The following is a 242,438-nucleotide window of genomic DNA, read 5'->3' as shown; positions in this document are numbered from 1 at the left end:
AGTTGAAACGATTTCACAGAACAGCAACTCCACACAAAGAGATCGAGAAAGCGTGAGGGGAAAAAAAAAAAAAATTCCACGATCGCGAGCATGACGTCCGAGCCACCAAAACGACCCCAGACATGGGCACGTGCGCCAGGGACCGCGTTAGCCTCAGCTCGCCCTGCTCAGGTCTGCACTCACTCATCCGTCCGCAGTGACATCGTGCTGTCTTGAACCGATGAACACAAACACAAATCCTGCGACAGACCCGATCCATACCCCCACCCTACCCCGGGCACATCCTCTCTTGCTGCAAAGGGCAGTGATACAAACCCGTTAGACCGACTGTAGCTGTGCTCTTGGTGCCTGGAAGGCCTAGACAGAAATTAAATAAATAAATAATCTTAAAAAAAAAAAAAGATCTCAGTCTGTCTCTCCTCTCTGTAAATCTGATCTGCCTTTCCAATAAAAATAAATACATCTTTTTTAAAAATATACTTTCATTTTGAATTAAGTGGTACAATTTCGTATAGGCTGGGATTCCCGACCACCCCTCCAAACTCCCACCTCGACAATTTTCCCCATTTTCCTACAATGGTGTAGTCCTTCATAAGGAATTATAATTCTATCAGTCTCTTATTTAAGTGTACCCCGACACTGCTGGCACAGACAATGTCAGAGTCCAGCATCCCATTGTCTACACATGTCAAAAATAAATCTTTTTTAAAATTACTTATTTATTTATTTTTATTGGAAAGTCTGATATACAGAGAGGAGGAGAGACAGAGAGGAAGATCTTCCGTCCGATGGTTCACTCCCCAAGTGACTGCAATGTCTGAAGCTGAGCCAATCCGAAGCCAGGAGCTTCTTCACACAGGTGCAGGGTCCCAAGGCTTTGGGCCATTCTCCACTGCTTTCCCAGGCTACAAGCAGGGAGCTGGAAGGTAAGTGGGGCCGTTGGGATTAGAATTGGTGACCATATGGAATCCTGGGCACGCAAGGTGAGGACTTTAACCACTAGACTATCACACTGGGCCCAAAAATAAATAAATCTTAACAACAACAACAAAAATTGTATTTCCAGGCCAGATCGCTTTTCCTAGAACAAATTCAAACACAGCTGTAGGTATGTGGCCCCTCAGCTCACTGACACCCTTAACTGTCACTGCCCACCAGGTGACACAATAACCCCAGTTCTCCACACCCCGAGCGTCTTCCCTCACTACATTCTGTCTCTCTCCGAGTGCGTGTTTACACCATAAGGACAGCTGCGAACCAATCACAGATGTAACACGTGCTGTTACGCAATGAATGTTGAATGTTGAATACACAGGTTCCACTTTCAACCTGGGTGGCTGCGCTGGCCAAGCCACTCATTCCAAACTAGGCTCTTTGGTGGGAGGAAAAGAATTACAAACATCCTAGAATGAGGACAACATCCACTCAAGTCCAGGATGCCCAGACTGCCAGGTTTACCTGTTTGACCAGGATCCGTAACAACCACTTCTTACTCTATCCATGGTTTCTCATGGAAACAAGAATAAAGATACTAGTTATTGAATGGAAATGTACCTGGTAACCTCACTCACACTGTCTCACTGAATCCTCCACAAAACCTGACCAATCTTGAGGCCCATTTTGCAGATGAAACTGAGGCTAATGGTTTCTAAAGTCAGATAACTAAAAAAGAGCAGATTAAATTAGAACCTAAATCTCATATCAGGCAACTTGAGTTTGTAAACACCATGGTACTCAGGGCATTTCAAAAAGTCCATGGCAAAATGGAGTGAAAAGATATTTATCGTGTTGCAAAAAAAGAGTAAAATTATATATATATATACTCTTCAAAACCTTTATGAAAAACGTGCATTATAAAAAAGGACATGGATTTCATTAATGAATGTACCTTTCATTCCCCCTTGGTGAACTATTTGACACCTCTTTGTTTAACCTCACTGTTTGAGCCTTGGAAAGATCTGCAAGGCTGCCCGTCTTCACAAACTATGAAGCCAGGCTAAACTTGGTCATCCCAGACAGACAAAACTAAACAGACCAGTTCTCTGGGACACAAAGGCGAGACTGGCTATGCAGGAAACACAAAGATCAAGCATATCCTGACCAAGCCACAGCCTGCCATGCTCAAGGGCTTATCTTGGTAGCAACAAGCATGTGTATAAACAAATCTATGGATTATAAATCCATTAAAAACTTGTGCTCACTTTCCACCACTTTTTGCCTTAAGTCTTCTGCCAGATGGTCTCCTGACCTTTTAAACAAACACTCCTACATTTATCAGGGGTCATGAGCTGAACTGATTCTGCAGGAGACACACCTTTCTAACTGCCAACAAATTATTCAGGTGGTCATGGGGGAAAAAAAAAAAAGACTCCCAGGGGCCAGAGTTACAGCACAGTGGGCTGTTTGCAATTCCAGCATCTCCTATTGGAGAGTCAGTTTGAATCCAGCTTCCTGCGAATGCTCCAGGGAGGGCAGCAGATGGCCCAGCTGCTGGGGCCCCAGCCACCCATGTGGGAGACCAAGAAGTTCCAGGCACCTGGCTGAGGCCAGGCCCGACCCCAACTGCTGTGGCCACTTAAGAGGGAAACCAAATGAAAGACGTCTCTTCCTATAGCTCTGCCTTTCAACTCAAGACAGTAATTAAAAAGAAAGAAAACTAAAAACTCACCTCCCCCAAATGGGACAAGTGAGTCAGTTGAACTTGGAGACAGGATTGCTAAGGATCCCAGAGCAGTGTGGCTGAAGCAGGGTGGCTACCACACCGAGTATCTTCCCCGTCTTGCGTTTCGGGTATTGGGGCTAGACAGCACCTTGGGGAATCTGCAGAGGCAAGGTCACAGCCCCTTGCCCTATTCCATCACCATTTCAGTAACAACCTCTGAGTCCGCTCATCTTTAGGAAATTAGACTCACACGTCAGAACCAGCACTTGAGATGTAAGACCAGCTGGTCCATGACATCTGTAGGGGACTGTGCCCGCGTCTGCAGGTGTTCAAAGGACCTTCAACGGACACACTTCTTCCCCTAGGCTTCAAAACATGCCCAGATTTCTTATACAACCTAACACAGGCAAACAGCTGCTAGAGCCTTTGGGACTAATGACAAGAAAACACCTTCTCAAGGTCAGCAGAGACCTATTTTTGACCTGCAGTTGCCTGAACTGGCCAATGTAAACCATAGATACAGTCAACTGTGTGTATATTTTTCCCCCACTGCCTCCAAGTAGTAACGAAAGAATTCATGGTTAACATTTTTTTTAAATGCTCTATTATCTGTGGCTACCCATAATGGCAAGCACATCTCCCCCCACCCCCCGAGAAACAGTATTTCTTCCAGCGCACAATGGGCAACACGTGGTACAATCTCAATGGACAATCTCAATCCCTCAATGCAGATACCAGAGCCAGTAGGGAGTAAGCGATTAGCTGCCCACATCCTGGTACTGGCGGGCTCCATGCTCAGGAATTAGGAGCCAGCGATCTACCTTCCAACAGGGCCATGTGTGGCCTGACCAGCGCACACTCAGAGACCTACGGGTAATCCCACCATTTGGTTGCTCCACAAACAGCAGGGAGCCGGCGAAAGCTGATCTCTGACAACTTTGTTTTGGCCTTGGTTCTCAGCTGCGGCTCCATCCCTTAGCACAGCCCTGATGTTCAATAAACGCCGGGAATGAGATAAAGTCCACGGGGGAAACAGCCCACTAAGGAGAGACACCTACTCTCCATGCTCCCCAAGCCCCAGGACACTCCAACTCTGACTCACAAGAAAGATGAACCCCAAGAGGAGAAATCTCAACTGGGGACTTTTCCACGGACCCTGGGGGCCAGCATCAAGTTTGCTGAGGAGAAAACAGGAAGGGCCAGCGAGGAGATCAGTAGCAGATTCCTGACCTGAAACGTGTCTCTGCCCACACCTGATTGGCCCAACCTTCGCCCTCACGTTTATGAAAGCATGGCTGTGCCAGCAAGGCTCCCAGCATTCCTGGAATGAGACTGGCTTCCCGCTAGTGGGAGAACAGAAGGGATTACGAATAATCCCTCCAAGCCAGGCGAGCTGGCTTTTTCCTGTGGAACAAACTCAAACCAATTTCCCAAAGAGGATAAGATGAAGACAAAACCCATGACGAAGCCAGAAATGAGAAAATCAGCTTAAACGTACGTCAACATATGTACTTCACCAGTAAAGGGCGCAGCACAAGTTATGCAACAGGTCAGGGGGACGAATGTCCAGTCCCGTGACTCACGCATCTGTACTACACATGGTGCTGGCTGCTGCTTTCATGGTAAAGCAGTGAAAATGAGCAAAACACACCATTAACACACCAGACGCCCCAAACAAGACGCAACAGCCAGGAGGGTTGGAACCTTTGAAGCCGAGATCCACTCCCCGACGAGAACCACCCTCCGCCGACGGGAAGTTACTCCATCTTTTGGAAAGCACGAGTCAGCGACACCAAGTTCCCCAAGGGTTGGTTCTCTTCCTGGAACTTGATTCTGACTGGCTACCAACAGGGCAGGAGGGTGAAGGCCCTGGCAAGAGGGAGGAAAAACTGATTCCAGAGTCCGCCATGCCGCACCTGCTCTCCGCCCCAACGTCCGACAGGGAGCTCCTTCCCCTGTCCTCCTCCGGGTCCCCAGGGTCCCTCAAGTTCTCCTAACGCCTCAAAATGACCTGTAGGGCTCATGGCAATCCACCTGCACCTGCTGTGGGGGTCCCCAGGGCGCCTGCCATGTCCTGCCCTCCCCCAGGGCCACCCACCAGTTTCCGGCGACCACACAGCGCTCTCGACCACACGGTTTTCACCGACTTTATTGGCTGCTGGCCCCCCGGGCGGGCCCCTTCGCCGTCCATCTCCCCGCGGGATGGCGCCGGCCCTCCCTGACCTCCAGCACAGTCCAGATGCACACCACCGCAGGACGGCGTTGAGAGGCTCTGCCGAGGCGGGTTTCCGGGGTCTAAGGGCCAGCTGTCCAGGCTGGTCACTTGCTCTTGGCCTTCTGACTCTCGGTCTTCTTGGGCAGCAGCACGGCCTGGATGTTGGGCAGGACGCCGCCCTGGGCGATGGTCACTTTGCCCAGCAGCTTGTTGAGCTCTTCGTCGTTGCGGATGGCCAGCTGCAGGTGGCGAGGGATGATGCGCGTCTTCTTGTTGTCCCGCGCCGCGTTGCCCGCCAGCTCCAGGATCTCGGCCGTCAGGTACTCCAAGACGGCGGCCAGGTACACGGGCGCGCCCGCGCCCACCCGCTCGGCGTAGTTACCTTTGCGCAGCAGTCGGTGCACTCGGCCCACCGGGAACTGCAGGCCCGCGCGCGACGAGCGGGACTTGGCCTTGGCCCGCACTTTGCCGCCCTGCTTTCCACGACCGGACATGGTCACCTCAGATTCCAGCCAGGAGAGGAAAAAAAAAAATGAAAACACAAGGAGCCAAGTCCGGTGCGGGAGTGAAGCGAGTCACACCGGAACTGCCTACAAACTCTGTGGCCGCGAGGCAGCGCCTTCCCATTGGGCGCCTCAGTATTTTCGGCTTCAGTGGCGAATGACGGGCAGGCTCCGCTCCCAATTGGCGTGCTGGTAGAGGAACCGCCTCCTCCAGTTGCCTCCAATCAGAAGAGCAAACGCGGTCACTTCATTTACATATCCGTCCATATGAATACTCCGGAGGAGCCGGAACGCTCCGCTGTGAGAAACCAGATGAAAAAGGTGGAAGCTGAGGTTTCAACGTTCGCGCTCGCTGCTGCGTTTTTGCTTTAATTCGATCCGCTGAGCACCGACTGTTGTGGCCACTTGGAGAGTGAACCATCGGATGGAAGATCTTTCTCTCTGTCTCTCCTCTCTGTATATCTGACTTTCCAATAAAAATAAATATTTTAAAAAAAATAAATTTATGTCTATACCAAGGAAAGCTTTTTAGCAATTTTTAAAAACATTACGTTGGCCACAACTTTTTTTTTTGGTTATTATTCTGGCAAACAAAGATTTCTAATTTGAAAATATTCTAGGTTTGATGTCTTAGAAGAGTAAATATAAATAAGTGTACTAGCACGATTCTTATCTCTTCGAAAATGTTCAGAACAGTGGGAAGCAGAGGCGGCAGGTGGGGTCGGGCTGGGCTACGGAAAGTATTTTACTTCTATCTCCGTAGGGTCACAAAAGAGAGAAAAAATAATTTCCTCTCTGCCCACCCTAAGATCCACAGGTGAAAAGGCGTAGGAAGACCTAGTGAACTGTAAAAGTTTGCTAGTTCCTGCAGATATTCTCAGTAACTCAGGAATGGCATTGAGTAGCCGTCCTTGGGGCGTGGGGAAGGTTTGGCAAGCAAAGGAGGAGGGACGTGCGTCAGGGGCCGGCTGAGTGGGTCCAGTTCTGCAGCTGAGAACATGTGATTCCATCCCGTCACATTATATACACCTTCGAAAATATCAAGGTTACTTATCTTCAAATTTATCTCGAAAACATCTCCATTCATTTCCCCCTAAAAAAACAAACTGCAACTCCTGCCACGGCTTGTTTCCCGCTTTGTCTGGGTGGAAAGTCCCCGGGGGCGGGGCTTAGGGGCACGCCCACTCTGCATGTTCTCAAACAGGTCCGCAGCACGGCTATATAGGGGCCGGCTGCGCTTTGCAGCGGCGCAGCAACGTCGGGCTTCGTTCTTTGTCGTTCTTTGTCGTTCTCCGCTCAGTTCTTTGAGATGTCCGGCCGCGGCAAAGGGGGCAAAGGGCTCGGCAAGGGCGGCGCTAAGCGTCACCGCAAGGTCCTGCGGGACAACATCCAGGGCATCACCAAGCCCGCCATCCGCCGGCTGGCCCGCCGCGGGGGCGTCAAGCGCATCTCCGGGCTCATCTACGAGGAGACGCGCGGGGTGCTCAAGGTCTTCCTGGAGAACGTGATCCGCGACGCCGTCACCTACACGGAGCACGCCAAGCGCAAGACCGTCACGGCCATGGACGTGGTGTACGCGCTCAAGCGCCAGGGCCGCACGCTCTACGGCTTCGGCGGCTGAGCCCCCGCCAGCCCCCCGAGTTCCCAAAGGCCCTTTTCAGGGCCCCCCAACACTTCAACAAAAGAGCTGTACACACGCTGGCGGATCATCCGCGCCTCCTTGGGCTCAGGGGTGGGAGTGTCGCGTGGAAGAGCTTTTCCCTTATGGAGCAAGGATTTAGTGTGGCATTTATAGGACGAGCTTGAAAGCTGGGCTCGGGGCAGTGGTGACTGGACGGGGTAATGGAATCGTGGGCCGAGTCCATTTTACACCCTAGCTTCCACACACTGACCCTGAAAGGGCTCTCGGACCTAGCCATGTTTGTCGGCAGCTCTCTGCCTCCTAAGTCGAGGACGTTTCGCTACAGGGCTATATGAATTATCCCTAGGTTGTTACCGTCGATTCGAGCAGCCGGTAGCTTCTAGGCGGTAAAATGCGGCGCGGAATTCTGGAGAGAGATATATAGTGGCGTCTATGCAAATGAGGGCTAGCCGGATTCCGTCTCCCATTGGAGGACGCTGTGCTCGGCGGGATGCAGTATCCAATGGGAAGGAGCCTCAGCTGCCCACCGGGTAACGCTGAGTGCAGCGCCAGAAGGTGTGTTGCGGCTTCGCGCGCGCAACTGAAAGCTAGGCGGTAAAAGTCCACAGCTCAGGAAGCCTGCACGGGTGAGCCAAGTGCAGTTAGGTATTCAAGCTGAGCGGGTGAGCGACCGGTCCCCGAGCACCCTGAGGGCGAGGAGCCTCAGGAAAGGCCGGACCTAGCCCACCTCCCCTACTTGCTGTGAGCCGGTGGCTCGGGTCCGCCTCCTGCCCATGGCCCCGGCACCCCTAGGGAAGGTCCTGGCCAGGTTCTAGGGAGAAGAGCAGCGGCAGATTTCAAGTAAACCAGATGGGAATGTGGGAAGCTCTTAGGGAGCTCGGGGCGGCAGGGCGGCTTCCAGCAGCGCAGCTCAGCCCGTCCGGGGCGGCCGCTGGAGCCTGGACACCCGCCTGCGTGCCTGCCGGCAGGGGCCGCCCGGGAGGCGAGGCGGGACAAGGTCAGTGTGGCGGGCACTGCTATGTTCCTTTTTGAAAAAAAAAAAAAAAAAACACACACACATTTATTTTTGAAATTTAGAGTTACGGGATCTTCCATCTGCAGGTTGACTACCCAGGGATCCACAATGACCAGCAGCCAGACCAGGCTGAAGCTAGGATCCTCATCTCTCCCGTGTGGACCAACTTCCACTGCCCGCCCAGGTGCATTACTGAAAGGGGCTAAGGGACCCAAGGCAGGACTTAAATACAGCCCTGCACTAGGTGGGACCGCTGAGTCATCCCGCCCCTTCCTGACATTTCCCCTCCAAATATTTTCTTCAGTTCCATTAAGACACTAGTGCATCCACCAAAATGCTTAATTTCCAGAGCGCTGAGACAGTCTCAACGCCCCCCCCCTTTTTTTTTAATGATACAACTACACAGGAGAGACAGAAAGATCTTCCATCTGCTGATCACTCCCCAAATGGCTTCAATGGTTGGAACTGCACTGATCCGAAGCCAGAAGCCAGGACCTCTGCTGATGAGGATGGCCCAAGGCCTTGGGACCCTGCACCTGCATGGGAGACCCGCACATTATTTGAACTGAATAATGGGAGATGAGCATATTGCTAAAATTATGAAGAAAGAAAATGGACTGTATTTTTCTTTCATTGTAAATGTTTCAAATGTGCAGACTTCCTATCCCCCTCGGACTTAACAAGTGTCACACTGTGCAAGATTTGCCACAGATCTTCCATTTGAAAACAATTGAAACTAAACACCCAAGGCAAACTTATTTATTTATTTATTTATTTTTTATTTATAGAAATATGGAGAGAAGGAGAAATAGAGAGCTCCCATCCACCGATTCACTCCCTATATGCCTGCACTGCCGAACCCAGGTGAGGGCAGAGGCCCACGCACTAGGGCCATCTTCCACTGCCTTCCCCGATGCATTGGCAGTGGAGCAGCCAGGATTCAAACTGGCACAAGGGCAGGACATGCTGGTGCTGGAGACCGCGGTTTAGCTCATGCTGCAAAACAGCAACCCCTTCCGTGTAAATGTTGTGTGTTAATAACTCTTACATTCTGCTTTTCCACTTACAGAAGAGGGGAAAAAGTGAAAAGGAGCTATTTGGTGAAATCAGGGAGATCTGACACATAAAACAGTTGTATGTAATTACTGTGTGTGAGTGAAAAATGTAGCATTTTAGAACCGAAACAGTATCATTTAGCATCCTTCTATTATTAATCATTATGCTCTTGAGATTTATTCATGCTTCATTCCCACACTAATTCATTTTACTGTCAACATAATTTCTTGAAGGAACATATTGTATTTTATGCACCACTATATCTGATGAAAGACATTTAAAAAATTTTTTTTGTGGAGCTAGCATTGTGTCATAGTGGGTTAACCCACCCCCTGCAATGCTATGTGGACCCCAGTTCAAGACCCTGTTACTCCATTTCCAACCCAGCTCCCTACTAACATGCCTGGAGAAGCAGTGGAGGCTGGCCCAAGTGCTTGGGCTCCTGCACCCACGTGGGAGACCTAGAAGCAGCTCCTGACTCCTATAAAGATGTGTGTGTTTCCTGATGAGTAGGTCTTAACATGTTTATTCAGTTATTTCACCACGTCATGAAATATGAGAAAACAACGTGCTTCATGGCAAATAAAATGAAAATGTTACGAGGCCTGACTTCATAACCTTTCTCAGAATTTTTTTTTAATTATCCCAACCCAGATTTATCAAATTTTAATGAAGCAGAAAACTGTTATAGACCCCCCTGTATATAAATGACATTTTAAAAATGTTACTCAAGTAAATGTCAATAGATAACTATATATACATTATGCTGACAGTGTTTATACCACAGCTCTAAAAACCAAACTTCTAGGTTAAATTTCAATAAAATGATAAGTCACTATATCATTAGAGAGTGTACTATCGGATCCTGCACTGTGGCACAGTAAGTTAAGCCTCTACCTGCACCTCAGCGTGAGTGTGAATCAGCATGAGTGTGCGTCCCAGCTGCTCTGCTGCAGGTCAGCTCCCTACTAACAAGTCCGGGGAAAGCAGTGGAAGACAGCCCAAGTGCCTGGGGCGCTGCCACCCATGTGCCAGCCCAGACAGACTGCCAGGTTCCTGGTGCCTGTCAGCCCTGGCTGCTACAGCTGCTCGGATAGGAAACCAGCCGGTGGAAGTCTCTCTCTCTCTCCTCTCTCCCCCTGCACCCTCTGTATGCAAATAAAATCTTTTTTAAAAAAGAAAAAATAATTCCAGTGAACATGACATTTTGCTGAACTTATAAATAGCAAAAATAAAGCAAGCTTTACTTACTGTCATTTGATTACACGTATTTATTGTATATATTCTGCCCTACGTGAGGCTGAGCGAGCTGAGCAGGTGTGCAGCAGTGGCATGCTTCCTGTAGGCACGTGAGTGTAAATATGCTTTCAGGTTCTTGCCTGTGGACTGTTCCTTCAAGAACAAAGGAAGTTCAACGGGCATTGCCCCATCCCGGCTGTTGGCATTTGGGGAGTGGACCAGTGACCTGAAAATCTCTGTGTCTCTGTTTCTTTCCACGTGTTCCTCCTTTCACATTAAATAAATAATTACACTGATGCTTTTTTTTTTTAAAAAAAGACATTTAGTATGGACAGAAAACAAAGCAAAGCAAAAATACCCACAGGTACATACAAGAAGGTCTGAATGATTCCACTGTTAAGTTATTGCTACTTTGAGGAAAGCAGTGGCATTGAGAAAAGGGAAAAAGCTATTTTTATGTTTTTTGCCCATAAATGTAATAAACAATCATAAGTTATACCTTAGTATTTAATTTAAAATAACTAAAAATGCTACTACATGGAAGATTACACTTCATTTTCATGTGCTTCTCACTTGGTGAAGCACATTACACTTCATTTCATGTGCATTTTCATGTGCTTCTCATTTGGTGTATATATTTATTTCCTTCTTTGTGTTTTAAAAGGCAGATTTACAGAGAAAAGCAGAGAAAGAGAAAAAGATCTTCCTTTTGCTGGTTCATTCTCCATATGGTTACAACAGTCAGAGCTGCTGCCTGATCTGGAGCCAGGAGCTTCTTCCGGGTCTCCCAGGCAAGTGCAGGGTCCCAAGGCTTTGGGCCGTCCTCGACTGCTTTCCCAGGCCACGAGCAGGGAGCTGGATGGGGAGTGGAGCAGCCAGGATATGAACTGGCGCCCATGTGGGATGCTGATGTTTGGAGGTAGAGAATTAACTGTCCGTACACATGTGTTTTTTTTTAAGATTTATTTTATTTTTATTGCAAAGTCAGATATATAGAGAGGAGGAAATAGAGAGGAAGATCGTCCGTCAGATGAGTCACTCACCAAGTGACCGCAAGGGCCAGTGCTGCGCCGTAATAACATTTACTTTTTATCATACTTCAGTGTCTAACAATGTAAGGCATATAAAGCTGGCTATTTGGGTCATTTGGGGAGTGAAACAGCTGATGAAAGATCTGTCTCTCAGTTTCTCTCACTCTGCCTTTAAAATAAACAAATCTTTAAAAAATAAGAGGCTGGTGTTGTGGCATAGCACGCAAAGCTGCCACTTGCTGTGCTAGCATTCTGTGTGAGCGAGGTCCTACCCCCCCCACCCCCGCTTCCAATCCGATTCTCTGCTGATGCCTGTGAGAAAAGCAGTGCAAGATTACCCGCATGCTTGGGCCTGTGCCACCCATATGAGAGGCTCAGAAGAAGCTCCTGGCCAGGCGTGGTGGTACACGCCTGTAATCCCAGCTCCTCAGGGGGCAGAGGCCAGCAGATCGCGAGTGCTCGGGAGTTTGGAGCTGCAGTACTGTGTGGAGCGGGCGTCCACACTGGGCTTGGTACCAACATAGGGTTCCTGGTGGACCCCGGGGTCTCTAGGTTGTCTAAGGAGGGGGGCACCTGGCCCAGGCCGGACACGGACCAGGTCAGATGAAGCTCCTGCCTCCTAGCTTTGATTTGGCCCAAGCCTAGCCATTGTGGCCATCTGGGAAGTGAACCAATGGAAGAGCTCTCCCTCTCTCTTGGTAACTCTGAATAAACAAATAAATCTTGCAAAAGCATACAGAACTAACTAAGTAAAATACAGCACAGGCTCTGGCATTGTGGTTCAGCAGGTGTAGCTCCACCTGTGATGACGGCATCCTATAACAGTATCGTTCAAGTCCCCACTGTTCCACTTGTGATCCAGCTCCCTACCAATGCCCTTGTGAAGGCAGGAGATAATGGCCTGTTCAGCACCTGCCATCATGACGGAGACCAGGATGGAGTTCCAGGTTAGCCCAGCACCAGTTGTGGCCTTTTGAGAAGCAAAAACAGATGGAAACTCTCTCTCAATCTCTCTCTCTTTCTCTGTTTCTCTCTATGATACCCTTTCAAATAACTAAATAAGCATTTTTCAAAACAAAAGCAATACAATTATGTACAATATGCAATAGATCAATGATAATAAACTTACTGGTTTATGCATTTATTCTATGACACACTTTTTTATTACTATTTTTCCAAGTGCTCTTTTAAAAAATATTTCCGTTTATTTGGAAAACAGAGTGGTAGAAGGAGAGACAGAGATCTTCCATCCACTGAATCACTCCTCAGTTGACTGTAACAGGCTGGACCACATCAAAGCCAGGGCCCTGTATCCTTCTCTCCCACATGGGTGCAGGGGCGCAAGGACTCAAGCCATCCCCAGCTGCCTTCTGGAGCAGAAGTGGAACAACTGAAACAGCAGCCCCAAGAATACACCTGCTTATTTAACCATTAAACAGTCCCAGGCAGCTCCTCGGAGACAGAGCAGAAGAAAGCATTATCATCGGAGCACACGAGGACGCCATGTTTAATGATCCCTGAAAACCTTTCAGTGAGACAGAGTGTAGAAGAGTAAGACAGTGATATTGATGAAGCTGACCCTGTGTGTTTTTGTCTCCATTTTTTAAAGACTTATTTTTATTGGAAAGGCAGAATACAGAGAGGAGAAACAGAGAAAGGTCTTCCATCCGCTGGTGACCACAACGGCCAGAACTGAGCTGATCTGAAGCCAGCAGCCAGGAGCTGCTTCCAGGTTTCCCACATGGGTGCAGGGTCCCAGGGCTTTGGGCCGTCCTCCACTGCTTTCCCAGGCCACAAGCAGGAGCTAGAATCCAAGTGGAGCAGCTGGGACACGAACCCAGAGCCCATCTGGGATGCTGGTGCTTGCAGGTGAGGATTTAGCCACAGAGCCAAGGTACCTGGCCCTGTGTCTTCATTTTCAATAGAAAAAGGTTTTAAAAGTAAGAAATAAAGAAAAAAAAAACCTTACTGAATAAGGATATAAGAAAAAAATATTTAATGTTACGCAATGTGTTTGTACTTTGAGCTAAGTGCTATCTCGAAAGAGAAAGCTAAAAGAAGTAAAATTTATAAAGTAAAAAATACAGTAAGCTGCAATTTATTACCAAAAAAAGAAAAAACACTGAACCCAAGTGTACAGTGTTTATAAAGTCTATAGCAGCGGACAGGAATGCCCCAGACCTTCTCATTCACCTGTCACTCATTGCCCCACCCAGAGCAACTTCCAGCCCTGTAGGCTCCATTCATGGTGAGTGCCCTAAGGAGCAGTATTTTTATCTTTCATGCCACATTTTCCATGTGCGTTTTCTATGTTTAGCAATTCACATGCTCATGATTGTGTTATAATCAGCCACAATGTGCAGTGTGGTCATGTGCTCTAGTGGTTTGCAGCTTAGCAGCAATAGGCTCGATATAGTGTAGAGATGCATGCTAGGCTAGGTGTCTCAGTTATGGAAGTATATTCTACGATGTTCACACAGTGACAGAATCACCTAATCATGCATTTCTCAAACCTAGTTGCCCTTGTTAAGTGACAGCTGACTGTCGCATATCTGGGGCTTCCTGAGAACATAGGAGCCCTGCACCCCCCCTCAAAAAAAAGGAGGGGCTTGGAAAAGTGTGGAGGGAAACAAGTTGGCACTTAAGTGTTGAACCGTTTTCTCTAGGAAGGGAGAGGGGGAGAATCAAGGAAGATGCAAGCCAGTTAGCCTGAGGCACTGCATGCCCAGAGCGGGCTCAGACTTGCAGCACCAGCCTACGGCAGTAATGTGGGTGTCACTAGGGCCACCCTTCTTCATGATCTAACAGCACAACTGTGAATCACATTCCTTGCTTATAGAAAATCTCCAAATCCTTCCTTCCTGATATTTCATCAAATCCTTGACGTCATGAGCTATGCTACACTCACTTCTGTGGTTATGAAGGTAGAAGCAGCAAAGTGAAGGCCGAAATACTTGCTCCCTGACATCCATGTAGCAGCCCCAGATTCAGTTCAAGCCTCCTGGCTTTGTCCTGGCTCAGCCCTGGATGTTGAAGGCGTTTGGGAAACCAGTGAATGAAAGACACGTCTCTTTGTCTCTTTGTGTGAGTGTGTTTCAAGTAAATCAATCAATAAAAATGAAAAAAAAAAAAATCCTGTGCTCCTTTGAGGCATGTACCATCTAGCCAAATCCCTTTATCGCTTCTGGTCAGCCACTGTCCATCATTGAAGCGAAGTTGCTGCTTCCCCAGAAGCAGACTGTTCTTCCCCAGAAGCAAGGGTCTGCTCTCCACCTGTTTGATTCCACTGCCCAGTGCATGACCTATCTGCTCAGTAAGCTGGACTCTGGGTTCCTTGCTCTCTGTCACTCAAGGATTATCTCCGCCCCCCGTCAGCATCCTGATTGTTCACATCAGAGTTGCAGAAAATCCACTCTCTAATTCAGATGCTCTTTCTGGGTGCTTGTTTCCGTTGTCCTATTTTTGCCTATGCTTCTTTCTAACTCAATTGTGTTTTCTTTTTAAGATTAATTAACTGAAAAGTAGAGTTACAAAGAGAAAAGGGGAGAGAGAGTTCTTCCATCCACTGGTGCACCCCTCCAATGGTCTCAATGGCTGCAGCTGGGTCAGTCTGAACCCTGGAGCATCTTTATGGTTTACCACCTGGGTCCAGAGGATCCAGATCTTGGGCTGTCTTCCACTGCTTTCCCAGACCATTAGCAGCGAGCTATATCAGAAATGGAGCAGCCTGGACTCCACCTGGCATCAATATAGGATGCTGGCACTGCAGCCCTTACCTGCAACCCCATGACACCAGCCCCTCTCACTCCCTTCTTTCTTCTTCATTCTGTTTATATTTCAATGTTTAATCACTCTTTCAACTTTTTAAAGATTTGTTTATCTTGGATGGAGCAGGTACCATGGCACAGTGGCTTAAGCTGCTGGCTATAGAGCAAACATCTCATATGGACTCCGGTTGGCATCCTGGCTACTCTGCTTCTGATCCAGCTACCTACACACGTGGCTGGAAAAGCAGTGGAAGATGACCCAAGTCCTTGAGCCTTTGCGCCCATTAGCAAGACCTGAAAGAAGCTCCCAGCTCCTGGCTGGCTATTGTGATCATTTGCAAAGTGAATTAGCAGATGGAAGATAGCTCTTTCCTTCTCTCTCCTCCTCTTTCTGTAACTCTGCATTTCAAATAAATAAAATCTTTTTTAAAAAATGTGTTCATCCAATTTCTGTTTCATGGTGCCTATCTGCAGAAAACCCTATACCCTAGTAAACCCAACCAACCAACCCCTCACTTTCCTGCACCTGCTCTTAAACAGCTGACTCTTGCTGGAGATAACCATAAGGTTGAACTCCTGGGAGCCACGACACATTCATGGTCATCACTCTCACCAGCCACTGATGCCAAACAACCTCATAGCACATGCCTTGTTAACTCCCTTCTCGCACTCATCATAGCAATGTTAAGTGTCTCCTCTCCTCCACATCACACCACCCCACATTCTTTAATAGTTTGCAGGAGGGCTGGGCACAGTAGCCTAGTGGTTAAAGTCCTTGCCTTGCCTGTGCCGGGATTCCATGTGGGTGCCAGTTCCATGTCCCAGCAGCCCCGCTTCCCATTCAGCTCCCTGCTTGTGACCTGGGAAAGCAGTGAAGGATGACCCAAAGTCTTGGGACCCTGCACATAGGAGACCCAGAAGAAGCTCCTGGCTCCTGGCTTTGGATTGGTTCCGTTCCAGCCATTGCAGCCACTTGGGAGTGACTCAGTGAATGGAAAATCTTCCTGTCTCTCCTCTCTGTACATGTGATTTTCCAATAAAAATGAACAAATCTTTAAACAATAATATCTTGCAGGGAACTCCAAGGCATGCTCTCACCTACTCTAGCCATGCTGTGTGTCTTTCAGTTCCTCCAACATGCAATGCCCCTTCCTCCTTTGGCTCTTGGCAAAAGGTGCCCCGACCCTGTCCCACGCAGCAAGCCCTCCCCTTTCTTTCTGCTCATTTAATACCTGCTTATCCTTTAAGGCTTGGCTTGAAGGACACTGGAAGCTTCTTTAACTTAGTTATGTCAATCTGTTGTGTGTGCCCAGAATCCTCCCTCCACACTTTCTTCATTGTTATTTAGTTATGCATAGTTATTTAATATCTGTCTTCTCCATTAGCATGCATGTTCCTTGAGGACATTACTGCATGCACATCCTGTCGGGTCGTATTTCCAGTTCCTGACAATGCTCTCTACAGAGTCAAGTCTCAGAAATAGTCGCTGAGTGGGCAGCTGAAACATGCCTCTTTCTAGTTAGAGATTCTATTTCCATGCACAGCCAAAAGCTAAGGACTAATAGTCCTTTGTATTTGTGGTTTCCGTAAGCCCTTTGACCTTTATTTTCCATTTCACAAAGCTTGTTATGTATATAATATACTGTCCTCTTCCTCTTTTCCCTCTTCCCAGTGATGTGTCACAAATTGATGTATTTTTATTGGGTGAGGCTCAGGTAATCTCCTGTTTATAGCTCTGACCTTTCTATGTGCAAACAACACAAAATGAACTTTGGTTTATCTCTGACCATAATGTACTGCTAATTGCTGGAAGGCAGGCTGTAGTCCACTGCCCACGTGACCAGTGGGGCATGACCAGAAAGGAACGTGAAGAAGAGCCGACTGAGGGACTTGGCTACAAGCCGTCCAGCTGCAGTTTCGGCCTCCCTGGACGCCCAGAGCAGAGCCGGTGAGCACAACAGGAGTATGGTGTTGAGGTGAGCAAGGTCATGAAGACCCCACTCTTGGACTTGGCTTTGTGGTCACTGCTTGTCCAGTCTAGTCTCACGTTCTGGACCACCCAGATGAGTCAGAACTGCCACAGCGGCAACTACGAGATCAGTGTCCTGATGATGAACAACTCGGCTTTCCCAGAGTCCCTGGACAACTTGAAGGATGCAGTGATCGAGGGCATGGACATAGTGAGGCAGCGTCTGCGAGAAGCCGGTAAGAATATGGGCAGAGACTCCCCCTCTGCTGTTGTCACCTCTAGGGGCACAGGGTCTCTAAACCCAGTCTTCTCTATGATCCGTCTCAGAGCCCCCTGCTACTTGAGGGCGGGAAGTGGACTTGAACCCTACTACTTAGTACTCACAATCCAGCTGGCTCTGGAAATGTGTTCTCAGCAGTGAAACACCCCAGTTAAAACAGGGTTTATTGCCTAGTTCCAGGACGACATCATATTTCCTTCTTAGCTGCTCAGAGGCAAGAATGGGTCTGCACCTGACACATCGCGAGTCACCGTTCACACAGGCGCTGAGTCTCTCTGGGCTTTGCATCCACTGAAAGGCATCTTTTTACTGGCCTGTTCCCTCTTTACATTTCTGGTGGCTGTCCCTGTTAGATATGATCAACTATAATACCATCAAATTCATGGCTGAAGCTTTTCATTGCATCTTTTAAATTTGGTAACATTGCCTAACATATGAGGGCCTTCAAAAAGTTCATAGAAAATGTGTTATGAAAAGTTACGCATAGGTTAAAAACTTGTTGTACCAAAATAAACTTCTGGTTCAATTCCACTTCTAAGAAAGTTTTGAACATAAAGAGAAAACAAGTCCTGCCTGATAATTTACAGCTACTTTAATATTTCCAGTCTCTTTTTCACCTGTTTCTTAGCTTTCTGTATGTTGAGAACATCCTATGGCATACAATTTTGAATACTACTGGTTCACTTTACATTATTCTACTACCCCTTGGATTAAATATTGCCCAAATAACTTCACAGTTTTTTTTTAATTTGAGACTATTTCTAATCCGTCAATGCTAGAAATATTGTGTCTTATTTTTTCCCCCCTCTTGGGGCCAGTACAGTGATGTAGCCGCTTAAGCTTCCATCTACAGTACCAGCCCTTACGGGTGCTGGTTCAAGTCCCAGCTGCTCCACTTCTAATCCAGCTCCCTGCTAATGCACCTTGGAAAGCAGCAGAGACTGACCCAAGTTCTGGGTCTCCTGAACACGTGTGAGAGACCCAGAAGAAGCTTCTGGCTTCAGCCTGGCCCAGCATCAGTCACTGAGGCCATTTGGGGAGTGAAACAGCAGATAGAAGATCTCTCTCTGTGAGAGAGCTTCACTCTCTCTGTAACTCTGCCTTGCAAATATATGAATTTTTTTTAAGTCTTTAATTTTTTTCTCTAAAATCTTGTGAAAAAATAAGAGCAATAGAGCACTAACTTAGTTCTGTGCATAAACAAGTTCTCTCCAGTTGTCTCTGAAGCTAAATTCAGATGTATGTAAGTCTCTGATCTGCAGCTATGATGAAATTAGGAGGAAATGTGACAAAATCTCCTTATGTGCCATGGAGGGAACATTGGGGTGGACCTGGATTCAGGTCACTGTCCCAAACATTTCTCTGATTGGCACCCCTGAGTGTCTGTTTCTTTATTTATGCCTAAGTGTCATGTGTTTGGTAAGTCGTAGATGCTTTACTTACACCACCCCTCTAGTCATCACTAGAGAGTGATGGGTGTCTTGCTTGACACTGACTGCACAGCAGAGTTTCATAACTGTCAAGATTATGTAAGCCGTCTGTTTGAAATGCTGGCTCTAGAAAGCATAGCCCCAGGCTGCTGCTATGGTGTAGCTGGTAAGGCCACCACCTGCAATGCCAGCATTCCATATGAGCATTTGATTTGTGTCTCAGCTGTTCCACTTTATGGTCCAGTTCCATGCAGGGAAAAGCAATGGAGGATGGTCCAAGGATTGAGCCCCCAAAACCCATTAAGGAGACCTGGATGAAGCCCCTGGCTTCAACCTGGCTCAGCCCCGGTCGTTGCAACCATATGAGCAGTGAACCAGTGGATGGAAGGTATCTTCGTCTCTCTCACTCTGTATTTCTTTCCAATAAATAACTGGATCTTTTTTATAAAAAGAAAGTATATAACATTCCACTTTAATATTTTTGAAAAGATGTACTTATTTATTTGAAAGGTAGAATGGTAGAGAAAGAAAACACAGATTGAATTTTATATCCACTGGTTCACTTCCCAAATGACTGCTGGGTCTGACTGGAGCCAGCAACCAGGAATTCCATTCAGGTCTTCTACACAGTGGTAGAGAATTTTATTTGTAGGCAATCAGATGAGAACAAAGGATCCAGGACTGAAATGGATACTCTGATGTGGGATGCATGAGATGTAGGTACCTCAAGTAGTGGCTTAGCGTGCTGTGCCATAATGCCAATCCCCACTATAAGATCTTTACCCATACATGATCTAAATTTTTCATTAATATAATGGAGTGAAGCATTAATATTAGAAACAAAGATTTAGAATATGACAGATCTTAGTTCACATCCTGAATAACCATTTCCACCCAGTTTATCCTGAAGTAAATTCCTTAAGTTTTCTCAACCCTAGTGTTATCATCTGGAACATTGGGATACAGGATAGGCAAGTCACATAGAGTGTGGATTCAATGAAGACATTTGTACAAGGGACTCATGCACTAACTGAAGCAGTAAATGCTCATTACATGCTGGCTGTTTTCATTGCTACTGTTATTGAAGTAGCATGGTGGCTACTGTTCTGCTGTTGGGAGAGAACACACTGTCTTGCTTAGTAAACAGTGTGGTGAGTTGGTTTATGTCTTATTCTCTAAATTCATACAACTTGAATTTTAATTCCTGGCCCATCACTAACTGGTTGAGTGACACTGGATGAGTTATCATTCCTAATATTGACTCATCTCTTCTTTGAAGGTATTATTAGTAGTGTGGCTATTAAATAAGTAGAGAATTCCGTGGAAGAATGAGCAGTGGTGCTCAGATTTTTTTTGACTTGATATGACAAACTCAGTTGGATGAATGCTTCATGCATAGTAAACACCAGAGGAGAAAGAGAGATAGATCACTTGTATTATTAACAGGTCTAGCATTATTGTTTGCAAAAAAAAAAAACGTACACATATTTAAGAGTTAAATTTGTACCCTCTATTCTGCAGCTTCCCACCCACCTTCCCAGGCCTGAAATGTTACAGGCATTTGAGGGGTGAACCAGGGACAGAAGATCTCCCTTTCTGTCTGCTTTTCAGTTCAAATATTATGCAGGCAGGGTGGGGACACAAAGCAATACCTAGAGGAGCCACTTGCTTTCAAAGCCATATTTAGATTTGAAATTGCCCCCTGTGACTGGAAAACGTTCTCAAGGTATCACTTGGGTTTTAGGGGAGATCCAAAAGAAGACAAGCCCTTGACTAAATTAAAATATATATACATCTATAAAACCATAAAATACAGAGACAGCATGTTACAATATGGTCCACATAAAGTCACTCTCAGACACTTTGGTGTCAAGACCTGCTTTCACTTTGAAAAATTCCTGGGTACCTGAAGGGCTTTGTTTACTGGTACAAATATAGCTGCTTATTGTGTTGAAAATTTAAACAAATATTTAAGCACTTGCTTGTAAATGCATTGTAAAGCGAACATTTCACTTATGAACATAAGAATGTCGTCTTTATTAAATAATGCAAAAAAGAGAGAGAGGGAGGGAGAAGAATGGCACTGTTTACACTTCTGCAAACGTCTTTAATGTCACGTAGCAGTCTTGCACTCTTATGTTGTCGTCTGCCTTCATCTATTGCAATGATACATGTCAGGTGGCCTGAAAAGCCACAAGAGGAGGAGAGTGGAAAAAGCAGAAAAAGTCTTAATATAGTTAAGAAAGTGGCTTTGACATTGTAGATCCCCCAAAAGGAACCAGGACCCCTCAGTGGCTCACACTCTGAGAACAGCTATTCAAGAGCTCATCAAACTCCAGAATCATGCTGGATCTCAGTTCTTCCCCCTGCCAGCTGTGCAACGTCATCAAGTTAATCTACCTTTCTAGTTTTCTACTGTCTCATTTTAAAATTAGGATAATAATTACCCTATAGGAATCAGAAGATGATGACATGAAATACAGCTTACAATGAAGCATGGCCCAAAGCCAAGCATAGCCCAATGCCAGACTAGCAGGAACGGATATGATGTAGGGCCATTCTATCAGTGAACAGATGAGGAACTGGTGCTGCCAGAATGAAGTCACTTGTCCAAGATTACACTGACAGATGCTGGTTCCCCTTTTCCCAGGCTTGGATAAAGTTTACACTTGGGTTTTGGCTGAGCCCACCAGGAACTGTGTGGAGCCCAGCATTTGTAAGTGAGTTGTCCTCAGTGAGCCTTAGGGAGGTGGGAGCAAGTGGAGCCCTCTAGGATGGAACATAGGGAGGGAAGAGCAAGCTGACACATTAACAGTCTTCCTGAAGCTCTGTCTCCATCAAGCACCACCTCGCTGGCTTCTGCTTGACATCTGACTCCTCCTGCTGCCTCCAAGAGCTCCCTCACCCCATTTTCTTCTAGTCCCCACATACACCCTCACCTCGCACATTTTATACTTCCTTTATACTGCTCTCCTGCCTTCACATAGCCCCTATTTCCCTATTGTTGTGAGAGTTCAGTGAGAGGGTGAAGTACTCAGAACTGTGGCTAGTTCCTGGCTACCCTTAAGTGTTAATTGCACTTAAACCCATCAATCACCCTACCTCAACTATCAATATTCTTTGATTGGTCTCATGACAACGACTTCCTCTAATTGATTAGTCCTGCCAAAGGATTAACGTTGCTCTTTTGAAACTAATCCTGAACAGTGTATCACAAGAAATGCTAACTTTCTTAAATCAACCAAAATCAGCAACCAAAAAATGGGCCAAAATGCTGCCTGGCTAGCAGACAGTCATCTCTCCGGTGGCTGAACGACATAAAGGCTCCACCCAATGGAAGCGTTTGGGTCTGGGCTGCTCACCTGGGAGTCTCAGCCGAGGCTTCTGGATCCTGGTTCTGGCCATTGTAGCTTTTACGGAAGGAATCAGTGAATGAAAGCCAATCTCTCCCTTTCAAATGAGTAAGTAAATGTTAAAGGAAGCAGAGTGGCTGAGACTTAAACGGGAACTCCATATGGAATGCCAACATCAGTAGAATTAAAACACTTGTACCACAATATCAACCCCGACAGCAACTTCTTATGCATCCTACCTTAAATATATATCCAAACTGCAACTGTTTGCCTAGTGCTTGCTGCCACTGTAGTTATTAACATAAGTTATTATTAAATTACTCTCCTAACTAGTTTTCCTGCTTCTATTCCTATAACACATACTGTATTCTTCCCACCAAAGTCCATAGAAATGAGTTTTAAATGACAGAATTTCTCTACTCAAAAATTTCCAAAGACATCCAACACCAGCATAAATCAAAACTTCTTAAAGCTTGCACGGTTATGCATGATGTACCCACTAGCATCATGGTTCACTCACATCACTCAGCTCCCAGCTTGCTTCAGGAACTCCAATGATCAAGAATAGTGGTGGTCTGTGTGATCCCCAAGGAAAAATGTAAACCTCAGGAAAGCAGGAACATAATATCTGTGGCCTGAACAGATGAATCAAGATAGGATGGCAAAGCAGCCTGAAGCCCTAGGTGCAGTGCAGCAAACAGAACAAGCCCGAGGGAGCAGGACAAAGTGGGATGTCATTGAGGCAGGGCCTTTGCTTTCCTGCCATTCTGCAGTTCTATGTGGGAAACTTTCAGAGTCGGGTTGTGAAAAGATGAAGAGAGCAGTGACCATAAGAAAGAGTTCCCCTAACTGCTTTGTGGTGATGGTTACACAACTCTGTATCACTCTTAAACATCATTGTGGTGGCTGAAATGGATGATACTATTGAGAATCAGACAGAAATGAAAGCATATCTGGAGAGACAGAGACAGGCAAGAGGTTAAGCAGGAGTAAAACAAGGCCTTGCAACTGTCCCTTGGCCTGAAAGTGGACATCTTATTTCTGGTTTTTTTATTCTTTACCTCATGATCAGTTAGCAAAGGATCCACTTCCTGACTGGCAGAAACAAATGAAGAGTGACATGCGATTTCTGTCTTCCTGTATTTCTGGGTAACAGGCCTGAATGTGACTGTGAACGCGACCTTCATCTACTCAGATGGTCTGATTCATAAGTCAGGAGACTGCCGGAGCAGCACCTGCGAGGGACTTGACCTGCTCAGGGAAATTACAGTGAGTATTTGCCTGTGAAGACATCCGTAGCTCCTGTCCTCTTGCTGTGGGATGCTTGCCGTGTAAAACTTCAGTGTGGACCAATGGGGTATCTCTCCCATAATCTCCACATGCAGCTCACACTCTGGCTTTGCCCCTGTAGAACTTCCAGGTGTCAAGATCCTCTCAGGAATCCAGGAAAGTTGGGATAAACCATACACAGCTAATATACTGTCAGTGATGTGGAAGACAATTAATTTGGTATTAAATTCTCTTTTGAACCATACTACAGCCTAATGTTCTCATGAAATAGTTTGTCTTTATGTCCTACAGAAATATCTGAAGACCCAGGTTCTGATGTCGCATCAAGAATCTCTTTCTCAGGTTATTTCCATTTCTCAGATCATGAGTTTACTGCTTCTCTGAAACCTAACATTAAAGAAGGAACATCAAAATGGTAATAACCCAATATCAGAGTAGCCATAAATGTCAAAGGGTGAAAAGGGGGAGAGAGAGCTTCTTCCTGTCTAATTCTTCCTTCCAGCGCCCCCAACCAGAGCTCTAAGGAATATGACAAGCTTCCAGGGAAAAGTCAGTGTGCAAGGTGCTTTTTTACAACCACACCTAAAAAAGGCTTTCAAAGAAGCAGAGCCTGGGAATAGAGCCATGCCTGGATCAAAAATTGTTAGCAACGAATGATGTAGGCCGGATAGGCCATACTTACGTCAGGCGGAGCGGCTGTTCCAGGATGGCTTGTCTATAATTCCTGAGAGGTACAAGCTGATTTGCCAAAAGCCGAGATCAGGAGTTCCTAGCCAGGTTCCCCTGGAGAAGTAGCTGGAAATCAGATAGCAATCACTATTTCAACCCCATCTACAGATATCCCTAAAATCAAACTTGGTCTCTCCTCTAAACTTAGTCTCCCCACAACCCTGCCACAGGTACTGCTTGTGCTATGCCCCGGCTCCTAGTTCCTCTTCCACGCCTTCTCATCCTCCACTTGATCAAGAATCCAGGTTCTCCCCACAGGCAGCTCACCTGTGCAGACACCTTCTCCCTCCACCTGCAGCTTCTCCATTGTCTCCTCAGGCCAAGTCAGCTCTTGTCCAACTCACTGAACCATCTGGTGCTCCTTTCTGTTTGACATTCAAACACCTTACGAAACCCACCCACTTTGTAGCTTTCAGGGACCTTCCTCCGGGCTACTTCTCATCTATCCATTGATGAATTTGTTAGAGATTCATTTGTTTTCATCTCCCACAGAGAGAAAAACGGATGGGCTGTGTTCTAATGGGACCCTCGTGCACATACTCCACCTTCCAGATGTAGTAAGTATTTCAGTATGTTTGTGTTTTGAAACTATCATGGATTGGAATTATCACTGCTGAAGTGACTTGGTAGACCACAGGCTAGCCAGGGGCATTCAGTCGGGGGGATGTTGGGACCTTTGTGTTTCGGCCACATCTCTATAATTGCCATTCCCTCCCCGGTTGGTTCTGCCTTTGCTCAATGTGAGGTGACTGACATTGCCTGCTGATCTGAGCTTGAGAAGAACATGGCATGGGTCAAAAAACTAGCTAGGATGGGCTAGGAACGCAGCATATGCTTGTAAATGTGTTTTTTTTTTTTTTAATAATGTGGTTTTTAAAATAATCTGCATGGGAGCAGCCTGCTTTAGCGGAAATATTTCCTTCTTGTTATTTATACACGGAAAATATTTCCTTCTTGTTATTTATAGCGGAAATGGGTGTCGGGGGTCTTATCTGTGTGCGCCACTTAAGTTAATCCTGTTGCTGGTTTCTTTCTCACCCCTTGGCACAGCCTTGACACACAACTGAACTACCCCATGATTTCAGCTGGAAGTTTTGGATTGTCATGTGACTACAAAGAAACCTTAACCAGGATGATGACTCCAGCTAGGAAGCTGATGTATTTCTTGGTTAACTTCTGGAAGATCAATGATTTACCATTCAAAACTTTCTCCTGGGATTCTTCCTACATTTACAAGGATGGGACTGAGTCTGAGGACTGTTTCTGGTAAGCATGATCGTGACTGTCCTGCTGGCATGGGCCAGGCAAAGCAGCCATCCACTAGGGGCAGGTTCCCTGTTTGTGACCAGAGGCTCTTGGTTTGGAATAGCACCAGAAATATGAACCAGCCAGTTTTCACTCCCACAAAGAAAAGCAGAGGTTCAAAATGAATACAGTGTTTAAAGATATTATTAGCAGAGACTGCATTTGCAACATTCTTTTTTAGTTTTGGAAGTATACGTATGTCTACTTTATGGATTCCCCGTAATAACTTCTCTGAAAGAAAAGAAAAAAGGAACTAGCAATGGGCCTGGCACAATGGCTCAGTGGCTAAATCCTTGCCTTGCACACCCAGGATCCCATATGGGCACCGATTGGTGTCCCAGCTGTTCCACTTCCCTTGCAGATCCCTGCTTGTGGCCTGGGACAGCAATAGAGTACGGCCCAAAACCTTGGGACCCTGCACCCGTGTTGTGGAAGACGCAAAAAGAAGCTCCTGGCTCCTGGCTTCAAATCAGCTCAACTTTAGCCACTGCAGCCACTTGGGGCATGAACCAGTGGATTAAAGAGCTTTCTTTCTATAAATCTACTTTTCCAAGAAAAATAAATAAATCTCAAAAAAAAAAAAAGCGTTTAGACCCCCTTTTACAAAGAGGGAAAAAACATCTGGAAAATTAAACAAATTAATGCTTTGTTTTTTGTTTTTTTTTTTAATTATTTGAAAGTCAGAGAAAGAGAGAGACAGAGACAAAGCTTCAATCTCCCCACTTGGCCACATGGCCAGGACTGGGCATGGCCAAAGCCAGGAGCTGGGAGTTTTTCCAAGATCTCCCACCTGGGTAACAGGGGCCCAAGCACTTGAGGCATCTTCCACTGACTTTCCCAGGCCCCCTCAACTCCAGCAAAAACGGTTAAAGAGATAGGTAGCCGAGTTACTGCCTGCACCTCCAGGATACTGCTTCACTCTGCAGTCTTTCTCCATCCACGGACGGTTGTATACCGCATGAAAGCATTTTCTTCAACAATACATCATGTACATGAAGGTATTCCCATAGGAGTGTAGCCCCTAGTGCCATCACAGCCATCTTAGTTTCTTTCCATGAACTTTTTTTTTTTTTTTTTTTTTTTTGGAACATCACAGTTACAGAAAGACAGAGAGAGGGAAAGTCAGAGAGATATCTTCCAACTGTTGTGTTACTCCGAGATGGCAACAACAGCCCAGGGCAGGACCAGGCAGAGGACAAGAGCTTCGCCCAGGTCTACCCTGTAAGTGGTAGAGACCCAAGTACTTGGACCATCTTCTTTTTCAAGTCATTAATAGAGATTTAGATTGGAAGTACAGCAGCCAGGCACTCACACAGAATAATGGCACTGTAAGTGGCAGCTTAATGTACTATGCCACAACGCCAGCCACTCAAGAATTTTTTTTTTGCGCCAAGATAAACTTTTTATTCTACTTTCCATTTATTTTTTGAAGCATCCATGAGTATCTTAGAAATTCCTGCATATTTCAATGGATTATATGTCCAAAATCCAAGCCATTGGTACCGTGATATGTATTGTAGTGTTAATACTGAAAATGAATTTTAGATAGAAAGATCTCAAAACACATCTGTAAATAAATAAGTGAAAGGCTTGGAAGGCCATAAGGAAAGAAAATTGGTGTTTAGTCTCCCTTTGTCTTGTACCAGGTACCTGAATGCACTGGAGGCTGGAGTTTCCTATTTTTCTCAGGAACTCAACTTCAAGGATACATTGAGAAAAGAGGATCAGTTTCGAGATATCTTGAAGGACCATAACAGGAAAAGCAATGGTAAGAACAAACAGGATTTTTTTTTTAATGCTAACTTCTTCCTCATGACTGCCATGTCATGGGTTCTTTCAACAAATCTAGAACCAAATTTGAGGCCAAAGCCAGGAACCAGGAGCTTCCTCCTGGTCTCCCATGTGGGTTCAGGGATCCAAACACTTGAGCCATCTTCTGCTGCTTTTCCAGGCAAATTAGCAAGGAGGGGGTTTGGGGGTGGATCTGCTGAGACTCGAATCAGCACAAATGGGATGCTGGGGACAGTGTTGTCTCCCTGGATGGATTCTTTATTTAGTGGAGAGTAAAACTTGTGATTAGCAAGGACAGTGAAAGTGCATCATTGTAAAAACTAAAACAACAAAAGAAGGGAAAATGGGAGCGAGAGAGGGAAGAGGGTAGGATGGGAAGTTATCAGTATACTCTTAAATATGAGTATATAAAATACGTGCAATTTGTTCCCCTGACGTAAATAATTTATTTTTTTAATTGCTTAGAGGGTTTCCTGATATCATGCAAATCATCACCTGCTGCCTTTATTCAAGTATTTTCTCAATAGAGAATCAACCTGAGGCAAAACATTAATCAAGATATGGGGAAAAAAGAAGTACAAATGTGTTTTGATCCTAAAGAATCAACAATAGCACAACACAACATCTAGAAGATGTCCTGAGTGCTCCAGCTCCTTGAACTTGAAAGCCTTGCATTCAGGGAAACAACTGGCCGCTTCGGCCTGGATTCTGTCGCTCAAAGACTTGAGCTCTGGCTAAGAAACCAGAGGAAGACTAAGAAAATCTGTTGGGAAAAAGCTGTCAAATTCTTCTCCTGGTGCCGTTGACTCTTTTTCTACCACTTTTACAAATGATGAGGTGCACTTCACTCATCTGTATAAAAACATGGTTAGTCGCCATGGCAGCCTGGTGTAATGGCACGAGAGCTATCAGAAATCCTGAATTTGACTAGATCCTTTGGCCATCCTTTGTGTTCAGACTGTCACGTATTTGCTTTTTCCCTCGTAGTGATTATCATGTGTGGTGCACCAAGCATCATCAACAGCACCTTGAAGGGTGACTGGGAAGTGAGTGAAGATACCGTCATTATCCTGCTGGATCTGTTCAAGTAGGTGTCAAGCCATATTTGGAAGAGCTTTCTTTCTCCAAAGGGGAAACACTCCAAGGATTTCCAGAAGACACATAACTCCCCCGGCTTCGCACAGCCTTGTGTGGGCTTCCGAATGATAGCCACACCAAAGTTTCATTACTTCCTCATCACACGTCATTCTTATCTAATTCATTGTGACCTTGGTGTGGATGTATTCCTTTGACTCTTTATGTCTAAATACAGAAGGAGCATTAAAGCCTCATTAAACCCACCTGACCATGAATCTATGAGGCCTGTTCGGGTCTGACCTCCAGTTTGCTCTTCAGGTCTTTATCCAGGAAATGATGCATCAACTACATAATTCAATAACATTATCCCTGGGATTAGGTACCACAGCGTTTTTCCCTTCAGTTGCTAATGCTCTTTGGTCCTATATCATTTTTCCTTCCACTATCTTTGGTAAGAGTGCAGTCAAAATCATGAGTTTGGTAGACATGATTGTTCTTTGCCCCTGCGTTACTATTACCAGGTGGCTAATCAAGAATATCAAGGATGTCCACACTTCTCTGGAGCTAAGGAGAAAGTTCCAGAGAACGCAAACCACCTTTTGTCACAGGTTTTGTTTTCTAACACCACGAATCTTCTAAGATGGGCTAGAGATGCCAGTGACAAACTGGCAGAGCAGTACTCGAGGCAGGTGTCACTGAAGGAGCGTGCCCCTTGCCCTCAGCAATGAGATCAGCTGACTTCACTTATCTGACTAGGTCATTAATCATTGCCTGTCTATACTGAGAGCAGAGCCAGGACTGTATCAGACATTTCCCACATCTGCCTGCTTATTTCACCCACACTCCCTGTGTGGCCCAGGAACTGTATGCACATTGCACAGCTAGATGACACGAAAATCACTCAGCCAGCTTAGTTTTTTTAACTGCTCATTTTTAGGAAGGAGGACAAAACTAACAGTAGTTCACTTCTGTAATCAGACTGGTTTCAACAACTGCTTTGTCTTCTGGAGGAAGACTTCCATGTAGCCAGGTTAGTGTAATTTCACCTGCAACAAATCCGGCCAGCTACCCGAGGGTCAGCATCCTATTACCACTACTCCTCAAAGATACCTGGCTACATTTTGAGAAGTTTCAAAACTAGACATAGCTTGTGTTGCAGTTCTGACACTCCTGGTTCTTTTGACTCGGGTATTTCTTGGCATTTGAAATTGAATCTTATCATTTGTAAAATGAAAATTATAACATGCACTACACAGGGATGCTTTTGGAGTTGGATGTGATGGCATAGTCCTCAGAACCACACTGCAGTGTTTAAACACTAAATGATAGTCATCCTTGTTATAGCATTTCAAAACTATTATATTCTTAAAAACAAAAACCCTCGCCAATAGGATTTGGTGTATCTTCCTATTACCCTGATTGGATATTATACAATGTATACATTATATTCAAATATCATATGGCACCCCATAAAAATGTATCATTTTTATATGTAAAACTTTTTTAATCAAGTTATGATTATCAGATGGGATTGAGTCTACAATGTGCCAAGCATTATCTACGAGTTGATGATCCAAAGATCAAAAAACCCAGTGTCGTGCTTGTCAAAAAACTCAACCGTGTTAGAGAATGAATCTTTGCTTTTGTTCTACCATCTAAAAGTAATTCTAATGATAAATCTATTGTCTGCCATATCCTAATTTTTATTATTTTCTCATTTATTTGAGAGAGAGTTTAGTTCTCTTCTGCTGGTTGATTCCCCAAAGGCTCACAGTTGTTAAGCTAAGTTGTGGTGGGAGCCTGGAACCAGAAACACACTCCTGGTCTCCCTGTGGGTATCAGGAACCTAATTATTTGGGATGCTATTCAGGAATAACATCCTACCTGCTTTGGTAGGAAACCAGAGTCGGGAATCAAACCCAGGCAGCACTCCGAGCCATTAGGCCAAACACCTATTCCCTTATACTTAAAGGTACAACTAAAGGTTTCGGGTTTAAATCAACCATCATTAAGCCTTAAACACAAGCTTTAACGCAAAATCTCAAATAACCTGTATCCTCATTTCCCTCTCTGTTGTAATAAGTTGACTAAAGCCGCCTGCATTCTCCTTCTCAATTTGACAAATTGAGAAGAAAACAATCTTATCTGGAGGAAATTTGGCAGATTACTGAGACCCAATGTTTTCAGGGTTGATGTTACAGTTTTGTGAATGACTCTCATGAGAAACCTTGCATTTCATTGCAGTAGCTACTACTTCAACAACACCGTCACAGCCCCCGACTATATGAAAAATGTCCTCGTGCTCACACTGCCTCCTGGGAATTTCACCTTAAATAACTCTTTCTCCAAAGACTTTCTGCCGGTAAGGTATCTATGTATTATGCATATCTTTCTCTATTTGAAAAAAAGGGCAATGAAAAGGGGTTTTAAAATGTTCATAGGAAAATGGAATGAGAAGATAATGTGAATTTTCCTTAAGCTTTTGAGGCCCCTTCTGTAGGGTAATATATTTAATCTTCCTGCTTGAGACTGGCATTCTCAAATCAGCAGTGAATTCTCCTCATGTTAATGCACTGAGCAACTGCTAACTAAGAACAGCTACCTGTGCAGCATTTTGAAGTAGGAGGATCCAAGAATCAAACTCTCACTAGAAGTCTAAATGCTAGACTCTAAACCAGAACAACAGCGGACATTCGGCCACATTGGAGCAAGAGTGACAATATGGAAGACAAGAAGTCTTGCTGTCGAGGGTCAGTCTTACTTTGGTAGAAACTAAACTATATACAAAGAGTACAGAAGGCTCCCTGTCTCTCAGAGCAGCTGAGTCCCTGTAACTGGTATCAGAATATGACATGGCAGGTATGTCTTCCTAGGATATGACATTGATCTCCACTGGAAGTCAGCTGATAGCCATCCCAATTCGCCCAGGACAGTTCTGGTCAATTCTTATTATCCCAGCACCCCACCTGGTTTGGCATTTGTCCCAGAGGGAGGGATTCCTTTGGGATGTTAAATCATAATTCCAATTCCAATGCAGGGCACTCAGCATTAATAGTACATTGGGTTTTGTTACATTGTGTACATTGGCTGTTCACTATACCTTCATTCAACTTACGGGATGCCTTCTGCCCTCACAGGCAAGCAGGTATGAGCAGGTTTGGATTGGCAGGAGTGGGAGAGGGAACTTGTGAGATCCCTAAATAACCTTGGGATGACCAAGCCCCAAAAGCTGCAGGCCAACTTGGACACTTCTAAGGGTATCAGTTTTTACTAGACTAGCATTGTTGAATCTTCCAGTTTATGCCCCTGCAAAAGTGAAGGCTACAATATCTTTAGGGGGCTGGGTGTTAATTGGGTCCTTTTCATCTTACGAAATAGTGATTTCAATGAAACTGAAATGGTGAAATGGATTTTCTTGTGATTTTTCTTGCAAATATAATTTATTTTTTAAATACTAAATAAATTCGTTTTATTTTTGATGATGTTTACATAGTTGAGAGGGATGCATGCCATGTGGACCACCAATTTGGGTAAGGAGAGTCAAGGAATAGAAGAAAGTGGATGAAATAAATGTCTCTAATCTCCTTTTTTTTTTGTATGTGGAAAAGTGGAGAGAGAAGGGGAAAGGGCCACTCCCAGCAACCCAACCACATTAGTACCCAGGAATGGGGGAAGGCCACCCGATGCCATCCTAGGGTCCCCACAGACGTAATTCTGAGTGCAGTATCCTCATATCGCTTGCCTTGCTTCTTGGCACTGGCCAAAGTAGGATTCTACCCATGCAAGCAGTTCCAAGTGCCTGATGTCTAAATGTAAGGAAAGAGCTGTCAGTTTGTAGCCCAGTTCTGTGAGGATCACCATGTACCAGCCACAGGGGCAGAAGAGTTCTGATCTTCTCCAATATTTCCCAAGGGTAGATATGAGGATATCTCAAAAAGCTCATGGAAAATTGCATTAGAAGGAAAGTTTCGATGCAGGAGGCATTTGGTGTAGCTGTTAGGCTAACCATGTGGGGTAGCCATTCCTGTAACAGGGGATGGCTCACCTACTTGGGTCCCTGCCACACAGCATAGACTTGGGTTGACTTCCAGGCCCTTGCTTCAGCCCAATTCATCATTGGCTGTTGCAGGCATTTGGGGAATGAACGAGCAGAAGGGAGTGGGGGTCCACTTTCTTTCTCTCTCTCTCTTAAATCTCTTAAGTTTTTTTTTTTTCAAGGTGATTTTGCTTGATGTAAAATATGGAATCCATGCAGATGAGGGGAATTCAAAGACTTCATAAAAATGCATATTATGCAAAGTCTATGTGTGGATTTCAAAAAAAATTGCTCTAAAATAAACTTATGCTTTAATTCCCTTTCCCCCCCCCACAAAACTTTTGAAGTATTCTTAAATTAGGAGTTTGAAGCAAGATCCTATAATTGTCTTCAGAAAAGGTTCAGTAGTCTCTTCCAATCCTAACCACCTCCTATCCCACACAGGACACAGAAAAGGGGTTGGGGGTACTATTCATTTTGTCTCTTTTGCACTTTAAAGCACATTAATCTGCAAGCAGGCATTATCTTTACATAAAATTTTATAAGAATTGTTAAAATGTTTTATGTCCACTTTCCTGGTTGCAGTTATGTATTTTATCATAGGAAGGAAGTAGAACTGCCTGGAGTTACAACCCTAGAGGCGGTGTTCTTGTTTTATTGGTCCCAAAGAGGGCATGATTGTAATGTGGAGTAATAAAGAGCTCTGACACAAGGAAGGGTTTTCCAGAAGTCTCCTTTAACACCCTCATCCCCCCGAACTCCCCCAACATCCCGCCTCCTCCCCTGGCCTTCCACTTTACCCTGTTGACCCCAGGAATATTTCACTCCAGACTCAAGAGCCGAATTTCTGTCTCAAACCTATTTTAAGATTTGCTTTCCTCGTTTAGGCAAGAAACGACTTTGCTCTGGCTTACTTGGACGGAGTCTTGCTCTTTGGACACATGCTGAAAACTTTTCTTAAAAACGAAGAAAATATTAACACCTCCAAATTTGCTCATGCTTTCAGGAACCTCACATTCCAAGGTACTGGTCACCTCAGAACACTCAGTTAGCAGCTGTAGAGGAGACTGAGTTTTGCAGATAGACTTTGGGAAAACAGAGTTTAGCAATACATGGTTCAGTGGCTGAAGTACTGATTCCATTGGAAGCCAACAGCAAAGCATCAACTTTGGGGATGTTCCCACTGATGTATGGACTCCAGCATTTGCTGCAGACTTTCTGGAATTTGGGGATATCATAGAAAGTGCAGGAAGTGCAAGCCTTCCATATTTGAATGAGTTACAGGACATTTCTAAAAGGATACCTAGGCTCTGCCCGGAAATTAACCAACAGAGAAATACCTTGAGTCTTTGTTCCCTCCACATCTCCATTCTTCAGTAGACAACCTTAAACCTCCAACAAAACCCCTTTTAACGATTCCAAGAGAACCTACCCCTCCGAACAGCATAGACCCACACTGCCTTTTTCCACAATACTCTACTGAAGCTCACCTTTCATTTTTCCAGATCTCACCCTGAGACTATGAAGGAAATTTCTTTTAGATGTTCTGTCTACTGACTCAGACAAGTGAGAGCTGCCTTTTCTAAGGCGCCATCTGGTTGTCCTCTGGGAACTTGCCCTGCTGGCCTCAGAGCACAGCAGACCCAGCACCAGCTCTGAGCGCTGCACCAATGGCTGTGCTGTACGACAGTGACAGCAAAAGGGCCGTATTTTCACTCCCCTGCAGAAGTGGGAAGGGAAAGTTGATATCCCATGTACGCCAAGGTCTATGCACTCCTAACATTCCCATTCCCGATAGCTTTGAACCGAGCCTGAGAGCCAGAAAGTACTTGCCTGCATCCTGGTTTAGCCATCCACCGCCATACGGACTGCATCAGTTCCTTAATATCTCTGATGCAATAATTTATCACCAATAACAGAGACAGTAATAGCTTCTGTATCCTGGAGTCCAAGGATCATAAAGTGCTCAAGGCTTATCAAGCATTTCAGTTCTATGTCTAGCTATATGTAAACATGAAATAAATACTAGCTATTACACTGAACCATGTGAAATTATTGATTGAGTCATTTTAATCAACCTCAACAGCCATTGAAAATGTTAATCCTACACTGCTCTCATGTCATAGATAAAAGGCTGAAACTTATGACTGAGTAATTTTTAATCTCTCCAGCCAATAAGTGATAGCGATAAGACCTTGGTCACTGCACAATGTAACATCAAGTATGCAGGGATCCACAGACAGCTACCAGCTTAGTAACTGTTCGTAGCAAAAAGTCATTGCCAATCATCGAAGCATCTATTGGCTGGTTTTTATTTGTTGCCATCCTAAGTGCAATAAAAATATATTTTTTCCCTCCTGAGTAAATAATAACTGACATAAAAACACCCTTCAGAGCTCTCAGGGTCAAAAACCCATCTAGGTATCATTTGGTGACAGTTAATAATTTATTTTGCTTGGACACAGCACCATTTGAACTCATTTCCCACACTGTTGGAATTCAACTGGTTTGTCAGGTGAGATGTTGACAATGGCCTCTAACGCTGTGACTCTGTCCTAGGGTACACACGCCCTGTGACTCTGGACGACTGTGGGGATATTGATACTACCATGATGCTTCTGTATACCTCTGTGGACACCAGGAAAGTACGTCTTACAGCTTATCAGAAAACGTGTGGTCACGTGGGTGAGGAGCGACAATGGAGGAACTAGGGAGCTCATGTCTATTAGAGTTTCTTTTGCATGTTTGTTTTTGTTCAAAAAAGAGGAATTGCTGAACAAGCAGGGAACTTTCCTCTACTTCCCAAATGCTTGCAACACCCACGATAGGGTCAGGTCTAGACAAAGAAGCTGAAACTTTGATGAGGGGGCAGGGTACTTGAGCCACCCCCTGCCACCTCCCAGGACACATAGCAGTGAGAAGCTGGAGCTACGAGTGCAGCAGCATATCAGATCCAGACACGCCGGTCTGGGATGCGGACACCCCAAGTAGAGTCTTGCACACTGCTCCAAATGCCTGCTCCAGGGGTTATATTTACATGAGGAAGGTCAATGCACCTTTAAAATTCTGCCTTCTATGAAGTAGTATTGCTTAAGTATTTTGATTCATAGAATTCTTAATGCTGAAAATCCACTCTAGTATATACATTAAACCATCCAAAATAATATAGATTGGGTATCAATGAAAAGATAACAAGCCCTTGCTAAAGATTATCTATTCACTGCTATAGCCAAGGGATTCGGTGACATTCTGTTCTTTCCATCTGTCCCCTTTAAAACTTATATGCAGCAGAAATGTAAGGATTTGTGAAAATTTGCATTAGCAGATTAGTTGGAAAACTCCTATTATGCAGAACCAAGTTAAATGGCATGTGCAGAAAACACACAAGAGCAAAGGAGTAGGAGAGATTGGAAAATGAGGTAACTGAATTTCCAAACTGCAGCCTTATTTCAAGGTCCCTGGACATGTATCAGAACAATCCAACGGCTTTTACCTGTAGCGCACGTTTCTGCAGAGGACACTTTCAAAAGCAACTGAAAGTTGTGGAAAATACTCTTGCCGTGTGACTTGGCACCTTCCATTTACTTTTTCTTGGCTCTTGTTTCAGCATTGGTAAAATGAAAGACTTGAACTAGTTCTCTCAAGACCCAAAGACTGTATTGGGCAGGGTTTAATTGTATAGTGCATGGTCATAAAGAAATAGAAAACAATAGACCCACTTGGAATTTAAATCCGTATTCATGCTCTGGGCCAATGAGAAGATCCTAACTAGTTCTCAGCTGGTTAATAATTACTTTGTTCACTGAGAAGTGTTCCTAAGAAATTCAAGTACCCCTGGGCAGGACAGTCATTCCCATCTGAAGTTGTTCTAAAATGCCTTTCTCTGTTCTTTTTTTCTTTTTGCACCTTACACAGTTCAAGGTTCTTTTGACCTATGACACCCACATGAATAATACTACCCCAGTGGATATGAACCCCACATTTGTCTGGAAGAACCACAAACTTCCTAATGATATTCCGGGTCGGGGTAAGATACCATAGTGAGTTTTCATTCCTTGAAATTGTTTTGATGGTAAGGAGAGCAAACTCTATGGGTTATGCAATTAGTGGGTTTTACTTGTCTCAGCTGGATTTGCTGGTTTGTAAATGTAGACTTCATACAAGTCATGATTTTACAGCTGTGGTACAACATTGAGAATATCTCATTCTGGTTGAGCTATACTTTTTTTTTTTTTTTGAGAATTATTTAGTTACTTGAAAAAGTTACAGTGAGAAAGAGACAGAGAGACTGGTTCAGGCTGAATTCAGGAGTCTGGAACGTCTGCCCAGTCTCCTACATGGCTGGCAGGGAGCCAGGCATTTAGGCCATCTTCTGCTGCTTTTCCTTGGCACATGAGCAGGGAGCAGGGTTAGCAGCAGAGCACCCAGGACTGGAACCAGGACCCAAAGGGGATGCCAGCTTAGCAGACAGTGGCTTTACCCGCTAGCCACGATGCCTGCCCCTGTATTCCTCTTTAAAATGTGTCCTACCCTTGAGCATAAATGATCCCATCGAAAATGAAGTTTCAAAAGTAGCCAAAATTGGCAGAGGCCTGCTCCTCACCCCATTCACATCCCGCTGCAGCGAGCTCAAGAGACACTCTCAGCAAGGAGCAGTGCTGGCACAAGGTGGGGTGTCAAGGGTCGGGGTCGCTAAGCCCTTCCTTCCCTGTACAGGACACACATTCTCCATGCAATGATGGCTTCCGTCTGCTGCACACGAAGTGCTAGCATGTCTTCACAAATGCAAGCTGCAATGCAGCCCTGCCACCGAGCCTCAGCAAGGGGAGGTGCTGTGAGCTGTGTCCCAGGCAAGAAGCTCCCAGGACAAGTCTGCGCATGACTGCCCTTACCACAATGAATGGTAACCATGTTGCTAACCTATCTGGGAGAAATTTTCCAATTTCAGGACCAGTCATGTGGCTTACAGGCTAATCCTCCAGCTGCTGGTGCCAGCATCCCATATGGATGCTACTTTGTTTCCCAGCTGCTCCATTTCCAACCCAGCTCTCTTTGTATGGCCTGGGAAAGCAGCAGAGGGTGGCTTAAGTGCTGGGGACCCTGCATCCAGCTGGGAGGACCACCCATATGGGAAGAAGCTCCAGGCTCCCAGCTTCAGATTAGCCAGCAGCAATGAAAAAGTTATTTGCAAAAAAAGTTTTATTAAATGATGAGAAATGTATGTAAATTAATAGAAAATGCAGTTATTTTACTTAATGAGATTCTAACTTTGTAAAACAATGTATCCAAACAAGACTGCAAAGAAATATGCTAAAGTTCACAGTGGCAGCTTCTATACTATACAAACCTGGAAGATTTTCTTGATTTAGATTTTTCTGAGGTTTCTAGATTTCCTACAATGACTCTGAATTAGGTTTTAAAAGCATTTAAAAATAATAGGGTAGGAATATTTCTAGTCCAGAGCCAGAAATTCTGAAAACCACCCAACTGAATGGGAACATCTGTGGTTCGATGGCTTGTGCCAGAACCGGATTTGTTTCTAATCTGCTGCCACTCCACGAGTCAAAATTGGCTTCAAAATGGTTCCTGAGCATTTATTGTACAGCCAGCAGCCAGCTTAAGAGGGAGGTAAGGGGTAGGTAGAGTTGCATTCTTTCAAACCATAAGCCATCCTGGGTCTTCAGACTTGGTCCCACCATCAAGCTTAGAAATGCATTTTCTTTCGCAAGCCTATTTGTTGTCTTTCAAACCATCTCCAACTTCAGCTTTTGACCAAACTTGATTGCAGAAAAAAAATCTGGATTCTCTTTTCTACAACCCTGCTTCTTCCTTTGGTCTTATTATTATTATTAATTTATGTATGAGGCAAAGAAAGCGACAGAGAACTTGCCTTCTTTGGTTGGCAGACGCCCCAGGCCTGAGGCTGGATTCCTGAACAGCAGGAACCCAGATACCTGAGCCATCATCTCTACCTCCGGTCAGTAGGAAGCTGGACCAGGACTTGGAGCTGGACGTTGGAGCCACAGACTCCAGTGTGGGACACAGGCACCCTGATCACCACGTTAAGCATGATGCCAAATGCCTGCCCCTTTTGTAACTGAGCCGATTTTTTTTCTTGGATTATACTTTCTCAGTGCCCATGGTAAATTTGTATGTTCATGTTTTCAGACATTCTGGTTACCAAATAGAAGGTCTATGATTTGTAAAGTGCAGAACTTCTCAAAAGCAGGTGTCACCTACTTCAAGGAGAGCACATCAAATATTTATCTTAATACTGAGATCTTATACGCTCCCTAGCAACATGAGTTCATCTTCAGATAACTAGAAAACTCAGCCAGAGCTTTTTCTTACACAGTAGTCACCACCATTAGTTGTAAACATTACAAATAAAGCAACTGTACCTTTCCAATAGTACAGGAGTGAGATAAACCTGTCTGGATTTTAATTTTCTCTCTCTGCACGCAAGTGCAAATTAGGTCACAGGACTTTTCACCCTCCCTATAGCTGTAACAAAGGCAGGCTTAGTGCCAGGTACTACTGCAAGTGCCTGGGATACCCAGTGGACAATGCAGATGTGGTTCCCGTCCTTGGAAACCTCACCATCAGCACCCCGGATTAGAGCAATGGCGTCCAATGACTTCTGCTTCAGTCCTGCCTGGAGTCGAATACACACTGCAGACTCGCCACACTGCACCTGCAAAGGACTGACCGTAACCCAACATATCCCCTTGTCTTCTCGCTTCTCTTTCATCCCACCTGAAATGCCTTCTCTACTCTCTCAACTTCCTCCTATTTCCTCAAAGAGACACCTCAACTTTATGCCACAGTGTCCTGACTGACGCCGCTTCCTGTGGCCGGGATTTATCACTCCTCCCGTACAACGGGTAAGCGTTCTCTCGTCTTCATGAGTTAACCGCAGTCTCGCCTTTCCTAAGCTTTTGCTCAGCGTCCCAAAATGTTTAGGTTGGTGTTACCTCATGTGACTGCGGCATGGCATTTATATCACACTTACTGTTTACACGTCCTTTTATACTGTGTGCTTTATAAGTGTAAGGTACATTCCTTATTCACTTATTCACAGCTCATTGTCCAACACACTGCCTTGGAATGAATGAATAAGTAAATGAATGACATGAGATAACCATAAACAACTCTAACAGTTATCCAAATAACTTGACTTTCTACTGTGGACTCTGGCACTAATCTACGCTGTGTTAATTTCAATCCACTTATTTCTTACCTAATTGTGAGCTCCTTTCTCTGTCAAGTGAGGAGATTTAACACCCAACAATGAATATAATGTCCTACGACCTTGGGATTGTAAAAAACATATTACATTGATTATGAAATGGTTGGGTTGTTACAGGGTGTGATACCCATAGTAGCCACCAGAGGGCGGCATAAGCTTGAGCATAGAATTAATGAGCCACTGCAATTTAGCTAATAAGCAAAACCAAACGTTGTACGAGAAACTACTGTATTTAAGCAGTATCTAGTGTTTTCAAATATAATATGTAATTATTATAATTATGTCCAGGGCAGTGAGATGTTCCCAGTGTGAGAAGCAGATAAAAACAGGTGTGGTAAGAAGTTGCCACATCCTTCACCTCGTCCTCTGGTCTAGGAGGTGTGTAATTACACAGCTGGTGAGGGGTGTCTGCGCTGTGAGCCTTTACTTCCGGAACACACTTGTTTCTCTCTCTGGGGTTGGGGCTATAACAGAGGTGGGTGTGGCGACAGTGGTCCCGGCGACTACAGTCGACAGAGAAAACTCACAAAAGTCAAGTGCAACTTCAAGAATAGCAAGTAACTGTTGGACTTTCCCTCCTAGCACAAAATAATACATTTCCTCAGAGGCAAAGTCACCTGTTAGCAAATTATAAACCCTTCAAATTTATCCCTTTGGGGAATACGCTGCAGTATTTATAAGCCAAACATGCCACCTCAAGAAAAAGAAAAAGGGAAAATGTTACTTCATCGGAAGGACACGGGTGATTACAGTTTACATTGGACTTACGAGTCCAACGGCATGCAAGATTTTACATGAATCTACTTATGCATTTTAACACATGAGCGGTTATCTTTTATTCCGCCATCGTTACTGGTACTCCACAGGTTCAAAGCAGCATGGTGTCTCCTTCAAGAGCATCCTGGCCAATTACATCTTTGGCAAGGAAAAATTCATGCCCATGACTTTAAATCCAAGAGTAGAGATGTTTATCAGGCAAGTGCATCCTCCCCGTCTGTGTGTTCCCAGTCTCTCGGTCACTTCAGCATCTTGGCATCTCCACACAACGCGCTTTCAGTTCCCCATTTACCAACTTGAGATGTTGTCCAGTTATTGTCCATTGATACATGGAGCTGTAGCTCATTTTCACTAGTCCTTTCCCACCTCTGCAGTGTAGTTATCTCTTTATCAGTGCCTTCTTTGGATGCCTTCACCATTTGAGTTTCTATGCATTAGCTTGTACTGTTTATCTACCAACTGTGTATAAAAACTTTACTCCCCTGCTTAAAAATAAGGCTGTTAGGGACTTCTCTCCTCCTTCAGCCACCTGTACACCTCCTACATTCTCCTGTATTTCTTTAAGAATCCTTTATCTGGGACACAGAGAGAGCTCCTAACGACTGGTTCATTCTCCAAATCCCACAGCAGAAGGGCCGAGTCAGGTTGAACGCAGAAAAAGGACTCAGTTCACATCTTCCACGCGGCCACGGCCACTGACACGGGACGTGGGCTTGCCAACCTGTGGCTTAACCACTAGATCAAATGACAGCCCCCCACACACACCAGAATGTTCCCTTAATTTGGTATGGTTGAAAATATTCATTTAGTAATCATAATAGAAATCCTCTCCCCTTACTGATAAGTTGCTTGCACAAGTTGAAAACTAGTGAATATTTTCATTATTTTCATGATATGATATGATAAATAGTGTACCATAACATTTCTTCCGATATGGGACTGTCTCTCTTTTATACCACAAAGCATGCCAAGTGTTTCCTGCACGCTCCCGCTCCATACACAAATGGATTTTTTTAGGTAATACCCAATTCTCAAAACTAGTCTGCATTGTACTGTTTCATTATCAGATTACACATTCCTTGAATGTTTCTGCTTTAGTTTCTGACTTCCTTGTTTTCCTTGCTGTTAGAAAAACATATCTGCTGGCGCCAGTGCCACGTCAGAGAAGCTTCTGCCTGTAGCACTGGGATCCCATATGGGCACCGGTTTGAGTTCCAGCCACTCTACTTCCCGTCCAGCTCCCTGCTTGTGGCCTGGGAAAGCAGCAGAGGGCGGCCCAAAGCCTTGGGACCCTGCACCAGAGTGGGAGACGCAGAGGAAGCTCCTGGTTCCTAGCTTTAGACCGGCCCATCTTAGGCCATTATGTCCACTTGGGGAGTGAACTAGTTCATGGACGATCTCTCTCTCTCTCTCTCTCCTTCTCTCTGTTATCTGTAACTCTGCCTTTCAAATATTAAAAAAAAAAAAAAAAAAATCTTAAAAAGAGAAAAAAACATATCTTCTTCCCCATCTTCTCAATATTTCCCAACTTTATTTTTTATTGCTTGACATCCAACCCATTTGTAACTCTTGAGTCCGCTCAGTTCCTACTCCTGTGGGTCCTGATGTGGCCTGGGTTAGTCTTGACTTGCAGATACAGTTTGAATATCTTTGGTCACCTTCTCCATCTAGGCGTATTCCTTTGTATTCTCGGATTCTGCTTCAACACTTTTTTTGGATAGTAACTCCATGGTGTTGGATTCCATTTTCTCAGAGTCTCTCAGCTTTCTCCAGTTATGTAACTCTACCCACCTAAGAATGTTCCAGCAAATAAGAATTCATTCTTCACTGATGTCATTAGTCTCCTAGCTATCTGGAAAGGAGCCCGAGGGCAGCACCATCACTGTCACATACCACGCTGACTCACCTTGTGCCCACAGGTGCTTTGTATTTAAAAGCAGTAGTCTCAGGTGGCATTTGACCTAGGTCTGAAGCCGCTAAGCCGCTGGTTGGGATCCCAGCCGCCCACCTTGGAGTGCTGGGGTTTGGCCTTAAGCCACACTCCCAATCCACCTTTCTGCTATGCAAGGCAGGGAGGCAGTGGGTCTGGCTCCAGCAGGTGGGTCCCTGTACCTGTGGCAGAGGCTGGGCTGACTGCCTCGCTCTGGACCTTGGAGGACTAAACAGACATGGGAATTGTGCTTTTCCCCGTGCCTCTCACACAGTGTATTTAGAACAAAAGTTGACTTTTTTTTTTTGCATCTACAAAACCTTCTCAGGCACACTGACGTGGGTTTCTGATGTCAGACTTAGCTGTGTGCTGGAGGACAGTGTGTTCTTGTCCCATTGGTGATGTCGGTTAGAGATGCCCACATTCCGAGGAGAGCTGAAGCTAAACTACTCTCCCGGGGCACCTGTCAGACAGCTTTCTTCTGAGATGGGGAAACAGGACCATTATAACCAAGCCACAGACTGGGAGAAAAGGGTTGCTTAGTTAAGGCCACCTTTCCAGCTGCTGTTGAGCTGCAGTGGTTAAACCACTGCTTACAGTGGCAGCATTTCCTAGGGAGTGCTGGTTGGAGTCCTCACTGCTCTGCTTCAGATCCAGCTTCCTGCTAAGGCTCCTGGGGAAGCAACAGAGGATGACCCAAGTGCTTGGGCCCCTGCCACCCACATGGGAGACCTGGACGGAGTTCTGGACTCCTAGCTTCGGCCTGGCCCAGCGCTGGCCACTGAGGCCCTTCAGGGAGTGAGCCAGCAAATGGAAGGCTTCTCCTCTGTCACCGTAACTCTGCCTTTCAGATAAACAAATCCGTCCTGGGGGTGGGGAGGAAGAGGTCCCTTTTCCTTCTGCCGGTTGTGAGACTAGAAGCTTGGCAGTGCTGTTCTCTCCTCCAAGAGCCTCACGGGCGCTGTCTGCTGTGTCTCCCCAGGCCCTCAGATCATGCTCATCGCCATCTTCACGCTCACAGGGACCGTGGTGCTGCTCCTGCTCATTGCCCTGCTGGTGCTGAGGTGGGTGGTCCCTCCTCCAACCGCCCCGCCCCCACCCGGCCCCCAGCCAGTCTGGCCCACCCGGGAGGGGGAGGCACAGCAAGGGGGCCGGGGATGCACATCCCAGGGAGGAAGATGGAGCAAGGCCTGGGAGGCAGGGACACCTCTGCGACGTGCCAGTTGGGTGCTGCAAAGTGCATTGCCTAGCCACTTCCACAGCTGACGTAGCGGTCTGTCCCTCTGGGCCACTGTCAGGCTTAGAAATGGAGTGTGGACAGAGACTGCTATGTAACAGGTAGGATGCAAATGAAAAGAGTGCTTTCCGCTGTCTCACTGGTCAACTAAGAGAAAAATGACTGTACACGGGGGTCTTCCAAGAGTTCATGGAACATACATATTATATCCAAAAAAGGCATGCATAATTTCAATGGTTTTGTATCAAAATCAGCTTACTTTTTCTTTAAAGATTTATTTATTTTTATTGGAAAGGTAGATATACAGAGAGGAGGAGAGACAGAGAGGAAGATCTTCCGTCTGATGGTTCACTCCCTAAGTGGCTGCAACGGCTAGAGCTGAGCCAATCCGAAGCCAGGAGCCAGGAGTTTCTTCTGGGTCTCCCACATAGGTGCAGGGTCCCAAGGCTTTGGGCTGTCCTTGACTGCTTTCCCAGGCCACAAGCAGGAAGCTGGATGGGAAGCAGGGCTGCTGGGATTAGAACCAGCACCTATATGGGATCCTGGGCGCTTTTAAGGCAAGGACTTTAGCCGTTAGGCCACCGTGCCAGACCCACCTTATTTTTCTTTAATTTTAGATAGAGAAACAATGTAGAAAGAGGTATATATACACAGAGAAGCTCATGCGTTCCACTGATTCACACCCCCCCAGATGCCCATAGAAATCGGAACTCGGCCAACTGGAAGCCAGGAGCCAGGAACTCATTCCAAGTATCCCATGGGGTAGCAGCAGCCTAATTCCTTGAGCCATTGCCACGGCCTCCCAGGGTCCACACTGGCTTAATAAGCTCAGGACAGGCATCAGCTCTTTAATGCCTCCTAAGGACAAAGCACTCAGGGACCTCATTATTTGCACAAGGCCCTGTGTCTTCAGACGGCCACACTGGAAAGCAAGCCTGCAGCCAACGAAGCCCTCACTATAACCTTGGCACTCACTGCAGCAGACACCAGTTCTGGCACTCCACGCTCTTGGGTCCGAGCCTCACTGTACTTTCTTATAACATGAGAGCTCAGATCTCCTCATTACTGGTTAAAGTTTTCTCCAGGAAAAGAAGTAGACTTTTCTCCGATCTGAAAGCAAAGCTGCTTAAAGATACAGGACACAGTCTCTAATGTGTGGTGATCATTTAGTTAAGAGTGAGCAGAAGCCATAGCTTCAAAAAAACAAATCAAAATGAGTCTCAACCTCAACTGGGTGAAACCACAAAAGACATCAGCAGGTGTTTCCCATTGTCTCCAAGCCTGGAAGGCAACAGCGCGCCTTGCTGCCTATCAGTCACAGCAATGACGTGTCCCTAAGGAGCCGCAGACCAGGGAGCCTCGTGTCGTTTCCCATTTCTGAAGCCTGTTTAAGCAGGAAATGACGGACAGACTCCCCTAACGCATCAGGAATGATACCTGGCTTTGCTGAGAACCCAGTTTCTTGGGGTGCAGAGGCAGGAGCCTGCAAGCCTGACGCTAATCCTAGTGGCCTCCAGGTTGATGGACTCTTTGATGCATATTGAATAGAAGAACATCCCAAGTTAGAAGCCTAGAAAGCAAGTATTAATTGCTGCTTATGGACCTTAAGAAAGGAATTATGAGTGACCCTGAAAATCTGAATTGGGGCTTGTTGATTGTTGAAAAATCTTAAGCAAAGACAAACTCAGGGGTCAGTGGGAAAGAATATTGATACCAGAATCAGACACAAGCCACTGTGGGAACTTGAAATATGACAGAGGAGACACTGCAAGCCAGAGAGAGATGATGTTGGGACACTACATTTCCCAGACACAGCATGTAAGATTAAAATCACAGTCAACTCCTATGACAAACGTTACTGCTTTGAAATATTCCCACAAAACTTCAAAACTGAGAAGAAATTAATGGAAAATGATGTTATGATCTCAAATTGGGCAAGACGATAAAAACTGCAAGAAAATATACAAATATGGTTGAAATTAAATTAAAACTTTGTGTCTAACAGAAGCAGAAGAGAGGAAGAAGGTGTTTACAACACAAAAGCACATAGGATTTCTGAATTCATAAAGAACTGACACACGTTTATAAGGATAAGCCAAAGACAAATTACACAATAGGAAAGAAGCAAAACTGTGAACAGATAGCTCTGTATTGTTCTCTCATTCCATATGTCCAGGCAAATAGCTGAAAAGTATTTGAAAAGATCATCTTTCTAAGCATCAAGGACATGAGAAATAAGTTAATAATGAGGCACCATTTCACATACACTGTAACAATGAAAAAGAACAGACAACCTGAGAATCAGGAATTCTCAATTCGGGAAGGTGAATTGATAGCAACGGTTGGGAAGCAGTTTGGTGAAACTTACGGAGGTAAAAAGTACACATCTCATAACTGCTTTCTCTGCAATTTCTAGGGGGAAAAAAATGACAAAAGTCCAGCATTTTTGTGTATGTGTTGGCATAAACGTTTTTATATTTACTTCCCACTTTTTCATTTTCTATAAACATTTCTATAAACTTTTTAAGGCTCAGATGAGTAGGAGGAACTGGCTTCCCTCGGAATCTAGCATATTCTCTAATGATCTCAAAATTCACATTTTTTTATCTCTGTTTTCTCTTTTCTCACTTTTTACCCACTTTCAGTTCACATTCCTCATGATGGGGAAGGATCCAGGGAAAGTAAAAAAAAAAGGGAAGGAAAGAGAAGCTTGGCAGAAATTCTTGCAGGTCCTCAAATGCCAATACGGACTTACACCACGGAGCCAGCCCCTGTGACCACACATCCACCTCGGGCACCAGGGCTCTGTATTTCTCCCAGCATTCGGGAACTGAATAGTGTGGGCACTTTTGGAAAACCACTGACCGACTCTACTTCTTTCACAGAAAATACAAACGAGATAATGAACTTCGTCAGAAAAAATGGTCCCACATTCCTCCTGAAAATATCTTTCCGCTGGAGACTAATGAGACCAACCAAGTTAGCCTGACGGTAAGGCCGGCCTGTGGAGGAAAGCTGAAGTCTGCTGGGTAGCTGGCAAAAGCTGGGGAACCCGGCTGGAAACGTTTATTAGACAATCAAAGAGTTAACTGTTTTCTAAAAGTCAACTTCTTTCCCCTTCCTTGATCCTACCCTGCCCTAAATGACAGCTGTTGATCAATGAACACCTCGGTGGGTCTCGAGGTAGGGCAGGTGACCCGGAAGAGAAATGCTCCCATGCACAGTGGGAACTTCTCACAGAAAAAATGTAGGAATGGACAGATCATCCCTAAGCCTTGGGTACTATATGCCCTAACACTAAGTCCTTAGTACTTAATACTTAGTACTAATACTAAGACTCCATCACTTCCTCGCTCCTTGCTGAAGGAAGGTCTCACTGCTTTGTGCCCAAATTCCCTCTTCATTGGGTGGTATGAACAGTTATTCGAACCACACGACCTCATTCCCTGCTGTCAGTGTCCCAGCTGTCCCTCATCAAATGACATGGAATGCATGAACCGAGCTTGAACCCCGTCACCTGGTGAGTGAGGCCACTGAAGGATCAAGGACTGGGAACAGGGTAGGGCCACACAGAACCAGTGAATAAGACATTGCAGGAGTTAACCTTGACTGACCACTCAGAACAAGCCAAAAGCATTAAACCATTCCACCTGCCCGTGGCCCATGAGATAGTATGGCTAGAATTCCAGGACCATGGGATAGCATTTTGGAATCCTTACATTGCTGACTAATTTTGATAAATCAGATAGATGAAGTGCCCACTTCAGGCTGAACCCAGAACTGATGGAACTGGAGCCTCTTAGACTCCTGGCTCAGGTTCCCCACATGAATCCTTCTCAAGCATCATCTGTAGTTACAGGTGGAGAAGGCAGAAGAGAAGCTGTGGCTGAAGGAATGCTCCCACAGGAAGGGTGAAACTCAGAGAGCTAAGCATGAGAGTGACAGGTACCCAGCCAGGAGGCAGTTTGGAGTGAGGCATGTAGTGAGTGAGTGAGCCTGGTCAACCAGGACAGCTTCTCCAAGCGCCTGTGCGACAGGCTGTGGGCCAAACTCTGCAGCCAGCCCGCCTCCAAGAGCCGCTCAGCCCCTGGCGGGTGGTGGCTGGGATGAGACATGGAGCGTCCGGGATAATTGGACATTTTCTTTTGTATGTATGTCAGATTGATGATGACAAGAGACGAGATACAATCCAGAGACTACGACAGTGCAAGTATGACAAAAAGGTGACTATCGCCCACCCCGCTTCTTGGAACGCTTACTCAGGGGTGTGCCCCGGGCCTTCTGCCCCATGGCTGCTGTAGTCCCTGGTGCTGGCAGAACAACAGGTGGGGGTGGGTGGACTCCAGGCTGCTCGGGAAGGTGGGGAAAGCATGTTCTTGGAGCTTCGCAAAGCTGTGCTTCAAGAGTCAAAAATCTCACAAAACTTAAAGGACAGACAAAATTGAGGGGGTGGGGAGGAGGAAAAGGAAAGATAAAAGAAACTCAGAGCAGTTAGGACAACTTTAATGTTAGATTTTGTCCTATCGCTAAGAACTATGTCATTTCCATGTATGGGTTTTGCCAGGCCCTTCCTGTCTCTTGCTTCCCTCCCTCCTTTCTATTCAACCCTTCTTAAACAGTCAAATCTGAGCCTACGCAGCACCAGAAATGCAAACAGCAATCAATACTGTCACTGCTCTCCAGCGTGTATAGTCTAAAGAAGCAAGTGATCATATGCATATAACAGATTGTATGCACCATAATCATATCTTGGTAATTCAATCAATCTTTGCAGCGAGTGATTCTCAAAGATCTTAAGCACAGTGATGGCAATTTCACTGAGAAACAGAAGATCGAACTGAACAAGGTATGTGCCCCTCACTTCCATCAGAACTGCCTTCGCCCTGCTTCTCCTGAGCACTTGGTGTCTTGGGTGAAGTCTAACAATGGACTCTAAATGGAGAATCCCACAGGCCAAGAAATGAATGACCTTGCATCTTGTTGAATAATTCTACCAAGAGCCTTTAGGGAGTTAGGTTTGACGGCATAGAATACCTAGAATGTGAATATAAAGTTTGTGTTCAGATCCTTTTGGTGGTAAAGAAAGGACAGTTAGATAACATCCACTATGCACTAAGAAATCTAAAGTGCTGACATTCAGTTTAGTGACAGAACAATATATTTTCTCCCAAACCTAAAACAAAGCATGCTTTCCCAGCATATTGTTTTTAACACCAGTCCCCCTTTGTGGCTGACTTGCTTCTCCAACATGCGTGTCCTCCTAGTTGCTCCAGATTGACTACTACAACCTGACCAAGTTCTACGGCACGGTGAAGCTCGACTCCAGGATCTTTGGGGTGACTGAATACTGTGAGAGAGGATCCCTCCGGGTAAGAAACCCCAGTCACTTCCCATTTCCCAAGTAATTTCTGTTCAGTACACCTTTTTAAATGTCCACCCAATGAAATAATTTTAGGGTGTCTTTAGGAAAAGTTGGGGGAGGGCCATGCGTGTCCCACAGCAGCTGACTCAGATTTAGTCAATCAGCCCTATTGTATCTTCACAAATACAGTGGCTCACTTAGTTAATCCTCTGCCGCAAGCACTACGATCCCATATGGGCACCGGTTCATGTCCCGATGCTCCATTTCCCACCCAGCTCCCTGTTTGTGACCTTTCTGGGCAGCAGAGGACGGCTGAACGACCTTGGGCCCCTGTTGCAGCGTGGGAAACCTGGAAGAAGCTCCTGCCCCTGGCTTTCAATCAGCTCAGCTCCAGCTGTTGTGGCAGAGCCGTCTATCACACTAGACCAGCTGGGTTGATGTTAGTAGCGCTCAGTGAGGTCCACAAATGATAACATCGCCTACTTTTCTCCAAGCATGTTCCCATCAAATGATGTGTGACCCTTCATGAGCAGGAAAGCCAAGAAAATGGGGTTCTAGTTTGTTCCTGCTGCTAAAGAAGATCATTACCTGAATCGTAGTATCCAACAACTCCTCTCTTTCCTCCTATTTAGGAAGTCTTAAACGACACAATTTCCTACCCTGACGGCACATTCATGGACTGGGAGTTTAAGATCTCGGTCTTGTATGACATTGCTAAGGTAAGAGACCCATGAATATACACACACACACGCACAAAATATGAACATCCGCTGTGGGAAAAGATCTAGTAAGTTATTCAATCTCTGTGCACTGGTTTCTCCTCTGAAAACATAATACAAGCTGTATTACAGGTTTTTTTTGTGAGGACTTTATGATATTACTAATATGCTTACTTTAAGGCCTGGTACAAGTAAATGTTCCATGTATATTATAATTGTTGATATTTCACTGTATCATTTGTACTCTGGATATGGGACCCATATTTTTGTAGATGTATCCAAAAAATCAAAATCATATAAAACTTTCAGAAAGATAACTAAATCTTCTGGGTTTTTTTTTTAATTGTATTTCTTTTTTTATTTGAGAACCAACAAGAGAGAAAAAATAAGACATAGACAGCAAAAAAAAAAAAAAAAAAAAAAAAAAAGGGAAAAAACAGCTCTTTCTTCGGCTGGTTCACTCCCCAGATGCCCACGTGATCCCTGGCAGAGTGGACATCCCCAGGAGCCAAGAATACAGTCCAGGTCTCCCATGGAAGTGACACAACCCAACCACTGGAGCCGTCACTATTGCTGCCCAGGGTCCAATGAGCAGCAGCTGGAATCAAGAGCTAAGGCCAGATGTTGCACCCAAGTACTACCAGATGGGGCATGGCTGTCTTAACCAGAATATTAACCATTGGGCCCCTAAAATCCTGCCCTAGGTTTTATAAGATAAAATATGAAATACAAGCAATCAATTTGTATTACAGCAATGATCAAGTGTAACATTTATGTTCCCAGACACAATATGAATAAGGAAGTGACCCAGAACCAGGGATTTGCCCAAGCATGAAGAAACTAGATCCAGAGAGGGAGTTCTATGATACAGTCTTGAATTACCTGAAAGGTACACCAGATCAGAACTAGTTCTGAAAACAAAATTTACCAAATCATTTCACTCCTGTGGTCCCAGCTGAAAACTGCTGCTGGCCAGCAGAGAGGCACGTCAGCCTAAAACAGACTTCTCTTGTGAAAACGAAATGGATGAAACATTCCAATGTTGAGATAAAGTGAAGCTTGTTCAATTTTATGAGATAAACGTGGCCTTCCTCTCCCTTCACAAAGCAAGGCCTTTACAATTTTCATATGTTATAGTTGAGGAAGCAGAAGACATCACAACATCAATGACACAGAGGACGCAGGTGTAGTGGTTAATTCCCCGCCTGCAGCGGCCATGTTCAGTATCTGAGTGCCCAGTGTGAGTTCTGGCCACTCTTCTTCCCATCCACTTCCTGCTAATGCCCACCAGGTAGTGATGGCTCCAAACACTTGGATTCCTGTTACCCATGCGGGAGATCTGGGTGGAGTGTTGGGCTCCTGCCTTTGCCTGGGCCAAGCCCTGGTTCTCGCAAATATCCACAGAATGTACCGGCAGATGGAAGATGGATCTCTCTATCTTGCTCTCCCTCTCCCTCCTTCTCTACCTGCCTTTCCAAAAAAGGAAAACGGAAATAGAAACACTTAAAAAATTGCCTCATATTATATGAAACTGTTAAACCAGGGTTTTTAGAAAATTGCCTTCTTTATTTTTTAAAAAATAAAAATATTTATTTTACTGGAAATTTAGAGCTTCAGAGAAAGGCAGAGAGAGAAAGAGGGATCTTCCACCTGCTGGTGTACCCCTCAAATGGTTGCAGTAGCCAGCGCTGGGCCGGTCTGAAGCCAGGAGCTTCCAGGTCTCCCACGTGGGTACAGGAACCCAGAGCCTCGGGCCGTCCTCTGCTTCTTTCCCAGGCACACCAGCAAGGAGCTGAATCAGAAATGGAACAGCCAGGACTTGAACCAGTACCCATACAGGATGCCAGCATGGCAGGTGGAGAATTAGCCTGATGTGCCACCACACCAACCTTAAGAAAATCGTCTTTTTACTTTCTCGTCTAAATAAACTTGAAAATGAGATACCGTGTGTAGGGAAATATTTTGGCCTTAACAACACTTTTGAAGTAAAACCAGTGAGAGACAGGTGTCTGTCAAAGGGTTTAAAACACCATCTGGGATGCTTGTATGCCATACCAGAGTGCCTGGGTTCAAGTCCCAGCTCTGCCTCTGATTCTAGCTTCCTCCTAGGACGCATCCTGGAAGACAGGAGGTGATGACTCACGGGTTGGGCACCCACCAAACACATGGGAGATCTGGACCAAATTCTGAGTTCCTGGCTTCACCTTGGACCAGGCCTAACTGTTGCCAGGTTTGGGGGTAAACCAGACAGTGGAGGACCTTTTGTTGTCTGACTCTGACTCTCTGTTTTAGAGATTAAAAAGGGACAGGGATGTGAAATTAAGTAAAGGGCCCGGTGCAGTAGTCTAGGGCCTAAAGTCCTTGCTTTGAACACTCTGGGATCCCATACAGATGCCAGTTCTAATCCCAGCAGCCCTGCTTCCCATCCAACTCCCTGCTTGTGGCTTGGGAAAGCAGTCGAGGACGGCCCAAAACCTTGGGACCCTGCATCTGCGTGGGAGCCTGGAAGAAGCTCCTGGCTCCTGGCTTCAGTCACTTGGGCAGTGAATCATCAGACAGATCTTCCTTTCTGTCTTTCCTCCTCTCTGTACATCTGACTTTGCAATAAAAAGAAAGAAATTAAGTAAAAATAATGGTGCTATGGTGTGACTGTATACAGAAATGATTTCGTAATGTCAGTTCTTTAAAGTGACGCATCAGCTGAGAGTCAGACTCCTTTGCTTTCCTACTTCCAGGGGATGTCCTACCTGCACTCGAGTAAGACAGAGGTGCACGGGCGTCTGAAATCCACCAACTGCGTGGTGGACAGTAGGATGGTAGTGAAGATCACAGACTTCGGCTGCAATTCCATTTTGCCTCCCAAAAAAGGTCTGTAATGAATGAAGCTTTTTTTTTTTTAAATAAGTTTCCCACGTGGGTTTTAAAAATAAGTTTCCCACCTAGGTTTCTAAAATCCTTTCACACCCAAGTAGAGTGTTTAGCTGATGTGGATTGGAGAATTAACCCCTGGAGCAACCGCAGGTAACGGTACTGCGTACTGTCAGCAAGCATGATCCTCTGTGCACGAGGCAGTTTTCACCTGAGTGTCCCCCTTGAGATCAACGAGCAACCCTGAAGAACAGGCTGGCTTGAGGAAGTGTGAGCTGACATGAAGGACAGAGAAGATCATAGGTCCCGTGCAGTGTCATCATCTCCCCTTACAGAAGAAAGGATGAAGGTTCAGAGAGGCTGAGAGATTTGCCCAAGAAGATGGACACTAGCAGGTCTGACTTCCTATTCTAGATGCCATCCGTTTAGCATAGTAAAAGGAAATAAGGAAAAGCTCTCATCGGTTAAATACATTCTCACTCTAAGATCATGCTGAAGATAAAACAACAACAGTAACAACAAGATCAATGATTTATGAAGTCCAAAGGGCTTTTCGCGTCCAGAACCTACCCTACTCTTTATGATAGCTCTCAAATAGCCTCAGAAGTCTAGCACTCATTTTGTCTCAGGATATAGAGCCTAACACTAGGTCTGTCTCTACTTTGCAATTCTTTCTCCAATAAAAGACAACATCCTGCTCCTGAAAAATACAGCTGTGTAGACACGCATTCACTTGGAGGCTACCTGTATGTCATACCTGTAAAATGTCAATGACGGTATATTTAAATGTGCTATCTTTACACACATATTTAAAACAGATAAATATAACTGGTCATTTACAAAACAGACATGTTCACCTATATTCTGGCATTATCAACATTTATAAGGATGTTCATGAATTCATTCTATTTGGCCGTTCCGCACGCTCCCAGTTCTGCTACAATCAGTGGACCAGAGGTTACTGAGCATTTACTGTATACCAGGCAGTGGCCTAGGCAGACTTGGAGGGTTTCCCAGACTGGGATCCTTTCTGTCTTAGGGATCACATCCATCATGTGATCCTTCCCAAATCCTGAACTTGACGGTCAGCCAAGAAAGCAAATGTGCCTCGTCCGTCCTATCATGTGCATGGGAGCAAGCTCCTTAAAAGTGACCATATCAGCTCAAGGTCACTTCTCTTCAGGGTGGACGGTGTAGGGTCGATGACAAACACAAGTGGGAGATCTACGAGCCACCATCCCTCCTCTTTGCCTTTGATGTCTCATCGCAGACCTGTGGACGGCTCCCGAGCAGCTGCGCCATGCCAGCATCTCTCAGAAAGGAGATGTGTACAGCTATGGGATCATCGCACAGGAAATCATTCTGAGAAGAGAAACTTTCTACACGCAATGCTGCCGGGACCAGAGTGGTAAGCGTGGGCACCTCTCTTGCCCTGCACCCCTTCCGGTGCTGGTCTCACTGGGGTCCCGAGCTGTTGCAACACATATTCATCCCGTCATCGGCAGAGGTAGTGTCTTCTCGTCAGCAGTGTGTGTCTCACAGGAGTGTGACAAGATGAAAAGACAAGGTCTTCTGCAAGGCCTGAGACCGTGCAGGACGCTGGCTGTCCTGACTGTCGGCTTCCCGTGCTCAGTCATTCAACCTTGCCACTGCCCCCTTAGCATCTGATTCCAGTAAGTGTGCTCAACAGCTGTATTACATCACCCTAGCTGACGGCCTGCGAGGCTGCTGCACAGCTGATGGAGAAATGGAATCAAAGTAGTAGCTTATTTGGGTGCCACGTAAGTTTTTGAAACCCATGTATAACTTTTTAGTAATATGAATTTTTCATGCATCAGGAAAAATGTTTTTCTACCAAAAAAAAAAGATTTTTAAACATTTTATTTAAAAATGACGCAAGTGAACATTTTTTTGTCCTCTGAGCACACTCATTACTGACACCTAGGAATAAACACTACCAGTATCGCAAGCGTCCTCTCCATTCCCCTCTGTGTTTTTTTAATGTAGAGAAAGACCATATTGTCATTTGTCTTACAGGAGTCACTGAAGCACTGTTTATACCTAGCTACCAAGTGACAGCATTCATACCATTTTTTTGTTCTATTTCCACCAATACAAGAAAGCATGTGTTATTTGTCTTTCTGACTCCAGTTCGTTTCACTTAACAAAATGATCTCTAGTTGAATCAATTTTGTTGCAAATGGCAGGACTTCATTCTTTTTGATGGCCGTGTGATATTCCCCAGCCATCCTAGACCAAGGTCTTGCAGTGTCTTCCCTATGTTTTCCTCTAGCCATGTGGCAGTTTCAGATCTTAGATTTAGATCCTTGATCCATTGTGAGTTGACACTATATGGTGTATAATATGATAGGGAGTCTACTTTCAACTTTCCTGAAACACCAGCATCCCATATGAGCTCCGGGTTCAGCATCTGCCTGGCCTTACTGAGTCACTTTCAATCCAGTTCCATGTTATTGAAATAGGAATTCTTTTCATCTCTCAGAGAAGATTTTCAGAGTGGAAAACCCCAACAGCCTGAAGCCCTTCCGCCCTGACCTGTTTCTGGAAACAGCTGAGGAAAATGAGATGGAAGTGAGTACACCCTCTGTCAGTCTGATTCTGTGGCCTGCTGTGGGTGAAAGCGATGGACATGTAGGCACTCCCGGTTCTACAGGCTGCACGGCTGGCATCAGGTTGTTGGCAAAGCCACACTCTGCCCAGAGGCCTGCTTGACCCTCCCAGCAGCTTCCCAGCATGCTGGACATTCCCCAGCTGGTGGCCACACCCTCCAATCCCCACCTCCTGGTCCCCTCACCTTCTCTTCTCCAGTCGGCCTCTACCCCATTTATATTTGGACAGAGCCCATCAGGTCAATCCAGAATCATTGTTGCCTTAGTTGAAAAACCTTAACTTTATACTCTTTGCAAAGACCCTGGAGGGAATCAGAATAAGCTCTACCTTAGAAGCCATCATCAGCCGACAGCACTTCCCATTCAGGAAAGAAGTGGGTCTGGAAACACACACGGCTCATTTTTCCTTCAGATCACAAGCTCCCTGCCAGAAGAATTTTATAGCCAACTCTAAATTCTAAAACAATTTTATTGCCATTGTCCCCTCTCCTCTGTCCTGCTTGACAACAGAAAATCCAATAATCCGAGGTCTGAAATGCAGCTGTTCCCATCACTCCTTCCCTTCCCTCCTGCTTCTCCGGGTCCTGGAATTTCCTCCCCTCACATTCTGAATATTCCTCATCCCCTCACACCTAGTCTGATGACTTCCAAACATTAACACCATTCCCACTAAAGCACCACTACCCTTCATCCATCTATGTAGTTGTACAATTCTGGACTTGGAAGGGAGGAATTGGGTATTGATTCCATCTGGCCATTGATTCCAATAGAGGACAGGCCCTAATTAGATCGATCACCCATGGCCCCTGAACACCTGTCCTTGTGGCCTTGTTTCTGGCTCTTCTGTTCCAAGTAGTCAACAGGTCGTTTACCAAGACACGGGCACCACCTAGCGGTGAGCACAGACAACCAGAAGCAGCTCCATGGAAGCTTCTATCCACCGATTCACTCCCCAAGTGACCACACTAGCCAGAGAGCCAAACCAAACTGAATCCAGGAGCCAGAAACTCAAACCCAAGTCCTCCACACGATGGCCTTTGCCTCCCAAAGTTCATATTAACAGGAAGCTGGAATTGGGAGGGGAGCTAGGATTTCAATCCAGGAACTCCAGTATGGGAGACAAGAGTCCCAAGTGGCACCTTGCTTGCTGTATCTAAGGCCCACCCTTGCCCTGAGCTTTTGTTCGCCAAATCTGGGAACCCAAGTAAAGCCATTTCCCATACAGATTAAATCAGAATCTCCCGAGGTGGGGCCAGGGCGTGAGGAATTTTGTGCATGATCTCTGCGTCATTCCGCCGTCAACCGTGACTGACAGCACCTGACAACTGTTGGTCTCATTTTGAGGCACTTGTCTCACATGTACTGGGCCCCAATATTCTTTCCATTCCCAATATACACCAGGCACACCCTTGTAAAGGGCTTCTCTCCCATCAACCCAGCCTCATCTGAACTGGTAAGGCATCATTTTGCCTGATTCCGCTGAGGGGAATGGCTGAGTGGGTAGTGACAACCTGATAACACGTTGCAGAGGACCGGGCGTCTCTTCTCTCAGCGGTCAGAGCTGGAAGTGTTTTTCAGTTTCACCCGTCAAGCAGTAGAGGGTCAGGTGTTCCATTGGGTTTACCATCTTCTGAGCTAGCTGCACCCTTTTTTTCTTCCAGGTGTATCTACTTGTAAAGAGCTGTTGGGAGGAGGATCCAGAGAAGAGACCGGATTTCAAGAAAATTGAGAGTACACTGGCTAAGATATTTGGGTACTGCTGAGATTTTTGCTTTTCTTCACTGATTTAGATTTGTCCATGCTAAGTGACAGAGGCACCCAAGAATGAAAATGGTGCTTTCCAATTTCTTAAAATCCCTTTAAAAATGAACATGATATGAAGACTATTTTCTTGAAAAAAATAACAACATGAAATGTTAAATATACACTATGGGTCAAATTTTATCTGATTAAAAAAAAAGTACATTCTGATGGTCACAAATTTATCTGTTAAAAAAGTAGAGTTTCCCAGGGATGCACTTGGCCCGGTGGTTAAGACAATTCACATCGGAGTACCAGAGTTCAATTCCCAGCTCTGGCTCCTGACTCCAGCTTCCTGCTAATGCAGTTTCTGGGGGTGCCACAATGATGTCTCAAGTTATTGGGGTCCTGTCACCCACATGGGAAGCCTGGTTGGAGTTCCTAGTCACAGCTTGGAACCCAGCAGGTGGCATTCTGGGCTCTTGGTAAATGCATGTGTGAATGTGAGCCCCCCTCTCTACATCTCAAATAAAAGGTAATTTGAAAAAAAAAAAAATCTGCACTTAAAAATACAGAGTTTCCAGGCCTTTCTGCAAGCAACTAGGATTGAAATGTCTAACATGGATCCATAGAGTTTTTAAAGTTCCTGGGTAAGAAGCTTAAGGCCATCAAGATTCTGAAGACTGTGATGTCTTAAAAAGCATCAGTGACACACAATTATCCAACAGCATTTAATTCTAGATGTCCAGATTGAGAAAACAACATGGAATTAGGAGAGAGATCAAATTTCCAGACGAGGGCTTGCCAAGAGCTTGCTGAAAGTCTACTCTCACTGGGCGTCAACTGTGTGAAAACAACAAGATTGTTACAGTTCCTTCCAGTTCTTCCTGTAGTTCTTGTTAGTTTCAAAGATTCAGGTACTTCCTGCGGAAGTCAATGAAAGTGTGGTTGTGGGTTGCTATAATTAATTATGGGAGGGCAACAGAAAGTCACGAAGGGTTTCATTCTCTTGCCCCTTTCCACTGCTCCCCAAGCCTAGGAGGGTAGTTGAGGTGGCATACACACACATTTCATGAAAACCTACTGAGCCTTGGTCTTTTGTTGTTTGTGCGGTGGTTTCTCAACTGCACAATGGAACTACATAACGAGCTCTTACACGCTCCCACTGCCTGGGTTCCTCCGCAGAGCGTCTGATGTAATTGGTCTGGGTGCAGGTTGGCATCATGGGTCTTCCCAGTTCCCTGCACAATTCAGGGAGCCATCCAGGCCGAATTTTAAGTGAATCAATTCATCACAGAGCAAAACAATCCACTCCCGGCCCTTTCCCCTGTTCCCACCCCTATTCTACCAGATCCCCTGGGAGCTTGTTAAAATAAATAAATAAATAAATCATGCCTCTAGCCGCCAAACCTACCAATTTTCAGTCACCTAGGTCTGAGGATCCAGAAATGATGTTGATTATTAACAAACATGCCTGCACGTGGGGATTGTGACGTGGGAGCAGCCAAAGCAGTTTGTAGTTGTTGTGCTGGGATGGCGGCCCTGATGCCCTCAGAATCCTGCCCGTTCCACTTGTCTGGTTCTCCTGATGCCGTGGGCTGTGAGAACCCAGGGTCCCTCCACCTTCGTCAAGGCTGTCTCAAAAGCCCTGCGGAGGGCATTGGCTTCAGGCCCTGGCTCTGTGCTGCAGAGATAAGGCTCAGCTTGGCTTATCCAGATTCTTAACAGGTGCAGTTATCACTCCAGAACTTGGTTTTTTTTTAAAAGTTGCTTCCAAATGGTTTACGAAGATTGTAGAGAATGTGAACAATTAGTGCTTGTTTTCTAAGGGGCTTGCCAGTTTTCAAAGAGTAAAACTGAAATGATAATCTTCGCTGTTGTATAAACTGTGCTTTTCACTTAGTAATTGAAAGGGAGTTTATTATTCTAATTCATATTTCATGATATATTAACATTCCATTTTACCATGATATGTTAACTTCATTTTTGTTACACATTTAGGTTATTTTCCAATGTTTGTTCTTGTAAAGACTATTGTGATGCTTCTGACAGATAAGTTTAAACACGTGCATGATTGCTTCCTTAGAATACCTTTGAGAAGGAATTGATGAACTGACAGCAAATGCGGTTTTAAAGTCTATAAGCCATTTTTCAAATTTCTTCTCCAAGTAGGTTGCACTGTAGATGATTTCTTCTCCTATGTCAATACCATCATCTTAACCTTTCTCTTTTCAAAAACTTTTACTTCTTTGATTCCTCCTAGGGTTCAGTTTTTATGTCTGCTGGCCATTTTTATTCTTCAGTGAAATCACCTGCCACTGTTCCACCAGATGCTCATACTTTCTTAATAATTTACAAGAGCTCTTTATTCCTACCTACAGCCTTTTTCACGACCAAAAAAGCGAAAGCTACATGGACACCTTGATCCGGCGTCTGCAGCTGTATTCCCGAAACCTCGAACATCTGGTGGAGGAAAGGACACAGCTGTACAAGGCAGAGAGGGACAGAGCTGACAGACTTAACTTCATGTTGCTGCCGAGGTAAGCCCAGCCCTCCTGCTGATGGCTTTCCCACAATTCCATAAGCTCCGTGGCCTCAAGGTGAAACCTTAGACCTGCCCGTCCAGCGCTGTTTTCCTTCGCGTGGGATTATCGCCTTCTGCCTGTTCATCGGCAGACCAGTGTGTGACAAGGCCCATACCTTGCCACGCCTTCTTGGGGCTTGTATTGGAAATACTTGGTAGCAGGACATTTTTTTGTTTTTCATTTTTATTGTATTTTTTCCTATTATCGTAGTTGTATTGTCTTTCATTGACAGTCACATGTCCGTCATTCTGCTATTTGAGCGTAACCTTACGTTGTAGGTACGAATAATGGCTAAAGTCCAGCGTCCTATTGTCAGGACATATCTAACAGTTTCTTTGGGAGTTCATCTTTGGTTTGGAAGTAGGTATACACTGCATCGCATCTTCACAACTGGTTTTGATAGGTTCTATTACACAATCACCGTACTTCCCTTTAAATGGAAAGCCACAAACCAAAATCACCAACAGGAACAGTAATACAAAAGTTACAATAATATCAAGTTAAATAACATGCCACAGAACGACCAATATATCACTGAGGAAACAGAAAGAAATCCAAAAAACTCCCTGAGGACGGAAATGTTACTGTATGACCCGTGTGTCCCTGAAAATGCACAGCAGAAAAAAAGAACTTTTCTGAAGAAATTAGAAGCAAAAATATCAGATCCCATGAGACATAACAAAAACAGTATTATAAAGGACTTTCATAACATCTCACATCCACTGTTCCCTGTATTTTGTAGTAAAACAGTCTAGTAGGTGCAGTCTTGACTCCAACTTCCTGCTCTTTCTGTGGGTCATGACACTGATGGCATAGGCAAGGGTAGGAAGTTTAATATTCTGACTTAATATTTAATTCTGAATTAATATTTAGCAGTTTCGTTTTATTCAGTTGTAGAGATGCATTCTGTCGATTTTCTCTGGTTCCTGGCACTCTGGTCTCCATGACATCCTCCACTTGTGAGATTATGATTGTATGTTTGTTTCCCTTCGTTTTTCTTTGGTGTTCTCGATGGCGTTTGTCTTACATTACAGCGAACATATGATATGAATCCTTTTGGGATTGGCTCATTTCACTGAGCATAATGGTCTCCAGTTGGGACCCCTGGGTTGCAAAGGGCAATAATTTAATTCTTTTTATAGTGGAGTAGTATTCTATAGAGTAGATGAACCATAGTTTCTTTATCCAGTCCGCCTTCGATGGGCATCTAGGTTGTTTCCATGTGTTTGCCATTGTTGATTGTGCTGCAAAGAATATTGGGGGCAGGTTGCTTTCACGTGTGTATGTATCAGCTCTTTTAGATGTATTCCCAGGAGTGGGACTGCTGGGCCATATGGCAGGTGGTTTTCACTTGCCTGAGTAGTCTCTGTACTGACTAGAAGGATGGTATTTTCGAACGCCTCTGTGGTGCCAGAGTCAGTACCGACTGTGGAGTTAGACCAGCCTGGGTTCCAGCCCTTCTGTTTTAAGCTGTGATCTGAGACAAATTGCTATCTCTCTCTCTCTCTCTCCCCTGAGTTTTTTTTTTTTCCTTGAAAGTATTTTTTAAAAGATTTATGTATTTTTATTGAAAAGTTGGATATACAGAGAGGAGGAAGAGAGAGAGAGAGAGGAATATCTGCCATCCCATGATTCACTCCCCAAGTGGTCACAACAGCCAGAGCTGCACCGATCTGAAGCCAGGAGCCTCTTCCAGGTATCCCAGGCAGGTGCAGGATCCCAAAGCTTTGGGTCATCCTGTACTGCTTTCCCAGGCCACAGGCAGGGAGCTGGATGGGAGGCGGGGCTTCTGGGATTAGAACCAGCGCCCATTTGGGATCCCGGCAGGTGCAAGGTAAGAACTTTTAACTGCTAGGCTACCATACCGGGGCCCAAAAGTTTTTTTTTTTTTTTTAAGATTTACTTTTTTTTTTAATTGGAAAGGCAGATTTACAGAGAGAAGGAGAGGCAGAGAGTGGTCTTCCATCCACTGGTTCACTTCCCAATAGCTGCAACAGCCAGTGGAGCAGCAGGACTAGAACTGGTGCCCACATGGGATGCTGGTGCCGCAAGGCAGAGGGCTAGCCTATTGAGCCACCATTGCGTGTTTGTAAAATTTTTATTTATTTATTTTAAAATCCAAGTGACAGAGGAAGAAAGGGAAGCTGAAAGATCTTCCGTCTGCTGGTTCACTTCTCAGAAGGCTACAATGGCCAGTACTGGAGCAGGTGGAAGTCAGGAGCCAGGAGCTTCATCCAGCTCTTCCACATGGATGGCAGAGGTTCAGACACCTTTCTCAGGCCATTAGCAGGGAGCTGGATTGAAAGTGGAGCGGCTGGGACACAAATCAGCATCCATATGGGATGCTAGGACCGTAGGCAGCAGCTTTACCCACTATGCTACAGCACCAGCCCCTCAACTTTTTTTCCTACATGACAACAGGAACTTCTGATCCCTGTAATAACAGAAATGTTAAGATATGCAAGAATTAAACTGAGAAGAGGTAGGAAACAGATTTGGTCCACCACTGGACACAAGTGAGAAGCCGTCTTGTCCTTGATGTTCAGAAGGCTGCTGTTATTCCATGAAGGACAAGTGAGGCGGCTTAGCTTTAGTTAAAATCATGAAGATTGAGGTCCCTTTGGTCTGTCTGCGAGCCCTGTTTCCACTATTTGTTTTACTTCAATTAACTAGGATTCCATTTTTAACACTTGCTTTATTAAAACAGATCAGCACAAATAAAGATCTGGAGATAATACGAGCTGTTTTCTAAATTAATACACAATTTCTGAAAGCCTCAGTCATCTGGGCCTGAAGGGAGAGCAACGCAGAACGCAGGAATCCTCGGAGCACCTCGGAAAGGGTGTGGAAAACCCACCTCTGAACCCCATACAGGCTGGACCCCTCCGTGTTCACTTCAGGGATGGCAGTTTCCATGAGCAACTCCTCAACGTTGGTACCATTTAATCCTGTAAAACAACATCCGGGTTGTCTGGCTGCCTTCCCAGGGATTCGTCAGCACTGATATGATCAATGAGGTCATGCACGTGACTTGAAAACGGTAGGCTCACCTCCTAGGCGGTTCCCTTAGCCCTGGTGCAGGGTGCTACTTTGACCACTAGGTGGCAGATGTGTTTATTGGAGGTGACAAAGCTCAAGTCTGCACCTACTTGATTGGCTCCAATATTCCACAACTCCACCACAAATTACTTTGGTTATTTGTGTAAAACTTCTTTTTATTTGCCAAATGAAACTAAAAAAAAAAAACATAAAACGCTAGGAGAATCAAAGAGAAATAACTTATAGCAAATGGGGGAATAAATTCAAAGAACCAGATAACAAGGAAACGGGGGCAGGTTAGGAATAGAGAAAAATAGAAGCTGTTTCTTTTTATGGCGAGCCTTTGTAGGGCATCTACTTAGACAAGAATCCTGTGTCAGCAATGACCTGATGCCGACCTGTTCAGCCACGGCCCGTCCTTCATTGATTTGCCAGCAACAGTTCCGCTCTCTGGGTTGCACAATGTTTTCCCAGCTCATCTGACCTTCCAGAATAAGTAGTAAGAGGAATGAGCAAGGGCCTGGCACAGTAGCGTAGTGGCTAAAGTCCTCACCTTGCATGTGCCAGGATCCCATGTGGGTGCCAGTTCATATCCCAGCAGCTCCACTTCTCTTCAAGTTCCCTACTTGTGGCCCAGAAAGCAGTTAAGGATGGCCCAAAGCTCTGGTCCCTGCACCCGTATGAGAGGCCTAGAAGAAGCTCCTGGCTTTCGCCTTTGGATAATTGGCAATTGTGGCCACTTGGGGGGTGAACCAGCGGATGCAAGATCTTTCTCTCTGTCTCTCCTCTCTATAAATCTGAAGGCAGGCAGGAAGGAAGGGTGAGAGGAAAGGAGAGAGGAAGGAAGGGAGGAAAGAAGGATGGGAGGAAGAACCAAAATGGTGACTCTCCAGCCTAACCCTTACATCTCTGCAGCCTACAGAAGGCACTGCATCTTAGACCAGACGTGGCAAGTGCAGCCTGCCCCCAGAGGGCCCCTGCAGATCCAAAAGCCTCACCGAACAAGTGTTCTTTGCAAAGGTCCCAGGTTTTGTCAGTACACCTACGGAAGATATGTTCCTGGATGCCTTGGGGGTTGCCCATAACTGCACCTTCTGGTGGTTGACTACGTAGCTGTTTGTTTTTCCAGAGAAGTACCAGACGTTCTTATCGCCTACAGTCAGCACATGCCCAAAACTGTCTCCTCTCCCTGCAGAACGCAGACGTGGGTTGTGGAGGAACCAATAAAAAAGACTTACAAGCGGAAGGGAGTTATTGAGCTCCATTCTAAGTGGGCTATGAGACCCTACAAAGGTCACAGTTCCCCTCCGGGCTGCCACTTTCTCCTCTATAAACATAAGGGATTGTTTTCTCAGCGACCTGTCTGGCATCTCTCAGCTTCTGAAATATATATATATTATATATGTGCATGGGTATATATATATGAATATTATTGTTTAATAATATATATCAGGGTGAATAATAATATATTGTTTGTTTAATAGTATATATGTGAATGATAGTGTTGTTTATATATATATATAAGTATGTATGTTAGGATGAATAATCAGATAATAACTTAAGGAACTAGCATTTGGCCTAGCAGTTGAGATGTTGGTCAAGATATCCATATTGAAGTGTTGGGTTTAAGTGCTATGACACAGCTGAGAGGCAGTAACCGGTGACTCAGGTGCCCTGCCCCGCCGTGTGGGAGACCTGGCTAGAGCTCTTGGCTCCTGACTTCATCTGGCCCAGACTTGACTGTTGAAGCCACCTGGGGAGTGAACCAATGAATGGAAAATCTCCTTCTCTGTCTGTCTCTCTTTCCCACTCTCCCTCTCAACTGCTCAGACTTTCAAATAAATAAACCTCTTTTGAAAATTTAAAAATAGTGGTGCACTAACGCTGTATCTGCTTTTGTTCAGTGGCACTGCAATACATGTAGTATGTTCGCAGATCCAGAATGAGTTTGTCTTTGCTTGGCAGCCAGCCGCTCATTGAGGTGGCACTAGAGATCAGAACTACCAGAGCTCCTGCTCGATACTCTCGCCTGATTGTGTACTGTAAGAGACATGTACTCAAGTAGAAAGGCTTTGTTGTTGTTGTTCTCTACTCTTCCAGGCTGGTGGTAATATCACTGAAAGAGAAGGGCATCGTGGAGCCAGAACTGTACGAGGAGGTCACCATTTACTTCAGCGACATCGTGGGCTTCACCACCATCTGCAAGTACAGCACCCCCATGGAGGTGGTGGACATGCTCAATGACATCTACAAAAGCTTCGATCACATCGTAGACCACCACGACGTCTACAAGGTACCCCACGGAACAGCCCGAGTCAGTGCCCGCAGGGGCTGCTCCTGTCGTCACTTTGTCCTCTCTAATTGGACACGTGGTGAGCTAATACACAAGAGGAAGAGTTAGAAGGGTCACAAGTCAAAATGATCATCTAAGAAGCAATACGAGAGGAACAACTTGCAGGTCAGAAGGAATGGATTCGGGGTACCACGTTTAGGGAAATGTCGTACTCTCACACCAACCTGCAATTTGGACAACATTTAAGCTGAATCCATATAAGAAGACACTGTGGTTACAATAAACGCTACCGTGAGATTATATGCTGTGGCTGGGTGAATGATACAATTTTTTGTATAACATGCAATCTAGAAAATAGTAAGTGCTGATGTTTAAAGATGTTGCTAAAATTGCATAAAAACATCCACATTATTTAAACATTTATAGAACTGCCAGCACATCTGCATCATTTATATTTTGAATTACTTTTGTATGGCTAAAATCCTTCGGAGCTGTTTTACTATCCATTTAACTAGACTATTAAAAAAAAAACTACAGAAATCAGCATTCTGCGGTAAAATGTGTAGGTAGCTACTCTCATTCTGAGTTGGACTGACTGCCTTTGTCCCGTGTCCATGCCTGTCAGAGGGCTAGAGCCACTGAGGAGACGCTCTTTCCACAGGTAGAAACGATTGGGGATGCCTACATGGTGGCCAGCGGTTTGCCCATGAGGAACGGCAATCGGCACGCCATCGACATTGCCAAGATGGCCCTGGAGATCCTCAGCTTCATGGGGACCTTTGAACTGGAGCATCTTCCTGGACTCCCCATATGGATTCGCATTGGAATTCACTCTGGTATGAAATGGAACATCTTAGCCAAGGGGACCCGTATGTACCCATACGCATCAGAAGGGATGAAGAGTTCTCTGGGTGATGGGTTTTCACACGAGGCTTACCCCTTGGAGTCTGTGTGCTGAGTGTGGAGCTCACGAAACACGCTGACAGGAACAGCACCTCTGACTCCTGGGGTGATAGGCACCAGCCAGTCTGAAAACCAGCAGCTCTGCACTTCCTATTTAGGTTGCCATCTTAACTATTTCATTTACTTCCTTCTAATTCCCTCCCTCTCCCACTCTGACTTCTGTATATTTTTTCCCACTAACATAATATATACTTTAATTATGTTAGATTATCTCCAGGGGAAAAAAATAGCTGGTCAAATCCTGACACTTATGACTGCCCACAACAACGGTTCAAAAAGAGCATGTGTCACTTCAGACAACAAAAGTTACCATTGATGCATTCTGAGAGGCACAACACAGATGGCTCAAATTCCTGGGCCCTGCCACGAACATGGGAGACCCGGATGCAATTCTAGGCGCCTGCCTCCAGCTGGTCCAGAAGTAGCAATTAGATGTATTTGAGGCATTAACCAGCAGATGGAAGATAGGTCGCCTGTCTGTCCGTCTGTCTGTCTGTCTCTCTCTCTGTTTCTTTCTGTGTTGCTTTGCCTAGCGCGGTAGCCTAGCAGCTACAGTCTTTACCTTGCACACACCAGGATCCCATATGGGCACCAGTTCTAATCCTGGCGGCCCCGCTTCCCAGCCAGCTCCCTGCTTGTGGGCTGGGAAGGCAGTGGAGATCAGCCCAAGGGCTTGGGATCCTGCACCCATATGAGAGACCTGGAAGAGGCTCTGGGCTGCTGGCTTTGGATTGGCACAGCTCCAGCTGTTGCAGTCACTTGGGGAGTGAAGCAGTGGGCAAAAGATCTTCCTCTCTGTCTTTCCTCCTCTCTGTATATCTGACTTTCCAATAAAAATAAATAAATCTTTAAAAAATGGAACAAAAAACAGTTTCCAAATTGGGCAACCCTCAATACCAGAATAGATTCAGGGAATTTTAGTGTACAAATGTGAGAAACCAACCTTTACGGAGAAAAAAATGGAAGTGAGGTAGAGAAACAGTATGATTTGGTTAGAGCCCTGCATTGGCTTTATTTGGGCATGGTATAACCATTTAGCCACCTGTGATTGGCTAAGATCCAACCACTCATCACTAGCTCCTTAACTGGGCTTTCTGTTTGTTTACACATCAAAGCAGGTTGCTATTCATCATATAGAGACTCAAGGTATGACCAAGTCTCAGACCAAATTTCATTTAATTTCCTAGCCTCAAGCACAGATGTTTGAGAAAATGAGTTTCAGATATTACACAAAGACACTGCTGGAGCATAACTCAGAAGGAATCTGCAGTAATCCTTTGCAGGCACAAGTGCTTCCTACCAATTCTGAGACAAATAACAAAATGATCACTTTGAGAATTATCCTGGAACTCCCTGAAAACTCACTATTTCTTTTTTTTTTTTTTAAGATTTATTTTTATTATTTTTTCATTGGAAAGGCGGATATACAGAGAGGAGAGACAGAGAGGAAGATCATCCGTCCGATGATTCACTCCCCAAGTGAGCGCAACGGGCCGATACTATGCCGATCCGAAGCCAGGAGCCTCTTCTGGGTCTCCCGCGCGGGTGCAGGTTCCCAAAGCTTTGGGCCATCCTCGACTGCTTTCCCAGGCCACAGGCAGGGAGCTGGAAGGGAAGCGGGGCTGCTGGGATTAGAACCGGTGCCCATATGGGATCCCGGGCGTGCAAGGCGAGGACCTTTAACCACTTGCGCCAGCGCGCCGGGCCCAGACTCACTATTTCTCAAGCCAATTCACTCCACTATTGTTAGTTTTTTCTTTGTGTTAAATCTCATCACTTTGTATGATTTCCTTCCATTGCTCCTTTTTTTAAAAAGATATATTTATTTTATTGGAAAGGTAGATATACAGAGAGGAGGAGAGACAGAAAGGAAGACCTTCCATCCAATGATTCACTCCCCAAGTTACTGCAACAGCCGGTGCTACACCAATCTGAAGCCAGAAGTCAGGAGCTCTTCCGGGTCTCAAATGTGGGTGCAGGGTCCCAAGGTTTTGGGCCGTCCTCGACTGCTTTCCCAGGCCACAAGCAAGGAATTGGATGGGAAGTGGAGCTGCTCCATATGGGATCCTGGCGCATTCAAGGCAAAGACCTTAGCTTTCTTGCTTGCTTTCTTTTTCTCTCTCTTTTTTTCTGCCTCAGGTCTGACAGGCAAAGGCTCAGGACTTAGGGAAAGATCTAATATTTTGATTATTTGCCCATGTTCATAGAGGATGGGTAGGAAAAAAATCTATAAAAGGAACTCAAATAGATCAAAATCTGGTAAGTTAACTAGAGTTATTTCTACTTAAAACAGTTTTTGCAGTTTCTGGGTCAACCTTTAACTTCTAAAATCTCTTCCCTTACAGTTGATCCTCCTATGTTAATAACTGATAGAACCTCTCCCCTATCTAGTACACCGAAGTCTACAGTCATAGCTTGTGTTCTACCTGTCCTGGGCCACAGGCTGCCCTCATCCAGCTGTGCTCACATGACCTGTGAGATGCTTGGAAGATTCTGCCAAGTGCTTGTCTTTGAGATCTGCCAGCATCATGACCCTAATTCCAGGAATACCACCCTAAAACGATAATAAAGCAAGCTCCGGCCACTGGAACGGAGTCTAGGCTTCCCCGCCTCCTCTCAGCAGCTCAGAGTTCAAGGACACGTGTAACAACACGGATGTAAGAAGCAAGTTACCCTCTATCCTTCCCAACGGCCTCCATTAAAAATATTAAGGATGGAGTTCGTGTTTAGCAGTTAGAACACCTGCTTTCCTCTTCACAGTATCTAGGTTCAATGCCTAGCTCCGACTTCTGACTCCAACTTCCTGCCAGTGCAGACCCTGGAATAGGGAGCGGTGATGCTTGCAGTAATTGAGTTCCTGCCACACACACACACACACACACACACACACACACACACACACACACATCTGGAAGAAAAGTCAGCAGCTGGACTGAGTTTCCAGCTCCCGACTTCAAGCCCTAACCATCACAGACATCTGGGGAGTGAACCAGCAAACAGAAGGACACACTCGCATCTTGCCCACCCGCATTTCTGAATGCTGTCCTATTTAGTGCAAGTGTAGTTTTCTTTGCTAGAACAAAATACTTCCCAAGATAATGCATTTAAAAATGTTATTTCACCAAGTGGATGATACGTATTGAAAGCAAAAGTCACAACACGCACTTCACATGCTCAGCCATCTCCCCCTGAAGTACTGAACACCGTGACCCCTCCGTGAAGCTTGCCCCTCATAACCCCGCCCTGCAGTTTCTACCCTCGTGCACTTGCTGCCGTCTGTCCTTCCCCCAGGTCCCTGTGCTGCTGGAGTCGTGGGCATCAAGATGCCTCGATACTGCCTGTTTGGAGACACTGTGAACACAGCTTCCAGGATGGAATCCACCGGCCTCCGTAAGAAGGAAGGGGGAAGAGTCCTTTAGCGGTGGGCAGAATACAGGATCCAATGCACAATGAGGAGGAGCAAAGGATGAGTGTGATCATGAACAACCTTTCATGCTGGGCTGACTGTGACCCTGTGTCTATCCAGTCCTGGCTACCTTTGCCTCCATTGCTGTTTACTTATCGCTTGACTCTTCCTTTTTGCTCGATTTTAAACTGTTCCCAGATGTGTAAAGGTCTACCTGGAATACCATAAAACATAGCATAAATTTGCATAAGTTTAAGGGGAAAAAAAGCCAGTGGGCTTGATACTGGTTCCACACCCCAGTTCACCTTTCTATTTCCCATGTATTGTGTTTTTCTGGGAATAATTGTGGAGGGAAAAAAATTTAAATATTTGTCAAATGCTAGGTCTTATACTGCATTTGCCTGGCAAAGTAGAACTGCAAGACAACGTGTGGTTTACAGCAGCATTCCTGGCATTTTTAGCATTTGACCTATAACCTGATACTAGTTTGTGCTGGGAAATCATAATGCAAAGAAAAAAAACATAGAGTCAAACAGACATGGGTTAAAATCCTAACTGTGCTGATCACTGTCTACATTCATTGGAAGGAAAGTTAGCTGTTTTTCTTCCTAGGCTCCTGAAAGATGAAGGGAAAGACTGGGTGTAGACATCAACTTTGCTGAGGTTCCAAAAGGAGTGGGCATGATGTTAAGCCAAGCGGTTAGCAATCCTCTGGTGTGAGGCATACAACATAGAGTTACCAAATCCTTAAAGTGACTGTTTGTGGCCCTGGGGCTTGCAAAATGAGAAGGGTGATGGATAGCAATGTGCCTATGAATGCAAATGTCCTCAACATTTGCATCAGAAAGGTAGCAAGGGGAAACTCTAAGATAAGGAAATTCGGTAAGATGAGGAAACTCCAAGATGTGGAAACTCTTGGATAAGAAAGTCAAGATAAGAAAATCTTGATAAGGAAATGAAGACCCTATAACAGTCTCCAGAACCTTTCCCAACAAACCCCACCCCCAACTCAGCAGCTCCTGGTGAGTTTTACACTGGGACTCAAAACCAAATTCCAATTTCCAAGCTAAGCACTAAAGCCGCATCCAAAACTAGGTGCAGTCAACTGACGATCTGAGCTAGAATCTAGGAGAGGGGGTGGGTAAAAGCTGGGGAGCTCATCTCTCAGGAGCCAGGGATGAAGTGTCCAGCCCCACTCCTCCCATGTGTGATGCCAATCTTTAATATTCTTTCACTGAAAAAACCCTGTTAGTTTCCTCTTGATGCAGGATACTTGTTTCAGGTGTTCCCGATATCCTGAATAAGGGGAAATAGATGTGGCCACAAAATAGACTTCTAACTGGATGGGATTTTTGTTTCTCTGTTGCATTTCCAGCCCTGAGAATTCATGTGAATGGCTCCACTATAGCCATCTTGAAAAGAACGGATTGCCAGTTCCTGTATGAAGTGAGAGGGGAAACGTATTTAAAGGTAAGGAATCCCCAGTGACATTACGTGGAGAAAATACTCAGACAACACGGGAGACTGGGCCAGGACAACCAAGGACCACAGAGGTGGAGAGTCCTTTTCTGTACTATGAGCACCCCACAACCCCTCTAAGAGAGATCTCTCCCATGAAGGCAAACCCAGAACTTTTCCTTTATGGAGTGGTGCAATAATGGGTTAAGCCACCACCTGTGATACTGGCATCCCATGTGAACGCTGGTTTATTTCCAACTGCTCCACTTCTGACCCAGCTCCCTGCTAAGGCTCCCGAGTAGACAGCAGAAGCTAACCCAAACGCCTGTGGTCCCTAACCACTCATGGAGGAGACCTGGAGGGAACTCAAGGCTCTTACCTTCAATCCGGCTTAGCCCTGGCCATTACAGCCATTTGAGATGTCAGATTTCTCCCTGTCTGCCCTTCTCCCTCTCTAGGTAACTGCCTTTCACATAAAATAAGTTCGAATAAATCTTTAATGAATTTTCCTGTGCTCCACAGAGCCCTTTTGACACTTTGAACAATGATCACTACGTTATAAACTGCCATTACTCTTCCCTCCACACCTATTGTGGTTTTTCTCCCAAATGCTCCTCCAAACAAGGGCCACGGTTGGGTCTAACACTCATTTCAGTGAAAGCTCCATTTCTTCACTTCCATGTCTACTCTTGCTTTAACAGGCCGCTACAAATAAGGCCTTTGCAACTCGGGGGGTCTTCCGAAAGTTCACGGGAAAATGTGGACTATGAGAAAAATCTATGCACGGCTTTCAGAATTTTTTGGCATTAAAATAAATGTCTTTAACTCCCTGTTCCATGAAGTAGCCTTGTACTTTCACAAGTGTTCCAAGTGTTTGTGATCACATTCAAGTTGGACGAAAGAATACTCTTAGCTTCTCCCCACTGTTTGGGGTGGGCATTTGGCCCAGCCAGTTAGGAGGAGATGCCCATGGCCACACTGCCAGACCTCAGCTCCAAACTTGCCACCAGTCCTGATTAACTTTCTGCAAATGGACAACCTGGGAGACATTGCTGATGGTTCTAGTAGCTGAGTTTCTACACCCACATGGGAGACCTGGCCGCAACTCCCAGCTTTAACCCAGATCAAAATCCAGTCACTGCCAGCAACTGGGGAGTAAGCTAGGACATGGAACTAGCGTTCTTGCCTGCTTGCTCACTCTGTCTCCCTCCCCCATCTCTTTCTCTCTGCCTCCTGATAACTTTTTAAATCCCTTTGATATGCAGATTATAAAAACCTGTGCTTAGCTTTGAACAAATTTTCTAACAATATAAATTTATTTTTATTATATTTCCCACTAATTTCTTCAAAATGTGCTTATTTCTATTTTATTTTAAAGTACCCTCATCCATGTTCTACACAGAGAATTTCCCCTGAAATAGAAATGGTTTATGGATTATTGCAGTCCAAACACTGCCAACTAAAAATTAGTGATTTTTTCACATATATGTATATAACCAGCCAGTCTTCTTTTCAAATATAAGCTTGAACAAAAACAGTTTCCACGAGGTTCCCATATATTGCATAGTTCCAATATAGGTCCAAATGTGGTGTGATAAGATTTTTAAAAAATGATGCCAGTGTTTATAATTTATACACCAAAGATATGAAAGTGATGGTAAAATTTTTTCACAAAGCTTTATTTCCAAAGAATGCTAAAAGAAAACGTAGACAACAAAACTGTTGGTTTTGTTGGCATAACAGAAATACAGATAAATCTGCCCTTTTAAGTCCAACTTCTTCATATTACTATAGTGATATTTAAAATCTTTCAGGAAAAAGAAACTCAACATCAGAAAGAGCATGTCTGCTAAATGAGAGACTTATTTTCCTATATGCTTGGGAATCTGTCCAGAGAGGATCCAGATCTTAACAAGAATGTGTGAAGTGCTTACATCCAAGCACTGGCAACAGGCATTTGGCCTGGTGGGCATCATGCCCATTAAGACATCCCCCCACATTGATGAGGCTGCTAGGTGGGGCTCCCCAATCCAGTTTCCTACTAATACAAACACCTGGCAGGCAGCAGTCATGCTTCGAGTGATTTGATGTCTGTTACTCATTTGACAGACTTTGGGTTGAGTTCCTTGCTCCTGCCTTTAGCCCCCTGTTGGTAGGCTCTTGTGGCATAGATGTGTATGCCTGTGTGTCTGTGTGTGTGTGAGTGTGTGTGTGCAAATGTACAAAGCACTGTTGAGGCATGCAGAGAGGAAATGTCCCTTGGAAGGAGATCACTGTAGGAAAAGTGGGCTGGGACACAACTGTCTCATTGGCCTCCCTGGCTCCTGCCCCTTTTTGTCTCACTAGGGCAGAGGAACTGAGCTCACCTACTGGCTGACGGGGATGAAGGACCAGGAGTACAACCTGCCAACCCCTCCCACTGTGTAAGCTTCCAGGTGTAGCAGGGAGGGAGGAGGAAAGGGGGAAGAGGAGAGGAGGAGGAGGGGAGGAGGGAGGAGGCACTGCTGGCTTGGGCAGTGTGCAGTCAATTTAACTGCACACGTGACTGCAAGTGGCAATGAGAAATTGAATGTGAGGCAAGGGAATATACATGAGTACCAAAAAATCATGGAAAGAAGTGGAATTAAAACATGAGTTTGATCTCTCTCTCTCTCTCTCTCTCTCTCTCTCACACACACACACACTGGAATCTGTATATATGAGGAATCACCAAAAACTGTTCAGGAAAAACGGGTATGATGCAATGGCTAGCTATGTATTTCAGATTTATTTGCACCTAAATAAACATTTTTAATTCCACATTTTTGCAAACTTTTTGAAACGCCATCACGCACATGAGGTTTAGAAACGTCCCTGGGTGCAATGGTTGGATTGTTTAATTCTCTCTCTTCAAGCACTGGGATACCATATGGGCACCCATTTGTGTCCTGGTTGCTCCACTTCCCATCCAGCAGCCTGCTTATGGCCTGGGAAAGCAGTAGAAGACAGCCCAAAGCCTCGGTATTCTGTACCTGTATGGGAGACCTGGAAGAAGCTCCTGGTTCTTGGCTTCAGACTGGGTCAGCTCTGGCTGTTACAGCCACTTGAGGAGATAGAAGATCTTTCTGTCTCTCCTTCCCTCTGCAAACCCTCCTTTCCAATAAAAACAAATACATCTCTTTTTTTTTAAGATTTATTTATTTTTATTACAAAGTCAGATATACAGAGAGGAGGAGAGACAGAGAGGAAGATCTTCCGCCCGATGATTCACTCCCCAAGTGAGCCGCAACAGCCGGTGCTGCGCCGATCCGAAGCCGGGAACCAGGAACCTCTCCCGGGTCTCCCACGCGGGTGCAGGATCCCAAAGCTTTGGGCTGTCCTGGACTGCTTTCCCGGACCATAAGCAGGGAGTTGGATGGGACCGGGTGTGGTAGCCTAGTGGCTTAAGTCCTTACCTTGCACGTACCAGGATCCCATATGGGCACTGATTCATGTACCAGTGGCCCTGCTTCCCATCCAGCTCCCGTGGAAGATCTCTGTCTCTATGTCTATCAAGTTTAAAAACAAAAAGAACTGGAAGGCTGATTTCGGGCTTGAAATATCGTCTGCCTATTCTCCATCTTCACAGAGTAGTGATGGAAGTTCTTTAAGTGCCTCAAAGGTCAGGATCTCCGTGTCTTCTTTGGGCTCCCTGTGTCTAACACAGAAAAGGCGTTCAATAAGAGACTGGCTGACGGTGGAGCTAAGGCATACGCTGTGTACTTTACTGATTCTGTTTTCTCTCCCCTCCTGCTCCCAGGGAGAATCAACAACGCTTGCAAGCAGAATTTTCAGACATGATTGCCAACTCTTTACAAAAGAGACAGGCTGCAGGAATACGAAGTCGAAAACCCACACGGGTAGCCAGCTACAAAAAAGGCACCCTGGAGTACTTACAACTGAACACCACGGACAAGGAGAGCACCTATTTCTAATCCTCGGTGAAGCAGAAAGGACTCGCAAAGCACTGGGGCAGCGACCTCAGATGTCTGAGGCCTGCAGTTTCCTAAGATGTAGGGAAGCAGAGAAGCCCTTGGCCCTGTCTGGAACAGACTGTCTTCCATGAGTGGGATGTGTGTTCCCAGTGACAGAACTGCCACTGATTCTCAAGTCTTCCCCTGACAGCAACTCCAGGGAGCTTCCATCCGGCAAAGGTGATGATGGAATATACTGTCTTAGAACTTGGGGAGATTTTGTTCTTGTTTCATGTATGTCGTTTGTTGTTTTGTTTACTGGCTTTCCCCCACCCCACCCCGCACCGCTCCCCCGTATTCATGATAGAGTGTTTTTAGTTGTCCCAATTATATTTTAAATACCCTGTCCCCATTGAAGTGTGTACTAAACTCAGAATTTTTTCAGAAAATATAATATATATTAGGCAAGAATAAAAAGTCTAAAAAGTTTACTGGATTAAAAGTCCACTGTCCGTCTTCCTGGGATACACACCATCGTCTCGTGCTTTCTGAAACACTGACTGCATCTCCCCCACCCTGAAACATGGCAAATCTAACACTGTTGGTCACATGTAAGAATCTTGAAGGTCTGTTTCACCTGCAACACATGAGGGATCAGCTTGCCCACTTAGTAACTGTGCTGCCTGAGCAAGCACGTGCTTGTCCACTTATCAGTCAAATTCCTGTGTTCTCTTCACTTGCTGAAAACATTAGTGTCTCTAAGTTCTAGTATTTCTTCAGTAACTTGTGAATCATGATACTTCCCTCAAGTCATTTTCATAAACACATTTGTAAAGAAAACTTATCAAGCACCTAACACAGTATCTAATACATAGCAGGTTCTTGTTTTCTTTTTTTTTAAGATTTATTTTTATTGGAAAGGCAGATAGACAGAGAGGAAGATCTTCTGTCTGACAGATCACTCCCCAAGTGGCCGCAATGCCTGGAGCTCAGCTAGTCCAAAGCCAGGAGCTAGGAGCTTCTTCCGGGTCTCCCACACAGGTGTAGCATCCCAAAGCTTTGGGCCATCCTCGACTGCTTTCCCAGGCCACAAGCAGGGAGCTGGTGGGAAGCAGGGCTGCCGGGATTAGAACTGGTGTCCATATGGGATCCCAGTGCTTTCAAGGCAAGGACTTTAATTGCTACGCTATCGTGCTGAGCCCACATAGCAGATTCTTAAAATAATTTCTATGTTCCACTTCACCCCTCTTTCTCTCTGCTTGTTTTATAAATGAGAACTAATGAGAATTGAACAATCTTTAAACCTAAGCCTTTTGGTATGCTAAACATGCAAAAGATCATTTTACTTAAAGCACGTGGACGATATCGTAATACACTGGAACCTCCAGAGGACACCTGGTACCGTGGTACCATGGTAGAGGATGGTGGACAGAACAAACTGATCCAACTACTCCAACCTATCATTGCCAGTAAATACCTGGGCAGTTGGAGACTCTCCAGTGGACTGTCAGCCAGTGGATTCTGGAGAGATTTCATTGTGATTGGAGTGGCAGGATCAACTGCAATTCAGGACTGTTGAACTATCAAAACCTCTTGAAAACTTCATGGCATTATAAATTTCTATTTTTCTTCCTGTTGTTGATTTTGTATTTTGGCTTTTTATTTAAGGGGAATTATGTGTAATGGAGACTATCATGTTCAGATGTGAGGATACATTGCAGATCAAAGATGGACTCCCAATGAAACTGTTAACTATATCTTGACAATAGGATGCTGGACTCTGCCATTGTCCATGCCTGCAATGATGGACGTATGACTGTCTATGAAGAACTGTACTATAGTAATATAGGGTAATTCAGTGGGGGGTGGGGGTTTGGAGTGGGAGTAAGGGAAATCTCAAGGCCTATGGAACTGTATCATAAAATGATAATAAAAATTTAAAAAATAAATTTAAAAAAGGAGAAAGCGCTAGCTTAACTAGTTTGGCCTTTGCAACCCCATCAGGAAACCTGAACTGCGTTGCTGACTTCTGGTTTCTGGCTTCTGGTTCTGGCTCCAGCTGACTACATACTGGGGAGTGAGGGGCATATGAAAAAAAAAAATGAGGCCTCTGTGTGTGTGTGTGTGTGTGTGTGTGTGTGTGTTTGCATTTCAAGGTAAAATAAAATCAGCAAAAAGCCACAGAAAAAAAACGAACCCAGGTACTCAGCCTCTTAAACACTAGGGCAGCCACTGCGGCAAATGTGTTGCTGTTTTTCTGGAAGAACTAGTTTAATGATACTCTATCACTCGTTTTTGTCATAAAAAAAAATAATAACAACAAAAACGATGTGGGAAATTGCTCTTTTTGTGCTTGAATCCCCCAAGTTTTTCATTTAGCCAGCACATGGCAGACCAGCTGCTGAGTGATGTGTTTGGCAAACGTCCTTCTTCCAGCAGTGCTGATAAATTAAGTATCACAGAAATGTAAGAATTGCCAGTCTCTAATTCTCCTGGAGTACATCTTTGTATTTGGAGCACAGCACAATGCTTCATGTTTGCTAAAAATGCATGATCTTTTTTCTGTGCTTCCACAGAACATAAAAATGTATGCATGTGTGTGCACACAGACATCAGATAATGCAATCTGAGTTAATATTCTTATTTTGTACCTTCAAATCATTGTAGGGAGTGACCATTTAGCCTAACAGATCAGATGTCAGTTAACATGTCTGCATTCTATATCAGAGTACGTAGTTCAATCCCCATTCCCAGCCCTGAGTCCCTATCAACATGCAGCAAACCTGGGTTCAGCTCCCAGGTCGCAGCTCTGGCTCCAGCCCAGATCTAGATATTGTAAGATTTGGAGAATGAGCCATCAGATGGGAATGCTATCTAGCCATCTAGCCAGCAAGCCAGCTGACTAGCGATTCTCTCTCTGTCCCTTTCTCTGTCATTCTGTCTCTCAGATAAATATTGTGGCTTGACATTGTGCAGATTATTTCAACGTCAAATGATTTAACAGATTAACCCAACCCTAGGGGAGATAGCATTCAGATTAGAGAAACCAGTGAGATTAGCCCAACGTATCCTAATATTATGACAGACTCGTGACTTTCAATTCACATTTGTTTTTCAAAAAGCATGAGTTATCTTCAATTCTGTATCTCTTTGGAAATCAGTCATGTCCTGTGGCTGGTGAAAGCACAGATGTGTTTTGTAAGAGTGGGGCCTCTTGCAGCTTCTACAGTTTCTGGATCTCTCAAATAGTTGCTCTGCTCAGAAATAAAATCGGCCAAGAGTAGTGCCTGTCAGTCAGTGTTGAGAGTGCCACTCCTTAATTTCCCTTCCAAATGCATCACAGAACAATCCTGCTATGGTATGTATGGGAGTTGTCCTCCAGAGATCCGTGGCTCCCGGTGTCGTGGTGTTCAAGTGGTAAAATATTTAGGAGGTGGCATGATTGGGGTAACGGGTCTGTGGGGTTGGTGCGCCCCACTGGATTAATGCTGGTCTTGGAGTTCGTTCTTGCAAGAGTGTTGCATTATAACGCAAGACCAAAACACGCACGTGGCTGCTTCTTCCCACTTCATCTGATCCTGATATAGCCAAAGGAGCCCTTCCCAGACACTGAACCAGGGGGACTACCCAATCTTGAACTTCAGGATGCCAAGCCAGCGAGCTAGTAACTAAACCCTTTGTCCTTGGTAAAGTACTCAGCTTCAAGCATTGTTTTTGTTTTTTTGTTTTTTCTCACAGCCATGGGGGGAGAAACAACTAAGATTCCTTTATAAACCACAGTCACAAGCTTGAATGTGATGCAAATGTTCAGACACTGTAGAAGTTTCCACAAAGTCAGGAGAATACAGAAACAATGCCTTGTCACAACAGAAAACAGTTTGAGGAAACAAGCGACTGCAGCCACTGCTTGGCACCTGTTGCACTTGCACCAAAAGCCATATGGTTGCCTTAGCAGAACTAGATGCCTCTGCTATGTTTCTGCCAAAACCACATCTTCCCCAAACACTTCAGATGCTTCTGCATACTGCTCCAAGATTTCCAAGGCTAGAATCCCAGCTGCAAAGGAGTCTGAGAAATCACAAGCTAGCCTATAATGAGCCAATAATTTTAAAAGGAAACCAATATTCATCATCTGTGTTCAATTCTGCAGTAGAAATGGTTGGTTTTTGGGTCTCAGACTTTCCCAGCCCCATCCACAACTGGAAACCTGCTCACCATGGCCATTACCAATGGGAATAGGTAAACCTCTAACCCCTGCAGGGGTAGTCTGGTTTTCTAGAAAATGGGGCTGCAATTTACAAGTCAATCAGAATTGAGTGAAAAGATGAGTGGTGGTGTCCAACGACCAATGGAGCTGATATTTTTAAAAAACGGAGTCAACCTTTTTAATTTTTTTTGGTTATTTCTTCCAGAGTTTAGGTACTTCCATTGTAGGTCACAAACTGTATTAAGGCTCCACTTTGAATGCTAGCACTGCTCTGGGCATGGTCTTTTGTTTTACCATACTCCGGAATTAAACTCTGGATTCTTGGTTTACATGTTCCAGTTCAGCAGCATTTATCGTAGAAGTTCTCTGAAGACACTCTCACACTTCCCAGGCTTTAACTTCTCTAGGAACCCTACAGGGCATACGTTAAACCAAGAGGCATTCTCTCCATGAGTTTAAATCCATTTTGTTTTTTAGGCAACCTACATGACAATATCCTTTTCTTAAAAGCAATATCTCCATTCCAAGTAAACCACAGCCAAAATAAAAGAAGAGCTCTAGATAACATAAGTCCCCCTTTGATCGCCCCTCCCGGGGTTGTGTGAGTGACAAGCAGTAGTCAGACATGAGCAGCAGTAGGTCCGAGTCATTGCCAATTTTGTCAACACTTGTTTTAATAAAATCATTACTGGGGTCACACCAACCTCACAGTAGCCCAGCAGAGCAGCCATGCCATCTAGACTCATGTTTCTTCCCACACAGATATTTGAAATTAGCAAAGATATGCTTGATTTGTTCTTCAGCCCCTGATATAAAAAGTGTTTGTTGGTTTTTCTGTTTTGTTTTTTTACTTTTCCTGGTCTCTGTTCTTCAGGTTTGACTGATTCATTTCCTATAATCTTGGAGTGAGCGCACTGCAGCTGGAGGGGCCCCAAAGGGTAGGGGAGAATGAGGGAGAAGCAGAGCTGAAATTCTTCCACAACGTGCAGGTAGACGCGAAGGAAAGCAACTGATGGAGCACATACAGCCAGCACGGCAATTAAACCACAGCTTAAGACGCCCATATTCCATAGCAGAGGGTGGTTTAAGACCCCAGAAACTGCAACCAAAGGAAGGTCATGGAGAGGTGAATAAAAAGGACAGCGAATAAAAACTTTTTTTTTTTCAACTTAGCCATCAATTAGGAAACTGAGGAGTCGAGGCCCAACCAGGCACTACCTATTACGGTAGTGAAGAATGTTTGAGAATTTGAGCAGAGAACAGACAGAATTCAATAGCAAACTAGAACTCAGGTATAAGGAAATAGGACATGTTAAAGTTCTAAGTTTTGCACCTGTATGAGTGAAAAAACGCAATGCCAGTTGATGGACAGAGAAGTTGAGCAGGAACTTCTCTGGGGAGATGATGTGGAACAGGCCGTTGAGCTGCTGGAGCGTGGGCACCATACCATAATTTATGCACGATGGCATTTGATAGAAGCTTTTCCACACTTCTTGCTAGGTATACACAAGCTCTTATTTTTACACAAACACTACACAATTCAATTTATGTTAACATAATTTACCTCTTAAAGGCTCAGAATTATCCCAAATTCACAACCTGACTACACTAATTATCTGGCAGGTATAATCTTGTCATGTTAATTCTGTCCCCAGATAGCTTGACATGGTGATGGTTGACCATGGTACCTCAGCATGACCTACTTCTGTTAAAAAAGAAAAATCAACAAAAAAATCCCGCGTTCGTCCTGGGTGTGACCAGCCTGAGACCTACACCTACCTCTTTCAGACGACCACAACCATGGGAATTCTCAAATCTCTGAAATTACACAGATTTAGATTTCAAATAACAGCCAGAAACTCACCCCATGTCACTGAGAATCTTGTCTGAACCGGATAGCTGTTCACTACCATCCACCGATCCCATTTCTCATCTCAAGGCACCAAAGTGAGGTAAGTAAACACCAATCACCACAACACAGTTGTCTGACTTACACAAATTTTGTATTTATCATAAGCGAGTCATCGCAGCTTATTATCTTCATCTCCTCGTTTATATTGATTTGTTTATTTATTTGAAAATCAGAGCTAGAGAGAGAAAGATCTCTTGTCTGCTGGTTCACTCCCCAGGTGGCTGTAATGCCTGCAGTTGAGCACAATCAAAGGACTGAGGAATTTTATCCTGTCTTCCCACCTGGGTGGCAGGGGCCCAAACACTTGGGCCATCTTAAGCTGCTTTTCGCAGGCCGTTCTGAATCAGAAGTGGAACAGCCTGACACAAACTGGCACCCATATGGGATGCTGACGTGACAGGCTGTGGCTGTTTACTCAATATGCCACAATGCCAACACCCTATTTCCTGTTTTTAAATTGAACCAGTCCCAAAGAGACTGGCCACCTCAGCGACTTAACTGGCTGACAGTCAACTTTCTGCCCCATGAAAACTGAGGACCATGGTGACATCAACCAAGTAATTTTACCATGGGTACTAACTCCAGCTGGGCTCCCAGCCATCAGATTGCTTAAAGCATAGTGTCACTGTGCCCACAGCAATGATCCACTCCCACTGAAGAAAGCATTGCCTCATCCTGCGCTATTGCATAATACCGTGTTCCTTAAAGATCACTCAAACAGCATGAGTTATAACTACACATTTATGCTTTCACAGAACATTGTAAGATCATTTAGAATAGCGCTTTTGTATCTATAAGGCCTAGCAAAATTCTGATGCCATCAGGCTCTTTATAAATGAATGAACAATCCATGCCATGTCTATAATATTAGTTACTTGTAGGTCAAACACAGCTGCATTTCTTTAGATTTATTTCTATGTTGAATATGTATGCTGTCATATTTGTTTAGGCAAGCATGCCCATCTGACAATGTAATTGAAATTATAAAAAATAATAATAGGTAATACTAATTAGGCTTGTACCATGCTATATTAAATCCATTAGCGTGCTTCATTTTCAAAGCAGTGTTATAAGGTAACTACTATTACTTTAACTTTTCAACTAAAGAAACAAATTCCAGACCCACACTTGGGCAAAACTGCTTGACTTCACAGTTCACACAGGCATGCACATCGTGTGTGCCAGCTGTGCCACTCAGCCCCTTGCATTACACCTGACCCCAAAGTCCATGCACACTTGGTAGACTGCAGCTGTCACCATATTCTCTCCAAGCCCACCTCTTTTCAATAGCTGTGTATTTGCATATCCACGTGGGTTGCCGCTATTGAGAAATATGGCCAGTGCCAGATGAGAAAGTGAAAAAAAGATTTTGCTTTGTTTCTAATGATGGAGCTTAGCCTGTTTATATACTTTGAAAAAAGAACAAGAAAGATACCAAAGGTAAAGAAGACAGAATAGACATTTGACATAGTAAGGCTAAAGCAGAAGACAAACAGAGAAAGAAGGGCTATTGTGCTACCACATATTAGGGCAGCAGTTGGAGTCCCGGCTGCTCTGCTTCCGGTTTAGCTCCCTGCTAAGGTGCCTGGAAAAGCAGTGGAAAACGACCCAAGTACTAGAGTCCCTCCCACCCACATGGGAGAACTGCACAGAGATCCTGGCTTCTGGCTTAAGCCTGATCCAGCCCTGGCCAGTGTAGCCATTTGAGGAGTGAATCAGATCTCATTCTTTCTCCCTCTCTGGATATGTGCATGTCTCCCACTCAGTCACTCTGTCTTTTAAATAAATTTAAAAATTAACATTTTTAAACATGCCAGGCCTGGCATGGTAGCCTAGCATCGAAAAGTCCTCATCTTGCACACATGTGCAGGATCCCAAATGGGCGCTGGTTCTAATTCCAGCTGCCTCGCTTCCCATCCAGGTCCCTGCTTGTGGCTTGAGAAAGTAGTTGAGTACAGCCCAAGGCCTGGGGACCCTGCACCTGAGTGAGAGACCCAGAAGAGGCTCTGGGCTCCTGACTTCGGATCAGCTCAGTCCCAGTTGTTGTGGTCACTTAAGGAGTGAATAAGTGGATGGAAGATATTCCCCTCTGTCTCTCCTCTCTTTATATATGACTTTCCAATAAAAATAAAATAAATCTTTAAAAAAATATGTGGTGGGGTAGGGGTAGGAGATAAACACATGAGAGCCAATAGCAGGAAGTATTTAAGATTTAAATGTAAAGAATACTTCCTCCATTACAATCCATTGGAATAAAAGCAACACGGATGGTACTTATTTTCGGTTGCTAGAGGGAAGCTAAGGGAGTTCCCATACCATGAATTCCACTTTCTCTCTGCGCTAAGTGGTGAGGCAATCTGCTCAGAGCAAGGCTAGTTTGAAGAGAGTGAAGAGTGGGAAGTTGTTTTTGCGGAAGTGAGTAAATAAACTGAGCAAAGAAATGAAGCTAAGATCTATTTGAAGGCTGAGGATCTATTTGAAGTTGAGATGGAAAAATACTCAATGACATAAAACTTTGCTGTTGACTAGTCTTCCCCGTCAGTTCAGCTAGTAAAGTGCAAACACCTATATAGATGGGTTCATTTGCATACTTTGTTGACTGGGTGAAACTGGTCATTAAGAATGACCATAACCCAGTGTGATGGCTCAGTGGTTAAATCCTTGCCTTGCATACACCAGGATCTCATAAGGGTGCTGGTTCATGTCCCAGGTGATCCACTTCCTATCTAGCTCCCTGCTTGTGGCCCAGGAAATCAGTAGAAAATGATCCAAAGCCCGGGGACCCTGAAAAAGCTCCTAGCTCCTGGATTTTGATTGGCTCAGCTCTGGCTTTGCAGCCACTTAGGGAGTGACCCAGGAGATGGAGGGTCTTTCTGTATCTCTTTCTCTCTGTAGATCTGCCTTTCCAACAAAACAAATTAAAAAAAAAAAAAATAGAAAGAACAGCCCTAGCATGTATACTGTAATACAAAGGGCATGTGGTGGAATTTCCAGCAACTCAGTGATGCACTTCTTTTTTTTTTTTTTTTAAGATTTATTTAATTTATTGGAAAGGGAGACATACAGAAAAGAGACAGAGAGAAAGATCTTCCATCCGATGGTTCACTCCCCAAGTGGCCACAACAGTCGGTGCTCAGCGGATCCAAAGCCAGGAGCCAGGAACCTCCTCCACGTCTCCCACATGGGTGCAGAGTCCCACGAGGGAGCCGTCCTCTACTGCTTTCCCAGGCCACAAGCAGGGAGCTGGATGAGAAGTGGGGCTGCTGGGATTAGAATCGGCACCCATATGGGATCCCGGCCTGTACAAGGCGAAGACCTTAACCACTACGTTATCACACTGGGCCCTGCACTTATTTTCTAAATAAGCTTTACAAAACATGGTTTAGAAAAGTATGACCTAATTTTCTTTGCATTTTAAAATATCTGGATCATGAAGAAAAAATGATGAAAATAAATTAAAATTGAATTACTTAAAAAAAAAAAAAGAAAAGTATAACCATGAAATAAAAACACAGCAAACTCTCATCAAGTTGAACATCACAAGTCAAGAGACCTGGTTACTTCGGCATGTGCATTTTTACTTAAACATGCCTCCATTTATCTATAGGGTCTCACAAAAATCTGAATGTCTCTTATTTGCCATCACCTCTCCAGCAATTAGCACAGAATGCTAACAGCACAATAAATGTCCCAAGGATGAATGTTCCAATACGATTTGCTGTTGCAATATAACAAAGGTGTTCTTGGAAACTGTGTTCTTCAATAGGATGACTCGGTATCACAAAGATGTTAGGCTCTCTACAATGCAAAACAAAACAAGAAGACTTGCAAAATTAATGATCTCAATAACATGCCAGCAAAAATTTTATGGAGTCACAAGAGTTTACTAAAATACGCACGATAGATAGATATACAAGAATAGTCAGAAAAACACTAAGACAAAGATTTCTAGACCTGTCAAGCATTAAGATATTTTTATAAAAGCTCTATAATTAAAGCAGTGCAGATTCCACAGAGATGGGTTTTGTAATAAGTAATGCTGGAACAACTGCTAAGGTTTCTGGAAACAACAGAGCTATATTTATATGTCATGCCATATATAAGAGTAAACTGCAAATGCATTAGGAATGTAAATAATTAGTAAGAAATAAACCTATTCAAAATTAGAATAAAGCATTGTTGTCTTTTCTTTAATATTAGAATAGAAAAAAAAAGCTTTGACATAATCAAAATTATTGACATCAAAATCCAGAAGATCTACAAATACACTTAGGTAAAAGTATTTGATTTTACGTGGCAATAGCTACCACAAAACCAAAACCAACTGCAAGTTGAAAAAAAAGATCTTCTTTATTTTATTTTAGAAGATGATTACATAGTTGAGAAGGATGAATGCCCATGTGGACCACTGCTTAGGGTGGGAATGGTTGAGGAATAGAAGGTGGATGAAACCATTGCTTCCAATTTTCTTTGTCTTATTCCTATATCTGGGGGAAGGGGAGGAGAAAGGGAGAGAAGCTGCATCCACCATCCTAACAGGGAATGGGAAACAGCTACCAGATGTCATCCCAGGGTCCCCGATGTAGAGTATGCTCCGAGGGTACTACTCAAGTGGTTTCAATAGTTTTGAAATGCTGTTGATTTCATTGATGAGGGAAACCTTCCAAGGCCCATTGGCTGACATAGTCCACCTAAGAGTCTCCATGACCCAGATACTTCCTGCCAAAGCTCAGCTGGGAGAGCTCTCCAATTTGTTCTGCCCTCCATCCTCTACTATGATACTAGATGTCCTCCTTAGGCCCCACTGGACTGCCATGTCCCTCATGTGCATCTAGGCATGCCATCCACTACACCATCTTCAGTTCTGAGTCCAGGGGTCCAGTGGGGAGAGTCCCCAAAGAAACCTCACCAGAACTGACTCCTGTGTGTACCAGCCAGTACGGGGTCTGGATCAGTCCATTACCCATATCAGCCTGCATGCACACTGATGGTTGCAGGCTGGGTCAGCTTTGTCCCTAGCCCCATTTCTTACACAAACCAACTTAAGTTGGCTAGCCTAAACTGCTGTCTTTCTTTTCAGCAGCTCTCTTAATAGGATTCCTTTTTGTCCATGTCCAGACTCAGACAAAAACACAAACCATACTTCAGGAACACTCAAGAAAAGTCAGAATATTGGATGCACTGTCAGATCTTTTCCTTCCCTCCCCAGAGGGAAGCTTGGAGCTAGGCTTTCCTCCTGCAGTGTGAAGCTGGGCTCTAAGGACGATGAACTCTAAACAATCTCCTACCAGCTTTAATGAAGCTGCATCCAATACGACAGCTTCTCAGAGGGCTGCCTTATGAATTAGCTACTCAGACTGCTGATGGGAGCAGCACACACTAGATACTGGGGCCCATTGGGTAATAAAAGGATATTGGGCAATACTGTTGCTTCAGTAAATGTGGTAAAGTAGACAGGCAATTGAAAGAAGAAATATTGACCCTTGAGCTCAAATATACAGGAAACCCCTCTGATTGGGAATACACACTTATGATTAGAGAAAATACACATAAGAAGGCTTTATATAGGCTCCCAGAATCTCTCTTTGGACTGATGGTGAGGGTCTAATTCCTGTTCATGAAAACACCAAGAGTGACCACTTTTTAGCAGATACCAACTGAAAGAATCAAGGAAAATGAAAAGCAAAACAGAAAACACAACCCAAATATAAGAACAACCATATCACCCAAAGCCAACCTTAATTGAATAAATATATGAATCACCTGACACATAATCTGAACTGTTATTAAAAAAATACTCAACAACTTTCATATTAACACAAAGAAGATATCCTCAGAGACTGGAAATCTTTAAAGGAATTAAAGAGAAATCTTGGAGCTGAAGAATATAATAACTAAATGGGGAATCCGCGAGAAGATTTTGACAAAAAACAAGAACAAGCAGAAGAAGGAGAAAGTGAATCTGAAGATAGGCCATTTGAAAAAGAGAGGAAGAAATGCTTTAGCATAGCAAATGGAAAAGCATAGCAAATGGAAAAACACACCCAATATGTAGTCACAGAAGAAGAATAAAAGAAAGTACCATAAAACTTAAGCAAAGACTCAATGGGTGAAATTTTCCCAAACCTGGATGCAGAAACAGTTCCTCCCTCCCCGCTCCATCACTCACTTGCTCTCTCTATATATATTATATATCTATAATCTTTTTTATATATAGTATATATATATAAACCTTTTACACATAGTATATATAAATTTTATATACAGGATATATAAACAATATACTAGGATATATAAACTTTAAATATGTATCTATAAACATATAAATATATCTGAGTGATGATACAGATCCAAGACAGCAGCAGCTGTCCCTGGGTGAGCGGTATCCAGGACTCTGCAGCTGAGTGTTGCCTATTGTAACTCAGCCATTAGAACTAGAGGATGGGACCTCTTGCAGTCTCTATGTGTCTGTCTACTTCTTTTTTTTGCCTCTGTGACTCTCAAATATAATTTTTAAAAGATTTATTGACTTTTATTGGAAAGGCAGGTCTACAAGAGGAGATACAGAGAAAGCTCTGCTTTCAACTGGTTCACTCCTCACGTGGCTGCAATGGCCAAAGCTGAACTGTTTCAAAGCCAGGAACCAGGAGCTTCTTCCAGGTCTCCTACGTGGGTGCAGGGTCCCAAGGCTTTGGACCATCCTCTACTGCTTTCCCAGGCCACAAGCAGGGAGCTGTAATGGGAAGTGGAGTAACTAGAACAGGAACCAGTGCCCGTATGGGACCTTGGCACATTCAAGGCGAGGATTTAGCCACTAGCCATTGTGCTCCATCCTCTTAAATAATATTTTTAACAATTAAGAGAAATCAACTACCAGGGGTGATGGGCCCAGAGAAGTAAGTCTGGATCAAAAGGCAGAGGGAGTTACATAGTTTGGGCCAAGCTGTGAAATTTGAACTTTCTCACAACTACATAGAACAGAAGTCCAGGTTTTCTAGAACATTTAAAAAAATTCCAGCCCATATAAAATCAGATTTAAAAGAGTGAAAATGGGGCCTTTGGCAACCATAAACTTTTTTTTTAAAGATTTATTTTTATTATTTTGTTTATTGGAAAGGCAGATATACAGAGAGGAGAGACAGAGAGCAAGATCTTCCGTCCAATGATTCACTCCCCAAGTGAGCGCAATGGCCAATGCTATGCCAATCCGAAGCCAGGAGCCTCTTCCGGGTCTCCCACGTGGGTGCAGGGTCCCAAAGCTTTGGGCTGTCCCCGACTGCTTTCCTGGGCCACAGGCAGGGAGCTGGAAGGGAAGCAGGGCTGCCGGGATAGAACCGGCGCCCACATGGGATCCCAGGCATGCAAGGTGAGGACCTTAACCACTTGCGCCACCGCGCTGGGCCCCCATAAACTTTTTAAAAATATATTTATTTACTTTTATTGCAAAGTCAGATATATAGAGAGAGGAGGAGAGACAGAGAAAAATATCTTCCGTCTGCTGGTTCACTCCCCAAGTAACCGCAATGGCCGGTGCTGAGCTAATCTGAAGCCAGGAGCCAGAAGCCTCTTCTGGGTCTCCCACGCGGGTGTAGCAACCCAAAGCTTTGGGCCGTCCTTGATTGCGTTCCCAGGCCACAAACAGGGAGCTGGATGGGAAGTGGGGCTGTCGGGATTAGAATCAGCACCCATATGAGATCCCGGCGCTTTCCTGGTGCAGCTAGGCTATCGCATCAGGCCCAGCCATGGAATTTTGAAAATGCTTCCTAGATAATTCATGCCCAACTCACGCGTTTGACAACTGAGAACCTTTGGCAGAAATGCTAAAACAACTACAAAAATTATGTGAACGAAACTATTAACCCAAATGTTTGAATACCACCTCAAAGTTCCTGACTGTAGTTTTAGCCCAGTTAGGAGCATGTGACCAATCAAGACACTTACAAATGTTTTATTTATGTAAAATGAAATGTCTCATGGAATTTTATTTGTTTGTTTGAAAGGCAGAGTTACAGAGACATGGAAAGACAAAAAAGAGATCTTTCATCTGCTGGCTCACTCTCTAAATGGCCCCAACTGGCCAGAGCTGGGCCAGTCTGAAGTCAGGAGCCAGGAGTTTCTTCCAGATCTCCCATGTGAGGGCAGGGACTGAAGCACAGTTGGGTCATCTTATGCTTATGGATGCTCTTTTGTTGTTGTTATATTTTTATTTTGAATTGTTGAATTTTATGGTACAATTTCGTGTAGACTGGGATTCTCCCCAAACTCCCACCCCCGAGACAAATTTTCCCCTTGTTTCTATAGTCCTTCACAAGGAGTCATAATTCCATCAGTTTATTATTTAATTGTGCCCCGACATTGCTGGTACAGACAATGTAAGACAGTTCAGCATCCCATTGTCTACACATTTTTATGGGTGCTCTTAATCCAGATATTTGCTTTTCTTTTTGAAAAGTAGACACACATACACATAGAGAATGAGAAACAGATCTTTCATCTACTAGTTCATGCCCAAGAATCTGGCGGGCTGGGCTGGGCTGGGCTGGGCTGGGCTGGGCTGGGCAGGGCTGGGCTGGGCAGGGCTGGGCTGGGCTGGGCAGGGCTGGGCTGGGCTGGGCTGGGCTGGGCTGGGCAGGGCTGGGCTGGGCTGGGCTGGGCTGGGCTGGGCTGGGCAGGGCTGGGCTGGGCAGGGCTGGGCTGGGCTGGGCTGGGCAGGGCTGGGCTGGGCTGGGCAGGGCTGGGCTGGGCTGGGCAGGGCTGGGCTGGCTGGGCAGGGCTGGGCTGGGCTGGGCAGGGCTGGGCTGGGCTGGGCTGAAGCAGGCCACATTGAAGCCAGGAGTCCAGAATTCAATGCAAATCCCCCACATCTACTTAAATACTTGAACCATGATCTTGCTGCCTCATGATATGTGTATTAAAAAGTATCTAGTTTATTATAAGACAAGAACCAGAATTCAGGCACTCTCATGAGGGATATTGGTGTCCCCGCTTGGAATCTTATGTGCTGCAATAAATGCATAACCCCAAATTAAATATTTTAGGGGGTGGCATTGTGGCCAGGGATAGCAAACTAATCCTCCACCTGTAGTGCTGGCATCCCATACGGGTGCTGGTTCATGTTGATGCTCCACTTCTGATCCAGCTCCCTGCTAACAGTGAGGAGAAAAAGAAGAGGATGGCTCAAGTGCTTGGGCCTCTGCACTGATGCAGGAAACCCAGAAGAAGCTCCTGACTCCTGGGTTGAGTCTCGCCCAGCTCTGGCCATCTGGGGAGTCAATCAGTGAATGGAACATTCCTCTGTGTCCCTTCTTGTCTCCATGTAACTTTGTCTTTCAAATAAATAAATAAACCTGTAAAAAATAAAAGGCGCCTTTATCATCAGACTCTCTGCCTTTAAGACTCATGGTGGGTTTTGACCACAGGAACACAACTTATCTTAACAGTGTTAATGCACTTCAACCCTTCCTGAAGCTCTTATCTCACAAATGTCAGGCGGACATGGTACACGGGTAAGTGCTATCTCTCGCCCACTCACGAGACAACGCTCCATCCGCCCCTGGTCTCACAAACTCCTTTCTGAAATCTGTCTCCTTCTTCCTCTGCCTGCAGCCCCTCTTTCAAGAGCTCAAAATGAACAATTCAGTCAAGTTAAGAGGTTGGAGGATGACACACCCTTTTTCCCATTCTTTCCTCCCTCCCCCTCAATTCTGCCTTCCCCTAAGTGCCTGAATACAAGCCCGCTTCTCCAGTTTCCTTCCTCAGTACAAACCAACCCAGGCTGTGTGCAGACACCTCCAAATAGGACTCTCAAATCACCTGAGAACCTAAAATCATTTTCTAGGAGACGAACAATAGGCCAGGGGCTTTATACATGTTAACACAGTCGTCCACCTCAGGGTATCCATAAGAGATTGGTTCAGAACCACCCCATGCCCTGTGCATACCAAACTCAGAAGATGTTCAAACCTTTTATATAAAACCACCATGTTTGTTCACACAGCCTCTCATATACTTTAAATAATTTCTTGATTCACTATAATACATAATTCAGAGAAAATACTTGGTACATACTTACTTTTCTATATTGTTTAGGAATATGGACAAGGGGGAAATCTGTACATATTTTGTACAGACATAATTTTTCTACATTATTTTCTACCAACCATTGGTTAGGTCTGTCTATATGGAATCTACAGATAGAGAATCTATCATATATCACCCTTTATCACTGTTTCTTCAAAGCCAATGTTCATGACTCATTACTTAATAGGAATTATCGGGATTTCCAAAATCATTACTCAATTTTTAGCAAAGAAAATGACCACTATGGTTTTTGTGTAACCTTGCTTCTGTTGTGTAATTCCTGTTGGCACAATATTCCACCAAGTTGCCTGATAGTGACTACTGCACAGAAAAGCATGGGCAAGAAGTCAGTCTGAATTGTTCCAGGAGGAATGCAGCTTTAGAAACGCCCTTTTTGCGACCCAGATCCAAAGGAAGCCAGCCAAGGGATACAGTCCAGCCCATGGAAGCATCAGGAGCAGGCTGAGCCTCAGGTTTCAGGGCGCACCTGTGAGTGTCAATTCTCTGAAGGCCTATGCGTGAAGGGCTAAAGAACAAAACCAGAAATTTCATGGTGGTTGAGTGAGGGAAGAAACTTAGAAGCATGCATTGCACACAGACCAACATTTGTCTTGCCCATGTCCGATAATCTGGTTTATGTGGGTTCTGGCCATTACACAAAGACATCTCACGCAGTTCTTCCCACTCCTCACGTGCCAAGGGGGCTATTGGGCCCAATCACAAGTCCTGGGAGGAATTACACATATTTCTGATCAGGAAAGCCCTCCACCCAGCAATTGTCCAGAAAAGGGGGTGTAGCCAGAGAGAAATGATGAACCCACATCAACATAAACTCCATGTTCTTTGTGGGGTTGCCGCCTGACCTCCTATCAAGCGTATTCTCATCATTAAGCTTTACTAGCTTGCTATGGTCTATCCATGTCTTGTGTCTGAAATTTCTTAGGGGAACACAAGAACCTCTGACCGAGCCATCTCTTGTTAGCCATTGTTAGCAAGAATACTGAGCCAACTTGGTTGATGAAGACAGAGTCTTATTAAAGATACTAAAATGAAAGTTTTGATATTAAATTTTTGCATTTTTTATTCTTCAGGTCTTTGTTTTGACTTGTCATTTGAACTGAGTATACGATTTCATGATCACAATCTTTCTCCTTAAAAAGTAAATGGGACTCTATCCGCTTTTGGAATTTCAGATTTCAGAGAAGTCTACGTGAATCTGATTCTTCACACTTTGCAGAAAACATTTTTCCTCTTTCCTCCACTGGAATATTCACAGCTTTTGTTATATATTTTTTGCATAATGTTATTCTCTTCATAGTCCACATGCAAGGACTCCTGGAAACAGACCAAACACATTTTAAAAATTCTATTTATTTGCATTGTATTTATTATTTATTTCAGTGGGAAGCTGGATGTAGGAGCCAGCATTATGGGTTTAAAGTCACACAGCCTGTGACACCAAAACCCCATATTAGAGTGTTGGTTCAAGTCCCAGTGGCTCCTCCTATCCAGCTCTCTGCCAAAATGCCTTAAAAACCAGCAGGTGACAGCCCAAAAACGTGGGCTCCTGACACCTACACTGGAGACCTGACCTGAATGAAGTTCCAGGCTCCTGACTTCAGCTTGGAGTAGTTTCAATCCTTACCACCTTTTTGATAAGTGAACCAGTGGGGAAACAAACCTGGGCTGAACTAAAGTTTAGCCTCCAGGACTGAGCAGACTGATATATTTAGGCTGAAAAGTAGCACTGATAAGGAAATAATGTGTTGGTTGCAAAAAGCTGCAAAGAAGAAATGCCTAGGGCACAGGCACTGATGGAAGTTTAGAAAAAGAAGAACTAAACCATTAAAAAAAGCCAGCTAGCAAGTCAGTAAAGTATCAATAAAGCCCATCTCTTTAAATTAATCTTTGCTGAAACCCCCACCCAATTATTATATTTCTGTCCAGGCATATGTGCAATTATTTTTACCAAACCATTTGAAAGTAAGTTGCAAGCATCATGACATTCCACAACATCTGTGTTTCATAATAACAGGCTATCCTGCATATCCACGATACTTTTCTTTTTTAAAAAAATTATTTTAAAGGCAGAGTTACAGAGAGAGGGGAGACAGAGAGGGAGTGCCTGTCTTCTGGCTTTGGCCTGACTCAGCCCTAGGCACAACAATCACTTAAGGAGTAAAAAGTGGACAGAAAAACAATCTCTTTCTCTCTCCCCTTCTGTCTTTCAAATACATAAAATAGAGCTTTAGAACAAAAAACAATTATAAATTTAGGAGCAGACATTTTAAGTTTATTTTGACACAAAAAGGAAATTGAAAATGATGCATGTGGAGGGTCTTCAAAAACCATATGAAAAATGTATATTATGGAAAACCATTCATGGATTTCAAAAGCATTTTATATCTAATCAAGCCAATCTTTTCATCTTATTTTGCCATCAATTTTTGAAGTCCCCCAGCAGAAGGTCGACATAAAGGGCCCGACACTAGCCTTCTTCTAGTTGCGCAGTCACCAAACTGAGTGGGTGGGGCTGGGTGTGTGTGTGGAAATAATCGGTAACAGAAATTCAAAGTAGGTCTAGGATGACCATGGCAAAGATTTGCTTAAGCTGTGCCTAAGGAACCCATGAACTTGCAAGCCTTGAAAAGCAGCTATGGGCTCTACATGACACTGGGGTTCTGGAGTAGCAACAACTGAGGCAGGTGCTGGAGAGGTGAGCCTGAGGTCAGGCTCATTGGTTGATGTACACTAGATTAGAGCATCAGTAAGCCCTCCTGGCCGCTTCCCTAGAGCTCAGAGGAACTGAGAAAGAGTCAAAGAACCAAAGAGAATCCCTAAGTTCAGATGGAGAGGGTGCCAAGTGTGTCAGAAAGAGCTGACTGCCTACCCAACATGCATGTTCTCATCTCCATACTGAGAGGTGACATTCTGGCTACAGGCTGTATTTCCCAGCCTTGCAAGCATGTGCACCATGTGTCAAGTTCTTGCAAGTGGAATGTTACCAGAAATGATCAAGATGTCAGAGGGCAGGGCCAGGCTTGTGTGGGAGTGGGATGGGCCACTCCCTGGGATGATGGATCCCATCTAGACACCAGTTCAAGTTCTGGCTATTCCACTTCTCACCTAGCTCCCTTTCAACATGCCCTGAAAATTAGTGGAGGGTGTCCCAAGTCCTTGGGCCCCAGCACTCATGTGGGAAACCTGGACGAAGCCTCTGCCTCTTGGCTGTGGACTGACATAGCCTGGGCTGTTGCGGGCATTTGGGGAGTGAACCAGTGATTAGAAAATCGCTTTCTCCTATCTCTGTAACTGCGTCTTTAAAATAAACAAATTTTAAAAATGCCCAAGGAGCTGACCCCCATACTCTTTCCCCTTCTGTGGCTGAAAGAGAAGACTTCAAAGTGATAGCATCATGGTTCTGGCCTACAGTATTAACAATTTTAGAGAATTACAGAGGGTACCTAAGGATATATTACATATTTATGGGGAATAGTAATAGCAGAACATATAATAATAATGAATGGAAAGGGTTCATTGGGATACTGTAAATTCTTACAGAATGTATATTAAATGTATATTAAACAAAAAGACTGTTATTAAATAGTTTGTTCCTCGCTACTTAATAAAAATAGATGTTATATATTTCCTTTGGTAAATGGCTCTGAAAATTTATTCTTGAGACTTGAAGGTAGTATAAACCATGAGAGTTTGGGAACCTCTGCTTTAGGGGATGGTGGAGACAGAAGATGAAAGAACAGCGATTTCCTAAATTTCTGTATGGAGGAAAGCCACCTTCCAATTAATAACTCGTACTGAGCTTGATCACAAGGCTAAAGATACGGCTTTGTTGCATTAATCCATTGACTTGTTAAAGTTTGTCACTGAAGCTAGCATTACCCTGTCAAATATACAGAATATGCAAAAAAAAAAAAAAATCAAAACGTGAGGTAAAGGAGTTACTGCAGACACCGGCACCGGACTCCTGGAGATCACTGGAGACACATCACATCTTAGGGAGAGCCACCAGGCCAAGAGCGTATCCCCTGGCCCAACCCCCGAAACGCAGCCCAACCTCAAGGAAAAAGACACAGAGAAACAAAAGGGGCTTAGGATTTGACCCTCAAAGACATCGAGCAGCCTTAAATTTGACATTAAAAAAAATTTTTTTTTTTAAACAAGGGACTATATATTTTAACCAGAGACCTGCAATGCTGCATCCATTATCAGAATGCATGGGTTGCCACAGCAGCCCCTGTTCCATTCCAGCTCTCTGCGAACAGGTGCTCTAGGGGGAGCAGGTGACGGCTCAGGTAGCACCCTCATGGGACACCTGGGTTGGCTTCCCGGCTCTTGGTTTTAGCCTGGTCCAGCAGCCCCAGCTATGGCAGGCATCTGGGGCGTGGGGGTGAACCTGCAGATAGATCTCTGTCTCTCTTAAGAAAAATAAACACCTTCCAAAAGTTTAGTCACTGTACTTTCAAACACTAGCTAAATCATACTTTCTTGGAAAAGAAATTCACGTTTCAAGCTTTTCATTTGGACCTACCTAATTTTCAATTCACTACATTTCTGTTATAAGAAGGAAAGAATTACACCACCCCTAGAGGCCCCTGTCACTGTCGCTGCAGCTGGACACCAGCCTTAAATACTAATGGCTTTCTCTCTCTCCTTTCTGTCCAGGTTCTCCAGCTCCCAGCTGGATGCTGATTCCTCCCACTGGGATAAGGATCCTGCCTGGATGCTGCCCAGGGTAGGCTGCAGCACTGCCATCAGCCATTTTCACAGGACACAACTCTGCAGACACTCCCCTGAAGGCTGCCAGCTGCTGCCAGCCCCTGCTGTCACAGGAGTCCTTCCGTTTGGACACACAAAATTACTCCATGCTGCAATCCTAGTCTTACTGTTTTTCCCCAGAGGAACTGCTGGCATTTTCAAATTCAATTCAATGGAATCACTGGCAGTGGAAACACACCCTTGCTCAATAACACCTCCAAACCAGGGGGGTCCAACAGTCAACTTGATTTCAGAAATGGGGCTGTGGGTGGTGAGGAGCCCCAAACCGCACAAGTCCTCTGTGGAAGTGGTAAAACATTTCACAACCAGGATTTTCTTGGGTCCTCCTCAACTCAGTTTTAACATAACACTTTTGCAACTCATTTCCCTCCCAGATGTGTATATATATAAAAGATAACCATCAAATTCAGTGATTTCCAAAGAGTGGCAATTTTGCTGCCTAGAGGAATGGTTGATAAAATCTGGACACAGTGGCTGAGTGGGGGTGAGAGGGAAGTGCCAGCAGCTTCCAGTGGCTAAGAGTCAGGGGACGCCCAGGGCAACTCCACATAATCCATAATTATCTGCTCCAGAATGTTAGCTTTGATTCAAGGCATCTGTTGGCACGCACAGTGGTTCCCCCACTAGAAGGCAAGACTGTGGCAGGGGCCTGGTCTAGCTCAGCCCTCTGCTCCTGGGCCGTGAGAGCGAACAGATATTTGATGATTATAAATGGATAATTGCTTCATAGTTAACAAAGGGCATTTGGACAGTGTTTTGTCAGAACGCGGGACTTCTTGAGTGGGAAGGTTAGTAAAGCGGAGAAGGCGAACAGAGGGAAGCATGATTCCAATATTCGTGGAGGCACTACATCACCCAAGGCCCTCCTGTGGGTCTCCCCGCAACACAACCAAAAACGCTCAGGATTCCCTTCCGCGTGAATTTCCAACTTGAGGGGAAACGGACAGGCTGCATGACGTCCTCCATCCCTTCAGCGCCCACAGATACAAATGTATTTCCTCCTCACACATGAACACTTTACCTCAGCTCAGAAGAGAGGCCAGGAGAGAGGGCAGAGGCGCCTGGGTCTCTGCCCGAGTCCGGGCCGGTCCCCTCTAGACCCTGTCCCCAGCCTACCTTAAGCACAGCTCTCACAGCACCAGCGGCGACTTCTTAGGGGTGTCCTTCTTGTCTGAGTTGGGGTCTGCTCTCAACTGTGTCCGGCTCCCTGGCACCTGGAGCCTTTACTGAACAGATGCCATGCCTTTGGCTTACTTTACAACGTCACCCAGGCTCCCTCTTCTGCCTTCACAATACCCCAGTCATGGCATGATTTTTTTTGCCTACTTCACAATGTCACGTTCAACAGACCCTGCACAGCAATGGGGACCTCACAGCGGTTCAGGGAAATCTCGCTCCAGGACCGGCTCCCGCCAATGAAGACGGCAAGGAAAGAAGCCGAAGTTGCGCTGCTGGACTTGGGCTGAGCAGCCCGGGATCAACAGGCACCGCAAACCCCTGAGGCCTGAGGGAACTGGGAGGGTGTCGGCGGAAGCACCAAGTCTTGGTGTAGGTGGGGGCACGCATTTCACCGTGGCTCTGGGTGCCTCACCAGAGGTGACCACACAGGTGGGGTCGACCCAGCAGGCAAAAGCAGGTGCTGTGGATCTGAACTAATTCTTTCGACCGTGGGTCGCAAAACGGTCTGACGCGCCCGGGGAAAGCCGCGCGCCGGCCCCGGCGTTTCCCACACGTGCGCTCACAGGTCGCCCGCGGCTCAGCCCCACAGGACCCGCCTTCTGCGGGCGGGGGCCAATTGGGCGAAGGTTGTTCCTCGGGCCTCGTGAAACTTCCTCGCCCCTTAAAAGAAGCAGCAGCAGCCCCCAAAGGGCAGTTGGAATGCAAGCGTAAGGAACGTCCCGGTCTCTGAGGAGAGGCGCCCGACTGGCGCTCGGAGAGCCGCCCTAGCCGAACGCCAGCTGCCGCCGCCGGCCGCACCGCGCGCCTTCCTGCCGAGCGGAGCCATGTCCCCCTGGCTGCCGCGGCCGCTGCTGCTGCTGCTCCCGCTGCTGCTGCTGCTCCCGCTGCTGTTGGCCGCCGCGGAACCGCCGAGCGCCAAAGGTGAGCGGCGCGCGCGCCCCGCCGGCCGGAACCGGGGCGCTCGGGGGAGAGGCCGCGGGCCACCCGCCTCGTGCGCCCGAGCGCCAGCTCCAAGTCCTGCCAAGTTCTCTCGCAAGGGCAGGGAGGCAGGGGAAGGGTATCTTGGTTTGGGGTGAATGCCAAGGAGCGTGCTTAGGTGGCCGGGACTGGGCAGTTCTGCCTCAGCTTTGCCAAGCCTCGGCACCTCTGGAGGGTACGTGGTGCGCTTCTGAGAACTTAAAAAAGTTTAAGTCACCAAGTGTCGGTAGGTCATGGAGCTGCTCCAGCCCTGACTCCTGGCCCACACAGCCTCGGCTCGTCCTAAGACTTCCAACCAAAGGACATCTAAATATACATGCCCGGTATGTAGGGTGATGGGATCCCAGGCTTCCAATTGCTTTGCCCAGCTACAACTGACGGTGACTTTGGCCTCAAATCATGGTGGTAACGTGGCATTGCCAGCTTGACAGGCGCTGGGCAGTGTGCTAAAGGGCTTTATGTTTCCATTGAACCCGCACTGAACAGGATTGTTCAGGATTGTAATCCTGAACAGGATTATAATCCCCATTGTACAGATAACCCTGAGATCGGGAGGCTCTTGGTCGTTTGCCCAAATATAGTACAGTGAGTGAAGACAGCCGAGATGCCATAGGGCATTTGCATAACTCTTCTTGGTAAACAGGTTGTAGGTCCAGCCGGTGTGGATGCTCAGCCACACCTTCCCTCCCAGCCCCCAACTCCCAACCCCCAACAAATCCCTTGGATTTGTCACCTGCGTTGTCAATGTGCCCAAGATTGTGAACTCTAAGGACTTGAAAGACCACAATACCCATTTTAAAACAGGATTAACCATGACTTCATAATTCCTTGTCTTGGCCAAGAATAGAATGGGGCCTGGGGAGGGGGCCCCTTTCCCACATGTGTGTGTTGCTTCTGGTTACAGCACCTACCATCAGCAAGCCTCTGTAGTGAGGGGACAGTAAGACCTTTGCTTTACACTTTGCCCAATCATCGCTTTCCAGTCTTGAACCTTTCTAGTCCGGCCTGCCCTCCGAGGTCAGCAGAGAGACACCTGCAGCATCTTGGCCCTACTGACCCTGCACGGCTCATTCTTGGCCTTGACTATGGAGGTGCCTCCTGTTAGTGCAGAGAAAGTGCAGATGTTGACATCCCTGGACGAGACCTGAATGCATCCCAGAAAAGAAAATGGGTTTTATGTCTGCAATAGTGGTTGAAATTGTCCTTCCTTTTATGTTCTTTTGGGCTCTGAGATTACTTTTAATGCTTCCAGAGGTGAAGGAGGTGGCCAGGAGATAAGGAGGAAAGCTTGGAAAACTTGACTTTTCTGAAATTGGTGCACTGTTTGTTCAAGAAGACACTGCATTTTAAGATCCTCATATATATATATATATATATGACATTTTATTTTTTTAATATTTGTTTTTGTTAGAAAGGCAGAGTTACAGAGAAAGGAGAGACACAAGATCTTCCTCCTGTAGTTCACTGCCCCGATGGCTGCAGTGGCAGGAGCTGGACCTGTCCAAAGCCAGGAGCAAGGAACTTCTCAGACGTGGATGCAGCCGCTCAAACACCTGGGCCATGCTCTGCTGCTTTCCCAGGTGCATTAGCAGGGAGCTGGATCACAAGTGGGGTAGCTGGGACTTGAGCCGGTGCCCGGATGGGATACAGGTAGCAGCTTTACCCACTGCTCTCCAGCACCAGCCACAAGACACTGCATCGTAAGTTGAGTTTCCTATGTAGGAAATGGACTTCGTGTCTGGATTAAAAGTGAGGGTGTTTGTGCAGCGTAAAGCAGCCTGGCAGGACCATGCCCAGCAGAGTGAAAAGGCTTCCTTGCGTGGGCTCAGAGGACATCCGCCCGTGCTTACATGAGTAGCTGCAGACACATGTGATCTCTGGTGGCTCTGCTGCTGCACACTTGTGTGTTTTCCATTGTAGCATTCTGTTTACTTGTTTAAGATTTGTAATTTTGGGACCAGGTGTGGTAGCCTAGTGGCTTAAGTCCTCACCTTGCATGCACCAGGATCCCATATGGGCACTGATTCATGTACCAGTGGCCCTGCTTCCCATCCAGCTCCCTGCTTGTGGCCTGGGGAAGCAGTTGTGAATGTGCTAAAGCCTTGGCACCCTGCACCCGTATCAGAGACCCAGAAGAAGCTCCTGGCTCCTGGCTTCAGATTGGCTCAGCTCTATCCGTTGCAGTAACTTAGGGAGTGAATCATTGAACGGAAGATCTCCCTCTCTGGATATCTGACTTTCCAATAAAAATAAATAAATATTTTAAAGAAAAGGTTTGTAATTTTGCAAGGTAGAGTTAGAAATCTTCCATTCTCTGGTTTGCTCCCACAGTGGCCACAGTGGCCAAGCCTGGGCTAGGCCGCAGCTAGGAACCTGGTACTGCATCCGGATCTCTCACCTGGATAGCAGGGGCCCAAGTATTTGGGCAGTCATCTGTTGCTTTCCCAGGAACAAATTAGCGGGGAATGAACTGCAGCTTTGTTGTTGTTGTCTTAATCTTCCAGACTGCGAACTACTTGAGAGTAGGAAGCAGGCACTTTGCCATCTCCTGCTTGTCATGTGCTTTCCAAAGTTCCCAGCACAGCACTCTGAACTTAGTACGGTGCTCACTGGAGAGCTTGTGTTATAGGCTTGAGAGAGAGAGAGAATGGTGTTCGTTGATCTTCCCAGGTTGCAGAGTCTTCAGAGTGTGTCTTTAGAATGTCCCCGTACAATTTTTTTTAAAAGTATCCTGTGCAGTGAAATTGAGTTACCAGCAGTGAAAGAGGTGCTGACTCACCCGGCGGCGTGTGTATTGGTAAAACTGGTTCAGAAACTGGCTGTCTGTGGGGCTGGCCTTGAGAAATTATGCGTCTCTACTGCTCCAGATCGCGTCAGATGCAAAGCAGCTGATTCATTCTAATAGTCACGTCACCAGACTTGCTAATCGTTCATTCTTCACTAAAGATGTAACTGTCAGGTGGCGAGAATATGTACATAGCCTTCTGGAAGCGCAGCCTCACTGTTACCAAACCACCTGTCAGGCAGTCCAGAGCTGGGGGCCTGGCTCATCTCTCCCTTAGGAGGTAGGTACTGGAAACCCAAGTCAGCCAATGGGATGCCAGTGCTTGCCCGGCACAGCTGTCCCACTAGGCTGCTTTTCCCATACTTCTATGGCTCACCGATGTCTACTTGAGATTTACAAGTTACACCTTGTCTTTTTAAAAAATATATTCATTTTATTTAAAGGCGGAGTTACAGAGAGGGAGGGAGATCTTAACACAGAGAGAGAGATCTTCCATCTGTTGTTTCACTCTCCAAATGTCTGCAGAGAGCAGGGCTGGGCCAGGCAGGAGCCAGGAGCTGCATTGGGATCTCACACCGGTGGAAGGGACCTAAGGGTGTGGGCCAGCGCTGCTGCTTTGTCAGGTGTAGATCTAGCAGAGAGCTGGATGGAAGGTGGAACAGCCGGACCTCTCAAACTGGCCCGATATTGGGATGCCAGAGTCACAGGAGATGGCTTACCTGCCTGTGCCTGCTCCAGAGTCCCTGTTTGGGGAATCAACACCTTTGGTTGTGGAAGAGTTCACTGTCCTGGGAACCATCCACCCTGTTGGTGACTTTGTCGTTGACCTGTGTTTGGGACCAGCCTCAATTGCTTCTTTAACTCTAGGGAGTTCTATTTCACAGGCTCATTTGAGTCTCGGTCCTGGCTATTCTGTGTGTTTGCCCTTTACCAGGAAGTTCTTCTTTCCGTGAAGTATGATTTTAAGTGGCATAAGATTCCAGAAATGGGGCCCAGCATGGCAGTCTAGTGACTAAAGTCTTCACCTTGCACGCACCAGGATCCCATCCAGCTCCCTGCTCATGGCCTGGGAAAGCAGTTGACAATGTTCCAAAGTCTGGGACCCTGTACCCGTGTGGGATACCTGAAGAAGGCTGCTGGCTCCTGGCTGCAGATTAGCTCAGCTCTGGCCGTTGCGGCCACTTGGGGAGTGAATCAGCAGACAGAAGATGTTTCTCTCTGTCTCTCCTCTCTGTGTATCTGACTTTCCAATAAAAATAAATGAATCTTAAAAAAAAAAAAAAAAGATTCCCGAAATGGGACACCACTGAGCATCTGACACCTGCTCTGTCACCTGCTGTGTGGCCTTCAGGTGGTCTTTCTATCTCTTCAGTTTCCTCATCTGTACAGTGCGTATCACGGTTGTGTCTATCACAGGGGGCTGCTGTGAGGATGGGTGCCTGTCCTGCAGTACCCCCAGGCCGTTGAGTGGTTGGTTTTCTCTGTCATTAGTGGTGCCTCTCTCTGGGAAGGCAGTGTGTAACTCTTGGTGAGACAGGATTGCTGTGAAGTTAATGAGCAGTCATAAAAGCAAGCTATTTCCTTAATCATGGCCCAACATCTGAGGATTTTTCCAGAAATGAGCTGCTTGTTAGGTTGCTTTACTTGGGTGATAACTAACTGGCTAGGACCCTCGGAGCATGCCCCACGTCAGGGACCTGGGATGGGTGGGACACTTTGTGGGGCTTCTCCCTTACTATTCCCCCTTACCTCAGATACATGAAAGAAACAATGTGGAAATCATAGTCTTACCCACTTTCCTGTAGCCCTTGAACCTTTTTATCCTAATCAACTATGTAAAGATTGTCAGAAATATAGTTAAAATAATAATAATTTAAAAAAAAACCTGACTGGCTAGAAGCACCTTGATTACTTTTTCCTAAGTGCATTTAAAAATAAAAGCTTTACTGTATTTTATTGTATTTGTTTGAAAAGCAGAGTGACAGAGAGAGGGAGAGAAGGAGAGAGACCTCTATTCTGCTGGTTCACTCTGCAAATGGATGCAGTGGTTGAAACTGGGTGATGCCAAAGTGAGAAGCCTGAAATTTCATCTGGGCCTCCCACTTGCAGGCTAGGGACCCAAGGACTTGAGCAATTTTCACTGCTTCCCAGGTGCTGTTGGGAAATGGAGCAGCTAAGATCCAAACTGATATTCAGGTGGGGTGCCAGCATTGCAGGTGATGGTTTAGCTAGCTGTGCCATGACGCTGGCTCACACTGGCCCCAGATGTGTTTTCTTATTAGGACCAATAAAATATATAAAGGGTTAGGCTGCTGTCTATGACACTAGAATCCCATATGTGTGCTCATTTGAGCATCAGCTGCTCCACTTCTGATCCAACCCTTTGCTAGTGGCCTGAGAAAAGCAGTGGAAGATGGCCCAAGTGTTTGGGCTCCTGGTATTCACAGAGGTGACCTAGATGAAACTCCTCTTGGTTTTGGTCTGACCTAGTTCAGACCGTTGTGGCTGGCCATTTGGGGAGTGAGCCAGCACATGGGAGACCTCTTCCTCTGTCTCTCCCTCCTTTGTAATTCTCACATTCAAATTGAAAATTTTTTAAATTTTATATTCCAGTCCTTCCAGAAACAGGAATTGGGTAAGAAAGATCCAAATTTTTATTTAGATAAAAATAAAAAGAATCTTTCAAAAGTTAAACAGAATAATTTCTAAAAAATTTTTTTGTGTGATTTTTGAATGTTTTTTATTTTCTTGAATGGGAGAGTGATGGAGAGTGAGAGATCTTCCACCCACTAGTTCAGTTGCTAAGTGCCTGCGATAGCCAGGACTGGGCCAGGCTAAAGGCTTAAGTCAAGTATACCATTTTGATCTTGCTATATGTATGTATGGATTGCTGGGACCTAAGTATTTGAGCTGTCCACCAGTGTTGACAGAAGGCTAGATGAGAAACCAGGTAGCTGGTTCTGATAAATGACTTAGGCATCTCAAGTGATGGTTTAAGCTACCAGGCCATGACAGCTGCCCCCTGGTTTTCATAGTATGTACACTGAAATATGCAGCTCTGTCTTGGGAGTTTATCTTCACTCACAGAACAGAGCTTTTTGCCTCCTAAAATTCTTGAAGCATTAATTGTCCATTGTCACTTTTTATCTGAGCTTTTGTTGGCTTCCAAATTCTAAAGCATTGACTATAGATACAGCAAAAGAGGAAACAGAACTAGCCCTGGTGTAAATCTCATAGGACTATTTTTTCTTCAATACTTTCAGTTTTCTTCATGCATTAAGTTCTGTCATTCTTAAAGGAGTAGAATCTAGGAGTTTCTACAACTTCTCAATCTTTTAAAAATTCAGCTTTGCAACGTGCCTGGGAAATGGATTCATAATGACATTGTGTAGCCGCTTTATACAACTGCAAAGCAAATTTGCTGAATGTGGTTAAGAATGAAATAGAGGTAATGCAGTTATGAGGAAATTCCTATCTCGGTCTTGAAGCTGTGTCCACAGAGATGACAGACTTTGTGTTATAATCTTAGGGAAAGTTGTGAAAGTCTTGCTTCAGAGATTTGAAGACAGTATGAGCAAACCACAAAAAAGAGATAGGTTTGCTTTGAAATGTGTTCATCATCCTTGCAGATGCAGTAATAATTCTGGCAAAAGGTTATGTTGGATTACTTAACCCAATAGTACTCTTTTTAGAGAGATTTGTAAATCTAAGACCTCCAATTTTTTTTTTAAGATTTACTTCTTTTTATTGGAAAGGCAGATTTACAGATATACAGAAAGAAAGATCTTCTGTCTGCTGGTTCACTCCCCAAGTGGCCACAATGGCCAGAACTGAGCCAATCTGAAGCCAGGAGCCAGGAGCTTATTCCAGACCTTCCATGCCAAGGCTCAGGGTTGTCCTCAACTGTTTTCCCAGGCCACAAGCAGGAAACTGGACAGCAAATGGAGCAACCAGGACATGAACTGGTGCTCATATGGAATCCCAGTGTGTACATGGAGAAAATTTAGCCAGTGGGCCATTGGGCCAGTCCCAAGGCCCCAAATTTTGGATTTATAATTATAAATTGACTATTGATATGCTGTGAATTTTTTTAAAGATTTATTTTTACTTGAAAGGAAGATTTATAGAAAGGACACATACACACACTAAGTAAGAGAAAGCGAGAGAGAAATCTGACATCTGTTGATTAGCTCCCCAAATGGTTACAGTGGCTAGAGCTGAGCTGATCCTAAGCCAGGAGCCTGTTAAGTCTGGGAATGAAGGACAGTGCTTCTTACAGTAAAAGTTTAAGAATATTTGTGTAAATCTGTATTTGGGAGACAGAAGTAGGGAGTGAGCAGACTGCCATCCAGTGGTTCACGCCTGATGCCAGAAGCCTGGAACTCACTCCAGGTCTCCCATGGAGGTGGCAGGGAACCAGCTATCTGTGCTGCCATTGTTGCCTCCCAGGGTCCTTACATCCTCAAGTTCCAAAGGGACAGCCCACAGTGTCCACAGTTTATGCAGCGGGGAGCCTCTAGCTCCCCTCTTGCCTTCAGTCCTCTCCCCAGCAGCCTGGGGGCACTTGCGAGAATAAGCCTCCCCTCGGCAAAAGTCTTGGGCTGCAATGTCTGGACAGAGCTACAGTCACAACCCTTACTTACAGTTCTGTTGTCTGGAGATGGGTTAGTTCATGAATCAGTTGTTTTCCTGGTGACTGATGTAGAGTCTGAAGCAAATTGGAAAGCCAAAGAGCAGTTGACCCAGAGCACTTTGAAAGGGAAGTGCAGTGCCAGTGTACACAGGGAAAGAAAGACTGCCCTGTGGGCATATACAAGGGCAGCACTTCAAGAATCAGAAGCATTGAATTATTTGCCAAGTCCCGCCTGGAGAGACAAATTTGATTTGATTTTTTTTCTGCCTATTCCCCTCCCATTTAATTCTACCTTTCTGTCTTTTTTTCTTTGTTTTGGTTCCTCTTACTTACTGAATTATACATTGCATTGTTCAGAGTTGAAAATCACTTGCTCTTTCATAAATAAAATCCTAATATGAAAGCATGATTAAGCCACTTACAAGTAGTGCACAAATTATTTCTAAGCAGGATTAGGCTTTTATTTCTTTTTTGGCTAAAAACGGTGAACTCGGAAAATATTTGTCTGCATACACAAACAAATACAAATTTAACCTGGATTTATTTTTATTTGAAAGATGAATTTACAGGAAGAGAAGAGGTCTTCAATCATCTGGTTCACTCATAAAATGGCTGCAAAGACTGGAGCTGGGCCAGTCCAGAGCTGGAAGTCTGAAGCTGCTTTTGGGTCACCCTTACGGGTGCTGGGGCCCAAGGATCTGGGCCATCTTTCATTGATTTTCCAGTTCCAACAGCAGGGAACTGGGTCAGCAATGGGACAACAAGGACTCGAACCGGTGTCCATAAGGGATGCTGGCACTGTAGGCAGATGCTTAATGCACTGAGCCATAAATCACTGGCCCAAAGATGTTTGAGTTTTTACATAAAAGTATAACAAGGAAGAAACTCTGTTTTTAGACAGTAATATTTCCATTCATTTAATAAGTGCTGATTAAGTGCGTTGCTTGTGAGGACAAAACTCTTCCAAATGTCTGAATCCCAGTTTCCACTTTCACACTTCTAGAGCAGATGTCATCCAAGATCCTTACCCTTGGGATTGGATAGACGTGGGCTGAGATGTGTGCCAGACCTCTTACCCAACCTTGAGGACATATGTGAGCACTTGGATTGTTTTAGACCAACTTCTGTAAATGAATGTTCTGGAAAACTTGGTTTTCATTGAAACAACATGTTACTCGGTGAGCTGCAGTGCTGTAGGTGTAGAACAGCTAGCAGATGTGGTTCTGGCCTTCGCAAAGTCTATATAAAGCTAGTTTTGGGATTCGAGTTCTTTGTCTTTTTACATTGTTAACTCCACTACCGTCACTACCATGGAGATGTTTTTTAGAAATATAAGATGGCTGAAACTGTCAAAAGAGGTTTAAGGAAGCCCAACAGCAGCATGGGTATTTTAGGGAAATAAGAAAGGGTGGTAATGTGAGAAACCATTGAGGGATGGAGGACATCCTCTGGGGATAGGAGAGCCGGTGTTGGGCTTCTTTCTCCAAGCACATACCACACTGAGCAGTGCGTGTTCCACACGGGGAATGCCTGGGGAAAGCTTTGCTCATGTGTAGAGGTACACGGGGATCCAGAAGCACACAGCTTTACAGAAGCTGTAGCAGGTTCAGTTTGCGGGTTTCAGGAAAGGACCAGAATCTCGCATTGTGAACAGAACTGAAAGAGGCTACCAGCCCCCAGCTTCCTGCTCTCTTTCCCAGTTCCTCTCTGCGGCCACTCCCAACACAGCTCTTTCAGGCAGCTTTTGCTTTTTGCTTTCTTCTTCTTCTTTTTTTTCCCCCAGTGTTGTTGATTAAAAAACAAAACAACAACAAAACATTTTTTTTTGAAAGAATGACAGAGAAAGTAAGATACCTTCCATCTCTTGCTTCATTCTCTCAATACAGTAACAGCAAGGGCTGGGGCCAGCCCAAGCCAGGAGGGATGAACTCGGTTTCCCACATTGCTGGCAGGGACACAGCCACGTCTGCCACTCCCTGGGCGCTTTAACAGCATGGATCGCTGGAGCAGAGCAGGAGGCAGGACTTGAGCCCAGGCACTCAGGAATGTGGGCGTCCCAAGGCAGGCCTTAAACCACTGAGCCACAAACCTGGCCCTTTTGTTTCTTTGTAATGAGCCATGCCTCTGCAAATCCATGCCAAGTTCAGTGCAGGTGAGGGCAGAAGGGAATGTGCTGAAAGAGCTGTTGACCTTTGTGCTCACCAATATATTTAGAAAGCCAGTCACTGTGCTTAGGAGGAAGAGAAGGGAAGTTTCCATGGACATTACTCAGAGCGATCAGTTTGTGGGCCATGGGCCTCATTACAGCGGGACAGTGGGAATCTACTGACAGCATCACTTCCACTTACCTGTTGCTGAAGAAGAAAACTGCCATTATGGTCATGCTTTTACTAGGTAGATTGATTTAGTCCTATTCAGACAAGTTCTTTAAGGCTCAGCCTCTCAGCCTAACCAAGTCCCAGGCCACCGAGCCAATGTACCATAATATTTTTATAGGAGTACTTATTTTATTTGAGACACAGAGAGACAGATCTTCCATCTGCTGGTTTACTCCTTGAACTCCTGCAAGAAGTTGGGGCTAAGAGCTGGGAACTCAGCTTAGGTCTCAGACGTGGGTGGTACAGACCCAAGTACTTGAGCTGTTGCCTGCTGTGTGTGAGGACATATCTTACTAGGAAGCTGGAATCAGGAACAGAGCCAGGATTGGCCCCAAGCACTTGGACATGGAATGTGGACATACCATGTAGTATCTTAATCTGATCTTAAATAAGATGTAGTTTCAAATGCTTTATTTGAGAGATAATCTTGGCATCAAAACAACCACAACCCCCCCAAAAAAACCCTTGATTCAGTTAGGAGTATTGCCCAAGATAACAGTTTGTAACTAACCTGCTTCTAATCTCTTAACTACTTATACTCAGTACACCTCAAACTAAACTTGTCTTCTGTCCTACAGCTACTCCCTAACTGCTTCCTCTCTCAGTGAGTGACCGAACATCCACCCCTTGAGTCCCAAAGCAGAAGCCAAAAGTCATTCTGGCCTCCTCTCAATTTTTCAAGAGTTATTGAAAGATATGGTAATGGATCAGCTGGCTCACTCCCAAAGCCCACCCATATCTAAACCGGGAGCTGAGGGCCCATCTGGATCACCCAGTTGAGTGGCAGCGGCCTAAGTGTTTGGGCTGTCTTCATTTGCTTTCCCAGACACATTAGCAGGGAGCTGGATCTGAAAGAGTCGCTGGGACTGGAATTTGTACTCTGGGATGGGAGCCTGTGTCTGATGACTAACCTGAATGTAACACTTTGTTTTCAGCAGAGCAGAAGTGCAATGCTTTCTCAGAGAAAAAGTTGTGAATTATTTTTGCAAATATTTACTGAGTATTTGTGATGGGCCAGGTATTATACTAACGCATTCAGGAAACCACCTCTGGCCTCAAGGAGTTTGTAGTCTGTGGAGCAGGAGCAGACCTGGAAATTACCAAGCCACAAGTAGGAAGGTGTAAAGGACATGTTGACAAGGGAACCCCTGCAAGGGGGCCGCTGCTTCCTGATTCTGAGATTGCCAGTGGTTGAGGAGAGGAAAAAAATAGTGAATGCAAACAAGAGGGGTTGACCTAGTTCATCACAGTTGGAGAGCCACATGTAATGATTTCTGGACCACAAAGTGCCTAATGTGACAATGATGACACTGGTTAGCTAAGCAACTATTTGGCCTTCTTGACCTGGTTTATAAGCCGTTACTTTTTTTTTTTTTTTTAATTGGAAACAGAATCCGTTGATGGATTGTTGGGCTTTTTGTTTGTTTTTGTTTTTACTTAGCAAGAAAGCTAAGAAAAGCAGTTTACATCTTAAAAATACTGCTCTAGGCAGAGAATGAAGACTAAGCGAAGAGGTGGCATTTATTAGCATAGTGCCTGAGATGTGACTTGGGGTATTGGCGTCCCCTATTAGTATTGGGGCTCTGCTGCTTGCTTCAAGTCTCTTCATGCGCATCCCAGAAGGGAACAGGAGATGCATGTGTGGGTTACTGCACTCACGTAAGAGACTCCTGGCTCCTGGCTGCTCCAAGAATTTGGGGAGTGAATCGGTTTATGGGAAATGTCTCTTTGAAATAATTTTTTTTTAATTTGGCTTTTAAGATTGGCGCAACCTCTACAAAGACATCCTCTGTAATACAGGCTAACTGTGATGCATAAGCTAGCATAGATAGAGATAAGGGTCAGTGTTGTGGTATAAAGGGTGATGCCACTGCCTGCAATGCCAGCAACCCATATGGCCCCTGTTGGAGTCTCTGCTGCTCCACTTCTGATACAGGTCCCTGCTAATGCATCTGAGAAATCAACAGAAGACAGCTCAAGTCCTTGGGTTCCTTCACCCACGTGGGAGGCCTGGATAAAGCTCCTGGCGTCAGCCTGGCCCAGTCCTAGCTATGTAGCCATTTGGGAAGTGAGCCAGCATATGGAAGATTTCTGTCTTTCCTACTCTGTTGAAAGAAACAAAGGGAGGAAGGAGAAGTTGATGGGAAAGATCAGGACATTTTGATTAAACATGAGATATGAAGGAGGGTGGGAGAGAGGAGGCCGGGAATCACCTTGGGTTTCAGAATGAGAGGTGATAAACTCAAAAGATAGAGGTTTAGTTGAAAGAGACTACAAATTATATTTGGGGTATTTTTTTCTTTTTTTTTTAAATTTGGAGTATTTTTAATTTTCAATGCTTAGGAAGGCATCCAGATTGTGTTATCATATGTTCTGAGCTGCATGGGAATTAGAATTTTGTGGAAAATGAAAATAATGTTTATTTTGCAGCCCAGTGCTGTGGCTAATCCTCCCTACTACAAGTACTGGGATCTCATAGGGGTACCAGTCTGAGTTTACTTCCCATTAGCCTGCTTATGGCCTGAGAAAGCAGTCAAGGACGGCCCAAAGCCTTGGGACCCTGCACCCATGTGGGGGACCCACAAAAAGTTCCTGGCTCCTGGCGTTGGATCAGCTCAGCTCCTTGCTCCTGGATTTGGGTCAGCTCAGCTCTGGTCCTTGCAGCCATTTAAGGAGTGAACCAGTGGATGGAGCATCTTTTTCTTTGTCTCTCCTTCTCTCTGTAAATCTGGCTTTCCAATTAAAAAAAATAAGTAAATCTTTTTTAAAAAAAGATGTTTATTTTGTCTCTGAAAAAACTTTGAAACACATGCATACTTTTCTCGTGATATTCATTTTCCATGAACTGTTTGAAAACCCCGCATCTGCGTGGATTTCAGGATGTTTTGCACAGAAAATAAGCATCCTGTAATCCTGTTTTCCATGAACTATTTAAAAATCTCTTCATTTATGACAAAGACTAGCCTGAGAGTGAAAGAAAAGGCAGAGGGGAGCAGATTCCAAAGAAAATAATGACTTTAATACCATGGGAAGAAAGACTTTTTAATTTCTATTCATTTATTTCATTTATTTGAAAGACAAGGAGAGGGACCCAGTACGGTAACGTAGTGGCTAAAGTTCTTGCCTTGCATGTGCTAGGCTCTAAAACGTGCTCTGGTTCTAATCCTAGCTACTCCACTTCCCATACAGCTCCCTGCTTGTGGCCTGGGAAAGCAGTCGAGGATGGCCCAAAGCGACCCTGCACCCGTGTGGGAGACCTGGAAGAAGCTCCTAGCTCATGGTTTCAGATTGACTCAGCTCTGGCCATTGTGGCCGCTTGGGGAGTGAACCAGTAGTTGGAAGATCTTTGTCTCTGCTTCTTTCTGTAAAATCTGACATTCCAATAAAAAATAAATAAATCTTTAAGTAAAAAAAGAAAAGAAACAAAGGGAGTCAGAAACAGAGATCTCCTGTTTACGGATTCAGTTTTCAAGCACCCACAACAGCTGAGGCTGGGACAAGCTGAAACTTGGTCTCCCACGTGAGTGGCAAAGGAAATTATGTTACAGAGGAAACAGCCATTGAATAAAGAGAAGTGAGAGGAGAGGGAGACACAGACATAGCAAGAAGACAAGAACACTTTAGTGCATAGGAGCAGGAAGCAATAGGATGGAATGAAGTTCCTGAAGATAGTGAGAGCATGGGGGCCAGCCTGTGGGTTGTATGGAGGTGGGAAGGGAACCAGAAGGGAGAGAGATGGGTGCGAGTCCAGGGTTTGTGAGGATGGAATCATATAACCAGTAAGACCTGGAGATCATAGGCACCAGTATCCCCTTTCCCTGCAACATGAGAGCCTGATACCGTGTCTGAAGGATTAAGTAGGAGATACAAGATTGGGAGCCCAGGCATGGTAATGCAGGGAGTCACGGCAGAAATTCATTACAAAATCCCCACCCCTGCTCTGTGAACGGGGTGGGCAGAAGCTGCAGCTGCGGCCATGCCTGTGGAGTCCCTCCTTAGCCTGAGCTGACCGCAGTACTTATGCAGCTCTCCTCCGCACCCCTGGCTTTGACCTGATTCTTCACGCTCTGGGCTCATCTCCAATGATGGGGCTTATGGTTTTCCCCCATCGTGACAAGGAAAAACCCTAGTGTGGGATTTCCCAAATGCTAACAAAACTGGCTGGCTTTTAAATCAAATGTGTTGGAATTGTTGGGTTTAGAGAACATATTTGTCAACAGCTCAGCTGGATGGCATTCTATACCTGTTGCCTCTTCTTCCAGGAATCTCCTATGCAACCGCCTACTGGATGAGTGCTCAGAAGACAGTGAAAATCAGAAATGTGTTGGATGTGAATGGGGATGCTTACGGCTTTTACAACGACTCTATGAAAACCACAGGTTGGGGCATCCTGGAAATCAGAGCTGGGTATGGCTCTCAGACCCTAAGCAATAAGATGATCATGTATGTGGCCGGCTTTTTGGAGGGTTACCTCACTGCCCCGTAAGTACCCTGGTTATTGGCAACCTCAGTCCTTGTCTTTGTTCAACTGTGACTCTTGTCTTCCTGGCAGGGTGGTACCTTAGAACCAAAGAGCAGCTGAGGCCCTTTGCACCTGCTAGGAATGTGATCAGTACTACCTTTGCACCTGTAATCAGTGCCTGCTTAAAACATACAAGGCCCAACATGGTGCACTCCAGTTCTCATGGCATCAGCCTCCCTAAAATCTCCCTCCTATTTTATCCCTCTCTTAAAATACATCTGTGTTCTAGCCAGTTAAATACAATGTAGCCCAACCTTAGTTGGGCCGTGACTACCTGAGTCATTCAGTGAGGTGTGGATCTTCAATTATTCCTGGCATTGGTCCAGGCTAAAGTCAGAAATCTGGAGCTTCTTCTAGGTCTCCCAGATAAGTGACATAAACCCAAGAACTTGGGCCATCTTTCACTGCCTTTCCCAGGACATCAGCAGGGAGCTGGATCAGAAGTCTAAAAGTTGGGGTACAAATCAGCATCCATTTGGGGTGAGATGATGGCATTACAGGTGGTAACTTTACACTTTACCCACTACCACAATGCTGGCCACTCTGCTGTTATTTTTAATACCCACTTCTTATTACTCTGTCTCAAAAATACCCCTAATACCATACTATTTAGTAATATATACATATATATATGAAACCTTAACATTAGACTCTAAAGACCATATTATTAATGTAAAAATCATATCTTTTTATCCTCCTCTCTCGATCTTTGTTGGCTTGTCTGTGTGCTGAGTGCTGATCGTGTTATTTAAATGGGATTGTAAGTGTAGAGGCATCAGATAGATGGAAGTTGTGTGAATACAGAAAGATTGGGTGAACGCAGGATGATACCCAGTGGGTCGGGAGGGGAAGCTGGTGTGGAGGGAGCAGTGCTAACCTGTGGGAGCACTCTGGGGACGCCTGTGCGTTCCTGGGACAGTTCAGTCGGCGTTGTTGTGGGAGACACTGTGGAGTTCAGAGAACATCTGACCTAGGCTGCAGTTCTGATGTTGCCATGTTTCACAAGGTGACCTGTCTGGTCATCTCAGTAGAGTAAGCGTAACATCTTGTCGCAGCCACACTTAGCTTAACTTTTGTGACACGGCATTAAACCATCTTCCAGTCACTCTATCCATGCACCCAAAGAATTTGTAGAAAAAGGAACCATTCTACCAATATCTTGAAAAAATACTTCTCTACTAGAAAAAAAAGTGAGCATTATTTCTTTGAAAACAGCTACTGTTTAGCAATGTTTTCTTGTTTAACTTTGTTTTTTTCTCCATGGCCTACTAAAGAAAATTTGATAGGCACAGGTTAGTGTTGAAATATGAAAAATAGATAAAAATTAGCAAATCACTTCCTACCAATTATGCTTTGGGTTTTGAAAATCTCAGAGTAGTAATAATAGCATCTAAGGAATCAGCAGGAGTTAGGGGGAGATAAGTCTGTATGGTGACCTCAGTTATAGGTATATAAAATGTATATAATATATATGATATATATTATGTATAAACTAATTTACAGAGAGTCAGGGGAGGAAGTGAGTTCCTCTCCAGTGGACTGACTGCACCAGTGCCCAGGAGCTGTGAGCTCAGCCCTGGTCTCCCACATGGGTGGCAGGAACCCAGGGACTTGAACTTTGGGGGAGCTGTCTCCAGGGTGTGCATTAACACCAACATGTGAGTGGAACTGGAGTCAGGGCTTGAAGCAGGCCCTCCCAACTTGTGATGTTGTCATCCATCCTAAGCACCATTTTAACTTGTGTTCCAAACACCCACACCAACCCAGCATCACACTGGACCCCAACAAAAAGATTGTCCCACATTTGACCACAGCTTTGCCACACAGAGCAACCACGGAAGAGTTCTTTAACCAGAACGCAGGAGCAGAGAGGGCATGGCGCCACAGTGGTGACCCAAAGGTGGCTGGTGAAAGCTGTGAGCTGTGGGTCTGAGGCTTGACCACTAGACCCGTTTGGTATGGCTGGGAGGAGGCGTAAAGTCATTCTGGGCAGGTGATGACCAAATGAGTAGTGAAAGGAGGCCCTTGAATCTGAAATGTGTAAAATGAATTCCTATGAGCAAGGCGTTGAGGCTGTGCCTGAGCAAACGGAAGACAGCATGGTTGAAGAGTTATGTTGTGTAGGCTTGGGAAAGGGGTGCTTGTTCTCAGCTGCCCTATTCAGCACTCAAGGGGTTCTGTACCACATGGGAGTGCCAGGGTCTGAGTCTCAGCTCCAATCTTCATTCCAGTTTCCTGCTAGCACACGCTCTGAGAGGCAGTCAGTGATGGCTCTAGTACTTGGGCCCTGGCACTCAGTGGATACCCAGCTTGAGTTACTGGCCCAGTCCTGGCCATCGTGAGCATTTGAGGAGTTAACTAGCAGATAGGAGGTGCTTCAGATGCTCTCTCTATTTCCCTTTTAAGTAAGTAATAAAAATAAATCATGACTATCAGCTTTCAGGGAGCCAAGAGACAGTGGAGGGAAGACACAGAACTTTGGTCTATGAAAAGTTTTGTCGGGGGTGCAGGAAGGGAGGCTGGTGCTGTGACATAGCAGGTTAAGCGTCATCTGTGATACCTACATCCCATCCTGCTGTTATGCTTCCAATCGAGCTGCTTGCTAATGTGCCTGGGAAGGCACTGGAAGATGGCCCAAGTGCTTGGACCCCTGCAATCTACGTGAAAGACATTGGATAGAGTCCTGGGCCCCTAGCTTCAGCCTTGCAACTTGGTGTATGAATTGGCAGACAGAAGATCTTACAGTTTGTTCTCTCTCTCTCTAACTCTACCTTTCAAATAGCAAGTTGGTAAAGTTTTGTCAAGAAGATAACATCTGAGATGAGTCTGGAAGGCTGGCGATTTTTCAGAAGGCAGAGAAGAGAGGCAGTGGGTAGTTCTTGGGACCATGGTTCTGTGAGAGGCTAAGAAGGGGCGAGGGAGGATGTCAGAAAGGTCTGACACAGGCCACTCCTTCTCAGTCCGGGGTCACAGCACAGCTTAGCGACCCATGGAGAGGGAGCGTGTCTATGGGACCTTCAGCATTCTGCAGTGTGTGAATCTGGGGGAGGCAACAGTGGAAGAAGAGACAGAAAGGAAATGAGTGTGAGTCAAGGCAAAATGGTCAGGGAAGTCCCTGAGAGCACCCAACACCTACGTCAAAGTGTGAGCCCGGGCGGGCAGACACAGCTGCATGACAGTGGCCAACACACAAAGCACTTCATTGTTCTTTTGGGCAGTGGGCATGTATCACCAACAAAATGTCTCTGAATAGGATTGATATGGGTGAAAACATCTTTCCCTTCTGTTTTTTTTTTTTAAACTTGCACTTATGCTAATATATAATAGCTTTATTACCTTTTTTCTTTGAAAGACAGAGAGGCGCACACTTGACTTAGGGGTTACAATGCCACTTGGCACACTAGTGTTCCATTCGCAGTATCTGGGCTTGAGTCCCAGTTCCACTGCCAATTTCAGCTTCATGCTATAGTTCGCCATGAAAGGCAGCCTGCAATGGCTTCTCTACTTGGGTCTTTGACACTCAAGTGGGCAACCTAAGCTAAATTCTAGGCTCAAGGCTTCTGCCTAGTTCAGCCCCTGCTGTTGTGGACACTGGGGGAGTAAACCAGCAGATGGGAGAATTGTTTCTCTGTGTCTCCCCCTCTACCAAATAAATAAAAACAAATAAAATTTTAAATACACAGAGAGGTGTTCTCTTCCACTGGTCCAACCCCCAAATACCTGCAACAGCTGGGGCTACCCTATACTAAAGCTAGGAGCTGGGAATTCAATTCAGATCTTCCATGTAGGTTGAAGGATCCCAAGGCTATTGCCACTGCCTCCCTCTCTCTGTATAACTCTACTTTAAAAAAATTATTTACTTGAAAGATTTACAAAGAAAGAGGAGAAAGAAATTTTTTCCTGCCAAATGTCTGCAACAGCTAGAGCTGGACCGGTCCAATATCAGGAGCCAGAGGCTTCTCCTGGGTCTCCCACTGAACCAATCCAATATCAGGAGCGAGAGGCTTCTCCTGGGTCTCCCACAGAGTGCAGGGGCCCAAGCACTTGGACGGTTCTCTGCTGCCTTCCCAGGCACATTAGCAGAAAGCTGGATCAGAAGTAGAGCAGCCGGAACTTGAACTGGCACCCATAAAAGATGCCAGTACTGTAGGCAAAAATTTTTACCCAGTAAGCCACAGCTCTGACTCCAGATAAGCTTTTTAAAGTTTCTGGAAAGAATGCTGATGTGGGTGTGGCTGCCTAGCAAGCTGTTGTTTTAATGAGGTGTCTAATCTCTTGGGTTGCTGAGGCAGCAGCTTTACCTGCCCTCCTTGGAATTCCTGTTTGAAGGAGTCATTTTAATGCAACAAACACTTGTTTTACCACTTTGTGCTAGGCTCTGGGCATGGGAATAGAGAAAGGGAGGGGAGTTTGTGCTTCTTCAAAGAAGGTGCCTCCTTTCAAGTTGGTCGGTTGACAACACTTGAAAAGAATATGCTGAAAACAGGTTCTAGCAAGACCTTGGCACAAACAGAAAGCCATTGATGGGGGTGGATGTCCTCTTATGTGCTTGGGCCAACACCAAGGATTTCCTCAAAAATCACCTCCACAGCTCCAGCTTGTTCCTTTTGGTGTTAGAAACCACAGGATAATATAAATACTAAAAATAAAGTTACTTCATTAAAAAAGTAGCACTAGCGGCCAGCATTGTGGTGCAGCAAGCTAAGCTGAGGCTGACGAGGCTGGCATCCCATATCTGAGTGCCAGTTAGGGTCCCAGCTGCTCCTCTTCCAAGTTGCCTTCCTGCTGAGATAGCCTCAAAGGCAGAGGAAAGTGCCCTAAGTGTTGGGGCCTCTGTCACCCATGGAGGTGACCAAAATGGAGTTGCAGGCTGCTGGTTTTTTAAGATTAATTTATATGAAAGGTTGAGTTACAAAGAGGGAGAGACAGAAGCAGAAAGAGCTTTCCATTCTCTGGTTCACCTCCCAAATGGAGGTGATACTATCCAGAGTTGGGCCACGCCAAAGCCAGAAGCTTTTGGGCCATCATCTGCTTCTTTCTCAGGCCATTAGAAGGGGGCTGGATCAGAAGTAGAGCTCTGAGGACTCAAACTGCACCTCTGTGGGATGCTGGCACTGCAGAAGGTAGATTAACCCACTATACCACATAGCATGGGAAATGTTGATGAGTGATTAAAGCTATCTGAAATATAGTTCATATTTGGAGAAAGAAATAAAATTTGTTTTAATGAACATTCTTAGAAAAAACATTCTATAATCTGTAAATCAGCAGACAAATAAGGGATGACAAGTTTCATATGAGGAAAGGAAACATAAAAGGGAGCAAAGGAAAAATAAATGGGAAATATAGAAATAAATACAAGAATATTAAGATCACAACAAATATAAATGGATCATTTTCCTGAATCAGAAAATGTTCACAGCATACGAAATGCTTTCTTTAATGTGTATTTGTCTGAAGGCAGTTACAGAGGGGAAAAGAAAGAATCTTTCATCTACTGTTTCAGTTCCCAAATGGCCACAACAGCCAGGATTGAGCCAGGCCCAACCAGTAGCCTCATCCTGGTCTCCCATGTGGATACAAGGGCACAAGAACTGCTCATATCCTCCTGTACTTTCCAAGGCACATAAACCTGGAACTGCAATGGAGGTAGAGCAGCTGAAATTCAAATCTCTGCTCATATGGAATACGTGAACTGAGAAGGAATGTAAATTAACACAATCACTATGTAAAACCGTCTGGTAGTATCATAATTTGTAGATAGGGGGTTGCATGATGGCTCAACAGGCTAACCGTCCGCCAGCAGCAATCATGCCTCTTCCAATTCAGCTCCCTTCTTCATGACTGAAAGCAATAGCGGCCGTTTCAAATTCTTGAGCCCCTCCACCAAATGGGAGACCCAGAAAAAGCTCCTGTCTTCGGATCTGCTCAGGTCATTGTGGCCATTTGGGGAGGGAACTAGCAAATGAAAACGCTGCTTTGCCTTTCTTTCTGTAAATCAGCCTTTCAAATTAAAAATATCTTTTAATAAAGAAAGCTTGTAACAGGCGATTTCTAGTTAGCAGAAAGGTGGGCTAATTTACTCTGTTGGGAAAATTCAAGAATCGAAACAGAGATGTAACCATTTCCGTCCGTCTTTTCAGGCACATGGCTGATCATTATACAAACCTCTACCCGCAGCTGATCCAGCAGCAGTTCATCCTGAATAAAGTGAAGGATTTCATGGAGTATGTATAAACGCATTCCTTATTTTTTTTTATGTTTCAGAGTGTGAGAGAGATCACACTGGACCTAAGTGTACCATTTAAGGAGGAGTCTTCATTGGCCGAGCTTGGTGACAGCAGTTCCCACTACACTGCAGGAGCCACTGCTCCAGGCTGCCGCAGTCAGAGGCTTTTAAGCTCTCCACCTCCAGATTGAGAGCCATGCAGTACAGAGTTGCCATGTGCAGGAAGCAGGAAGAGAGATATCAAAGCCCAAAGATTTCCTGTTAATTAACCTAACCTACAAGTACAACAGGAGGCAGCAGGGGCCAAGGGTAGGGAGACTGGGGCAGTAATTTCCTCGCTGTCAGTTGTTATGAATGGTGCGGAAGGAGCCGGGCATGAAGGAGAAACCTCCAAGGCTGGTTTTGCATCTTCAGTTAGCTTGAGTGGAGCGAGAGGAGGTAGGAAGGGCAGGGTCTGGAAACATCATTTCCGGGCTGTCTGCTGTCAACCTGTCAAGCCGATGCTAGCTATCAACCACTGCACCCCATTATGGGGGTCTGTGACTGTGATCTCAAACTACAGTTTTCTTCTTGCCAATTTCCTTTTCTAAATCCTTAGTAGGATTCTAGAGTTATTCTTGTACTAGGGCATACTATTTGTTGATAATAGCATGAAAGTTGGTGTCTAATTCGAATTTCTTCAAAGTTGAGGTTGAATGTAGCTTTATCAGGTGTTATCACTGATACAAAGTTATAGTGATTCATCCCATATCAAATGCAGAGTACTCGAAGAAGACTGAATGGAAAGACAATAAAAACAGAGGCTCATTTTCTAAGCATTCCAGGACAGAGAGATTGAGGATGTAAGAACTGAAAGAGAATGCACCATGCGAATGAGAAAAGATGTGCAGGTGAAATATAATCATATATAAACCACTTTGTCCTGGCGAATTATGCTTCCTATTGTTTATCTTTGCAACTTCTACGTACAAGTACATTAGATACAAGTGTTTCACCTTTATTGACTCGGTAAGACCTGATTTGACAGAAAACCAGTGCATTTATCCCTGACTTGCAGTATTACAGGAAGATAAATGTCACACTTACATTGTTTGTAAATGGAGTACAGATGAAACGCTAGAAGAATATTCTAGTCCTCAGGAGAAGGTATAAGTCATTTAGGATTTGTCTTCAACTCCTTTGGCAGGAATTTTACAATATGGAAATGATACCCGTGTTTCTAGCGTCTGAGTATATAATCTTTAAAAGTCTAATTTGATTTGACTCTGTGTGAGCAACTGCTAAGACCAATTTCTCTCCTAGGAAGCAAGATCAGTGGGCCCGGGAAAATGCCAAACAATACAAAAATGACTCATTTTGGAGACACACGGGCTATATTTTGGCGCAGTTGGATGGGCTATATGCAGGAGCCGTTCAGAGAGCCACGTCAGATGGGACAAAGGTAAGATTTGTAAGAAGCTCAGAATGTCTATGGAATAACAATAATCTTAAAGATTGCCTTTAATATTCCTATTTAGAAATGGGCTCACATATATGAAAGAAGTCTTCGAAAGTTCATGGAAAAGGAATTATTATAAAAAAATGTATTTTCCTTTCAAGTGAATAAGTAAAACTTTCAAAACAGAAGTCATAAAAGAATGTACACAATGTGATTCTGAATGAAAGAAACTGAAACAGATGTTTTAAAATTTTCACCTATACTGATGTAACAATCCCTAAGTAATCTTTTTATTTTGTTTTGTTTTGTTTTGATTTGATGATGTATTTACTGCCTATGTGATAGCTCAGTAGCTAAACCCTTGCCTTGAATGCACGGGGATCCCATATGGGTGCCAGTTATGTCCTAGCTGCTCTGCTTCCCTTCCAGCTCTCTGCTTGAGTCCTGGGTAAGAAGCGGAGGATGGCCCAAAGCCTTAGAACCCTGCACCCATGTGGAACCTGGAAGACACTTCTGGCTCCTGGCTTCAAATTAGCTCAGCTCCAGCCTTTGCAGCCAATTGGGGAGTGGACCAGCAGATGGAAGTTTTTTTTTTTTCTCTGTATCTCCTTCTCTGCATAACTCTGCCTTTCTAATAAAAAAAAAAAGCCTTAAAGATTTGTTTAATTTTTTGAAAGACACAAAGAGATGAGATGTTCTAGCCACTATTCTGCTCTCCAAATGGCTGTAGTGGCTTGAGCTGAGTCAGACAGAGTCTGAAGTTCCATTCCGAGCTCTCCTGTTGGCTGCAGGGGCTCAAGGGCTTGAGCCATCTTTCACTTCCTTCCTGGGAACATTAGCTGAACCAGAAATAGAACAGCCAGGACTCAAACCAGAGCTCATATGGGATGACTGCATTGCAAGCAGTGGCTTAACACACTCTGCCACAGTATTGGCCCGCCCCAGGAAGATTTTTAAAAATGCACTATTTAGGGTTGGTGCTGTGGCACTGCAGTATAAGCCTCAGCCTAGTATCCTGTATGGGCCCCAGTTCGAGCCCTTGTGGCTCCACTTCTGATCTAGCTACTGCTGATAGCCTGGGAGGGCAGCAGAGGATGGCCCAGCTTTACTGAAAGAGTAAAAAGATAGAAACTTTTCCTGGCAAGCAGAGGAAACAAAATTCCCCTTTATTCTTTCATAAGTTTGATATCATTCTTAATGTTTTAAAAGATTTATGTTTTATTGCGAAGTCAGATATATATAGAGAGAGGGGGAGAGACAGAGAAAAATATCTTCCATCTGCTGATGGTTCACTCCCCAAGTGACTGCAATGTCAGGTGCTGTACCAATCCAGAGCCAGAAGCTCTTCTGGGTCTCCCACGTGGGTGCAGGGTCCCAAAGCTTTGGGCTGTCCTCGATTGCTTTCCCAGGCCACAAGTAGGGAGCTGGATGGGAAGCGGGCTGCCAGGATTAAAACCAGCACCCATATGGGACCCCAGCCTGTTCAAGGCGAGGACTTTAGCAGCTAGGCCATGGCGCCAGGCCCCACTCTTAATTTTTAACATTAATAGGTCAGTTATATGCAAAAAAAAATTGCCACTGACAGACCTTTAGCTGCTCGGCTGAATGATTACCAATCCCTGATAGTTTGAGAAACCCTTCTGTAGAGGAATATAAACAGAAAGTTCTGTTTTGTTCCGTGGGGCACCATTCCCAAGTGAAAAAAACATGCAGGAGTGGGCAGGGTTGTGCCACAGGTTAAGCTACCACTTGGGGTGCCCACTTCCCATTTCCTCAGAGCCTGCATTCTACCTCTGCTCATCCGGCTTCGTGCTAATGTGCAGTGAGGGGTAGCAAGTGGTGGCCCGTGTGCCTGCCGCGATGGGGGGGTCCTGTTTGCTTCTTGTTTCAGCCCAGGCAAATCCTGGATGTTGCGGGATTTGGAGAGAGGAACCTCCTTTTGTTGCTCTTCCTTTAAAATCAATCAATCAAACCTTTTTTTAAAAAAAAATTAAGTGCTACCTTTGTCTGTGCAGCCCATGTCCATGTTCCAGATTCAGTTTCTGAATGCTGTGGGGGATCTGTTGGATCTGATTCCTGCGCTTTCTCCCATAAAAAGCACCAGCCTGAAATTTTACAAGAGATGGGACATGGGACACTGCTCTGCTCTCATCAAGGTAAGAACCAGCCTGTTTTCCTCTTTTGGGCCACATGTGATTTTTCTAGTTGTCATACTGTAATGGTGACACCTCACCATGCCTGGCTGTCTGTCAGCTCCTGAGCTCCATGGTTAGAAGAACCGGAAGAGATTTCACAGGAGGAATTTGAAGTACATGATGGGACTCCTGTTTCTGCAGCCACGCATCCCATTCTGAACACACCTGCCACTTCCAACCCGGATGTTAGGACAATCTGTCGGCACTGAAGATTAACGTTGCACTTCTGGGCTGTGTTCTCTATTTCCCTGAACTGACACCATCCCTTTATACTCCCTATGCTTCATGATGTCGGCAGTTCAATATACATCACTGGGATTCTGGTTACAGGTTCTTCCTGGGTTCGAGAACATCATTTTTGCCCACTCAAGCTGGTACACGTATGCGGCCATGCTCAGGATATACAAACACTGGGACTTCAACATTGCAGACAAAGAGACCAGTAGTACTCGCCTCTCTTTCAGCAGTTACCCAGGTAAGTACATTTAGAGGGACACCTTGATTCTCTGTTACTCCAAGGTAAAACCTTGATGATTTGAAGTTAGCTGGAAGGCAATGTGTGAAACATGACCACTAAAGTGACACAACACTCTGTGTCTTCCTGTTCCAGCCAGAACCCTGAAGGGATCATTATTGAATAAGGATTATCAGAAGGGCACCCCATAAACTGTACTCCAGGCACAGTAGTAATCCTTTGAAGTCACCAGCATTGCAAAAGCACCTGCTGCCTCAGTACCCTCAGAATTACTGACATCAGTCTCCTGTGTTTCCCAGAACCTGGGCCATGCCCTAAAACAGACTTGATTGACGGGAGGGAGGGGCGGGCAGTGGAGGGATGTTATCTTCCTTGCTGTTATCAGCTGTTATATAAAGCAGGTTCTAAAGGCTTTCCGAGTCACCTTCCTTAGAGTGGCCACAGCTTTAGGAAAAAACCTTTTGGCAGGGCTCCTATCTGAGAATGTGGTTCAAAGTGTATTTTGGAGTGGGCAGAGGTTAAAATGCCCCCCTGGGACAACCACATCACATATCAGAGTGCCTCGATTCGGTCCAGCTCCATTCCAGATTTCGTTGTTTGGCTGTTGCTCACCCTGGGAGCCATCTCTCCAGCAGTGGGTCCCTGCCACCCACATGAGTGAGCTGGATTGAGTTGGTCGGCCCTGGCTTCAGCCCATTCCAGACACACCTGGCTGTTACAGGCATTTGAAGGAGTGAAGCAGCAGATGGAAGATCTCTCTATTAGCCTATCTCTGTCTCTCTGCCTTTCAAAAAAAAGTAAAATAAAGTATATGAAAACTAAAGTATGTTGTAAAAGTCACGTACTCATGCGGGGATAGTAATTTATCAGCGAGAACAGCAGGAGGAAAATATCTGGCCTGTGGCCCACCAAGTCATTTGGTCTGAACCTGGTAAGGTTACCACAGGCAGGACTCAAAATTCGGTAATTTGTAAGCTGGTAATTTTGCATGGCCTGTGAATAATGTTATAACTATCTAATGACGCTTGACGGAAAAATGGTTCCCCATTGGAAATGGGCAGAGAAAGGTGGTTATGGATCTGTGTGTTATCTGATCAGTGCATGGGAAGAGTCCTTAGCGTGTCCATGTACCATCTCTCTGTATTCTGTACTATCCGATGCTTTGTGCCACTAGATAAAGGTGGCCATGACTCTGGAACCTGCTTGTACTGAAACAGCCCTGACCTCCTTGCTTCTGCACTTTCCTACTACCAGTTACTTACTGCACTTGTCTCCTGCCATCTGTGGACACTGGCTTCCATCACTGTCTCAGAAATCCCTGTGATGCTTTGCTAATGGTGACCATGAATGCAAGGCTTACCCAGAGCACTAGGAAAGTAAAATGATTGTTTACAGGCAATGTAGTTCTTCCAAATGTGTCTTGGATTCTTTAGGCTGTAATTACCGTCTTCCTAGAACCTGGTCTGTCTTCATACTGACCTCTCCCCTGCCTTCCACACAAAGCACAGGACAGGAGAGAAACCTGTGGGCAGAGATGGAAGAGCTTCCTCAAGCACGCAAGAAGAAAATCCATCCACCTTCAGACTGACCCAGGAGATTAGGAAGCCACCTCACCAACTGGAAGTGAGAGATATGTTTCCAAGGCCTGCTTAATGTTGTAGATCATGAATCCACTGAGGGACGGGCAGGCTCCCCCCAAGGGCCTGACATACAGTGTCCAGCCTGTGTGGATGAGGGTGCTACTATGTGGGCCAGCAGTTGAGTGCACAGTGTGAAGTGCACCTTTGGGTGCAGTAGGAGGCCAGAGTTAGCTGGAGCAGGAACCACAAACCCCGTGAAGCCCAAGGATGGGCATGTGAAGTACCTTCACACATATATACTAGCTTTCCATTGATATGTAGCAAATTACTTTGAAAACTTATGTCTTAACACAATGATCCCTGGTACATAACAAATTACTCTAGATATTTACTGCTTAAAAACAATAATCCCTTAGTGTCTCATGAAGGGATTTAGACAGGGCACAGCAGGACGCAACTGAAGATCAAGGTGACCACGTGACACTCACCTGACAAACTGACCCCTCTTTCCCCGAATCCTTCCTCAGTATTGCCTAGATGCCCTCGTGAGAGGGTACCTGCTTTCCTCAGACCCTCAGGTCCAAAAGCACCAGGAAGTAAGAACAGTACCTATTGTGAGCCAGTCCCAGAAGTCACACTGTCGCCTGGCCACATGCTAGCCATCAGAACCAAGGCATTATGACTAGTTCATGTTCAGAGAAACAAAATGAGGATCCTTTTTTGAAAGAGAAAAATGCCAAAGAATTTGTAGAAATCTAACAGCTACAATATAGAAATGTTTTATAGTTCTATTTATTTATAATTATTACTTTAGAAATCATAATTACAAATTGCAAATTTATACTTATCACTTTATAAATTTATATTACTTTATTAATTACAGTATATTTTATGAATTATATAAATTTATAAATTATATGTTACTTTATAGATTTACACATTACCTTATAAATAAGTAGCTTAGTTATAGATTCCTTGGGATTTTCTATGTATGCAATCAATTTCAAATTTTTAAAAATTTCTTCCATCTTTAGTGTGTGTGTGTGTGTGTGTGTGTGACTGCATTGGTTAAGAAAGCCTCCAAGGTAATGCAGACTACATATAGTGAGCGTGTAAACTTTTGCAGGAGGTAAAGTTCACCTACAACACTGGCATATATGTGAGTGCCAGTTCCAAGTCCCAGCTGCTCCACTTCCAATCCAGCTTATTACTAACATCTGGGAAAGCACTGGAAGATGGCCCAAGTACTTATACTCCTGCAGCCACAGAGAAGACCTGGGAGAAGTTCCTGGCTTTGGCCTGGCTTAGCCCTCACTATTTCAGACATTTGGGGAGTGACTATCTCTCTCGCTCCTGCTCTCTCTCTCTGAAACTCTGCCTTTCAAATAAATAAGCAAATATATGTTTTGAAACAGACTTCTAGAAAACCTATAGGTAATATTATACTTAGTGGTAAAAGACAAAATTCTCTTACAATCAAGCAGGGAACTGGATGGGAAGTGGAGCTGCCGGGATTAGAACCGGCGACCATATGGGATCCTGGAGTGTTCAAGGAGGGGACTTTTAGCCGCTAGGCCATGCTGCCAGGCCCCTATTCTTCTATCTTTAAATTTACTGATTCTTTCTTCTGCCATCTCAAATTTTCTGGTGAACACTGTAGTGAATTTTTCATTTCAGTTATTGTACTTTTCAGATCTAGAACTTTCATTTTAGTTTCCATTTCTCTGTTAAGCCTTCCCTATGGTAACTCTTAATGCCTTGTTTTCCTTTTTTAAACTCTTTTAAGGGTCTTGTCAGACAAATCAAGCATTTAAGGCTATTTGGTAAAATTCTAGTGACTGTTAAAAAGTATGGATAGTGCTTTCCTGTTTCTTTTAACTTTTGTATATCATTTGGACATTGAAAATAATAATTCTGAGATTTTTTTTTTAAAGATTTATTTATTTTTATTTGAGTGGCAGGTTTACAGGAAGAAGGAGAGACAGAAAGAGTTCATCCATTGGTTCATTTCTCAGATGGCCACAGTGGCTGGAACTGACCCAGTCTGAATTCAGGAGCTGCTTCCAGGTCTCTCATGTGGGTGCAGAGTCCAAAGGACACGGGCCACCCTTCGCTGCTTTTTCAGGCCATCATCAGGGAGCTGGATTGGAATGGAGCAGGGGGACATGAACTGGTGCCCATGTGGGATGCTGATGCTTCAAGGTGGAAGATCAGTCTGTTTAGCCTTTGCGCTGGCCCGCTGTGATGTTTTCTTAATATTGTTTTTATACATAATAATTTGTACTCAAACTTGAAAATGTGTCCTCTTGCAGTATGCATGGCCATTTGCCTTTGCTCAGTGCTTTTTACTTCTAACTTCTGCCTAAACTTGGCCTTCCAGAAGTGGTCCCTGAATTTGTATGGTGTAACTGACAGCCAAGGATATTGGCAGAGCTTGTATTCATAGTTTCAGAGCTAGCCCTGTGATTTCCTTGCGTTGAGAGTCTCCCGTGAATTTCTAATGGCTCTGCTAGCTCTGAAGTTTTCCCTTCTGACAGCTCAGGCATTCCGAGTTGTGTAGGAAGGAATACTCAGACACACATCTCAGCAGGAACAAGTCTGTTGCAAAGGAACAGATGCTGTTGTTGATGCTGTTTTTAACCCAAGGCTTCTTTGTCATCTTCCACACTGATACACACTCAGTAGTCAGTAAGTAAACTGAATTGAGGGTTGGAATCTGTGTTCTGTGATCTTTTGCTTCCAATTTTTTCTTCTTATATTCCCAACTATTGCACTGTGTCAGACTTTGACATTTGCCATCTCAAGCCATGTGGCTAATACAATGTCTTAGTTTGTTAAAACTGCTGTTATCAAGTCCCATAGTCTGGGTAGCTTGAACAACGTACATTTATTTGCTCATGGTTTCAGAGGCTTTACATAAAGTTCCAAGAGCAAGGTGTTGCTGGGTTTGGTTTCTCTGAAAGAGTCTTTCTTATTGGCTTGTGGATGATCACCTTCTCACCGTGTGCTCACCCAGGCTTTTCAGTGTGTGTATGTCCCTGGCCACTCTCTGTGTTCTTACTAGGATGCCAGCCTTCAGAGAGGTCGGACATGGTCTTACCCAGCTTACCTGTTCAGTTTAAACACCTCTCTGAAGGCCCCATCTGCAATGCAGTCATGTTTTAAGTATGGTATCACAACTGTAATGAGAATTTGGAGGGAACACTATGTAGGCCCTAACAGGTGCAGGCAGCACACTGGAGCTACAAAAGCTTAAACTCATTCTTAGCCAGTGCTGTACCAGTGTTCAGTTTCTCTCTGCCTTTGGTCACTTTTCTAGAACCATTCATTAGTTTTAAATAATTTATGCCTTTATTATAATTGCTACTCGTGAGAGATACTGACCATGAATACATATTACTCAAGTGTTTACCACACTAACCAGCAGCTGCACCAGAGCTCCTGTAAGAAGGCTTCACTATTGGGGGTTAGAGGACCAGCACAATAGCTCAATGGCTGAATCCTAACCTTGCAAGTGCTGGGATCCCCTATGGGCACCGGCTCATGTCCTGGATGCACCACTTCCCATCCAACTCCCTACTTGTGACCTGGGAAAGCAGTAGAGGATGGCCCAAGGCCTTGGGACCCTGTACCCACGCCAGAGACCCAGAGGAAGCTCCTGGCTCCTGGCTTCAGATTGGCTCAGCTCTGGCCATTAAAGCCACTTGGGGAGTGAACCAGTGGACAGAAGATCTTTCTATGTCTTCTTCTCTCTGTAAAGCACCTTGCTAATAAATATAAAATCTTAAAAAATTTTAAAGGCTTCACTGATCCTCACTGTGAGGACACTGTTCTTCCTTTATGCTTACCAGGTGTGCCCTGTGCATAAATCACTCAGAGCTTTTGTCCCACAGTTATGTCTGTATCCAGGGCTAGCACTCTTAAACACCGATACAGTTGAATGGATATGTATAGAAGGAAAGAAAGGAAGGTGATAAGGAGACAGGTGATGGTGATTCATTCTGATGTGGACACGTGGGAACTGGAAGGGATAAAGAGAAAAACGGGAGGATTGCGGGGTGGGGAACCCCTGGCCACAGGCCCTGCAGGTCACGTAAGGTCTGTGATATTTGGCGTGGCCCTGCCAAGGCAGCCAGAGGCAGTAAATCCATAGCAGGCTTATTTGTGAATTGATAAGTTGGGATGGCTTGAAAGTGATGCCCTTGGCAGAAAAGTTTCCCACTCCCTGCGAGAGATCTTAGTTCCTGTTGTAAGGTGTGGTTCTCTGTTCTTACTACTTTCCCTTTCACACTTTTGCTTTGAGAAGAGGATGTTTGTTCAGAGACTGTTAGGAAGGCATTGCAGGAGCAGACCTGTGTGCAGGGTTTGTATCCTGGAGCTAATTCGTATTCATATGCTGATGATGACAGGAACAAAACCTGGCTAGTTTTATGAAACTCAGGCAGCAGTCAAGTTTTAAATCTTTCTCAAAACTCTTGCTCCACTTGAAAAAAAAAATCAGAAAAATCCTAATATTTCTTTGAACCGTACTATGTACCTGGCTATGTGACTGACACAATATATTCGGTCCGTATTGTTTTGTGTCTACCTAACAGGGAAGGTTGTTCATCTGCATTTTTCAAAAAATAGATGGAAGGTGTTTATCTTTCACATGTGATGAAAATAATAATTATTTAAACATTTCAAAAGAAACCGTTTCAGAGAAGTAGTTCACTCAAAACTGCTGCTCAGTTCAAATGCAGTATATCTGATAAGATTCTTTCCCCTAAAACTGTTTGCCCTGTTAAATGTTAAGATGAAAACAAGCCCTGGATTATTAGGGCTTCTTGCATGCTGGGTGGGTGTGGGGACAAAAGCTGGAAGCCACTCCAGGTGCTTTTCATTGAGGTTTGTGGCGGTGATGATGATGACAGTCCTGAGGAAACAGAGGCTTCCCAGTCAGTGGCCTGGGAGCAGGCTGCGTGATTTCCCCTGTTTGTGTGTGCTCCCGCCTCGTGTTGACTCGCCTGCCCACCCCCGGACACAAACCTCCTACACGAAAATGTTCCGGTGGAGCTGGCCAAAAATGCAGAGTCCCAAAGTGTGATCCACAGGCTGGGGCAGTCGTGACAAATACCTCAGGCCTGTCGTCAGAGTCCGGGTGGCAGGCAGCAGCTCAGCCTTTCCTTATTTGAAGTACATGCACTAGGAAGTCAAGTGCATCCCACGATAGATGAGGAGACTTAGAGTCCCATGAAAATTTTGGACATGTCTTCATAATCCAGGATCTGAATATCTCCCCAGACTATGATATGACCTATGCAACAATAAGGATGTAAACATTTTTACTGTACTGTAATTACTTTTAGTAGTTCAGTGTTACCACTTTGATCTTAAAGCTGAAATATTTCCAAGTAATCCATAAGTTAGGCCTTATTCAAGACATTTGTTTTCGAAGAGTAGAACTACGGCATAGATTCCGATGTGGGGACAGACTTTTGTAGCACCGTATGCATCCTTTTCTCTCCCCTTTTTGCACCGTTCCAATCTCTGGTGTCTGCCAGGCTGCATGACTCTTGAACACCTGTCATTGCTTCATTCACGAGGCTTCCGCCCTTTATTATCTTTCTGGCAATCCAACCTTATTTCCTGTGCTTTTCTTGATTAACTAGTCATAAGGTGGTTCCCCCCAACTCCACCCTGTCTAAGTATGCAACTCCCCATGACTCACTCTTTTTAATTGTTTCTAATGTATTTGTTCCATTGTGTGTGAAGTGTTGCACCATGTGCGTGACCACATACGTGCTCCCATTACACTGGTCAGGCATATGTTCAGCGTTAGCTTTATGCCTGAGAGTGCTGTTTATGAGCTTCCAAAACTCACCTGAGCTCTCTTTGTGAAGATGAAATGATAGCATCCGTCCTTCTAACGCAAGGCATCTGGCACGTGGTGAACGCGGGGCCTGTGTTAGGCATCCTGTCTTCTCTTTCTCCTTTGGAGTTCACACTTATGAAGCACCTGTGATGCACCTGGCTAGCCAGCAAGACAGGAGCAGTATCTTACCTGACATGGAGGAGATAAAAAAAAAATAAGCAATATACTCTAAATTAGGTAGAATTACTATTGAAGATCAATTTCATTTGGATTTGGATGATAACAACAGTGTCGGTGAAATATGAACCCATCTTTATGTTTCTTCTATGAAACCTTCAGAGACGTTTTGAAGTTTCAAGTGTTAGACCCTGCCTGTTAGCTGACTTGACAGCGAGAACTGGATGGAGAGCGGCCGCAGCCCTTCGTTACTGGCGTTCCTACTGCAGGAGCGGGCAGAGTCAGCCACTTCTTCGATTCGAGACTGATCAGTAGAAGGAGACAGAGTCCTCAGTGAGGGTCTTGGCAGGAGGCAGGATAGCACAGACTCCGCTCTTGGAGAAGGTGGGAGGGCTGTGGAGTCTCACGCCCTGAGGCAGCAGCTGGCCTGTAGTTGTCAGTCTTCTTGAAGTGAGAAAGAAAAGTATTTTCCCAGGGCAGATAGCACCACACGAAATATTTTCTCGCTGTAAGGGCTCTGGTGGAAGCTTGCAGGGAGCAGAAGGGAGCGACAAGCAGCCTGAGAAAGCTCCAGGGCCGCTGTCAACACCTGGAACAAAGATGGACTGACTGGCAGATGGGGGTTAACCATCAAACAGCTTAGGGCAGGTCAGTGCTTTCCCCATGCCTGAGAAATGACCCTGTCACAACACATTATCTTGTTTTGCTCTTTTTACTTGTCTATGGGAAAAAAAAAGGCAGTTCTCAAATATGGCAAACATGAGAAAAACTGTGGAAAAGAGGTGGAGGTTTGGGGGGTCTCAGTGTCTTCTGCTTGGGCAGATACTGTAGACTGAGTAGTTGATGAGCAATAGCAATTCGTTTCTATTCTGGAAGGTCAAGGTCCCAAGACTGGGTGCCAGCCGGAGGCCCATTGCTCACACACAGTGCCTCTGCTGTGGCTGCCTGTGGCAGAAGGGCAGGCTCATCTCTGCAAGTGACGTGATGGGGGGCGGATGGGGCTGGTCCCTGTGGGCCTTCCTCTCTGCCTGGGGCTCTTTTCTGACACTGCCTTAGCACTGGCCACCTGTCCACTACTTGCTAGGTACTTAGGACAGTACTCTGTCACCGGTTTGGATTCTATCCCTTCTCTACTCTCCTGTGTATACACAAAACAGGCCTCTAGGAAAGACTTGAGGCTTCACTGATTTTCCTGTGTCATGTCCAACATGTATGAGAGGCTGGCGCTGTGGCGTAGACCGTAAACCCATCACCTACTATGTGGGTCATGTCCTGGCTGTTTTACTTTAAATCCAGCTCCCTGCTAATGGCCTGGGGAAAGCAGCAGAAGATGGTCCAAGTATTTGGACTCCAGCAACCCTTGTATGAGGCTCAAATAAAGCTCTTGGCTTTGACCTCCCCAGTGCTGGCCATCTGAGGAGCAGGCCAGTGGATGAAAGACCCTCTCTCTGCATCTTCCTCCGTCCGCGACTTTCGAAGTAAATAAATAAGTACTGGCCAGGAATGGCAATGTCCTAGCTTCAAAACCATGTTCACTTTTATGAATGTTGAATTTTGTTTTGAGATTTATTAATGTATTTGAAAGAAGGTGGGGGGCTGGAAGGAGAGAAAGAGAGACTCATACTCACTTTCAAAATAGCTAGGGCTGCCAGGCCGGGCTGCAGACAGGAGCCAGGAGCTGCATGCAGGTCTCCCATGTGTGTGGCAGGGCCCAAGCACTGGAGCCATCTTCGGCTTTGCCAGGCCAGTAGAAGGGAGCTGGATTGGAAGCCGAGCAGCTGGGCATGAACTGATTCTCATATAGGATGCTGGCACCACAGGTGGCCATGTCACTCATTGTGCCAGGACCGCAGCCCTTGTGTTTTTTCTCTCCATGCGTCCTCCCTGTCTGTCCTCTCCCCTCCCCCAATTCCCCATTAATATTCTTTTAGTAAAATCTTAACAAGTGGAATTCCCTGTGTTGTCCATTTTGGAAACTTGGAATATGCCTGTCACTTACTATAAAATCAACAGCTTCCAGCGGAGAATCCAGGTGTGGTGGTCCACTGTCCCCTTCCTAAGTGGCAGTTAAAAAACTACTACAGAGGTGAGCAAAACCTAGGAGATGAATCAAGGAAAATGATATTCAGGGAACAGGTGCTTAGCCTAGCAGCTAAGACGCCTTGGTTCCATACTGGAGTGCTGGGTTTGAGTGTTGGCTCCATCCACAGTTTATTGCTTGTGTCTACCCAGGAGGCAGCTGTGGATAGCTCAAGTAATTAATTGGGTTCCTGCCATCTCTGTATGAGACCTGGATTTCCTAGCTCTAGGCTTGGGCCCCCATTCAGTTCTGGCTGTCGTGGGCATCTTGGGGAGTGAACAAACAGATAAAGTTCTCTCTGCCTGTCAACCAAGCAATGGAAAAACTGAGAACTCTTTACCAACTGCCTTATGTGTGAGAGGCTCTGCATCCCAGGCACGTATGTACTACCGTGTGGGTTTGTTTCCCCGTAGGGTTTCTGGAGTCTCTGGATGACTTCTACATCCTCAGCAGTGGGCTGATATTGCTGCAGACCACCAACAACGTGTATAATTATACTCTGAGAAAGCAGGTGACGCCTGAAAGTCTCCTGGCCTGGCAAAGAGTCCGTGTGGCCAACATGATGGCAGACAGTGGCAAGAGGTGGGCAGAGGTCTTTCTAAAATACAACTCTGGTAAGTGGCCCTGCAGAGTATTTTCTAAAGGCTTACATGTATGTTCAGGGTTGTTAGCCAGTCAAGCCGTCTTCAGCTTTCTCTTCATGTCTCCTGCCACTCTAGGTACCTATAATAATCAGTACATGGTCCTAGACCTGAAGAGGGTGAAGCTGAACTACAGCCTTGACAGAGGCACTCTGTACATTGTGGAGCAGATTCCTACATACGTAGAATATTCTGAACAAACGGATATTCTGCGGAAAGGTATCTTGATGCCCCAAGTCTGGAGGTCAGATGAGTATATGCGCACACACGTGCAAGGAAGAATGTATGATGTGTGGTTGTATGAAGGGGGACTGTATGATGTGGGGGGAAGAAGGTTAAACACTGGCTTTCACAAGCAAAGGAGGACCAGGCTGAGCACCTGCGAATCTATACCTTAACCAGTAGCATGCCTGGATGGGGGAGACGGGAGAAGGACTGGCTCCAAGTCCTTTGGACTGTTGGTAACAAAATGATGGACTTGAGTCCTTTGTGATTTCGCTCCCAGGACCCATGAGACTACTCTAAGGTCACCTGTTGTTAAGTTTTATGATTGTTTCCCTTATAAAGATGAAGAAACTGAGGTACAGAGAAGTTTAGTAGCCTTTCCAAGGTGATATGCCACATAGTGGCCACAACAGGCTTCAAATGCAGGCACTCCGAACTCCTGAGACTATAATATGATGTGGTGGTGTAGCAACAAACCTGAGTTTGCTCTGTAATTTCCACACCATCCTTACTTCTGTTCTTCCTGAGGCGGGCTATTTCCCAGCATGGGATTAATGGCTTGTCTCTTGCGTTTTCTAAATAAGCTTGCCTCTGAAAGGTCCTACCCATGGCAGCAAAAAAAAAAAAAAAAGCAGAAATGCGGAGATGAGCCGGGGGACTATGGCGAAACTGTCACTGTGTGACTGTCCCATTGGCCATCACCCAGGCAGGTGGAATGGAGGCTGTTCCTGAAATACGGCTTGCGTTTGGGCTGCTGTTTTGGTGCTCAGGGGCTAATGTACTCAGTAGCCTTGGCACACCAGGAAGATGTGAATAATGCAATCTTTTCATCACCAGACCTCACATGACAGACCTGCCTTCCCACTCCCTGCAGAAAATGAAGTGCACTACCTAGTACCTAGTGTTCAGCACTGATGCTAGAATTGAGGGTTTCTGATTCCCAGTGCTGTCTTCCTCCACTATCCAAAGGTTAGCACTTTGGACCTTTTCTTTTAGGGCCATGTTGTGAACCATCCTGTGTCATTTCAGTAGCCAAACCACTTTGCATTACGCTTCATTTCACTCTATAAACAATGCTGTTTTTCTGGTACATAATGTAAGAATTTGGGGGTAAAGACATAAGTTCTAATGCTCTTTCCTCCCCAAATGAAAACATCTGAGGGCTTAAGAATGTCCCGAAATCCAAAAGGATGTTCCGCTAGCTTACTTCACATTTACAGTGTTGTTTTCCATACAGTATTACTTTGTAATCACCAACCTGTGCCAATTTTCAGAACAAAGTATCATTAACCTACCCCTCTTATTCCCCCTCTTCTCTTTCTACCCTTTCCCTTCTGCTCATTCCTAATCAGGATATTGGCCCTCCTACAACATTCCTTTTCATGAAAAGGTCTTCAACTTGAGTGGCTACCCAGTGTATGTTAAGAGGCTGGGCCTGGACTACTCCTATGATTTATGTCCACGAGCCAAAATCTTCCGCCGTGACCAAGGGAGAGTGACAGATATGACATCCATGAAATACATCATGCGATACAACAGTACGTAGCCCATTTCTCAAGACCCATTCTTCAAAACTCCTTTCCTTCCCCATGGATAAAGAATCCGTGAAGTTCATCATCAGAAGGAATTATAGGAAATTATTTGAGTATTTGGGAATCAGCACTCTACATAAATTGAACAACTAGAGTTTTGACAGAGAAATGACTACAGGTCTTTTTATTGGAAAACTGATATATAAAATGAAAAACAAAACAAAAACCCCAGAACTACGCAGGGTTTCTTTTTCCCTCCCACACACAGGTGTCATGGACAAAGACAGCTAATAGCAAAAATATTCGTGCTTTATTTTTGACAAACATCATCATCAGTGTCAAGTTGACATTTCTTTTATTGGGAACAGCATCAATGTCAAATTGACATTTCTTTTATTGGAAAAACAGGATATTTATCTACTGGTCCCCTGCATCCACCTGTGCCTCACTGTGTGAGGTTCTTGAGGCAGGCTGGCTGCGGGAACAAGCCAAGGAAGATGTCTGTGTGTGGCAGTGGGTGGGCCTGGAGCTTGCGGGGGTGCACTCTGATCGCCTAGTCTTTAGCGGGTCCCAAATCGTTACTGTGACTAACTTGCTCACAGAATAGCCGGGACTCAAGTTCTTCCCATCACTTCATTTCCTAGATTATAAGTCGGATCCTTACAGTCGGGGTGATCCCTGCGATACCATATGCTGCCGCTTGGACCTCAGCAAGACTAACCCAGTTCCCTTTGGTTGCTATGACACAAAGGTAACTTTCACCAGCATGCAGGCTGCAACAAAGCTGCAGATTTTATTTATTTATTTACCACATTGAAATTGTTAAGTGCTGTGATGTAATGTGACCAGTACCAAACAGGGCCACGGGTCTGCTGAAGCAGCCTCGTGTGAGCAGGTAAGAACCAACTGTCTGTTACCCACAGTGGGATCACTGGCACCATGGCAATCAGTAAACACTATAAATCAGGACCTTTCCCCACCCCCAGCCTCAGCTGGGTGCTAAGCATTTACCTGCACACCAGGAGTGTGGGAAGTCCAAGGGCAGACTTGGCTACTTGGTGGTCAAGTCTCCATTTGCACCACCTGTCCTAAATGCTGAAAGAAATCTTTAAGGTGTGAATTGTCCATATGTTTGGGGCAGAAAATCATAGAAATGCCAATACCAGCTACACTGTCACTGATGCCTAATGGGAAATGCTGTAGACTAGCACTGAGTTGAAGCACAACATGCTCTCTAGCTGTGTGACTACCAAGCTTTACCCTTTGTGGTTGTCAGCATGTCACGTAGTGCAAAGAAAAAAAAAAAAACAGCTGTGAGCTCAAGCGATGGTCTGCTGTGTGTTTTAATGGTATTTGCAAACATTGAGCAAAGTGTGTGAAAAGTGGGACTTCAAAAAGCTCATGGAAATTAGGATGAAAAGGTGTCTTATTGGGGGACCAGGCAGAAATAAAACCTGTATGTTCCTTCACAATACCTGTTTTCCATTAATTTTTGGAAGACCTCTCCTTGAACATCCAAAATCATCCCTCCTGCTTTGCCTAGGAAGCCGAGCTTCCATTCACCAAACATTACTTTTTGCAGACAAGGCCTGCCTTAGCATTTTTGTCAAGTTTCTGGAGGGTATACTTTAAAAAATATACCTTTTCTCTTTACATTCATTTTGAATGAATGGGCAAATCAAGTTACAAGAGGTTTTTTCCCTCCTTCTAAAGACCCCCTGCTCCCAGTGATTGTTTCTGAGAACCAAAGACCCAAGAATGCATACTTGTGCTAGTCATTCACATTTCAGTGCCAACTGGATCCAGATGAGAACACATAGGAAGATCAGTGAGCCTGCGAGAGGATTTAAAGGATGCTCAACCTGGGAATTTTTAGAGTATGGGGTGGAACCTACGGACGCAGTGATCTAAAATGTCCTCACCTCTTTTCCAGGTGTCAGATGTCCACCTAGCTTCCCAGTATACAGCCTATGCCGTCAGTGGCCCCACCGTGCAGGATGGGCTCCCTGTTTTTCACTGGAGTCGTTTCAACAAAACCCTTCATCAGGGCATGCCGGACACCTACAATTTTGATTTTATTACCATGAAACCGATTTTGAAAAAGATGAAGGAGGATGAAGCTGAAGGTAACGGAATGAAATAGAAGGCAGATAAAAAGATACCAAAGGCACTATTTTGCTATGTTTTTTCTTGTCAAAAGCATTCTTAATAAAATACATTAAATCATTTTGATTTTCCACTGATTCCTTTGAGTGGGGAGAGGGCAGCAGGGAAAGTGTAAGGCAGAAGTATCCAGAGGGATCCAGAAGGATCCAGAAGGAGCGCTCCTTTTGCAGATTCACCCTAAATGCTCACACTAGCCAGTAGCCAGGCTCCCACGTGGTAGCAGGGACCCCATTTCTTGGGCTATCCTTACCAGTTCCCAGGGTCTGTAGTGGAGAGAAACTGGGAGCTACGGTAGAGCCAGAAATTGAACTTAAACAGGGCAGATATAGCTCTAGATTTTAACAGCAAGCATTTACTGCATAGCATAGCACTGTAAAAGAAACATTATATATAGTTATTTCCAGAAATTCCTAGACAACACCATTAAAAGAGTTAAACATTACTTAGTGAAAAATTGTTTGGAAATCATATATCATGGTCCCTTCAAAAAGTTCATACAAATGTATATTACAAAAATAAAATGATCTCAAAAATACTACGTACTCAAATAGATTAATCTGTGACTTTTAAAAAAAATTTATTTATTGGAAAGGCGCATATACAGAGAAAAGGAGACACACAGAGGAAGATCTTCCGTCTGATGATTCACTCCCCAAATAGCTGCAATGGCTGGTGCTGTGCCAATCTGAAGCCAGGAACTAGGAGCTCTTCCAGGTCTCCCACATAGGTGCAGGGTCCTAAGGCTTTGGGCCGTCCTCAACTGCTTTCCCAGGCCACAAGCAGGGAGCTGGATGGGAAGCAGGGCCACCAGGATCCCGGCACATGCAAGGCAAGGACTTTAACCACTATGCTATTGTGCCGGACCCCTTCTCTGACTTCTATATGAATTTTTGTAAGTTCGTGTCCCTGTATGACAAGTACAGTTGGCTTCAGCATGCAAATGACAAGGTGTGACAACTGCTCCCTCATTCACTCAAACTTGTTACTGTCCTTTCATGCCTACTAACAGTGTTCACACATCACTTAGGGCCTTACGCAGCTGGGTGGCAGGGCTGAGGCATCTGTGTACAGGCATCATAAGGACCTGTACTCCTCCCGGGCTCTGAATGACAAAGCTTCGGGGATAGTGAAGCTGTGGCCTCAAAAGCACATTCGGCTGAAGTCCTCTCCTTTCATGCGCCGGGATCCCGTATGGACGCCAATTCTAATCCCGGCAGCTCCACTTCCCATCCAGCTCCCTGCTTGTGGCCTGGGAAAGCAGCTGAGGATAGCCCAAAGCCTTGGAACCCTGCACTCACGTGGGAGGCCTGGAAGAGGCTCTGGGCTCCTGGTTTCAGATTGGCTCAGCTATGACGTTGTGGCTGCTTGTGGAGTCAATCATTGGATGGAAGATCTTCCTCTCTGTATATCTGCCTTTTCAATAAAAATAAATCTTAAAAAATAAAAGCACCCACTCAAGAAGTGTGGCTCTTCTGGTCGCTGACAGGCATCCGGCAAGTCTTTCTGTGTTGCAAGTTTGGACACAAAACATAATGAATGAAAGGAGGTGTATGTGATCAGGAGGCAACACTGCACGGAGTGTGTGTTTAAGCAGCATGGACTGCCACCTAGGGTGAATACGCCACAAGGAACAGTGAGGTAGGGTGACTTCAAATAAGCACAAGGGCTGAGAATAATCAGAGTACTCAGAATGTTAAAAACCCAGTTCTTTATTTCAAAGTATAAATTTCAGGCTTGCTGGACAAAACCCCACTACAGTTAACAGTTACACAGACGCCACTCTACTATACATTAAAAAAAGAAAAAAAAATTACCCACAAAAACCTTCAAAACCTAATAAAAATAGGACAACGTGCCCAGTTTATATTAGACATTAGGAAGGCCTTATACATTGTCTTAGTATTTACACTTTGCAATAAAGAAAAATCAGGATGCAAGTTTCCTACAAAGGGCTTATTTTAATATTTAGTTTTGAAGTGACTAATAAAATACTAAGGCCAGGATCCCCAAAATGTGTTTGATTGCCCAGTTACCCTATTTACAGAAATAAAAACACCAAAAAAAAAAAAGAGAGAGAAAAGAAAAACCCTCAATCAACAAAAGGATAACATTTAAATACAAATGATGAGTAAACTCACTTGATACTACAAATAAACAAAAGCTTATTTGAACATGATGAAGTTATTTGAAGAAGAGAAGACAGATGGATTTGTATTATTCTGTTCCTCCCTACTGGCTGGCTCAAGGGGAGGGATGACTTTGTGGAATTATATAAATCTAACATGCTAAGGAAAGCCACAGGAGACTTACTCTGCTTTTTGGGTGTGTGTATCAAAGTTTAATAAAGGAAAAAGAAAACTGCCCAGTAAAAAGAGAAGAAGACAGAATCATATACTAGTTTTAGACAGAATTATCCATAATAATATATTACTGGGCTATGGTGTCTCTGCAAATCAAAGATCAGCCATGGGCAAACGAGAAAATAACAACAAACAAAGAACACCCTGGAACACTGAGGATACCAAACCGGCCTCAGCTCAGTCGGGAGCACATTCAGGCTTTGCAGTACCCTGCTGTGCCAGGTGAGGATACCACAGGTATTATTTTGCTGATCATGTACAGTACTGAAAACTTAAAGGACAAGATAAGTGCATATCATGCAACAGTAATACTAGCGCTGCCGAATAAATGACAATTTGGAAAATATTTAAAGCAAGAGAGCAAAAAACAAATACTAAGTTAACACTTCTCCAATGTTGTGTGGTACAGTCTGCCTGAAGACTTGTGCAGAGAGGCACACCCTCCCAGCCTAAGCTTCTGTGTCGGTCCCTGTGTTCAAGGTCCTTCCCTCCTGGCCAGGGGGAGAGGGTGTGGGGACCACCTCTCTGGGAGGCAAATGGTACCCCAATATTCTTAGGAAGGAAAGCTCTCCACTTCTCTCATAAAATTATACACTGTGCTCAACAGTGCACAGTCTTGTGCATATTTTAAAAGGGAGTCCAGAGAAAAATTACCTCATGAAGTTCAACTGCAATCTATAGCTCTACTAATAAGAACATTATCTTAAAAAAAGAAGCTTACACCGAAAACACGGTGAAAATTTCTCTGGCAAAGTGCAAAGTAGAGAGCAACAAACATGACTGTTACCTTTAAATGCCGTATTAAGCATTTCAAGCTGAAGTATCAGAAGTTTCCAGGATTTCCAATAAGGCAATACCTACACAAGTATTGTCAGGCTATACATGTAGCAAACTTGCATTCCCAAAATGGGATAGTTGAGCTTATTTGTAATACTTCATGAAATGATGCCGTGAGCCAAACAAAACCTAATCGTGGAGTGTGAACTGCTACTAAAATGTCATCAGTAGCTATTTTTAACTGAATCCTCCAATCTCTCTTTCGGAAGAAGCAAAACAGATAAAACGCACACACTAACATTAAAACTTACTCCAAAGAAAAGCCAACCTAGCATTCCAGCCTAGCACCTTTGAGTAATTCCAACAATGGTTATTGGCCACATATTCCAAAGCAGGTTATCTGAGGACACCATCTTATATATTCTTTTTCATTACATGATTACATTCCCTTTTTGTAATTATGTTATTGTAGTAAACCTTATAGGGTTACTATTTGAGAATTCATTTTTCCTTTGACAGAAGGCTCACAAACTACAATGATGACATGGTCTAACAACCCTATAAAAGGGAAAGAAAAAAAGATTAGTTTATATAGTGAAAATACTATCAAGGCAAAGTTTTGTAGGGTGGGTAGATAAACTCTTACCACATGACATAAAATCCACCAATAAAACTCAATGTGGAATGTGGGCTTGCTTTTCTGTAGCTAGGTGTCTTTTCAAACACTTGATGCTGCCAGTGTGGACACAGGCGTTCAGGCCCATCCACAAGACCACTCATTTTTCCTTTTTGAAATTCTGTCACAGCATTGGCAGCTTCTTTAGTATCAGCATTAGTTCTAGAATGTGGAAGTCTGCATTAATGACTACTAAATGGACAACCTGAATTTCCAGCACGATCTTCGTGTGAAAGGAAGGCTGGCAGCATATGCACTTTTGGCTGTTTCTGGGCTCTCTGCATTATCAATCATCCCCAAATCCACACTGGCCATTGAAAACTTTCTAAAGAACATTTTTTTCCCAAGCAGATAAAACAGTACTAATAAAAGAGACAGCTGCCCCCTTATGAGAAAGATACCCAATTTATCTTGAAAATGTAAAAACATGAACTGAAACATTATAAAGGAAGATGCACTGAAAAATTCTTTCATAAACCCCATTAATTTCTTTCAGACAGCCCTAACAACACTCTCATCTCCATCTCTCAAACTTAACAGCTTTGCAGTTCTGACACTGTCTACATTCAGAGTACCAATCTGAGACCAGTACGGCTCACACTCATACTGAAAATCCATAACCTGTGCTGAATTTATTAACTTTGAGAGGAATGGAGATACACAAGGTGATGTACCTGTTATATAAAAATAATCCCAAAAGATGGACTTTAAATTCTATCCAAGGCTGTCAACTCAGGCTCAACTTGGCACCATCAAGACAAAAAAGATGACAAAATAGAGGAAAAGGAGCTTCCCCCTTGATATTTCAGCTAACTGTATTTTGTGAAGTTTACTAAGTTCTGGGTGATAAAGTGAACAAGACCTGCTTTCATATAATCTCAACATAATGTGCAACATGGTACAAAGTATGATAGAAAATTTCTTACATAACATGGTTTTACCTTGGTCCACTGTAATACAGAATTAAACAATGACCAAAAAAAGCAGCTATAATTCTTAGAAGAAACAGAATCTAAAATTTTTATGTATACACACGAAGGTTTATATATGAAGGCCTTGGCTGAAAAATGTCTTGAGTTTGTGTGTGCTCTATTTGGTAAAGATAATGGAGAAATGGGAAAAAATATGGCCATGTTTAATTTTGTAGTTAATCTTTAAGGCACAAAATAAATGTAAAAAAAAAAAAAAAAAAGATTAGAAAAGGGAAGAGCTACTGCAGATCTTAGTTTACTAATTAAAAAGCTAGAAAAAGAAATATAAGATGAATAGATATCCTCTGCTGTGTTCAAATTAGCCTACTTAACTATTGGCTTTTTTCTTTGGATTTTTTTTTTTAGATTCTGCTTAAATCATGACCCTACACATCCTTTAGCAGTAAAATCATGCTAGTTATATACCTCAGATCCTGTGATCCACTTACTTCACACTGGAAGAAAGGTAAATTTGAGCATGAAAATGGGAAACTCCATTGCAATAAACACATAAACAGAGAAAAAACACAGAACACCAACACATATTCCCCAACTTCAAAACTAAAGCAAGGTACACATTTACATCTCGAAACCCTGAAGCTTGAATTGTCCGGGAAGATTCTTGCTTTATGGGCTGAGTTTATTTCACTTCTGGTTATAAACAAATGTAGTGTATACATACATCTGTCCAGGAAGTCTTGCACAATGTGGATTTTACATTGGGTATCATGCACAAGATTAAAAACAAGACCAAAACAAAAAAAACCAAAACAAACAAACAAAAAAAACACAGGAGAGAGAAAGGCTCCAAGGTTTAACTGCTCTGGGAAGAAGAGATCACATCCGTTGACTGTGGATCACAGAATGGTCCGAAGCGTCCATAAATGTCCTTGGCTCGTACTGCGAAGTAGTACTTGCTGCCAGAGACAAACTGGGTCAGAGTGCATGCCATGGGCAAGGGAAGTGCTTTCACCTCCCCGATCTTTTTCCACTGGGAGGGCACGGTGGCACTGGGCTCCTCGTGGTAAGCGTAGAGATGGTAGCTGTCCACAGTGGCACAGCTGCGATCCACCTCCAGGACACTCCACGACAGCACGATGCCATTCTGACTCTGAACCCGGGCTAGCTTCAAGTGTGGCTTCTGAGGCAGAGATGTGCTGGCAGCTTCTGGGGGCAGACGCTGTGGCTGTGGGGCTTCTGGTAAGGGTGCTGGGTGCACAGGTCGTGGGGGCTCCTAACAAAAGATTTACAACGGGCACAGAAAGAACTAGGTTAGCATGCTAGAATTCAGACAACTTAGTGATCATAAAAACAGATCTTGAATTCTTACAAATACCATACCTAATTTGACAGCCTGTCTGGTGATCTATAATCAATCATGCCCCAAACAACTGGCTATATACACTCCTACTGTACTTCCCAGATCTGTTCTGCCACGTACACAGTAGCAAATCTGCATAAATATAACTACATTTAATATTCAGAGTGCATAATAGTCTTGCAAGGAAAAATGATTTTGAATTGGACAGTAAAGACTTCATACGCTGCAAAGATAGTTCCACATCTTTCAGTCAATACATAAGGCATAAGCAAAGGCAATGGGCTATGAAAGCGAGGGGACTTGGAGCAAACGGCAGCGGGACTTCTTCCCGGAGTCTGAGGTATCTTTGGAAAGACAGGTTATGCGGCTCAGTTACGGACAGGCCCGCCAGCCGCCATGGGAAGCTCCAGTGACTCGAGCAACACGATATCCTCACAACTACTACCATGAAATTATCAACATTAAACCCAAGTAAACACCTGATAAAGATAATTTCTTCAGAAAAGAGATTTGAAAGTTAGAGACATCAGTATTTTTTAGAGAGGAACACGTCACTCATCGACTTCATACAGTAAGTTCTAAAACAAGAAGTCTTTAAGTGAAATTCATTTAACAAAAAAAAAATCAAACAAAAAAAGTTCTAACATGTTTGCTACTAAGGAGATGATGTTTATAAACTAAGCAGTGAATTCTGTAAGGGTCTGATGACACATTTTTAAAACTCTGGGCTTTCCTAACGCTCAGCACCAGTGATCTGCATAGTAAAAAAACACAAAGAATACACCTCATAATCTGGTAATAAAGTGATTATACCTAGTTGAAAAAAAATCCTATGCATGTCTGAAAAAGGGTACAATCCACTATCAATAAGCAAAAAAGTAAAATTACAAAAAAAAAACTATTTAGATAAGACACTGAAAGGTAAACTATGACTAATATGAATATTGGTCAGGGTATTGTGTTCTTGCTCAAATTATTTTTCCCTAAAATGACTTAGTTAACTTAAGTAACTAACATTAAATAATCATATAGCTACAATGTCTAAGACAGGCTGGGTAAGCAATGAACTTCAGAGTGGAGGGAGTGCAGGAGATCAAAGATCAATTTTGTTGAATAAACTTCTGCTGAAAAACAGATCTATCATTTCCTTCAATATTACAAAGTACTGCGACACGGCCAGCGTCGCAGGTGCACAGCCCGCGGGGCCAAGCAGCAGTCCTTACGGTATGCACTTGCGGCGGCCGGTGATGCACTGTGAGCTGAGGCCCTGTAGATCCCAGGGTCAGTCCACTGTTGACAACGTAGGTGGTGGTTTGAGGCACTCGAACTGTAACACCTACAAGAGAAAATCAGGATCAGACATCAGAATTTCCCTGTAACTTTGGTGCGATGCTGTTTAAACACTTGAAGGTAGTGGTCTGAAAATTTACAAAGGGAGATGTTTCTACCACAGAGGTCCAAACAATCTTTTGGGCATTAGGACAAAGACCTTTCCACAAACGCAAGCACTTAGAAAATCTCCACCCTTCCTCAAGCATCTCTAAGGATGTGTTATCAGTAAGGAAAGAGGAAGGAAGTAAAACAAAATCTAGTAGGTATAAGAAATGGGAGATTCAGCACAGAGGGAGCGATGGATGGTGCCAGGAACAGAAACATTCAGACCACGGGTCGTGCACCGCATGGAGCAAACAGGCCAAAATGAACAATGAGACTCCGGAGAGGCAAACTGAGGCTGTCTCCACCAAGATCCCTGGCATCTCAAGTGCTCAACCAAGACACAAAGTTCAGGTACGTCACCTTCCCTGTGCCCCTCTCCCCCGCCCCCACACCTTTCTGATCAGCTGAGAATATTCTCTTCTCCTTAGAGGAAGCTGTTAGGACATACACCAGTGCAAATCAGGCAGGAAATGTACTGGCATCCACTGCCTTATGTTCCTTCCTTGTATTGTATGACAGGTGCATACTACAGCTCTTCTGGGTGACAATGGGGAACCTCGTTTCCCAGAACTCATTCATGACGGGTTACTATTCCCGAGAAAGCATTTGTAGAACTGAGTAAGTTGAAGCCAACCTTGATCCTGAGATGCTATTTTCTCCAGAAAAACTATCACCTAATAGTGTCATTATTGCAGTTTTTAGAAAATAGAGATTTATCCTTGCCATTTTAATTTCAAAGTTAAGTTATACACATATAAGTATACACATACAAACATTCCATAATATTATAATATTAGGGATACCTATACTGGTAGAAACACAAAACCAGAACCATTAATAGAGAAGTCGGGATGGTGTCACCTCTGATGCAAAGGGAAAGAGAGCTACAGACGGGGCGTGCAGGAGCACAGGCAGAAGACTGACAAGGTTCTATTTCTTTACCTGGTAGAACAGTTAATTTTATTATTTTTCTTTAAGTGTTAAATACCTTCTTCATGTATGAACTTTTGTATAAAGGATACACATGTATTCCACAACCAATATTTAACAGCTACCTACACACTTCCCTTGTGACTAGTGACTGCTATATCATATGTAGGGGAAACCACATGTTTCCTTTGTATGTTCTCTTCTTTTCAGTAATCTTTCTTAATTCTAAGCTGCTCTCTCAAAAGAGGTTTTCCTTGTCCATGATTTCTATTCCCAGTCACATTTGATCATTCTCAATCAGGCATTTCTTCTAACTAGAAAATAACCATGTTATACACAGCTTTCTTACAGTTTTAAGTTTTCATATGCTCCTATCAGCACTTCTTGTAAGATCTACTATCAATACAAGCCATTTCAATTCAATGCTAAACAGGTGTACACACATTTTAGGCCATAGATCAGAAAAAGAAGTGTCTCTTACTAGTTTGGGGATTGAGCTGCCTAACAGCAGGAGCCTGCACAACAGCTCCTCGCAGAGGGGCCTGAGCTGGTGGGGCTGGAATTGTAGTATAAACCACTTGATGGTTTCCAGGAGCTCTTGGTACTGGGAGTCTTGTGGTCACCTGAGTTGCTGGACGATGTGTTACATTCACGGTGGTTGGAGCTAGAAGGCAAGAAAAGACATTAAAAATGCAGAAAATCCAGGTTAAGCAAACAGTGATAAATTGTAATTATATTTGCATAAAATCTAATGAACTATAATAAAGAGATAAGTACTTTCCTATTGTAATCTTACAAGATAAAAAGGTGACCATCAACCAAAACTAGTAATATTAAAATCCAAGATTCAGAAAAAAACTTCAACCAATCCTCTTCCCATGCTGTCCAGATAATAAGCATGTAAACATTTTTAAAAAGTGTCTGAAAGTATAATACTGTAAGAGACATTTTCATTTGCTTTTTGAAGACCTACTAGCTTAGGGCTGGCACTGCAGCACAGTGGGCAAGCTACTGGCCCTAATGCCAGGTTCCCACTGAGCACGAGTTCAATTTCGGCTGTTCTGCTTTCAACTCAGTGCCCAACTAATGGCCTGCAGGCCAGAGCAGATCTGGATACAGCCCCTGGCTCCTGGCTGCAGCCTGGTCCCATCCTCACAGCTGTGCTCATCTGGGGAATAAAGAAGGAGACAGAAGACCTCTTAACCTCTCCCTCCTGTCACTCTGCCTTATTTATTTAAAACACAGAGTTACAGAGAAACAGAAGAGAGAGAGATCTTTCATCTACTGTTTTGCTCCTTCTTTAAAAAGAACTTATTCTAGAAGGAGCATTTATTTCTTTATTCCCATTCCATTCCATTATCACCGATGCCTATAGGTTTACATAATGACAATTCCTGCTAAAACAATTTAGATATAAATGAAAATAAAATAATAAAATATACACATACACATAACACCATCCCTAAGGCTGAACTTAGAAATAAGTAGCTTTTTAGAGAGAACTATATCTTCCTTGTTCTCTAAACAACTGAGGAGGTACAGAATACTTATAACTATGACTTACAGCATTTTGAAATATAGCAAGGAATTATTAGCCCAAACTTGCTCAGGGTGTTGCTGGGACAGCTGAAACTAATTCAAGACTGGTTTTAAAATCCTCCATCAGTCAAGGGTACCTTCTTAATGTGTACTCGGGACAAATCATTATACCCAGCCCTTGAGAGGAATTGGTTTCTGTTGGGTTTTGCAGAGGCAGACAGCAGATATATAAAGTCCAAGTCTTCTTTATAATCACTCCCTACCAGTGTTGCCACTGAAAATAGCAGTAATTTACAAAGTTGATCTGGGGTCCAGCAAGGTAGCCTAGAGCCTAAGTCCTCGCCTTGCATATTCCAGGATCCCATATGGGCGCCTGTTCAAGTCCTGGTGGCCCTACTTCCCATCTAGCTCCCTGCTTGTGGCCTGGGGAAGCAGTCGAGGATGGTCCAAGGCCTTGGGACCCTGCACCCATGAGGAGGACCCAGAAAAGGCTCCTGGCTTCAGATCAGCTCAGCTCCGGCCATCACGGCCCCCTGGGGAGTGAATCAGTGGACAGAAGATCTTCCCCTCTCTCTTCTCTCTGCATATCTGGCTTTCCAATAAAAACAAATAAATCTGCATTTAAAGGAATTGCAATGTTTTCAAAATAACAACTACATTATCTTTTTTTGTTATTGAATCCTTTCATTCCATTGTCAGAGTTTTCTGCAGGCCATACTAAAACCTCTGCTTAACATTTCAGAAAATTCACCTGTAGGTAGTAAGTGTATTGTGGTTTGAGATGGTCCACTCGTGGGCACCCCGGATGGCTGAAGAGGTGGCGCTGGCTGGATGGGCTGCAACGGCCTGGACAGAGGCGGGCAAGAACTCAGGGTGGACACAGGGGCATGACTCAGCTTCTTGGGTTCTGTCAATACAAATCCAGTATTATGATCAATGGTTTACAAAACATGTAGAAAATACAGATCTCCTCAAGTATTTTACTTTTGTTTATCACTTCAAAGTCAAGTTTACCTGTAAGAGAACAATTTCTGTTTAATCATGAATACTTCGAAAATCTAGTGAGGAGCTTATTTTACTATTGATTGCAGCAAAGATTTTAATTCATATTTATAGGAAACCAACATTTTATTGTCTTATAAAGAATCTTTCTTCCAGAATTATTGTATTTTTGTGTTAACTCAAATGATTTCTTTGTTTGGGACATTCTCCTAAACAAACACCTATAAATTAATGCAGCTTTCTGTCATCTTAAATTTCACTTACTCTTTAGGTTCCTGTTTGGTAATAAAATAGCCAAGCATTAATAAAATATATATAGAAAGGTAGTCTTGAAGAGAAAAAAAAAAAATAGAAAAAGAAAAAAGGTCTTCCATAGTCAATGAAATAAATGTTTACACTTCAGGGGAAAAGAACCCTTAAAAATAGGAAATCAGTGCATCTCGCAGGCCAAAAGCTCTTCTGCCTAAAACTACACCTGTCAACCTGGAATTCTTCACTAAAATGAAAGTGGAATTTAATGGTTTGGCAATTTTGCGCTGTTGAAAACAATATATTTCAGAATCAAAAAAATTGAGATGCCCCTCCAAAAGCAGAGAAATGGAAAGAAACCCTAGGAGGCAAAAGACACAAGAAAGGAAAATGAATGGCTAGAGCGCTGAAAACAAACTGTGCTTCCTCTTATTTTCAATCCAGAACCAATGCTATGTCCTCTCAAAAACAACCCCTGCTGACTTCTGTCCTCTAGGGATACATTATCATCAAATTTGCTCATAAAAATACTAAAGGCAACACAAATCATTTATAACTTCAACAGTGACGAAAGATGACATAAATCTCCCAGTTTTACACAACAAAATTAATTTTAGTGCCATCTAGCCAACTAAAAAGCCAGTTAATTTTTTTCCTAGAACATACTAGACTATCTTATGCTCTAAATATGGCTTCTTAAAACTTTTAATTTTCTAGAAATATGCTTTTAAAACAATTTAGCAACTGATCTACCAGATTTCTCAGACGCATTATCATCACGCTCTCGCAAATATGAATAGCTAGCTTGTACAGCCAAATAAGTTTGAAAAATATTTTACATCCTAAATCATTCTTAGAGATTTAAATTATAAAGTAGGACAGTAAAGGCTCAGAAAAGTCTGCCATTAACTGAAAAAAAAAAAAAAAAAATCAGTCAACTCAGCTTTTCCCAAGTATATTTAGTGACGGAACTTTAAAATTGATAATATGCTGAATGTCCAATTTATTTTCTAAATATTATAAAAGAATAATACTGAGGATCCTCGGTGCAATATCTTTTAAAATTACACTCATTTTCATTTAAATATTAAATTAAAAAATTTATGTCACATGACCAAAATTAAACATATACACACTTATAAGTGTCTATATTAAAATAGACACAGAAAGAGAAAAACATTTAATGCAGTCAGAAAATCTAGTTTTGGCTGCCAGGTCCCTTAATAGCCTCCCATCTCTAAAGCTAATGTTTGCTCAATTACAAAATACTATTATAGAAGGATCAAATGAAACAGATACAAAAATAGAGCCTCCCCATAAGCTAAATATTCTCCTAATTGCTTTTCCCTCAAGACCTTGTTCAACATGCAAGCACATCCATTAAGTCAAGACTTGGTTTCTATTTTTTAAATTTTCCTTTTAAAAATGCTCATGGGTGTACCCTTGCATCAAGCATGGTGCTACAGAGATCTGTCTACAAAGAAGATGGAACTGGATTAAGACAAAAAGTCAGCATCAGATTCTATGATTACTACTTCAGTACCTTGTGACACTGCACTCTCTTCGTCATCCATTGTGAGGTCAATCACACCACTTGAATCACTGCTCGTTGCTTTACCACTCTGAAAAACAAGACATCCGCATTGTGCAAAGACAATTCTGGCAGCTACAAAGAGAAAAGACACTGGAAGTGACAGTACACAAGACTGCTTCAAAATGGAGCCCTAAATTGCTTTGCCTAAACAAACAGCGTTTATTAAAATCTGTTTCTTACACTGTCCAGAACTTGCTCTTTCACTGCTTTTAGAAGAATTTGGTTTATTGTTGTTTTGTGCTTTTCCGCTTTAGCAGTTCCCTTAGAGGTAACTGTTTGTGTTAGCTGCTCAGACTATGCCTGGCAGTTCAGACATTGGCTGGAGGCAGCACAATGCTTTGATCTGCCTCAGATCTTCCAGGTCCATCTTTTTGAGAGGGTTTCACTGGTTTTCCCTAACCTGTACCTCCTTCCATTACCATGTAAAAGTAATGAGAACTATCTTGATCTTGGGGAAGAAGTCTTTGTCTTTCTGATAGCTTATTATCACACTGCCAATTTTGGTACTTCCATTTTAAATCTTTCCCTACCCAGTAATGTAGTTATCATTCTTTGCCCTGTTGTCTTCCCAATTCTTCTATATTGCGTTTTAGTGTAATAGATCTGTAACAGAGTCATTAGGCTGTTGGTAATTGTTTCCCTGCCTTTCTTCTTAAACAGTTTCAGATTTCAAAACAAGGGACTAGTGATATTAATCATTATGAAACAGACTTTAATAAATTTTCACTGTATTGACAGAAATCCATTCTCTTGTGGACTATAGTTTAAATTTTACTTTGAAATAAAGGGGAAAAAAAAACCCTTACCTGTGAGGTGCTATCAGCTGCCTTCTTATTAACAGAAGCTTCCATTATTTTGCTTGTCTGGTTTTCTGAGAAGTTTAAAAAAAAGTCATTTTTTTAAACATTCACAAAGATTTTGCTCTGTGTACAGGCATAGTGACTTAACACAGGCATTTTTTCCTTTATCAGCAACATTTCAGAACAAGACAGCTATCCACCTTTCCTGAGGGAAAGATTTCGGTAGTAATCTGAGTCCTGATTTACCAAGAGCCCCCTGGAGAATATCTACTATAAACAGAAAATACTGACTTGAAATCCATGAAGATACCCTCAACTATCACAACCCGCAGGCAGTTGGATTATTTAGAATATGTTCTTTTTAAGTAAAGGATATCTAATCTACATAAATACAAGGTTTGAAAAACTTTCAGTTAAATAATTCACTTATCACAGTAGGGGTGTATTAAAGTTTTGCTTCAATGTTTATATTCAGACACAGTTGTTTGGCATCAACTCAGATTCTGGGTTGACTGAGCAGTCAACGGCCTACATTAAAGCCACTTATAGTCTCCCTGAAATTACGCATAACCAACGATCTCTTAAAAGATCTCAACCTAAAGAGTATTATAAAAGCAAACATATAAAGCTTGGCCATCATTCAATATCTAACCATTCATTTTTTAAGCATAGGTCAGAATTTCAAGGGATATGAATATAAACATATTTATATTTTTGTAAAGTTCTACATTTAGGAATAGAGCTCATACATGAAAAACAACAAACCTTTATCTCAAAATAAGACCAAACACTACAATGTCACATAAAACAATGTCAGTCATAAATTATGAAACTGTGAAAATATTGTGAATGAATTAAAGAAATCAGAAGAAGAATGAAATATTCCTTCTAAAATCTTATCTATGTAAGCACCTAATTATCTATCCTACAGATAATAGTTTTCTTTTCTTTAATGAAGATTTATTTTATTTGAAAGGCAGTTACACAAACAGCAAGGGAGAGGCAGAGCGAAGGATATTCCTCCCACTGGTTCACTCCCCAAATGACTGCCATGGCTAGAGCTGAGCTAGGAATGCCAGGCTGGGCTCCACATGGGTGGCAAGGGCTGGCTCAAGCACTTGGGCCATTTTCCATAGCTTTTCTAGGTACACTGGCAGCAAGGTGGATTGGGAGTGGAGCTGTCAGGACATGAATCAGTCTTCAATAGGATGCTGGCATCACAGATGGCAGTTTACACACTTGGCCTAGTAATTCCACTTTCCCATAGAATGTCAGTTAATGCTCATATCCCAGATATTCACTGTATATGAACAGTATACAGCTTTAGTCCAATATTAATTTTCCTCTGCCACTCATCTACTTTAAGAATTTTATGAAATAATATCCCCATTTTACTCAAGAAAATGCACTTAGTAAATTCATTACTAATGGAGTTCTTGTAATTATGTATATCAGAATCTATTTCTCAGATTTTAAGGTCTCTTCTCATATCAACAATAGTTTTGTTTCATAATACACATAATGACTACCGCTCTTGGTCATTTTTCCCAAAGTAGTGATAGATAACTGGGCTCAAGTAAAAACTGAACAATAAGCAAGTTCGAGAATTCATATGATATATACAATTTCAAGGTGGGGTTTTGTCAGAGTTTGAATATACATACGATTACAATCCCAACATAACCATAAAGTACACCCTAAGAAGGGTGAGCATTTGGTGTAGCTGTCAAGATGACATGTGCCGGGTGGGATTGCTCAGGTCTGAGCCCCACACTGGCTGCAGACCCTGGGAGGGTCACACAGAAGAAAGGATGTGAATGCCCAGGTCCTGCTGCGGGGCCCCTGCAGGCATCTGGGAGTGAAACAGCTCATGGGGACTCTCAAAACACACACAAAAATCCATACACACATCTGTCAATGTGTGCATGTGACTGTATCTGTCTAAATAAAGCAGAGAAAAAAACAAAAAGGAACCAAACATTAAATAGTAAAACTGGAGGCAAGACCCTAAAATTGTTCTAATTAGAAGCTATGATAACTTGATACAAAAACAATTTTCCCAGATGAGTACAAAAGAGAGGTAAATAGCTCTTACTATTCTCTTACAAGCATATATCAATTACCTACTTAGAGGTCTATTTGTTCTATTTATATAGTCCTGGCAAATAAATCATGAAAGTAATTTATAATGCTGGCTACAGAGCCTAAATTAAAAATATAACTAAGAAAATTACTGAAATATAAATGGTAACATCTCAAACATTTTCAAATCCCATTCTAACAACTATTTTTCTTAGCTAGAAAACCATTAAAACTCAAGAAAATTCTATTTTTGACTCTGTTCTTCCACTAATGCTAGCCACATCCAAACGTTCAAGAATTTAAAACTCATAAACATGCTTGCATTTCTATTACTAAACTACACATGACTTACCAACTCTTGGGGCAGTAGTGCTGCTCTGTTCTGCAGGAGATGAAGTACTAAAAGCCGAAATTGGTATTTTCATCTGTATAGGACCTCGATTGTTGGATGGATTATAAAGTCCTGACGGTCCCACAGCGGGTAATGAAGTCCTTGTGGCTTGTACAATAGAGTGTGCTGTTGGCACAGCCTGCACAGCAAGCGTTGTCCCTAGTGGTGCAGCACTGGCAGGAGAGTTCCTTTGAATACTAGGACTGGGTACAGACGCAATATTGTTTGGTTTTGTGGGATTTGGCAAGGATGGCAGGGATACTGGATTTTTGGTAAGACCACTCACTGTAGGTGGGCTCTGCACAGAAATGAATTCAACGTTGCCCGATGGTTGATTGGTCACTAAAGTCCCCGTGTGGCTCTGCAGGAGCTGAGGCTGGGAGGACACCGCCACAGGAACATGCAGAATCACTGGCAAAGATTGTAAAGAGATTGTAGGCTGAGGATTTCCACTAGGCACCTGAGTAGAAGCAACAACTGTAGCTGTATTGGGTGCAGGAAGAACTGAATTTGCAGTCAGAGAACCCGAAGTTGCTGGAGTCTGCAGTTTAGGTTGACTACTGACAACTGTTGGCGGAGTGACGAGGTTGCTTGAAGATACTGCAGAAGAAAATAGTCTACAGTTAAAGGATGACCTTATTAGTTAAGATACTATGATACATACAAACCCAATGTTTAGGCATAGCAGCTTTTCAAAATGACTTTTTTTTTTCCCCCTAAATTCAGGTTCTGAAAATTCTCTAAAGTATTACAAATGTATGTTTGGGAAAAAATGTAAATAGCATATGATTTATGATTACTGTCTCAAGATCACAAGTCGCTCAAATGAATTACTCCAGAGTACTAGGAAAACACCTTTGAAAAACAGCCAAGCAAAAACATATAAAAACGCATATTTTTACAACAGGACTGTAAAATATTCTAAATGTTATAAATAAACACCACCAATACATAAATGCAAAAAACTCTGTTATAAAAAAAATCCCTACTTGTGGACCAAGTTTTATTGAATTCAATGGGAGAGGAAGTAAAGAAGAAAAGCTTCCTTTAATGTTACCATGATACAAAAAATAGCACTAAGCAAGGAAGGAAGATGAACTGAGAACATATACCAAAGTACAGAAAAATTCAAAATTTTTGCTACTAGAGTTTTATAGTAATTTGGATGCAATTATTTTAGTGTTTATTCCTGGAACAGGTTTGAAACAGAATTAAATTTATTCCTGATTCATTTTAAGGTTTTTCCCAAATCAGTTATGCTAAAGCAGCAATTCGCAAAGTGTGATTCTGGGGACATGTGGAGTTTCTCTGAGGCCATGCCAAAATTATTTTCAGAGTAGTAATCACAAAACAGTATGTGACCTATTCACTGTGTGGACACTTGGCACTCAGGGGACAAAAGCAACGAAGAGTAAATCTGCTAATGCCTTAGCACTGATCTGTGGGGGATAGTTCAAGCCATCGCTGGATGCCTGTGACCTTTCATGGTTTACAGCACTCTGCATACTACGGTTTTTCATATCTACTCATTGTTAAGGGATATCACTACTGTGTGACGCTCAAAGAACATGTACTTACATAATCCTTCAAGGCAAAGGCCACTCACTCTACTGGCCTGTGACACACGAGGTCCATGGGGCTGCTGCTGGCCTAACATGGCATACCATTTTAAAGCAAATTTTGTTTTACAATTACACTTGATTACTGCAACAGCTGTGCAACTTTTCAGTTCCATCAGAAGTGGGATGGGATTACTGTCACCCTTTGTTGGCCAAAACCTCACCATCACACGTGGCTAGATACACACACCTATGAGTTAACTGTAACTAACTCAACGGCACACAAAGAAAATGATGAAGTGCTTATTACTGTAACTTGATATTAATATTATACCATTATAATATTATAATATTATTAATAATGTTATCAGACCATGGTTGATCACAGGTAAATTATCCTGGAGACCAGCAGATGGGGGGTGGGGTGGGAGAAGACTAGTATACAAGCATGAGTGTTCCATGCTCAAAGTAAAATGGTCATTTTCACTTTAAAATACCCATGATGAAGCATTAAAAAAAAAGAACTGTTAATTGTATTGCATCTCTATCCTTGAGTAAAGGCTCTGAATATTCTGGTAAGGAAACACACAGTACATGGAAAACAATATTGTTGCCATGACAAGTCGGATGGTTGGTATGCAACTCAGTTTTACATTCAACCAGCAGCCTTTTCATCATGGAAAATCTTGTATTTTCTTGGAAAGAATGACTTTTAAAAAGAATGAATGAGAAAATTTCATTACTATAGTTCCAATTCCATTTTGCAAAAACCTTAAAGAAACTACTGCACACCAGTATCAAAGAGTATCCACAATTCTCTAAAAACAGCTGGATCTCTCACATCTACCTATGTGGCACTTTAAAAAACCCGAAGCCCATGGAGTAACTGAATTAAAGAGAGAGGTTTAGCATGTTGCAAATAAGTTTGAGATCAACGCATAATTTTTCATAACATGCATTTCCCATGAACTTCAATTTTACATGAGACTGGATTTCTTTCATAAACTTCACCAAACCAGCACATCAGAAAAGAGTCAACACAGATATAAATATGAGAATCCAGTTAATTTCAGCATTTTTAACATGCTAAGCAAAACATTAGGGATGTGAGCAAATACAAAACAATGACACTCTCTACACTGACATCTTCAATTTTGGAAAATAGTTATTTTTTATTAAAAAAAAAAAAAGGGAGGCTCTTAAAGGTACAAATTTTGAGTTTACTAGTTTTAAATAAATAACCATTTCAAAAATTTGTTTTGATTTCTATTTGCTTTCAACTCATAGTAAATCTTACTGTGAGCAATGGTTCTTTGGGATTCTGAGTGATCTGTTAAGATTACAAAGGGATTAAAAGACCAAGGTTTGAGAAGTACTGCCACACTAGTGAAGTGTGTGTCAGATAAATCGTATCAGATTTTTTTTTAATGCTGTTTTTAGGGCCTGGCAGCGTGGCTTAGCAGCTAAAGTCCTTGCCTTGAATGCACTGGGATCCCATATGGGCACCGGTTCTAATCCCGGCCGCTCCACTTCCCATCCAGCTCCCTGCTTGTGGCCTGGGAAAGCAGTGGAGGACGGCCCAAAGCCTTGGGAGCCTGCACCTGTGTGGGAGACCCGGAAGAGGCTCCTGGCTTCAGATTGGCACAACACCGGTCGTTGCAGGCGCATGGGGAGTGAATCATCGGACGGAAGATCTTCCTCTCTGTCTCTCCTCCTCTCTGTATATCTGACTTTGTAATGAAAATAAACTAAATCTTTAAAAAAAAATGCTGTTTTTAGACTGACAGGCCATATTGTTTAATCATTTCAACGTCAAACACATGTAAGAAAAGCCTTTACCACCTAGCATAATGCATTGGGTGTCAAATATATACACATACATATATATATCATTACCTGAATTCACAGGAGCTTGAAAAGATGGTGGTGCACTCTCACTTGCATTTCTCTTGGACTCCAGCATCTGTCTCACTGTGCTCGCATTCCTATAAAACACAGATTCAATACTCAATATTTTTGGTATTCTGGAGGACACTGATATACACAGAAAACACAGTGACCCACAAAACTACAAGCAAATATACCGTGTCCTCAGCTAGCAGAGACATGCTATTAGGGTAGAGTCTTCCACTTACACTTAATATTTAAAGAATAAATATAGGTCTTAATATACACAGAGACATTAAGCTTTCTCGTCCTTCAATAAAGCATTTCTCAATTCCTTGAAAGAACACTACTTACAAGTTGTCTAAACAAACAAAAAAGCCTTGAAATAAATGAACAAAGGTAGTATCAAGAGGGACAAAAGAGAATGTAACAAAGCAGAGAAAGGAGACATACTTGATCCAGTATGCCAAACATTTACTTCTACATAAATATATTCAAACAATTTTCTACCAAGTAAAATCCGAGCCTTGTTCTATTATTTAACAAACAGACACAGTATCTAGAATTGTCACCTGTAGGGCATATTATTATTGCTGTTGGCATCATTTGCAGACTTTCCTGGTGAGACGGGTGGATTTGGTGGATTCTGGAGGGGGAGAAATACCAAGGTAAAAACAGAATCCAGTATACAGGAAACCTTTAAAAAATGTTAAGATTTTTAAATAGTCAATGTATAATCAATCTCTTCCTTCTGTAATACATGGAAAGTAATATTATCTAAGATCAAATAAAATATAGAATGTGAAAAGTGGCTCATATTTTAATGGCTCAAGAAACACTATTAATAACTAAAGAATAATTAGACTTAATCAATAAATAGCTATTGCCAGAAATTTAACAAAAGAGCAAAGTGGTACTCAATATCACAACTCAAAGGTCTCAAATTAGTATTATTCTTAGTGTCTCTGTTTAAATATTTCAGCATAATGGTCTCTTTAAGGTCATTTATGTATTTATTTATTTTAAAATAGAACGAATGAGTTAGTGTATGAGAGAAAGACATCTTCCATCTACCATTTCATTTCCCAAATTCCTGCAAAGCCAGGGTTGTGCCTGACCAAATCCAGGGACCAGGAACTCCACGAGTCTCCTCTGGATGGCAGGGACCAAAATCCTTTAATTAACACTTGCTATCTTTCCAGGAAGCTGGATCAGAATCAGAAAAGAGACTCAATTCTAGGCACTCCAAAACAGGATGTAGTTTTAGTTTTATGTTCTTAATTTCCAAAGTTGGAGACAGCAGAGACACAGAGGGAGAGGGTTCACTCTCCAATGGGAGCAACAGCCAGGGCGGGGCCAGGCAAGAGGCAGGGGCCAGCTCCATCCAGATGCCAGATGGGTGGCAGGAGCCAACTCCATCCAGATGCCAGATGGGTGGCAGGAGCCAACTCCATCCAGAAGCCAGATGGGTGGCAGGAATGCAAGCACCTGAGCCATCAGCAGGGTGCTGAATCAGAACTGGAGAAGCTGACACACAAACTAGCATTCTGATATGGGACATGGGCACTCATGCAGCAGGTAAACCAGCTGTACCACAACGCCTCCCAATCCTTGGCACACAAGATGGAATCCTAACATCTACCTATAAATTGCCATTACTTAGTTCCCATCATTAATGCCACCACCACCATTCAATTCTTTTTTACTGGAAAGGCAGATTTACAGAGAAGAGAGACAGAAAGATCTTCCATCTGCAGATTCACTCCCAAGTAGCTGCAACAGCTGGAACTGAGCCAATATGAAGCCAGGAACCGGGAACTTCTTCTGGGTCTCCCGTACGGGCGCAGGGTTACAAGGCTTTGGTTCTATATGATTAACGCTGTCAGCAAAGCATAGTTACAACTTTGTTTTCTGTATACTCCAAGAAGAACAGAGAAAATACACAAAGGAAATTAAGAGAAACAAAACACGTGACTCTAAAAAACAGCCACAAAGCATAGAGAAAGCAGCAAGGTGGCATCATTAAGTACTCCTAATCAGTAATTATTTAAACGGTAAATGGAACAAACTGTTCCACAAATACATGGATGGGCTTAGCCTATTTTTCAGTTTTTAAAAACACTTATACTTTATTTTACTTGAAGGGCAAAAGGACACTGAAAGAATGCCAGGGAGAAGAGAGATCATTCATCTATGAATCATTACCAAATGCCTCAACAGCCAGGGCCTGGACAGGCAAAGCCAGGCCGGGCCCAGACTTCAAGTCTTGCTAAGGACCCTAATGCTTGGGCCATCATCTGCTGCCTTGCAGAGGTGTACCCTGGCATGAAGTTGCACTAGAAGAAGAAGCAGGCCACAAAGCAAATGCTACAGTATGGGATGCTGGAATCCTGAAGATACTTACACAAGCAAGAGGCAAGTCACCAAATGTAAGGATCAGCCAAACACAACAGTAATGAAAGCAGCAAGAGATACAACAGAAAAACAGACTCTAATGTCTCCACTTTCAATAAGAAATAGAACTTTTAGAGTAGAAAAACTTTTTCTGCCAGAGGCTAGTTGGATATTTATGAAATCATTCACAGGCCATATAAAAGTATGTATTTCAAAATTAGCCTGTTTTTGATTGATTGAATTTTGAGCCCTACCTGCAGGTGCTGCAACACAGCCAGATCAAATGATTCTGTAGGCCTTGAGGCCAGATTTTCCTAAACCCTGACCTAAGAATAGTAAAAAAAAAAAAAAAAGAAAAGAAAAAGAAACCTCCACAGAACTAGAGCTGATCTAGACCTAACAGGCATACATAGAACAGTCTATCAAAGAACAGAAATAATTTCTAATCAAATGCACACGGGACACAATAATCAGTACATCACATACTAAATAACAAACTTAAGAAAATGGTCATCTTCATTCACAGGAATGAAAAAAGTTGAAAACAAGAAAAACAGGAAAAGTTCCAATTGCATGGAAATTCAACAACATAATCTAAAAAAATTGATCAAAGGAAAAAAAATCACAAGTTAAATTAGAAACTATCATGACACAAATGAGAATGCAAACAGAACAAACCAAAATGTAAGTGAAAGCCATGAAGCTTAGACCAATAAATACTTCCCTTACAAGAAAAAAAAAAATCAAGCAAACAATCCAATATTACAGTGTAAAAACAAAAACACCTCAATTTTATTTTTATTGGAAAGGCAGATTCAGAGAGAGGAGGAGAGACAGAGAGAAAGATCTTCCATCTGCTGGTACACTCCCAAAGCAGGAGCCAGGAGCTCTTCCGGTCTCCCATATGGGTGCAGGGTCCCAAGGCTTTGGGCCGTCCTCGACTGCTTTCTCAGGCCACAAGCAGGAAGCTAGATGGGAAGCAGGGCACCTGGGACTTGGACCAGCACCCATATGGGATCCCAGCGGATGTAAGGCAAGGACATTAGCCACTAGGCTACCGGGCCAGGCCCCCAACATTGCATTTCACAGAGGCAGAGTCAAGATGGCCCAAGTATTGGGTCCTGCCACCCAAATGGTAGACTTGGAAGAATTCCCTGTCTCCTGTCTGGCCTGAACAGCCCTTGCCATTGTCAAGTCGGGTCTCTAACACTTTCAAATAAACAAATATCACTTTTACAAATGTTTAGAAAAGAACAAATTAAACCTGAAGTTAACAGTGAGAAATAAATGATGAAGATGAGTGTAAAAACAGAAAAACGAAAAACAAAACTGACAAAACCTTAGGAGTGAAAAATGAAAACAGATGATTCAAATAAAATAAAAAATGAAAAAGGAAATGCAAACTTAACATAGAAATAGGAAAGCACTAAAAAGACTACAATGAACTGTGTATCAGCAGATTGAATAAACCAACAGTGCATAACTTCCTAAAAGTAAATCAAGACAGAAACATAAAGAAATAAAACCACAACAAAACTATAACTATTAAAAAGATTTAAGCAGCAATAAAACTGTTAACAAAGCAGAGGTCTAGACTGCTCCACCGGAGAATTCTACCAAACATTTAAATTAATACCAATTTTCTACAAACTCCTCCAAAAAGAGGAAACAATTTCAAACTCACACAGTGAGGCCAGTATTACCCCAACACCAAGACCAGATAACACACCAGAAGCCAAGCACAGGAGTAGTGCTGGTAAAATGTTAATGGAAAATCTGCAAGCAGCTGCTGGCCCTGTGGCTCACTGCTCCCAGTCCTGGCTGCTCCCCTTCTGATCCACTTTCCTACCAGGGCACCTGAAAGAACACGCTCCCAGCCCAGGGGTTGGTCCTCCTGCAGTCCCATGGGAGACATGCATGGCTCCGACTCTCGACCACAACTGCCTAGAGCACAACTAATGCGACAAAGGACTGAACCAGGTTTTAAACAAAAATCCTTAAGTGAATATGAACTGAATCCACAGAAAGCTTTAAAGACTGCACAACGAAAAGATCTATGGATACAAGAATAGTTTAAAAGATGAAAATCAATCAAAGGAACATAAATAGTAGGAAGGACAAAATCCTTACAATCATTTCAATCGACAGAAAATGAGTTTGATAAAACTCAACAGTCCTTTCTTTCCTATACAAACACTCGTTCATGCTGAATGACGAAAGCCAGCTCCGTCCCACAAAGGCCACCTAAAGGCCACCAACGCCGAGCCCGTCGGTAATGACCTACTCCAGGATCACACACACGCCCTTCCTCCTCCATCAGGATCCCGCCCGCCCACGCACACGCGTGTTCGTGCCTGCCATTTCTATGCAGTATGGCACCGGCTGTACCAGGAAACACCAGGCAAAAAGTACAGCTGGCTGAACAGCACTGCAAGCAGCAGGCAGAATAACATCATCATTCAAGCCTGTGTGCACAGAACTCTCCGGCCGACACACACACACAGCGCCAGCAAAGTGGCGGGATATAAAACCAAACTCTAGCAGCCAGCTGCATTCCTACACACTTAGCAATACTATGAAGAAGGAGACATTGAGAGCAACACGATACTTAGGTGTGAGTTCACAAAAGGAAGGAAAAAAGGACTGTACAGTGTGCCCACTGGCTGCTCTCCGGCACCGACGCCGTCTCCGCATGGCCGGTGGCGCCTGGCCGGGGTCCTCGCTCGGCCTCCTCAGCCACCAAGGCCACAGCTGCTCCAGCTGCTGTTGCCGCCATGGCTGCCGCTGCCGCTGCCTCCCTGGTTGCTGCACAGCGGTCGGCAGCTGCTGAGCCCAGTCCTCCCGGTCCATCTTGCTGGGAGCCGCGGCCGCACCACCACGTGCCAGGCACAACACCGGGGAGAGGGGAGAGACCCAAGACACGCCCTCGGCCGGCAGGAAAAGGAACAAGGGGACCAGGTAGAACAGGAAAGGCAAAGGCGTGGCCAGAAAGATGAGGAAGGGGGCTGGGGGAAGGGGGCGGGGAAGGGGACAAGAAAGGGGGCTGGGGGAAGGGGGCGGAGAAGGAGGATGGGGGAAGGGGACAAGGAAGGGGACAAGGAAGGGGACAAGGAAGGGGGCTGGGGGAAGGGGGCGGAGAAGGGGGATGGGGGAAGGGGACAAGGAAGGGGGCTGGGGGAGGAGACTGGAGATGAAAGTGGGGAGACGGGCACTGGGTTCAAGCTATAGATGACAACGAAAACGATGACTACCACGCTGGAGCTCAGCACTGCCCAGGATGGCAGCCTGGCGAAAAGGAAGTTAATGCGAAAAGAGTAGGAGGAAAGGGGCGGCCGTGACCTCCCCACGCTCCGCCCCCAGTCTCAGGGCCTCTCGGGCCGGGCTCCCCAGGAGACCTAACCCGCCTTCCGCCCGCAAGCCTGCAGACCACGTACGCTCGTGCGTCCTGCTTCACGGCAAGGACCAATAGGACAGGTCTTAACCAACAATAAACTGGAGTTTTATTTTCCTATGTTAAAAAATTTTTTTGAAACCTTAGCAATGCAAATTAGCAAAACTTGAAAAATTCGAAAGACACAATGGAAAAGTATATAGTGTTCAGAGAAAACAATATTGTCTAAATATCTATGCTAACAAAGAATTCTTCATATAGAGAATCCGAAGGGATCCAGAAGTGCCCCAAGAATATTAAAATTGAAGAGGAAATTTAAGGCAATAATCTCACAATCCAACCCTGTAAGTCATAGTAACTGCGTAACAGCTGACTATATGGGGAGCAAAGATAAAAATACTACACAGTAATACTAACAAAATTTAGTAATATTAAAATACCTTGAGAAAAATTATAAGAGACTAAAAAAAGGCAAGAATGTAGAAAGGAACAAGGTAAGACAAATCCCCAAAACATAATTTCAAGGATAGAAGACACAGCATCAAGAATGTCATCTCCTGGGGTAATACTTGCTGGAGCAGTTAAGACTCAACTCTTGTGTCCTGGAGTGCCAGGGCTTGAGCTTCAGCTCCACTTCTGACTCTAGCTTCCTGCTAATGTACACCAACAAATGCTTGGGTCAGTGCTATACACATGGAGACTCAGACAGAATTCCTAGCCACAGGTGCTGTTGGCACTGGAGGGGTAAGCCAGTGGATGAGAGTTCTCTGGTTCTCAAAGATTTTTAAAACAATGTTATCATCAGAAATGTCGATGTAGAAGCCTCTCCCCCACCACAGCCAGCCTCTACCACTGCATCCAGTTGCAGAGCGAACCAGAAAATACAAGATGTGTCTCTATTCCATCCTCCCCTCTGTAACTATCCCTCCCTTTCAAGTAAATAAGTCTTTAAAACAAAGTCAGATTTCTAATAAAAGAAAAGTTTTCTCCTAAACATGTTCACTGCTGAATATTAATTATATACAGACAGAAATTCTTACTTCTTGTCTTTTCTTAAGATCTTCTTTGGCTGCTCCAAAGCGTTTGGTTAACCTTGCTATCTTGGCCTGAAAAAATAAACAAAAATGAAATGTAAATTGCATTTTAACATTTAAAAAGAATCAATGCATATGTAACAAAAACCCTATACATTACAGGATCCTCAAAAGAAAGCTGAAAGCAGAAGAATCAAGGATGCTAACTGTAAAATATATTCCTGGAAAGTAGGAAATCCTGTGAAACACTCTTGAATAGAAATTTAGCTTGTTTCCTTAATGTGCATATGTTTGAAAATTATAGCCTGGAATTTGTGTTGTTTTTAGTATGGTGACAAACACACTTTTCTTAGTGAGACTTACACAGTAAGTAAATCATAAAATATAGTTGGATAAAACTACTCATGCATGGATGATCGAGTTATCTGCATACTCTAATATCCTGCTATTAAACTACTGCAAATAATAGTGTATTTCTTTTACATAATTTCTTTAGGATACATTCATGCAGGTGGTATTCCTGAAATGAAACATTTTTATGCTTCTTGCTTGAATGTTTTTAGAAAGACTTTAGTAACTGACACTTTAACAATAGTGTAGGTCCTCGCCTTGAAAGCACCAGGATCCCATATGGGCGCCGGTTCTAATCCCGGCCGCTCCACTTCCCATCCAGCTCCCTGCTTGTGGCCTGGGAAAGCAGTCGAGGATGGCCCAAGGCTTTGGGACCCTGCACCTGTGTGGGAGACCTGGAAAGAAGCTCCTGGCTTCAGATCGGCAAAGCACTGGTTGCGGGCACATGGGGAGTGAATCACTGGATGGAAGATCTTCCTCTCTGTCTCTCCTCCTCTCTGTACATCTGCCTTTCCAATAAAATAAATAAATCTTTAAAAAAAAATACTGTAAAGAGTGTTGTCCACAAACTTTGATTTCATATGTGTAAGTTCATTAAAACAGCAGAGCTAATGCTCAAAGTTGAAGATTTTGTCCAAGAGTTACTTGTGTCTAGTAATAAGATATAAAGGCAAACAGCCTAATTAAATACCTTTAATATGGGTTCATTTTTCTAATGAATAAACTCTTTCAAGTAACTTTTCCAAAAATAATAGGAGAGTAGAAGGCCTAACATTTTTAGAAATTCTGTTTAAGCTACAGAGATCTGCTTTTGAAGAAATCATTGGTCTCAGGAAGAATTGCCAGAAAAATGAATCATTCATGCCTCATACTAAATGCTTAAGAGAATAGAGAAAGATATAGCCTTGTTTATGCAAAACAGACCCTACTGTGAAATTCTTGGCTTAACAGAAAAAAATACTTGGAAAGCACCAATCCACAGAAAAAGCCAAAAGCCAACCTTGCCAACGCCCTGGCCTGCTGGTCTCCACCTCTCGGAGACAATAGGTTGCCAATAGTTGGTATACTCTGTTTACACTCTAACAAACTAATACAGACTGCTTTCACTTGCTATAGTTAAAATTTCAATGCATTTCTTAATCAACTTCAACCACTATGCCAGAATAATTTATAGAAAGAATGAGACATAGACGATATAAATTCAAGTCAGTGTACAAACCTGTAGTTCAGTAAGAACTGTCTTATGCCTCTTGTTACATTCAATTTTTTCCACTCGAGTTTTCAATTCTGCCAAAGTCTTATCAAACACAGCACACTGTAGTGCACACAACTTTTCTTCCAATAACCATTGTATAACCTAAGGGAATATAAAATCCTTTGTTACATTTCAGCCAATAGCAAATAGTATTAAGGCTATAAGATAGAAATAATGTATTAAACTAATGACAATATTAGGATCCATAACAATGCTAAGCTGCTAAGCTGCTCTACCTCCCCAGGTGTAATATGTATCTCATTTGAATAGTTCATACTAATTGTGAAATAAAGTGAAGTCTTCACTTAACCTCTTATACTTAAACCACTTAGAAACAGTCAAAAGAAAGGAATGGTTTCTAATCATACACATCAGTATTTTTGATACATATGTATCACTGTAATACCAAATTCCTACTGAACATTTCCAAATGTCTATTCAAAATGTCCATCTTGAGGCCAGCAAGGTACAGAAGACTGAGCTGTCAGGCCTTGTCAGAGTGCTAGCTGAGATCTGTCACTGCACTTGCGATGAGCTTCTTGCTAAGTGGCTGGGACCCTGTGGGACACCAGGATGGAGTCCCTTGCTACCAGTCTTGGCCTGTGCCAGACTTCATTCACTGTTGTGGCCCTGTGCAAACAGCAGATAAAAGACTAATTAATCAATGAATCCATCAGTCAGCCAGCCTCTTTCTAGCTCTCTCTCTCTCCCTCCTTCTCTCTTTCCTCTTGTCTCTAAAATAAATAAATACACCAACTTTAAAACAAATTTTCCATTTTATCTCATTAAACTCCCACAGCAAACACTGGCATGTACTCCTTGTACACCTAAAGTTTCCAAAATTCTTTCAAGTGGGTCTTTTCACAAATCAGACTCCAGAGAAAAGACTGGGCAAATATTACGTCCATACGCCAAATAAAAACTGGGAAGAAAAAAACTCTGCCAGATTTTTACTGTCTCATTTATTATTCCCTTTCCTAAAAAGCAAAAATATTTGTACTGCATCTTGGTCTAAAACCTCGACCTCTTATAATCTAATCAGCAAATAACAAGTCTGAAACGCCTTGAGAAAACAGTATCACACTCCTCTCCATAAAATGTACATTTATCTTAGTATACATTCAAAGCAATCTACACAAAATACTAAATATTTTCATTTTTTCAATCTTTAGTTTAATAGATGAGAGGCTTTCAAACTCCATAAATTACCTTTTTGGTTTTTTTAGCTTTTTATTACTGTCTTAAATTTTAGTATCAACACCAAAGCATGTAATAAAATTTTAAACATATGGGCTTATAACCACTAAATGAGTTTATCATGAACATTAAGATGTTAAGGGCCCAGCACGGTAGCGTAGTGGCTGAAGTCCTCACCTTGCACACATCAGGATCCCATATGAGCATTGGTTCTAATCCTGTGGCCCCACTTCCCATCCAGCTCCCTGCCTGTGGCCTGGGAACGCAGTTGAGGATGGCCCAAGGCCTTGGGACCCTAAACCCACTTGAGAGACGTGGAAGAGGCTCTGGGCTCTTAGTTTGGATTGGCTCAGCTTCAGCCATTGCTGCCGCTTGGGGAGTGAATCAGCAGATGGAAGATGTTCCTCTCTGTCTCTCCTCCTCTCTGTATATGTAACCTTCCAGTCAAAATAAAATAAATCTTCAAAAAAAATTTTTAATGTTAATCTATAGTACTCTAATGTTTCCTTTTCATGTAAGAAATGGTCCAACACACTAAGAAAAAAAGATCATCTAAAACCTATATTCAGTTTTATTACTAACATGAAAAAAAGAAGTCAAGATATCTTCCCCCACTCATGTTGATAATTGCTACCATTTCTTTAAAAAGAAATTATATATCCAAGAGAATCAGAAGAAATTTTAAAAGTAAGTTATCAAGGATAATAATGGACTTAATAAGCTCAGTCACTTCTCAGGTTTTCTTTCCATGAGAAACCAGGCATATGTTAGCAAAATTCACAACACCATAAGGTCAAAAACCTAGAAAAACAGCGGCAATGGTGTATTATTTCAAGACGGTTGTTAGCTTATAACTGACAATACCTTTTGAAGTTTCTGGTTGATGTCTCCTTTGGCCGTAATCTTGACTTGGAACTCTGCCTCGTATTCTTCTTCCATATATCGGCGACGTTTGGACTGCACATTATCCATGTCCTCTGATTTAGAACGTTTTCTTCTGGAAAAATCATCTGAGACAAAAATCATGATGTTCAGCCAGGTATTTGTGATACAGGCCTTAACTACCTCTTTTCCATCTATCAGCACAACTTTGGTCAAAATCACATCCTCAACCAATTTTACAAATTGTTTTTGAAATTAGAAAAGTAGGTATAGAGCTTTAAGCTTGAAATGATTTCTTAAAATGCTAAATAAGATTTTTGACACGGAAATCACTTTCTTGCTTAAAATCTTCCTACTAAAATGGAAGTTGTCTAGTAATTTGTCTGCAGAATGTAGATGAAATCATCTCACATTCACTGCTTATACTAAATTTCAGAGTATACATGCATCCTTTGCTAAGCTTTAGTTACTTCATTCTTCTTTATAATATACACAGAGAAATTCTTATTTGTTAGCCTCAGGAAAACAATGTAATATTTTTAGTATAGCCTATTACATTTCAAATATATAAAAACGGTAAAAGTAACGGATGGTGTGGTGATGCAGTGAGTTAAGCAGCCGCTGGCAAAGTCAACATCCCCAGAGGGGCATTTTAAATCCCAGCTTTTCCCTTCCCATCCAGCTCTGTCCTGGTGTGCCTAGGAAACAGGATAAGATGTCTCAAGCACTTAGATCTCTACATCCATGCAAGAGACCCACAAGAAGTTCTTGAATTCTGGCTTCAGTTTGGCCCAGCCCTGGCTGTTGCAGCCAATGGGGAGTGAACCAAAAGATAGAAGTTATCTCTCTCTGTGTGTAACTCTGCCTTTCAAATGAATACATTCATTAAATCGTTCAAAAACATTAAAAAGTTATGTTATAAAAGTACCCATGATAATGCATAGAGATCCAAAGGTCTTCACTTAGAAAACTGCTATTTTATATATAACATTCATGAGATCATAGACAAATACCTGGTTTCTTTTTGAATATCTAAAAACATCGCCAAAAGCTTTTCTGTGATCAAACCCATTCCGGCCACCTCATTCTATATTTGCATCAGTGTGCCTATGTTTACACCCAGTTCTTTTCTGAACCCAGGGTTCCAGACTTCTAAAAGCCCAATGATGCTTCCCTAAACCCAACACATTTAGTTTCATCATTACCCCCTTAAGCTTAAAAATCTTAACTATAGACCAATACACATATTTCTGTTCACACACATGAGCCCAGCTAAAATCCTATGGTATCACCCTCTGAACAAAAATCTAAAAAAGTTTTTGGATCAGAAATTTTGTGCAGAAGCTTGTATTGCTAATTGAGTTGCTGCAAACTATTTTGCTTCTGATTGAGTCTGCTGCTAATATACACCCAAAGAGGCAGCCATGATGGATCAAGCACTCAGATTCCTACACTTACATGGAAAACCCAGATTTGAGTTCTGGGTTCTTGATTTTTGGCTGGCCCAGCTTTAACTGTTGTGGGCAGTTAGGGAGCAAACCATCAAGATGGAAAACATATCTCTGCATTTCAAATAAAATATATATAAATTTAAAATAATGTTTTAATACTGTTTCTTTAAAAAAAAAAAAAAAACTTAAACCAAGTACTCTAGTAAAGTTTAAGTCCAAAGCTTTCTTTTGAAACAACGGAAACATACATAAATAAAACATAAAATTATACAAAATAGTTAAACTTTCCAAATGACTTAATTTAATAAATTTTCCAGATTATTTAAATAGCAAAACTTTGGAACTATCTCAGAGACAGAAAGAAAACTTAATGGCCTTCCAAAAAAAGGGCATGCTATTATCTTCCAAACTAGTTCACATTTCTTGGTATATGCATACTTTTCTCAGAAGGCTTTTCATCTTCTTCATTTATTACTTGCTCGTCTTCCTCCTCAGGTTTGCTGTCTTTTTCATTACTTTCTATTTCTGCTGTAACAAAAATGCAAAAGAAAACTTAATTCCACTAGAACTGATACCAGCTCAATCATTCACATTATTGGTAATTATCAAGTTACAAAACTTGTATGAAACCAGAGTTCCGAAATGTGAAATGTGGGAAATAAAATGGGTGCATGAACTGGCAGAAATTAGTAACGAAGTCTCAACCATTTAGTTTAGTTTCAACTGCTCTATAATTCATAATAAACTCAACATAGGAAAAACAAATTACAATATCAATTTGAAAACAAAGATTCTTAGTAATTTTCTAACACCAATAAGCTTAATAAAATGTGAAACTACTGTACAGATTTCTTTACATTCACTTATTAAACCTAAAATTGTGATTGTGGCAATTATAAGACATTATTAACCAATGGTAAAATAAAAAATATCCAATATTATCACCAAAGAGGTTGACTCATAAAATAATTTCAATAATTATGAGATAATTCATAAATGAAACTGAAAAAGCTGTCTTTAGCATAAAAAGTTTTACTTTAAAATGCCCACTTGATGACAATGCTAACAAATGAGATGGCCTGCTGAACTACATTACTTCCTGCCTTTAATATAATCCTACTGCCTAAGTAGTACTTTTTGTCATTACATAGACACAGAAAGGTTAAATGAATGTCACCTAAACATATGAAATAAAACAGTGCTACCAAAAAGCATCGCCAAAGGTCTTTGCAATTGTTATATAACAAATAAAAGCCAAAAAGTACCAAAAATTGCCTTTAGTAAATTAATCTTCAAAAGAGGTTCATAAGAGGTTGATAGGAAAAAATAGAGTATATTATGGTATCAAGAAAATTGAAATTTATGTATTTTTGGTAATACACATTTTCCATGTAATACAAAAAAATTGGTCTCATAAAATAAACTCATATTTTCAATTGTTCTTCCACAAAATTTATGAAACACTCTCATGGCTTTTTTTCTCATGGGGTAACAGGGCTATTGCAAGTCACTAAAACATCTGAACTATTTTTTCCCCATACATCACTACAACTGGCTCCTCGTGACTCCAATCAGGCATGTTTTACTTCATTACATTCCACAACTCGGACTAAATAAATAATCACAAGGCATGATCATTTTAATACGACATTTTTCTCCAAACATCACAGTTTTAATTGTAACAGCTATAATGACAAAATGCAAGGTTAAAGGTAAAAACAAGAAGGGACCAGAATAATTGACGAGTCTATTAAAGTTCTGCAAATATTTCGCTCACTCTAAGATAAAACAATAAGGTCAACATGGTACATAAAGATTATTAAAACTGCTTTTGAATTTTATGTTAAAGATTAGGATCTCTCAATCTTAAATTGACAGAAGCAATGCTTTTGCTTTGTCATAGACAGAAACTCATTATAACACATCTCTTTTAAACACTTCTCTGAATGTCCCCTAAATTTATCGCCTATGGTTTATAACTTATGTGTCTCTTATCCTAATGACTTGGGGGACACGGAGAAACTGCACCTCTTGAGACAATGTACAACATCTGTCATGCCTCCAGTTCTCCTAACTGGAACCAGAGCACCCACACAGACAACAGCATCTTTCATGACATGTTCAACACTGCCTCTTACAGGAGTGCAAGAGCTTGTGTTACTTTACACAAAAACACCTCCCCTCACCTAATTCCCTGGAAGACATGAGTGGATTCTAAACACTTAAAACACTCACTAGAGTTTTAGAATAGACTCACAGAATTAAACTTTATCCTAGATGTGGGGGGCTAATGTGATTGCTCAACCTGCTACTTCCCCACCTCCAGCACCCTATATGGACATAAGTTTGTGACCCAGCAGCTCCATTCACCAAGGAACTTACTGCTTGTGCGCTGGGAAAGCAACCATGAATGATTTAGGGCCTTGGGACCCTGCATTTACATGGGAAGTTCCTGGTTCTGGATCGACTCAGCTCTCATTGGGGCCATTTGGGGAATGAATCAGCAGATGGAAGATCTTTCTCTCTTCCTTCTCTCTGCAAATCTGCCTTTCTAATTTTTTGTTAAGGGAGCTTGGGATAAAAAAAAATCAGAGAATAGAAGGGCAAATCTCTTAAACCCAGAAAAATACTGAAACGCCCTTGAACCCAGACAACTTCACAAATATAATTCCAGGTAGTTCCTAGAACTTCTGAAACTCATCTGAAAAGTACTTGGGAATATGCTCTTTAAGATCTGTTTTGACTCAGACAAGTTTCTGCTCTAATTCTTCATCACAAGTTGATATATTACAGCTGTATGCAGTACTCCTTAGTACCAGATCTTTTCATTTTGGTAACCCTAAAACTTTGAAAAACAGTGGAGAGAAATTAAATGTTTAAAATCTATTTGACAACTTACTTTCAGCAAGATTCCGTTAAGTAAAGGTAGAAACCTGTTTATAAAGGATTAGAAGAATTTATATTAGGCCCAAGCTGCAGGCAACTGCCTACATTGACCTGTACCCAGGCAAGTGTACACTGCTAAGAGAAAAGCAGCCAGGAGTTGGTGGGCATTCTAGGCCTGGTTAATATCAAATTTGTGTTAACTGTAACAGTATGCCAGCATAGTTGCTTATTGTTTGTTTCTTTTGTTTCTTTCTTATTTTAAGATATGTGGTGAAGGTGATAAATGCTGGGCAAGGACATACCACCTGGACTCCCAGTTGAGAGGACTGAGGATTGCCCAGTGAAGGGGATCTAGGAATGTACTGCAGTGGGAGCAGCTGAGGCCATCTTTGACAGGGAGGAATGGCTTCTGGGTCATTGCATTTTCAGGTAGGCAAGAGAGCTGAGATGGAGTAATTTAGAGAGGAGAAATAAGAGGACATGTTTGGGTCAGGCCAAGGCAACCACCCATGTGGAAGACCTGTGCTGGACTAAATTACATTGCCCACCACCCACTGGTGCAAAGAAAAGCTGGGGCTAGGATGCATGCCTAGCTGGACTAGGCCACAGTACCCACCCATGGGTGTTAGAGCAAGGATTGGGCCATGTCAGGCTGGACTGCAGCATCCACCAGAATGTGAAAGAACCAGATACAAGGGCAGATTCTATAGGGGACTTGTGGGCTTGCCCCTGTGCTACTACATCACTCACTGGTTTATGCAAAGAGCTGGAGGGAGGTGACAGGCAGAGCCAGAATGGATCACCAAACTCGCCTGATAAGAATCCACCTGTTAGTTGCTGGGGCTGGAAAGAGGCAGGTGGGGCCAAGCTGTAGCACCTGCAAGCACATGCAAAGGCTGGGTCTGAGGGTAGACCATGCCAAGCAGGGATGCTATGCCCACCAACATGCATGGAATCTGGGGCTAGAGGCAGGTCTGGTAGGGGCACTTACAGAAATCCCTTATTAGGCCTCAGCTCCTACTAGGGACCACAAGAGCCAGGGCTGGCGTGCATGAGAGACAAGACAGAATGTAGGCTGTACCCAGCTGGGATGGGCTGCAACACCTGCCAGTGAGAGCTGAGACTACAGGTGGGCCATGCCAGGCTGGATTGAAGCATCTGCCTGCATGTACAAGACCTGAGTCTGGAAATGGGCCTGGTAGGGGAACTCTGGGGACTCCCCTTCTGGACTGCAGCTCACAATGGTGATTGCGAGAGCCACAGCTGTAAGCTGACCAGGCTGGGCAATGTTGCAGCACCCAACGGCATGCACAATGGCCAAGTCTGAGGACAGGCCAAACTGGGCTAGACTCCAGCACCCACTGGTGCTCACGTGAGCTAGGCTGGGTGTGGAACAGGCCACACTAGGCCATGGTGCCTGCTGGATCACATGAAAGCTGGGTCTGGGAGTGGGCCAGTTGGGCCAACCTGTAGTACTCAATGCTGAGTGCCAGGATTGGGGGCCAGCCTTGTCAAGCATCCGCCAGCATACACAGGATCCAATGCTGGGAATGGGCTTCACAGGGCAATTTGGAGAACTCTCCTGCTAGGCCAGAGTTCCTACTGGTGAGTATGAGAGCTGGGGCTGGTGTCAAGCCATACCAAGCTTGGCTGCAACATCCTTGGCATACATGTGGGTCAGGACTGGGAACAGGGCTAGTCCACAACACACACTGGCAGGAGTAAAAATCAGAACAGGGTACAGGCCAGGTCACAACACCTACCAGTTCACACGAGGGCTGGTGCTGGTAGTGGGACAGGTTGGGCTAGGCTGCTGCATCCACTGGTAAGAATTGGACTGGGGGTAGGCTAGGCTGTAACCCCTGCCAGTGAATGCCAAGACTGGGGGATGGGCCAGCTCAGACTGGACTGCAACACTCATTAGCACACTCAAGACCCAGGGCTGGGAGTGGGCCTGATAAGGGAACCTCTAGAATTCCCTTACTGGGCCAATGCTTCCATGGGTGAGCATGAGAGCTGGGTCTGAGGATGGGCTAGGACTGTGAAGCTATTGCACCCACTGGCATTAGAGGAGAGCCAGACCACAGTATCCCCAGCAGACACAAGATATGAGGCTGGGAGCATGACTGGCAGGGGAATTGTAGAATTGCAGGCACTCCTCTGGTAGGGTATGCCTACTGTTGGTAAGCACAAGACCCACGATGAGGGCAGGCCAGGTGGCACATATTGGCATGCATGAGGGCTGGGTCTGGGGGAAGATCAGGCTAAGCCACAAAACTGACAGATATATACAAGCGCTGGATGGGAATCAGGTTGGACTGGACTAGTTAACAACAGAGGTTGGCATGCACAAAAACCAAGGCTGGGGTGGGCCTGATCAAGGTTATGGGGGTGGGGGGTCATCCTGATTAGGCCATAGCACCTGTTGATACACATAAAAACTGGGCCTGTTGCAGACTGAATGAGCTAGGCTACAGAACCTGTTGGTTCATGCAAGGTATTGAGCCAGGGTGGAATTGACCAAGCTGCATCCACTGGTACTGGCTGGTACTGGCTGACTCAGCACTGGATGGTACATGCAAGATTGAAGTCTATGGTCACAATTGGCAAGGTTTCTCAGGGGACTCCCCAGCTGGATCACTGGACTCAGATCCTGGCCACAGAGAAAAACCTAAGGATGTGTGGTTTGACCTTGAAATACATGTGGCAGGACTGGGTCTCCTCAGTTGCTGATGCCTCTGTAGTGGGAGCAAGCCCAGATGCACACAAGGGACATGACAGCCTGCTCATCTAGACCAGCAGAAGACATTAAGTGCCTCATTAGAAGATGGAGAGCAGAACAAGTTGTACAATTCTTCTGGCCAAGTTTTGCAGCATGTTCCTGAGTTTGAGGACATAATAACATAGACTTTGCCAACCAACAGACTTTGGAAACATATTCTTGACTCTGGAGCAACAAAACTGACAACATCTCAGGGTTACCAAAACCACTCAAGTGCTTAACCTTGGCATACTTTTAGATAACCTTGGAACACTCTTCCCACATTGGAGTCTCTAAGATGTCATCAAATAAGTGTTCTCCATCCTGGTGCTAATGTAATTTGACAGCAAGGAACAGCCACCTCTCTCTCCTCCCTTGTGAACACAGGAGGGAAAAAAAAAAAAACTGAAACATTTGTCCCAAAGACCTTCCTCCATACCTCACCCTCCTCACGCTCCTTAGAGACCCACATGGGTCTCAATTATGTCAAGAACATTAAAAATAAAATTTAAAAAAATTATATTAGAGAACTTAGTTTCTCACTTTCAGAATTAGAAAATTTTATTCTAAAGAAAATACAGACATTATTGTCAGGGAATGGTAAACATTTTTTGTAATTGGACAAAAAATATTTTTAGACTTGCAAGCCCAATCCATTTTGGCATAAATACTTAATTCTCTCCTTGTGACAGGAATCGGCAAAAAATAGGCAATAGGTAAATAAATGGCTTATGTCCTAAAAAAAAAATGTTATTTTCAAAACCAGATGAGGCTCACATGATACTTTCTGACAACTGCCTCATATTACCGGCTTCATGAGAATATGTGAAACAAAAGAAGTTTCTGCAGACTAATTAAAGACAGTAGAAACTCTGACAGTAGAAAAATGGGAAAAGAAAATGAACAGGTAATTCAGAAAGAAATACAAAAAGTTAATAAACATATACAATTCTTAGATTCATAACACAGATCACAAAGCCTTTCTAGAATTTTTTCATTGATAATGTAACTTATCCAGAAATTCTTGAGTTTTATTTAAGTAATATTTAATTATAAACAAAATCTTCTATTGAATTTTATGCTCCCCAAAACAAATCTTTATCAGATTCTAAATCTATTCTGAATGCAGCACCAGTAGTATCTCTTATTGGCTTAGATATAGGGTATGAGACAAAAACATAAAGATGGCTCAAGTATTCTGGCCCAAGTAAGAAGGACAGAGCTGCCATTACAAGAAATCAACTCATTAAAATCCTACATTATACAAAGAATGAAAGGCAAGACTTCTCAAAGCACATTATGCTTTCAAGAATTTCTCTCATCTATGTTCCCAGTAAACCAACTGAACATTATCGCTGTATTCACAGCCTTATATTTAATGACCTCTGACATAATTCTTAACTGCATTGTGAAGGTACTAAATTTTATCTTCAAAATCCCTGATAGCAAGAAGGACATGGCCCACCTCTCTAAGAGGTTCGGTGAATGCTCTTCAGGAAGAAAAGGTCATCTCTTAATAAAGAAAAAGTCTTTACTTCCAAAGGCTGGTCTGATGTACTGGGGAATTCCCTCTGTACCTCCAAAAAGTGCCTCCATTTGGTTTTTTTTACAACAAAGGAGAAAGCATATACTACTTCATGCTAGCAAGGCTGCTTGTCTCCTATTTCTAACTATTCAGGAGAATGTGATACAATGAAAACAAAAAGGTACTAAGATAATTCAAAAAGTCTACGGAAACTGTGATAAGTTTATATTAGTACAAAAATTGTGAAATCCATGCCCCCATTTTTTGATGGTATTCAAAAGATTCCTCACAACTGAATTTCAATTTTTTTGTACCAAAATAAACAACTTTTTTTATTTCATTTGTCCACAAACTTTTGACACACCCTTACATTTATGCCCATCTGAGAGAATGAGGCTTCATAAATGTTTGAGACTGAAACTAATACAAAAGAGGACTCTTCTTCTCTAGGAATGAGAGGTAAGAGAGGTAGGCACTGAACAAAACACAGAGTTGCCATACTTTGTATATAACCAATTAAAACTAACTTAGCCATAACAGGGATCAAATGAGAAAGAGAGGTACAATCAAAAAGAAGAGATTTGGGTTGTAGGAAGATTGTCTAAAAGAGAAGGGAGAAGACAGTAAGTTGGATCGAATCAAGACAGTGAAGGGAAACAACGACTGGAAAATAGATAATCAGATTTCAAGGTTTCTGGCTTTCAACAATGGTTTCATTCTCTCAAAAAATAAATATTAAAGAATAAGATTTTCTTGGGAACATTAACTAAAAATATGAACCAAATTAGTAGAGTTTCTACTCTGTTTGGTGTTCATTAAGTGATGAAAAAAAAAATGCTTCTAGGACTTCGACCAACAATGTTCTAGTTACTGTTAGGTTGATCCATCTTATGTCTGTTCCTAGATTACAACGCCCCTCTGGGGCGTTTTTAATATCACATTTCACTTATTTTTACCACATTTCACTTATTTTTACCACATTTCCGAGCACACGATATAATGTTATTCATTCTGTACAACCGTCAACATTCTCAGCTTTCTTTCAACTAAAAGAAACTTCCAATGTGGTTATAATCAATTCATTAAAGTTAAGAAAAAAAAAATCTTTAAAATTTCAACAGCCTACTAACCTGGAGAGCATGCTTCATTTTGTGATATAACTTCAGACTCGTCTTTTTCACCTGAAATATCTTCCTCATCAGAGAGGACCAAAAAGGCTTCTTTTGGCAAACTCTCACTACTTTCTTGCTTGGATGGGGAACCAAAAGAACCTTCCATTTTGTCTTCCAAATCTGTATTTGTCTCATCAATTGGAAGGAGAGAAGTTTTAGAAAAGCAAGTAAGTTCATCCTCAGCAGGTGCAAGCTTTTCTAAAATAGGAATGATTTCATCTGTCTCCATAGAGTCTGTATTTTCTAAAATACTCTCATTTTTGCCATCTTTCATAACATTTTCACTAACAGCTTCTATAAGGTTTGCAGAGTTTTCATCATCATTTTTTTCACCCTGGTCAATTTCCATACTGCTAGATATAGTCTCTTCTCCGAGAGAGAGCTCTGTAAAAGCACCTCCCTCCACCTTCTTTTCATTTTCAGGAGGTAGATTTGAACAAATAATGGTGTCTTCTGCTTCTAGAGTTTCATCATCAGCATCAGTATTACTATCAGCTTTGCTTTTTTCATCAAATGAGTCCTTACTCGGAATTTGATCTAACTTTTCATCATACTTATCTTTTTCAAGAAAATCATCTTTATTGCTGTTCGGCTCTGTACTGTCCGTTTCAGGAAATGGTTCACAAACTGGTACAGAGCTTGGGTCCAAGTTGGAATCAAGAGCTGGTTCAGCAGTCAGTCCACTCGAGGGCAGTTCACAGGAGGCTGGCTCACTAGAGGCTGGGTCACCTAAGACCAGTTCACCCTTGGCCAGTCCACTGGAGGCCTCATCAGCAGGGGACATGTCACTTGAGACCAGGTCACTTGAGGCTGGCTCCCCAGAGGCCTGATCATCAGTGGCAGGTTTCCCAACAGCTGGATCTCCAGAGACTGGCTCACCAGAGGTACAATCCCCAGTGGCCAGTTTACCAGAGACTGGCTCACCAGGGTCAGGTTCAACAGAGGCTGGTTTAACCGGCTCACCCGACAAGGGGTCACCAGAGGTGGGATCACCAGGGGCAGGATCTCCACGGGAGGGATCACTGGGAGCAGTCTCACCACAAACAGGATCACCAGGTTTGGAATCACCAGAGGGGGCCTCGCCGGCAGCTGAATCACCAGCAGTCAGCTCAGTAGAGGCTGGGTCATCAGATGTTAGTTCATTGGTGAGATTAGAAGCTGGCTCAAGAATTGCATTATTAGAAGACAAGAGTTCACAACTTAAATCATTGTCCTGTTTGTTTTTTACATTAACATTTAGAATGCATGGAGTTTCCTTCCACTCTGCCTTACTTTCTTCAGTATCAAAACAAGTATCTTCAACACCATTTACTTCTTCCTTGTAATCTGCGTTTTCCAAAGGTGAGGATGGGTCCAAGTCTCCGTTTTCATGGTTGCCATTCAGCAGCTTGACATCAGTTCTCAACAGTTCTTCTTTGACCTTGTACACTGTGTCCAGTTGCTGACGATCACTCACTCTCATGGTTTTACGAGCCTTAAAGACTTTTTTCTGAGGTTCTTCTATACTATCCATTTTGAACCTTTAAAAAAAGGAAAAATGTTAAGTAATTGAAATAGTAGACACTTAATTACAGATTTCATGCAAACTGATCTTATTAGAGAAGCAAGGAGTACACTTTATATAATTTTTCAGCCAATACATATTGAAACATTCATCAGGAGTTGGAGGTGGTGAATCTGGTCTCAAGGTGGAAAGTTAAGACCAAACAGAACCGGGCCCGGCGCGCTGGCGCAAGTGGTTAAGTCCTCGCCTAGCACGCCCGGGATCCCATATGGGCGCCGGTTCTAATCCCGGCAGCCCCGCTTCCCTTCCAGCTCCCTGCTTGTGGCCTGGGAAAGCAGTTGAGGACGGCCCAAAGCTTTGGGAACCTGCACCCGCGTGGGAGACCTGGAAGAGGCTCCTGGCTTCGGATCGGCATAGTATCGGCCCGTTGCGCTCACTTGGGGAGTGAATCATCGGATGGAAGATCTTCCTCTCTGTCTCTCCTCTCTGTATATCCGCCTTTCCAATGAAAAAATAATAAAAATAAATCTTTAAAAAAAAAAAAAAAGACCAAACAGAACCAGAGCAGTTGAGGAAACTGACTCAACCTCTTATTGGTGGCAGATTCAGCAATGTTTGCTAGACCACACAAAGTGTGCTGTGGAACCAAAGAGAGTTGTTTCTAGAAAATATTCTGTGATGCCTGGTACCCATCTAACACTGAAGAAAGTTTTATTCATGGAATTAGAAAGGAATATAACTCAAGAGACAATTTTGAATGGTATGACAAGACTGAAGCACAGGAGTTAAGGTAGATTTGTTTTTCTATCTTGATGACAATATAGTTGATAAAATTCCTCAGAAATACAGTCTATTAATGGGCATGGTTACAAAATGCAAAGGTCATTTCTAAACCATATGGTTTACTTTTGGATCACAGAGTTCCTGAAAATTTGTTTGACAACTTTACGGGTCATGTAGGAAAACTTTCTAAGTGGCACATAGTGGAAGAGGTAGCTAAGATGGTGCAGGTGATAACAACAGAGGCAGTTTGGGAGGGGGTAATGTTAACAGCCACGGCAGTGGTCTTGGTTAGCCCACCAGGCTACCATATGCATTTTTAAAAAGTGAGTTGAGGGCCAGGCGCGATGGCCTAGCAGCTAAAGTCCTTGCCTTGAATGTACCAGGATCCCATATGAGCACCAGTTCTGATCCTGGCTGTCTGCTTTCCATCCAGCTCCCTGCTTGTAGTCTGGGAAATCTGGGAAAGCAGTCGAGGATGGCCAAAAGCCTTGGGACACTGCACCTGTGTGGGAAACAGGAAGAGCTCCTGGCTCCTGGCTTCAGATCGGCACAGCACTGGCCATTGTGGTCACTTGGGGAGTGAATCATTGGACAGAGGATCTTCCGCTCTGTCTCTCCTCCTCTCTGTATATCTGATTTTACAATAAAAATAAATAAATCTTAAAAAAAAAAGTGAGTTGACTGCATTTTTTAAAAAATCAATTAATGCTAACTATTAGCCAAGCCATAAAGCATTCTGGTTTTATTTTATGTCCACCAGGGAGTCCAAATGATGAGAAATGCCCAAACTGAATAAATGTCTGAGACCAATTTATAACGGCTGAATTATATAAATTACTCTCCCTTCAAAATAGATTTCAAAGTCCTTCTACCACAGAAGTAGATTTACTTGGATAGGACCTTTATAAAGGTCTCCAAGTTAGGATAAGGTTATTAGACACGAATCCATTATGGCTAGTATCTTTTTAAAGAAAGAGGAAAAGTTGGTTGGCATTTAGAGAGTGAATCGGTGGGCAAAAGTTCTGTGTCTTTGCCTATCAAATAAATAGAAAAAGCAGAATTCACACATCAGCAGACATGGACACAGGAAAAATGCCAAGGAGAGCCTGGAGTTATGTTGCCACAAACCAAGGAACTGTTAGAAGGTAAGACAGATATATATAACACATTGTTCCTGATACCTTCAGAGGCGAGCACAACCCTGACCTCATTTTGATTTCAAACTTCTAGTCTAGAAAATTGTGTTGTTTAAGGAACAAAACAGGTTGTTTGAGGGAAAAAAAACTCAAGAAATTTAATTCACAACATGGAATAGTATGGTAAAATAAACAATCATCTCAACAGATACATTCACTCAACAAAATTCAATAGTAATTCATAATTAAGACTCAAAATAATAGAAACCATTCACATCCAATAAAAGTTATCAAAGAAAACCACAAATATCACACATAATGGTGACATGTTCTTTATCATCATGTTTATGTTAATGTAGGACCAGTGTAAACAAAAACCAGAAGGATGAAGAGAAAGAGAATGTCACCAGTCAGTATGGAATAAGTCTTCCATAGACCAAGACATGTAGGAGGCAAGAACACCGCATTCACACTGGATATGAACTTAATCACTACTGCTAACCAGCAGGAATGACTGCACAACAGCACTTGCCACAGCCTGAGAAGAGCGGGAAGAACTCTCTCTGATAACCTGGAACTGACACTCCAAGACAGTCCTCAAAGTCATTAAAATTGATCTGATGCTTACAGCTAAGCCACGGTGTTATCATGCTGACACAAAACCACTCGGAAAACGTTCAAGACAGACAAAAATCTCTGAAATCAACAAAATATCAAATGCCTCTCTCTTGCTAAGCAGTGATGGTTACGCCTTCATTGACTTTAGTTTTATACTGTAGTAGTCTGTTCTCACTATTTAGGTAAGATTTCCTGAGATGTCCAACAGGTAGGGAATTCCTCCCACTTGCTGATGTCTCCTAGTATCGAGGCTCTACTTTCTTAGCATCTTCCCCACACAACCAAAACCGGACTATGCCAAATTCTACGCTAGGATTTTTTCCTAACATTCTCTTACAGCAGACATGCCTTAGTGTCCCTACAGTATTCATTCCTACCAAACTGTAACAAAAAACAAGCCTAGGTTTGTTCAATTATAAATGATCATTGCCCTAAGGGCACAAAGGAAGCCCAGCCTTTTAATGAAGGTCAATGCGGTTTGAAAATCTACCTCTTAGTTATGGAACTTCTAGACTGCAATACATTCAGCACTCATTCTCTCTCACTTTAAGTCAGTTGCTTTCTATATGTTTCGTAGTTTTCCAAGCCTTTGTATGTAGATTACAGAACCAAATCAGACTACTTAGGAAAATTGCTTTAAACAGAAATCTCATTGCAAAATGGTCATACGTATGTATTTTAAGTCATTGTCATCTAAAATTTCAACTTCAAGTTTCCACCCCATCCATTCCAAAGTCATGCAAACTACAGCAAGAAGATACAATGCAATTTCTGTGGTCACTTGGCTGACTCCAAACATTTGAAACATATCTGTAACATAAGAAATATGTTTAAAACATATTCTTTTAAACATAAGAAATATGTTTAAAAATATAAACTATATGACATATTTTTAAATACTCAACTGCATTCAGTCGACACTTACCTCCTTCACAGATGTTTTGAGCATAGCTGGCAGGAGTCACAAGCTGCCTTGAAAATAAGTACTGCTTTGTAAAAAAATGTCATAACTCTTAGTCACCCTAATAAGAAAATGAATTCCTTAAGAGGCATATGGACTTAAATTCCAACTCCCCAGATATTTACTGTGTGACATGGAGCAATACATTTAAATCTTTAGTCTCAGTTTAGGATTTTCCTTAAAAAGGGAGTATCAGTACCTGCCAGAGATTGTGGTAAGAATTAAATCAAATTCTGTACATTACATGCTTAGAAAATAGCAGGCCCTCAATGGATTTTATTAACACAGTCATCTATGTATATTCAAGATAACATTCTCTGACATACATTAAGAGACAAATTTCTTTTTACTACTTCAATATTTCTTAAATGAACAGGAAAATTCAACATGCAAGCTTCGTGTTTAATACTAAATTGCCACCACCAAATAACATTTATTAAAAGCAAATACACCCCAAGGCATGCTGATTTTTATCAACACAACTACCATTCAAGCCAGCAATGATTAAAGTGTTGTAAAGAATCACAGAACAACTACCATCCATGGCCACAAGGGAGCACACGACAGCCATTTACCAGCTGTTTATAGCTTCCAAGTATAATGAAAAACAGACAAAGCAATAAGGAAGTAGCAGGACCAACCAGTTCAAACTAGTTCAGCCATATCTGTGCAAACCAATCAGTGGTCTGCTTTTAGAAACCTATTTTGCATAAGCAAAACATACTTAAGAAAGATACACATTAGGGAAGGGTGTATTACCTGCAAACAAGTCTCCATGATTGCATTACCAGAAGCCATTTCCACAGATGATTTTATAAATACTGATATACGGAACTGAAATGTCATTCATAAAAACCATGCCACAAAATAAATGTTACTTTTTTTTTAGATGCCACCACTAGAGAACCATGAAGCTTTCGCAAGATTGTTACTCATTTTCACAGGAAAAGGTATCTGTGTTTTACAACAACGCCCGTCATATCTAGAAGTAAATGTAAACATGAACTAGTTTCTCCCGAAAGTATTTTTCTTCCCATATGGAAGAACGTGGGGAAAAAAAAAAAGTTATTTTTAAGTCCTTACTCTAAATACTCAGATTCAATATCTCTGGGGAAATACTATCACTAACAAAAGGCTTTATTCCACGCAAATCTATATTTAAATAACTAGAGAAGGGTGCGTTACCTGCAAACAAGTCTCTATGGCTTGTAAAATTTGTCAAGTTTTTGGTAAATTATCTTTAGGGAAAGCCCAATGAGCCGCTTCTTCTTTGAGTGAAAACATGATTTTCTTCTATGCTTCATCCCCTCCACCCACTCCTCCTCTCACTCTTCTTTCTAGCAAAGACATCATAGCTATGAAACAACAAAGGGAAGCTGTTATGCCTTGGCTTACACTCTGCCTGCTTTCAAAAAGCTCAAGAATTTAAGTGGCTGTTCAAAGGCTGCTCACAAACTCAGCCAATCAGCAGCTAGCATTCTGATTCCTGCCCAGCAACAGGACAGAGACAAAAAGGTCAGAGAAACATAGTTAAACAAAACCTGGATCTGCAATACTTCAGTGTGGTTCTTTGTCTGAAATAAGTAATCTAGAACATACCTTGCACAGACTCCTAAATTCAAGACAGACATAAACACACCACACACAATTAAGAGCTACAACTTTATGCAACCCTCAACCCTGCTGCAAAATAAATGTCCATAAATAATTTCAGAAATATCAGTTTTCTACCTGGGGAATGAGATAAACAGAAATATGTAGGAAATACTTTTCTACACCATGGGTTAGAATCACAAAGTTCAAATATATGAAGTTTCTACCAAAACAAAAAAAAAAAAAAGAAAAGAAAGAAAAAAATCAGCAACCTTATATTTAGAAAACATTTATAAGCAAAAATATGACAGAAACATTTTCATGCTCATCCACTTTTTTATTTCAAAAAAAATAGTATTCGCATGTAAAACATTATTATGGACACCATTATAAAATATTATGCTGTCTAGTGCACTGAACTGACTTAGTTTGCTTCATCTAATGAAATTAAAATGTAAGGCTCTTGGCAAGTCTTATAAAGTGGTTAGAAACACAACTGCAACATCTTTTTCTCCTTAATTTCCTTTCACAGCAGGTTACAAAAAGGACATTTGAGCTCGCCCTTTGAAGCAGTAAATAGAGGTAGAGCACAAATATGTAAATTGAAGGGATATTTTTTAGATTGTTCTACAGTTCCTTAAATTTAACACTATAGAATAAAAATAGAAAATCTATAACCAGAATCTAATTTTTCTCAAACTCACTAACCACTGTATTTTCTTAGTCAGCAACTTCTTAAAATAGATTTCATTTTTTCCCTTTTATTACAGATGAAACTTCTAATTTTTCAAACATACCCAAGAGGGAGCTTGCTGCAGCCATACTCTTAGTTTATATAATCTCTCCACAGGAAAAATAAATCAACAGCTGCTTCAATGTTTCAGCCCTGTAAGAGAACTGAAATTCACCGTCTGATTGGCTCCAAGCCTTGGTTGTCTAAAACCAATCAGACACCAGGAGCACAAACCTTGCCCAGCAACAGGGGAAGCAGATGAGGGCAAGTGCTCTACTAAGAATTTAATGGGTGTGAAAATAAAAGTGAACAATGAAATTGAAACATATTAGTAATACAATCTCAGATGCTTTGTCTAAATAACGGGTCTTTGGTATGGCTTTTCTTTTTATCCTTTTAAAATAAACTAAGGTCTGTACTGCTTCCAAAAACAGTCTAAGAAGTACCTAGGTTGTTGGGTAAAATCCTTACAGACACAACTACTACGTTAATAATGAATATATTATGAAGAGTAATTAAAAACAGAACTTAGGCTAAACCTCAGAAATATTAAGCAGATAAAGTGGATGTGCCACCTTTATCTTTGATATAGGCATTCCAATTATAATCATGCTATTAATTGACATTATTATATTTTTCTTAATGGCATGTTGAAAGTAATGTTATTCAAGTTTATTTTCACTAACCAGCTTAACTACATGTCATCAACAGGCCTAATAAGGACCCACCCACTCCTAAGAAATTATGTTATGCTGATGACTCACAACCAGATTAACAATCCAATTTTCAGTTGAAAATTCCATGATTTTATTTTGCAGTATGAAATTTCACTTGAGACAAATGAACTGTATAGAATAAGAATTATACCTTGACAAACCTGATATGAAAAAAACCAGCCCAGCTGCAGCTGAGTGCTTTGCTAGTCATTTCTTTTCAATCTAGCCCTTTTCACTGGGTCACACTATCACACAAAACAACACCAGGAGAATGGGATGTTGTTTAGGGAGTTCATATTTCTAGGCCAATAGGCAGATCTATAATTATATTTGTGATAAAAAGCAATAAATGTAAGACAATACTGGCATTGTTCTCTTACAGCCTCATCTTCAATAAGCCAATTGCTAACTGGGACATAATTTTATACTCCGCTTATCTTTTAAGGTAGTAGTTAATGAGTGTGAAACATTCACAAAAGATAAATGTACAAAACAAGCAAAGGCAGCAGTACTGAGCCTGATACATACAAATATTCCAAGCAAAAAATTTATCAAATCTTCATATGGAAAATGCAATTAACTATCTTTAGCAAGAAGGACGAAAGCTGTGAGACAGATTCTCTTCTTAACTAGCACTTCAGTCAAAAAAGGCTTTAAACATAACACTGATAAATCTGTTCTTTAAATGAGTTAACATTATGAACTTCCAGAAGTTACATATAAGTTGGTCACATTTTATTAAAATTGATTTTATTCAAACGATACATTTTGCCACCACTTGCTGTATTTGCCAGTGCTTTAATAGTACCCTTGTGGTCATAATTATTATAAATATGGACTCTAAAACCTACATTTATATATTGCTTTACATATTGAAACACCTTGGCATTTCTCATGAAAAAAACTTGTATTAGATTAACAAGCGTAAGCTTTAATATCAAAAAATATCTTAAGTGTACTGATTTATTATTATTATGCACTTCTGAAGTCATTTCACAAGAAAATAAAATCAGTATTCTGTTATAATATTAATGGAATACATACTGCTGGGCATATGGGCTTCACTAAATTTTGGCTCAAGAATCATGGGCTATATATATATATGTGTATATGTATATGTAAGACTAACATTTAAAATAATCTTTAAATGAAAAACATATTTTAGAAAACAAAGTAATTAATCCAGAACATTTTATAACCTACAAATATGCTGACATGACTGCATACAAAAATTCATAAAATGTACTTACTTACACATTTCTTAACAGTGTCAAAACACAGCACCATTAAAATCAATCAAATCTGACAAAGGAATCAATTTTTGGCTCTATGAGACTTGATTAGTTTGCTTTTCTATTTCAAAAACAATACATGCTTTTTAAACAAATCTTTTGCTTATTTCTACATAATGAAGAAAACCCCTCTTTTAAAATAATAAACATATCCCAAAGGGAGGACCCTGCAACCATCTTATCAATTCTTTTACAGAAACAGAAACTGAAATGTAATTTGCATAGTCGCTGTGATTGGTTAATGAAAACACAGTTATGTAACCAATCAAAAAGCTACAAAATGGGAACCATAAAAGGGAAAATTCTAAATCTGCCTGGCAACAGCCTAAAAATAAAACGAATATGCTAGTACGAATCCTGTAAATACAAATGATAGCAAAATAAGTTTATGCCAATGGAGGGGGTGAAGGGCTAACATTCTGTCACCTAAAATAGTAACTTGACACCTTTTCCTATTAGGTGTAAATTAAAAGTATATGCTTAGCTAAATAAAGAGGCTTCTTCAAGTAATATGTCATCCTTTTCAGTTACTTTATTCATGTATGTGTCCATAGACACAAAACACACACAAACATATTAATGTCTTTTACTTTTCAGGAGGCATTTGAGTCACAGTTGTAACATTCAAGTTTCTGGAAATCTCAAATTCTGAATAATACTAGAAAATTTCTTTTCCTAGCACTGTTTCTTCTGAAATTATTTGAGTATAATTTACTAGTGAAAAAAATCTCTAGCACATATTAAAAATACAAAACCTAAATAATTTATCAAAGCAGACCTCTAAATAGGGTATTGGTTATACCTTATTAAATTTCTAACACAAACTTCTGCCAACGTAATAGTGAGTATGTTTTGCATTTAATGATTACTTTCCCAAAATCAAGATCATTAAGATCACTGAGAAAAAATTATTTCACTGCTCATGTCAAGTAAAAGCTGAACATATAAGCATATAATCTATACAACTGTGCTATTTCTGAATTTTCAATCTTGATTATAAATTCAGATAATATTAAAGCTGACAAGGCTTAAAATTTCTTTTTGTTCTGCAGAAGACAAAACATGTTATTGCGCTTTCCAACCTAATATGCACATTTCTCTGTACACTACAGATTTATCCTGAAGTACAATGAATTGCAGGCTAGTAAGAAAGAACCAAAATAAAACAAAAAAAGGAAAAAAAGAAAACAAAAACACAATTTAATTTTAAGAACTTAAATTATAGTGCTGAAAAGAAAGCCTGGCTAAAATGTTCAGGAATGTTAAATTGAGTTAAGTTTATCAAATTACATGCTCTGTGAATTTCATATCAAAACGTCCATAAACATATTTTGATAAAATAGTAAATTAACTTAAAAAGTGCTTTGTTTGATCACTGTCTTGTTATCCAAACTGCAAAATGAATTCATATATTCGACTGTAGGAAAGTCTAAACACTTAAAATTAAAAATCATGTATAAAGGATTTATTTTAATCATACATAAAGCTCGGAAATAAATACTTTAGAGCATTTAGGAACACTCATCAATTTTAAGTACCAAAAACTACACTAACGCAAGGTCAAATATTGAATGACCAACCAACTGATATTCTTGTTTCAATGTAAAATTTAACAGTGGAGAGACTTTGAAATTATCATTTTAAAACATAAATATTGTTATTTTAAGCATCTATATACATAAGATTATTTTATTTGGAGGCAGTGCTAAATCTTCTATCCACCGACTCACTCCCCATATTGTCTGCATGGGGAGCCCGGAGCTTAACCAGGTCTCCCATGTGGGTGGCAGGAGCCCAGATACGTGGGCCATGCTCTGCCATTTTGGCCAAGCCAGGCCATCAGCAAGGTTCAAAATCAGAAGTGGAGCAGCGAGACACATGGAATATGGGTGGCAGCTTAACCTACTGTACCACAACTAGATCTCTAACTAATTCTTCTTAAATTCATATGCAAGTAATTGTTTATACTGTTAAAATATCTTCAATGTTATACGTATATAAATCTTACTTGCTTATCTGGATATCATATTATCCTCATTACAAAGGAAAGAAAATATGAACTAACCTAACCTATGAGCTACAATTGATGTGACAGCATTTTATAATATTTTCTGTAAAATTCTGTTCATAAAACAATACATAGAAAAAAATTCTTTGACAAAGCTGGATCTCAAACACAGGTTTAAATATGCCTCAGTATTTCATATTTTTAAATAGTATTTCAAAGTTACAACTTTTTCCAAAATGTTTACTTAAACTGCCTAGTTTTATTTTGAGAAAACCAAGCAAGCACAATACTGCAGAATGTGATTCAAGCTAGTAACAACACATAACAGCCTGAAGCTGATGGGATAATTAAGGCACATTAGAACAAATAGTATACCAGCTAAAATGCCCCATGGAAGTTGGAAATTCTAAGAACTTCTCCACAATTCTAAGAAAATCTATTATTTTTTCCTCCTACAAATCCCTGTTAAAGACTCCCAGGAGTCTAAAATGACAGCTAAGAGCCAGATGTCCCATGGCCTGTGCTTTGTGTCTGTAAGTTTAACTTTAATAAGAAGCATAGTTGAACTAAAGACAGAACATTAGTGCATTTCCACATTCTGGAGGAATCTCAAATTCTTTGTTCCAACGATTTTTTTCTTCCATGGTAAAGTAATACTGCTGCTTATACCTTCTTGCACAACAAATTAAAATTAGTTCTATCACAGCTTTCAGGCAATTTTATTTATAAATCCATATCTCTTAGTTAAGAGCACTCACTGAAACAGGTAACCTTTTGAACAGCAAGATATCTGTTGGGCACACAATAAATAATGGACCAACATCTCTCCAGGGAGGAAGAATAAAAAATTACATTCCCATTCTACAATTTTCCTAGGATAGTGTATAAGAATGCAATCTACTTCTTTCCACAACAAGTTTCTAAGAAAAGCTTAGTTTCATAATAAGCTGGGCAATTGGAAGCTATTATCAAAAAACTGATATATTTAAAAAAACAGAATTTCTATATCCAAAACCAAGAACTAACAGTTTGATAGCTTTATCTCTTAGAACCTTTAAAAAAGAAAAGTGTGAAGATTTGCCCCAAAATACACATTTTGAATCTCTTTTAACCTTCCTCTTCTAAGTCATCCTAACAAATACACAAATGATCTCTTAGCTTATAAATACTCATATATTGACAGATAACCTTAAATACAGAGGGCTCATGTTCTGGTCTCACACGATTTCAAAGTTGTGTGTTACTGAAATTAGCTGTATTTTTTAGTATAAAATCCAATTAAATTTTGTGTAAACCAATGAAATATGAGTATAAAACAGAGTTGCTACATAGGCCTCCATAAGAGACAGGCATATAGGGGAAATCTTGAGTAGGGAATGGGCTATCTTAGACAAATCATTTAGTATTTGGTCTAAAGTTTTTCACCTGAAAGACAGAGAAATGAAATCAGAAGACATTACAGCTCCTTAGGTTTGGACTGTAACATTTTAATAAATTCCACCACAAAATACACTACTCTTCAAGCAATGATAAAACAGCTTGGTTTATTAATGCAGTCAACATTCACTAAATATCTACATAGATCATTATTATAGAGCAAATTTTAACGACTCTAGAGAAATGTGATTGAAAGTATGAAAATAGTCTACTACTGACAAAGTATTACTGTATGTAGATTCTGATGTATGAAGAGTTTTCTATATGTATTCATGAAAATCAGAAGTTGTCCAACCTCAACACATCTCCACTAAAGAATGTCCAATTACCAAAAAAAAAAAGCTTTCAAACTTGTAATTACAAATAAGAGCTCTACAGAGTTCCCAATTCTTTTGATAGCCAATAATCCTAATTTTTATGAACAGATTTATGAAAGCTAAACCTGAATTTTTAAAATCACTCAATTTTCAATGGGAAAGGAGAGCACACCTTTCTTTCTATGGAGTATGCCAGCCTTTCCAATCTCAATTTCAAATGCATTTCTACTCATAAACCTATTTATAATTCAGTTATAGCCAGAAGACTTCACATGTAGTTGCTAAGCAACAGCAGCATGCTGAGGTTCAGGGCTATTAGAAATCTGGCTCTCTGCCATGTGAAAATATTTAATGGAGCCTAGAGCCTCCAGAATTTAACGGTAGAGTATGAGGAAGAAGAGATGGAAACAAAGATTGATCTCAAGGAAATTAATGCTGTGACAGGTACAATAAACCTTCAATTACATTTAAGCTTTTCAAGGGTTCACAAATTAAGATCCAAGACTTTATTTTAATGGTTCCAAATACTCACTTTTCTTCTCTACTCAATTTTTAAAAAGCTTGTCCATGCTGAGATAAATACTCTAAGGCTACTGTACTGATGACCAAAAAAGAAAACAAATGAAAATAAAGGATCAGCTGTTAACAGCACAACATTCAGTTCAGCAAATACAAGTGAACTGTGCAAGAACAGCCCTTAGAACTAAAGTCTCCAAGACCAGAAAACAACAAATTACACATTTTCCCTTCAAAGTCCTGCATCTACATATTCCTCATTAACCACTAAAAGATGACACATCTTTGACTTCTGAGACAAAACTGTTTTTGTTTTCAATGTCTATAATTTTTATCTTAAAATTTATTAACTCAGTTACCAAAAAATCATTTCAATGGAAATTAAACTCACTGAATATTTTTCAACACCCATTCACTGAAACAAACACAAGTGAATCACTGTTAAAACTAAAAAACAAACACATAAAGATCTCTCATCAAGCTGATACAGACCATTTCCAACCCACAAGAAACTTTGTTTCCAGCAATAAAATACCATAGGTATTTGCATTAAAGGAAAAATTAAGGTATGACACTATATCAACACGGTTGTTAGAATTCTGAATAAACCAGTTACAATTTAAAAATTGGGGTTGTAAGAGACAATAAAGAAAACATTAAATCCAGGACAAATGCTTTAGAAGAAAATGTACAATTCATAAAACAAATACAACACGTCCAACTTGACTAACAAGCAAAGAAAGGAAACAAAAAAGCAGAAAACACATTTTTGTGTGGTTTTATTTATTTATGAAAGTAAGCAACCTCATACACTGCTAGAAGAGTTAACCATCTCAGTTCAAAAGAAAATTAGAAACTATGGAGTATTTCACACAACAAGGCATTGTGAAGCATCCAGCAAGGTACACTAACTTGCTTCAAAAGGGGATGTATCTTTACATACTCCTGCACTGCAATAGCAATAAATAAATCTATCACTAGGAAAATGATCTACATTAACATCTTAAAGGAATTTAATAACTTCTTTCACACACCAAAAGAGCTCTAAGAAATATTACCAATTGTTCAAAGACAACAGTCGCAGAACTCAGTGATCAACAATATAAACCCTGGGGCCAGACAGACTTAATGAATATTGGTATTACCATTTCCTAAGTCACTTGCCCAGAGTCAATATTCTCTCCTTGCCAAAGGAGCTCATCCATAAAAATGAGACTGGCAATGTCTGTCCACTGAGAAATATCATGGGAATTAAATAACATTAAAAAATGGAAAATATTTGTATACTATTAACAATCAATAAAGGTTTCCTGTCTTTATGCCATTACATTTTAAAACCTGAACATGCATTCATATACACAGGCATGCAAGTGATACTTTAGACTCTGGAAGAATAAATGCCAAACTAGTTAAAGCAATCCGCTTTGGGAGGAACCAGGTTAAATCTTCACATAAAAGCATTAAGGTAATTTGTATTCGAACAATTCAGTTTCCTGGACTTCCTCTCTCCCATGCTAATGCTGTCCAGGCAGCAGTTGCATTTGTGCATGTAGGCAGTATTGTTACTCACAGGCACTATACTCCCAAACTAGACAAGCTTTCCTCCAAATCATGTGCAACAAGTACCATTTTCTGACCTCTCGCAATCACTGAAGACATCAGCGTCTCCACAGAATACAACAGGAAATCTCAAATGCAGAAAGAGGGCCAGGCAATGACAACCAAGAAGGCAAAAGATAGGCGCCAAGCCTAAGAACTTTTGTTCTAGCTAATTAGTAGCAGAATAAATCAGACATTTTAAAGTCCTCAATGTGCCTAAGATGCTACTTCACTGACAACCAAAAGCAGGTACAAAATAAAATCAACTTGAAATCTTAAAAATTGAAAATCTGAGCTGCTTGAGCAGTTAAGTGATCCAGTTGAACTAAAACCATCTGTTCATTCTTTCATAACAGTATACAAAGGAAAAACATTAAAAATAAGACACATGGAAGAAACACTCAAAAGCAGCAACTTCCATGTAAGAGTCTAAAAAAAAAAAAAAAAGAACCAAAGAAAAGAAAGAAAAAAAAAACTCTTCAGAGTTCAAAACTAAATTGCCCAATAAAAGTCTACATGTTTCCCAATTTAAAAAAAAAAAGCTTACTGAATACCAAAGTAGACTAAATTAATACAAGCAAAATAATTTTGGATATCTACACATGCTTCAGAAAACCACTGAGTAAATATTAAAAGAAAATCTTAAAAATCATTTGACTACAATGGAGTAAGAATGAAAGTGACATCAGGCTTGTCATCAGCAATACTGAAAGCTAAAAGAAAACAAGACCCTCAATAGTGAAAGAAAACTTTATTACCCTGGAATTCTTTTAAAAATTAAACTAACAGCAAGAATGAAGAAATAGACTCTTTTTAAGCAAAGTCTGAGAAAAAAAAGAGATCCTAGCTAAAAGAATTGCATAATGATCTGCAAGTATTACAGATAAAATCAAAAGACCCTAAAAAGGAACTTAGATAAGGGAATGAGCAATGCTCAAATAATAATAATAACTATAATAAATAAAACACAAAAGTAAAAACTCATGGGCAGGTTTAAATCATTAAAGACACATTCTCAACAAGAAAATACAAACCTGGCAATTTTTAAGACTGAGTAAATGACAGAAACACCTTCAGATAATGTTCTACAAGCAAGAGGAAACACTTACAATAAGGTAACATAGACTGAAAACTTAGGGATGGAAAAAAGAATAAGTATACATGTTAAACCACATATAACATCTAAAAATGAATTCAAACTAAAAATCAACATATTATAGCATGTGTGCATCTGTGTGACTGTATCCTGTTGAGAAAAGGAACAATTTGATTAGAAATGTGTACCTCTGAGATACCTAAATTATATCATATTTAATCACAATAAACACAAAAACGGGTCTAAAAATTTCAGGTTGATACTAATAAGTCCACTATCCAAGATAAACCTCTTCTTAGGTAAAGAAAACAAAATCAGGGCCTACTGAACGGCTCAGTAGGCTAATTCTCCACCTCCAGGTGCTGGGATCCCATGGGGACACCAGTTTGCATCCTGGGTGCTCCACTTCCTATCCTGCTCCCCGATTATGGCCTGGGAAAGCAAGTCCAAAGCCTTAGGACTGTGTGGGAGACCTGGCGCCTGGCTCCTAGCTTCAGACCAGCTCAGTTTTGGCTGTTGCAGCCACTTGGGGAGTGAGCCAGGCAGGGGATGGAGGATCTTTCCGTCTCTCCTTCTCTCTATAAAACCTACCTTTACAATAAAAATAATAAATCTTTAAAAAAATCAACAAAAACTGCATCCCAATTAACAAAACTGCATCCCAATTAGCATGCTACATAGCAAAATAAAATTATATACCTAATAAATCCACAATACAAATTTTTCACTAATACATAGAATATACATTAACACTGACTATATAATGACTAGGAAATCTTAATAAACACAACAACAAAATTTACATATGCAAAACATACGTTACATTTTTCAGGCATAGCATAACACTAAACATGCCAACAAAATGAGAAGAAAATAATCTAATAAATAACAAAACTGAAAAGGCCCTTTTGAATTACGGAGAGAATCAGTTGGAAAATAACAACAAAGCACTGACAAAACATAATTGATGAATTAAACCAAAACTGATACTCAAAAGAAAACTTATATCCTTAAATACATATATATTTTTAAGGTGTAAATTTAAACACTAGCAAAAGCAGAAAGGCACAACCTCAAAGAAAAGAGTAACAAAAACTGAAAATGAGATAACAAATTAGTAAGTAGTCATTGAAACCAAAAGTAAGTCCTTCAAAAAAAATGATGAAAATGAGCAAGTCATGGCAGGCATATGCCCTAGCTGCTGTTGAAGATACTGGCGGCCCAAAGTTGGATGCCCAGCTTTGGCTCATTGGCTTCAGTTTCCTGCTAATACACACCTCACAAGGCAATGGAGCCACTGAACTCTTGCCACCCTTGCCGGAGATCTGAACTGAGTTCCCAGCTCCCATTTCAGACTGGCCCAGTCCAACCCTAGACATTGCAGGCATCTCGGGGTGAACCAGCAGATGCAAGCAAGCTCTTTCTCAAATAGGAGAATGTTTATTTTAAATGGGAGAAGAAAGCAAGGAAGTTCTTGAAAAAGTATACTAAATATAATAATCATTATTAGAAGAGGGACAAAACTCACTATGAAGTAACAGACACAGTCCAAATATTCAAATATATCCAATGTTATTCATGAAATATGGGGTAAAAGATTGAGAGATTTCAAGTTAGCACAAACCCAAACAAATTCAACAGTGCAACAAGGCTGGCAGAAAAGTTAATGCAAAGTCAAACTGCAAACAGAAGTACATGGTTATGAAGGGGAACATTTTTTGAGTAGTGTGCCTCGAGGGTCACAAGCAATGAAGGGCTTTATTTTAATGACCATAGGATTAACAAGAGGATGGCCATGCTGAAAAATAATCTGGAACATGTTATATAAGGAATAGTTAAAAACAACAGAGGATATTTAACCTGGAAGCACAGGCCACATTATTGGTTTTAACAGTGCAAATCTGTCACGCTGAGAGATACAGGTACATTGACACACAGCCTGAACAAGACACATGATGAAGGAGTCTACTGGAAACAAAAGTAAAATAAAAACAACTCTGTCTCAAAATAAGCAAACGTGAACTGGTTCAAATGACCTTGAAAATGCTAACACAGAAATTAAATAGCCAACTGTCCAGTATAGCAAACAGTAGATTCCTGCGTCACGGTCAGTGTTGGAAGTACTGGACCAGTTAAGCTCCTTTATACAATGCTTGCTAAATGAATTATGTTGTCTGAGAAGAACAGAACAATGAAAACCTCAAACTTTTAACCCCAGATTCTAGGCCATTCACACTCAACAGTCTCAGATTGTACATACTTTTACCCTCATGACTATTCTGTCCTACATGTTTCTTCTTTGGTTTCCTCTTCCTTTGTTCTAACAGTCAACTACAATTGCACTCAGCAAATTCCTGTTTTGACTAACAACCTCATCCTCTTTTTCTTTATATTAGTGTGTGTGAACTATCTTTCCAGCCTGACATTCTCCCAAACAACATGAAAGCTCAAGAGAAGTTTGAAGTACCTCCCAGCTGTTTCAGATGCACATGTCCTACACACCAAGACCTTCTCCCCATCCAACCTCAAACACACAAACTTGCATTTCTACCATCACCATTTTGCCATAGTGAGACCATTCACTGCAAAACACACATGTCTATACACAATACAAATGTCTACATGTAATAGAATAAAAAAATTTTTTTGAAGAAATCTAAGTAACCCTGTCCAAAGATAACAGGTAACAACAGCCTGTGGACTTGAAAGACCAGTGTGTCCTTATCAAAGCTGACCTTCAGCTTTTAAAGCACATGACCTGGTATTAATCAGTGACCAACTGCCTCTCAGAAGCTAGAGCAATGGAAGTCCCATCTAAACTAACATTTTATGGTTGAATAGCTTGCTGTTTAACTTTCAGGCAGAGGCAAAGAGCAGAGAATTGCCTAACACTATTTCTTTCTTCTACTTCTTCAAGCATATCTCACTATCCCTTTTCACTTTATCCTACTTAATCAACTCCTCATGCTCATTCCCCCAAAATCTGCACATCAATCAGAAATACTTTATTACTAAATGTACTCATATACTAGCATTTTTATATATATTTTCATATCTTGACCAAGTAATAGTAATATATTCCTTATTTTACACAGTCATTTTTATTTCAACAGGACTTTGTTTTGCCAATTCTTATTTCAGGCTACAGAAAAAAGAATAACAAATGCCTGCACATTCTTTCTTCAGCTTAAAAACTAAAGTGTTAGATCATAAAAATTTCTAATTAATACATCCATTTTAACTTTATAATCTAACATTCATTTTGTGTTTAAAAAGATGATAAATTTAAATATGTGGAAATGGCAACAACAAGGGTGGAACTGGAAAATTTCACATATTATATGCCTAAATATGCATTATCTAATATCTGTAAATGAGCCAAATATGTGAAAGCATAGAGCAGTCTGATACATAATGGTGAGTCCAAAGTGTTAACTTTATACTAAAACTTTATAGTTCAGTAAGGTCGCAAAATGTCATCCCTCTGCATGTACCAGCTGGTGTCACTATAACTGAGAGTACAATAACAAACTGTAATGAAAAAAAAAATCTGAAACTGATTTACATGTAATATGGACATATGTATACATGAATAATATTTATATATGAAGCCCAATATTAGTTCTTTTCACTCAAACATGTGAAAAATTTTTGAGAAAATGACATTTTTAAAAGACCAAATCCAAATATGGCCCTCAAAATTCCTTAAATATTAACAATAAACGATCTAACAATCTTACTATTACAAGGACTAAAAATAAATAAATTTTAAAAAGAAAGAAAGAAAGAAAGAAAAGCACTTCCCACTTGGGAAAGAGATCTGAGGCTTGAGGGGCGGGGAAGTGTCACAGAGAAAGGACCTGAGCTTCTTACCTGCGGGCAGCTTGATACTGTCAAAGGACTTCCTCTTCTGGAAACCACTGCTATTTAGTTCTTTTGTATAAACCTTAAAAGCTAATGCAGACTTCTAGGTCAGCCTTCTTGAGTCTAAATTCCTTGTTAAGGTTCATATTCATGAAAAAAAACAGGAGTACAGTAGGTTGGCTACACATTAAAATTCCTTGCAAACAGTAGTTCACATCTGTTGTGTAGTTTGTGCAGCAGACATCCCATTAACCACAAAAGCCAAAACACGTCAGACAGTATGTCAATGAAGCTCACAAAACACACAGTCTAGCTTCAAAATGACTGTTTCAAGTGAAAATGCCTAGAATCAGGATTCTTTGTACTGCTTTCTATGCTGCCAACTATTAGGTCTGCAGCAACTGTGTTCAGTTCAGAACCTCCCACATATTACCCAATAGTATCAATAAGCAAAATCTACAAATGCAGAACTTAAAAGCTCAAAAGGTTTCTAGCTTCTCACTATTCCACACATTCACTGTCAATTGTAGAGGTCTCACTACCCCTATTCTAATGCATCAACTCTGTTCTACCGCTCCAAAAGGCTGAATTCTTACACATTCCAAACAGAAAATCCATGACACATTTTATTTGCTGCCCTAGCACAGCCAGACTGCAGTTACAGCTAGCTGGCGCCAGTAAGAACAATTTACATAAAGCAGTCCACATTTCAAGACCAAACTACGGGAGAGTACTGCTCAGCAAACCCTCCCCACTCAATCCCCAACAGACACTAACTGGTTCTAGAATGTATCTAGCTATCTATTTACTAACATAATTCAAATTAGATCATAAAAGAAAACAACTTATACTTCCTGAGTAACTGAAATTCCATCCCCTCAAAAAATAATTTTAACCCCCAGAGATATTTAAAAACCTAAACTAACGTGAGGTTTGGGCCAGAATGATTACATAAAGTCAATGGCTGCTATTTGTAGCAAACATGACAAAACAGATTATAATTTACATTACCTAAAAGCTTTCCTCACACTACTCTACAACTACCTTTCAATTTTATTAGCTAATCAAATAGTATTCCAAAACATTTATTTTTAGAAGTCTACTGCTCTAACAAATCATCAAAATCAGCAATTTCAGGTATCACGATTACTACCCGGAAATAACTCCACATTTACCACCAGTTAATATATCTAAGGCATGTTCTCAGTATCAAAATGTGGGCATGTGAAATTACAAATATTTTTACCGGATGACAGTTAGCATGTGTCAAATTCCTTCAGACCTACATCATTCCAACATCATTAATGGTCAAATCTACTGGGAAAGAGCTGAGTCATTAGCTATTATCTAAATTTGTTATTGTGATATCTAGTGTTAAATAATTCTGTATTTCTGCTATTATTTTTCCACTTATTTTAACAACAAACATATATTAAATTTAATCTTCAAATAATCTAGAAAATTTTAGTGCCACATCTGAAATGGTAATAAAATAAATACTTAAAGGTTAACCAGGTGTTATCCAAAATATGTTATTTTTCTATTTTATTTTCCATTGTCTCAAAACATCTTAAAGTTACTCCTCTTACATAATTAAGGAAATGGCACTAGAAAAGAGGTATATGATAAAGTAATAAAATATCAATTAAAAATGGTAGACTACTAATATGTAGATAATCATTAATTATCACTGATCATCGTTAAGATTTCCTTCAACAACTACACTCAATCTCAGGATCTGTGCCCCATTAGTAGCAGATAAAATGACACGCACAATATAACTGCACAAAGTATGTAAACACTCCACATAAATTAACATTTGCTGGGAGAAAAAGTCTTACACTAAGAACTTGCTAGATGCCATTATTGGTCATAAAATCTGAAGTTGGAAAAAAAATCTTTTCAAAATCACATGTTACAGGTTTCAATTTTAGATTCTTTTCCTTTGTTCCTACTTGTATATATATCCAACATTAAATGAAGAGACTTGAAAAATTGAAGGAATTCAAATCATTTCATCCAGAATAAAATAAATATTTGAACATCATTTTCAAAACCCAAGTTGGCCAATCGCCTGATGGTTAATTAGTTAATCCAAAGTGCAAATCTACAACTTGCTTATTAAACAGTGACACCAAAGGAAAACTGTTTTTCAAACTAATAAAAATAAAGGAACAAAAGGTGTTTTAAACCATAAAAATTTTATTACACAAAGTTTTCCAAATCATCACAGATTTTTTGCAAAATATAATGAAAATGAATCACTTAAAAACTGAAATTATGCAAGTAAAACAGGAGTCTAAAATTTTATTATTTGACTCAACTAACATAAAATTCATTCCACATGAGTCCTTCAATCTCATGGAGGATCAGGAACAAAGCACATTTACAGTAGCACTAATAATTTGGCTACCCACTGTATCCTACATCCAACACTCACAATGCCTCATTATTTATAATCTTCTCTCAAATTTACTGTGTCTCCCCACTCCCTCCATAAATATAAACTCCATGAGGGTAAGAAGGTTGTATGCTAAATATCAAAACACAGCCCGGCAAATGATAGGTGCATGATAAAATACATTCAATTTGTTGAGTCAACCTATCAAATTCAGTCCACTTACTTTCAGCAGGCCATGGCCATCATAGCACGGGCATGTTGTGCTAAGTCCTCTGATACTCTTCCAAGTCTTCACCTTGAGATTCTAAAAATGTTTTCTTAGGCATTTTTACCTTAAATCACCCAAGATCCTAATACCTCTCTCTTTAAGCAGCCTTATCTTGTGCTCACTTTGGCAGCACATGTACTAAAGATTCATGTCTAAAGTATTCAGACTCCCACACTTCACTCCTCCAGAAAAGACTGAGAAGCCTGTGTTAGAACCTTCTGAGGAAAGAGCTATCAATATTAAGCTCACATTTTTTTGACACACACTATTAGGTATTTTATATTCATTATCCTAATTTACATCATAGCAATATTTCCCATTTTATTTTTTTAAAGAATTATTTTTATTTTTATTTTTATAAGAAAGTCAGATATACAGAGAGAAGGAGATACAGAAAGATCTTCCATCCACTGGTTCACTCCCCACGTGGTCACAACGGCCAGAACAGAGCCTGTCTGAAGCCAGGTACCAGGACCTTCTTCCCGGTACAGGGTCCCAAGGCTTTGGGCCACAGCCAGGGAGCTGGAAAGGAGTGCAGCACCTGGGATATGAACCAGCACCCATATGGAATCCCAGTGCATGCAAGGTGAGGACTTCAGCCACTAGCCTACTTTGACAGGATCAATTTTCCCATTTTAAAAATAGGGAAAAGGGACTGGCATTGTGAAATAGTACGGAAAACCACCGCTTTTCACAGCAGCCCGCTGGGGAACTATTTCATGCCCCAACTGTTCTACTTCTGATCCAGCTTCCTGTTCATGGCCTAGGAAGGCAAAAGAAGATGGTCACACAAACAAGACTGGGATGAAGCGCCATCTTCCAGCTTTGGACTGGCCCACTGTGACTTTCTGTCTCTCTAACTCTTTCAAATAAATAAGTCAACCTTAAAGAAACAAAAAACACCAAGTTGTCAGTGATATCTTTAGCGTGGTGATAAATAATATTTAAAGATCTGATTATGACATTTAAAATCCTCAAGGTAATTGCTTATAAGTTTATAATGATTATTTCTTTAGGTTCTTCACTTTCACTCATCACATTTTTATGTCAATAGATTTCAATCAGTCAATACATAAAAATTAGAATAAAGTGAAAAGCTGCAAAAGCTGCCATATTCTTAAGTGTAAATGGATTTATACATGGTTAAGTCTCTTAGCACATATACTTAAGCTTTTGTTTAGGCTTACTTTCTTCTGGGATAAAAGCTGTGTTTTAGCAATTTACAGCTACCAACATTCTATCAAGACAAACAAAAGTTTAAAAGGAGCGACCTACAGGAATAGAGGGTAAAATAATCAGTGAAAAGACCCAGATGCGATCAAGAGTAGGCTCTAACTGAAGCAGGCAGCACCTACTCGACCTGCATCATTGTTTCCCAGCAGAGATGCAGGACTAGCATCACCAGACATCTACATGTGTGTGAAATCTGACCATTCGAAGTGTTTGTCCAACTAGAAATGTGGGGCAGTGGCTAAAAGAGAAAAATCTATTGGTTGCTACTTTGTGGTCACTCAGATTTTTACCATTTTTAAGATTTTCATTTCTAATTGACAGAAAACTCTAGGTTCTGAATTCAAGTCATCTTCTATAGAGAAGTTATTTTCTTGTAGTATATTTGAAAGACTTGGCCAGACTAAAACTGAAATAAGTCTGTTATGCCAACATTCTGGCTGTACCTAACAGATACATTTACCACTACTCACACACAAGGATGGCCCTTTTTTTAAGACAGTAGGATCCAACAGTACAAACAGGAACATACTAAGTGGAATGTTAGAATTCCTTTCTGGGCATATATTAATTTTTCTCTTCTAAAATAATCTCATATAGTCACCTTTTACAAAGTATACGACATCTGAAAAGCACTCAAATATTACTGGGCGAATCACAACACCAGATATGTGTAGAGTACTTCATGGTATTACAGAAATACCAACTAAACTGATTCTCTGCATAGTGATTGGATATTTTCCCTGTTTTATAGATGATGAAAATAAAATGCAAAAAGTGAGATGAGTTGGTCAATGTCAGAAAAGCCAGGGTTCACATTCAGGTTTGGATTCTTGGTCCAAGCTCCTTCCATGTATCCAGTCTCCACTGGACACTGAAACCAATAAAATGGCTTGTTGAAAGGAATAAACAAATGGAGAGGACAAACATAAGTGACAAAATACTGTAAGGACCTCAATTACCTAGTTCTGAGATATACTACTGTCCTTGGTAACCCATTATAATTGCTAATCTGGAATTCAACACGCAAAAAAAAATCTGAAAGCAATAGCCAATCTCAAAAGTCATAAACCTAGTGAGTTTCAGTTTATGTTTACAGTAGTAAAAATGCAACATAGCAATGAAATTTAGCAGTAATACCCTAAGTAACTACAAAGTATTAGTGTTAGAAGGCAAAAAGAAAGATCACCAAAATTTCGCTAAGGTCTTACTGTTCTCAATAATCTCAATCCAGTCTTTTTTTTCAGTGCTAAAGAATACCAAGTAGCTGGTTTGATTTACTAAAATGTTTTGAGATGCACGTATTTTGAACACTAGACTTTCTTGCCTCTGACGTATCATCAAGACAATAAGTCCATAGACTAAGATGTATGAAAACTTCTTTAAGTCATACTCCAAAGCATGAATTTATACAAAAAATGACAAATAGCATCTCTCATATATACAGAATATTTCTTCCCTTATTTAATTTTTTCCTTTCCTTATTTAATTTTTTGCCATAAAAAATTATTACAAACACAAGTGTGTGATGAGGCCAAAATTTTAATCTGTTAAATCATGTAAATATGTTTTTCTTAAAAAAATTAAAAATAAAAATAAAAAAGGTTTTCTACTCTACTCTCAAAAAGGAATACACAGTCCAGGATAATTTTAAAGAAACCTGAAGAGACTGTTTACCAAGTAAATGAACAAGATCTGGTCATTAATGTAAGATCACAACTGTCATGCTTGACAATATTTTGAAATTTTGTTCATCCTAACAGATTAGTTCTTATTTCCCCGAACGTATTATGACAAATGAATGCTATAAATTTACGCTATAAAATTATGCAATGGTAAAATAGCACATCTTTTTTATATACTGTGGTATATAAATTAAATACAAATTTAATATGTAAAAAGCTGCTGTGCTTAAAGAACTAGGAGGTTCAAAACAGACTGTTCTATATCATATTTGTCAGTGATATATTCATAACACACTACTGACAAAACAAGGTGTATTGTATAATATTTAGAAAAACCATTGAAAATATTAGCATTTACAAATTCATGTTTAAAATATAATTGCTCTGCTACTGAAATATTACATGAATAACAATTTCATTTTACCACTTTTCTGGGTAATCATAAACTTACAGTATTTCAATAAACATTTCAAATCTGGAACAAGGTTAAAACCCCTTTTTGAAATTTTTTAAACCAAATTCATAAATTCACTGAGTTGTACTACTTTTAAATTTATCACAGATTTAAATTGAGACTAAAGTGGGCTAACAGATAACACCACTTAATTGAAACAATTCAGTATTTACTTTAGGTCTATTACCAATAATACCTACATTACATATTCAGAAAAACCTGTCCAGGTTTACCAGTGAATTTATTTCCAAAATCAAAATCTGAATTTCAAATTAAGCAAAAAGTAGTTTGACCCAAAAAAAGTGTAACATCACCAAAATTTGAAAGAGTTGGCAACCAGGAGGAAGCAACATGATGAATGAAAAGAAGTGCAATTTAGAATACCAAAAAAAAAAAAAAAAGACACTTAAAAAATGTTCTTACTATGATTCGTATACAGAATTTTAAACGAAAAGCTTCCAAACAACACCTCACAAAACCCAGGAAAAAAAAAAACATGTTCTTCATATGAAACAAAAGTTACTTATGGCTTTAAAAAAAACCCATTAAAGTAATAGTTTAATTTCTGCAAGTAAATTTCAACAAATAAAATATCCAATACAAAGGGAATATTAATTAAGTTCTTTAGGGCAATAAAAATAATACTTGGATAACCAAATGTTATGGTAATGACAGAACATAAAACGGTGAGAAATCACAGGAATTTAACCTTTGACCTCAACATCCCACATACTGTTTCCATAATAAAGGCTTACAGGTTCATTTCAACTTATTAGCAAACAAGCTCTTTAAGTTTTCCTTCCTATAAAAGCTCAGTTAAATCCAAGTTTTGTTTTGTTGTTTTCAATTAGAATGCCTAAAGATAAAGAGAAACTGGTGCTTACCTGTGGTCCTGAGGCACGTGGTCCCCCTTGACATACTTGCTGCCTAGGCAGCTACAAAAGCTAGGTTAGCAGCCATTTTGAGACAGCTGCACAGTCTCAGTTGCACAAAAGTGCAATTAAGATGGCTGCAACATGCACTCAAGAACTCACACAGTGAACACTCAGCTATGTGTCACACGGAGCTCCTCCTACTTTGTCAGCCTGCAGGAAACTGAACACAGACAACAGCTAATGCACATACTGCAACAAACAATGCAGCTAGTCAGAACACAGGAAAAGGAGGCAGCAAGCCAGGTTTGTAACAGAATGCCTGTGCTTTCCAACTTTGAGTACATTCAGATCCCAGACAACTCGAAATCCATGCCACGTATTAGCAGTAACAGAGATAGAGCCAAATCACACAGAGCAAACATCAGGGAGTTCGCTTGAAAGAAAGCCTCCATTTCAGTCCAGAAAAAAAAAGAGCCAAACCTAGCTCAAGGTCTTTTCTTTCTTTCTTTCTTTTTTTTCCTTTATCTTTTACACTACTATAATTATGAAGAGAGTTGCAATGTTATAATTTCTGGAACATCAAGTTGTTTCCATTGACATTTATTTGATCAAGTTAATTTCAATTTCTAGATGGTTATTTTCTCCCCACAGAAGTTGTCCAGGAGAACAGAGTAGTTACAGCGTTGCAATCCAATGTTTGGACCTTGACTACAGACCCTTTACAACTAGATGGCAAAAGAGCTTATTTTGAGTAATTTACCAGTAAATATAAAAATAATGTGTTGTTCTCTTTGGTAGTCCAGATGGTCACAAATATATCTCCAGGTGAGTATCTGGTCCCAATGAAAATTGCATTTCATACCTGCCACAGCCTTCCCAACATTTTGATGTGAATGAAAAACAAATAAAAATAACACAGACAGTGGGGAGGGCACGAAAATACAAAGGGTAAAAAGCCTGGTCTGCAGGGTGCGTCAACAAGACAAAGGCATCAACAAGAGAAGGACAAACACACACACAGAACCTGTTTGCCTGACAGCTCGCATCAGGTACTGAATCCACATCTTTTTTCTTTCTTGGTCTATTTCCTAGATTTTAGTTATCCTGTATTATTTTTTCTCTGCCATCATTAAATGTAGGTATTTATTAAACTTCTTTAAAGCATATAAGGAAGAAAGCAAGACTAGAGCTACAAAGAGATTATCAAAAACTGATAATCATTCAGGCCACCTGATGAGCACGTGGATTTTATTACTTCAGGATGAAATCACAATTTTCCATTTTTAAAAACTAATTACTCAGATTTAAAAGATCTCTACTTCCCCTAGAGCAAATTGGATATGGATTGTTAAAAACTGCTTTAAGAGCAGTACCAGGAAAAAAATTACTTATACTTAATCCAAGCCATATTAATTCTTCAAAAATGTATCTGTGTTGGAGCTGGCACCTGACAGAGCAGCTAAAGCACTACCTGGGGCACAGAAATCTCCCGCGAGAGCTCCTGGGTTAGAGTCCCACCTCCCTTCCTAACCCCAGCTTCCTGCTCTAGTGCACTGAGCAGCAGTAGGCTTCCTTCCCACAGAGAGACACCCATCGAGCTCTGAGCTCTGAGCTCTTGGCTTCAGTCTGGCCCATTCCTGCAGTGAATTAACAAATGGAAGGTATCTCTGCATTGATCACAAAAACTGACAAATAAAAATAATAAATACACATGTATACATATACAAACACACATATGTATGTAATATATATATATGACTCAGAGTAGTTTTAAGTCATTCATCATGTTCATAAGCTAGAAAAGACTGGAATAGACAAAATATTTCTGTAGCGTTGCTATTTTATTGGATGGGGGTAGAGGGTGGTACAAAGAGTCAAAACATTTAGAGCTTTTCTGAGATTCAGGAAATAGATTTGGGGGGAAGTTTGATGCACAAGACTTAAATTATGCAACACACAAAAGCATGATATCTCTCTACCCTCTTTAATCCTCCCTGTCTTTCCAACCTAAATTCCATGTAAATTCTAACTACTTTCTTCTTAGTCTAAGCTTAATCTAAACTGTATTCATACAACAGCCAGAGAAAATTGTTGTCTACCAACAGAACCTGACATAGCTACTTTTCACCCATAATTTAGATTTCAAAATAAGACACACACTCCATTCTCTTTGAGGCTACCCCTCCAGTTAAACTTCTCTTTACTATCCCAGGACACATAAGCCAAATCAATAAATATGTGAATGCCTCTATCATGAAAGGGACATTGCAAGACAAAGCAAGGGGCACTGTTATGGAATCAAGATTTCAAAACAATTTATGCACACTATTTCCATCACTACTCACACTGTCCCTGAGGGTTAAGTTTTATTGTCAGTTCATGATAACAGAAACAGGCTCAGAGATTTCATAAATTCACAAAACTGATTATAATCCAGCCTGTGCTTAGTCCCAGCCCACAGATCTTCATCCATCACTCTGCATTGATTCTGTTTCTGTGTCTAAAGAACAATTTAGTGGCATTCAGGTGCCACTGCCCAAAGCCCCTTCACTCTGTCCCAGACATTATTCCAGTTTACCCAGCAAATCCTATTCATGATTCAGTCTAAATTATCTTACCACTTACGATACTTCCATTGCTCTCCTTTCTTCTATGCCCATCCCCCAAATCAGCTGTAATTGTCCTCTTAAGATCATACCCATATCATTATTATAGTTATTTCAATAATTGTATATTGAGCATTTAAGTAACTGTCATAAGAGGGCAGACATCACAGCTTAAGTTATTCTCCAGTCTTCCATATTGTGAAACAGTACTTTCTCAATGGATGGTATGCCTAAGTTAATTCTCACTATGTTTATTTTCTACCATAAAAATCTAAAAAAAAAAAAAAAAAAAAAAACCTACATTTTTAGACATCTTAAGTTTTAGAATCTCTTTTCTTTACATTTAAAAATATTTTATTTGGCTTTATGACATAGTTCCATTGGCTCTGGGGTTGCCTGTGTTCCCCCAATTCTCTTTCTCCCCTATTAATTTCCCTTCTAGTCTTATAATGGCTGTCCTTCATGAACATTGTCAGAAAGTCCATCATCTTACTGTTAGGATGCATTCAATTCTTTCACTGTATGTATAGAGACATACAGTACTTTGTCTTCATATCTGAACATATCAGTCCCCACTCCACTTCCACTATATATCCCTACTCTTACACTACAGGAAGATGTCAACTAATCTCAGCTACATTTTTAGTCTTGACTTGCAAACCTCTATAAATCAAAATCCAAGACAGAAAAACAACAACAACAAAACTTTTGCAGGGCACCTTTCAGTTTTAAGATTTCACTGTGTGGTTAGCAGAGTTGAACTCTGAAGTCTATAGAAAACTATGTCACAGGAACTAGCATTGTGGCATGGCAGTAAAGCCCCACATCACACTATTGCTACTGTGTGCTCTGCTGTTCCACTTCCCCTCCAGCTCCCTGCTAACTGCCTGGGAAAGCAGCAGAAGATGGCCCCCGTCACCCACCAGCGAGCCAGAGAAGACGGTCCCGGCTCAGCTTCAACCACTAAGGTCACTTCAGGACTGAATCAGCAGATGGAAAATTTATCCCTGACTCTCCCTTTCTCTAACACTGATTTTCAAACAGATAAATAACTTAAAAAGATGGTAAAATGTTACCACTACTGTTATAAACAGCTTTATGATGTTGAATATTCATTGCTTAATTCTAAGATTTTTGAACTTTAATATTTTTAAAGGATGTATAAAGCTTTCTTTACCTTCTAAAATAAATTTTAACCCAGTATGCTCCTCTCTGTATATCTGACTTTGCAATAAAAATAAATAAATCTTAAAAAAAAAAAAGAATTTCAAGTCTCATCAATAGTTGCCTTGGCAGGGCCAAACCAAACAATCTCACTGGCCTTATTGACCCACAGGCCATTCCCTACCTCCTCTGGCTTAGACAGAACTGACTGGGAAGCAGGAAGATAAGCAGAGACAATGACAACTATCCTACATGCCCTTAACCAAACATTCCACTAACTGATCGTTCTCCCCAAAGCAAGCAAAGAATTCGGAAAACAATATCCATATTTAAGATTGCTATATCCAAGAAAGGCAATGAGTGCTGACTGTAGAGAGCCCTCGTCTTCTTTTTCAGAATACCAGCAAACAGAAATTCAAAGGCCATTTTCTGGAGGTATCTGACTGGCACAAAACAACATCTAGGGATTGGTGGGCAGCTCCTTAAAAATGGCCCACCGAGTTACCCTATATCAAAGTTTTAAAGTGTTAGATCTACATATTCTAATCAATATTTTAACCTTCCACATCACATTATGTAGTCAGCCAAAAAAAATCGGACTCAACTAAGAAAACTAGCATGGAACAAATACGCACAAAAAAAAAAAATCAACAATGGAGAAACAACACATTCTAAGGAAATATATTGCATTCTTCACTCAAGAATAGAATGTCAAGAATGTAGCTATTACTAAAACCAAAGAACAAATAGAAAATAACAACATAATGGAAAACAACTCATTAGAATGACTAGACAATGAAGAAATCTACTAAGGGATGGGCGAGGGGAGGGGAAGAAAGAAAGAGGTTATAATCACAAGGAAAAGACAAAGTTGAGATACCCATCCAAAAATGCATACTGGAATGACATACTGACAAAAGAAAAACATCACCCATGAAATCAATGAATAAACCATTCCCAAATTAAAAGGCAAGAGCTGCTAGACCAAAATAGCCCAAAGATTAGCAGCAATCAGTAATAAACAGGTCCACATCAAGGCAGGTTACAGTGAAATTTACAAACAGTGGAGACAAATGACTCTACAAGCTTTCACAGCAGGGGCTGGGATCTGAAATAAGAATGGCATCAGATTCCTCAGTAGCAGTAACAAAAGCAGGGAAAAAGCAGTACCTTTAGAATTTTGAAGTAAAGTTATTTCATCTGAGAGTTCTATACCCAGCCAAACTATCAATCAAGCACAAAACTGCAAAATAACATTTTTTTTAGACACACTTGGTCTTAAAATTTATGTACTTCCTATGCTCCCCATCTCAAAAAGCTAGTGGACAATGTGTTTCCTCTCCACTTAAGATAAAATAAATAAAAAGACATGGCATATAAAAGATAAAGTTCTAGAACAACAGCAAAGGGAATTTTCACAATAAGAAAGAAAACTCTAAGGAAAACAGTTATACACAAAACAAACAGAGCAACTTACCCAAAATGCAGCACTGAACTCAAGAAATAAACAAGATTTTTGGCAGCCATTCTACTTGAGGCAATAAATGTGTTTTATAAACCTTTAGTCTTCTACATAAACACCAGAGGATCTTTAGTAAAGGAATACACCATACCATAATAACGATTATACAAAAAAGACTAATAGATACAGATATTATAGTACATAGCTCACATTACCCTTATGAATCAAGATCTATCATAACTTTTAAGAAGAGTCAAACGTTTCACGATTCTGTTAGTGCAGTTAGTAACCTTTTTAGATAGATTAGTAAAACACTAGCAAAATAAAAATTACCTGGGACTATGTGAATTCATCTGATTGCCTTTAGCATTTTCTTTTTAATGGCCATAAAAGAAAAACATGCTTCTGAACTTGTTTTAAAATTTAAGGTTAGGGGCCCGGTGGCCTAGTGGCTAAAGTCCTTGCCTTGAACCCACCGGGATCCCATATGGGCATTGGTTCTAATCCCAGCAGCTCCACTTCCCATCCAGCTCCCTGCTTGTGGCCTGGGAAAGTAGTCAAGGATGGCCCAAAGTCTTGGGATTCCTGCACCTGCGTGGGAGATCTGGAAGAAGTTCCTGGATCCTGGATTCAGATCGGCACAGCACCGGCTGTCGAGATCACTTGGGGAGTGAATCATTGGACAGAAGATCTTCCTCTCTGTCTCTGCTCTTCTCTGTATATCTGACTTTCCAATAAAAATAAATAAATCTTAAAAAAAAAAAAGACATATTTCTAATAAGGGTAATAGGACAGATCCCTGGTCAATGGTCCAAAGACTAGGCTGGAAATGACGCACACCATCAAACTTCTCTGCTCATCTTCAAAACAACAGATTCCCTTCTTATGGTGCAGGCTTTTACTTTTGATAAGATGGAAGGCATTATCATTGAAATGACTGACCAATAAAAGAGATCCTTTCTCGATCTTGATAGCTCTCTCATGGGATTCCTATTCTAACATGCAACTGAAAGCCGTATTGGCTGACAAGAACAACCCAGGGGAAAGGATCCAGTAGTTTCCATGAGGACACTACTGACTCACATTATCATCATGGGAAGAGACTCCCAAACTATAGGTTCAAAGCTAGTTATTCCCAATTATGAGATACTGAGATACACAAAGATACACAAAGTATTTAACACGGATCTTCTCAACTGTGTAAACAATGGTAAAAAAAAATCCAAAAGTACTTAACATACAAAGATGAAAAACTGCAGAGCAGATATTTCTGACTGCAACATTCTTTAAAAATCATCTGCATTTCCAGACTTTCATATGTATACAAGCCCATTTTGAAAGAATTTCAGAAAAGCACCATCAACTGTACAAGTAAGTCACTTCCACTGTTATTAAAGGTGGCCAAGAAAATGCTACAGTAGCTCTCTTTAATAGAAAATCCATATAACCAAATTTTAGAACTAAAAACATTCACATACATATAAATTAACACTGGTAGCTGTGGTTCACTTGTTCTTGAAATTTGAAGATGTTCTCACACTCCCTGAAACTCACTCTGTCTCCAATACAAAAGGGTTTCCACTAAGCAACTTAAAGCATATATAAACAAAATTCAACTTTGTGGAAGTCACTTCTCAGCTGTAAACAAACTAAAACGCTAGTAGAAAAGTCCTAACTTACAGTGCGAACAGTAGGATAATCTGAAAAAGAAAACAGCCCAACAATAAACAGTCTTGGACTCAGTTAACAAAAGGAGGTCAGGTGTGCAAGAATTTTTAAAAAGAAGAGCCTCTACTAGCTTTTCTTCTTGTAACTACGAGGGCAGTGACAGAACTACGACCACTCCCCAGAGCTACCTGACAGCAATCAGGTACTCCACTATCTAATACTGTGAAACCATTCCCTGCTTTTGATTTACACTCTGCTCCACAGCAGTTAGCAATCCAGGAACTTTATCCTCTTCTGAAAAATTTTTCAGAGACCTCAAAACTCGAACAACCATAAAAGAAGTCTTTCTGAACTAAAGTATACACTAGTTTGGCTCCTCAGATATATTAAAAAGTAACTGAAGGATCTCTACAACTCAGAAGCACTAATATGGAAATTAGCATAATGAACATGCTACAAATACTTGGTTCAGCTCTGGAAATGTCATATGTCTTGGGCAAGCGATATACTAGTTATCCTGAATTGATCATGTATATATTGAAATACCATACTCAAAAGAATGTACTTTCATTATGTAATAGGTGGAAAAAAAACGCTTTATTGTTGACAGCAATTTTGAGCATTTCATATAGCATATAGCACTAAAGCACACATACAATATATAGCCAGCCCAACAGCAAACAAAACAAGGAAGTACTGCTTTAAGATAAAGTTCAAGGGTCAGCATTGTGGTGTAGGGTGTTAGGCCACCATCTGCAATGCTGACACCTCATCTGGACACCAGTTCATGTCCTGGGTGCTCCACTTTTGATCCAGCTCACTGCTAATACGCCTGGGAGAACAGCAGAAGATGGCACTGTAATCCAAACCTGGATGGAATTCCAAGCCCATGGGCTGGCCCAGCCCCAGCTGTTGCAGCCATTTGGGAAGTGAACCATCAGACAGAAGATGTATCACTGGAACAGTAGATTTCAAATGAATAAATGAATCTTCTTAAAAATTACACACAATGGTTCTTACCTATTCCTATTTTCTTATGTTTTTTTCTTACAATATATTTGTTTGTTTGAAAGAGCCACAGAAAGAAGGGGAGAGACAGAGAGAAGCAGAGAGAAAGAGCACACGTGCACTCCCATTCACTGTTTCACTCCCTAGATGGCCCCAACAGCCACAGCTGAGCCAAGCAGAAACCAGGAGCCAGGAGCTTCTCCCGGATCTCCCAAGTGAGTGGCAGGAGTCCAAGCACATGGACCATCTTCCGCTGGTTTCCCCAGATCATTAATAGGGAGCTGGAACGGAAGTGGAGCAGCCAGGACTTAAATCAGTGCCCATACAGGAAAAATTTTAATTCACACTTTATATTAAAAAAAAAAAGCTAATAGCTACTATTGTTCATCCACCCTATTGCGGGAGATTATGGACAATGTTTTTTTTTTTTAACCAATTTTGCAAATTACTTTAAAAGGTCTTTGAGACATAGTTCATGATTCATGTACAAGGATGTTCACTAAAGCATTACTTATAATAGACAAATAAACAACATGTTCACTAAAGCTTAATAAGTCACAATACATTCTTATTGGACATAGTACGTAACTATTCAAAAACATGCATAAAAAATATTTGACAACTTAGGATATGTTCACAATATGGTATTAGGTAACCACTAAAAAATATACCATGTAAGAATAATAATAAAATAGAATAATATTGACAATACTAAGTTAAAAAGGATAGAATGAAATTATAATCCCCCCAAAAAACAAAATACAAAAAAAGAAATTACAATCCCAATGATAATGCTAGATAAATCCATAAACATCTGTAGATTGATCAATTATGGGAAAGTCACTGAAAAAAACCTCCAAAATATTTAAGCTAGACATTTCTAAACGTTGCTAATTACTTGTCAGCATTTTCCAAATGATCTACGGTTAAGTCAGAAATATTACGACTATATTTAATACATTCTCAAATTAAGAAAAATATGTTTATGATTTCATCATTAAAATTTGTTGTTTGTAATATAACCTTCATGCTTAAATAACTTATTATTCATTCCTAGTCTGAATATTTAGGTATGCTGGACAGGTGTCCAAATTTTGTGACATCAAGTGCTTGTTCTGTCACAACATCTACTAAAATTGGAATTAAATTTTGTCACATAAATATCAAACTAAAATTTCAAAACATTTTTCCCTTGACAGAATACTAAAGAGTTAATGTTCAGAAAAATCATTAACCTTGGTAAATTACAAAACTACATCTACATCGCTTCTCGGCCTTTTGGCTAAGATTTACCACTTAGCAAACTGGACATCTTTCTCATCAATAATATTTAAAATGCAAATTATGTGCTTCTGTGTTTTCAAGTATCTCTTATGACCTTCAACATTAACTTAGAAGCAAGCATGTTTATATTCAAAGGAAAATGTAAGTCTAAATATAGAAACTAAAAGTTCTATTTACAGCCCAAAGGCCAAGTTCTTTTCTTAACCTGAATATGTATGTGAACATAACAAACATCATACACATACATATGTATGTACACACACACACACAGAAGATACAGCATATTTTCAATTCTAAAGCACCTGAAAGAGCAAGGTGGGGGAAGGAAGGGAGGAGAGGGGTGCGTGACAGCCACTCCAGAAGTCTAGAAGGAACAGGATTACACACATTCCTGAGCATAAGACATCAGAGGAGTCAGGAATTACATCAGAACAAATTAAAATTCTGTTGAGCAACACCATAATTTTTCCTCTAAGTCCATTCTATCCCATGTGTGATGTCATTTAAAAATCCACCAACCAAGAGTGTTCCTTTCAATTACATCCACTTAATACTTTCTAATGGGATTTGTTTAGGGCAATGAAAATGTGCCCAACCTAGCCAAGATCATAAAGCAATAACCTTCTCTTCACTTGACAACACACTTACTCAAACTCTAGAGTTAAAAACCAATCAGGAAACGGATTGTTGTATAGAAGAGCCACAGATAAAGTTTATGACACCACTTACAAGTTTTCAGTCTAGTAAGAAGAATTTGAACAATGGTAGAATATTAAATCTTACATAATATCTCCCAGATGTGTTATGTAAGATTTAAATATAGTGACACTGTCATATTTAACTAATCAGTAGCATACTTAATATTACCTTGTTTACAAAACTCAACCAGTAGCACACTTACAATTTTTTAGAAGTCACGATTTTATCTTTTACACATGACCATAATGCTAAAACCATTTACTAGCATAATTATTGATTGCCTCACTAAAGGCCTCTGTCAGCATAACCGGGAGTTCTCTGTAGAAAGTGTCAGCTCTTACGTATCACAAGCAAAAATTCTAAAATGTGCTCATTAAAGGGTAATAATAACTAAAGTAGCAATGAACAAATGATCAAAGGGCCAAAAACTTGTAAAACTCAAATGCTCAGTAGCATACAAACTTTTTACAAATATTAACAGTCTTAAATATTTTTTGAAAAAAAAAATTCAGATTTTATTTTAAACTAAACAGTATGCTCTTCCACTGTCTCCCTACATAGAGCCAAAACTAGCATCATTTCTATTTTGCAAACATTCCCCACATTCATAATAGAATTGGTAAAAACCGGGTTGAAAATGTATTTACAAATTTTCGGTTCAAATAAATGCAGTTCCCCTCCGAACCGCATAAACTGCTGTTCTTCCTCTCCATAAACATAAACCTGATTCTAGCACAACCCTGAGGTAACAATCATAATCGAGAACCACAAGTGACAACCATTTTTCATAGAAAATTAAGCCCCCAGTTTCTCAAAAGAATCGGAGAAACTGGACAGTTTGAGGTGGGTACAGAAGCGCAACATAAGCCCAACACTTCCCTTGAAACTCGTGAGCTTTGGAGAGGCATAAAACGAAACCCTTCAAGAGTCAGGAAAATTAAACCTAGAACCCAAATGGCGCCCAACAAGAACATTAGATCGCGAAAATGAATATTGCGCTTGCGCAGCCACCGCCCCGGCCGCTGCACAACTGCAGCTAGAGCCCGACCCCGCCGGATCACGTGCTCCCATGCAGCGCCGCCCGCAGCGCCGCAGCCGCGCAGGCGCACACGCAGCGCCCGCAGCCGCCATACTGCGGTCCTGGCTCTCCTGAAAATACAATAGTCATTTCAGAAAATGTGGTGAGAACAGCCCTGGGGAATCCTTTATACCTTTCGGGGCAGGAGCTGAGGGAGGGGGAACCACGTTCCTTCCTACAGTCCCGTCCCGCGCAGCCGTCCCCCACGCTGCCGCCGGTCTTGCGCGCTCCAGTCGCCGCGCTGCCGCCGCCACTGCCGCCGCCACTGCCGCCGCCTCCGCAGATTCAAAAACAAACCCGCTTCTCCCTTGCACGCGCCGAGGCCGTTATGCAAATTGTTGTGGGCGGGGCTCCGCGGTCGTCCTGGCGGCCACGCCCACCGTGCGAGCAGCCAATAAGCGCGCGGTCTCTCCCTTTCCCCATGCAAATCTCCTGGTTTTTTATTTGAATGAGGGCCTTTGGCCCCGCCCCCGGCCCGGGAAAAAGGAGCGCAGCCCGAGGTGCTGTCGCTGCGCCTTGCAGCGGCGCTGTGGCGATAGCTTGGGAGCCGCTGCCCAGGGCGGTGAGGAGCACTTGAGGAGCGCCCTCTATGCGACTGGGTAAAGAAGGAAGTTCAGTAAGAGAGTTAAAAAGAGCTGAGAGAAACTGTTTCTGGAAAAGGCTGGAGTATCGTGATGAAGTCCTGGTTGACAAAGTACACTGGAACCGTGTTAGTCCTCAAGGAATGGAGGAAACATCTTTATGTGACTCTGTCGCACAGGAAGCGCATGTACCTCGTCCCACCGGAAGTTGTTCCTCTCTTTGCTTGTGGTGTTGCCAGCCCTTCAAGAGGTGCGCAGGGTCGCCACCCACCCGCTTGGGACATTTGTGCTGTGTCCAACCTCTGCAGTTCGACCCCTATGAGGAATTTGTTACTCTGTTTGATAAGCGTTGTTCAACTCCTTAGAGAAGTCTAAGAAACAAGCAAATGTTTATGTACCTTGCAAAGCAAAAACAGCCTGAGAAATACTTACACTAAAGGTTCGGTTATCGTTTTTTATGTAATTTCCCTTACTTGTTATTTGTTCACCCTGTGTACACCAAGCAATTCCTGTGTTCCAGATATAACTTAGGTGCGTGTCCACAAGAATGCTCTACCTAATTGGAAAAGACAAGAAATGTTTTAAGTGATAAAGACTTTTCACTAATTTAGTTCACTCATTTAATTGATTACTTCACTGCATGTTGTTTGAAAGGCGGACAGACCTTCAGGTGCCACTTCTCTGACCACATGCCGACCACAGGCAGCAGCAGGAGCTGCAGAAGGCGCAGCCCGGCTTCCCTCGAGGGGTGCCAGGTGGGTGGCAGAGATGCAGGGACGCCGTCTTCTGCCTCCCATCTTGTCAGTAGCAGAAAGCAGCTTGCAAAGCAGGCTGGGACTCATGCCAGGCACTCGAGCATGCTATGTGAGCATCCCAGGTCTTCGTCACTATGCCAACACCTGCCCGGGCAGCAGACATCAGCATCACTCAGTTAATACTCATTTTTTTTTATAACTTTAGCTTTTGAATTTGTTTGAAATATAGATGCTCTTCTAGGCGTGTCCTTAATGTGGACATGGAGAATCAGAAAAGCCTCCTGAGAAGTCATTTCTAACACAAGGAATCATTTCATAGTTTTTAAAATTTAAGCTGAATTTTATCTTAAAAACAATGGGAATTCTTATATGATGTTGAAGTCAGAAAATAATACAACTATATTGCATTCTTTTTTAGACTTATTTACTTGAGAGAATTGGAATTATGACTGTTTATGAACTATACTACTGTAATAATATAGAGGATTTCAATATGGGGGAGTGCTTGGGGAAGGGTAGAGAAAAATCCCAGAGCCGATAGAACTGTCATAAAATAATAATTTAAAAAAAAAGAAAAACAGAATTGAATAAAGTTCTTAAGATTTCTCTCTGTATACTTTCTAAAAGCAAAAAGCTGAGGCCTTGAGTGAGGAATGGGGTGGGGCAGGGTGGGGCAGACTGGGGAGGGGTGGGGTGGAAATTCTCAAAGGGGTGGGGAAGGGGAAATATACAAAAATGAAAACAATAGATTAAATAAATAAAACCAAATAAAAAGCAATCCTTTTTAGAATGGTCTGTTCTCAAATATGCAAATGGCAAGAGGAGAAATAATTGAATATTTGCCCAATGCTTTGTCAGTTTTCTTTCATATATTCATATTCATTATTGGCATCCCTAACACCTCAAATATGGCAGTTTGAATAATTTGAATCTCCCCAGTTGTCCTCAGATGCACATTTATCATCTCTCTTCAGATGATTCATTGATTCATTCAACAAATGCAGAATTTCTAAGTTACCCACACATTCTTCCAGGCATTGGAGACACCCAGAGGAAATGACACTGACTGTAATTCAGTCACATATTCAGAGAAACATTACAATGTCATGAAGTACTAAGTATAAAGTATAAAAGAAATATAAAACAAGAGAACTAAAGCTTTCTTCATAGTATATGAGGCACACTCATAGAAGAGAGTATAATACTGTATACATATAAGTGACCGTTAAATGCAAGAGAAAGAGAATCCAAGTTCAGTAACAAGAAAATCCAAATAGAATATGAAATGAAACTGAATAATGAAAAAGGCTTTCCCTGGCCCAGCCCCAGATGTCCTGGCCATTTGGCCTTTTGCCTTTCAAGTGAATAAAAACTTTTATTACTATTATTATTTTTTTTAATTTGAAAGTCAGATATACAGAAAGGAGAGATAGATATGAAGATCTTATATCTGCTGATTCACTTCCCAAGTGACTGCAACGGCTGGAGCTGCGTCAATCTAAAGCCAGGAGCCAGAACCTCTTTCAGGTCTCCCACGCGGGTGCAGGGACCTTAGGATTTCAGATGTTCTCGACTGCTTTCCCAGGCCACAAGCAGGGAGCTGGGTGGGAAGCAGGGCTGCTGGGATTAGAACTAGCGCTCAAATGGGATCCTGGCACATGCAAGGCAAGGACTTTCGCCTCTAGGCCACCGCGCCAGGGCCAAAAAGTCCTTTTCTAAGGAAAAAAAAATCTGTCTCTTCTCTGTGCCATATTGTCTTTTCAATAAATAAATCAATCTGAAGAAGAAAGGAAAAGAATCATTTCTGAGGAGAGAGTGTCTTTACTGACTTGATGAAGAAAGCAACCATCTTGAAAGTCAGGACTAGGGCCTGCACTCATAGTCGCAAGGAATTCTGCCAACTAACCAAATGAGCTTGCAAACTCTTCACCAGAACCGCAGATAAAAATTCACTAAGATGCTATGTCCTGAAACCGAATCTCTCAACGCAAGGTCTGCTCGGAGACTGGGTTATAGCCCTGCCAACCTGACGTTATCTGCTTAGAGAAACCCACCAGTGAGTCCCATGCTTATTCTGGTCGCCGTCCTGACAGGAATGCCAGCAGGTTGCAAGATCTACGGCCTCGGCTCCCACTCCAACCCCTTCGGTTTTACCCGGCTGGCTCCGCCCACAGGAAGATGGCCCCACCCCGCCGGCTCCGCCCAGATCGGGCTAACAGGAAACAGGAAGGGCAGATTCAGGCGGCTGTTTCCTGTCCGGCCTGGGAGCCACCTTCTGTCAGTCCCTCCTCTTCTGGCCCTGCCTGACGACCCCAGTGGAAGTAGAACTGTAAATGGACTATAGGCCCTGCTCCAGCCACCTTAGTCTGAGTGGGTAAGGTTCTTCGTGAAGAACCGAGCCTCGGTAGTCAGTGTGTGGACTTTCCAGAAAATGTCGACGTCGTTCCTGGGGACGCCCTGTGCCTCAGAGGAAACCTGCGCCCAGATTTCAGTCACTGTCAAGACCCGCTTTCTCCTTGACTGGAGAAAGGGGCTGGGGCGGACAGATGGCGGGGAAACAGAACAGAGCTGGCGAGCCGTTTGCACTGTGCTAGTCTAGTCATGGCCCGAACATGAGGGAACCCTGCACCCTCTGTCACTGAACTCCTCACTCAGGTAAACAGAATTCCTGCTGCAATCTGAACATTCTTGAGAAGAAATACATCCTCAGGCTTGGTGGGAGGACTGGCGTTGTTGCTTGTTCTGTGTTTCAAACCCAGGAAGGTGAGCTAGGGGCCGGCGTTGTGATGAGTCAGGCAACCCGGGCCTGCCTCCTGTGTCTGAGGAGGGGGTTCTGGCTCCCAGTGCTGCGCTTTGCACCCTGCTCCCTGAAATGTTCCTGAGAAAGCTGCAGGAGCATGGGCCCCTGCCTTCCACATGGGAGACCGGGATCCAGTTCCTGGCTTTAGCGCAGCCACTGCTGGGGTGTGAGCCAGCTATGGAATCTTGATCTACCTCTCCCTCTCTCCCCCTCCCGCCCTCCTCCGGTCTCCCTCTCCCCTCCAGCCTTATCCTGTCTCTCTGCCTTTCAAACAAATAAGTAAAAGCTTACAAAAAAAAAAAAAAAAAGTCAGTCCTTGAAGGAAATGACATTGCATTTGTTTCCAAATTCATCTGCTTTGATTCAACAGACCACATCAGTTCATGAGGATATCCAAAAAATTGGAAGGTAGTTATCTAAGCCATTTGTAAAGGGAACAATCCAGCAGACCGATTAATTAACATCTATGAATTGTCCAGCTACATCAGTAAGACCCTGGAACATAAAACGAACTTGTGATATTTTAACGGTGCAATGAAAGACATTGATGGCCAGGGGGGAGAGGTCTTCACTGTTCACTGGGAAACGATCGGTGTTGCAGTTAGACTGGGCAGAGCAGCCTCTGCTCCCCTCGTGTGCGAGGCTCATGTATTTAAAAGAACAGAGGAATGCCTTTGTTCTAGCAGCTCTGACCCCCAGGCTTACCCTAATGGGAACTGTGACCTTGAGCAGCTGCTCTAATACTGTTACCAGCCTAGAACAGTCCCCAGGGTATTGCTTCCTATTCCTTGTTGCATGTCCTCCCAACAAAAGTGGAATGCTGTGAAGGTCAGTGGTTTGAGACACACGAGAGCTTTCAATTATGTTAAAAAAAAATTAAACCAAAAAATAACAGGTAAAAAAATTTCACATTCTCTTTATTAACACATATCCTACAGGTTTGTTTTTGTTTTGTTTTTGTTTTGCCTAACAAAATCACTTTCTTGTGACGTCAAGTAGATGTTTTCTTGCCTCTGCACGTTCCACTTTGTGATTCTGTAGATATTCAGAAACGTTGGGGTGGAATGGTAGAATCAACATGTCTGCATGGCTACAGGGGGAAAAAATTGGAATGTTAAGTAGTTCATATTCCTTTCATATATTTCACAAGTGTAGGTGCAACATATTTTGGCAACTAAGGGGTAGGGCATTGTGGCTCAGCAGGTTTTGCTGCCTCTTGGCACCCAGCAGTGACTCCTCCACGCGTGGCTCCTGTGTCCTACTAGTGCACCTGGGAGATAGTAGATGACAGCCTAAGATCTTGTGTCCCAAATGGGAGATGGTGTTCCAGGCTCCTGGCTTTGGTCTCTGACTTTTGCAGGCATTTGAGGAAATAAGCCAGGAAATGGAAAAATTTCTGTTTTTCTCCCTGTCTTTCTCTCTGCATTTCAAGTAAATTAGATATTTTTAAAAAATAAACTGAAAACCCAATCACACTGAGTGCCAGCATTACTAATAACTTTGATGTTAAAATATTTCACATCTCTATAAATTTTCAAAACATTGATCTATATTTAAATGATTTTGATATGTTTTAATATTCAAAAAAATTCCCTGCATGTCTATAGTATTTTGAATAACTTAGAAGATAAACAAGTTTTTTAATATATGTGTAAAGTGATTAAAATAGATATTTTATGTTTAACATATGATAATGATAAAGGGATATTTTGGGTCAGTGTTGTGGCATAATTAAAATCCCAGCATCACATATCAGAGTACACATTTGAGTTCAGGCTGCTCTACTTCAACTTCTTACTAATGCACTTGGGAAGCAGTGAGAGATGGGCTAGTGTTTGACCACCTGCCACCCATATGGGAGACCTGGCTGAAGATCCAAACTCTTGGCTCACCTCGCTGAGCCTTAATCACTACGGTAATCTGAGGAGTGAACCAGAGCTTGGAAGATCCATTTCTCTCTCTCTCTCTCTTGCTCTCTTGTGCTTTCAGATGAGTGAATTTTTTAAATATTTTTAAACTATGTCCAAATTTGTTATTTTCTGAAAACAAAAATTGAAAACAATTACATTTCCTCATAATCCTGTAGAACATCAATAATAGGTACAAATTGAATTTGAGAAAGAAAAATGAATCACACAAATGTGAACATCAAAAGAAAATGACTGAAAAAAAATCTTCACATAAGTTGTTTGATTTTTTTACAGGAAAAAAATAAAAATAACTATCTTTTCAAGCAGAAATCTCAAAAAAAAAATCTATGAAAAGGCTATTGTGTAACTTATTTATAAGGAAGTAAATCATTGACCAAAGCAATCAAATCCTCAAGAGAAAAAATTGAAATCCTGAAAACCTCATGTTCTTTTTAAGATGAAGACTCATTTACTGAGAATCATTTTGACATAAAATACACAGGGAATTACTAGGACATCGCAACACATTAGCTTGTTTTTTGTTTTATAAAACCATGAAAATTGAAAGATATAAGACATCTGTGAATCTAAGTATTGTTTTAAGAAAATGTAAAACTCTCAATGTAAATGTCACTGATAAATTGGATTGTTTTTAATAATTTAAAAGGAAATAATTTGCTGCCTGGACCCCAATACAGTATGAATATCTGTAAAGATCCTCCTTTTTTGGGCCCGGCGCAGTTGCGCAAGTGGTTAAGGTCCTCTCCTTGCACGCCCGGATCCCATATGGGCGCCGGTTCTAATCCCGGCAGCCCTGCTTCCCTTCCGGCTCCCTGCCTGTGGCCTGGGAAAGCAGTCCAGGACGGCCCGGGGCTTGAGACCCGGAAGAGGCTCCTGGCTTCGACCTTTGCGCTCACTTGGGGAGTGAATCATCAGATGGAAGATCTTCCTCTCTGTCTCTCCTCTCTGTATATCCGCCTTTCCAATGAAAAAATAATAAAAATAATTAATTTAAAAAATAATAATAAAAGATCCTCCTTTTTTATTTGTCTTTATATTACTTCTCATGCAATAATGCTGGCTTATTAATGCCTATAGATTGCATATGCATCTACAATAACAAGTTCAATTGCCATGAGTATTTTTCAGCTAGTCAAGATGAATGTCCCCTTCCCCATAGTCAAGAAGAAATAGAAAATTTAGAAACAATGATTTCACCCACTTATCCCTAATCCTTCCCACCCTGAACAACAATGTAATCATCATCAAAAATAAAAAGTTTTAAAAAGATGAATGGAGATCTTTACATAAGTACACAAGGTTTACTATTAAATATAGCTCCTGTCTCCAGGCTTTGGTTCAGCTCTGGCTATTGCAGCTACTTGAGGAAGGAAGCAGTGGACAGAAGATCTTTCTGTCTGTAACTCCTTCTCTCTGTAAATCTGCCTTTCCAAATATAGAAAAAATATCTTTAAAAAACAAAGAAAAGATTTATATATGTAAAAGTCAGTGTTACAAAAAGAGATCTTCCATCTGCTGGGTCACTTGCAAATGCCCACAGTAGCTAGTGTTGGCCCAGGCTGATTCTAAGAGCCAGGAATTCTTTCAGTGTGGTCACAGAGCCGGCCAGCCTGTAATCCCTTCTATTGAAAGTTCCTGTAGTTCACAATATTTAGCTTTGTCTCTCAGAATCGCCTTAAGAAAGTCATGTCAACTTAGGCTTGGTCATGGGAGAAAAATCACTAGTAAATGCTACAGGATATGGGATTTGTTATAGGAAGCAGGCCTTATAAAACTAAGGAAGGGATTTTTTTAAAAAAAGATTTATTTATTTCTGTTGGAAAGTCATATACAGAAAGGAGGAGAGACAGAGAGGAAGATTTTCCATCTGATGATTCACTCCCCAAGTGCCCTCAATGGCTGGAGCTGAGCCTATTCGACTTTGGGATAGCATTTGTCCTCAAATGCTTTCCCAAGCCACAGGTAGGGAGCTGGATGGGAAGCAGGGCTGCCAGAATTAGAACCAGCCTCCATATGGCATCCTGGGGCTTGCAAGGCAAAAACTTTAGCCTCTAGGTTACTGCACCAGGCCCCTAAGGAAGGAATTTGTGAAGTCAGAGTCCCTGAAGAACGCACTGGACAATAAGTAGAGGAGCCTCCCATCCTTTAATACAAGAAGGTAGATAGATATGTCAGTCCAGCCACTGAGGCTGAGATGTGAAGCTTACACCTCTCGTGTAGTTGCCATTTCTGTTGTGGTATGAATCCACACACAAAAGCTGTAGGAGTGAACTTGATGTTGGTCAACAGTGTAAATAGTCATGAGGAAGAACCGGTAGAGGGAGAACATGCTAGAACCTGTTGGCCACCTCTGCATTTGTGTTACTACCTCTGACTAAGAGGTTTTTACAGAGTAGTGCTTCTACTTCATTGCTGCCTTCTCAGAAAAAGTACAACCAAACTACCTCTCAGAGCTCTTCATTGGGAGGACTTGGCCTCAGCACTGTCCATAAAGGAAAGTGTAACTCTGCATTAACCATGGCATCACAACTCTACAGAAGTCCATATCACCTCAACATGGCGCTCATACATGCCATTTTAAACCACTTTTATCTTCTGAAATCAGTAACAACATAGTGCTTCTACTTAACATGATGCAACATTCCTTCCTATAACCGAAATCATCCTAACCCTTCCCCCAAGGAGAACCCAAAGAAACAGTATCCACTTTTGCAAGATATTCATCTTCCAACTAAGTCATAATCCCTTTTTTTATGAGCTGATCGAAGCCAGGAGCCAGGAGCTTCTTTTGGGTCTCCCATGCAGTGGCAGGGTTCCAAGACTTTGAGCAATCCTATATTGCTTCCCAGACCACAAGCAGGGAGTGGGAACAGAAGTGGAACAGCCAGTATGTGAATCAGTGCTTGTATGGGATCCCTGTGTGTGAAGGTGATGACTTTAGCCACTAGGTTACCATGCCGGGCCCTCACCTATTTTGAACCATTTGTATGCTCAAAACAAATCACTTGAAAAAATTAGAATACCTCTATGTCTTTCACAGTCTTAGACACTATTATTTTTGGGTTGGCATTGTGGCATAGTATGATAAACTGCTACCTGTAATGGCAGCATCCCATATTGGAGCCAGTTCAGGTCCAAACAACTTTACTTCCCATCCAGCTTTCTGATAAAATACATGAGAAAGCAGCAGAGGATGTGCCATAACAGACCTGAAAGAAGCTCCTTTCACATAAGTAGGTAGATATAAAGGAAACCACTGTAACAAGTAAAAGTGTCTAAATAAGTGTCTTACTGCTACTGAATAAGCTGAGGGTCTTAGCCAAACAGGGCTATAAGTGGGAGTCAGGAGTTCAGTGTGGTGGTGTAGATGTTAAAGCCACTGCCTGCAACACCAGCATCTCATACGGCACCAGTTCATGTCCAAGCCGTTCCAGTTCCAATCCAGTTCCCTGCTAAGGCAACTGGGCAGCAGGAGATGGCCCAAATACTTGGACCCCTGAACCCACATTTGAAATTAGGATGAGGTTGCAGGCTCCTGCAGTCATCTGGGGAGTGAATCTGAATGGAAGATCTCTCTGACTCACTCTCGGTGTAAATCTGGCTTTCAAATAAGTAAATAAATCTTAAAAAAAAAAGTTATATGGGAGTTACACAGCTCAGGTCATGTAGTTTATTAGTCATTTATTTGCTGAATTTGGGGGAGAGTATATATGCTTGAAAGCAAAATAGACATGATGGAATATTTTTAAATAGTTTGTAATGTTGTATTAGTTGAAAGTAACTTAAATATATGTATGCATATACACACTTAGTAACAACAATGTGATTCCGTAAACTGGGTTCTAACACATTGTGATAGCACAATTTGAAATTCAAGTTATTTGATTTGTGGTTTTAAAAGCTTCTATAACTGATGAGGACATTTTTAAAAAGTGACAATCCAAATAGAAGCCACATGGTATTGACTGTATTTAGTAAGCCATAATACTTATTTTCGGTACCATCTGTTAAATTTGGCTAACATTTTTCTGCCTCGCCCAGATATCAGTCAAGTGTTAATGTAAACTAATTAAAATTACTACATTTTAGTATTTCTAACAAATGTACATAAGAACTATGGAAAATATTTTGTTTGCAAGATTGAATAATTATATTTGCAAATATTTTAATTTATATATTTTAAAATTGTATCCATTATTTTTAGCAACAAAATCATCCAAAACTGAAGTAATGGCCACAAATTTAATTTTCAGCATTTTCTTTCCATAGTACATTTCTTTCAAAACATTGCTACATTCTCATATATTCAAAACCTCACATTCTTCTACAGAACGGATTAAACATGTTTCTTTTTCCACAAGAATCAAGAAACCTGTTACCAAAAGATATTTATTAAGGAAAAGGTCGGCAAGTTTACAACTCTTGTCTTTTTGGAAAAAACAAAAAATGAAAACTGTGATTTATCTTAAAGGTAAGTGATTCCTTAAAATATTTGTTGCAAATAACAAGAAGCTTCCTAAATATTACCAAAGGTTTTCACTGTCACTCCCCAGCTAATTGCAATGTTTTGAAAGAAAAAGCATCAAGTTGTCTAATAAAATTAACTGCGATCAGGCTATCCTGTAACATTTAGTTCTTTTCTGGCTTCAGTTTCTGTCCTTGATGAAATACGTAATAAATATAAAAAAATACCTCGCTTGGAGATATACAGTGGGTACTTTGTAGCATGGATAATTCTGAACCCAAGATTGTTCCTCAGAGGAACAATCAGGACAGAATAAAAGAAGTCTTAGTGTAGTCCTTGGGAAATGAACCAATGTTTATGAGATGGAAGATAGAGGAGTTAGCTGCTTATTCCAGGTCTCCCACACAGGTGCAGGGTCCCAACACTTTGTGTCATCATCCTCTTCTGCTTTCCCAGGCCACAAGCAGGGAGCTGGATGGGGAGTAGAGCAACTGGGATATGAACCAGTGCCCATATGGGATCCAAGCGTGTGCAAGACAAAGATTTGGCCACTGAACATTGCGCCAGGCCCAGATTCCAGCCATCCTGTTGGAGAGAGGTGAAGATTTTGATGTGTGTAGCAGACACATTTCCCTTGCAGCACTTTGCAACTAGGCATTGTGAGACTGACCTCATCTTTCATGGAAGCATAACTTATGCAGTAAGCTTATTAGTTGTCTGTTCATGAAAGCTGAAAAATAATCAGATTTTAAAAAAACAAAAAATCAAAATGCCAATCAATTCCATAGAGTTGCATCTTTTTTTTTTTTTAAATGCAAAGTCAGATATACAGAGAAGAACAGAGACAGAGAAGATCTTCCGTCCAATGATTGACTCCATAAGTGACTTCAATGGCCAGTGGTGTGCCAATCCGAAGACAGGAGCCAGGAACCTCCTCCAGGTCTCCCACATGGGTGCAGGAACCCAAGGCTTTGAGCCGTCCTCAACTGCTTTCCCAGGCCACAAGCAGGGAGCTAGATGGGAAGTGGAGCTGCTGGGATTAGAACTGGTGCCCATATGGGATCCTGGCATGTTCAAGGCGAGGACTTCAGCTGCGAGGCCATGGAGCCGGGCCCAAGGGTTGCATCTTTATTTTTGTGTTTTCTTACAGAATTTTTCCCAGGACTGTGATGGCTTCAGTATTTAGCTGAGATTTTGAAACGGAAACTATTCACTTATGTACTACGTTAACAGTTTGTCCATTATAGGCAGGATATACTATAGATTCCTATAAGACTATAATTGAGGTGAAAAATTTCTATCACTTGTGACATACTGGTTTTCAAATCATCATGTGTTTGTGGTGATCCTTTTATAAATAAACCTACTGTGCTATCAGCATAAACCTTCAACACATTCAACTATAAACAGGACACAATACTTGAAAATGTTAACAATTATGTTACTGTTTTATCTACAAGGGTGCTTCAAAAGGTTTGCGTAGAAATGGATAAAGAGATGAGTTTAGAGCTGGTGTTGCTGCACAAGCAGGTTCTGCTGCTGCCTGCAGTACTGGCATCCCATATGACAATGGTTTGAGTCCCAGCTTTTCTGCTTCTGACCCAGCTCCCTGCTAATGCACCCATGGAAGCAATACTTGGACCCCTGCCACCCAGGTGGAAGATCTAGAAGAAGCTCCCAGCTTCAACCTTGGCCAGACTGGACATTGAGAGCATTTGGAGAGTGAGCCAGTGGCTATTGAAGATCTTGTTCTCTCTGTCACTCTGCTTTTCCAATAAACAATTTTAAACAGAGAGATAAGTTTATTTGCTGCTTTCAAATTTGAAATCCATGTATAGTTTCTTTTTCATAATATGCATTTTTATGAACTTTGTGCAGGCCCTTTATATACATAAATTTTAAGTTTTTCACACCAAAATAAATGATCTTTTGATTATATTTCCGTGAACTTTTTATACATATATAAGGGTATCTGACTTTTAAAGTAAACTTTTGGGCCTGTTACGATGCCTCAGTGTCTAACTCCTCACCTTTCAAGTGCAGGGATCTCAAATGGGTGCCGATTTTAATCCTGGCAGCTCCACTTCCCATCCGGCTCCCTGCCTGTGGCTTGGAAAGCAGTCAAGGATGGCCCAAAGCGTTGGGACCCTGCACCTGTGTGGGTGACCCAGAAGAAGCTCCTGACTCCTGGCTTTAGATTGGCTCAGCTTTGGCTGTTGTGGCCACTTGGGGAGTGAAGCACTGGGTGGAAGACCTTTCTGTTTGTCCTTCTCTCTGTCACTGATTGGCTCACTGCGTGTGACTACATCAGATCAATATCATTCCATCTGCCTTATGTGTATTCTAAGATAAAATATCTGCTACTTCAGTTATTATTTTCTTGGGTACACAGTGCTCAACATAATTTTAAAATTATAAGATGAAAAATTACAGTAAAGTATGACTTAAAATCAATAGAAAGCATAATCATTAGAAGCAGACCCACAGAATGATCTAGATGTTCAAGTTGGCAGATATAAACTCTAAGGTTAGCATAATGAATATGCTAAAGGAAAAGAGTGAACTAGAACTGAAAATTTAAATGATTTAAATTAAGAAATTGTTATGTTCATCAAACTGGACACAGGATTAAAGGATCCGTGAACTTGAAGAAGAGTCCATATAGCTATTATTTAAACTGAAGCACAGAGAAAATGAAAAAGGAGAAAGAAATGGTGTATGTAGATTAGAAGAGGAACTGGATTAAAAATGAAGCATTTGAAATTTGAACTAGCCCCCATAATGGATGCTGGTGCCACAGCTGGCAGATTACCTATTATGCCACAGTGCTGGCCCCTACATATCCTTTCTTCTTCCGCATGGTCTTTCCTCTTCTCTCTTGGGTCAGTATTTAGATGTATCTTGGAGTTTTTTATTATGCTTACATTAGCTTCATGCTTTTTTAAAAAAAGATTTATTTATTTTTATTGGGAAGCCAGGTATACAGAGAGGAGGAAGAACAGAGAGGAAGATCTTCCATCGGATGATTCACTCCCCAAGTGACTTCAACAGCCAGTGCTGTGCCGATCCGAAGACAGGAGCCAGGAACCTCCTCCTGGTCTCCCACATGCAGGTGCAGGGTCCCAGGGCTGTGAGCCATCCTCAACTGCTTTCCCAGACCACAAGCAGGGAGCTGGATGGGAAGTGGGGCGGCTGGGATTAGAACCTGCACCCATATGGGATCCTGGCGTGTTCAGGAGAGGACTTTAGCTGCGAGGCCATCACAAAGGACCCTTCATAGCTCTTTTTTTTTTTTTTTCTATTCTGTTTTTATTTTGTGTTGCAGAGAGAATTTTCTATTTCCTGCTTACCAATGATTTGTATCATTTCTGATCTGTTATTAGAAGCTTCCATTGAATTGTTAGAGTTAATTATTGTTTTTTACACTTTAGAATCCTAATGTCTATTTTTAAGATTTATTTATTTTTCTTTGAAAGGACAATTTTACAAAGAGAAGAGGAGTCAGAGAGAGAGGTTTTCCATTCACTGCTTCACTGCCCCAATCGCTGCAAAAGGCACAGAGTTCAGCCAATCTGAATCCAGGGGCCGGGAGCTTCTTCTGGGTCTCCCATGTGACTACCGGGGCCTAGCCTCTGATGCCTTCCCAGGGAATAAACAGTGAGCTGTATTGGAATTGGAACAACCAAGACATGGCCTGGTGCTGATATAGGATGCCAGCACTGATGGTGGAGGCGTAGTCTCTTATGCCCCTGGGTCAGCTCCAGAATAATAATTTCTACTTGATTCGTTTGTATAGATTGCAGTTTTCTGATGAAATTCTCTATTATTTTATCTATTTTGTCTATCTCTAACCTTAATTTTAAAACTGCTATTTTAAAACTGTGTGTGTATTTTCCTTGTCTGGATTAGCTGTGAACATATTTCCATGCTATAATTAGTCTTCAGTTATTGATCTTATGGCCTGATCTCTCAGCATTTGTAGTTTTTGATTGGCTGGCAAATAACTGGTAGGAAAGCTCCAAGCCTTTAGAAGATATCATTTCATCCAGAGATTTATCTTCATTTTTTTCTTTTAAGACATGGATGTTTATTAAATCAGTTGGATATCATTATGGTAAGTTTCTTTGTTTACCTTGGGTTTTCCCTTTGCACCTAGGGTTTATTTCTCTGGGGTTCCAATCAATGCCAAGTATTTACTTGGGCTGCTTTCTGTAAATTCGTAAGTTCTAGTCCTTATCACTTCAGCACCATGTGACTGCACAACATTCTACTAGAGTATTCAAAGCATTTTACTTTGTTTACTCATTACCCTACAAGGCTCAAGAATTCCTCAGGGCCCAGCATGATAGCCTATTGCCTAAATCCTCACCTTGCAACTGCTGGGATCTCATAGGAGCACCAATTCATATCCCAGGGGCTCTGTTTCAATCCAATTCCTTGCCTGTAGCCTGGGAAGGCAGTGGAGGATGGCCCAAAGCCTTGGGACCCTGTACCTGCATGGGAAGTCCGGAAGAGCTCCTGGCTTTTGGCTTCAGATCAGCACAGCACTGGCCGTTGTGGTCACTTGGGAGTGAATCATCAGACAGAAGATATTTCTGTCTCTCCTCCTCTCTCTATATATGTGAATTTGCAATAAAAATAAATAAATCTGAAAAAAAAGATTGTGGATTATAGAGTAAGTATATATTCTATAATATATACTTATTATATACTTATATACTATATATATATTCTACAGTAAGTATATATTCATTTAAATTGGATTTAAACTCAGACTTTTTCATATCTGTTGTAGTCATGTTCCGGAGCTGATTTAAGACACTGAACTAGTGTAGTTAATCGGTAGTTCATCTTGGATTTCCTGGATCATTTCCCAATGATGAAACATTGATCATCATACGCAGTTTTATCTGCACTTTGGCTTCTTTTTAAAGTTTTTTTTTTTTTGTATTTTCTGAAGCAGTCTAAGAAAATGTGAAGATGGTATGTGCTTGTGGCCAGGACGATCTTCGCAGACACCGACCTGCTAAATACTCACATGAAACAGGTACTAACTGCTCTTCCTACTTCTCTGTGAAATGGCAATTAATTTGATTAACATTTGTATGTAAAATGACAATAATAATGACATGAATAATTGAAGCTACGAGCAGTTCTTCCTTTTGCACAGTTTTTTTTTTCCTTTAAGATCTATTTCATTTATTTGAAGGGCAGAGTGACAGAAAGAGTGAGAGAAAGAGAGATCTTGAATCTTCTGGTTCACTTCCCAAATGGTCACAGTGGTCAGGGCTGATTGAGGTCAAAGCCAGCAGCTCAAACCTCATCCACTTCTCTCACATGAGTGGCAGGGACCCAAGTAGTCCTCTCAAACTGCATTGCTTTCCCAGGTTCATTAGCAGGCAGCTGGGTTGGAGGCAAAGCTGCCAGGACTGCAGTTGGTACTCTGATATGGGATACTTGGCAACACGGGTGGTAACCTAATCCACTGTGCACAGTGCACAGCGTGGGCCCCAGCACAGCTGAGATTTGCTTGAATTCTAGTTGCTATGTGTAATTGTTTCCGAGGGCCGTTCTAACAAAGAACTACAAGCTGGAAGCATAAAACACAAAGAATGTTTTATCTCATAGTTGGAGAGATTGAATTTTATGTTCTCCCTCCTTGCCGCTTCCAGCGTCTGGAAGGGGGTCCTGAGCTTCATATCTGCATAATTACAATTTTTTTTCTCCATAGTCATGTGACATCCTTCCATTTTATCTTCACTTTGCTTTTTTTTTCCTCCTAAGTTGATTTTATTAGAAAGATGGATTTATGGCCCAGCATGGTAGCATAGTGACTAAAGTCCTCAACTTGCATGTGACAGCATCCCGTATGGGCACTGGTTCATGTCCCAGCAGCCCTGCTTCCCATCTGGCTCCCTGCTTGTGGCCTGGGAGAGCAGTTGAGGACGGCCCAAAGCCTTGGGACTCTGAACCCACATGGGAGGCCCGGATAAAGCTCCTGGCTCCTGGCTTCAGATGGGCACAGCTCTGGCCATTGCAGTCACTTGGGGAGTGAACCATAGGACAGATCTTCCTCTCTCCTCCTCTCTGTATATCTGACTCCCCAATATAAATAAATAAATCTTTTCTTTTTTAAAGGCAGATTTAAGCAGAGAGGGAGAGGTAGAGAGAGAAAGAACTTTCATTTAATGATTCACGTCCCAAATGGCCACAACAGCCAAAGCTAAGCCAATCCAAAGCCACGAGCTTCTTCTGAGTATCCCATGTGGGTGCAGGATCACAAGGCTTGGGTCATCATCAACTGCTTTTCCAGGCCACAAGTAGAGAGCTGGATGAGAAACAGAGCAGCTGGGACACAAACTGCAGCCATACCGGCCGCTGGTACATGGAGGTGGAGAACTAGACAATTGAATCATTGTGCCAGCCCTTTTACTTTGTCTTCTTATAAAGACATTATACCACAATATTGGCTCTTGACTATCTTCGTAAAATGTTCCATGATTTATGACGGGAGACAACATGCTTTTCTGTCTGTGAATAAACTTAACAGATGCACAGTATCCAATGACTGATCACTAATTATGATATATGTGCATATTTACATCTTGAGACACCTGCATCCCGAATTTGAGTACCTGGGTTTGAGTTCCAGCTCTGCTTTTGAGTCCTGGGAGGCAACAGGTGAAAGCTCAAGATACCGATTGCACACAATCCACATGAGAGGCTTACATTGAATTCCGGACTCTTGGTTTCAGGCTGGCCAAGCCTCAGTTGTCAGTTGTATGCCTGTGGGAAGTTGAGTAAAAGATGGAAAATCTCTTCCACCCCCTTTCGCTTTTTCAAATAAAAAGAAAATAAATAGAAATGTTAATTAGACTATACTAAAACGATATCCTGTGACTGCACGGGAGGAGGGGGAGAGGGCCACTCCTTGCCGTCAAACCACATCAGCGCCCAAAGTGGGGAACGATCATTTGATGATGCCCTAGAGTCCCTAATGTGGAGGAGGGTTCCAAGGGTGTTACCTGGGTGGTTTCCATAGCCCTGAGTCAGTTTCATTGTTCCAGGATTAAGAAACTCTTTCCAAGGCCTGTTGGTTGACAAAGTCCACCTTAGTGCATCCACAGACTCAGAAATACGCTACAAAGTTTGGCCGCCAGGAGAACTGTTCAACCTGTTCTGCTTTCCATCTTCTGACAAAGCAATTGATGTCCCCAACTGGGCTAAATGTGCTGTCCATCCTGCCCCTTGTGTGCAATCTGTTCCTGTCCCTCCTCTATCTTCCCATTTTTCTTCAACTCTGTGTTTCATGTAAATAAATAGGACTTTAAAAAACAACAGATCTGTGTTTTCCATTCTGATATATTGTTGACTCCAGGTACTAATTAAACAGCACATTCAGTCTTAGCAACAATATATTGTTCATGCATTCCTCTGTGCTTCCCTAAGGACTGTATCTTAAGCAAGTTAGGTCTTCACGGTGGACATTTTGGGCACCAGTGAAGATGTGCATTGGAATACCCACATCATCCTGTGTCAGGGTAACTAGGTTCAAGTCTGTGGTCTGCTCCTGAGTCCAGCTTCCAGATGATGGCACCCTCAGGTGTTCCCTCCCCGCACCCCCCGGGCAGGGGACCTGGATGGAGTTCTTTGCTTTTGATTTGAGCCTGGCCCAGCCCTGGATACTGCAGGCATTAAGGGCTGCATAAGCCAATGGAAGATTGATTTATGTCTGTCTCTCCTTTTCTGTCTCTCTGCCTTTGAAGTCAAATGAAAAGAAATTAACTGGAAACTTGAATCCTCAACAGAGCAAGATGATCTCAGGAGTAAAGCACAGGACTGTACGAGGTTGTTCTACTGAAGCAGCAATAACTAGGCTCAGCTACTGAGGCTTCCGAGCCAGATTGCATGCAGCCTGTCTTACTGCACCGGAGACTCAACTGTGGCTTCCAAGCTATTTTTAGCCCAGAAGCGCATGACTTCATAGAGACTTATCAACCCCATATCCCATGGAACAAGAGCTACATAAAACTGAATGAACAGATAAGGAAAACCTGATAATACCAATTTCTCTCATGGAGAATATTATATTATTCTTAATGCTCTACTTCCTAATGGGTTTATAAGGAAGTCTTTTATTTTCCTTCAAGTTTTAGCTCCAACTCAGGATGCACAGGCTATGCTTCTGCAAACTGAAATGGAATATTCTGTAGATGATATCTCAAACTCCTCTGACCTCTGGTCATTCAAAAACAAGTACTTTTGCTGAATTTTTTTTTTTTAATGCTGATATGGTCATTTCTCTATGTTTGGTAATAATCAATGGTATTTTTAATGAAGATGTAATTTAATCAACAGCTGCACTGCACTGTCATATTAGAGAATGAATCTCCTTTTGCCTGGGTATGACAAAACTACCTCAAGGGAATGCTATGGCCTAGCCGAGCCCTGACTGTTGAGGGCATTTAGTGGAGCAGATTAGTAAATGGGGCTTTAACTGCTTGGTTCTCTCTCTGCTTCTCAAATGATTTTTTTTTTAAGCAGCAAATAAAGAAAAAGCTCTGTTTTACTGATTTACAACAAAAGTTGTGAACTTTCCTTTAACTGAACTCAGTTCTAGGTTCTTACCAGTCCATATAGGGCACCAGAGGAAGTGACTAAGAAAACTCCATTAGACTTTTCTGTGTGGTTTCCCTTGCCACATTTTCTCTCCTTTTTGTTGTAGAGGTGTGGCCAGTGAACTAAGAGCTGAGGATTGCCAGCCCTGCCTAAAGTCAACATTAGGTCCTCACTGCCCAAACCCCACTGTCTTCCATACAAGCTTCAGTTGCCCTATTCCATTGCTTGGGAGTTGGCCCGGGGGCCAATGCTGTAGTGCAGCAAGTTAAGCCACAGCCTGCAGCACCTGCATCCCATATGAGCGCCAGACATCTCCACTTGCGATCCATTCCAGCTCCTGCACCCTCGAGGGAGATGTTGACCAGTTCGCATTGGCTGGAAATATCCAGCAGGCTGCCTTCAGCCTCCCCACCAGGCAGCTGAGCCACTCTTACCCAGGCACACCACACCTCAAATTTCAAAACACCTCAGATTCCTAAACAAAGGGGCACAGAAGTGAAAGGTACTCAAATTACATCACAACTCCACCTCCTCTGAATTCAGTTAAGTGCACCCCCCACCTCAAGCCCATTCCAAGGAGAGGCCCCTAAGCTTTGTTGATTGCAGCTCTCCCCGGGGGAGATTGCCCACGCTCCCGCCTTTGATTGTTGCTTTCCCAATCACCCCCATCTGGGTCTCTTCCTTAAATTCTTACTCACGTGGAAAGGAGAATTTGCCCAGCTCTAGCGGGGGAGCTGCCTCACAACACTTGGAAGCCTAGAGCTGCATTTGTATATCCTACCAAGTTGTTCCAAGTGCACTGTTCTTTCTTGAAGATTCTGTGCTGAGTGAGATTCTGAGCTACCATATTGAGTTACTTTTTTTGTTGAGTTTTTTTCCCCCCTATTTTGATGTGCATTGCATGAATGAATAAACCGTATTTCTCTTAGTCATTTGTTTCATTATAAAGGCCCGTTCCCACCGAAATTATGAGGGCTGGGGAAAAAAGTGTCTCCCCTTCTCCATTATCCTCACCCCTCATTTCCTTTTGTTCATCATCACCATCGCAGAGCAAAATGGATGCTGCAATGTTCTCATGGTAGTTTATAAGTGACAAGTGGAAAACAATTTTATAGTTTTTCCCTCTACATTTATTTCCCTGTTGAGGGGTAAGGCGGCTTTTCTATCTCTTGTCTCTCTTCATCTGCATTCAGATGTAAATTAGTCTTGAAGACTCAATCCTGGGGAAACAGCAGCTATTGCAACTTCTGAAAATGTTCCTTGCCCAGGTGGGATCTTTTGTGCAAAATGGAAACCAGTATAATCTCAAGTGAGGGATTCCATGCTTCCAGAAAGAGTAGAACAAAAAACCTTCATTGCAACTGAAACTTGGAATTGTAAATTCTACTTCTTCTAAAGTGAGCAGAGTTGGGCCCAGCTCGGTAGCCTAGCAGCTAAAGTTCTCCCCTTGAACGGCCCGGGATCCCACATGGACACCAATTCATATCCCAGTGGCCCCGCTTCCCAGCCAGCTCTCTGCTTCTGGCCTGGGAAAGCAGTTGAGGACAGCCTAAAGTTTTGGGACCCTGCACCCATGTGGGAGACTTGGAAGAGGTTCCTGGTTCTCGGCTTCGGATCTGCACAGCTCTGGCTGTTGTGCCCGCTTGGGGAGTATATCAACAGGTGGAAGATCTTCTCTGTCTCTCCTCCTCGCTGTGTCTGATCTTTTAATAAAAATAAAATCTTTTTTTAAAAAGTAAGCAGAGTTAATTGAATTCATTGCAGCAGAGGCAAAGAAAGATAAGGGCAGCTACTGTTACCAAATTTCATTTTGTAAAGACTTCAAAATTTTTTTTATTTATAAAGCAGAGTGACAGAAAGAGAAAGAAAAGCTTCCATCCCTTAGTTAACTCCCCAAGTGGCAAAAACAGACAGATCTGTGACAAGCCAAAGTGAAGATCCCAGAACTCTATCCTGGTCTCTAACATGGACGGCAGGGCCCAAGCACTGACGCCATTTCCCACTGCCTTCCTAGACAAATTAACAGGAAATTATGTTGAAAGCAGAGTAGCCCAAACTCAGTTCCATACTCCTGTATGGGATGCTGACCCATCAAGTGGTGGCTTTAACCTACTGTGCTACAAGGCCAGCCCCACAGATTTCATTTTAAGAAGTCTTTAATTAAAGGCCTGACTCCCTGAAAGAAGTAGGATTATAAGGAAATTTGTTCTTTTTAAGGATTTGTGTTCCAGAAATAATTTTTTAAAAATCTTTGAAATGTAAGAGAAGAGGCAGACATTTGACCCAGCAATTAAGGTATCAATTAGGATACCCATGTCCCACGTTAGAGTACCTAGGTTTGACACTTGGTTTCAGCTTCAGTGCAGACCCGTGGCAGCAGCGAGGGCTCAAGTCCCTGGGTTCTCCTCTCCCACACGGAGCCCGGCCGATGCTCCCAGCTCAGCGTTAAAACCATGACTCCTCCCATTTCAGTCTTTGCAGAGAGAACCTGAGGGCGAACAACCTCCGCCCATGTATTTGTTTCTGTCTTTGTGCTTCTCAAACACAACTTTTTTTTAAAAAAAGAATAAAGAGGAGCTGGTTGATTTTGGAAAATGTTAGAAAGTGCTATAAAATTAGTTTAAGAAACATTTTTCAAATTGAAACAAGGTTGGGTTCCTAGTACCTAATCAGGAGGTGAGGTCCCTTCGGAGCAAAAGGTTGGAGTCAGAAAAGGCCTTGCTTTTCTGAGACTAAAGACATTTTTCTGGTGCTAAACTAGAGATACTGCTCGCTGTCTGAACAGTGTCTAAGCAGTGTCTTGTGTGATTTTATAGCCAAGCAATTCAGTAACTTGAGATTGCACCTTAACGACTTGGAAACTGTAGACCGGGTCATGAAGAACTAAGGCTACGTCTGTCCTTCACAGTGCTTTCAGGCCCCTAGTCCTTTTCAGTTAGCTCAAATCTAGTAATGTCATTGTTTTGTAAATTAGAATTGTTTAAAAAATATTATTTTTATTTGAAAGGCAGAGTTATAGAGAGACAAGGAGAGATATAGAGAGATCTTCCATGCATGGTTTAATCTCCAAATACACTCAGTGGTCTGAGCTGGGCCAGACTGAAGCCAGGAGCCAGGAGCTTCGGAGTCTCCCACATCAGTGCAAGGATTCAAGCTCTTGGGGCCCTTCCTCTTTGCCTTCCCTAACTAGTTACAGGGAATTCGATGGGAAGTGGAACTGACTGGATTGGAATCTGCACCCTTATAGGATCCTGGCACCACAGGTCGGGGCATAGCCTGCAGTGCTGGCCCCTGTAAAGTTACAAATTAAAAGTGAATTTTCAGGCACCAAAGATGCTTACAAGAGTCAAGAAAAAACAAGTTTAAGCAACCTAGCACCTGTGGAAGAGTTACCTGTATCTGAATACCTTCTACATTCTCACAGGATCCCTGTATCTACTTAGGAATGCTTAGTTGTTGAAACCCATCTTCTACAATTCCTGTTAATTCAGTGCAGAAATTCTGCTAACTGCTTGTTTTCCTGCCTTCTCTTCTAATCAAAATGTGCCAGGAACCATGATTAGTCATTCATACTTTGACTGAAACTCATGATTTTGCCATAATCAAACCCCACTGCATTTATCTTGACTTTCTGATACATCTCGGACTAACAGCCCAGACATCTAGTCTGCTAACCTTGATTGAGACTTGACTGAGTAGAATAATCCTGATTCATGCCAAATGAAAGCTGAGCATGCCAATCCTCAGAGTGTCCTGCCGGTTAGACACCACCATCCTGAGGTGCGCATCGAGAATGCACACTAGTCTGCTGCTTCCAGCCTGGTCAGTGCCCACGTGCCTGGTAAGCACAAACGCGATGCCAATTGCATCTTTTAGAGGCTTTGTTTTCCTAATACAAGACAGATCTAGTTTTCTTTATCTTGACTTCAAAGAATATTGAATTTCTTCTTTCCTGAGCCCACATCACCTCTCTCTCTCTCTCTTTTTTTTTTTTTAAGATTTATTTATTTTTATTGGAAAGCCAGATATACAGAGAGGAAGAGAGACAGGAAGATCTTTGTCCGATGATTCACTCCCCAAGCAGCAGCAACGGCTGGAGCTGAGCCAATCCGAAGCCAAAAGCCAGGATCTTCTTCCAGGTCTCCCATGCAGGTGCAGGGTCCCCTTTGGCTTTGGGCTGTCCTCGACTGCTTTTCCAGGCTACAAGCAGGGAGCTGGATGGGAAGTAGAGCTGCCGGGATTAGAACTGGCACCCATATGGGATCCCGGCGCATCCAAGGCAAGGACTTCAGCCGCTAGGCTATCGTGCTGGGCCCTCAGTTAAACTCTTGATTTTTCATTGGGCGTTTGTTTTCTAATCGTTTTTACAGGTATGTGTGCTAAGTGACTAGGATTTTCTGGAGTAGGAATGAGGCACAACTGGAATCAGTGAGCACTCTTGCTCAGCAGGGTACTTAAATGGAGAAAACAAACTTTTGCTTTGCTTTTCGTCCTAATAGCTTGGCAGTTATTATGGTTTGGATTATAGTGTGGGTCTCCCCAAGGCCTATTTACTGGGGCTTGGTCAGGAAACTTTGAAATTCACGGTTAGTAGATTAATGGATTAGGGGTGGGTGGAGACTTTCCTCCCTTTCTTCTTCCACTTTTCCCTCCCCATCTCCCTCCTCTTTCCCTTCCCCTTCCTTCTGTCTTCTCCCCTCCTCCTGCCCCTCTCTGCCTCCTAGCTTCCCACATGATTCTTACTCTGTACACATCCCACTATTGACTGCCCTCATGGACTCTAAGTCCGGGGCCGCCTGATCTGGGACTGTGATCTTCTGAACCTGTAAGCTAAGGTGAACCCTCCCTCCTGCCCTCCTCCTCTCAGGTATTTGCTGGAGCAAACAAAAGCTGACTAATACAGCAGTGAAACTGAATCTACCAAGTAGCTGAGAGCATCCCTTTCAGTCAGGTGTGTATATACAACTCAGAAAACAGCTATCCCTAGACAAGACCTTTGGATGTGAGTACAAAGACTGGGAATTGACTTAAAGCAAAATGAAATTTCGAATTACATGTCCTACAAATATCTGTGGTTATTCAGCCACCAGAGCAATTCCCAAGCCTGCACAAAGCAGAAGATGAACTGCATAAAGAATGCCTCTCCTAAGAAATTTCCAGGGCCTGGCACAATAACCTAGTGGCTAAAGTTTCACCTTGAACATATGGGCGCTGGTTCGTGTCACAGTGGCCCTGCTACCCATCCAGTTCCCTGCTTATGACCTAGGAAAGTAGTCAAAAATGGCCCAAAGCCTTGCGACCTTGCACCCTCGTGGGAGACCTGGAAGAGGGTCCTGACTTTGGTTTGATGCAGTTTCGGCTGTTGCAGCTGCATGGCGAGTGAATCAATGCATGGAAGATCTTCTTCTCTCCTCCTCTCTGTATATCTGACTTTCCAAGAAAAATAAAATCAATCAAAAAAAAACTTTCCAAAAGTCATCCTCAGACACAGCCATGGAGGATGTTGCTCAAAGAGGAAGTGACATTGCGAAGGAAGAGGCCATGAGGAACTCGGTCTTTCCTCGGGCTGTGCCTTTACCAGGCCTTTCCTGTATGTGTGCATCCCTGATGTCTCCTCTTACTAGAAAGGCACCAGCCAGCTTGGATCCAGGATCCTCCCTTGCACTCTTGTTCAACTCTCGCTTAAAGACCCTCTCTTCAAAATTAGCCATAGTGAGGTTTAGGACTCCCACACAGCAATGTCCAGTGAGACACAATTCAGTCTACAACAAGGAAAATGAAAGCAGAAATCAATAGCTGCCTGATATGTTAACCAAGGAATCCCATGCCCGAGCCAGGAAGTCTCTGTAGCCCAGTGCCTGGGAATGTGGCTTGCTTTTGTTTTGTTTTTTAATATTTATTTATTTTTATTGGAAAGGCAAATTTACAGAGAGAAGAAGAGGCAGAGAGAAAGAACTTCATCTGCTGGTTTACACCCCAAGTGGCTGCAATGGCTGGAGCTGAGCCAGTCTGCAGCCAAGAGCCAGGAGCTTCTTCAGAGTCTCCCACATGAGTACAACGTCCCAAGACTTCGGGCCATCCTCTAACTGCTTTCCGAGGCCACAGGCAGGGAGCTGGATGGGAAGTGCAGCAGCTAGGACATGAACTGGTGCCCACGTGGGATCCCAGTGTGTGTGAGATGAGGATTTAGCTACTGAGCCATTGCACCAAGCCCGTTGCATGCTTTTTATATTTTCTCAGGACTGGGCCAGGTTAAACCCAGAAGCCAAGAATTCAGTCCAGATCTCCCACATGAATTCTTTATAGGAAATGTTCTCAAAAAAGAATAAATAAATGCTGCTTTGTTTTGCTGGCTTCCTGCTGGACAGAAGCTAACTTGAAAAAGGACATAATTTTGGAGGGCTTCATTTTCCATCATACACTATGAAGTAAACCTGCCTGTCCTGGATAATGTTGTCAAAAGGTCTAAACAGCTAGGGCCCCCACCTCCACTCTCACTGCTAGAATCAGATCCTGACCACAGCGAACATTACACAGTGTGTGGTCCAACCTTGGATTACAGGTATCGGCACTGGGCCTGCTCAGTAGCTGATGCCTGTGCAGTGGACAGCATGTCCAGATGCACACAGAGAACATGACAGCCAGCTCATTTAGGCCAGCTGGGACATCAACTGCCTTGCCAGAGGATGGAAGAACAAGTTGAACAGTTTTGGCCAAACAGTTTAGCATTTCCCTTGGTCTGTAAATACACTAAGGTGGACTTGTTCAACCAACAGAACTTGGAAAGATCTCTCATCTCTGGAACAAAGAAACTGACAACTCAGAACTATCAAAACCACTCAAATAAGACCCTCAGAACACTCTTCCCCACATTGGGGTCTCTAAAGCATCATCAAGTGACTGTCCCCCATCTCAGGCACTGATGTGGTTTTGATAGCAAGGAGCAGTCTCTGCCCCCTCCTCTCTTACAGACAAGGCAAAAAAAAAAAAAGAATTGGGATGTGTGTCCACCCACCTTCCTCCATGTTTGGAGGCTTTTGTAGTTGTGCATCTCTCTCCACTGTGTAAACAATATAAAAAATAAAATTAAAAAATTTTTAGCAGAGCTAGGTCCTGATCACTGTGAAATAATGACCTCTAGGTCTCTAAAACATGAGACTGGAAGAAATAATTGATGCTCTTAAAGCCAGTAGGATCTGGGCTATTCTGGTTTGTTCTGTTGTCATTGTGACTAGTGGAAGTAGTACTTTTCCCAGAATCCTTCTGCTTGTGTGGCTCCAGATTAGAGTTGACCAAAAGAAGAGCTTGCTTGTGATTTGCAAGGCAGAAAAAATTGCCGTCAGGTATCTCTGAAAGGTGACAGACAGATGGCAAAGTGCCCAGTGGGTCCCCCTTGTCCACTCCCTTCTGTTTTGTTCCAGGCTCTTCTGCATACGCACCATCAGATGCCCAGCCGTAGGTAAGCAGAGCGGTCTTAACCGAGGCACAGCTTCGCATATAGTGCTGTCTTGAGCACCCAACTGGCGATCTCTCTTTGGCTGTTGGATGTGCTTGGCTGCTCAGATTTCTTTACAAGCTTCTACTTGTTCATGTACACACACCAAGGCTTTGGAAAAATTGCCTAAGGATTTCCAGACCTTAAGTTCCTTAACTCTACTCATAGTTTTGTAAGCTCTAATCTCTATTTTTGAAACTCAGAAAATGATGAGTACTTTAACTTAATAAAAGCAGGGGTGGGGTTTCAACGTGCTTGGGATGCCTTCATCCTATATCACAATGTTTAAGTTTGAGCTCCAACTCTGCTTCCAGTTCCACACTCCTATTATTGTGCATCCGGAGAGTCAGCCAGTGACCTCTCAAGTACTGGATTCTTGTCCCCCTGATTGCATTCTGGGCTCTCAGCTTTGGCTTGCTGTGCCTCAGCTGTTGTGGGAATATGAGGTGTGAATCAGCAGAGGGAAGATCTCTCTCTCTCTTTCTCTGTCTCTCTGATTTCCAACTAAAATGAACATAAACAAGAAATTTAACCCAACAGAACTCCTTATCTAATGTCTAATCACAGTATCTATTTACATAATGCTCTGTAAAAAAGTATATTTATTTATTTGAAAAGCAGAGTGATAGAGATAGGGAGAAACAGAGAAGAGATTTTTGTTTTCACTGGTTCACTCCCTAAATTCCTTCAACAGTCAAGTCTGGGTCAGACAGAAGCAGGGAGTCAAGAACTCCATCTGGGTCGCCCATCCGGCTGGCTAGAATTATAAGTACTTGGGCTATCATTTGCTGCCTCCTAGACATATAAGCAGGGAGCTGGATTGGAATTGAAGTATTCAGGTCTTGAGCCAGCATCCAAAATGGAACGTGGGTATTCCAAGATATGGTTTAACCTGTGCTACAGTGCCTGCCCCAGATATGCTGGTTGTAGGACATAAATAGGTCACTTTATCCTAACAGAGTCACATTAGCCAATTAAATCTTCCTAAGAACTTTGGAAAGGTCACACCATTATTATTTCCATTTTATAAGTATAGAAGCTTTTACTTAGGAAAGTTGAGTAACATTTCCAGTCATGAAGCAAGTTAAGTAGGGAAGCAGGTCTGCCTGCTGGCAAGAGCCCAAATTCTGCCCTCCATCATTTCGTACAGATGTAGCTACTGACCAGGAGGAATTCTACTCTGGATTATGTCTTTTCGTAGATTAATGTTTCATGTTTAGAC

General features: G+C 42.4%; 5 protein-coding genes and 1 long non-coding RNA gene across 10 annotated transcripts; 4 read left to right on the top strand and 2 right to left on the bottom strand.

Moving 5' to 3' along the window:
• Window positions 1-4,793: 4,793 nt before the first annotated feature.
• On the bottom strand, window positions 4,794-5,482 carry LOC121147465 (histone H2A.J). Its single transcript, XM_040967343.1, has one exon. The coding sequence runs from the start codon at window positions 5,369-5,371 to the stop codon at window positions 4,982-4,984; it is 390 nt and encodes a 129-aa protein (XP_040823277.1). The 5' UTR covers window positions 5,372-5,482; the 3' UTR covers window positions 4,794-4,981.
• A 1,153-nt stretch (window positions 5,483-6,635) lies between these two features.
• Window positions 6,636-7,521, top strand: LOC121148168 (histone H4). Its single transcript, XM_040968268.1, has one exon. The coding sequence runs from the start codon at window positions 6,690-6,692 to the stop codon at window positions 6,999-7,001; it is 312 nt and encodes a 103-aa protein (XP_040824202.1). The 5' UTR covers window positions 6,636-6,689; the 3' UTR covers window positions 7,002-7,521.
• Window positions 7,522-17,118: 9,597 nt separating this feature from the next.
• Window positions 17,119-74,778, top strand: GUCY2C (guanylate cyclase 2C). The gene is made up of 27 exons (XM_040967329.1): window positions 17,119-17,335; window positions 23,319-23,431; window positions 24,674-24,738; window positions 25,232-25,447; window positions 27,133-27,254; window positions 28,265-28,364; window positions 30,599-30,716; window positions 33,278-33,413; window positions 34,950-35,035; window positions 36,306-36,417; window positions 43,329-43,410; window positions 46,469-46,574; window positions 47,744-47,806; window positions 48,358-48,429; window positions 48,848-48,952; window positions 49,578-49,664; window positions 52,400-52,532; window positions 53,803-53,940; window positions 55,036-55,124; window positions 56,824-56,915; window positions 59,284-59,442; window positions 64,627-64,819; window positions 65,481-65,655; window positions 69,074-69,172; window positions 70,564-70,658; window positions 72,993-73,069; window positions 74,425-74,778. Exons 1-27 carry the CDS (start codon window positions 17,119-17,121, stop codon window positions 74,597-74,599), a joined length of 3,225 nt encoding a protein of 1,074 aa, XP_040823263.1. The 3' UTR covers window positions 74,600-74,778.
• Window positions 74,779-97,411: 22,633 nt separating this feature from the next.
• Window positions 97,412-136,701, top strand: PLBD1 (phospholipase B domain containing 1). Its single transcript, XM_040967311.1, has 11 exons — window positions 97,412-97,674; window positions 111,790-112,009; window positions 118,193-118,276; window positions 119,581-119,719; window positions 121,732-121,872; window positions 122,242-122,386; window positions 132,491-132,691; window positions 132,797-132,937; window positions 134,296-134,481; window positions 135,120-135,226; window positions 136,409-136,701. The coding sequence occupies exons 1-11, from the start codon at window positions 97,578-97,580 to the stop codon at window positions 136,616-136,618; spliced, it is 1,671 nt and encodes a 556-aa protein (XP_040823245.1). The 5' UTR covers window positions 97,412-97,577; the 3' UTR covers window positions 136,619-136,701.
• Window positions 105,537-107,261, top strand: LOC121147455. Its single transcript, XR_005882389.1, has 2 exons — window positions 105,537-106,655; window positions 106,745-107,261. It is a non-coding gene; the product is annotated as an uncharacterized LOC121147455 (long non-coding RNA).
• Window positions 136,702-138,334: 1,633 nt separating the features above from the next.
• On the bottom strand, window positions 138,335-214,838 carry LOC121147415 (activating transcription factor 7 interacting protein). 5 transcript variants are annotated; one of them, XM_040967276.1, is made up of 15 exons: window positions 214,704-214,838; window positions 176,474-178,035; window positions 168,610-168,699; window positions 166,703-166,848; window positions 164,606-164,743; window positions 163,042-163,107; window positions 156,789-156,862; window positions 156,226-156,314; window positions 152,732-153,370; window positions 150,304-150,368; window positions 149,447-149,525; window positions 147,404-147,559; window positions 145,595-145,777; window positions 143,970-144,082; window positions 138,335-142,659 (listed from the first exon to the last, which is right to left on the bottom strand). In XM_040967276.1, the coding sequence occupies exons 2-15, from the start codon at window positions 178,026-178,028 to the stop codon at window positions 142,240-142,242; spliced, it is 3,813 nt and encodes a 1,270-aa protein (XP_040823210.1). In that variant the 5' UTR covers window positions 178,029-178,035; window positions 214,704-214,838; the 3' UTR covers window positions 138,335-142,239. The 5 variants fall into 5 exon arrangements, with proteins under 5 accessions (XP_040823210.1, XP_040823217.1, XP_040823225.1 ...); XM_040967283.1 differs by having other exon boundaries at window positions 168,610-168,696; XM_040967291.1 differs by lacking the exon at window positions 214,704-214,838 and having other exon boundaries at window positions 176,474-176,635; window positions 177,788-178,211.
• Window positions 214,839-242,438: the final 27,600 nt, after the last annotated feature.

The sequence above is a fragment of the Ochotona curzoniae genome, unplaced genomic scaffold, assembly GCF_017591425.1.
Source record: "Ochotona curzoniae isolate NIBS_2020 unplaced genomic scaffold, NIBS_Ocur_1.0 contig_1482, whole genome shotgun sequence".
NCBI classification, from domain to species: Eukaryota; Metazoa; Chordata; class Mammalia; order Lagomorpha; family Ochotonidae; genus Ochotona; species Ochotona curzoniae.
Note: the sequence above shows the minus strand (reverse complement) of the source record. Positions and strands in the feature narration are given on the sequence as shown.

Excerpts from the sequence above, each read along its gene's own strand:
- PLBD1 (XM_040967311.1), top strand. The coding sequence starts at position 97,578 with ATGTCCCCCTGGCTGCCGCGGCCGCTGCTGCTGCTGCTCCCGCTGCTG. Across the intron at positions 97,675-111,789 it reads GGAACCGCCGAGCGCCAAAG|GAATCTCCTATGCAACCGCC; the intron begins GTGAGCGGCGCG and ends CTCTTCTTCCAG. Across the intron at positions 132,692-132,796 it reads CTTTCTAAAATACAACTCTG|GTACCTATAATAATCAGTAC; the intron begins GTAAGTGGCCCT and ends CTGCCACTCTAG.
- LOC121147415 (XM_040967276.1), bottom strand. The coding sequence starts at position 178,028 with ATGGATAGTATAGAAGAACCTCAGAAAAAAGTCTTTAAGGCTCGTAAA. Across the intron at positions 164,744-166,702 it reads TCAACCAGAAACTTCAAAAG|GTTATACAATGGTTATTGGA; the intron begins GTATTGTCAGTT and ends ATATTCCCTTAG. Across the intron at positions 156,315-156,788 it reads AATAATAATATGCCCTACAG|GAATGCGAGCACAGTGAGAC; the intron begins GTGACAATTCTA and ends TGTGTTTTATAG.
- GUCY2C (XM_040967329.1), top strand. The coding sequence starts at position 17,119 with ATGAAGACCCCACTCTTGGACTTGGCTTTGTGGTCACTGCTTGTCCAG. Across the intron at positions 33,414-34,949 it reads CAGGAACCTCACATTCCAAG|GGTACACACGCCCTGTGACT; the intron begins GTACTGGTCACC and ends ACTCTGTCCTAG. Across the intron at positions 59,443-64,626 it reads AACTTCATGTTGCTGCCGAG|GCTGGTGGTAATATCACTGA; the intron begins GTAAGCCCAGCC and ends CTACTCTTCCAG.
- LOC121148168 (XM_040968268.1), top strand. The coding sequence starts at position 6,690 with ATGTCCGGCCGCGGCAAAGGGGGCAAAGGGCTCGGCAAGGGCGGCGCT.
- LOC121147465 (XM_040967343.1), bottom strand. The coding sequence starts at position 5,371 with ATGTCCGGTCGTGGAAAGCAGGGCGGCAAAGTGCGGGCCAAGGCCAAG.